The 288,358-nt window shown below is 39.9% G+C and overlaps 1 protein-coding gene across 4 annotated transcripts; it reads right to left on the bottom strand.

The window, feature by feature from the left end:
• Positions 1-11,269: 11,269 nt before the first annotated feature.
• Positions 11,270-229,080, bottom strand: LOC119146759 (ubiquitin-conjugating enzyme E2 E2). Of its 4 annotated transcripts, none has more exons than XM_037384921.1 (6): positions 228,707-229,080; positions 224,044-224,232; positions 215,868-215,918; positions 49,822-49,954; positions 35,578-35,725; positions 11,270-12,041 (listed from the first exon to the last, which is right to left on the bottom strand). In XM_037384921.1, exons 2-6 carry the CDS (start codon positions 224,217-224,219, stop codon positions 11,944-11,946), a joined length of 606 nt encoding a protein of 201 aa, XP_037240818.1. In that variant the 5' UTR covers positions 224,220-224,232; positions 228,707-229,080; the 3' UTR covers positions 11,270-11,943. The 4 variants fall into 4 exon arrangements, with proteins under 4 accessions (XP_037240818.1, XP_037240819.1, XP_037240817.1 ...); XM_037384922.1 differs by having other exon boundaries at positions 224,044-224,227; positions 228,746-229,079; XM_037384920.1 differs by having other exon boundaries at positions 228,746-229,078.
• Positions 229,081-288,358: the final 59,278 nt, after the last annotated feature.

Raw genomic sequence — 288,358 nt, forward strand, 5'->3', positions numbered from 1 at the left:
CTCTCTCACCCTGTTAAGACTCAAACAAATAGCAAAACTTGCTTTGACTTTACCAAGAGTAAAATCAAAGTCTGCTTTCTTTATCAACTTCAGTTAATTCTCATCAGCTTTGAAAGTAGTATAGTTTTGAGCAATGCCTGATTCATTGTGGAAGCAGCATATGGAGAGAAAGAATGGTAATGAATCAGTTCCTCCAAGACAGAAATATCACATATAGGCGTTTCAAGACTGGGTAGGCAGCATCCCCTATTGAAGTTGTGCAAAACTTTTCATTTTAATACTGTATCATCACTTGCTTCACTTTGTCAGCTTTTACTGCTTGGTCTGAAAGCTCTCACTGGATGCCACAAGCTCATCAAGAAGATGCATTTGCTGGTTTTATGCAAAGCATTTAATTTTATTTTTGCCTTGTCAGAAAAAAAGAAAAAAAAAACGGAGAAAAAAAAGGAAAAAGAACAAAAAGAAAAGAATATCTTTAACATCAACAATGTATGTAAGTCCACAGCTGTGATGGTACACTTTATTTTCAAAGTCCAATAAAACCATCAAATATGTCTATATGAAAAAGAGGAGAAGACTAAAGTTGTTACACAACTGGCGGAGTACCCCATCCGTTAAGGAGCTCACCATAGGTGAGTGAAAAGTGTTGAGGCAGAGGATCATTTACACAAGAACTGAAGTTGATTCAAGGCCACCATTATCTCCGATGGTCACCTCTCTTTTAATTCAGATTTAAAAGCTATGATGCTTTACAGGTCTCTCACACTTTCTGGGGGTGTCCTTTAAGATGCACATAGGTCCCTCCCATTCATCTTCAGCTTTCACCTGAAGCAGAAAATACACCCTACGGTTTTAGCAACAGTCATCCAAGAACCGATGCAGCTCCTCAGGCTTCAGTTGCTGGAACAGAACAGCTTTTCCGTTTTGCAGAAAGGCTCATAAACCAAAAATATTCATGAGGTCAGAAGTGTTGGTACCCGCCGCCAGTCACCTCCCAGCCAAGCCAGTGGGGGAAGCCAAGGCTGGGGCAGACCTGGTTGCCCCTCCTGCAGCCACCTGGCAACAGGAAGGCATCGCCCCACAGCTGGGCAGCTGCAGCATCTCCCAACGGCAAAGGGCACCCCTCCTTGGGCACAGTCCCTTCCAAGGTGGCTGGAGGCACGCAAGTCCGCAACCTCTGGTGACACTGTCGCCTAAATAGACATCAAGAACACACGGTTTTAATTGGAGCCAGCTCGGGAAGGACAAGCACACATCTAAGCTCAGAGAGCCGGTCTGAAGAGACTAAAAAAAAACCCCAAACCACCAAACCCCAGCTTCTTATAGCCAAATGTCAATAAATAGAAAGGGAATCATGCCACTGGGCAGTACTCCTTAACCTCAAGTAAAAAGTCCTACTTACCCTGGCTCTAAAAGCTGCTCCAGCACCCGACTTTTTTGGTAGTGTCCTATGCCTGACCTGGTCAGCACATGATGCCTTCACGCCCTACGCGGTCCGGCTCCAGTTCCCACCCGGGGGGCTGCTTGTGGTGGCCGCCCGTGGTGGCCATCGGCCCTGGAGGACAGGCCACAGAAAATCGCTGCAGCTCCTTCCTCCGCTGCCAGGCTGCTTGCCCCTGGCAGAGCAGAGAGCTGCTCAGGGCACCAGAGCTGGGCTGAACACAACACCCAGTAAATCAAAACCTCTCTTTGCTTATGCTACTAATGACACCTCAGATTACTAGCACTTAATTGAATTTACTTTTCAGTATGGTTTTTACATTTTGTTTTCCTATCGGCTGAGACAATAAAAAATCAATTCCTGTAGGGCAATTTCATTTAGGTTTATACGGTGTTTTATATTCAGATTTTCAGTGCTGCAACATTTGAGTGGCAAATCCATGGAGGACTATTTTTTAAGTACTTCTATGAAATTAAAGCAGACCCATACTGAGGGTAGGCACTTTAACAAGCAAAATGCTTGAAAAACAAATAAGTATGAAGGAAAAACAATATCCTGGAGAAAATTTATTTGGCCAACTGAAGCAGATTCATTAGAGGGACCTCATATACTTTTCAGAATTAAAGTTACATGTCTAAATATTTGGAGAATTGGTGACATAGATAAATAGCTTTTTCTCTTTTCTTTTCCCCGCCGCATCCCCCCCCCCCCCCCCCCCCCCCCCCGTGAGGTTTATATTAGATTTGATACAAAATACTGTTGAAATCTTCCCCCAGGGGAGAACTACCTACCATATAAAAGGTCTTACTTCTGGAAAAAGTTTTCATGTGCTCAGCTTTGTGGATCAAGGACAGTTGTGCAGATCTACAAACCGTATATAACTCACAATCCATGAATTTAATGATGGGACAGGTTGGTTGAGACCATGTGGGTCTTGTGGACTGTCCCTGCTGCTCAGGCAGGGTGGACCAGCGTGAGAGCTGCTGCAAGGAGTAAGGGAAGACATCTCAACCACGAGCTAGCACCTTACCACTTCCCTGAAGAATTATTAACTTTCATATATTTTACCCTTCCCAAAGGATTTAGGAACGATCTGGAAGTGATTTTTTTTCTCCTTGCTGATGGGCTTTGCTGGGAGCAGCAATGCTTATTTGGAGCAACGGGCCTTTAAAGGGTAAGTATTTAGTGTTAAGGAGTTCAGCACAGGGGGTGATTTTACTTGAGCAGCTTTAAATATTTCTAATAGTTTTAATAATTCTAATTAGGTTGTGTAATAACATGTATCAATTAGTTGTCCATAGGCAAGTAACATTTTAATTTCTCCCCCGCCACCCACTGGAACAAGGCAAGTCCATACATTTCAGGGCTATGTACTATGTGTCTGCTGAAAGTGGACCATTCCTGTTTTGCCGAGATGTGTGCAACACTAGACAGGGAAAAGGAGCTCTGTACTTTGGGATATTAATTTATGACTGGAAGGTGACATTTTGGTCCTTAATTCACCCATTTGGACAACTTTACGTCTGCTAGATCTACAGAAGGCTCCCATTGACATTTCCCCCTTCTTTTTATGAAGTGCCTCGACATCAGTTCCTGATAGTGTTATTTTCTTTACCTTTCTTTACCTTACTTTACCTTCTGCAGTACTGGAACAACCCTCATGGGTGGCACTGTGGGCACTTGTGCTTCCACCCACACCGCATTGCTGGGGGCAGTTGAAGGTTGAATGAAACCCTTTTTGGTCCTGGAGGTGCCAGTGCATGTCCAAAACAGGCATGTGTATATGTATATAAAATATACATCAATACACATATATCACATACATATCTATATATATCTATATCTGTGTTCCAGGCCAGGCTGGATGGGGCTTTGAGCAACCTGGTCTAGTGGAAGGTGTCCCTGCCTATGGAAGGGGGGTTGGAACTAGGTGATCTTTAAGGTCCCTTCCAACCCAAACCATTCTATGATTCTATGATACATTTATACTTTCAGGTGGGCTGGGGAAGGACCAGACTGGCACCTGATTTAAAGCTGGGTCTCACAATTTTGAGTTTTTTCTTCTTGGTACCTCTGCCCTGACCCTCTGTACTGCCTTATTCTGTCCCCGTGTTGCTCTGGGTACATGTCCTGGAAGCAGCAGAGGGATGAAGAAACACCTGGGCTAAGGGTCACAGGGCTGTGGCCAGCAGCTGTCCCCTCTCCTGCCACCCTGAGCCTGGCTTAAAATAATATAGGAGAAGGATTTATGAATAGGAAAATATGCAGTGTTACCCTTCAAAATACATTCATAGGCTTGATATAACCCAAGAAAAGGCAGGGTACATCTTCCGCAAGTAAGGTCCAGCCATCCAGGTAGATGTTGTGTTGCCTCAGCTCTGCATACATTCGGCAGGCTCTGAAGGGGAGAAATTTCCTGCTTCTCAATATTTTTTGTGCCACTGATTACATCTTTCCCCACTTCTCAAAAAAAACTAAAAAAAAAATCACTTCTAAATCTACACACAGGCTCCTAGGCTCAGCCCACTGGGCTCCTGGGGGCATGGCAGGGGGTAGGCACAGTGGGTGGGAAGAGAGGAAAGGATGCATGCACAGAGACAGTGCACACCATGGTGGGTTTTTTTAAATGACCAAAAAAACCGCTTTGCACCAAAAAGACCCACAATAAGTTTCCTAGAACTGCATCTCAAGGCCTGTGCCTGCTGGAGCTTTGCCGTGAGCATTAAGCGGTGCTGCTGGGCAGAGGGGTGATAGTCCTGTCTGTTGTACAGGAGGGCACCAGCTGCTGGCAGCTTTGGCTCTACATGTGGCTTCTGAATCCTGGAAAAGTCCTTTTGGTCCTGAGCTAGGTTGAATTTGAACATGCCAGAGGCACAGCGGCACTAAGCAGCAGCAGCAGCAGCAGCAGCAGGGGGGCTGAATGCAAGCAGGGGAGGAGGGGTGATCCCTACAGCCCCTAGGAACAGGGGCTTCTGCAGGGGAGACAAGCTGAGGGCTCTGTCCATATTGAGCTGCAAACGGGATTTAAAGCAGGTGCTGGGTGCCTCAGCTGCAGAGGCAGAATGGTATCACCTGGCCAGGCCTAGCCCCGTCTCCTCCTCTCCCCTCGTTTTGCATCATTGCAGCATCAGGGGAACCCTGCCAAATTTTGCTGGGCAGGTGCAGGCTGAAAGGCATCTTAGTGGGATTAGGAGGAGAAGAGGGAAGCCCCCTTTTTAGGGGGTTGCCCTCACGGGACCAGGAGTGAGTAAGCACAAACTCGCTTGGCTTTGCCGTTCCATGTGCTGACTTCTCTGGGGTTATCTGTTCCCATGCACAACCAGGAGCCATGTACCCAGCGAGACCCACGCGAAGCTGTCGGACCTGGATGGGGTAAGCAGTATGTTTGCTCAAACGGTTCAGCACCCTGCAGCAGAGCCTGTTTTGACCTAAGTGGGGTGCTGCAATGTCCATTGCTAGAGGAAACTTGTCGTGTGTTGTGTGCAGGAGCTTTTTCTGCAATTACTTTTCTTCTCATTTCTTCTTGTGTCTCTTGTCCTTCTGCCTTCAGAGTTTCAGTGTCACTCTGAAAACTTGAGAGAGTAATTAATGTCTAACAGCTCCAGATGGCACATTAGCAGGGCTCAAGTGACTGTTGTCATGTTTTGTTTGCAGACTTTGCTTGATCGTTTATACAGATGGGAAGAAAAAAGTTAGTAATGGGATTATGTTTTTTAAGACAAGTAAGCCCACACAGGACTACGCTGCACAAGTAATGGAGTCCTCTTCCACTAGAAAACTATTGATTAAAGTTATTCAAATCTGTATTTATTTTAAATAGATAAAATGGCAAATATACACAGTAATGAAATACAGTATTTCATGATGTATATTATGAAATAGAAGAGAATGAGATTATTTCTTTAAGCCTATCAATTATTAATTCATCATAAAAATGTAGGTATATAAATAATTCCACAACCCTTTCTGATTAGATTACCTTGATATGACAGAGCACGTTTTGATTATTCTTTGATGCTTTGCCATAAGGATTTAAATTCTAAATAGATTTCAGGAAGATGTTCTTTTAAAACCGCAGCAAGCGGTATTAGGCAGACAATACATAATGAAGCAGAACAGGAAACAGAAGAGACCTTTTAATTAACACAGTTACTTTCCTGTGCAAAAGATGAAGAAGTTCCCACTGCAAACAGATTTTTTTGGACAGTTTCATTGTATTTATTAGATGCGTAACAATCAGGGCATTTAATGCAAACCGTTTTGCTGCTACTAACAATACTCTTCCTAGAAGACCAAGGAAGAGTGCTGCTGTGAACTTTGAGACCAGGGGATCTGCAGAGAGTATTTGTGCATTAGTGTAAGTACTGAGTACCAGGAGTATGACCTGCCTTTCATGTAAAGGAGAATAAAGCAGGTTTTCATCCCTCTTTTTCAAAGATGGCAGTAATCTCAGGTGCTGGGATGAGCTTTCCCTTACTCGGTGACATGTCGGCGCACCGTGGTGAGACAGACAGCCATGGGCTGCGAGGAGCCCAGGGCAGAGGTGACTTTGGTGTGTTGGTGGGCTTAGCAAGGCGTCTGGGTCCCTGAAGCCTGAGTGAAGAAGCAGATTTAGGAACTAAAGAGCAGGAATGAAGGTTGCATGTGGTCCAAAGGAAGAAGGAAGCAGGGTTATTGCAGCTCCTTGGTGTTGAGGAGCAATTGCTAGGGAAAGGCTCTTACAATTGAGAGGTGTCCAAGAAATGTAAATGGGAAGTTTGAAGATGGGTAAGAGCACAGTTAAGCTTTGCTATGAGCAAGGTATTTCCACAGTGCAATGAGCAAAAGCACTTTCTTTGCTGCGTTTATGACAAGTGGAGAAAGGAGCAGGGCTGTATTGAAATCTGTGTGGTAGGAGCTCCATTCATGTGAAGAGACTCCATTCAGGGCCTTACAAAGGGTATGAGTCAACTGCAAAGAAAGGGGGCATTTCACAGAGACTGAAGTGTGACCCTTTGTTTTTCCTGACCCCAAGGTCCTCGGCAACACAAAAGGGGACCCAAGCACCGATTCTGCAGCAACAAATGCCTGTTGTGGGTGAGTGTATTTGAGGAGCGGTGACAATAAGGAATGACCCAAGGTGCTTGTTTCTAGCCCTTGTTTCCCAAGGGACTGCCAAGGGGGGAGTCCTGCCTGCAGCCCGGCAGAGGTGGAGGAGATAGATGGGGGTGCTGGGAAGCTCTTCCTAGTGGAAGCATTTCCCTAGAAAACCGCTCCTGAAACATGTGATCTGACCATCCACTTTTACTATTGGGACCCTTGGATAGCTGTGGTTTTTTTTGATTCAGTTCTGCAAAAGCCATAGAAGTAAATACAGGTTTTATTTAACTGTTAGGTGATGTGGGATTTTACTAATTTAGGACGGGCAAGGGATTAGATGGCTTAGTAGCCTTGTCTTTGTTTCAGTCTTCCATTAGCCTGTGACTACTTTCTTTCAGAATCAAAATTGACATGAAAGGGATGTTTTGCTTTGCCCTTTTCATTATCCTGAAGTGCTGCAGGTCCCTATTAAAAGTTCCTGATGGAATTAAGGTGCAGAATGATGGATTTAAAGGTATCGTAAAAGTCTTCCTGGTAAATAGTAATGCCCAAATATACTCCAGTTGTGACCCGACAGAGGCTGCTGGAGAGGTCCCAAGCAGCCATGCATTGGCTCTGCAGACTGAGCCGAGGAAATGCATTTGCATATGGATGTCATGCTAAGGAGGCAGGCCAGCCCGGATTTCATTACTGCTAATGACGTGTGTGGGAGAAGTGATTTAGTTTATAGCCAGTGCCAGGCGTGGCACAATAAGGAATTACTTAATTCATACAAAGCTCTTTGTTGTTTCTAAGTCCTAAAACCCAGGGGATTTCAAGCAGCTCCAGGAGGCCCAGTGTTACGTGACGTGGTCTCATTAGCACCAGGGGAAGAACAGAGCTGCGACCGAGGTGAGGGAAGTGGGGAGAAGGAAGCTTCAGGATTTAGTATTGATGTAGCGGAGGAAAGTATAGAAGGAGGAGAGAAGAAAAAAGCCACTGAGGATGGAAAACCATCAGGCAGAGTTGGCTTTGCAGGAGCTAGGGCTGCTAGGGCTGCCGAGGCTGGACAGTCAGCCTTTTTATTCAGAGTCCTTCCCTTAGTCTGCCCAACTCAAAATGAATGCAAGTGCACTGGGCCTGGGGAAAGGTGTCCAGCTTCAGAGACACAAGGAATTCCTGAGAATTGGAAAGGAGAAAAGGGACCCCAGGATAACGCTGGGGTTGCAGTAACTGGGAGTTGCTGCACTGTCTGAATCATTGCGTGGCATCTTCATACTCCAGCAAAGCTCCTCTGCTCTTCCTGCTGCAGTAGGCACTGCCTCGGGCACGGGGGAGCAGACTCTGGGCATGCACTTGGGGGACAAAAGGCTTGCTTTGTATGCTTGGGCAACTTCAGGAACAGCTATGTGAACTGGGATCAGTGTCTTGGGTGGTCTCTCAGCTGCGAGTAATGAATTGGTCAAGTAGAAGCAAGCAGGCAGAGAGAAGGAAAGGGTGAATGAGGAGGAGTAGTAAGTCACAGGGATCAATTCCGGAGACAGGACAGCCAACAAGAGGGAGAGGGAACGTTGGGCCAGGACATTAAAGGTTGAAAAGGCATTGGACAGGGGCCCAGTCTGGGGGTTTAGGGAGCCCGACACCTCTGGTGGTTTATACTTGCACAGTATCATTGCACAGGGTAGTGGGGAAGAAGGGCTGTGGAGTGCTGCTGCCGGTTGTTTGGGCATGGGATGTGACTGTGTACCCATCTGCAGCTCACAATATGAAAACCTGAAGAAAGATCTTTCAAGAGGAATCATTCCTGCCTTGTTGATGGCACAGCAGCTGGTTTTAATGGATTTTAACTGCTGCAATCAACCAAATGTGATTCACCCAATCACCCACAAGGCATGCAATCAAAAGTGTCATGGCCCTGCTCACTCCTGGAGGAGTTTGGAAATACAGAATGGTTTTGGGTACCTTAATTTAAGCTATGTTGTTCTGTAGCTTTCTGGAGAGGGAAATCAGCTGGTCTGTTGGACAAGGAGACATGGAGGCCACTTCAGTAATTTGGGAATGGGTACAGTTTGGAGAGTTCCCAGATTTCTGATTCATCTGAGCTGAACTCAAAGGGTGTAGGACAGTGACATTTAGCTATGGTTACTGGAAATTAAGTATTGTTTACTTGATATTGCACTTGAATTCAGAAAAGCCACAAGATTTCTTTAAAGAACAAAACAGCCTTAGCATTTGTGTGTCCCTGAGAAAATACTGAGACTTGCTGAAGTGATGGCCTTTATGTGCTGTTTTAGGACAAGGGTATGCTATTGAATGTTTTACTATGTGTGAGTCATTTGCATGATCTTCATACCCGGCTGCAGGAGGGCAGCATGTGGCCTTCACCATCTAGAAGAAGTTAGAAAGATGATTTGTCATAAAAGAGGAAGCAGGAATTGGCTGAATTTGCAGAGGATCTGAAGAGTGAAGGTGAGACAGAATAATGTGCAGTATTTTCTAGATGTAGGAAAAACAAAAGGAGAAAAAGAGACTATGCCAATATGTCATCATCCAGTGGGGCTCTGCTGGAAGACCGAATTCTGTTTGGGATGGCTCATTTTTCCTTGGCGACAAAACAGGTTTCAAGTAATGCTTCACATTTCTCAGGTTTAGCAGATGAAGGAAAAGAATTACTTGGGAAGCAAATAAAGACAATTTGAAAATAGAGGAGTGTGTTGTGGGTGTGTTGTGTGGTGGTTTTATTAATTTTTTTTTATGGCCATACATGCAAACATTTAGCTCCTGAAAATGCCAGAAGACTCTGCATTTGCTTTAATCAACGTGGGTTGGTAGTGTCTGATTATTTCTTTGAGATCCCCATGTTTCTTAAGGCAGTAGTTTTGTATTATCTAAGACACAGCAAGTGTTCAGCTTCACATAGAGGGCAACTTACCTGCAAATTCAAACTGCACAGCTTTTGATTGGTAGAAAAGGCAAGTGAGGGCTGATGAGCTGAGGACAGACATTTATTAAGAATTTCATGATTCCTCCTCCAAGGCATCTCAGCTGTCTTTCAGTTATGTTTTCATTAGAGGTACCATAGGCTCTTGTGTTTATAACTTCTTTATATTTTAGGAAAAAAAAAAATAGTAGGAATTAAGAAGTTCTTTTTCAAGGAGGTTTAAAGTGTACCTGGGAAATTATTACAATATGTTCAGCTGAGTGTAAATAAAGGCTGCAGAGTGGCAGACACTTTAAAATAATTCATAAGAAATCTTACATTGCCCGTTGATTGCTGTCTCGGGGGACACAAGTCTTTTCTGGCAGGAATTTCTTCAGCAGATGGGATAAGAGAAGTAATGCAGTTACTGTACTGGGCAAGATGCAGTTGTTCTTTTTAATCCTTTTACGCCTTTGTTGTATTTTTAGAGCACAAAGGTTCCCTTCAGATGTGGAGGTACTTTGTGGCAAGTTGTATAGTGGAAGCAACTTCCTAGGGAAGCACATATAGCAGTTGTCCTGAGAAGGTGTTCTGGCTCGGAGAAGTCTGGTTTTTAGGTTTTGGTTTGTTTCTGAACTTTTATTGTTCTTTCATGTCTGTATTTAGGATCTGTTGGCCCCAAAATGTTGTATGGCTGGGCTTGTAAACAGTTGGCTTCTGCAGACACCAGAAGACTTTCTGTTTGCTTTAATCAAAAGAGACTGATTATTTCCTTGAGATCCCTGTGGTTCTTGGGGTGGTAGTTATATACCGCCTACAAAAAAGTCAGTGTTCGGCTTCTCTTCACGCAGAGGACAACTTGCCAGTAGATTCAAGCTGTATGATTGCAGTTTTTAGCAAATGGCTGAGAGGAAAAAAAAACCAAAAAACAAAAACCCCAAAACAAACAAACAAAAAACAGCCTGGAAATGCTGAGCAGCACGGTGGTTGGTGTAGAGACCCTAGGGTTTCACCTTGACTGCTTTAGTTTTCAGAATGGCTGGATTGAGTTGGAGTGTAATGGGATTGGGTCTCCCTGAATGTTTATACTGTCCCGGTTGTAATGTATCTTCTTTAAGATAAGATCCTCTTTAAACATAAGAGGCAAGGAGAGAGGGGAGAGGGCAGACAAGCACTGTATATAGCATCTGTAATGCTTAATTATATGAGACAGGGATTTTCCAATATGACTTGCAACACAAAGAACACTTAGATATCACCATCACAGTATGTATTTTCTAAATCGCAACACCCACACATTTCCTTAGCCAAGTAGAAGGTTTTTTCTATGGCTGCATATCTAAAATTAGCCCGAAGGTCAAATCTGAATAGAAATACCCTTGCCATTGAACGTGCTGGGAATGATTGGTGCAATGGGCTCAATTTTCCCATTGAAAACCTTCATTTATTTTTTAAAATAACAGTTGCTTTTACAATTAAAGAGCATGGAGAAAAGTAAAATGAGGCCTGCTGTATAAAATAATCATCAATATTCTGCTTTCACTGCAAGGCTATTTTTATAGCCAACTATTTTAAATGTAACAAGATGAATACAGTAAAGCCATAGTATGAAAGATGCAGCAAGAGGTTTCTGAATAGCTAGGCTGAGCACCGACATGTGAAAGAAAGGCTTTAAAATTTGGAAGATGTTTGTATATGAAAGATACGCAGAATGAAGAATTCTAAGAAATGCATTGTAGAGAAGAAATGAACAGTTTGGATCCAAAAATAGTTGCTTAACCTGCAGTTGTATTATGTGAGGACTATGCAGCCTATACTGCACAAACGCAAAAGCACCATCTTGCAAGAAGTGCATTTATCAGCCACAGTGTTTTATTGAGTGCTTTAATAATACAAGTGTACATCAACTGATCCACAGTCAAAAGTGGCAGGTCCCTAAGAAATTTACAAGCACTTTTTTTTTTTTTTAAGTAAATCAAAATACATATTAATTTGTTCAACGCAATAGCCTTTTGTGTGGGAAACAGAAGGCTAGTGATAAACACAGTCTTAGTAATGCACAGTGATTCTTGATTTTAAGCTTTTATACAAAACTTGTTCCCAGTAGCATGCACCCACTATTAAAGACTTCAGTACAAAAAAATAACCCTAAACACTACATTTAAGTAGAAACGAGATATAATTCTGAATTTGTTTATTTTCCCCAAAACCACATGAAAAAAAAAAAAACCAAAAAACCCACACATTAATACAAAGCTTTGTGACAAAGCTCTATACTATTACAGATCCAACATTCTTTGCACTGATAACCAAAATTCCCTGTCTACATTTGAGGGAAACAACTTTCAAGTTAACAGAACAAAAAACCCCGAAACAAATAAAAATAAAACAAAAAAAGAAAGTAAGGACAACCTTTTGTCACAAAATGGTTCAAAATTTAATAAAAAATAAGAATGAAGGGAAGGGCTATTGATGCACTTAGTGAATGTGCTTGCACAGGTCCAGCAAATCCTAGAGTAGGTTCCTATGTGGCATATCGCTTGGTCCACTGTCTGGCCATTCTGTCGTGCTCTGCTCTGTTAGTCATATACTGAGTGGCAATACTTCCAACCAGGGGGTCAGCTGAAAGGGAAACACAAACCATGAAACACTCATCAGCCTTGGAAGGATGAAAAAGCTATTCTTCGATCCACATTCATCCAGTTCTCTTAGGTTGAACCGTAACATACTAGTCCCACGTTGAGAGTACACATGCATACATGAAGAAAGGAAGAAGAAGATGGGGAGGAGTTGGCTGACAATTAGCTATGTATTTCTGGTACACATATAACTAAAACCATTTTCTAAAATTTTGCCTCAAAACCAGATGTTCCAATAATTCTATTTTGAGCTAGAAGTCACTTTCAGGTGATGAGAATAAACACGCTACATCATTTATCCTTGCTGTTAGACTCCCACAAATATCCACAAACTGTCACTTAAAAACAGGATGGCTCTAATTCTATCTTCAGGTTCATTTTTTTTTTTTTTTTTTTTAGTACTTCTAGTTTTAAAGCATAAAGATAAGGAATTAGGGCAATAACTTCTATTTTCAAAGCGACAAAAATGAATTCCAAACTTTGGGAATTGGTATTTAGTTTACGGTATCTTTCTGAGCGTTTATATGGCAGATGCTGCATGATTTGGTCTGGATCTACAAATTACTTCACAAATAATTAATCAAACTTCACCAATAATTAATCAAAACCAATCAGACCTCTAAGAAAAGCAAACGGGGACAAGATTTCCCCAGAAGCGACTGTATGTAATAAACACTTTTCTCTTTCAGACATTTTTTTCTTCTCAATTTAAAGCAGACAAAACTGTATAGATATTATCCCTTTTTTGGAGGAACCCATACTCTTGGTATTTCTGCTGCAACAATGAGTTCCTTGAGACTGTACCATGCAAGGTCAGAAGCACTGATACCATGTTTTTTCCTGACTTAGGACAGATGAATGTGACTTCTTCTGAAAGCCAGTTAATAATCAGCTTTGTAGTTGACTGAAGATGGTGCCATTGAACAATATGAATCTTGGCTTCCCTAGTACAGACGTAATCTGAGTGTAGTGTTTACATTATGAAACCACTGAAATGCCTGTGACTAGATGTCAGACCTTCTGCAAAGCAGTGTATATCTGGGCTTTTTTTTTTTTTTGTGTGTGGCTGATAAGAGTTTATGACAGGAGAAACACGTTGGTTTAGCCAAAAAAAATCAATTGATTGGTTTACTGCCAACTTTACTGAATATTAGTGAATAACATCTAATGAAAAAATCTTTTCATTTGAATGTATACCCTGTGCTTTCAGGAAAAGCCCATGATCTGAATCTTAAGTTTGCACCTTCTAAATTAGTAAGGCAAGTTATCACTGTGACTGCAGTGTACGAAGTCCCTGCAGTCTCAGTCCTGCAAACACTTCCTGCATATGCTTACCTTTAAGATCTTAATATATCCAGGGGAGGTCACAGAGGCCTGGACTTTGCTATTTTTACATGCATGAGTGTCAAAGAAGCATATCTGATCTAAGATCTATTTCAAAAGCCTTAGACTAGAAAGTGCATCACCTTTAACTCCTCTGCCAAAGAGAAGGACTATATAGGGAATTACCAGGAGGATTTTGTTATGTGCAAATAGGAGGCTAACGGCCTACGGGTATTTAAGGAGCACAAATTTGTTTGTGGCTGCAATGAGGTTTGAGAAGCCCTGCAGGGTAAATGGGGAACTTGGGCAATGCGAAAGGGCAACATTTCTCTTGGCAAAAAAATTAGGGAGTCGCCACAGGGAAACCTTGTCATAGTGCAGCGGTAGTTCAGAGATGAGCCTGACAGCGATGCTGTGGATTCCCCCCCGCCCCCTTGGATGTGACAGCACTGTGCGAAGAGCACTTTCACAGACCCGTGGAGAAATGGAGAGTAAGGGTTGAACTTGAAAGGAATCCTTGGAGAAAAGTTCGATGAATGTTCTGGTTTTCATGCTGTTGTGGAAGGTGGGGTTTGGCCTCTGAGGCATCTGGCTGTGATGGGTTGCAAGAACATCATGGCATTATCATCTGGAATGTGGCAAGTTCTTAATGAGGTTTAGTGCATATTTAAAGTGCTGCTGCTAAGACATTTATAAACCCATATATGAGTCAGTGAAAAGTGATGTGCTGTAGTAAAGGTTTACTGAGTTCAAATCTGAAAGTCTTTTATGTGTGGGATGAATGTTTCTGTGAAAGTGTCTTGCACATTGAGAGCTGTAAATCAATTTCTCTGATACACTGAAAACGTACTGAGGTTTGTACTATTATCCCCAGTCCTAGATGATAGGTTACAATGTTTGGTTTCCTATTGTGGGTTTCCACCTGTATCTCCTTTCTGGAGCAAGGAAGTATTTCAGGAAATATTTCAGCAACATACATCTTTGGAAGGATTTGGAAGGTACAGGCTCTTCCTTTCACCTCCTCCCAGCATGGGAGGGTGTCTACTTTCTTTAGAGGTGAGGGAATCAATGAGAGGCATTCTTGATAAGGAACTGGGCTGTTTATTTATCCATATGTTCAAGCCTTAGTCTTTGCAGTGTTTTGTTTGGCAGTTGGGGGAAAAGTGGAGGTGATGCAAGATGTCTGAAGTCTACATAGCTTTCATTGTAGGTGTGTAAATTCCCACTGAGAGAGTAACCTGTGAATCAGATATCATCTTGAGTCCTTCCCTCAGGTCAGTGCCTCTCTCCATCAGTGTCTGCCTGCGTGAAGCAGGACTGCTGAAGCAAAGAGAGGTCCTTGCCTGCTGTAGCATGAGCAGGACCAGCTGCACCCACAGCCAGCTGCTAAGTGGGTACTACTAAAAGATGCTCTCAGTAACAACAGTAGTAACATTGTTCATCGCAATTTGGCTATACATTTCATTGGTTATAAGGACATTGAGTAAAAGAACAAACCCACAGTTTGGCAAAGCCACCTGCTCATTTGAGACCTCAAACTGAAGGAATAGAAAAATAGCTACCGCGAGGGAGGCCCAGCTATTTCATGTCCCTGTCAGGGGGCCTGGAGGTGTGCTGTCATTATACGTAGCTATTTATGAGGACTTTAAAAAGGACACTTCAACAGGTCTTTGAAGAGCTGGCTTATTTTAGCAGTTCCTGTAAAGCCATAAAACCATCAGGAGGCACAACTGCTTTGTTTGGGAAGTCAGGACAGCTGGTGAGGAGGGAAATTGAACTTCAGGTCAGAGCCACCCAACCAGTGGCACACCGGCCGATTAGATGCAGCACACTGCATTTGTGCCAGAGGATATAAGGACGGCACGTGAACTCCAGAAATGCCAATGGTCTTTTTTTGTACCTGCATGGGCAGCTTCGAGCCCAAGCCATATTGTCCCTGGGGGAGAAGGAAGCTGGCCAGCAGACCCAAGGAAAAAAGTCTCAATGCTAATGAGTCACGAATCACCATTGCTATGCAGTTCATGGGGCTAGGGCATACAATTGAGATTACAATATAAATTGAAGCACCTTAATTAAAACAATTAAAAGATTTAATTCCCAGCATGTACAAGCCTTAGTTATAGTGTCCAAGTCCTACAAAATACCAAGTATGAGGAAGAAACAGTGGTTCCCATTGACCTCCTAAGCTAAGTAGCACGTGGCTGAGCACCACCTGGTTCTCAGCTGGGCTGCACAGTCTAAGGAGTATTGTGAAATCTCCATTAGTAGGGCCAAATATGTATTTATAAAACAAACTGCTGCATAAACTACCTAATTAAGAGATTAAAAGGAATAGTGGATCTCAAAATTCATAATGGTACTTTTCCCATCTTTCCAATTCCTCGCTACCATAAAACCGTTTCTTATTTTCCATTTGTATATATCTGTGGTTTTATGTTAGAAATGTTGATGTTAGAAATTTGCTTCCATAAATAGTAAACTGCTCTAGATTTTTGGTTTTTTCTTCTTTTTTTTTTAGAAGTAGTGGGATTCTTCAGTGATTCAGGGTTCATTTTAGAAATTTACTCCAAATGGGAATGTGTTCAAATGACAACAAAACCAAAGGATTGGAATATAAAGCTATGCCAGAGATGTGTTATCAGAACAACCTAATGAAAGAAATGAAAATAAACCCACAATCAACCAATAACAATAACAACAAAACTACACAACTCCTGGCCTGGCAGAAGGAACATACATTGGGACTTCTCAGGCCACCAGACGCATGGTGCCAGGCTTGAGAGCTGGGGTGGCACCACCTGCGCCAGCTCCTTCCCCGCCGTGCGGGCAGCCCACCAGCCCTCGGGGTGCCGGTGGCTAGAGAAGGTGGGATGAGGCAGGGCGATGGCGTGTGGCACCCTGCAGCACCGAAACCCAGGAGCAGCATTGCAGGTGGTGCTGGCTGCGATAGCCACACGTGGGAAGCGAGGGGAGTCGGGCCACGGCGCATGCTGTCAGCTCCCCAGAGAAGCTGCTGCAGCTCCGTGGATCTGGAAATCTTTAAGGTCTCATAATTTACTGTTCCTTCTAGATCCTTACGCTCACACCTAGAAATCTGCCCTAGGATGTCTCTGTAACTTTTAGCTTGTTTAAAGAAAGACTTTTATCCGATACTTTGATTAGTTCCGTGCAAAACTGGAACATGCCAGGAGTTACAGCATAAATTTCATGTCAAAGGACAGTGCAAAAGTAATGAAAATGCATTAAAAAAATACCAAATTAAACAAGCATGGATGGAAGCTAAGGTTCAGCGATGTAGCTTAAGTGGAAAATGTCTATCAGAAGAACAAACGTATGAAGAAAAGCTTCTGGATGATTTATAGGAAGACTGCAGCTGCTAAATACCCCCTCACCTCACCATATGTAATCCTCATGTTGTATCAGAATTCATGAAATGACCCTGTATTTAAATGCAGTTTTGAAAGCTGGGTGAGCTGGAGCTTGTCCCTGGCTTAAAAAGGTTGGATGCGCTGCTCTACAATGCCTTGTCATCTTTTGCAGCCACTTAATAAGAGTGTATAAGGAAGAACATTTGTGTCTCATGTCTGTTGTAAGGCTAATCAAATTTACAGCCCCGTTCTAGGGAGTTAATGCTATTGGGGATTTGGATGAGCTGAGGTTTGGTCATTACGAAATTTCAGCTGTGTTTAATGCTAGTTATACTGCTTTATCATTCAGAAGACAGACTATAATTCTTCTTTAAAACTACTTTTCCCCCAAATAAATGAAAATATATTGCTATACTGTATTTTTCTCTGCTTGTATTTTTACAGCTATTTCTATGTCGGCAAATAGCAATTTCAAGGCAGAATTCATCTCCTGGGCTTTTCAATGCTCTTTTAAAAATACCGCAAACATACTCTAGTGAAATAAAAAATGGAGATGGTGTGCTTAACAGCTTGATTTCAATGTGCCTTCTTCATCAGCCACATGATACGCAATGAAATTCCAATTAGTAGTGCCAACATGGTTAAAGAGACACACATTTAGACCTAAATGTACATTATGGGTGTTTGTATGCATTATATATATATTTTATGAGCATTTATAAAGTAGAATTATATTTCTATTGCAGTATTTTACAGTTTTAATAGAGAACAGCTGATGGAGTCTGTTATACCATTGCAAGTGCGTTCTCAGAAAGATTGCTGGAGCATCTTAAAAACTAAAAAAAACCCCACAGCCCTATACGAATCTCGGTTACTTCAGCCAAATATTTACAATGTTGTTTTTTTTTTTTTTGGTCCAGGTTTAGATTCAGCTCTGTATCAGGGGGAATTTGGAAGAGTTGGCTGCCAGCTGAAGAAGCAGAATTAAACTGGAAGAATTTCCAAAGGTTAGATGCAACTTGAAAGGTCTTACTCTGTCTCCTGAGCTATGACCAACTCCTTTCTTATAGCTGTGAGAGGCATCCTGTACTGAAATATCAGTTAGCAAAAATTAAATTTGCTTCCTTTTCTTTGGACAGGTTGTGTGAAATGTAGAAGAAAGCAAACAAGTAATTTTTTAGTTATTTGAGCTTCAGTTACACATTTGGAAGAGTTTTTGGTTTCTGGAATACTAGTTATTTCTTTCAGGGATGCCTCTCTTTCCAAATATTCTACTGTATTTCTTTTTCAGTTAAAAATGGGGAGTGCTTGGGGATTTGAGCTTTTTGTTTTTAGGAAAAGTCCAGGTGCTCTGTATGTTGTCTGTAGGATAGCTGCCTTGGAGTCATCTTTATACAGCAACACAGGCAGGATTTGTTACCCCAGATTTAAACATCCCCAAACTAAAAGTTCATATTTTCAGTAACTACATTTTGTTTAGTGATTTCCATGCAAATAGCCATGCAGGACAGAATATATGCCTATATTGGCTGGCAGTGAAAGCCAAGTTTTCTGAATCTAGTTTTTGTGGTTTTTAATACTGTACCAACCTTTAAGAAATAGGTCCCAAAAAGCAAACTAAAAAAAAAATTAGACTGGCAAAAAAGCAGAAACTGATAATTCACTGAACTGCCAGTTTTCCTAACAGCAAATGCTGACAGCTTGATGCACACCAAAACCATCTTTAAACTTAATCTAAAAAAAGTATTTAATATCTAATTATATTTTCTTATGTTATTTCCAGCGGCATCCGGGCTAGTGTTATAAGAAGACCAGTCAGACAACTGCAGACAAAAGTGGCGTGAGACGTGCTATACCAAGTATGTCATAGAACGATATAATACTCTGAGAGGATGGGATTAAGAGAAGATTAATTGTTTGTGAGTAATTTTATTTATAGTGTCACTTTGCCTCAGGAAGTTCCCATAGTTAGCCACATGTCACCTGTTTTAAACTTAATGAGCTTCTAGAAGACTAAGTCTTGAGGTGGAAAATGAGGTATGGTATGTGAAATGCATTATAGTACCTTCAGTGATCTTACAGCAGCAGTGTTTCTCTCTTTTGCTATCATTAATAATAATGCACTGACTAAATAATTCTTTGGAGGCAGACAGGTGAAGTGGCACACTGAATTACTCCACTGACCTTCCACCTTTGAAAAGAGTGCTCAAAATCAGGGCGCAAGTGAAAACGAGTGCAGTGCAGCACTAATCCCTGTTTGTGCAGCAATAAAACTAGCCTCACGGCTGGGAGTCTGATCAACACATGCGTACGGACTGGAACAACAGAGTGATTCAAGTCAGAACAAAGGGCAGTAGCAGGGCTCTGAATTGCTTTACACACCCTACAAGCTGAACTACAATTTATTTCTTACTTTCATAAAATCACAGTTCCGACTATCCATATAGAATGCATTTAACCATCTACCAGGCTCTTTGACAACTGTACAGAAGAATGATAAAGTGATCAATAAACACTGTATAGAAAAAGGAAAACAAATAAAATGAACTGCTTCAGTAAAGAAAAAGCAATAATGAGAGGAGTAAGGGAAAGACTCTAGAAAGGTCTAATGTCTACTAGGAAAAAAGTAAAGCTAATATTAATTTTAGCAATTATAGTTTACAGAAGAAATAATATGATATGGAGTGTAATGAAGACTGCTTCTCCTTTCAGGAATAGTTTTGCAGATCTGCTTGGTCAGATCTCAACACTCAATAGAAAAATTCTAATATATATAAGGCTACGTCAGTGTGCTAAAGCCTCAAAATATGTCTGCTGAAATTGCCTTAGAGCTCATGTACCTCACCAGGCTGGCTGCTATGGGTGACAGGGTTTTGACAAAGCAGACAACCTACAGGCTACCTATACGCTGTAGCTTAGAGACTGTGTAACTTTAAAGCCTAGGTTTGCCAGAAGTTTTTGCCCTTACATAGGAAAGCTGACCTAGTGGTCACTGTGCTAACGTCGGGCTAACTGAGCCTTAATGTTTTGCATGAGGCTTCCTATGAAGTTGTGTTCACCACTACACCCCATAGTCCTGGTCATTCAGTCATCCACTCCTCGGCTACCACTCTAGCTATACACCTAAAGTCTTTTTCCTGGGAAAAATCTGAGCAGGTGCAGGAGGAGAAAGGGAGAGTGATCTAAAGCATGGAAGACCCTGAGTTTTTGTTCCGTTGTACTGCCAAGGTGTAGCCAGGGTGCATGTCTGGGCAGGTAAACATGGAAGTGATCATGTCACACTGCTTGCAAGAGAAGAAACTCCAGAGTGCTTCTTGGTCTTCATAGTCTGCAAATAGTCATGATGCCTCCAAGAAAGTTAAGTCGTCTTACAGTGGTGCCTTGGTTTCCCATCAGTAAAACTGGACTAATGCTTCTCCACTGAGAATATTTTGAGAACAGATATGCTAAAAATTGCGAGGTATTTGGATATTGTGGGAAATGTGGCTGTATAGATGTATATCATAATGAGACTGATATCCATGACATGACTGTAAATTTTGAGCTCTGCAGAATTACCAGAAACACATTTGACTTCTGTTAGTTCATACAGCTATTAGCTACAGATTGAAGCTACACAAATATTAAGGCATGTGTGGCTTGATGCAGTGTCCAAACTCTTATCTGGAGAAAAATGTTACCTAATTTCAAAAATAAAAGAGCTCTGCAAATCTAGTTTAGAAAACATCCATTTACTAAAACACCCACTTTGGGTACAGGGAAGGGGAAATTCATTCGTGTCTCTAGACTTGCATTTGATTGCTGTCAGGCTACCTACCACAGATCTGTGTGAAATATGAGGCTGCCTAAGAAAAAGATGTTTCAGAAATAAGGAGTATTATCTGGCCCAATTTTATTAACGTGTCTCTTAAAGGAAAGCGTTGGCAGTGATTCATCTCTGTATATTGCCAAGGGAAATCATTCTTGCTTAGAGAGTAAGGTTTTTTTTTTTTCTTCAGATTTTAGCAGGATTTCTATAAACTTCACTGGTTGACTGGGAGTTAGCTAAGGCAATCATGGATCAACAAGGCACTGTGCACTGATCTTGAAGAGTTGTCTTTAATTAAGGAAGAACATGCACCTATTAGAAGTGCCAGCATGCTGGAACAATTGAAGTCCTGAAATAACACACTTCACACTGATGCTTGGATGCATCTCAAAATTGAAAGCACAGATACATTAGCAATGTATCTGTTCGTAATAATGAACTCGATTGAGAAACATTGTTATTAGAGAAAACTTAAAAAATAAAAAGGTTTTAGTAAATAAGAACTTGATATGAAAGAGATTACATGGCATGTGGCTTGAAAAAATTTGCAGCAAAAGTTACAGCAATATCTGTTTACCTTGTGGAAGATGACTGTGAGTGGATAATAAGGAAATTGCAGCGCTTGCATCTCAAAAGTGCTGTCACGCAACCAAAATGCTAAGATAAATAATGTAACTGGCAGGTATCCATAGGGTCATAACTCTGTTTTCAGAAAAACAGTGTGGATTTTTTTTTTTTGTCTGAAGATTTACTAAGGGAGGGATAGCTATTCTATAGGAATTCCAGTGTGTTCAGTATTTCTTTCATTTAAAGAAAAAAGAACCTTTTTTTTTTTTTCCTGGATTTGTCTCTTAGCACTTCCCACTAATCACCATCTCCAGGCAAAGGAGTGATCTATGGGTCTTATACACCCCGAACGAACAGTTTAATCCCAAAGCAACTGGATGCAAAGGCTTTCCCTGTGACCATGCTCTGTGCAGCGTTAGGCATCCTGTAATCACATGTACTGAAGGTAGATTACTCTGCAGGAAAACCAGGAGGTCTGATAGGATCCACTTACTATGTGGATTCTTGGGAGATATGGAAGGGAGGAAGCATTACTGCACAGCCTGGCCTTTGGTGGCATTTAGACACTGAGAGGAACACAAGTCCTGATGGCATCTTCACTTTTAGGAGAAGGGTTTCAATGTGAGCAATACCAAAATCTTCAACTTAAACACATCAGGATCATTTTAGGTCAGATGCAGAAGTCCTTTGAATCCTGCTCTCGAATCTATCCCTTTGTTCCTTCATTGCAATTAATCCTTGGAGTAACTACAAAAGCCCGCATATGTTATGAATGCTGCTTATTTTGGGTTAAAATGATTTTCTCCTTCTTGTCCTATTAAATCTTGTTATTGATTTGATGCATTTAAATCCAAAACGGTTATTAGGAATGCCATACAGAATGTCAGAAGAATACAAGAGGCTTCATTTACAAAATGAGAGGCTGGTGAAGAATTTTATCCCTACTAGAGGCCAACAGGACCCTTTTTCATAGGCCAGAGCCTGAAATCCCTTGGTGAGTTGAACATCCCTTGGAACAGGAATAGGAAATGAGGTGTGCCTTGCTGTTACCCCGTGATAACTGAAAAAATGGTCCAGCCTCTCCATTCCCTCGCTATAGCTCCCTTTCTCCCAGAGGAAGACTTGAAGGAAGTCATAGGCCGCATCTGTCTCAGAGGTGTCTAGGTTTCTATCTGCATCAAGAGGCAGTGGAAGGAACATGCCTGGAAACTAATTTGTTTGGGATTTTTGTTGCTACGGCCCGGATGCTCCCTTTGATGGGGCTGGCTTCTTGGGGCTTTTCTGGACTGCAGACACGGGTTGTTTGAGCCTGGGTGTGTGATCGCATGCTGGGGCTGTGCCTCACGTTACCATCTGCATCTGTGGCCCATACTATTCTGGAGGAGGCATCCCAAAATGTTACTGCACTATAAATGTTGGAAATAGGTGCCATCTCAGCAGAGTATAGGACAGGGACCTCTGAAGTCAGTCTCACTGCTAATGTGTACACCTGACAGGTCTCTGTCCATCCAGAGTGGTGAAGTCTGACCCCTCGAGTGCTGTGGAATTTGCAGCGGTACTGCCCTACCAAAAGAGGCACCCAAGGAAGATGCTCGTGCCAGCACACAGTGGCTCCAGAAAGTATGAAAACCAGAGCGCCATCCTGCCCTGGGGATGGCACAGGCCAGTTGCGGCAATGTTTCTGGAGGCTGATGGCTGAGGTGACACGGGATAGCATATGAAGGGAGCAGGGCGGTGCAAGCTCTGGCCGTAACTGACAGATCAGCAGGTGAGTGAGAAAATAACCTCATTTTAGTAACCAAATGGACTATCCACCTCTAAATTAACTTTGGGACATAAATATAATTAGGCTTAATTATAAACAGGTTCTAATAGGACTAGAAGGAAAAACAGGTTACACAAAAAAAAAATTAGCATTCATCATGTAGGCAGGTTTAGTTCCTAGATTAGATGCAATGAAGTTACATGGCAACACTGAACAAAGATTGAATTTATGGTACTTAAAGCAATAATTTCATATTTAGTAACAGGTAAAATAACTTTATTTGGAAACCCTATCTTTCCTGTGTGAGGGGTCACGTTGACTCCATTGTCGTGCCTGACACTTTGCCAAATGATTTCAGGCATTGGCATAAAAAGTCCTAAGATTGAGCTGTAGAAAAAAGCTATATAAGGTAGAGATGAAAAAGACATGGAAGATCATGAAGGCATTCTTTCTGCTAGTATAATATTGTGTCTTATAGTAAATTCTACTTTCGTGCCGCTTTATCTAGTTGGTATTATAAAGACCTGAGCGATGAGGATTCCAGCTCTTGAGAGTTTTCTGAAATCTAATTCATCTTAAAGTTGCAAATGCTCCACTCTATAGAAGGGCCTTTTTCTAAGCCTTGTACAGATGGAAAATTCTACAAACAATTTACTAATCAGAGCTCTATTTCTGTATCCCATATGAATGTGAAATCTTACAGTACAGCCCATCCTTAAATTTGGGACAATTACACCATACATTTTGCTATTTAAGTAACTGTCTGCTACTCCAATTAATGCACCTGAATTTAATTTGCTGTGAAAATAGGGATTCTGAAACACACACTGCATATAATTTGTTTTATTTGTTGCCTTTGATAGATCTGCAAAACTGTAAAAAACAAACAACCGTTTCCTCCTCCCTGCTGAATAATGTAGAAAATTAGCCATGCAAAATAAGAGACATGTCTTGCAGTAGTGTAAATCATCTCTGAAGGTAGAATCTGAACGACTCAGGAATACTAATTTCTGAAATCTTACTCAAGAAAGTGAGAGACTAAACGATTTAATAGCTAACATACTTATATCCAGGACTATGCTTTTCAGGACCGACTTGACATTCTTTCTGTGAATCTGTTAGAGAGCCAAATGTAGCAGGCTTCTTTTCAGGCGCTTAAAGAATGTGGAGCAGTGTGATTTCTACAGCAAAACAAGAATAATTGTATTTTAAGAACAGGAAGAAGCAGCCTTAAAAATAGTTGTGCTAATCGGTGTCCTGAAGGTGGTTCACAGGCAGTTAGAAACATATGGCAAGAAACTTGAAAATCTGTCCTTGCCTTTATGTTAAAAAAGGTACACAGGAAAAAAACAAACAAACCAACCAACAACCAAACCCAAACCTGGAACCCAAAATCTCACTTAGTAAAATGGAACAAAGTCTAAATGAAAACTATGGAGTACAAAAATTCATCGGGACTTACGCCAGTTTATTCCAGCTGAGATTTGAGCTATTTGTACTTACTGGGAATAATGAATACTATATTCAATCATTACGAGTTTAGAGAATTGAGTGTAGGAATACAGGCAAAATGTGATATCTGAATTTATTGATTTCCTAGTTTTCATTAGTTTCTCCTCAAATATATACAATTCTATTAGTGAGAAAATATATCCAGTAGAATTGGCTAAGCTCAGAAGTATCTACTTCATTCAAAAGATTCCAATGTAATTAAGGACATGTCTGTGTTGGCTAGACAACACCTGCATGAAACAAAGAAAATACATGTAATGATTGTAAATGACTGGAGAGTATTTTGAAAGTAAAATGCAGTTTACTTTGTATCTTGGAATTCATTCAAATTAAGCCAGGATTCTGTATTTTATGTATGAAAAATAACTAATAGCTTTATTTAAATATTTCACATTGTTAAACATTTAACACTGATGACTTATCTTGGTCTTGGTTCACACAAAGATTTATTACGTATATGCACTAAATTACCTGTCTTCTGTCTGAGGTAATGGGCACAGGAAACCTCCACTGGTACTTTTAAATTACACATGTTTATTGGAAGGAAAATGAATTGTAACCTTTTATATTTGTAGCATCCATCACTCACACGTTTTCCCAACTACTTTTGATTTAATGATGGTTAAGGTAAAGCTCATAGAAACCCTGTGTTTCTTGAGCAGAAAACCCTGTATGTATTTTTATCATATAGCTTTTATAAGCTTCGTATAAAAAAAAAAAGTCAGGTGTATTTTTTTCATTCATTTTGTGATAAGACTCTTTTCTCTTACAAGTGCCAATTACATCCCTTTACATTTATTTCTTGACAGAGATGAACAAAGCCTCTTCACTGATTTGGATTTTAGTCAATCTGATTTAATCAGATGCCATTCAATAAAATGATGGTTGGATATTATTATGTCCAAAGTTCAATTTTTCTCACCTTGCCTTAAATAAAAACAAAATAGGAGTAGAAACCTTATTGAAAGGGACAAGAAATCATTAGTAGCACGGTCAAAACTTTTCATTCAGGAAATGGTTGAAATCTAAGCTTATTTTTTCTAGGAAAAAAAGGCAAAATAAGATATGACAGGTAATTTTGCAAAGAAGATTATAAAAAACAAGTGGTCTTGCTTATCTTTTCCATAGTAAGAAAAGAACACAAACAAAACACCGGCATGTTTAGCAAAAGTTAAAAGGAAGTATATGCTTCATACATCAAATAGTTGAACGCATTCAGGAATGTAGTGTAGGAATCACTAGAACTAATTTAGGGAAATTAAAAAAGAATTAGAAAACACAGTAGTCACAGCACCACATAAGTTACGATTGCAAAGGCTATTACTGCTCATGCTTCAGCACATAATCTGATCGTTAGCTGTGGTTTGGAGGGAATTTCCTCTCCAGTATATTACCGTATGACTGAAGTGCTTTGAGGGAATTTTACACTTTTTACTGAACCACTGAGCAACGAACAGTTTCAGGCAACATACCTGGCTGAACCAAGTAGTACTGGTTTTCTCCTAGAGAATGACTATACTTCTCATGATTATTCTTTGTAGAGTTACAGGTATACCAGCCAAGAAAGGAATAGGGTAAGTGTGTGTGTGACTGGTAACTGGAGCTACAGCTGACGACTGCTTTATGCCTTGGATACCACAAAAGCCAGATTGCACATTTTATTTTTAAAAAGTAATCTCTACCGTTCACTTTCTATCATTTATATATTATATAAACCCACCAATTTTCTTATGTATATAGCTCCAGACGCTTTTCAGAGAGAAAATTATTTAAACAGGCTGTAGACTTCTGAAACTATAATGGAGGGTTTAAAACTAAGTATTTCTAAACAACACTACTTCTATAGTTGTGTTAATCTTTTTAACGATGTCTTGTGAGCTTTGAATAGCCTAAATCTAAACACATGAAAAGCCTCTGTGCCCATGAACAACGCTCTTATGCCCATAAGGTGTTGTCAATGTGCAACTGAAAAGAGCAAAGATTTAGGCCAACATAAATACTAACCCTGATCCAAGCCTCCTCCCCCTGCACATATAATTCCAAGACATATTTTCCTGAGAACTACTAAAGGGATGACAGTTCACAAATGTTTTTCCTGCTGTTGTAATAATCCCCACAGTCATGGGTTCATACTGAGGGGACTTGGTCAACTGATAAGAACAAAATCTTGTAACAGGTTCATCAGCTCTTTATGGCAAGGCAAATTAATTCTCTTTCAATGCTTATCTAAGTGTAATTTTCATAACGTGCTGCTGCATTGCTTGCATTTACATATGTTTAATTTTGTGTTTATAGATCACATCCACAGAGTTTGAGACATATAGGTGTATGTGTCTGCAAATATTTAAAGACCAGATGTATAGAAAGTCTCTTCCTGGCAGTGCAGACAGACTCCTAGTAAGACTTTGGATGCCTAAATCCCACAGGAGGTACAGAAAACCCTGCTGGCTGGCTGGCGGCTTCTTTAGGTGCCTAAATGCCTTTAACATCTTGGTACTGCGTGTCCAGCTCAGAATATGAGAAACTGTAAGTGATTCAAACTATAGAATAGCAATTATCATTGTATACTACAGTATAGATAGTGTAGTACAGTATCTTTTAAAAGGAATAGAAACAGAATCCACTGATAACTATCAAGAATTTGTAAACAGCAGCTCGAGAATATATGATACAATGAGTCCAAATGTGTATATATTGCTTCAGTAAATATATAGCAGGTTCTGCAGAACAGGCAGCAGGACATACAGTATTTAAAGATAAACAGGTACTTTCTGGCAAAAAGAACTTTGTTGCAATTGATGGGATCATTTTGCTCATGTGAATGAAGTTGATGGTGACAGGTTTTTCCCCAGGCAATTCTACCTTTGACGTTGTCGTTCTGTACTCACTGAGAGCAGAACAAAACCCATCAATTTTATGCTGCATTTTCCTTTCGTGCTCCTTTAGGACAAATTATTACGATAGTTTTCAAGTAAAACACCCATCCACTCTGCTCCCAGTCCAGCAGCGCCAAGATAGCAGAGCAACCACACATTAAATTTTGTTTTTGCTAAGCAAAAGCCTCCGGAGTGAGCTCGTTTCATTTGGAGACAACCCAAGGCAGAGATTTCAAAAGGGACAGAAAGGTTTTGTTGCAACTTAGAACAAACTAAAAAACATTACTACATGAATTGACTCTTTGCTACTCTAACTTTTGTTTACCATCTCTCACTTGTTGCCGTGCTTGGGTGGCACAGCACAGAGTATTTTCCTGCTCCAGATACAAAGACAGCATTTTCCATTGTGCTGAAACAGCCCAGAAACCTGCCCGTTTCCTCACAGAGCACCGTACACAAACTCTGAAGAAAAGGGAAAAACAGCTCCAAGCTAAAGAATATCAATAATCTCAGACAACAGAGCAATTTCATTGTTTACATGACCCTCTGCTGCTTACAAAAAGGATATATGGCAAAACGAGATTTTTTTGTTGTATGTCTGATAGCACTGTGATGTGACGTTGCACCTGGTAGCCTGTGGGTGCCAGGGAAGAATCAGAGTAGCAGAGGTTAGCCAGCCTCATAAAATTGGACAAATTAAATACCATTTTGCCATCTTCTAAGCATTTCAGTAATTTTCCAGAATATTCATCACGTTTGACAAATCTACTCAAATATGTTCTGGGTTATTAGAGAAGGAGTACTTAAGATTTTCCTGTCTTCTATATGTCTTGAGAAAAAGGCTCTAAAAGGAAACAAAATTTCATTACAAACCAGAACAGAATGTTATTTGGGCACAGGAACGACTAGGAGTCCTTTACAATAAGCTGAACAAAGCTGTTGAGCTCCTAAATGGGAAGGAAAAAATCAGATTGGATTCTGAAGCAAAGTACCTGATAATAGCAAAATGTGCAGATTATGGCTTTAGGGAAAAAAATTACAAGAATGAGGAAAACGAGAAGTGGCTCATGCCTTGAACTTGCTGTCATCTAGAGTTTCTAAATTCACTTCACAACTGGGGGTGAGGGGAAAAGAAGGAATGATAATTGGGAAGTCTAAAAAATTGCAGAAGGAACATCTGACGTGAGCTGACGCTGACAGAAAGCAGCCTCTGCTATGGAGGAGCACCAGATGAGGAGGAACATCAGACATGCTTCCTGTTAGATTGAGATGTATAGAAGAACAGAGAGAAAAAACGATACATGCAGTCTGCTGAGTAGCGAGGGGCACGGACCTGTTCTTCATTACCCAGGGCTGGGTAGCTATTTTAAAGTTTGAACATGGAAGCCAAACAGCAGAGCTGTGACCACGAGTCAGCCAAATCCTCACTTGGAGCCAAATGCTCCAGCGTGGAACAGATTTTATTTTTACAGCTATGTTACATTTTCCTTTATAAAGCTGCCTTAGATTTATTTTTAGACTTTTTTTTTTTTTTTTTTGACAGGCTAGTGCTTTCAAATCCCTCAGTAATTCTGAAAATAGATCTTTTTTATTGATACAGTGGACATCCATTAGTGTACTAAAATGCATACTGGTATGGCTGGAGCGTACTGGCTGAAAAAAACCAGAGCTATTCCTGTGGAACCTAACGTGTGGACACATGCTCGCTTTGTAAGTGGCTGTGGCAAGTTGGATGTTAATGCCACTGTACAAGAGACAATCGGCCCAAAGCAGGCTCAGCAGAACGGAGCGTGTCAATGTGCATCAAGTCAAAGGCTGGTAGCCTCACTCCAAATCCCACTGGGAGCTGGGTTTTCCTGAGAATGTTCAAGTGAACCTGCTTCCCTTTGCCTGGAGAGTGCAAAGACAATTCCATGGGCGATGCAGAGGGCAGGGGCTCCTGGCAGGGCAGCAAGGGACTTCCTTAACTGGCTTACCTAGATTTACCTGTCAATACTTTATGCAGATTGGCAGAGATTAAGGAACTGCTACAAACAAGCATTTGGATGAAGCTTAAATTTCCCAAATACCAACAGAAATTTAAAATGTGAAGTGCTCAAAACTTTCTAAATACAAGATCTATCCACGTTGCACTTGCACCTGTACCCTGGGGCCTCCTGCTAGGCATACAGGTATGCACCTTGGCCGGAGCGATTCCAACAGCGAGCTTTGGGGAAGGCTGCTGAAGGCAAACCTGCTGAGGGATGGGGCAGTGGCACTGCAGCAGGACACCAGCTTCCCGCTGAAAATGTATACTGCTGGCTTAAAGGGAAATGGGCTGAGAACTTGAGGCAGTATGCTAATCCAATTCTTCCCCTTGCATGTTGTCTAATCTCCCCACCTACTTGTGTTTGCAAAGGTCCTGGAAACAGACAGCAGCAATTCTAGCAGCTTTGTAGCAGGGCAAATACCGTTCAGGCTTTTAGGGCTTTTATGCTTATGTTGAAAAGTCACTCTCCAAAGTGCTGTTTCAGATCCCATTGAGGATCGAAGATATGCATTAAATTACACAACCGAATCCTTTTCTGCAAAGGATGACAGAACTGGGATTTTATACCCTCAGCAGCAAGAATACAGAACCTTGCAAACCTTTAGGAAAATAACAAGTAAAAAGGAAAAAAAAAAAGAAAAAGAATACCATAATAACAGAATCCCATCTCTAAAGTTTCCTACATACCAGCACCCTCATGCAGGTGCAGCTAAAGGTGTTAATATTTTTTTGGCAGAAAATTTAAGCAAACCTAAATCATGCCAAACCACATGGATAACCTGAAATTGCAATAGAAAAACAATAGTATGTTATCCTAAATTGCCAGTTATACCTACTCTGTGATGAAAACAAAGAAGTTTCTGGGGAAGATAAAGGCGAAACATAAGGATGGCTCATAAAGAAAGCTTGAAAGCAGTCTTGTGTCCCTTAGTGAGACAAGTAAAGCTCCCCATAATCTTAGGATCTTGTTTGACTTTGTTTAGAAAAATGTAAGTCATTAAAATGCACAGCCATGTGACTTAACGTGGGTTAACAAAGTATGAAACTGTCCAGTAAATTCATGATTCATGGCAGTACTTGTAAAACCAGCACATATACTTCTAACCAATGCACATTATATTTGAAAACCACAATATGTGTTGCAAAGTTTTTTAACATAAGCAGTCTACTTTTCAGATGTGCTGAGCAACTGCAACTCTATAAAAATTTATGGGGCTTACATCAAAGTAATGTAGTATCTGTCCAACTCATTTACTCTTATGAGTACATCTACTGTGAGGACATGTACGCTTCAATCTCAAACTACACTGACAGCAAACTTTAAATGTAACACTGAACAAACTGTCTCACACTTTCTGGTGGGTTTGAAGGATAACAAGAGACAAGCAGCTTTTCACTGCTAGTATAATATGTCCCTGAAGTATCTGAGAGCAGAGTCAGACCAACTAACCTGGCTGCTGCTGACCCAGGTGAAGTGGGTACTGCTGGCAGTTGTTTGTGCATTTTCTTTTCCAGAGGTTAATGCCCTTTTTGAGCAAAAGATTTTGCTTTCTTTCTGTCTCTCTTCCTTTTCCTTCCCGCCCCTTTCCTTTTCCTTTTCCTTTCTCAGTCATTTCACTAAATTGGGTTAGAAAGCAGACAATCAGTGAAAATGACAGGGCTAAGAAAGAAATAACTTTTGGCAGGGCTGCCAGTGAGATAGGGACATCCAACGGGAAGCAGTAAATATTTCCACCCAGATGACGGTGAGGATGAGGGGGTTAGTCTGTCTAGCTGTGTGCCTCATGCCCTGATGAACTCAGGTGAGTCAGGCACGTTCAGGAAAGATGACTGCAGCATGATGCGGGGGCATGATGCGGGGGCATGAGAGGGCTGCGACGTTGAGCAGGGGGAAGGAAAGACTCTGTTACAGAAGGAGGCGAATAGACATAGGTCTGGTTAGCGTGCAGCAAATGAAGACCAGGAAGAAAGAGGATGGTTCTTCATTAATACATCGGGGATGAAAAACAGGGAAGGGGCCATTTAAGCTACAGCATAAGAGTTGCTTAAAAACAAGAGGGTGTAAAATTCCTGTGAGTCAGTTCAGGCTAGAAATCAGGCAGAGGTTTCTGAAGAGCAAAGCAAGTGAGGCTCTGTGGAGCCCCTCAGCAGTTACTTCGGTTACAGCTGCCAGCCAAGTGTTCAGCCTAACTGGGCACATTTGTGGGAAAGCAATGCTGTGACTGCTCCCCACCCCCGGCTGCTCCTCTTACCCTCTCTCTGCACCACTGTGCACACCCCCATCACAGGAGCTGGCAGCCAGGCATGGCCTGCCACACAGGGAAGAGGGCCAGGAGCAGCGCCGCAGCATTCGGTTTGGGAATGTCCATTGAGGGATAAAATCCCCACTGACTGTGAAACTTGTGTGTTGGAAAAACGTTAAGGAGCTAGAGGCAGATGACACCAAAAGGAAAGAGGCTGGTGCAGCAGGCTTTGTCCTGATGTCCTAATCAAGGCTTAGCTATGTGTTATTCAGCAGATGCGATTCGATGTGAGACCGTTCAGACATCGGGGATAATCAGGCCAGCCAAGTTCGGACTTTGAACGTGTGAAAAAGGAGGCCACGTGAAGAAAAAAGTTGCAGAACAGTCTTGTCAGCATTTCAAACTATTTTTCTGAAGCATTTGCAAATGAGAATTTTCCTGGGGCTCAAGAACCCTTGGCAGGGCTGGGGTGGCAATGACCAACAGAGAACAGTAAGCATTTTAACCAAGCTCAGCATCACCAGCTTGCTAAATATAAAAATAGTTTATTTGGTTTCGTACTTCAAGCTGAGTAAAAATACAAAACCTCAGGGGCCATCCACACTTGAAAGTTCCCTTGGATTAAGGCAGTGTGGGAATTTACATCCCCTGGGCTCTGCTTGAATGCTTAAAGCACAGTTGACTTTCACTCTAAGTCAGTCAGTTCTTTGCGAGTTGACTGAACCCATTTTCAAAGAGGGGAGTGTCCACACATGGAGTTACTCTGAAATAACGATCTACCACATAGGCAAGCCCTAGCAGCTAGCACTGGTAGTAAATATTTTCAGCGCTCAAACACAAAGCCTGTGAGCGCTTCCTCACATACTTGGTTCCATGCAGATGAATGTATCTATCAGGTTTCGTAGGGTTGCTCATGCACATGGCAAAATATTTACAGGATTGGGGCGCTGCTTTGCAAAAAGCTATGCACGCTGTGCCCCAGAGTACCACCTTCAAGAAAAATATAAATCCCCAGACTGACTGCTAGTGTATCCCATCATCTCTCCCGTCTCTCTGATACCATTCCAGTTGGCTCTCTCACACTCTCAGATAATTCACACATGTTCACTCATACACAAACCCTACGGCACTCCTTCCCCCCACGAAAAAAGTCAGCCAGCTGTTACAAAATTCAGACATTTCATTAACACAGTTTACTGGCTGATACTGCCAAGCAAAACTGTGACAATTAATAATAATCAGGACTGAAGGGTCTGAGACAGCTTATGAGTAAAGGATTGTATTAGTTGTTTAAAAAGGACAAACTCGCTCCTGCCTGGAGTGATAGGGAACAAAGGGTGGTGATGTATAACTGGGGAGGAAAGAGACTCTCCCCGTGGCTTTTGTAGATTAATGTGTGAATGACAGGAGCGGCAGGAGCAAATACCTCTTTTCATTTGCTCAGCCTGCTGGAGAAGAATAGCAGCGCTTGCCAATGAAGCTGCAGCTGTGTTCCAGCTCCGTTTAATCACTGTGTATGACTGAGGGTTAATTAGCCGCCATTCTTACTGCTATTTGTTGTTCTAATGAAGATTTGCATAAATGTAAGACTAGGGGGTAACTGATACTTGATTCTTCCCTTCAGAGAGGCTGGGGGTGGAAAACTCACCCATCCCAAGTGTTTATGTTTGTGGGAGATTCAGTGTTGCGTTTCCATTTGACCTGATCTGCTTCTGGCTGATGAATGGTGAACAAAGAGTTCAAAGTTGCTTATCAAATCAAGACCCCTGTTGGGTTTCTGCCTTTAGAAAGGGGCAGACTAGTTAGACGAAGAGAGGACCGAGGGATTAGAAAATTACTCCCAGCTGACAGACAGGAAGATACATATATGCATGTTTCTGTATCTATATATGCGTACATATAAAAGTGATATATTTCAGTGATACCTAACTCAGTGTAATATACCAGTGATGTATCTCTCAATCTATCTATCTATCTATCTACTTACCTACCTATCCATCCATCCATCCTGTTCAATCTGGATGGCAAAGAACTAATCACTTGGTAATGACAAAATGTTGTTAAAAAAATAATGGGACAGGCAGTACAACCAGTACAAACTGTAGCATATTAGGCAATATGCTGAAAAGTATGAATTTGTAAGTTTTTGCGAGCCTTCTGTTGTACATCACTAACATTCAAAGTTCACGTTTCAATAAAAAAAATTATCATCAAAACAGGCAGTCTCGAAGAAGGCAAAAATGACTTGGTGCTTCACAGCTACCTGCCATCAGTGCTTCATGAGAGGGGAATTCACAATACAAACTAAGAAATTGCATTCATTCCTCAAAAAATCATAGGAAAATTTTACCACGAAGCAGTAACAAAACCCAAAACTGCTTTGTAATTAAAGAAAAAATTTGAAAATGAAACATCATAAAATTGTTGTATTTAATATGGTCAGGACAATGCTTATGGCTGCGAACTGAAAGAAACTAAAAGGAAGAATGACTTCCCGTCTTTAGTGTGTTCACTTGTTGCATATGATGATACAGTATAGGTAACTGTTTTCAGTGTTCCTCTTACACACTTGGTCTGCTAAAACTGTTGTTTGACAATATCTGTAAAATAGTCTAAGGGGAAGAAAAAAGACTGAGAGGAAAGAGGTATTAAATTTCTAAATTTCAAATCACTACTGGAAAGAAGCCAGCTTTCAGGTTGACTGTATCCCTCCAAAGAGAGGTGACCACAAGTCAGCACATACATACTGCCAGTTTCTCCGTCCCACACAGCTTTGCAGTGTCTCTAGCACTTTACCTGCTCTCTACAACACATAAGTAAATATTCCCTTTGCTTTTCTTTACATTTCTGTCATCAATCTGACTGACTTCCTATGGGCACCTCTGCATATTTTGGGGTACACACTACCGGAAATCAGGCTTTCAGAGATGTAAGCAGAGAGCATCCAACACAACCTGAAAGAGGTGTGCCTGAAATGGTAACTCAGGGCTCCTCTACTGCTCCTGCTCTTAGCTGGAAGGAACACCATGGGTTTTAATGCTATATACAGGAATAAACCCACATGAAAATTAAAGGAGCCAATTGCATTTTTGCCCACTTTTACCTTATTTTGAGCTTTGAGATAATTCAATCTTCTGTTACAGCTTTTGATTCAGTCCCTGATTAAACAAGAATCTCACATTCTGCCCTTTTCAGAGTAATTTTTAGCCCTTTGGTTGCGGAGAAAAGTTTTAAACCAGGAAACCTAAAGGTTTAAAAACTAGATGGCAAATTAAAAAAAAATAATATTGAAGTGTACAATAAAAAACAACCAGCAACAACCGTCACGACATGTACACAGATCACTTAATTTTTCTTTACTTAATGATTCTTTAGTAATTTCTATATGCTACATTTTCCAAGGCTACAGTCAGAATCATTCATTGGTAAACAGGGTAAAGAGAAAGTGGAAATTACAAATCTAGCGGTCAATGGCAGAAAACAAACCTATAAGAGCTGAGGGAAGAGGTTAAGTGCTATGCTAGTTAATAAGAATGACAGCTTGCTTTGAATACTCATACTGACTGTCCAGGATATTGAATAAACCTCATTTAAATTAATTTTCATTATTTGTAGAGTCTGTGTTAGATATCTATCATTGTCAGTACTATTAATATTCTTTTCAGAGACCATATTATCAGCATATTTAAATGAAAGCTTTCCTTTTCAATATTTATTAACTCATTAATATTTCTTGGTACTAATATCCTGGTTGTAATATCCAAATTAGTGCCTACTACAAGGTATTTTCTACTGATTAAACTTTTTGAACTAGAAGGTTTTTATTCTCAAGTACTAAAAATGTGCTTGAGCTCCTGAAATTGTGCTTGCTTTCTATACTATTTCTTAATTTAAATGAATGGCATCTAAAATTTACATTTTTGTCTTTTTTTAGTAGGTAGCAGTAAAACAGCATACTGACCAAGCCCTAGTAGCTGACCAAATACGAATTGTGAATGAGGGTGAACACAAAAGTTAATTGATCTTACCTGGGTTGCAGTCTGTGAGGAGGGAGCAGATGGAGAGGAGAACTTTAGAAATGGTTAACGCTGGACTCCAGTTGTCTTTTAAAATGTCCAGGCAGATGACGCCTTGGCTGTTAATGTTACAGTGGTAGATTCTTGTCCGAAACGTTACCTAGAAAAGACAGCATGTCTAAGTACAAAGTGTTCAAGCCAACAATTAGATGATTATTAAGCAATTAAAAAAATTATATGAACTAACATTCTGCTTTCCTGGTTGAAATAACAGTACTCTGCTACCGTCAGTGAAAGACTGGGCAAGATAGAGATATTCCTAAGAAAATAAAGAAAATAAAATCTTCCTCTTCCACCTGTGGCCAGCAGTGGAACTGCTTTGAGCAAGGTGAGAATGGGACATGTTTCCTGAGCTTCCTCTTGCCTTGGTCTCATCAATTTCATTATTTTTGCACGGGGCCAAAACAAGGTATTCCAGCCCCTGAGATGAACATCCTTCATAACTCAGGCCCACAGCTATTTCAGGCTTTGAAGGAAGGCAGAAGAAGACAGAGTCTTATGCTGTCTTCATCTGTTCATTGTTTGACCCAATAGGTTAAGCTGGAAAAAAGTGGAGGCATCACATCAGTGACTCCTGGAAAAAGTGGAATATGTTTGAGAAGGGCTGCTCAAATAAAATGCTTTTATTTCCAAATTTTAAGTTACAGTTGCATCAGTAGAATTGCTTACACCTTATGGGGTTTTTTTTTTTTCTGTAGTTGATTTTGAGGATTTCTGTATCCATTTTGCATTGTCTCCCAGGTGATCCTATATGTTACAAACCAAGGAAGAGATCATTTCTTTTATCCTCAAACGATGTGCTTCTGCTTCAAGTTGAATATACAAGCCTTTTATTTTGAAGGAAGTTCAGCTATGAAAGTCCACTTCATAGCTCAGAATAAATACTGGGGCTACTGGGTAGCAAGGGACAATATAAAAAACCACCTCTTGGGAGACATCAAGGACTAATTTCTCCACCAGTTCTACCCCAATGACAAGTCAAACCAGATGGTTTTAATGACATGTTCATAACATCTAAAATTAAGATGTACAATGTCAGTGGTCTACCTAATCAGCAATAACCCTGCCAACAGAGGGGCTGATTAGACAGGAGACAACAAGCCCAGTCCATTTTATGTGATCTTCACATATGTCCAATATATATATGTCCAATACAATGTGATCTTCACTAAACTTAGATCGTGCCAGTAACTGGGAGTGCTCATGCACCATCCCTGCTCTACCACACAGATAAACCTGCTTCTGAAGAACAATGGAAATGGAGTGACAGGCATGCTCCTGTCCTGATTTTATTCAGTATCAGAAATCTCAATGATTTCAGTGGCACTGAGATGAGGCCACTTATCAGTAAGCAGAAGAGAGGATATAAGTGAAATAGCGCTGCACCTCGCTTACTTCTATTAAAAATAAATAAATTCTTTAACACACTAAAAAATTCTGCCCCTTTGGATTAAATCAAGCAGCTTTGACAAAATAATGGAAAGAAAAGGTAGTAGATTTCTGGTATTAAAACACTACATTCAACACAAAATAATTTTTCCTGTAAGTACTTTTCTGCATAAATCTGGGAAAGCACTTTTGGACACCACTGTCATGCACCAGTGAGTTCTGTAACAAAGATCCCAGCAAAGCTAGTTTATCAGTTTTTAAACACATCTATGTCTAAATGTATTGCCAATTAATATGATAATTTAATAGTTTGCCACTCCATACCCTACATATTTGTTGGCACTTTCCTTTTTTCCCCTTACAATTGTAGTTTTGCTTATTGTTTTCCAGCCTAAGTGCTTCACTTCTGGGACTTTTATGAGAATTTAAAATATTTCTAGCATGAATGAGCTCAGTTCATCCACACACTATAGCCAGATGATCTATTCCCCCCGCCCCTTCAGCATTTGGAGTGAAGGAAGTCTTCTGCAAGATCAAGAAAATAGTATTTAGTGATAAAATTAAATGTTCATCTACAAAGGGAAGCTGTGTTGAACGAGGAAGGTTGCAAGTACACCGAAGCGGTGAACTACCGTACACAAACTGCACGTCACAAGTGCCCGCCGAAGGAGCTGGTGTGGAGGAGCACGCTGTGAATTCTAGGTCAGTGCTCATTAAGTCCCCAGACTGATTAACTCCCGCCACTCTTACACTTGAGCTATAAGTGAATCAGGGAATGCTTCCTAGCACGATGGTTTATGACTCAGGCAAACACTTTAGTACCTGCTTAATTTTAAGTGTTGTGTGCTTACTGCTCAGTACACTGCTGGAACCAAGTTTTTGCTTAATTCTTTTTCCTGAACAAAGGTGCCTTCCTGTGCTTCCGTGATGAAAAATCTGGGGACTTTATTCAGTGCTATCTGAATACACCAAGTATTAAGATATATGTGGTCTCACCGAATGTGGGGGAAACACATTGAATCAATTGCACAGATTAAATTACACTCTCCAAATTATTTATAGACAGGTCAGTTGGAGCTTATAACCTGCTTAAGAGAAGGCCATCAATTTGAGCCTGTATTTTAGTGTATAACTGTTTTGCTGTCAGCTGAGAGGACAGACACATTGCCACATGTTCCCCTGCCTCGGTTGCTTTTGAAGCATTGAAGCAAGGACACTGGGAATTTGGCAGGATTCAGAGAGCCACTGGGATGAATGGGGGTAGTTCGTGTCTTTCATAACATGTTCAACACTTCATCGCCATCTTAGTCTATCCGGTGGATAAATGTAGGTGGGACTACATCCGTTTGTAGTTGGAAGGCTATTTTTAGCAAATATTTAGACCTGAAATGTCGCAATTTTTCACTAAGAGCATATCTGAAACCCGTGACACTGCGGTGCCCACTCACAAGATAAGGCTTGCTGCTTATCACCGACAAATATGTCACTGACTTGCCAAACATGCCAGTGCACTTTAAAATGCCTGCCTAAGTACACAGAGACATTTTAATGACAAAAACCATAAAAGTTTTCAGAATTTCAAAAGAAGCTGTATTAATGACAGTCTTAATGTGCTGGGACCTGTGGACCGACAGTGGCAGGTAGTGGTGTTCTTATCCCAAAGCCGCAGGGTACTACTGTGAGGACATAGTGCTTTCCTCAGCCAGGTATTGCCTCAGATTGCAACTAACATGGGAAAGGCTGATACGTAACTTTCTGGATTTTGTTTACCATACCCACATTTTGAAGTTATGCAGGGTTGTTCCTATTATACGCGGTACAGAAAAACCAAGCGATAATACCATACCAGGGGAACTACATTTTCTTTATTACAGTCATATTTTTAACTTTGATGCTACTTAAATGGTTGCTATAAACGCTGCACTCTAATTCTATTTATCCCCTAATGAAAACACCTAAACCCATGCAGGGGCTTAAGGGAGTGTGTGGGTGTACAGGAGAAGTTATCATCAGACAATTGAAAGGTAGAAAAGTAATCTGTCTTTTTTTTTTTTTTTTTTTTTTAATAACAACTGTCCTTTATGGATTTACTCTCCTTGATTCTGCAATTTTAAGAGGGTATCTCATTTTTGTTGAATAAAAGTGCAGGTCAGAAAAATGTGAATTACAGGAAATAGGGAAAAATGCAACTACCTTCTGAAACCTGTAAGAGTACTATAAACAAGCTTTTGAAAGGTAATGATAAGGAATTATATTCAATCAGTTTTGGAAAGTAAACAATAATAAACTCATCTGTTTATCTACTGCTGATGCTGACACCCTTCTGAATACTGTAAAACAGAATTAAACAAATACCCTCCCCCCCTTTATATATAGTCTCTAAGAAGAAAATGAGGTTATCTATTCAAAAGGAGGAGAAAAAATGATTAGAGAGAAAGGAAGTACATGCAAAGCTGTGGCTGGCTGTTCACTGAATAAGTTTTAGGACTGAATACAGACTGTTTATAAAACCTGGGAAAACTGAATTAAGATGGATTTCAGTTGAGTGATTGGAGGCAACTGGTTGTAGGAAAGATAAAGCACTCCTGGATCTCAGAGTGACTTTGAATACCAGTTTTGCAGTATGAGGTAGTCCTAAAACCACTCACTATCTCTCCTTTGCCCTGAATGTTCCCATGTTAGGTCTAAACCCAAGCAGCCACTGCGGCATTGACATCCAGGTATGTGACTTGCTTAACCTTCACTGTGAGATTCAGAGACAGGCACGTCAAAGCATCACCGGTCTGCAAGGGCTGGTCCCACAAAGACGTCTGACGCACTTTCAGACTCCAGTGAATTCAGTCACAATTCTCTTCAAAAAGGTATGAGGAGGAAGAAACAATTATTCGGTTTTGCATATTAGCATGCAAAGGGTTACAGTGTGCACACAGGAATTGCTTTCTTCAGCCTGTTTGGGTTCAAACCCTCACCTGCTGTTCCTCATTCCTCCCACTGAAGCCTGATGACTGTGCAGGGAGAGATGAAAGATTCCCAGAGTCAACAGGAGAATAAACAAAACCAACCCTATTTTGCTCGGCCAACACTGGAAGCAGGGCTGAGATCCCAGGGCTCTCATTCCCACCGTTTTGGAAAGTTCCTTTCAAGCTCTTCATATCTTTACAAGGGTGCATTCCCACGTGCCTGCCTGAGATGAAACTTCTGTCTTCCTCAACTATTCCCCAGGAGTTCCGTTTTAATAAAATTGCAGTGGCAATACCTGAAGTGGAGAAGTTGTACTGCATACACAAAAGGTTATAATATTTTTTTTTTAAAAAATGATGTATTTATAATGATGTTCATGGGGCTCAGGAGGGATTAAATAGTTCCCATCTCAGTTTGTCAGGCTTTATGAGCAATAGATTTGTCTGCTCAATAGAGAGAATAATAAAAACAAGATGAGACCTACACTCTTTAGTCATATTAGAAAAAATCCTTTAAAAAACCTAAATGAAAAATATCTGTAGCTCAGAGTGACACAGTGTTCGTGCAATAACCTTCACATTAATTAGCATCCTTAAATTTCTTACAGAGTGCCCTTCATTTTATTTATACCCAGCACTGAGGCTGCCTTTCTAAGAGAGGGGTGTCCACCTCTGGTTTGTAACTACCAGATTGTAGCATGCACGCGCACAATCATTGAGATACTTAAGGGATTATCACATAAAGTGCATAGTAAATGACAGACTGAAGCTCACTATAAAGAGCACATATAAATATACACCAAGAAATGAACTTCAGCCAGTTTTTAAAAAACCCTGTCACACCTAATTTTAGTTGGTAAGAATACCTAGAGTTTATTTTATCGAAGGAAAATATGTCATCTGCATTAGCAGGAAAAAAATTGCAATTACTTTGCTTGATAGAATCCACATGAGGTTAACCTTTAATATCACTGAAAATGAAACAGTATGCAGTATGAGTAATTATTTCATTATATTCACAGTAATTACGAAGCTGAGTAACTACTCACACTGTCTCATTGGACAGACTGCTGCAGGAAAAAAAAATACTGACTAAGCACAGCAATACTAGGCTTCTAATTATACAAGTACTTATTTTGCACACAGATTTACTAGCAGAAAAAGTAAAAAGGGACCCTTGGTGATCTTTGATGTACCTGAAAGGGCAAATAAAAAAAATATCCTAAAAGGTACAAAGTTTTATGAAAAATGAAGGAAGAGCAGGACAGAACAGGGCAATAGATTACCGTTCGGGTTAAGGACATGACAACAGAAACAACACTGTAAGGTGCAAGCATCAAAGCTTTCTCTGACAAAGTCAATATGAATTTTTATAAATGATTTTCATTTAATCAGCATAATCTTTCTTACACTTAGTAATTCCATATGGAAAGTCACAATAAAATCCTGTTATAGAGAGTAAAATTTTTAAAGTTTTATTGGTCATTTAACTTTTATAAAATAAATCCTCCCTTTCACAGTTGAAAGCATGCAGGCCGTATTGTTGTACATGCACGCCTAAGTTCACAAAAGTGCTCCTTCATGTTCGCTTTAATGCAGTTCAACTCTTCTCACCTAAATGTGAGCAAGCCTAGCACACAGCACCATTTTTATTCTACATGAAAAAAATTGTATATCACCATGTGACAGGCAGTACCTGGTGTTTCACTGTTCTTCCTAATTCTGTTACGCTTCTGTAAGAAAGGAGCTCATGGATGTGCTCAGGGAACTGAGGCAGTGGCAGGCACAGGGCTCCAGGCACAGGGCTGCCGGTCGGTGGGACATGTGGGCAGGCTACGACAGGCACTTCAAGTGCTAAACTTTAGTCTAAGAAACCTTGGCTATTTCTTTCTCACCCAGTTTTAACAGTCTTTGGGTATTTAGGTGATGCCTACATAAATTCTAGGCAGAGTGATGTCAAACCCATAGTTTTCTGTCCTAACCAGTTCATCTGCTCTTATTCTATAGTAATGATGTACATAAAATTCTTGCTCTCACATATGTATATATATATCTCTATGTGTGTAAAAGAAGACAAGAAAGAACATGGATATATGATGTATTTTTAGATCATGGTGGATTTTATGCAGTAGTAAACATGCCTGATATGGCAGAATTATGTAGTTTTCTGAAACATCCAATGACGTCACAAGTCCTGTCTTGAAATATATTGGCAAGCATAATGCAAACCACTGCTGTGAGGCGGAAGATATTCCCCATAAGATACCTCTACAGGCCCTTTTGAAGAACTTCGTATACTGGGTATGTATAGGAAATGGGAAGAAATGATGAACCACCTAAATTTTGGTGAGGGAAACCAGGAAAAGTTTAGTTGGATAGAGCCGATTTCATCAAGACTAAATAAATCAATGCAAATTACCGATCTAAATTATATTGAAAACAGACTGAAAAAGGCGGCTGTTCATTAGAAGAAATGGCAATTCAATCTGGCAATAACTAGAAGAAATATCAGACAACTGAATTCAAAGGAAATCTCTGAGACTTACATGGTATTGCCCTATCAAATGTGACCTTTACCTTTATTTGCAATACAATGTAGTTATTGATCGTTTCCTCAGCCTAACATATTTCTGCTTGCATCTCTTTCCACTTTACATCTCTGTGATTCTTTCATGTTGAGAGACATTAAAGTTTCTCAAGGAGCTGCCTGGGTATGACCTGTCCCAAGCTCTGCACCGCTGCACGCTGCTCTATAGGTCCAGCGTTACCTGAACATATGGGACCTATGGGATGAACCAAGTTTCACTGCAGGTGGTGCAAGGATGGGAATGGCATGCTGCAGTTCACGTGTCTGGGAAGAGCTGCTCCAAGAAGAGCAGGACTGGGGCTGATGCTGCTAGCTCTGGCAATGGTCTGCTGGTGGTAGGTTGTCCATTTCTCCCTATTAAAGGCTCCCGTGCATCCGATTTCTGCCTGCAGCCACCCAAAATCTTTGCTTGCTGGGAAAGCCTGCCAACTCCATTTATTGTCACGGATGAAGGATCCACGGGCTGCTTTCAGCAAGACGTAAATAGCAAAGCCGGGTAGGAACAAGGGAGCGTGGAGGCACAGCAAAGGGGCCGGGGGAGGCAGCGGTGTGGGAATGCGCCAGGCGAGGACCACAGGCAGTCAGGAAGAGGAGGATGGGGAGGGCAGGAGGCAGCCAAGAGAAGCTGTGGGCAGCACAGCATGGCACTGAGAGCTAACGTGATGTGACAGAGGCTATGAGAGAAGTATGACCAGCCAACTGCATGTAAGGGATAACAGTGACAGGAGACCATTGCATCTGAAGGCTGGTCATGTGATGGTGATACCTGGGACAGGGGCAAGAGAAGGCAGAACCTTGCCTGCACCAAGTTGCAGAGATGGTAAACAGCGATGATCAAACAGGCTGTACTGAAGGTTATTCCGAGTCGAGAGCTTCAAATGTGAATTGTGTTAAGAGCGATACATGCAAGTTAAAGTGTGGGTCTGCCTTGTAAGGTTCATTATAACAATTTAGGTTAGAAATACCAAGGAATGCTTATTTTTTCTCATCTACTTTTGTAAGCACTGTTTTTCTATTACGCTGCAGTTAAAAGTGTCCTTAACAGCCAATCACATATAAAGTAAGCATGAAAAAGCGGAGTAGAAGCCAGAACAGAAAGAACTTCCCTTCATAGATGAGGCTGAATTTATGAAATAGGTAGAAAGTTTCTGTCACAGGAGAAGGATTTCACTTAATGATATTTAGTGCACAAAGATTAGTGCTACATGACAATTGCACATAAAAATTCGAAGAGATGTTTAACATTGCCATTAAGCCCGGATTCTATAGACACTGTGCACTGTATTTACAAAGGAAAAAGACCCTCCCTGCAGTCCAACAGTTGATTTAAAACAGTTAAGCTTTCAAATGCTGAGAATAATTTTTCAATCAGTCGGTAGACATAGGAGATTTACAAGGAGGAAATAGAGATTTCTGTTATTTTAATTTTGATTTAGAGATGATTTAGCATATTGCAGCTTTCAAGTCCTGCAAACCATTTTTCAGTCAGCTGAGATTAAAGTCCCTAGCAAGATTAATTGTAGAGTTGGGATTAAGAGATTTTATAAATCACTCAAATTCAAAAATAAAGCTAGCAGAGTGCTAGGATAATGATAGATATATACATATTGTATCAGCTACAGCTAAATTGAATTGACACTGTAATAGACTGAACGCAGTCAAATATGAGAGTAGAAGTTATTAATAAAGATTATTCTTGATAAAAATGCAGACACCACCGCAGTGACAATTCCTGGGGGGAAAGTTCTCTTGAAGAGCATTCATTTTTCTACAAACACCTGTATGAAAGACTCTTGGTGTGGCTCCCTGGTTTGTCAAGGCTTTCTGCCTCACGAGGACAGTATGCAGGATAATTAAATTATTGCCCTTCCTTCAATAACTATAGTGTACATAATGATGCGGTGTTAATAATTTGTTGTGATGGCTAAACTTTACAGATCTCAGATCAAAAGGTTGCATACTTGGGAATTCACCAATTTCTTATGTGGACTGAGGACAGAAACTGAGCTGAAATTCTTTCTGTCAGATCAGGCTGACTAAAATATGTGATAACCCCTGTTCATATACACGTGTGTGTATATATATACACGGACACCCACAGATACACCCCTCCCACACAAGAGACATCTAGTTATGCGTAGCTATATATCCCATTCAATACCCCAAAGAAAGAGACAGCAAAAGAGAGAACTTTCCTTTGTTAAAGCCAAGGGGCGAACTGTCTGAACCCACTAAGGATGAAAGGAAGATAGTTAGCAGGAAAAAGAAATCTCAAAGGTATTATAAAAAAAGGTTGAGGAGTCATTAAGGCCCTGGAGAAATGTAAGGTTATTCCCTTGGCAGGCCTTCTAAGTATTTTTAGTTATTTATTTAAGTGGCTGCTCTGAACAGGGCATAAGCTTTCTCTGTTCTTCAGCCCACTGCACTACAAGGGAGATACTGTATTTTTGGGCTGAAGCAAAACCTCACCTTGTGACCAAGACTGAAGCCTCAGCAGCATCTGGCCTTTAGCAGAAGGTGAGATAATGTCCCCATCTATGCCTCGCTTTGTCTGTTCCATAACTTCCTCCTGTCTGGCATCTCATAAACCCAACGCGATACTTAGGATGCAGCTGAAAAGAGAACGGTGATTCCGCAGGCTGCCTGCTTTCTTGCTGACTCAGCCAACTGGGTGCTCAGCTAATTTCTGCAGTGCTACAGAAACTTCCTCGCAGTGGAGGTGAGGAAATATTTTTAATTGATGAGACCTCCCAGAAAGCCAAAGTTAATTTGTCAGTTCTCAGATGAGCTGTTCTAAAAATCGTGTTTTCTGGTTGTAGAGATAAATCGGAGTTAGGCTGGGATGGCCCTCTATCACTCCTACTCAGTCTGCATCAGTCACACATAGATAAACTTTTTGGGGGTTTACTCCTTGGCACAAAGGTGCTGCAGTTGTGAGTGATGCCAAATGTCGTTGCTTTAAAAGGAAAGCAAAGCTGAAAAGGTCAGTGACCTCTGGCTCCAAAAATACGGAGTTCAGTTTCAAGGCATGAGCCAAAGCTGAAAGACTGAAATAGACTGACTGACTTCAAAGGGAGAAAAAAAGAGCATCATGAGAGCAAATTACCTCTGACTTACCACGTGGTATATTCTGTTTTGGTGAAGAATAACTTAATTTGATATGATGCTTATGGCTTAACTTTTGAGAGACACTGACAAGCTAAAGAGAGACAAAAAGAAAACTACGGACCTGGAGGGGAAAGACTTGTTGGTGCAGACTGGAAGGGAAACCTGACGGCAGTGATGCATTGCTATACAAAACTAGGAAAGTGAACTGGACCACAAAAGATAATTAGAGGATGTAAAGAATAGAGATAAGGCTTTGAAATCTTAAGAGGATGTGATGTTGAAGGCTACAAAGGTGTAAAAAATGAAGAAATACATAAAAATGAAAGTTTTGGGTAGACACTTTCTATTTCAACAAAACCTGAATGAATGAGTGATTCACATTCTTTTACGTGATAAAGACAAGTGGGAAAGCAGGTTAACTATCTAGAAGAACAAGTGAAAATTATACATTTGTTAAACACCCCCCCAAATATAGGCCAAACATGTTTTCTTCATGTGCAATTATGCTCTCAGATGTTTAATTTTATTTTAAATAATCTTTTCCAATATGCAGCAAGGTGCCCAATGATCAGAGTAGGCATCAATGGTTTATAGAAGGAATCTGGATCCTTCAGAAAATACGGAGAACTTTGTATAATCCAAACCAAACAATGGTTACACCACAAATGTATAATAAATAATAACAATAAAACCAATAATAATAATTATAATAATAATAAAAAAATCCAGATTCCACCTTCAATATATTTTTCTTATTTTAAAAATTATTTTACCCTTCCCAACATCCATGTGCATCATGCACATGCACAATAACAGAGTGCACAGCATCTGAGAATAGATAAGGAAAAGGGATTGTGGAAATCTTTCAGCAGATTTTAATACACTTTGGATTAGGCCCTTTAACAGTAACTATGTTATGTGACATGGATATTTGCCTTTGGAACTTCAGCCTGGGTCAAGTAATTGCATCTGGGAAATACAGTTTCTGTTTCTTCCCAGGTCTTCTGTGGTCACATTTTTGGAAGATCAATTTTGACAGTACTCATTTAAATGTTTCCTTGCTTCATAGTAGAAGAGGGATAAAAATGGCCCACAGAAATCTCAGGAGTAATGTATGAATTCAATCACAGTGAGAAATGTGAATTAGACCCTTTCTGCTATGTACTTACAGGGACGTAATCTTGCCAACACTCAGGAATACATTTTATGTCTTTCTCAGTACATTCCACAGTCTTGTACTTTATCTCTAGATTTTTTAAGATGATTGAGCCATAAGAAGTGGGACTATACTTAGAAAAAATATCTAAGTTGATCTTTTCCCATAATCCTAGGACCTATGATTTTGAGAATAGCACCAAATATCACAAATCATGCAGTGAAGTAGAAGAGATGTCAACACACAGTGACACAGATAGCACTGTACCATGAGGCCATATGTTACGTTCCATGCACTCACTACCTCCCTTTTACTAGAAATAAGTGTGTGGAGAACATATTTAACCACCCTTTCCCAATGATGCCGACTGGCAGCAGCTACCTTATGACAAGCAGTCATCTTCCCACGCTGCTTTATACAAGGGATTTTTCGAACTATTTTACCTATGAATCAGTTTGATAGGGTCTGGAAAACAGGTGTAATGAAACAGCAACAGGTTGAGAGATCCTACAACCTAGGATCCTACAAATCCTGTCATTTACAACAGTGGCTGAAGTGAACAGAATAAGAATGCACGTGTACAAAGTATGCTAGCGACATAGTTCTATCTGACGTTGTCCCCTCTGCACATGTACTCATTACCTTCTTACAGATAACAGTGTCCTTCATCATAAATACTGGCCTTTTAGTAATACAATATGGCAACAACAACTCTCTCATCCTGTATCAAGCAGTAAATTTTCATATAATTTATATGCACATGCTTCTTACAATGACAACTGGCATTGAGATGAAGGCAGACTAAAAAAATCTATTACAAAGCAGGACAAGAACCACCTCTTTGCTTGATATTTCATTAATAATCAATGCACAGCTGCATTACTCGTGACTCAAAATAATACAGCTGCCAAGCACAACTGAGTGTGGACTGAAAAAGTCTTTACCTCATGGTGAAACAGCAAACTGGACCTTCACCTTCTGTTTTAAAAGGATGCCTATTGCATATATTGCCTCAAGACTCAACAGATTCAACAGAGAATGACAAAAGATATCCCTCCAGCTTGTCTTTCAGATCTAGTTCTTTACATATTAGGTTTGGATCTCTGAGAGAACTTCAAGCTCTATTTTATACTCAGTAAATCCATTTAGTGGATATGCCAATATCCCCTAACTAATATAATTTTAATTTGCTGGGGGACTGAATGTAACCCTTACGTTTTGGCTACTGCAAACAGATTAAGCCCAGGAAAGAAGCAAACAAAAGAGGACTGTTAACACAGACCTTGCAAAGCAAGTCAGAAGTCTGGACTGGCCTGGAGTGGGAGGGAGGCAGGGAGAACAGGGCATTGCCCCAGCTCAGTGTGCTCAAAGCTTTAACTAACTGAAGGAGAAGTTAAAAAAGTTTCAAATTCTTTTATGAAGTTTCATTTTTTTTTTTCTCCACAGTGTAATCACAGTTACCTAAATCAGAAAATGTGCAGTCAGCAAGGTGTACAACTCCTGTAAGACTTGTCAGTGACCTCAAAGCTTCCCTAAATTGGAACACTAGAAGTGCGAAACAAAGTTAGACAATTTCTAATACTGTTATACTGACCCATCTTTAGGTCACTGGCTAGAAAGTCCAATTTACAGAATGCCAAGTACTTTGAATTCACATCTCATTCTTTTTTAATTTTTTTTCCTGATAATATCCATGCTAGCTACTATAAACATAACCACTGTGGCATTAAAATTCCGTTTATAACCATTTCTCTTTCAATAGTGTACTCACAGTAATCAAATAGAAACCAGATACTCTCTCTTTTAATGCAACACCCTTCTATTACAGACCAGCGTGGCATATCAACTTTTTCACAAATGTGTCAAAAAGAAGGTAAATACTTTTGCTCCCATAGCTCCTCCTGCGAAGATGTTCCAAAGCCTCACTCTCCACACTGGCAAGGTAAACAACTGACTTCTTTTCACTTTGTTTCATAAAAGCAGGCCCATCAATTTATTTGACTCCATTAACAGCCCTGTGGTGTAAATTTTCCCAGCTTCTGTTCCTCTTAGTGAACATGTGTGTTAAGAATTGTACTCAAGTCTTCCAGATAAGGTCGTACAAGTGTTTTGTGTGTGATATTGGTAATTCCTTATCTGATGCATCTTAGGAGTGTATTTGCCTTTTTTATAGATGCATTAGATGAGTGGTTTGTAATAATCCTGTGATCACCCAATAAACCCCCATTTCGACATCTTCCCTCAGCAATTACTACTACTGGTTATCGATCATATTCTACTACTACATTTCACCCCATTTCTGTTTTTCCAGTCTTCATAATCACTAGATTTTTCCTGTTTGGCATTCCGAGCCTACCTGAACAAGGTAATGGTCTACCACCTTCATGTTATCAATACAGTTCTATGTTTGTGGTTAGTGTTGTTATCGATAACATTAGAAAATTAATCCATATGGAATTCTGTAAATCTCTGTCTTTCACTCCAGTTTCTTGCCTTTGCTGCTGTATTTCCACATTCTTCTAGAAAACTGATGCAAAGCAATTACTTATAACTTTTTGAACAATAGCGTACCTTGCAGCTGCAGAGGTCATTTATATGGGCTAGTGCAAAAGGTGCGTGTTTTTGTCAGGCTGCCACAGACCCCTGGTGAATGGTGTAGGTAAACTGGAAAGATTACGTATCTTCAGTTGCTTATAAAGGGTACAACTCAAATATAATTGCTTTCATATAAGAAACAAATCCAAATCAAACAAAGTACTGTTGGAAATTATGCAACCATTTGCTAAACAAATCCACAACCATCCAGCCATACTGGCAACATACAGGCAAATTTTAGGCAGTTACTTGAAATCTTTCCATCAAAATGCTCAGTTTAAATAGTCACTATTGCCTTGGAGGCTTTATGTTTCATCCTACAATGATATACCAACACATACATGAAAAAAAAAATCACAAGGAGAGGACTCCTATCAGACTTATAATATCCTCCTACTAACCTTAGGTGGTTTAAAAGGATAGTCCGGTGAAAAGGTAATGTCAAGGAAGAAAACTCCACCTTCATATACAGACCCTGGAGGCCCCAGTATAGTTGACCTCCATTCATAAATGTTGTCTCCTTTGGGTCCAGCACTAAAATAGAAAACAAAAATACAATAACCACATACAATCAAGAATATACTCCATCAGTCATACTCTACCAGTAGCACTGCTGGTTTTGCGATAACACTACAAATCAAAATTGCATATTACATTCATTAAGTTAGTCCTGGATAAAACATCTAACTGGTGTCCTGTGACACTTTTGGTGAAGTAATATATTCAGTTAGGAAGAATTATTAAAATCACATTATAAATTATTCAAATAAGCACAGAAAAATTTCTGACTGCCTTCTCTCAAATACTTTAGTGGGCAGATGTGAAGTATTTACAGTGCAAGGATACAGGGACTTACTTTGCTGAGATGTCTTGTTACTGTCTTGCCTCACAAGCCATGCTATTTTCACCTACCTCCTCATCCACCTACCTCATCAGTCAGTTGCAGTATAATTACATATATTATTATACAGCACAGACTGTACTAAAGACTGAGCAGGGCACAAATGACCTTGCAGCTGCACTTTCTAAGTTACTAACCTAAGGTCTCCAGTCACCAGTACAGAAGGCTGCTTTACTCTGCAATCATTACCGTATCTTAAAAATATTATAAACAGGAAGCGGGTTAAACTCTTGGATTATGTTAATTCAAAGCCCCCGTTTAAAAATACAGCACTGAAACAGTATTTAAAATGTACAAAACATAATCCTTACGTGCAACAAGAAAAATCTCTCACCCACATGGTCAATTTCTGAAAAAATAAAATTAAAACCTAATAAAAGTTCTTGGGCATGACTCTTCCACAAGCCAACACAGCCTCCTTTCATACAACATAATGCTTGCCCATAGAAATACATACTTTACTCAGGGTGGCCTCTTAAGGAATATGAAGACTTCCTTTTGGTTCACAGCCTGCTGATACCAGTCACTGATACAGGATGTGAATTTCAATTAGGATCAGTTGGGACGGTGGCTTCTAAATATCTGACGAATATGTTTCAGAGGAAGGCAGTGCTGGTAGATATTTCAAATAAGTGACGTGGTATTGTCTTAAGGCATTTCTTGTGATACAATTCTTGCTACGTTTGCAATAAAGATTTCCACAGCGTGCAGGGGTTTGTGAAATAACCCTGTGTGTAGAACAGATGAAAGCTCTTGGCTATGCTCCATGCCTCACAGTGTACCCAAGGCATACAATTATTATACGACATCATGTCATGTTCACTGCTCAACTATTCATTTTGTTCATTGAAAGTTAATAAAACCCTCTTTCACCTGAAATTCCTTGGGCCCTCTTCAATAAAACTTCTGGCTGCATGATTCCCTGCATACAACTGCGTGACTTTGTACTGTGAAGTGTACTTCATTAGTCATGGTACCTACATCAATTTTCTATAATAGCTGTTAATGCTTCCTGGCTTTCCAAACTATGCGCTTTCCTAACAAAAATGGGTTAGAGATACTATAACATTATGGAACATTCATTTTCTATCAGCCATAGTAACAAAACTAGCAATTGTTTTAAAGATAAAATCTGGCTTTTTAGAGTGTCACAACAGCAGAAGTGTTGCCATCCATATTTCACAGTGTCGATAATACATCAGGTTGCTAGCTGCCAAACAAATTTAATTTACCCAGTTCTCAGTTTGCATTAACCTTTGAATAATAAAGCACAGCTGAGACTGCTGTAAAAAACAAACCAGTGAATGAATAATTAAAAACACCTCCACTGCCTTTAGAAAGACCAATCCTGAGTCAACAGGGAAGGTTTAATTGTGACTGAACTAGGCATTAAGGGGCTAATTGAACTCTTTATAAGCCCAAACAAATGTGGTCCTACAGCAGTACTATGGTATACAAGGTTCACAGAAAGTAAAACCCTAAAAAAAAAAAAAAAAAGATCAGGCAATTAGTTCAACTAGAAAAGGCAAGAAGCAGGGGCAATCTAAATCTTACATGAGAAAAAGCTCATAATACATGAAGGAAATCCTTTCCCATTTTCTGCAGAAAAACATTCTAATATTTGGAGGAGCAATGACTCAGTTGATGCCAGCAGGTTAAAATGGAAGCGATATAAATGTCGGTCCCAGAGAAGTGGTTGGAAACGGCAAGTAACAAAAGCAAGCCCTGTCTTTTTTAGACCTCATTTAGCCAAGAGGGAACGGTTGGGCCCTTCTGGGGCTTGAGCAAGGCTCACTTTTGATCAGAACCCTCTCTGACAGTGGCATTTTTGTAATGTATATTATTCTTATTTGTTTTGCCTATTTATTTAATTGCATTAACATTTGAAATGAGCAGTCATTAATTAGAAGAGTTGGAAAATGCTCCATCTGCCAGTTGAACTGTTTCGGCACGTCCAGCTACAAGCCCAGCCTGATCACATTCTGAGGATGCTGATTAACATTAATTGAAGGTTTTCTTTGCAAATGAGAGATGAAGCTTTATTAAGTATTATTATTAATTTGAAGAATAACTTGAATTGTATAAAGCGTGGGAAGACTGCTGTTACTGATGTTGCCTGTTGAGTGCTTGCTGGCAGCAAGGCTGTTCAGCCGATGTAAAATAGCGATCCATGTGCACAGGCAGCCGCTGGTATTAAGGGCAACAGCGTGCACAAGCATGATGTTTTTTCACTTGCACATTAATAATACAAAAAGTTTGACAGGTGTATTATCTTTGTTTTGCTTCTTTCCTAATTGTTAAGCCTTTTATTTATCCACACTATTGGCAACCAGAGCGACGACTCATCAGGCTTCACCAGAGAAAATTCCCATATGTGCAAGACCTCAGCCAAAGCCTTATTCTATAAGGTTTATAATGCAAGCGGATTTAATTGCCCTTCTCTCTACATGGATATCTGCCCAGCACACTGAAGCCCAAATGTTTTACATTCAGTATGATTTATATTCCAGCTCTATTAATGTTACTGGCAACCAAACCACAGATCTCAAAGAAAGGAAGCCAAACATCTCAGTGCCTGAAGTTCTGTTATCTTTGGAAGGACAGATTCAGATGTGCACCCGCTCAGCGAAGGGCAGACTAAATCTGCCTTGAACTCAACTGACCCAGGGCCAGAGCATACACACGCTGCCTGCTACTAACCTACTGCTAAATCACTCCGTTTCAGGGGAAAAATAACAGCGGCTGTGGCAGCTCCAGGTGGAAGTGGCTGAACTATTAAGGATAAGGTGGTCAGGAGAAGGACAGGTCTGCTGTCAGACCAGCAAAGCAGCCTCCCAGTTTGAGCCGTGATGCTGAAACCCTATAGTGACTCTGCAGGATGAGGCAACCGAGGGGCTCAGCAAGAAGCACGTGGTGTGACTGCAGCTGGTACTCCCCATGCTTCCAGTGTTAGCTCCCAGGTAGAATTTGTAACATCGGGCTGAGAAAGTAGAGTTGCAGATAAGGGCCATGGACACTTGAAGTTATCAGTGGTTTGTCGGGAGCTAGCCCTCTGCTGTTATTATTCCCGACACGCCACAGAATACTGCACTTCACCTGCTGGGGAGGCCTTGCTTTCTGGAAGAGCTGGGGTAGGTGGACATGGAGCCAGCCTTCTTCCTCTTCCAGAATGACATCAATAAGGGTGTATGAAATTCAGGACATAGGAGTCAAAATATGTAAAATGGTCTCCATTTTATTCCACTCTCCTTCGCCTCTCCTTACATATTTTTGTTTTGCCACTGCTTCCCACATACGTACTTGCAGGTGAAATGTATGCTCATCAGTCACAGTTAGCAGCAAAATACTTTAAAAGCTACTATAACTGAATTAATTTTGCTTTAAATATGCCTAAATGCACTGAGTATCTTCTATTCCCTCAACATGTTTTAGGCAGGCAGCCACTTGAAAGTAGTGCTGCTAAAAACTGCTTGTCCAGTACAATGCCTCATAAACACCAAACTTTCCCTGCACTTAGAATATCCTAAAATAATAATTTCAAAATAATGTTTTAGGAGAGTTGTATGGAAACAGCAGCATCTATGAGACATACCAGATGAAAACCTATCTGGAAAAGTTATGAAATTACAGGTGACTTTTAGTTTAATCAGAGCTGTTGTTTGTACAGAAATTTACTCCATTTCTAGGGAATGACTACAAAAAGTGAAAATACAGAAGGTAAAAAAAATAACAGTATCTCCCTTGCGTACCAAGTATTCATATGGAATAAATTAGTCAAAATAATGTTATTATTTTCTAATCTAACTTATATTTCTTGATGAGGGTCACATGCTTCACCAGCATCTATAACTGGAGGTGGCATAACGTCCTGGTGTGTTTCTGCTGATGTGGAAAATGAGGACTAGTTTAGTGTCTTCCCTTCCATTCTTGGTCTCTGAAACTTTATGGCATCCACTTTTAAAGTGTAACTGTACTCTTTAATACAAGGAAAACGCAAGCCTGTGGCACAAAACAAAGAAGTAAGAAAAGGACTTGTAACTTAAATTACTGTCTAGATCTGACACATGAATGGTGTGTGGGGGAAAGCAATCAGGCCAAGTAAAACAGGAAAGTGAGATGGTCAGGCGGCCTTCCCATTCCACAAGACTCAAAGAAATGGAAAGATTCCTCTGGACTGGGTGAGTTTAAATTAATTTTTATCCTCTTCCTTTATAACAGGATAGAATAAAGCAGGACCAGGATATTATACTAATTTTGTCATGAACTCACTTTCCATGGCATTGTCTATTGCAATTCATACTTATTCCTGCATTGTCTAGCCTGAATTGGTTTAGCACACAGAAACACACATCAGAACTGGGGTTCCTCTGCCCTACATGCAGTCCATGGAGGATGCAGTCCCTCTCAACTATCTTCAGAAACATGACAGCAGAAAGAAGAGGGTAACCTCAAGTCTCTTCCACTTCCCTTCCTTTTACTACGTGGAGCTTTGCCTTTACTGTTGAAGAGACTTCCTTCTGAAGGGAGAAGCTCACCGCAGAATCACCGCCGTGTGTAAGTATTAAAACAGTTTGTTGCAATCCTACTTCTTGCACATCTCACAGTTATGCTGGAGCAGATCCTGCACTTAGCTGCCCTCCATGAATGCTTCTGGGAAGCCACTTGCCCAGAGGGCAAAGTGGATACAAAAGTATTGGAAGGTTGGCAAAATGGTTCAAGATCACAGCTGGTGAGAGAAGAGGATGGACGTGACAGAACAGAAGCCTGCAGATTCAGCTTTCATAGATACATATTTCAAGATACATCTCTTGATAAGCCCACAGAAAGCCTCGTTAAAATAAAACCCATATATACCTTTGCTCTCTGTTTTGAACGTGGTGCCAATACTGAAACTGGTCCTAAGCAAAAGCATTGCTTTGGTCTGCACCGCAGCTCCGGTCTATCCCCGAGCTTGGGGGCAGCCACAAGACCAGCACTGGGGCTGTGCTGGCAAAACGGTTGCTGAATAATCTCGGTCTGGGAAGAGGACCCACCTGCACACCCAGCCCAGCCCCATTCAACAAAATGCAAAAATAGTGCCATTGAGAAGCACTGGCATCAAAGCCCTGTGAGCCACAGCTGTGTGTCTTTGGCTTTGGACTAGACAGTGCCAGCAGCACCGGTTATCTGTTTAATTTCATCTGCTCTTCCCCCAATTCTCTCTCATCTTCATTCTGGAAGCCCACCTGATCCACCACCTCTCAAGCCTTCACCCTTTCTCTTCCCTTGTTACCAACAACTCTTCTTTGCAGAATCTGTATTTTCTATTTTCTGCTGGGGGGTGGTTTCTTTCCCACCCCCTCTCTGTAGGGTGATAATTCATTTCTCCATGATGGTGGACCCTTACTCCCTTCAGGTACATGCAGATCCCCCTCCCCCTCCCATCCTCTTTCTTTTTCTCTCATCAACAGTGATCGGCACATCCTGCTATTTTTCATTTTTCTCCAGAAAGGAGGAGGGGGTGGAAAATGGTGCAGGGGGATTTTATTATGGTACAGCAGTCACTCATTTTGTTTCTTCTCTTCCCTGTTGCGCTTCTTCTGCGATGTAGAAAATGAAGAGCAAGCAGAGCGGATGCTGCAGCAACAGTGGCATAGGGAAGGGAAAGGGAGTCACAGCTGCCTACCCAGATGCTACAGTGATATCAGTAGGTACTTTTATAAATGTATGTAATAAACAGTTGCCACAGCAGCCAAAGGAATACATTTCTACAAAACAAAAACAAAGAGATAGCAGAGAGCACTGAGACTGCCTGTGGCAATGGGCACAGTTGTATGGTTAATAACACCTCTGCTATGAATAAAATTAGCAGGCTAGTCTCTAAGCAGTAAAATCGAAGAACAATTAAAGAAATAAACTTCAGAATTAGAGATAAGTGCTTACTTCAGCTGTAATATTGATGACTTAAACTGTCATCAAGAAATAACACCCCCCCCCCAAATTTGTACCTTTAGAATGCATAACCTTTTCTTAATTTCTTTTTTCCTGAAAATCTGCTGATCATCTGAGAAGATGCTCATGGTTCTTATTACTTATAATCTAGACCAAAACTAGAAATTTTTCAGCATTAAATTTGAGGCCCAAGAGATCTGAATTACTCTAAGAAAATTAGTAATACACATACGTTTTTAAAGAGTTGTTCATTTCACTTTAACTAGATGCTATATATGTAGTGAAAAAGCTTGGCTTTCCGTGATCTAACACTCAAATTTGAGTCTATTCTAGATCCAGTATTTTTTGTCACCTTGCAATATTACTGGGAATTTATGCCTCACACATGTTGGAATAGCAACCTAATTAGATGAGGTAAGCATGATTTTTTAGTAGGTATCTCTCATTAGACTTAATTTTTCATAATGGAAACTGAGGGTGAAATGACTGGGTCACTAGTCACTCAGAAAGGTTTTGGCAGAAAGAGAAACTTCAGACAAACCCCTTACAACACTTAGTTTCCATTACAGAGAGAGAATTCAGCTGAAAAATTTGGATCAGACTTTCTTTCAGTTTGTCCAGTTTTCTGACTGAGAACATCTTTCCATAAGAAACTTAAAAAAAAAAAAAAGTACTTTTAGGCAAGCAGTAAGAGAAGGAGGGTATTAAGACATTTTTCTAACTCATGCTACAATTCCTTCAAAGTGGTTATATCCTGCTTTTAGCAAGTGCTTTTTATTGAAGCCAGTTACCATTTTCATCTACACTTTGGAACCAATATGCTTGTGGCAAATGCGATTGGAAGAGTATCTAGGAAAACTGATCCCAATGAGCTGTCAAAGGAGCAGTAATGTATTACAGGATAAACCTAAATACTGCTTCATGTGCTTATTGAGAGCACTTGTATACAGTACGGTATGGTATTTTTTCGTTGTCAGTCTTCTCTGGTTTTAGGAAGGTGTCTCTAGAGGTCTATTTATCACCCAAAGCGATATGGCAGTTTAACTTTGGGCCTTCCTGCCACTTTATTTCTTGCAACAAACCCCCACCACACCAGGTCAGTGTGCTGGAAAGTCTGCTACGAGGCAAATCCTTTTCTCCTTGTGATTAACTTTCTCTGCCTTCCTGTCACTGGAGCCATTACAAATTATTGGCTGAAGCTGTGTTGTGTTTAAAATGAGTTAAGTTTTGGCCACAGTAAAAATAACAAACAGATTAAGACCAAGTGAATATCACTTTGTTGATTTTATTATTCACTTCTAAATAATGCCACTAAAAATTATTAAAAGTATCCTAGCACTTTAGCAGACTGGTATTATTCAACGAGCACTTGGATGCTTCTATTCTCTAAAGTCCTGTCTTCAGAGCATTCCTGAGATAGACACCATCATGAAGAAAACCGCTTCTTAATGCACAGAATAGTTATTTATATTATAGTATCTACAGCAATTTATTCATTGCAAACACCATTACACAGTGTATGATCACAGCATGCTGAGTATTCACAATGAGATTTTAAAAATGGCAATTTTGTTAAGTATTCTCCACTTTGTTCAGCTGAACAAAATTACATAAAACCCTTCACAGAAGGCTTTCCTTGTTCAGCACTGGAAACACTCATTTGCCTCCTATTACATATCTATAGGCTTAATTCCCTTTTGCCACATCTTTTGTTTCTTTTTCTTTACAAGCAGTACCACCAACTGTAGTTCCAGCTCTTCTATGCCACCAGAAATAGACTGTGTAGTTTAAATAAGATAAAATATCTATAAGCCTGATTTGCCTCTATGGTAAATCATATCAAGCATGATTTGTAGCCACATTTTAGCAAAAGAGAAAAAGAAGGAATGAGAAACACTACAAAATAATGAACAGACTGTCCTGGGACCTTCTATTATGGCCTCCAACCTTGCAGCTTGCCAAGTGATATTATTTTCATGTTACTCCTCCTAATCTGCTTTTCCTTGAGTTTTTTTTTCTTTCCCAGGATTACCATTTACTTTTCAAAATGAAACTACTTTTTAATTTCACAACATTTCTCCTTATGCACAACAGCTGTAATTTACCATTCTGTCTTTCCTAAGTTAAACAGAAAACATGCCACACAACAGTGGGGTGGCACTATCAGGCACTATATTTTAAGATTTTAAATCTAATTTAAAAGGATGAGGTTACTGAGTGCAGACAGATAACACAGAAACCCCATAGCAGCTGGAAGATTTAAGAGGTGCAGTTGGGAAGCAAGCATTCTTTAAAGGAGCACTGACTTTAGTTCCTGTGGAAACCTCAGATTCAACACGAGAGAGAGGTAGACAGGGCTAAAGCAGACCAGCTCAAACAGACTAGAAAGACCTGCCATGAAAGGGTGCAATATACTGAAATATATAGATTTGAAATCCATTTGATATGTTGGTTTGATCACTTATAAAAAAAAATACTCCAAACTCCTGCACTTCATCAGAAATGACGAAAAATGAAAAAAAAAAAATCATGCACAATGGATTAGCGATGAATGGATCAGCTGAACTTCAATTAATGCCCCCTTCACTTTCTGATGATAGACTTATGGTTTCATGTAAGAAAATTTTTTAAGTCTTACCCAGAAAAGATCTCTACAGTATCTAAGAAACGTTAGTGTGAAGCTATTCTGCAATAGTCAGCCATTTCAGTAATTGAGAATGATTTACACAGGATTATTTCTAATATATGTACACACACATTTTCTGATTATTATGAATACTGTAAGCAAGGCAGTAATGTTTTTCAATGACTGCATATTCTCTGTTCCTCAGAAAAGTGCTTTTCTGTGTAACCACTAGTCATTGTATCGTTCCCTTACTTGGAAACTATTTATTCAACTGCCTGTAAAGAGGTTTGATTTGCTCAAGACTGTCATCTTTAATAATCCTGTCTACAAAGCAGTTGTATAAACAGGAGCCTGGAAATTTGGAGACCTTATGCAACAAGAATTATTTAGTAGCATTTTTTCTGAAGGGGCCCCATTCTGAGATTTCCTTTTGTGACATTTTGGAGACTTCAGTTTATATACATAAGCTGCTTGTAAAACTGTCCCAAAATATTCATGAGGGAAAGCAATGAGAAGAAAATTTAAAGAAGTTAGTATTTACAGAGGGATATCTCAAACATAAAATACAGCTGTGTAATCAACAAGCCTGCTCTTCTGTCCATTCTGTAAACAGAGGAAGGGGCCCGAATACAGACTCCCCTCATTTCAGCGAGAGATTCACACATGCTTACACATGAAATGCTTGCTTACACAAGGAACAACTCTGTATTATGGCACAGATTAACTAACATGATGTTAAACACATTATAAAACAAGTCATTTCCTCCTGAGTAAACAAGCCTATAAAGCCAACAGGCACAGAAAAAAAGGAAATTTGATTCTGAAATCCATATACTTCAAAAGCAGATTCCTTTTATTTAGTCAATTTAGTTAAGAGGCTGCCTTATTTCTCCAGATCTCTGGTAAGTAGAAGAAAACACACTTGGAAATTGCGGGCAAATGGACGCATTTTCACAACCTTTTTTCTTCATTTGAAATTATTCTCGTACTTCAAATATGGAGACCAGCCATAGGTCCAAAGTGAAAGAAACATTAAAATGTCTCACTTTTTGATTGAGACTGATTGTCCTTATTGCAGGCCCTGTTGTGACTTATCAGAAGAAAACACCGTTTATAGGCAAATTTCTTTGCCATATGTGTGAGGACTGAACAGTTTATACCACTTGACCGACTAGTCAAAATAAACAGGGATTCTGCAGATTTTGGGGAGCATTTACATGAGACTGGGACCTGGTAATGTGGCTTCTTCTACTTCAGGAGAATATTGTTAGGACCTCTTCTCTGGAATGGGGGACTTAGCTGGATCCATGACAGGGTAAACAGAAAATAAAATATATGCAAAATTTCTCATTTTTCTATCAGCATAATTTTCTCCTAGGATCTTTTGGGAGGGACTCTGGGGCTGAGGTTAGGAAGGGCTTATGCAGGACCGAGCTTTCTGTTCTGAGGTTGCTGGAAATCCTCTCCAAGTCAGACCTGGAGTTACGAAGTGAACTTACTAAAACAGTCCCAGAAACCGGTTATCCCGCAGACTTCACTGTTAGAATGCAGTTGGTCCATTGTGGTTTTCAGTAAAGGTGAGCTTATTTGGGACAACTGAGGCTATGTTCTTCTCAGTACACAGCCCTCCACTGTGCTCCTAGGATCAGGAATCCTGATTAGAAAACCCTTCCCTATAAATGGCTTAGTTTCATCCCTTGCTTTATTCAAAAGAATTAGGATGGAAAGATGGAAAGTGGTCCTGGGAAGGATGATGGCAAAACTGGTTCAAGAAAAGGGGACTCGCTTGTAATCTGAAAGGCATAATGAAAGCATATGGCTGGAAGAAGAAGTCCTCAGCCTCTGTTCTCAGGACGGGAAGGCAAACAACAGGTATGCAGGTACTTGCTCGTGAAAGTGGTCTTCACCTTAGAGCTGGAGAATTCAGAGCTCTTTAAAATCCCTCTCAAGGTTTCAAGTGACACTTCCACTGCTGTAGGCCTCACACATGATCTACTGCAGAAATCATGCCTTGTCTAATGATGAACCAACATTTCTAATTAGTAAGGGCGAACCAGCATTCTAATCTCTAAATCGTAATCAATAACTATGTCACAGAAGAATTAAACTTCACATATATAAGACCTTGTAAAAACAACCACAGCGTATGTTCCCTACATCAAGATATAATACCAACAACAGTTGAAATTGCCATTATAATTTCCTTGGCAACAAGAACTTGGAATCCTTACTCATACAGATGTTTTTTGCATGATAAAAATCACATTGGTGTTATTTTCTTTCCCATTTTCAGTTCCAGCTCAGCTGCAGTGCTACCTTCTCTCATCATTGTTTATTCTGTAACATTACCAGTTGCATGCATTAAGTGACAAACGACTCTGAGTCAGAGGTACCACCACCAGGAGAACCACGGAACACTACACTAAGTCATACTGAAACTCACAACACAAAACTAATATGTAGCTTAAACTATGAACACTAGAGTTATGTTACTTACCTTTATCACGCGTTACCATTTATCTTTATTATCCTAATCACGACTGTTTAAGCCTTGTGTATTCAAAGCAGGCAGCTGGAGCAAATGGCTATGAGCTACAAAAGCGTTCATCTTATGGTCTCTGGTTCAGTGCTAGTCTTGATAGCTTCTGTCCATATTGTTCATATTTGGAGGCTCTTCGGTGGTCTGCATCTAATTAGTAGGTTTTTTACAAATCCATTTCTTAGCAGACAGATGTCCCAAGTCATAAGAATATCACTGCTCTGACTGCAGCCTTGCTGGCAATGCTGACTGGATGGAGGAGGAGATACTCTTTGGCTGCTGCATGTGCTACCTCTTGGTTGAGACCCTGATGATGCTGTAGGAACACATGCAGACAGCTGCCTGACTTTATCAGTTAGTCACAGGTTAATTAGGAAGGTATCTGTACTAATTGCTGTAACGATCAGTTAAGGACTCTTCACAAACACCATATTTGGTGTAGTAGTTTTAAGAGAAAAAAGTCCTGCCTTTTTACTAATGCAGAGGGAAGGCAAGGCGGAGGTATTTAAAGCCATATTACTGTTCAGTATCTTGAATATGATCAAACCCAGCAGTAGCTCACCTGTATTGCTTGTGATAATTTAGCAAAAATCTAGCCACCTGAGAAAGATTTAAATATTCCATTTTATGTATTAAGAGGAAAAAGTGCTCCTCTGTCAGATCATATTGAATCACAACAGCATGCGTATGTATTCTTGTCACAGTTTCTGCACTTTTTCTGTTTTTGATGCCTTCAAAATAATCTTTTTTTAAATTAATGTACTTGCCAATTGTATATTCTGGAAGGGAGAGCAGCTGTTTCCTCACAACTGTACGCACAGCCTTTTGAAGAAAATTTTGTTTATTAATAGTAATCTGTTTTTTTCATAGCTTTGCAATTTCTTAGATAATAGGGTAAAACACAATTTTCCTTTCATGTTCTCTGCATACTGAAGAGACAGATGCAATTGCAAGAAACTACTTATGCTGAGGGCAAAACTTAGTACTGCTTAATGTGATTTAATGACTAAAAATGTGTATCATTTATAGATGACATCTAGTACTCAGCTAAGATATTATTATGGTCAATGAGTACTCTTCCCTGCTGGTTAGTAAAAGGATTTGGAATTAAATCTGTTTTTATTTTACTTGTTCAAGTAGACGCACTGAAAGCAACCCAGCTAACCACACGGGTAACACAAATGGGATTTAGTCTTTGCTCCTAATCTTTTTCTAGACAGAAGCTCACATATAACTATATATATATTAACTTGAAACACAGAACTGGGGGAAGGGGGAAAAAACAGGACTTAGAAAGGCTATTTTACAGCTACACAGACATGTAAACACCTCCAGGAACTTTGCTTAATAAGGCCAGCTACTTTCAGCTATCACTCCACTGCCCGTGACAATCTGCATGAAAGCATTTCTTTCTCCCCCAGGCAACACTATCAAGTTAGTGCAGTTCCCTCGAAATACAAAAATGATGTATTTAAAGCTAAATGTATAGCATATGGAGGACTGGAGCTGTGCTACGAAGTGCACCCCCCTCACTCAAAGGCACTCAGGCATGCCAACAAATGTGCCTAAGAAAAGTGGCAAATATGACAGGGAAAATGTCAGAATACAGAAATTGTCTGTAGATTTTAACTCCTGTCAAGAGACACTCTTGTGTAATAGAGATACCACAGGGCCTACCCTCAAGACATGATGTACGCAATGAAGCACTCAACTCAGCAGTGTTTAATACATGAACACTGTTTCCCCTACAGGACACATTACTTAGCTTTTCCTAAAGATACCAAAGTGATTTACATGCATGTTTACCAAACTAGGTGAATTCAACCCCAACGCACAGAAGCTATGAGTGACAGTCGAGTTTCCTGGGAAGCAAAGGCTCAATCCTGTGCACTCAAGAGTTGATCCAGTGTTCAGTGATGCCAGTGAAAAAACTCCCACTGACTTCAATACATTGAAATGCACAAAAAAAAAGCATTTACAAGCCATTTGTAAATCCATAAAATGTCATGTAGTTGTGCTTGTAATCTTAAAATCTAATTTTAGTGAGTCTCGTTAAAAAAAAAGCCTTGTGTGTGCAATTGTGTGCATTCGAATGTATGTTGACCTACTTCAAATTGTTTTCTGTTTATCACGTTAGGAAACGTATTCTAAAACCTCATCCTCAGATGATCACCCCCCCCCCCACCCCAAACCTTCAAAATCAAAAAGCAGTGGATGGTTGTGCAGTCCCCACAACCACCAAGCTTTGATCAAGTTTTTTTCCTTACAGCAATATTTTAGAATCCTACAGAAATATGAACCAAACTTGTTGATTTCTGGGCCTATCACTTCTGCAGGGGTCTGAGATTGTGCAGAACAATTTAAATACAGTTCTCTGACATTCAGAACTGAAATGTCAGTTCCTGTGTGAAATAAGAGAACACAGTAATTTGGGAAGTCTATTAACTTGTTGCACAAAACTAGATTTATTACATTTTTGATGTACACTCCTTCATAAGCCATTATTCCAGATTTAAATAATATTTCTATTTTCATTTGCATTTCAACACTTATTTTCAAGTAATTTTATCACTCATGGGGATTATTGTTGGGTTCAGGACTCTACACTTACTAGAATTTTAAAAAAATTGGAACACTTTTACAGGGGCATGGTTTAGTGGTGTACTTGGCAGTGCTAGGTTAATGATCTTAGAGGTCTTTTCCAACCTAAATGATTCTATGATTCTATGAATATTTTCTCTGCAGAGGTAAAAGGTCAAACTGAGTAGCACTAGACATGAGAAAATGAATTAGCAAACTGAAGGAAAGATAATCAGTCTGGCTTCCAGGTTAACTTTCTGTTATTTATTGTATTTTTTTTTTTAATCTTTTAACAGCATGCCAGTCCTGTGCTCAGGCTTGCTGTGCTACCACAGCAGAAACTACACAAAAAGTAACAATGTCTAAAAATCACTCCCCATTTCAGAAACCCATCCCCGCCCTGCAAGCCACTCCCTCCTAAAAAGTCCAGAGCAATGAAATACCCTTTTTGTTGAAAATCAGGAAACTGAGGTCCTGGCAAACTGACAGGTAAAGTAAATTTATCTTCCTCAAAAACACGATTGTGTGAATAAGAGGCGTTCACAAATGGTAGCGGCCAGCTGCTTCCTCACATGTGACTGTAAATACTGCGTTTAAAAACAGAATCATAATATTTACAAATAGAAATTACACACAGTGTGTCTTTCAAAATCTGTCTGCTATTGTCCAGAGGTTTTTGTGGTAAACAAACCAGCATAAACAGTGGGAAGCAAAAGTGGTTTACAAATAATTTTATTTTTTGCAAATGAAGCAGTATTAGCAACATCAACAGCACTACTCTTGGATTGACACTGCTGTCTTATTTTACTCCTCTAACTTCATAAAACCAATAAATATATTTTACTTCATAAATTGAGGAGAGTCTGCAAAAAGTAAGTTTTTCTCACCTTGCATGCTTTGGAGAATTTATCTAAAACCCTGTAATGCTCAGAAGCCCATATATCTTATTGTATAAATAATTCTATGTCTGAACTTTCTTCTATTTCCAAAAAATGACAGGAGAGATTTAGTGCAAGTTAGATGTCACCCTCACAAATACAATTTCAATTTATGGTTATCAATTTAGGCAAATTAGGATTTCCCAACAATGCTAATTAAAAGTTTTGTATTGACATATCTGTTGTCCAAAAAATCAGATACCTTTTTCATCCCTTTTCATCTCTGTTTCCCTATATTGACCACAAGTATTTTTCATTTGTGGGCTATAAAACATTACAGTTATTCATTACATATGGCATTGGCATACCTGTTATAGCTACCTAGTGTACATTTCAATACTAAAATACATTTCTCAGTTTAATACACAGCTAATGAATCAAATAAAATTCAAGTGGTTTGGGGCTTCAAGTGACGTTTTAAGTTATTACCCCTGTAATCACATCATGAGCAGAAATGGCCTTGTACCTCTTACTCCATGGTCAGGCAGTTGCTGTGAAACTCACCATAATATTCTTGCTCTGTGGTTTATAATTACTTCCAAATTTCAGAAAATTGGTATTATTTTTTCGGGAGTGTGTGGGGTGTGTGTCTGTCAGGCTAGGTGCCACAGATGCCAAAAAATAAAGAACCAAGAAATGCATATTCAAATATACATCCAAAATTAATTTTTCAGTATTTTAAACAAAAGATTTTGCTTCATTAAAATACTTCACACCTCCTCATCAGAGACTGCCCCAGAACCAGAAACTCCTGACTGGGGAGTGGGGGCAGGCAGCTGTTCCCTTGCGGAATAGATTTTCAAACCCTTTGACAACCCACGCTTAAAACATTCTTCATTCCTTCAATAACATTACTTTTACAGGCGCAGAGAATAAAAACCCAGAGGGTTGGAGCAATGCCCGGTCCTTTGCTGTGGGCTTCCCACCACACCGAGGAGAAGACCTGGACTCTAGGTGTTAGGGAATAGTTTTATAAAGTTACGTCTCTGCAGTCACACGTAGTACCCCTTGCAGTCATTGCTCTGCGATATTTAAAACTTAATAACATGTTGCTGCAAATACTTTCTACCTGGTGTTGCCAATGAAAATATCCACAGTACTATAAAGAGGAGTCATTAATTATCTTCAGGTTTTACAAAATGTTAGGATCCAGTACCAAAAATGCATGTGGATGTGAACAGCAACGTTTTGTGCACATAAAGCTACTGGAGGACACAAGCTTCCCAGGACCCACGCTTCCAAGCTGCAGCTTGCTGGTTTTGACAGCAAAATGAAAAGTTGCATTCCAGGAATTGAAATACATTTCTTTTATAGCATTATTTTTCAGCCAGTCCATTACCAGGAGGCACTAATAAGCAAGGTCTATTTAGTTGTGTTGGGCAATGAATAATCTGAATTATCCAGGGATGGAGTATTGCAGAACAAGTCCTAAGAGTTTCCTGTTGGATTTTCAGGGGGTGTTGCTGCTTTTTGTGGGTTTAGGGCATGCGATCAGTACCCACTGCAGGCACAGAATACACGGCTTGTTACCAGCTCAGGGGCACCTTACAGTCGGGTTTTCATCTGTTCAGCAGAAGTTTAAACCCAGGATGCCCTGTGTTGAACATCTGCATCTGCTGCACCACACGACAGTGGGAAACAGGTTCTAGAGCCTGAGGTGAAGGGACCCAGCCACACCACACCACCTTGGTGTGCTAGTGGCTCTCCGCTGTAATTGTCTCTAGGTTCGGCCTCATTGCAATATATCCTGCAGGGAGAGGAATCCAAGGAAACAGGCTGCGGTACCTCTACTGAGTACAATACTTCAGCACATACTCAGTCAGATTCACTGATTGTAGGGAATCTACTTACTCTAAGCTGAGTGAGCAAAATCTCTATCCATGGGTAGAATAAACACTATTTAGAGTGGAACCATTTGTAACACACTTTAATTGGCAATTTTCCCTTAATGAATAATATAACACCTTTCATATGAGGATTCTGCTGCTCTGTGATTTTTTGTGCCTGTAATAAGAAATATAAAAACTGATGCACAGAATAAATTTTCTTAATAACAGAGTTTAAAATAATACATCCATTATCACAGGGATCATACTTGTCTCCTGTAACCACAAGAATGCAATCAGAGCAAGAACATAATGTAAAACACCCACACACTTAAAATCAACATCTTTGCTTCAGAACAGATGGCAATTGCAAACATGAATTAAGAGTATCTTCACATAAATTAAGAAAAAACTTCTTTTGAAGAGTAGAAGATACCGACTGTTTAGGAACTGTGTTTACACTCTTTACTTTTCTTCTGCATGGAGGTATGGCCAGGAGGTTCAGTCAACGAAGAAGGAATTGCATGTTTTTTGTAGGCTGCACAGTGGCTTGCAGACAAGACAGCTTGACAATGCCAAAATGTCACTGAGGCTGTCTCAAAGGGACAGCTGATGGAGTTGTGCACAAATTTAACCTGCTCCAGGGAAAAGGTAACCTGAAATGGTGAAGTCCAGTTGACTGGGTCCATCCAGGAGATGGAACATACTCTCAGAGAAAACTGCTGGGTGTTGGTAAGGTGAGCTCTGTCGGTAGCTATTACTGTACAGTTTAAAGTAACTGAAAAGTCTCAAGTGAAGAAAGTTTTAATTCCTTATTTTTTAAAAAAGGCTTTTATATGCTCTGTTCTTCTCACTTAAATTGGGCAGTACCTATCCCTCAGGGGTCTGTACTGGGACTAATAATATTCAGTATTCTTCAGCAACAACACGGACAGAGGGACTGAGCGCACCCTCAGCAAGTCTGGGGATGGCATCAAGCTGAGTGGCACAGCTGATACGCTTGAGGGAAGGGTTGCCATCCAGAAGGACATTGACAGGCTCAAAAAGTGGACTGACGTGAACCTCGTGAAGCTCAACAAGGCCAAGTACAAGGTCCTGCGCCTAGGCTGTGGCAATTCCCAATAGTAATACAGACTGGAGTACGAACGGATTCAGAGCAGCCCTGCAGAGTGGAACTCGGGGATACTAGTGGATACAGAAATGGACGTGAGCTGGCAATATGTGCTTGCAGGCCAGAAAGCCAAGCGTCTCCTGGGCTGCCTGGCCAGCAAGTTGAGGGAGGTGATCCTCCCCCTCTGCTCCGCTCTGGTGAGAGCCCACCTGGAGTCCTGCACCCAGCTCTCAAGTTCTCAGTACAGGAAAGAAATGGAGCTGTTGGAGCGGGTCCAGAGGATCACAAAAATGATCAGAGGGATGGAACATTGCTACTGTGAAGAAAGGCTAAGAAAGCTGGGGCTGTTCAGCTTGAACAAGAGAAGGCTTTGGGGACACCTCACTGAGGCCTGCTTAAAGGGGACTTATAAGAAAGATGGAGATATATTTTTTTACCAGGGCCCATAGTGATAGGACAAGAGGCAACGGTTTTAAACTGAAAGAGGGTAGATGTAGCCTGGATATAAGGAAGAATTTTTTTCTATGATGGTGGCGAAACACTGGAACAGAGAAGCTGTGGATGCCCCATCCCTGGAAGTGTTCAAGGTCAGGTTGGATGGGGCTTTGAGCCACCCGATCTGGTGAAAGATGTCCCTGCCCATGTCCCTTAGTCCAAGGGTTGGTCTAGATGATCTTTAAAGGCCCCTTCCAACTCAAACCCTTTGTGATTTTATGATTTTATCATGTTTCTCTATATTAAAAAATAAACTGGATAATCATAATACATCATACTCTATGAGGATACACATTTCCAAGATTGCATTTTCACTAGAATAAACACTTACTTTTCTTCATGTTGCTCAGTGTGTTCTTCTCAGAATATATACTCTTTCAAGAGTTTACCAGTACCAACTAGAGCTGCTTGTAGCAGAATGAAAGAAACCTGCTTCTAATACATGCATACGTAAGAAACCTTTCATAAATTAATGGGCCAAACGTTGTCATGATGCAATTCATTGACCAGTGGAGGTGTACTAGCTTACTTAAAGATTAAACTTGGCTCAGTAAGATCATTAGAAAAATAAAAGACTATGGAAATAAATTTTCTACATCATGGAAGTGGATTGTGTAAGATCACAATAGAGTAAAAATATAAATGGCAGCATAAAGATATATTACACAAAACTCTGTATGGGTACCAAGACCAATATTGTCAGAATGTGATCTGATATAAAGAAACACACATACACTGCCAGAAAAATAAGAATAAAATAATTTCTCACAGGTTTGATACAAAAGACATTTCTCCCTTAGAGAAAACCTTATAAAGGGCTTCCTCTCTTCAAAGCAGGAAACAGAACGGAAGGGAATGAATAGCAGCAGGTAAAACCTCTGCCTCTCCAAACATTATTCAAAGTTAGAAAATGAAAATGTTTCATTATAAGATGAGGAAAATGACATAGCTGATCAAAGTCAGTCAACTTGCTTATTTGTATCTCAGCAAACACCTCGGGTCTGCACTTTGTCAGTCTGCAGAAAGCAAAAGATTTTTCTGACCTCACAAACTGGCAATAAATGGCTTGCCTATGGATCTATTCAGCTCAGCAGATACTTGGCACCATTTACCCCAGCTCTCACAGAACCAAATACACCTACCATGACCATGATTGCTATGGAGATTCTCAAAGTCAAGAAGAAAAAGCCTCATTTGAGCAACTGGTATGTCACAGTGGTGTCCCATTGACTCTGGTCTAATTGCCTGACCTAGCCAAAGACTGTGACCACTGAACACCACATTGTTGCTATTCTGTAGCTCTGGACACAGCAGACCTAAAATATAGTGAGGCAGGACTTCAAAAAATCTCAGAATGTCATATTAAAAAGTTATGAGGAGATGACACCTTGCTTGTGGCCTGGAGGTTTCATTCAGCATCCCAAATCATTTGCTGTCCAGATATCACCCCTAAAAATTTGCAATGTAGTGCTGTATTTGCATAGAAGCATCTAAAGAGAATGGTATGTCTAAACATATCTATACAGCAGCTAAATTTGTCCTGCTAGTATATATTCACATTCACCTTCACATCCACCAAGAATATCTTGGTATGTGAATAGGAAATAATGTGTTTATTCACTAGGCTAAATGAGATTTTGCAGTATCGTACTTACTCTTTGCTAAGTATGCGTGCTGGCAAGATCTATGTATGGATTATATGCTCGGACTAGATTGCAGAGAGAATTCACTATTTTTTAAATTACATTAGCTTTCTTAAAAATACGTATCTTGAAGGAAACTTCTAAAATTTTCATTCTAAAGCTTAAAACTCTGGTGCCTCTCTCCCATATTTGATCGAAACGTGAGAAACACAACTGTCCTGTCTCCTGTTCTATGTCGGACTGTCATGCAGATCCACTGACAGCGAGGCAAACATGGCAGACCTGCGGCTATGGAGGCACAGCTTCTTCCATGTTTTGTTTCTAAGATCAGTACAACTATTTTGTACCTTCTATATGCATTACTTCTTCCGAACACACGGAACCCGAGACTCCTTTTCCGATAAGTTGGTTTTCTGTATCCTGATGGTTTTCTTTAAATAAGTATCAGCACGGCCAATTGGCTCCACTACATTAACACAACCTCTAGAGTGAGCAGAACTGGCCACCAAGCAGATGCTGTGACAGCTACCCCTTTAAGCAAAAATAAAAGGCTGTGAGGGAAGATGCACCTGTTTTTTATTTAAGATTTCACATCACCTCTTCAAGGGTCTCTGCTTGCTGACAAGCAAACACATGACCCAGCCATCAGCAGCTAGAATTACCCATTTGCTGAAAGTGTGTATTTGCTGACTTAATGCATTTAGCATTTGTCACATACACAGAGGAGTTGACAAATACAATCTTCTTGTCCTTACTTAATAATGTTTTGGAGCAAGAAATGACTCAGTTCTTTCTTCTTCCTTACTTTACTTGTTCCTAACTATGGTAGTGTGCCAAAAAACAGCTCACAGCCATTTCCCTTCTTTAACATACAAATTCAAAGTAAATTTCCAGCTGGCAAATGAAATGCAATGTCAATTAGCAACGCAATATATTTGAAACATTTGACCTTTAAAGCACAAAAAACTTGCACCTGAAATATAGTAAGTTTGTCACATATCCACAAAGCCGTATCAGAACAGGAAATGCAGTTGTTAGAGCTGATTAACGCTGACTTTGCAGTTTCATGATTTTTTGTATGTATGTTTCATAGCCCAAACCCTGTGAAAGGAATGCTACCAAGTCCTTGACTTCCCAGATATGTTCTACTTTTAAACCACTATCCTCTTGTGGAATTATGTTATATATATTCCAATTAGATTATGTTTAACTAAGATCTCAGATTTTATCTTCAAACCGACAAAGTGCATCAAAGAAAACATCTGAGAGCTTGACATTGAAATACACTCGAAATCTTACCAGTTTCATGCTATTGGTAACTGCTGTGTCAAAAGTCATCAACTTCTGAACTCCCTTTATACTGTTTGGAAACTAATCTTCTGAAATACAAGTTCCAGAAAGAGCTTGAAATTATTTTCTCATGCTGCTTCAAAATGATTTGTGTGCTCAGCCATTGTCTATCAGGTGTTTAACAAGAAGAAGCACAAAACCCGCAACACTGAATACGAGAAACCTTTAGTTATTTGCCATTCAATCACTTAAATTCAACTAATTTCCTAGTTTTTTATAAGTGTGGACTCAGATTCTGTCCATATGGAGGAAGGCTTATTCAGACCTAATGCTTCAGAGATTACTGCACTAGTTAGCTCTATCCAGGACTTTCTGCCTGGATCTGGGAGGAAAAAAAAAAAAGGCAAGAAAAAGGTGAAAGATTTCAGGCGTGCACAAGTTCTCCAGCTCTTCCTCTTGTGTTACAGGCTGTAACATGCAACATAGAGATATAGTGATAAAAATACTGCGGCGAAGGCAGCGCAATAGGTTGAATATTATTCCTCTTAAATACAGGCAAGTCGGCAGTACAGGCTCCTGGTAAACTGCATGACCTGGATCATATTCTGGAATTCAGCTTTTCCTCTTACAGATTAAAAACATTCACAATTTTTCCCAATGCTGATTTAACAAGATCGGAAAGAAAATTGTACTGATTTCAATGAAAATTAAGTTCTTCACAAATACAGTTTTATATTTTGCTTAGTTGAATGCACAAGCATGCTTGCCAGTAGAGGGGGTATAGCTCAACCATTTCTCTTCCTCGAAGGAGTTGTCGTAACAGAGGACAATATGAAGAAGATGTAAACAGGAAAGCTGTGCAAATTTACACACCTTTAGAAAGAGGAGCTACAAGTGTAGAGGAGCTTTTGGAATGCAAAAGAAAAAAAGCAGTAGGAAAATAAATATTAAATTCAAGCTTCTAGTGGTTTAATATAAACCAACCAAAAGACAGGAAAAAACACAAGTACCTTCAACTGATTTCAGACTGAAGCCTCTTCTGTTAAGTATTTTAGCTCAACAGTGTACATATCCTACTTATTCTGAATACAGAAACTTTCCATGTTAAAAATTCCAGGAATAAACCCAAGCATCATGTAATTCAATGAGTTTCTGCATTACCACAAAATAAGATGTTGATGTATTCTCCTTGAGAAACGATGAGTAAAAAACTTAATACCATTATGTGAGTCCAATCTAGTTGAACTGGAACAGTTGCATGACACTTTGCTATGTCCGCATTGGTAACAGCAAATCCTGGCGAGGAAAATTCCCTTCCCCAAAATGGCTCACACCTCAAAGTCAGACAGAAGACGAGTTTTTATGTTACAGAATTCCTGGCTGCCACCAAACCAACAGCAACTAGTAAAAGGAAATTTTTTAGATTTCCAAAAATATGCTTCAAGAACGTTGACAAATATACGAGCTGTCATTAACAAGCAAGTTCAGGCTCAAACTACCAAACTGATCTCTCATTTAAGAGGCCTGGGGTTTTGTGTAACTACATTACACATTTTTATGTGAAGACCTCACAAATACCTTTGAGACCAAGGTGTGGTTGCCTAGCACTTCCCAAATTAGACTGTTAGGTCATGATTCAAGAAAGCTCTTTAATAACTGCTTAATTACTAACCCAAATGCATAAGTGTTATTCTGACCTTCAAAGTCAGACTCCGGAAACAGCAGCACCCAAGGCAGGAAACCCTTTCTGAGCTCAGGCAGCCCCGTCAGGGAAGCATGCTTTGCAAAGCGTGTCCAGAAGGATGCCTGGTCAGTTTTGAATTCTGCAGAAGCTTTGTAACACTTCAGAGAAACACCCATGTGTTCTCAGACTCCAAGTGTAGCATCATTTAAGATTAACCCCCGCCTCCCCGGTACAATGTCTTAGAAAGGTTAAAATGCTTTGTTACAGACCAAAGCAATTCCTGTTTAAAAGACATAATACCCTGATGCTATATGTCAAGCTATTCCTATGCTGTAAAAATTCTTGTGTTGATTCTTACAGCCCATGGCTTCCAACAGAGATAAAGGGGTGTAATTCAGGACAGCATTAGCTCAATTGTGGCCACTCGATTTGTATGGCTAAACCCAGTATTAGATGGGCAACCATGCACAGCTGTTCTATTCAGGTAAATGTGGGGGGCTTCATATACATCACTTTTGTGCATGTTATATTACTGATATAATAGATATGGCATCTATCTGTTAAAGAAACAAAGTCTGCCTATGATACCTAGTCCACTGTATCTCTGTTAATGATGTGCAAGGTAGTCCCAAGGGGTGATTCTTTTCACGGGCCAGACACACACAGCACGATTGTCTCCCACAGTGATTCAAACATACTCAGAAATATTTTTGTCCATAGTAGGGAGGCTTTGCACAGTGGACACTGCAAAGCCACGACCCAGCTAAAGGCTTATTTATTACTTGAGGCTTAAACCTCAAGTCTACTTCATCCTCAGAGAAACCAGAGGAAGGAAGGAAGGAAGGAAGAAGGGAAGGAAGGAAGGGAGAGAAAGAAAGAAAGAGGCGACAGTGCTGCAGTAACAGAATTATTTATTTTCTCACACTTGGCTAGACAGACACAAGTCCTGCCTGAGTGACTCTGTTATCTCCCCAGTTGATCCATTTTCCCTTTAATCTTTGGTAATGGCAATACCCTTCAGACAGTCCTTCTCCCCTCTAGTAAACTGCACCTTGCAGCTCGCGTGCTACCCAGAAGGAGAGGACGAAAAACAAAGGCAGAAAGCCCCACTTTGCCCTGCAAAAGGTCACAAATTTTTTCTGGACCTAAAATGTATATCCATATTAAATTCTTTTCAAGTGCCAGGAGGCTAATTATATAATTAATGAAAGGTCTGACATTAAATGAGTTAATTTTGTTCTCCTCACTGTGCATAACATCTAAATTTGAATTTTCCTCTCAAATCGTTAATTAATTTTTCTAATACAGACTATAATTCTCCCAAGTGAGGGAAACCGAAGAGAAGCATGTTTGGAGCCCAGGAGTGCTGCTGTCTAACAAACTCCTGGGGTCAGTGCTGAATGGATGAACATCTACGTCTGCTGTAACTAAAGCAATGGGGAGAACCGTGGCCAGTTTGCTGTGAAAGATTTACGTGATAGTTTCTGGAAAAAGCTGGGCGCAATCTGCTCAAAGGATGTGTTCGGGATTTAGGGTCACTGGCTGTATTCATACCAGTCTGGACAGAAATCTGAGAGATCTCAGTTCAGTTCCTGACTGTCTCAGGCTCCTGGGTCATCAAACAGGGAAGAAGAGTCAATTAATTTCACTGTATCTCATTTGTAGTCATAACATGAAGATATAAAGCTCCTTTATCGGGTGGGTAGGAGAGGGAGAACAATCACATGAAAATATTTAAGAATGAGTAACTGAAGTCCTCACCTAGCACCAAGTTAATACACTTTCATTAAAAAAAATGCTCTTAATTCATTAAGAGAAATAAAAAGAATTTACCGGGTTTATGGAAAAAATATCTTCAGTTTTAAAAAAAAAGGAATGAATGCCAAATTTCACCTAGCTCTGCTCACTTAGGATTACCCACAAGTTCAAGGATTTGAAAAAAATCTTGATTTAGACTTTGTCTTATACAGAGGTTGCAGTTTCGTGAGTAACCTCACCTTATTTACTGCTACTGAGAGCAGCAGTCCTGCCCTCCCTGTTGTCCATGATTGTGTGCTCCAACTCCCTTGTTTGTGCTGGCATCAGTGCTTGGGCAGCTGTGCAGCTGGACCGAAAATTAATCTGACCACAGAAAAAAAAGGGTGGGTTTTTTTCAGCTGAAGCAGCTCCCTGAACTGACAAGCCCTGTGCTGACACAGAGAAGGGCAGCAATGAATGGCTGAAGGATAAAGCAGAGGGAGGGACAACCTCTTTCAGTGACCCCAGGGATTTAAATAGGCTTAAATCCATCATGAAACCACTTCCTCAGCCTTATCCCCGCTGGCCAGAGGATCCTTTTATATCTTTGGTGGGGGAGAGCACCTTCACACAGACCGAAGGCTAACAAGTTATTTCCCACAGATACTATCTGTGCATGCATAGGAAATAAAAACTATTCAAGACAGTCTGGCCTGGAATACAGCAGAGGTAAGCGACATTGCATTTACCGTGGGACAGACTCTGGCCATGGCCAGTTACCACACAGCATCGCATGTGCTTGGCTTGTGTCTCTTTTGGTAATATATGCATTTTTACTTAGTAGAAAATATCTGACAACTCAGTATTTTAAGTCCCCAAACAATGTAAGGAAAAGATTTATTCCACTCAAATTAATGCAGTAAGAGGAATCATAAAACTGATTTAATTAGAAAAAATAAATGCTTTCGGTCCACACAATGTAATTTGTCCGGGGAAATATGGAAATGTTTTAAATGTAAGAATGTAAATATTCCTAGAAGGGATCCCCAGTATTACAATTACACCACTCCTAACAGCTTCCCCTTCTATGCATCTTTGGCAGAGCACTGATTTTAACACAAATACTAACATCATTGGGCTAATCTCATATGTTATTTTGAAAAGACTTACTTTTCCTAAAATTCAATTTTGATAACAAATGTTTGATCCCAGATAAAACTTCTGTTTCTCAGACTCTGATGAGAATTTGAAAAAAGGGTCTCTAGTGACATCAGCTGCATATTCTTTGCAGATTTATGAAATATTTTGCAACAGAAGTGTTGCAGAAAGTAGAGTATCATTCCATTGAATGTCAAAACATAATTCAGTAATATCCTTAACTTTAATTTTTAATGATGTCAATACCACGTTGCTACTTCAATCTTATGTTGATTACATTTCTAATACTCTTTTATGAGCAGCTAAGAACAATTTCTTCATGTGACTTAAAAACACCAACAACTGAAATGAATCTTGTCTGTAATCATGCTTAAATCAATTAAACAGATCCAGAGCTTAGGAAAGTTCTCTAATTATACTTCAATTATTACCCAAGCTTTAAAAAAAATACAGAAAGAGAAAGAAAAAAGCTTAAAGTTATCAGGTGCCTCATCTTCCTTGTTATGACTTTGAATATGCGATGTTAAAAGACATCACATGTTAAAAGACACCAATAATGAGTTCTTCATTTATGCCAAGTGAGCCGATCATTTTCTTATGATGAAAGTATTTCTCTGAGCAGTAACACTTACTTAAATAGAAATATTCACAATCTTCTTCTCCAGTTAATTAAAAGCACTTGGTCTGATTAAATATGAATCTGAACAATGTTTTCCAATTCCTATCCCTCCCTATTCCATTATAAATCAGTGCTCTTGAGTGAGCCGAGGCTTTTGTTTTAAGTACTGTCCCTACACTAATTTTATTTTTATTATTTTAAGAGTTCTTAAAAATATTAGCTCAAGTGAAACATGAAGGCATGAAGCCTTTGCGTGAAGGCTTAGCAGATGTTTGCCAGCTTATTGTTTCTAAGGCTTTAATGAATGACCACTTCCACAATATGAAAGAGATAACATTTAGTTGCTGAATGGTCGCATGGGCCATTCAGTAATTGGAAGGAAATTAGCCAGCTCCCTCCACCACATGTGTGCTCTTCTCAGACTTCAGACAGCAACTCGCCCTACGGCTCAGGGACTTGGGGCGAGTTACAGAAGCTGGTATGGACAGACAGCAAACCCTCCATACAGTGACCCCTGAATCGATGGTCTTCCAGCGGCAATAGCTCTGCAACAGCCATCTCGGCTGCCCAGCAACTACGGATGGATGTTAGCTGTCATCTTGGCGCTTGGTCAGAAGGTGCTGGCAGTGGGGGAGCTGCCCTCCCCACCCCAGCAGCCCGGGCTGGCGGCCGGTGACCAGGCAGCCAGTTCAGCTTTGCCGCCGCCTCTTTGCGTCGAGGCAGCCGGAAGGTTTTAGGAGCCTTTGAATGGCTCTTGTCAGGCAGTCCTTTCTATAAATTGGGGGTGGGTAACCTGGCAGACCGCAAGCAGCTTCCCTGGAATTCAGGGTACTGGAAGATTAGACTATGCTCTAAAATATAGAAAACTAAAAGATACTGGAAAAAGACCCCCTGCGGCCTTGCTGCATCATGAGTATCCGAACACGGCTGAGGTGAACACAATTGAATTAACATACTACCTACGCTTTTCCCATTTTTATTAGACAAAATCACCTGGTTAATGTTCTTAGGTGTAAAAAAACAAACAAGCCCTGCCACAAAGCCCAGTACTGCTATTTAAACTATCAATAAACTGAGCTTTTAAAACAGTTTTTTTCAGCTAGTACTGTTTGTAAACACGGCTAAGAGTTGTAATTCATTCTCCTAATGTAAAAATAATAATAATATTTAGGTTTTTTTAATGTTGCCACTGTAAATACTTGAATGGGTTACTAAAAAAAGCTGGAACAAGACTGGTGCACCTTTTATTACGTACTATACCACGATGAAAAACCTTTTTGTTAAACGCCAAAGAACTAGGCAAGTAGTATATTTTCAAAGGAAGTCCTAGTTCATGTGAACAAAACACCACCACGTCAGTTTAGTTCTCCGCAAAAATAGATGTCTAAAGATTGTGGCCTGCTAACGAAACGTTTTTTCATTTTGCCTGTGGAGCTCCCATTCACATTATGCAGCCTGAGAGATGACAGAGACACACATTCAAGAAATATGATAATTATTACTTTTCATAAAAGACAGAAAGCATACCTGTAAGATTACCTTCTAAAAGGCCTCCAGCTATCTGAATTTGGAGTAACACCTTTACAAGGGTAGAAGGTAACATCTCACAATATCAGAGGCTGGGAGGGAAAGACAGGAGTTTAAAGGAATACAGCAGCTCCTCTTTTTTGAATTTGCAGCCTAAAAGTTTCAAGTAATTGTACAAGTAACAGTCCATGTTTAATCTTTGAAACAACATTTGACAGATCAAACACAGAAGCTGTAAATTACCAGTAACGACAGTAATCTTTTCATTTAACTATCAGTATATCAAACCACAAACGCACTGAACACAGTAATAACTCGAAGATAGGAATCTAAGGAGGCTCAGCCTGTATATTTATTTGGTTCTCAGGTACACTGTTAACCTGGAAGAGACAAATATGTTTGGGTTTCCCAGCAATAACAGGGATATAAAAAGAGGTTTATGCAAGAACTAAAACACTTGAGTGCCAAAAAAATTACCTTTCCCAAACATTGCAGGTACAGAGCCAGGTGCAAAAGACCATTTTGAGCTGGAACACCCACATGAAGGGAACGACTGAGGGTTATTTCAGTGCAGCTACCGAAGCGAGGTGGAGTAGCCCAAAGGCTGATCTCGCTTGTTGTGAGTGCGCTCTGCCTGGCTGATCACAGGAAAGAATGGGACCGTGTGAAATGTTGAGATGAGTAGCTCTGGGACACCTGGCTATGCCTTCTGTACCACGGGGTGCATCCATTGGTCTATTAATGGTATTCAAAAGTTGGGATGTGAGCTCGGTATTTTTGAGAAAGTTTGCTGGCATAATTTGTAAGCCTGGGAATCTGGCTGGGTTCATACCTGAGAAGTCTTCCCATGCAACGAATTTACTCATGTACATTGTTTTGGTTCCAAGACATTTCTACCTGGAAAAGGCTTAGTGAGCATGTAGCTATAGGGCTTTATTGATACCTGTAGCGGTGTAGTTATTTCCTTTGCTAAAGCAAAAAAAGTAGAGAAACATAAGGTACCTCTGTATCAGTATAAGTGAACCACATGATGGCAACTGTTTTAAATGTGTGTATCGATTTAATATAGCATTTTATACTGCAAATAATGCAAAAATGATGAATGATAACCAGCCATAATTTATGCTGTAACAGAAGTAATAAAAGCAGGCAGTAAAACCATGTGCTATTTCAATTACAACTACTTCCCTTTTTCCTGACGGTGAAGCACTTCATACAAATATTGCACTTTCAGTGCTCGGTGGTAAAGTCTACAAGGGAGAATCAAGACCGTACAGCAATCTGATTTTATTCTTCTCTCTTTTTTCTCTCTCATGAAGTCTCTTTGTGAAAGCAGTATTCTCTAAAATTGTTTCACATCAGTCAGAGCCCATGATTTGCAATCTATACATCACATATACTCTGTACCATACATCACATACATCTATACATGCCTTTTTAAGGCATGACCATTACGACTTTGTTTAGATCTTTAACACCACACTACACATCTGCAAAGTCTACACTGTTATCTAACCAAACACATTATCCACTTTTAACGGATGGGCTAACATGTCTTTTGCCCGTTTTTCTTACAATATACACAGTGCCGCATACAGCTTGTGGCCAGTTTATTACTGAGTGACTGGGGATGTTTCTGCAGCAGCAGGGGATCAGCATATTTTTGGCGTTAAATGTGCAAAGGGATTTGGGTCCAGCAATACTGAGGGTCATTACTTCTCATCCTAAATACCTAGCATCCAGACTGAGCCACTCGGACTGGGTTGGATGCCCTGAGGCCCCTGCCCATGGGAGAATCAGATGCCTCAGAAAGGAATTCAAAGCAGACAGGCTGAGCTGGGAGCTGTTGAAACTAGCCAAGAGAAACACTAAGGGAAGGGTGTGCCTCAAATTCTTCTCCTTTTGCAGCTTTGGTATCTTTTTTATGGCCTGCAAGGCAGTGCCTATGTCAGATAGGGTTTCAAAGCCCCAGATAATCCACCCTAACTTGTTCAGGTGCCTCGCTTACTCCTTTAACAAGCAAAACACAATAGATGCCTACTCTTTAAATAATGATGTAGGGTCAGAATACAGAGGATGTGGAATTAATTCCTGGTTTAATTCCTTCTCTAGCCTGCCATGGTTCAAACCTACACTTCTCACTTCCCAACAGAATGTTCCAATTCCATTGTGCTGGGGAGGAAGAGAGGAAGGGGTCACTGGCCCCTGTCTGCCTCAATTATGCCAGTGCTGCAATGCAGGCAATTTACTTAGTTAAAGCAAAATGTAGTTTACAGTAGTCTGTTGCTTTTTGGACAAAAGTCCAAAGTCTATTGTTTTTTAGATTATATTACCCATTAGTCTCATTTTCTTATTCCCTCAGTATGTGACAGTCTCTTGGGGTTCTTTACACTTCCATTTCAACTCCAGGGACACGCTGCTTAGCACTGGCATTCAATTAGTTCTCCACTTAATAAATAACTGTATATAATTGAATATCTTTGTAAGTATTAAACACAGACTATATTCATTGTTAAAATTTAAAGTCTTTAGTTATATGCTTGGAGCCAGTGAATGGCATTGTTCACATTAAAATAAAATCAAGGGATTACAACATGGAATGCTTATGTTTAGAAATGGATCATTTGCAATTACAGAAAATAGATAATTTACAATATTTAAAATAAAACGCATGATTGCATTGTTCTAAGCATTGAGGGACTGAACAAAAGGCTTCCGCTTTCTTATCAGCATCAATTACGGCATAAGTATGAATAATAGGAATTGTGATTGAATCATTACTAACCATTTTTGCATAATTTTCCACTTTCACTTCACCAATATAACATTTTTATAAAAGATAAAATTATAATTCTTCTAAAAGCCATAAAGAAAAGCCACAGAGCTTGATCTGTGACAATTATTAAGAAGATACAGATGATCTCTCTGTCCCTAACAGTTATAGCTAATAAGAGTCCTGACTGATTCCCAGCCATCATCCCCCATGCAGAAAGCCTTCACCTCAGTTTTGATGAAGCCAGAATTGGGACAAAGTTTTTCTTCTGCAGGCTCCTAATGTAGTTCTTCTTACGCTTCCAAGGCAGAATCTGGGGACCAGGACTGCCACACCAACTGCCTGCCTGAAGGATTTGTTTGCTCGTTCACGAAGCCGCAATAGGTGCAGAAAGAGAAGCTGGCTCACTTTTGACCTGTGTTACAGGGATATAGCCAGTTACATGGAAAACTGAGTAGCGACTGGTGGGAGGAGAGAAATTGTGGTGTTACGTGTGTGTGAGACATAACCAGGCTGGGCATTGCAGCCCATTAACATAGGGAATGGGGGAAAAGTGATCAATCCTGTGTTAATTACAGAACCAGCAGATCATTCAGCAGCTAATATTTCCTTTGTCTGGAAGGTTACTTGCATCGGTGACAGCAAAAGATGATTACCATATATATACCTTACATTTCCATACCTTTCAAACATAAGCCTTAATTTGGACCGGGAAAAAGATGAGATTAAAAGAAACTTGCACTTAAAGCATATGATAATCAATCATCCAGAAAAAAATGTTTGATTATATGTATTGTGTTACTTAAGTGCTCTTTGAAGACAGATGAGATGAAACGTGTGTTTAAATATGTCAAATATTCAAGAAGTATTTTAAACAGCTATTGTACACTGAGATATCTTAAGGGATGGGCTCATGAGACCGTAGACTTGGGCCCTCATTTCGAAGTAGGACACCCTGAGAGGCTGGACTCCAGGTTGCATAAATCACTCCACACATGCGCATATGGGGACCAGAGACTGTAGCACAGCCCTTTTGCTACATTTTCAAGTGCAAGTATTGATTTTTCCAGAAGTTGTTTAACACACTGAAAGAGCCCACAGAATGCAGCAGGAAGCAATGTAATACCGTGTTCGATAATGATTTCTCTCCATGTTTGTGCAGTTTTCTCTCTCAGGACCACTTTTTGTGAGGTTTTCTTTAAGAGCGTCTGGATTGGTTAAAAGGCTTTTAGTTTTTCTGGTCTCTGATATTTATAATTTTTGTCATGTATCAGAGGGATTACTGATGCATATAAATCATTAACCAAAATTTAATGAAGGACAATGCAGATGTTTAACTGTAAACACCTGCTGTAAATCTTTCGAGGAGCCCTGGGAAGCAGGGGGCACAGAGATTTATCAGGGTCTTACTTGTGGAGGCATCTTCATTTGAATCAAACTAAGTGAAGCATAAAGGAAAGATTTGTGAGACAAAAATCTGTGTTATTACAAGGAGGAGTTTTTTCTACCACATAAAAAATGAGTGACAAGTGTAAGCCAGGCTTCCTGCTTTACTCAAATGAAAACAAAAAGTTGCACGGTTACTTAACCACCTTCCAAAAGAAATTTCATATGAAGGCTCCAAATTTCTTTATGCCACACAAAGGATAAAGCAGCCTAGGTGAACATTCAGACTTTCAACACTCCCTGTAAAAATTAACTCTGTTAAGATGAAAACAGACCCCTGCCCAGTAATAATGCCTGAAGATGCTATATAGACAATTCCAACCTACTGAAAGAGAAAAAAAATCAGCGTCTAAGAAACTTGCGTAAGACAAGGAACAAGCTGATTATGGAGACATGTTTTATAGTCCTGTTTCACAACCCATCAAGTACACTAAAAGGGAATGCCTGATGACTGGAATAACTGCATGAACAAACACACTGATAATCAGTCAAATTTACAGATAAATTAGTATGGCTTTGCTAGGGAACTCAGTTGTTTTGAAAGCTCAGGTTACGGCAGATGGCTGTAGGATGTTCTCCTTTACAGACCTGTGCTACCAAATGTGCAGTTCAAATAAAACCTACTTATTCTACACACTTCATTTATGTGGACCTACCCTAGCAGCTGGATAGATTCCCCTTGAACGTTTAGAGGTAGTGACACAGGGTCTTATTATGCAGAGCGCTGCCCCCGTGTATTGGGGTTCTATGGTTTTCAAAATGAAACAAACACTTCCTAAGCTTCCTCGTGTTTAGCTGTTCTGTATGATATTTGCCTTCTGAGCATTGCTTCCCCATTGTCTTACCATGCTCGTGTGGTTTTACACAAACTTGCTCATTTGCATGCCGTCTTCTTGTAGAGCATCTTTTGTAGGCTAGTATGAATGGCTGCTATGCAGATTGGGAGGCTCTTTATGGAGGACACCCTTTGTGATACTGCTTCCCACTACTTTCTGTGCACAGTTCTGAAATTACAGCCAAGCCATGTAATTTTTTATTCAGAAGCTAGATGCAGAGCTTTTTTCAGCTGTAAGGATTCACTCCTTCCTGGAACCTGTAAGAGTATCAGCTTCTTAAAAACACAATTTTCAAAGCAAGAACACCATTTCAGATATTCTGTTGCCACTATCATCACTTTGCATGAAGGCACTGGCAACCAGCTGCATTTTGCAGTGTATCAGGACCAAACGCACTGGCACATGCAGCCACAAATACTTTACACAAAGACACCTACAATCTCAGTAGTCCATGAAGATCTCTCCCTCCCTGTGGCGCCTAACATAGCCGTCACCCTCAGAAAACCTGGGATGGGGAAGGGCCCTATGCACCATGACCCTTCATCCTCTCCATTGCCATCCAGGTGGACTCGGTCCATGGGACCCCAGGGAGGCACTGCACAGCGCAACCGAGTTAGTGCGGGCCCGTGCATTAGCACTTGCTGTGGCCTCTTCTGCTTTCCTAAGATTTTTTATGGCTTTCTCCATGATGTTCAGCTTGGCACTAACTAGGGATTACAATAAAACTTCTGGTGTGAGTATGCAGACTTCATTTCTTAGTTGGAACATTCTTTCTTTTTCAAAAGTAGTGCAAAACCCATGCCATATGTATGTAATACTTTTTTTGGAATAGTCTTTACTACCCTTAAATACAACTGCACCGAACTACCTCATCACTGTTCTTTTATGGACACCATGCCATACCAAGATGTAATTTGCTTTTTTTTTATATATCCATTTTTTCCCATAATTTTTTTACTGTAATGCTCAATAAATACTTAAGTGCCAGCGTGAAGTGGATTATTGTTAACATGTTGCAGGAAAATTGCACAGTGCTAAAGCTTGCAATAAAAATAAGCAGAACGCCCACTGTTAATACACTGTAGTTAAGCGTATTAGCTGTTTTCAAAAGCATTAACTCCCACACAAATAGCAAAGCTATTTTGTCCAATATATTATTATCAGACAGTGAAAATCAGTTGGGGACTATCTGAAGCCCTTATGCCCATACATATTAAAACAAAATTGTTTCACAAAACTGGGAAATTGTGTGGGGATAGCACTTAAGATTTTACTAGGTGTAAACAAATAATAATAATAATAATAATAAAAATTTAAGAAATTACATACTAGTCATACAAATGACTCTTCCCTGTTCCCTACTTGATATTCAAAATCATTGGGTGAAAAAAATATCTTTTTTTCTCCACCTTCCATTTTTTATTCTATTTTCTGTCTCATTAGCTGGTGAGACTTCATAAATTTTGAGCTCTTGTCCTCTTCCCTTCACTGGAGTTGGAAAAACTAATACTGGATAAAAATGATACAGAAGAAGAAGCAATTGTTAATGATCCTTATGCGGCAGCGGAAGCTCTTCATGAATTTAACTATTATCCTTTTGTTTCTACTTCCTGTTCATCTGTTTCAGCAGCGACATCGTGAAAATAATAATAATTTGCACCCAGATTCTCAAAGTGGTTTGCAAATATTAATTAATTGCAAACCTAATTAAGCCTCTGAGACAGATTTTATGTTCCTGTTGTGCTCTGGAGACCTACGTGCATCTCTCCTTAAATCATATTTCTTCTCCTTATGGGTCTATTCAAAACCATCTGAAGTTAAGGGGGGGGGGGGGGAAGAAAATTAAGGGGCAGAAGAGAGGGAGGGAGAGAACGGGGGAGCTGGGGAGGGAGAGAAGGAAAGGGAAAGAGAGATGGAATAAACACCTCTTATTTTATTAGGCACTGTACTGATCTCTACCTACCTGATATAGGAAAAATGCTGCATTTTCATAGCATTTTCTGTTAGTGGTAGTATTAAAGATAACTGTTTTGTTCTGAGGTACTGTTATGTGACAAAAAGTAAAAATATGACTAAAATGGTAAAAACTGTCAAACTAGGTCTTAGTTTCACATGCTCTCAGATGATGACTGTCATCCGGCACCCAGTAGTCTCTGCTTCTCCCGTGGCTGCGGTTTTGGGTTTGGGCTGAGCCGCAGGGGTGCACTGTCACGCGACCAGGCATGCTGTGACATAGCAGGTGTAAACGCTGCAACATCTCCTCTCTGCTGTCAGACTGTCACAAGCTCAAGTAGCAACTTTTGAACAACAATAACAACAGAAAAACTCTTGAAAATACATCTTCTAGGGAAGCTGCTGAGGATTTTTTTTCTTTTTTGGGAAGCATACTTTGGTATAAAGCCAGAATGCGTGTCCCTTGGAATAACTATTACAAGAAATGCCTTCTTTTACACCCCTTTTTTGTTATGATACTCTTATTTCTTTTCAGAAAACCCCTCATCACTCTCAGAGATCAAAATATAGAAAATACTGCTGTTTACCTTTTTCCCTACTTCAACATCACAGATAGTCAGCTGGGTAATTCTGCCCTGCAAGCCTTATTCTTCTGACTTCAAAAATTTGGGAAAAATTATTTCAGTCCTAAAAAAGCTGCCATTTAAGTCTCATCCCCTTACAATAAGAGCAAGCAGAACAGGCCAATTAGAACCAACAAGACAATTAGCTTCAAGTCTCTGATTGTCACCAAAATACCTGTTTGTCCCAAGGGAAACACACATGCTTCCATAACATAACCAAAGGGAAAAAACCTCTGCAGTCCCCCAGATGTCTTACCAAAACTAGATATTCCTCCTGTAAACAGCACACAGGGTAATGAAGAGCAACTAGAGCTCAAGCAATGTTTAGGAGACTGCAGGAGTGCAGAAAATTCAGGTAAAGCTGGGATGACAAGTTTAAGACATTTTCTTTAAAATTTTTTAAAGTTTTCTTTAAAACTAAAACAGGTGTTTGAAACCACCTGTCCTGACTGGCAGAGTGCAAAAATGTGAATCTCTTTGCAGACCTCAATCTTATGTCTATAATGAGTATCTGACTTGAAATTACTTTCTAAAATGAAAGCAACTTTCCTGATATTTTAGTCAAATTTAGTAATTTGATTTAGTTAATTTTGTTTCTGAGTAGTTGAGCAGATGACAGTGGTTCTGTTCCTTCTATTGTTTCCACATTTTGGAATACAAAACTATGGATAATGTTTTAGAGGTGAATTCATATGAGATAAAATAGCTGAATGTGTTGAAGGATTTAATAAAATGATAAAAAGATAAAACAAAACAACCTGTAGCTTTTCCGTCCAATCATTCCATATATCTTTAAACCTATTTTTTAAATAAAATATAACCTACTGGCTTATACATCAGAACATAATTCTTAAAGAAATTGAAAGCCTGAGATTTGAAGCTGTATGAGAATCTTGTAGAAAGGGAGTTGTAATAAGCTGGCAATGATCTCTGGAGCAGCAGATGGCGGGAGTAACTCTCTCTCTTACCTTTATTCACCATATGCCATTTGACTGATTAAACTGTATTTATGCAGCAAAAAATAACACAAAACAACACACATAACTATAGCTCTTCAGTGCATGTCATCTCACTAATTTTTTTGGTGTGCTGGTAATCCATCTGCAAACCTCATGCATTTTTGTCAAGGTTTCCCCTGCCTGCATGAACTTGCTTTATGTTTCTGCACCCCTGCAAAGTAACACATACTCCAAACTGTTAAAACTGTGATCTTCTTATCTGGCTGAGTAAACACAGCTGATTCTAGAAGAGGAGGGAAGACCTGGAGAAATGATTGAGGCACTTCAGAAAGTCTTGGTAATTCAACAGGTGGCAACTTTCTTTCTCAGCAAGAATCCATAGTGCCAGACAATGCGGGAAGAATACCACGCTGGAGAAGGTACACCTCAAAGCATCAGTGGCTGTGCATGAGGTCATGCTGGAACACCTCAAAGTTTGTGGCCACGGATAAGCCCATGACAGAACAGGTACACCCCTGGAGGGATTGCAGCCATGGATAAGGCCATGCTGGAGCAGATTTACTTCTGAAGGAACTGTGGCTGTGGGTAAGGCCGTGCTGGAGGAGGTCTATGGTCATGGACCATGGATAAGGCCATGTTGGAACAGGTGCACCTCAAAGTCACTGTGCCTGTGGATGAGTCTATGCCACAGCAGGTATACCCCTGGAGATACTGTGGCTCGTAGCTGAGGTTCCACTTGGAGCAGGTACAATCCTAAGGGACTGCAGTCTGTGAATAAGTCCAAGCCAGAGCAGGGGCAACGGGAGGAGTTCACTGCAGTGTTAAACCCTAGAGGCTGGTCCAAAGGGACCAGGGTGGAGACTGCAACGGATATACCTTTAAATTGTTATAACTCATTGATTTGAGTTGCGTGTTATAGGAACTACTATAGCAGGAACCACCTGAACCACTGGAGGACAAGCCTTACAATAAAGCAGTGCAGGTGCAGCAGTGACCCAACCTGAGCTGGCTTTGGTGCCCAATAACCCCATACAACACACAACCCCTCCTCGCCTGAGTGACCACCATAACAGATGGAGCCCAAAGGCATGAACTAAATGAACTCAGTGGACATTTTGTGGACATTTTATAGACATTTTTACAGCAGTGGTCCACAGACTAGGGGAATGATATCCGTGTATTATATCAAAGGATGGGAAGCCTGGTGGCGGTTAATGAGGTTGTATTGGAAATGTGGCATGATGCAAATGGTATGGAAAAAGGGGTGGATACTGTCCTGGTTTCAGCTGGGACAGTGTTAATTTTTTTCTTCGTAACTGGTGTAGTGATGTGTTTTGGATTTGGTGTGAGAACAATGTTGACAGCATACTGATGGTTTTAGTTTTTGCTAGGTAATGTTTATATTAAGTCAAGGACTTTTCAGTTTCTCAGGCCCAGCCAGTGAGAGGGCTGGAGGCGCACAAGAAATTGGGAGGAGACGCAGCCAGGGCAGCTGATTCAAACTAACTAAAGAGATATTCTATACCATAAGATGTCATGCTGAGTATATATAAGCTGGGGGAAGTAGAAGGAAGGGGGGAACGTTTGGAGTGATGGTGTTTGTCTTCCCAAATAATGGACGTGTGTCACTGCTTTGGGTCAAAAATGTCAGCGATGAGATCTAACTTCCTTAATTAACATGCAGCCATTTATTTAGCCGAACTCTGCAGAGCCTGGCAGGTAGTCCAGCACGTCCCTGGCTGCTGCTTTCAAGCTCGGTCCTGGCATTTGTGCTAGGCATGCTGTCCCCTGTGGAGCTCTCCTTGAGTAGGTCTTTGTAAAAATGGCAATACTCTATGAGAAAACTTTGAATGGGCTGTAGATCTGAGGTGAAGTTTAATTTGCTTCACTCTGACCTGATTTTCTCATTCGCCTGAGCGAGGTCAGAATCTTTACCACCTTGCTGAGGCAGGCTCCGCTGATGTCAGTTATAGCCTGGAGTCACCTGGGCCAGACTGAAGTGGCTTGGTAGTTAAGAGTGAACAGGGGCGAAATCACGCCTGACCAGCCTGCTAACCTTCTGCGGTGGAATGACTGGCTGGTAGATGAGGGGAGAGCGGTGGGTGGTGCCTACGCTGACCTGAGCCAGGCTTTTGGCAGTGCCCCCCCCCCGAGCCCCCAGGCAAGCTCAGGAGCTGGCTGGGTGAGCGGGCAGTGATGGGCTGAGCGCGGGCTGAGGGCAGAGCTCAGGGGCTGCGACCAGCGGCGCAGAGCCCAGCCGGGGGCCTGTAGCCAGCGCTGTGCCCCAGGTCAGCGCTGGGTCCCGTCCTGTTCAGCTGGGTCATCGGTGACCTGAGGGGACGGAGCGCAGCCTCGGCAGGTCTCCCGATGGCACAAACTGGGAGGAACCGCCGGGACACCAGCAGGCCGTGCTGCCCTCAGCGAGGCCTGGGCAGGCTGGAGAGCCGGGGGGAGGGGACCTCATGGGGTCCCACAGGGGCCAGCGCGGGGTCCTGCCCTGGGGAGGGACAGCCCCTGCACCGGCACAGGCTGGGGGTGGGCTGCTGGGGGGCAGCTCTGCGGGGAAGGGCCGGGCGGTGCTGGGGGACAGCCGGTTGCCCGCGGGCCAGCGGTGGCCCTGTGGCCGAGAAGGCGGGTGGGAGCCTGGGGCGCGTTAGGGGCAGCGTGGCCAGCGGGTGCAGGGAGCTGATCCTGCCCCTCTGCTCGGGCTGGTGAGGCCCATCGGAAGTGCTGGGCCCAGCGCTGGGCTCCCCAGTCACGGGAGACGGGGAGCTGCTGGGGAGGGCCCAGCGGGGGCTGCGGAGCTGGTGAGGGGCCTGGAGCACCTCCCTGGTGAGGAGAGGCTGGCAGAGCTGGGGCTGTGTAGCTGGAGAAGGCCGAGGGGGGTCTCACCCGTGCGTACCAACACCTTAAGGGTGGGTGGCAGGAGGACGGGGCCGGGCTCCTTCCAGTGGTGCCCAGCGACAGGACCAGGGGCAACGGGCACAAACTGCAACACGGGAAGTTCCAGCTGAATATGAGGAAAAAGCTCTTTACTTGGAGGGTGGCGGAGCCCTGGCACAGGCTGCCCAGGGAGGCTGTGGAGTCTCCTTCTCTGGAGACATTCAAACCCACCTGGGCGCGATGCTGTGCAGCCTGCTCTGGGTGAGCCTGCTTCAGCAGGGGCCTGGGCTAGGTGATCTCCAGAGGTGCCTTCCAGCCCCAACCAACCTGTGAATCTGTGAATATAGGAAGATTAAGAAAAAAACTAGAGACCACCAGGACTAATGCAGGGGTAGGCAGCAAGCCATGAGAAGTGTGGGAGAAAGAGATCAGATATCTATCCAGCCGATTCTATTTAAACCAGGCAAAACCTCGCTCTCAAATAAGTGAGCTAAGCCTTTCCTGCAAAACTGACAGAATCAGCAAACTGGGAATGACTGGTTCCAGTGATTGCAGTGACCAAGAGCTCCTCAGTTTGACTTCAGCGGGGATTTACTGTCTGCATCAGTTGACAATTGTAGCCCATTGTTAAAAACAGCTTCTAATAGCTTCAGGCCATTATCGTTTGTCTTGATATCTTCCCAGACTGAATAATTCCTTCCATCATCTACACAGTTACTCTGAAAGTATTTATAGATGATAATTGGGTCCCTTCCATCCTACTGAGTTTTCTCTAGGCTGTAGGACTGTTTTATCATTTGTTGTATTATCCTATCCTTCAATCACATTGTTATTTAAAAAAAATGCAGCTTCAGATATAAAGGCAATCAGAACCACGTAATACTTATGATGTTGCAGGATCCAATAACGTGAAATACTCATTTATAAACTGGAATATGAAGTCTAAAAAGAGAAAGTGATATAAAACAGTGCTCTCTCCCGATTCTCTGGGTGGGGTCTGTGAATATTCATTATATAGGTAAAAATTTCTGTTAGTTAAGGCCAACAAAATACACAAAGGAAAAAATAACAAAGATTTTAATAACATTCAGCAATCAACTCAGTGAAGCTTCTGCTAGTTGCAGGCTTTTTATAAAATATCCAAATTACTTAACATTCAGTTGAAATGGTGAATCAGAATATCTTGCTAAAATGTCTTTAAGGATGCAGATAATTTGAACTACACACAGATATTGGTTTTTTTATTCCAATATGCTATTATTTGCCTTCCTTTACGACTGTAAGAAAGAAACTAGGTTCTTATTTTGGCTAGGTCTGGATTAAATGTGGAGTATTCTCATTGAAAATTACAATTTTAAAAGATTTTAAAAGATAGCCTAAATTATCCTGATTAAAGAAAAAAGAAGCTGTATAATTTTGCAGGTTTTTTTAGGGATTTGGACTCAAATAAAACTTTGATGCCATACATAAGGCTAATACAGATTTGAAACAGGTGTACTAATCTGAAACAGGTACTTAAAAGATGGATTAAAATTTCCCTGGTACACAGAAACAAACACCAACTAGCAAACCTAATTAAACTGTCCCTATAAAAAGTTCCTTATTTCTATTTAACACTGCCAATTTTCAGGCTATTCATGAACTATTTTCAACACTCCGAAAGATGGTTTCATGTTGCCAAGATCTTTTCACCCTCTCCTTTCCAACAAATGAGATTAGACTCCTTTCTGTGCTGTCTACCAGTTTATTTGGTGATAGATTATTATTAACTGTCTTCAAAAGGAGAAAACACTGTTTTATTTGCACACATCTGGTAATGATATTCTGGGGTCTAGACAAATGATATAGAAGTTAGAAAAGATCTGTTAGTGAACTCAGTTCTGTATTTCCAAGAGAATGATGAGCTAAAACTTGAGAAAAGTGATGTTGTTCAGTACAGTTAAAAAAAATAAATTAGAAATGCTACTGAATATTTTATTCAAGCCTTTGGAAATTGAAATAGGGATTCTTGCCATCTACAGTGGGTCAGTAAAATAAAACAATTCATATCAAATTAAGCATTAAACTCAAACAATACACCCACTCTAGTTAAGTGAAGGAATAAATAATGACAAACCTGTTTTTTTATAAAAATATATGGAAAACCCCTCATCTTTTATTCATAGATGTAGCAAATATAACACCCTGCATCCAGATTCATTCCCCTCTCTCTACATCATGTGGCATGAGATTATTTCAGTAAGATTTACCCTGGACAAATCACAGACAGGTTCCCAATCCACTTAAGCTATTAACTCCATGGATTACATGTGTTATGTGAAAAAGTTTAACAAACAAAACTGAAGCCTCCTGAACATAAATAAAGTATTTTTTAAAAAGACCTGTACAGTTCTATCAAGTAGGAGAACAAATTGTCTCAGAGTAGACCAGCTTTGGACATAAAAGTCTTTATCCCATATAATGACAAAAATATTAAAGTGTTATTATTACGTATTGTTGTCCTTAGTAAAAATTATCAACAGTCTGTTTTCATACTTCTTGTGAAAGCATAATGATCATACCACCATCTAAGAACTTGCTCTTAGCTATCACAGTTTGGAATCTTTAATCATCTTTCATTATTAATTTTGATGACCTGTACAACATTTAATTGATTTAATTGTTTTATATACATGTATGGCTTTAGCATACCAGGCACTATAAGTCTATTTATCTATACGATTTATTTGTGAATTTAAGAACAATTGTATTAGATCCAGTGCAATTCTAATACCACTTGATAACCTGATTACAAATTTATATAGCATCCCAACTGCACTGAAGTCAGGTAAATAAGACTTATTTTCTCCCATCTGAGCCATGGCTCCAGTGACAGTTCAAACTGTGCAGGGACTCAGATGTAAGTCTATTCCCACCAACTCCAGGTAGGTCACCTGCAAAAAGCCTATGCCTTAGCATTTGCCAAAGAAACAAGGATTTTACCACAATATTTAGAATTAAACTTACCATCTTTAGAAATCTCCCAAAATCCTTACAATTAGTTACATGAGACTGTCGTTACAGCACCTTTCCTCCATGGAGGACTACTCTATCTTGTTTCTGCTTTTTCACAGTTTAGAAAAACCTACAGTGCTTTAGTTCATTTACTTTGCTCCTGTAGTTTTAAATTAAACACTGCCTTGGGCTAAGGATCTTCTGTTAATGATAACACAAGTTTACAAAAATTAGTGCAGATAGTAGAAACCAGATTAAGAATGTGTTAATTCAAATTCCAGACTGCAGATTTCCACCACCACATATTTTTATATGTATTTATTTCAATGAAAACAAATTACTGTATTTTATCATCTCCATTTTTCCTGGAAAACAGGTGATACTCAGATATCTGCAGTCACTGAATGGGGCCAGGATACAGGTATGGGAAGGGGGAGGAAGGGAAAGGTAAACCCAGTAAGGATAACTGTTACTCTGAAAGAATCCTGCTAGGAATGTCTCTAAAGAATCCTGCTGGAATGTCTCTAACTTGCCTCTAATACAGACCTTCTCTAACCAAACACACTGCAGTGAGGAAAGCCCGCATCTTGCATCAGTGGGAACCAGCCTATGCTCTCACCTGCTGAGATGCAAAACACCATGTGGTCATTACTGCAGCTTTTGGAAAATATACAATGTCTTACGGAAGCATATATGTATTTTTAATCATTTTTCAATGCATGTTATGGTATCAAAGCCAGCTGCTCGTGAGTGGTGATGTCCATTTGGAACATGCATGCATTTCATCATTAACGGTCTGGGTGCCTGTTTTCAATTTGGTTAAATTTTCTGGAGCTTGTTCAGCATGACGATATTTTTAATAGAGCCCTGTAACATTACATATATCGATGTACAAAACTGGAAATAAGAAGACTCATAGTCATCTCCTAAAAGTGATGCATCATGAGAATGTATTGGGAGTGAGGGGTGGAATTAGTTGCTTACTATTTTCTAACTATGGGGCATTACATTCATGAATATGAATGATTTTATTCTGTTTGGATCATGTGAGGCTCTAAGTATCTGGATTCACATATCTGGATTCAGCAATCAGCAACCAAAACCTCTGAGCTAAACAACAAAGATAGCAGTTGATTTGTCTGTGAAGCAGAAATTTCAACACTATGGCTCTAGACTCTTGCAACTAAAAAGTGTATAAAATTAAATTAACATTCCTAAGCCCAAACCACAGATATATAGCAAATCGTATATGCTTTATATAAGTTTTATGTAAGATTTTTATATAAGCTTTTAGGTATATTGATCTACTGTTTCACATGTTTATATTAATATAGAATGATAATTCATCACAGGAAACAAGGTAATTAAAAACTGTACCTGGAAAGTGTCTTATTTACATCACATTTAATTTTTTCTCTTCCTCTTTCAGTCTATTCCTTAAGCATTTTTTCTGGCTTATATCCTTTCTTTCTTCCCAAAATATTTTAAAATGGTCCAGGAATAAACAAACAAAGGAAAACTACATGGCCAAAAAGAAACACATTTCTTAAGTTTTTGACTCATCTTCAGCTAAGTTCTGGGGAATTTCAAGCACTCAACAAACAGTATGCAGCAAGAGGCCCACTGCTCAAGTTTGGCTGAAGACTGCTCTTTGCCATCAACCACTTGATCTATATCTCTTCCTTTTATCATTTCTTGTTTGAATAAACAAGCTTTTCAGGAATGAAATGTTTTTTGCACAAAACAAAACTGTACTCAAGATTTAAGTTATACAGTGGCACTTTCTTGAATGAATCAGCTTTAGTTTCTTCAACTAGTTTACCACAAAAAAACCCCCTACTTCTTGTTGCATGAAGATGTTTTACATGTAGTGCCGTGGATATAAAACTAAATGAAATATTCTGCTGCCTGATAATTATCTATCCTTAAAAGATTCAATTATTTATTTGTACCTTCTGTGTTATCCTGCGCTTTTTCTCCTAAATACTTTAACATCACTTTAAGAAGCAGTAATTATAATTCTTGTGCTCCTTTTCATTTGTGGCACAAACTTAACAACTCTTTGAAAGGCAGCTATTTAAATTTCCTTTGTGGCTATTTCATGGTATAAAAATAAAAAGCAGCTGACTTCTGCATTGTTGTAATTGTGCTTTTCTTAATTTTTTGTCATGTCAAGTTACCAAATTGGTTGTGGTTAGTCTGATCTATTGACACTTTTCACCTCTAATGACTCTGTACCAGAATTTGTTATGAAACGTCTGTATTTGTTCTTTTTTTTTTATACCTAATTTATATAATTGAAAAATTAACAATCATAATTAAATTGATCATGGTATCTTCAGTATGTATGTATGTATAGAAATGGATTTTCAAGTAAACATATCATATATTTTCATTTTCCTATTTTTCCCAAGAAATAGTGAGGTTGATATTCAAATACGGCATCTGTATCAACTCGGGGAACAGGATCTTACCATTATTTCAGAAAAGACCATAATTTTCATTAATAAAAGGTCTCTCTTTATTAAGTATGCTAATCAGTTTTACGTCCACCCATCTAGAAGCATGCAAAGAAGTACCTTTATTTCCTTTAGTGTGCATAAATCATAAAAATGTTTTGCAATCTGAAAAATGAAACAAGCCATTGAAGGTAAATTTTCTTAATAAAACATTAGGTTACCTGAACCCTTATTTTTGCAAGTATATAATTTATTAACTCATGGTATCAAGGCCTGAACAATACAGGTATTGTAAAATGAAGATCTATGTTTAAACAGGTGCTAACTCTTGAATCTCACTTGTAGATTGCTAAGCATATTTTAACAATTCAAGTAGCATTTGCAAAGCAATACCAAGTATTGATTGGAATATGACCAGATCTGGCACTTTTGGAGAAGTTAACAGAGACATTATAATATTGAATGACCTCACATTTCCTTTAAAAATTCATAGAAACCCTACATGAGCATAAACTTGCTTTTCACTGTAGCAGGGACTAAATGGTCCAGCACTCACAAGGCCTTTCTTTGTGCATCATTCAGTAGCTTAAGTACGCATGATCCTTGGGTAGGTCCTTGACTACATTCCTATCAGACATGGTCAAAGAATTCAAAACATAAATAACAAGGTTGAATATTTAACACATACGATATTATGCTAAACACATCCCGAGTGTTTCCTCAAATGCCAGTTATGTTCTTGAAAATATTAAATCAGCATAAAGATTGAAACATGTCAAAACTACTGACAGCTAAAACTGAAGCCATATTAACTTTTACTTTGTTTGCACTTCATTGGGCAATAATTTTGAAGATTGGATATTATTACATGTCTTGGGAAATGGTCTTTATCTTTCTCTGCAATGATGAGAAACACAGAACATAGTAAATAAATACATTTATGAAATTTACAGTCTTTTCTGTATTATCTGACTGCAACAACTGACATACTTCTGGAGTGACTGTCCAAAGTACAAAGTACAAAATACAGAGTTCTTGGTAGATGTTTCTTACTGCATTTAGTGCTTACGGGTAAACAGATTCAATTAAAAGGATCAGAAATGCAGAGTTAATATCAATTTGTTCTCTTGTAAAAATTATTTATTTCAGACATTCTCTACGTGTTTCCTGCTTGCCTCTGTAAACACATCATCTTTACTCTCCTGATACTCAGAAACTTGTCTACACAGTGATCCTCATAAGTAAGCTTGAACAGTTACACTAACGACTTTCCTGCAAAAAGGAGATTTATTAAATGAAATTACTTCAAAATACGTTTGCCAGAAACTTAAACTCTGTTTTGTGAAATTTAAATACTTTACATCCTACTGATAAAGCCAATAGCTTCCCAAAGCTTTTAATAGTAGTTGCAATGGAAGTAGAGCCTGCAGAGCTCAATTTTCAGGCTATGAAAGCAATAAGGCTCTTTGGTCTGCATTTTGAAAGATATTCTGGCATTATGGCTAAGACAATGTCAGTAACAAAGCTCTGTTTTTGAAAATAATACATGCAAATATGAAAAAGATGTAAAAAATTACAGAAGCCTAACCTCACTGAACATTACAAACCTTCACTGTTAAAATACTGTATAAAAAGTTAGCAAGGCTAAAAAAATGTAGGACTAAATATTTTTAAAACATGACATCTTACTTAAGAGAAGGGATTACAACATCTGAACAACACAGCTCAGACTGTATGGCTTAAGAAATCATGTAGCCACAAGAAACAAGACAAACAACTACACAAAAGAAACTCCTGCATATATAAACATTGAAGAAAATTGTGTTTGAGATGCCTAGATTTAATGCTTATACTTCCCTGTCCCCTTGAAAAAATTTTTTTTCTTCCCTTTTTCAATACTTCTTAATGAACAGAGCTGTTATGGAAGTCAAGCTGTTGATTATATATTTTACCTGGTCACTGTAGGCAAGCACACAAAACTACAGCGATGGGCAATGTCTTTACAGTCATTGGACACCCGAAAGCTTAGTTCCCTTCGGCTTTCAAAATCTGTTTTGCGGAGAATGATTTTTTTTTCTCAAGTATCCTACTAAGTAGACTTGACTGACATCTTTGCAATTCTAACTCTAAATATTTATACGACATATATCCTTTTGCTAACACTGACTTATCACAGGGTAGTCAAATAGATTTAGTACCTTATCTGTCCAGTAGCTAGGGCTAAACACACTGATCTCACCAAATCCACAGGAGCTGCTTATTATTTTTCATATAGTGATGACAAGAGGTCCAAATCAAAGGTCAAGGTCCCTTTAGGTAATACAGTCACTGCATTTAATGAAAACATGGTCCCAGTCCAAAAAGATAATACAGTATTTTTTTAAACAAAGGAGTAGTGAATCATTTTAATCTGAATAGATCTTAATGTAAACTAATTCAAAGCAGCCAGTGTACACATAGGCAAATGTAATTTCAAAGAAAAGAGAATTTCTTTCATTAGATCAACTGATTCAGGTGGAGAAAAAAGGCATGCTTTTATATATACATGCTCTCTTTCATCTACGCACACACGCTCACCACAGAGCAAGGCAATTGTAAGTTACCAGGCATCTGTACAAGACACGGGGCAGATAACACAGGGCACTGTAGCAAGTCAGTCACTGGAGAAAGTGGGTGACCGTGAGAGTTCAAAGCCCTGCTTCTGGACAGAGTTGCCATTCAGTTGCTCACGGCAGACCACGTTTCAGGCAAATGAAGTTGTTTTTTGACTACAGAAACTATACAAAATGTAATTTAAGCACCGTTTTATAGATGCCCATTAAACCGACTAAGGTAGCACATTAAGAGGTTACAGGATTGCTTTGACAATCTTTAAAAGGTCTTATCCGCTACGCATGACATATGTAGAGGAAACACGATGATTCATTTGTCAAAGGCACTAGTTTTTTCTGACCGTATTGTATTCCTCATAAACAACAGTTTTTCTGGTGCCTCTAAGGCTCTCATTATGGTAATTTCTTTCCTTTGGTAAATAGGTGGCAGATCTTGGCAAACAGATGAAACATCAGACTGTTCATTTGATACCTTAATTGAAACTATCGTATCTGATACAACTATGATTTCCTTTTCCCAATATATAACCAAAATCCAGGATCACAGGCATGGGCTTTTTTCTTTCCCAGATCTTACAGAAACTGGACCTTTTGTGGTTTCCTCTTGACCATACTAGTGGAATTTGATTAGACATATTTACTCACCCCAAGTCATACTTTTATGAGTCTATGAAGCTATGAAAGAACACAATTGTGATTATAAAAATGACTAATTAAAACCAGCAGTATTTTTGCTCAGCAGTTTTACTCTCGGAATGAGGTCTCAAATCTATTGAGTTTTGCAGCAAAACTTCAATCTTTTTGCCACACTTTATTCACTGGTACTGCAGCATCAGCACAGGTGTGAGACAGAGAAGTTACTATTATCACCTCACATTTTAACAAGTAGGTGGCAATCATCCCCCAGTATGTCTTTGAACTAGGAAACATGAAGGTGAGGAAAGTGTTTTTAAGTGTTATTAACTTCTCTGCTACATCCCACAGAAACACTTAAGATGAAATGAGAATCTCCACAGGAAGGGTGTAGTAAATATAAGAATAACCTTTTTGTTTATCAACTGACTGTGCCATTTCCTAAACAAGTAAAAGCTGGCCATTCTAAACTTTTAGAATACTGGACTTTTTAACATTTACAACCACCACTGCAAAACTGACATACTCATAGAATGCAACAGCTTTTTTTTTTGGTGGTGTTTTCACACTATTAATAAAAGTTTTGTGGAAAGAGATTGCTCAGCTTTTTCAGGAGTACTTTTCAAAATACCTAATTTTATTAAATTGACCATGAGTAATTCAGAACGGAGTAAACAGTGCTAAACTACTTCCATTCATGTTCATTCCTTTTCTAATGGTATTTAAAATTTCATTTGTAGTATTTTTCATCAGTTTTTCTCCTCCTTGGATTACCAGTCTAATTTGCTGACAGGTCAGTGATCTGCTTTTAAATGCTAACTACAATACACATACATGCACCCCCACACACACCCCAACACCCACCCCCACCCCCTTTCCTGCCTTTTAAACTTTATTTTATTAGGCTATCTTCAGATGTCTTTCCCTCTCTTTTGGCTGTCACTGAGTCAGACTAGTAGTGTAAATCCGGCAAATGTTCAGGCTGCCCGGATAAGCTTTTAAAGCTGAATTTCTATAAATAACATAGGAGCATTCAATTTAATGAGAAATGACAACATAAAGAATGGTAGATAAATGACACATTCATTTTTTACACAAGAATTAACTTACAGATCTCAGTTTTTCAGAGATCGATGAAGTCTACTGAATGCTTCACAAACTTAAAGTAGATGCATGGAGATGAAGAAACCTGATTTGTCTTGTGCCTTTTCTCATGCATCTTTCAGTGCACGGCACTGGCCTCCCAGAATGGCTGCTTATATGCTTTCTAAATATGCAGCAGGATTAGATATCCAAAGTATGTGTCTTTAAAGATTTTAAATACCACTATGATAGCAAGGGGCTCACCAAGATCACGAATCTGAATTATTTCGCTCAGTTTTTTACTATGTGATAACACCTGCTGATGACTTGGAAACCCACTGCGGCAGATGTTACGCACACAGACAGGATGAATTGCTTCCTCCTCCAGGGAGTTTATGGTTGCGTTTTGAAGTTAATGTATGGTCTTTCCGGTCCTTCTGAAAAAAGTCGCAGCTCAAACGAAATAGTCATTAAAATTTCAACAGCTATGAAAATTAAAACATTCCTCCATAATATTTACTGTCATTGTTATATTATTTAAGTATTTTGTTTATTATTTGATTAGGCTTTTAAGGCTTTACTTTTCTCCTCAGCATTAAGAACTACACACATTTTCTACCAACAGTTTGCGTACAAAGTATTATGTTCTGCCAGTCCATATGAATATTACATATCCACATGTGATTTTCTTTCCTTCACTTACATTTCCCTCTGTCCCTTGCAGCAGATAATCTTAAATAAATGTGGATAGAATGCTGGGAATGGATAATAATACTTTTGTTGAGTATAGTAGGACTTTCTTAAAAAAAAGGCAAAACAAACCACCCCCCAACTTTTTTTTCCTGTTGCAGTAAAGTACAACTCAAACAAGGTCACCCTGGGATTTCTCCCTCTGCAAAGTGACAACAATAAGGAAATGACAGGCATAAGGTATAAGGAAAATGTCAGTAAAGCATCCATCCAGGTTTTTTTGGTCTTAGATGAACTGCCCACCCTGGCAAGATGGATCTTTCTCTTTACTTTTCTGCAGCAGCACCAATGAAAAAACAAGTATACGAGGCATATGCCTGTATATGAAAAAGACAATTTTTTAATATAGTCATATATACATATACATACAGCCAAATACCTGTGAAAGCATCAGCTGAACTCAATGTACTTAAGGATGCTATAATATCTGCAGTTTACAGCATCCTATAGGCTAGTTCCTAATCTATGAAATATTAAGTGTACTAACAAGATCTCAAGGCCACAGTTATCCAGCAATTAATCCATTTTAGTAACTTGATTTGTGAGATAAGGAAAAAAAAAACACTTGCTTGCTTCTGTCACGTGATACCAGAAGCTTAATTAAAGCTCTTTAAAAATAAAATCCATTGGATGCCGTAAAAGTGCCAGGTGTACAAGTCGTTATCTCAGGAGAGAAAAAGACACATTTTACTGGCCATAAAAGCTAAACTTTTCTAATACCAGCACCAATAAACCTTTCAGTTAATCTGAAAATGCACAGTGCTTGTTAAAGGTAAGCACAATGAAAGTATTATCCAGGATAATTTTTCTTTTAATGAACAAACATGTAAAAGTAGCTGCAAAAGAGCTCACAGTATGGACTGAACATAAGCAACTAGAGACTGCGGCTACTGCATAAATACATACATTGTGGTTCAAAACCATACAATTGGTTTAAATAACCCACCAGTTTATCAGTTCTTCTAGAGCAATCTTAAATACTTAACAAGTATTAAGGAAAAAATAGTGGTGTCCCAGCCCTTTTAGTAAAAGGCAACTTGGGATACGCAGTGAAGAATGATGGTAAGAACTCAAAGTCCGTTAGTATAGGTAATAAGTCTAAAGCAATTACTACCTGCTACGGAAACACTCTATTGATTTGGCCACTTAAGTTTGATAAATGGGTGTCATATAGCAGAAACCATAAGAAGGAAGAAGCTCATAATCCTGGCACTGAATCTTAATTTATTGCAAGAATGTAGAAGTCAATATTTAAAAAAAAACCCTGGTATTTGTGATAATGCAGGCTGCTTTCGAATGACACCCTCTTCCCCTCAGCATGGCAAAATGTCACAGCATTAATATTTCATTATAAACTGCTTCTACCATCAGAGAAGTTGCAATATACACCACAAAATTGTCTGCAATCCAGAACACGGAAATAATACTTGTTCCATTTATCAATAAATATTATTTTAGAATTTTTGTATCAGCTGCTGGCAACAACAACGTCTACGTGCCATTGGTATTTTCACATCCTCAGTTTACTTCTGTCTCTGTGATTTACTATATATAATTTAAATGCCCAAAGCACTGCACCACAGAACTGATAATGAAAATGTTCTGCATGTCGTAGAAACTTGTTCCAACTTTAACAGCCTATTGAAATACTACACTTTGTTATTGGTTTGAGTAGTTAATAGCTGTAAGAACCATTTACAAACGTATACACTCAAACCACTACTGGATACAGTTGCATGCTTTAAGAATTTCTGCAGATTTTGTGGAGAACTTCCAGGACAGCAGGTTGCAAAACCAGAATAAATAATGAATTCATAAATCTTTATGAGGAAAGGAGATTTACTCCTCCAAAAGGCACTAAACAGTTTCTAGATTATCAGTAGACAAACCTGGGGTGGAAATGATGGGTAAGTGCACTGAAATGGAACATTTGAATAAATCAGCTAACAGGTAGAATCCAACATCTGTGTAAACCTCTGGTTCAGCTGTTAATTTAAGTACATCCCAAAACATCCAGTAAAGGTTTTGCATTCACTTAAAGGCCATGAATGAGGAATAGCTCATGACTGAATAGGTATTTCTAATACTCTCTTCCAGGAATTGGTTCTAGCATCAACATTATTCAATCATTTTCATTAGCGATCTGAAAGGCAATTTCTGATACAACCACAGAATGCTACAAAGATGGGTGAAAAGTAAAATGTTCAGAGGACATCATAGTCAGACAGGGCTTGTCCACAAGGTGCAGTGACCATGAGAGAGGAGCCTAAAGCTCATGAAAACCTAACAGGATTCGCTAAGTATCTCCAGCACATTGCAGTGTGGTGAGGACTGACCAGTTTAGGTCTCGAAGCAGCATGGTACGCTGATGCCGACTCAGCAACGCTACTTTTAGATTGAGGTGGATCACGGGACTCAGCTTGGGGTTATCTGATGCAGACACAGCTGAAGATATCTGTCTGGATCTCGGGTATAGAAATGACTGTAGAACAATCTGGATTATATCATAAACTCAGCCCAATCACACAAGGTGTATTTTGACACACTGAAAACATGTAGGGACACATCACGCAGGCCAGGTCTTCAAAATGGGGGACTATAAAGTCGTGGTTCTAAAAAATTACACTGGATAAGCAATGTTGCACCAATATTCAGTGTTGTGCAGTGGCTAAAAGGGCATATAGTCAATAGAGAAATAACTGTACTTATATGGAGGGTGTTGGAATACTACATAGCATTCTGGTGTTCGTATTTTCAAGAGATACTTGAAAACCTGGAGAGGCATAAGGAAAAGAATCATAGAGTCAAGGTCTGGAAAAAAAGCCTTATTGTGAAAGAGATAAACTGCTGAATACTGGACTCTAAAGAAAATTTATTTAGCAAAACAATGGCAGGTTCTTTTGATGTCTTCCAATCACAGTAAGATCTCTTTCTGGAGGACCAAGCGTGAGAGATCAATCCTGCAGTAAAGGTAAATGGTGGAAATGAGGGTCTGTGATGAAAACATTACCTTGGCTCTTAGTGTCCTCTGTCATAAACCCTACACATCTAAAAAAGTGAAAAGCAGGCAGCAACAGCGCATCTCCTGTATCCTTTCATGTAACCGTTATAGTTTAAGGTATCGATCCTATTTTCCTCTGGAGAGAAATGGATCAAGAGAACAGGCTCACAAAAGAAACTGAAGTTGGGCTCTAAAACTGGTAACTACATCTTCTAAAAGTAACAACCTGGCTTCTGTGTTTTGACTGAGAATGCATTCTATAAACAACTGCGAAGTTTGATAAAATGGGAAGAGATATGAAACTTAGGGCTGATATCTTTGGTAACTTGAGGCAAACTCAGGGGATCTTGAGACCTATCATCGATGCAGTGAAACTGTTGTATGCAGAATTGACTTGCTAGCTCAGGAAAAAGAACGTTAACGTCAAACTGGTCATTGAGCCAGGGAATTATTTCAGTGGTGCGTATCATTGTGAAGGTTGCCTAAGAATTGGTAAACAAGTACTCAAAATGAGAGAGAGGAAGAATGGGCAGATACAGCAGTGAGATATTTTTTCCACTGATAGCCAGAGGTCAGTAATTACATGGAAAATCTGTAAAGAATGTCACACAGGAGGTGAGAGAGGAAATGAAATATGATTGAGAGTCCTATTTAGGTACGCTCTGTGAAAGGCCTGTCTGTTTGTCACCTCAGATAAAGTGGTTGAGGGTATCACATTATAAAAAGGTCTTTTTTCGAAAAAGATTCTTCTGATTTGTATGTAATGACCATTGTACCATATGCCTGTACTGAGTAGATGATCATTAGAAATTTGGTCACGTTAATGAGTCTTGTAAACTCATCAACTCATGCATGTCTTTTTTGACCATCAATTTTACCACTGTTCTTCCGTACAGACTAGGGGAAGAGACATCACTGCACAGCAGTGTCGTTTTGACCTGGGGTTTCTGTTGACCTGGGGAAACTGTCCATCTCACTGGGGCGGCCACCACTCTGTGACACCATGGGCCAGCTAGAGGTGAAAGTCAAAGCTGTGCCCAAACAACAGTTCCATTTCTTCCCCAAAGGACACAAAGCTCTGTATTGAGCTGCTTGAACAGTCATTATAATTACATATATATTCACAGTGAGATGAACAGTGCATGTACCTCACCCTAAAGGTATGCACTCCGATTTGTGTCGCAGAAATGTTGATGTTTTCCTAAAAACACTTCATCTGTAACTGAAGGCAGCAGATCAACATGCCAAAACTCAGATGTGACTTTTTTATTGAAACAGGGATGGATTTCCATACTCACTTCAGGACTTAAAAAATGCATTTCACTTTTAAAAAGAAAAAATACCACAACACATTTATGAAATCTCTGTGGATTGCTTTCTTCCTAGCATAACACCGAATAAGTTCTTCCATTCAAGTGCTTTAGTAAAGGAAAAAAATGGACTGACTTCAACAGATTTTTGGCCAAGTCTTCTGCCTAAGTAGTACACCCATATTTTCAAGTGGTTTTCCTAACAGGCTGATCTAAAGTTCACTGAAGTTCATCAGATTTTTTCCTGTTGAGTACACTGAAGTTTGAATCCAGCCTACAGAGCAGTCACTCCATGGGCTCAGATGCATGTCTGACAGGAAATACTGAAGTTTCACTTTCAAACTACAGAGAGTCAACTTCTGTCCATGAGTGGCTAGAAAAGAGAAGCAGAACCATTAGACTACGAAGAGTGGCTGAACCCCCCAAAGCCTGGCACTCTTCACTGCCCAAACAACTTCTCAAAAGTTGCTAAAAAAAATCATGCAGAAAGAATACTGGAACTGCTGATTCTTTGTTCCATGGTGAGTCCAGCACTCACCAGTGATAGCCAAAATATGGCACATACCTTGGACAGTGTTAGGTACAGTCATGCACTTTCAGCCACAATAATTTTCTGAGTGACAAAGCAAGAGCAGGAACTTGCACTATTTTTAGGGAAAGCAGCCTTAAAATGGACTTTCAGGCCCTCACCTGGGTGAAACACCTCCATAGAGGAACTGAGAAGGAATTTCCACAAGTAGTTATCAACATCAGGACCCCATGGGGATAACCAGATTTAAGAGTATCCAGCCCTGCCATACACACACCCCCTGGCATAAAATACATGACGTTAACATTTACAAGTTGATAAATGAGATTCCTCTAATGTTTTTCTTTTTCAGCTGTGCAAAATGGAATGTCAGTGAAGACAGATACTATCTTTTATTAGATCAGCTGATGCATCTCGAGAATAAAGACAAGTTTACAGTCACTTAGCCCCTTTTTCACTTCTGAATTAGAAGCAGCCATCTTCAAAATGAAATCCAAATTAGGCAGTGTTCCAACTAGATATGTTGATCAGTCAGGGCACCCAAAATGAAAGGGATACAATATTTGATGAGTAGACGGGGCATTAGCAGGAAGAGGGTTGATAAGGTGCTTATCTCCAGTAGAAAGAAAGAAACAAACAGGTAAATTATCAGATAAATAACTTTTCATTCCTCATTGTTTGAAGGTTCTCCATTTAGATGAATGGCCAAGACCTTGAGTAAGGGATATTAAGACTGTTTTTTAGTAACACATACTTTCTTGATGAGAATAATTTCAAGGACTAATACTTGACAGCAGCTTGGAGATCCACACGATAATGAACACAAGCAACAAACCTGAACTTGAATCTGCTACACCTGCAGTGCCCTGTATGTTGCTAAGAAATATACTGTTGATTTCACTTTAGCTTTTTTTTTTTCGGTCTTAGAAAAGGAATGTAGCAAGAGTCTTTGGACATTGAGAAACTGTGCCTCACTGTTGGGTAACTTCTCTGTGGCACAACGCTGGCTGCCTGTTAATGCCTTTCCCTGTGTTTCAGGCTGACAAGTCAGTATTTGTACCCTAAAGGACATTCACTATTTAGCTCCTGCACCCAAGCATTAAAAGAACATTTATTTCATCAAGAAATGTACCGCTATGATACAGAGGAAGGGGAAAGCTGTGCCTTTTTTTAGTAAGAATCAATATTAGGATAAGATAGGCTTTTCTTTAATGTTCTTACTCCCAGCAGGAGTAATAGACAATGCAAGAACAACTATTTAAGTCCTGAAAGTTATAGACCTAAAGGCTAAATTATCCTAATGCTAATCCTAAATTATCCTCAACAGTATAATATTTGTTTATTCCTTTTTATTATCTTTCTCAATTTTGTTGGGTATTTTTGTCCTAAAATATTCTTAATCAGAACACAAAGCATTGATTAATTGTCATTTATATGATTTTAATGATAACACTCTTGCCTTTTCTGTTGAACATACTCTGCTACTTAGCGTAACTGATGCACTCTATGATATTTAAAGGATAGCTTTTAAAAATTTATTGGATGCTTTCCTAATTCAGATGCGTATTTTGCTTAATATTTTTCTCCTTCTGCAGAACAAAGTAGATCCTATCCTCACAGGAATTCCTTTACCTCCATCCATAATACGTCAGCAGTAGCTTTTAAAAATTATTTTTACATGACTGCAGCTTCTCTTTTTGTAAACATATGATTTTCACTGTCAAATGGGAAAAGCAACTGAAATAATGCAGACTTACTCTCATATCTGTTATGCTATTTTTTCACGCTTGGAAGTATTGTAATGTTCAAGGGAGCAATTAAAATTGTTCCACTGTGTAGTAATAAAGACTATGATTCTCAAGACAAGTGCCAGCCAAGGTTTCATAAACTAAAAGAACACTGAATTTCTGGATGTTATAATATGCTATGTAGATTTTTACTCTGAAAGTACTAAATTTCATTATAGTTTCAAATTTTTAACAAAAAAAGTGAGAAAAGAATTTTAACAGTGTCCATAGCATTATACCCATGCAAAGGACCACTTAGAAGGCAAAACATTGGAGCGATAAGATTAAAAATCTATTGAATATAAATAATGTTGTTTTAGAAGGAACCAAAATTTTATTTCATGAATGTTTTAATTTTATATTACATACCATAAAATATATTTGGGTTCAGTGGCTTCACCAACCTCTTCAACACTGCATTTTTCTACTTAGAAAGACAAATTTAATCCTATTTCTCCTTCTATTATATATTAATGTTTACAAAAATATTGTACCCATGAGAGTTATATATCTAGGATTCAATTTCAGTACTTGAAACAGCACTGATTTAAAGGCTTTTATAGAAATAATATGTGAAAGCATTTCGATGAAACATAACTGCTTTAGGATTTCCCTTCAGTCCCTTCATGACACACTTAACGGTATTTCTCACGCTTTCAAAGAAATCTGGTCTCTTAAGGAAATACAGACAAGAAAATGTAAAAATAAAGAATTTTGACAGGCATCAAACTTGAAGCAAAGTGCAGTAACATTAACACATGGCAAATCATACTATACCATGCACAAATCCTTTTGCAAGAAAAACGGTAAAAGGTTAGTATAACTTGTAACACCATCCCTTCCTTTTTGCCTTTTAATTATTCCCAAGCTCTCAATTTTATGCAACTCCTGAGCCACACGCTGTCCAGCTTGGCATTCGTGCACACCTAAGGCCAGGTATTCCAGATAACTACTCTGGGCAGAGCAGGCAGGACTGCAGAAGACCTTTATTCCAAACCACGCAACTTGCACTCATTAAACCCAAAAGCTTTTCTAACTACAGTATCAATGGGATGAAAGGTGTCAGTGGACAGGGATAACAGGGGAGCTAAGGGTACATCAAAAGCTCCAGTACCATTAACTGGTGTAGTGTGGTGGCTGTGTGGTCTAGTAGCATCATATTTCTTCAGCATGTATCTCCTATTCTACATATATGTATCTTGTATTCTACATATATGTCACAACGATCTGCAAGTTACAGTTTCTTACCCATAAAACTAGGTGCAGCTTTTTTGGCATGGGTTCTTTTTGTTGTCATTTTATATATACATATTTATTACGGACATACTAAGAACATTGCTCGTGTAAGTATGACTTGACGTAAGATCTAGGCAAGGTACCCTGGAACCACAGAGCCAAGTAACTCATATATTACATTTTGCACTGAAGAGATGAAGCAGCACTGTTCAGAATTGTCTCATTCAATTAAATGCTCCACCATTCTAGTTTTGTAAACTTTATAAAGCTAATCCTGTTCTTCTCTGTAACTGTGTCTCAGAAGAAGCAGACTGGGCACAGAGCACACTGACACTGGGATCGTGTATAATTTTACTTATGGTAGATATTGCTTCAGCAAGGTACTGAGAGCACACGCTTGCAGATAAATAAGCAAATCCTCAACCAGATGCTGAACAACTACATACCTAATCTATGCATCAGGCTCAAGCCTCCTCCTGCCTAGGGCTGGCAGAGAGCTCCAGATTGCAGACACCTCCACTGAACGGCACATACTTGTACTGCTCTCCCCCACTTTGGCAACGGAGAAAAAAAAGGGATTGGCCCGAGGAACACAACCAATTGCTCTGCTCTGTTGTCTTTAAATTTGTGGAGCAAGAATCCCTTGCGGTGAGCGTGAGGATGGGCACTGAATACGCAAAGGGATGGAGAGGTATTACACGGCAAAGAAAAAACTTGAGGAGATTTTCTTTCTACTATTTTAGAATTTTTATGTTTTGAAACAATGGTACATAAATGAGAGTTTTGGAGAGGTATCTTTCCATATAAATAGAAGGTAATATCCCAAAGAGATTAATTTCTATTAAAAATTTTAAAAGTAAAGAAGAAGATATCAACAGAAGGGTCTAAAGACAACTATAGTATAGCCATACTGAGTACATATAAATTACTACTACAGAGTCAGCACACTACATTGTAGTTTGGCAGAGAGCTCAGAATTCCTGAACCCTCGCCCAGGGGATCAAAAGGTGAAGATCTGAACATCTGGTTGATGGTGGGAGAGAAGGTGGTGGGAGAGAAGTTTAAGTTTCCATTCTCTTCAAGCTGGCTAATAAGTCAAGCTGCATTTTCAGCACAGTAATTGATCTTTTGATTAAAACAAAGTGTTCCAGATTTCAAGGGGGGTGGGGGTGGGGGGTGGGAAAGCAACCCCCTGTATTTCAAAAAGAAATAATTTTTTAAAAGTTTGCAATTCTCAAAGCATGCACATCTTTTGTGTCTAACCAAGTGCAACTTGAAAGTTAAAATGAACCTTCTTATGAAGTTGACTGTATAATGTTTTTTTATTTAAACATTTGAGGTACATTTAATAGGCATCCTTTGCTTCAAAAACATTCAAGAATACAAAGTAGTATTTTTGCATACTAAAATAACTTTGTTTAGTGTTCATAAATAGCATAGAGAAAATTCAAACAATGTACATTAGGGCAATTTCACACCATCTTTTTATCAATTTTACAGTGGGTCAATTTAACAGTGGGTGAGCAAGTAACAGCTACAATGAAAAAATCCAATGGAAATGAAATAACCATAGTCTTTCATCTTTTCCTTTAGAATATGCTTGTATGCATACACAGAAACTGTTACTCTGTGATTTGAGTAACGACTGCAAGACAGAGGTGTCAAAATAGTCACAGCCTAAACTAAAATAATATCCAATTTTCCTTCAAAAAAACCAACAAGAGTTGTATGACATAAACTATCCTATGCTGTGGGATGACAGCTAAAATGGGACGGGAAAACCCAAGCATTTAAAAATCTTTAAAGATATCCTAAGAATTAAAAATAGAATCCAGTTGGCATACAAATAAAATTTGAGTGCTATACTAATCAGTAAGAGCACAGCTGCATCAGCAAGAACAACAAAAAGCTGGGTCTCTGCCATTCTTCATAAAGTAATGCTTTCCATGCTTTTTTAGCCAAGGTTTCCATGCTTTTTAAGAGGTGCCTTACCATTATGCAGAGGGCAACCAAAGCAATACAAGGTCCTCCGACTTCTCCAGGGTCATGTAACCAAGCAATTTAAGAAAACAAGACACCCATCCTGTATCTCTTCTTGCCTGCTCCTGTGCTCTCAGGTTATGTGCTACTCTGTGCTACTCCACCTTACCTTTCAGCACACATTTCAGTTTGCTTAAACTCATCTGTCAGGGCAGCTAGGATGAGATCTATTGACTACGCTGCTACAGAAGATGAGCTTCATAGCCACAAACACACTCAAGCAATTAAAGACAGGGCAAGTAACAGAGAAAAGTGAAAACAACAAAATAAATCCTAAATAATGGGCTAGATTAGGTTCTGCTGCTGGAATGGACTCCTTCCTCACTGGCCATTTCAGAGTAGACGGAGCTCTACCAAAGTCTGCATTAATTTCCCATGTTTACCAAAGTCAGGAAAACACAGAGATGAGAAGAAAATAACATCCTTTTTACGACTGCAGTATTCAAATGGCATAGCAAATGCAGGAGGATTGGCTCTGCGCTTCTCAGGCGTACTCAGGCTGGCAGAAAGGAGAGGTTCAAACTGGGGATCAAAGGGATGATTTCATCTGAGATGTGACAAAATGCAGAGAAAAGTGCACCTGCTGAAATAAATGTTTTGTTTTCTGTGTGCTGTTTTGTTTTTCTTTTATTTTTTTAATGAAAGTGAAGCTCTCATTCAAAGAGAGATTATCTTAATAAAAGTATTTTTTTTATTAGGGATAACTGTGATAAGAGGGCTTTCCACTTTCTGCATGTAACTAAGAACTCTGGGTTTGATTTATTTGGCTCCTTTATTCTAACCTTCAGATGACTTCTGCAGTCTTTTTTGCACAGTCGGAACACAAGAAATGGAAAGCTTCACAACTAAGAATAAACTGTCATGAGATGAAACTGGAAATTTGGATCTCAAATTCCTCGGACTGCAAATGGCATGAAAACTTGGCCTCCCTTATCCTTGGAGACTCATTTGTGTAGCTACAAATCACAGGAAAAATCTTTCAAGATGAACTATGAAAAATGATAACAGAAAATAATTGCTTAACACATGCATAAAAGTATGACCTGAGCAGTAATGCTGTGATTACATTTACTATCTGAATAAATGCTTGGCTTTGAGGAAAAGAGATTCTCTCAAAAGACATATCTATAATTACAACTCCTTTGAAATGAATGTTGTACAAATCCTTAGAAAACATTCCACACAACTAAACAGTTTCTGCAGCTAATATACAGCAGAGCCTGAAAGCCCCCTGGTACATGTTGCATCAAAACAAGTTTGTCTCTTTGTGAATTCTGTCAAAAATTCTGTACCTCTCTGGGAATAACCCCCTCTTTACTTAATTCTTTTTACTTCCATAAACACTACTAAAAAGGGGAAAAGGTGTGTGGATACCTTTGGAGTATGTAAGCACTAACTATCCATAACTTTGATAAAACTTCTGTAATAAATGACTGTAGCTACGTGAACGAAATTGCATCACTTTATGCTGCCTATGCAAATGCATCCTGGTAACTGATCTTTTACTATAAACCTTTGTTATTTTTAGTTAACTCTGAGCAGGATGCCCTTGGGAGCCACAAACTCCAGTTATAATTGCAGCTACAGTTTTGCATCTATCTCCCTCACATGTACCATGCTTTACACTGATAATCAAACAAAAATTATATACACAGATTTCTCATATGCATCAACAGAGCAGGCTGGCCTCCAAGTCGTAATTAATATAATTCCATCTTTATTGTGGGCTCTGCTTGGGTGTTTCTTTGCTTAGTACTGTCAGGCTGACTGGAAGATGCATGACTTCACGCAATCTTTGTCCACCTTTGGGCAGTCTGCTGAGGTAGACCTCTGGCGTTTCCCACTGAGGACTCCTTCAACAGACAGCTGCATAGCTGTTGATTCTTGGAAAGTGTGGCAAGAATTTGTTTCTAGGTTATATAATGATCTAAAAATGTATCTTACAGGTTGCTTTAAGTCAGATGGTATTTCACAAAATAAATTGTGTGGGATATGCTTTGGGGAGTCTGGAAGAAAAGAGCAGTAATGCTTGAGAAACGGAGAGAAAAGTTGCAATACTTAAAATTTTTAAATACTTGGGATTTTCAGTCTCCTCTTCCATTATGCGACTTTTTCATCAAGCTGTAAGCACTTTCACACTTCTTAAAAAATGACCACATAAACTATGTGCATTTCTATTTTACACATATGTGAAAATCTCTGATATATTGATACGTAGGTCTGCTAATGGTGTTTTATGGTATCCAGCCTATTGCAAACACCGACTGAGAGGATAGTTGGTGCTTTGTGAAAAGACATTGTGGTGTAATGGCACGGAACCCTTTTGACACTTTGGCAAGATCTGCTGCCTTTCCTGCACTCAGACAAAATCTCCCACACGCTTCTTTCAGCCTGTCAAGTACTTGTAAAGTAATCCCTCCCATTAATGAAATGCAGATAAAATGCAGAAATAAAGGATATACTGAGTATTAAATACAAAGCCATTTTCAGTAAAATATTCCCTAATCTAACACCAATCTGAGGATCGTTCCAAGCTCCTTACAGCAGCCACACACACTCTGCACTCTCTTTTCCACCCTTCATGTGGACCGTCCAGAGTATTTCAATCAGAAGGTTCCTATCCAAACCACGGATCTCGTTTTCTACAGATTTGGGAAATATCAAGCCTCAGTTACACCTTCAGAGGGAGCATTCCTCATCCACTATAGCCCTCATTTCTGCAGCCTCCTTATCTACACTGGTGTAACATCAGCTTATACAGCTGTATGAGGAACTGATACAGCAACAAAACAATAAGCAATAATAATGGCAATGACAACACTAAAGGCAAAATTAGTAGATAGAGGCTGAAGCTGCCGTTGAAGAAAGACCTGGGTAAGGATGGTTGTAGTGGGAGAACATCTGCAGCAGTTACTTGTGCACCAGCCCTCACAGATAAATCACGTGCTCCAGGTGAACACAAGTATTTGTGAGACAGCAGCAAATTAAGGTACCTAATGTATTGGCTTGCAAACTTGATGATTCTGAGTAAAACCCCATTACTAGCTCCTACTAAATTGATTTATTATCCACATTTGCCTACCACAGGATCCTAGAATTTTCTTTCAGAGCGCACAGTTGGAGACTAAGGAAAAAGCGACGAAGCAGGACCAACATGACTATTTAATTCTAATTTCATTCCAAGCTGCAGAGTTGTAATTTGGTTGATTTGGGGTTAAAGTAAAAATCAAAGGATCCCTGTCCTCTGAAATGTTACACAGGCAATTTTTGCTAAATGAGGACTCAAATACACGTATGTAGTGCAACAGCTATGTTTTACAACTGATAGCACTACTTAAAGCACATGCAGTATAAAATATGGTTAAGTATTTCAGTAAAACTTAAATAACAACCACAAAGCACCAGAAAAATGCTGTAAAATACCCGTAAGGGCTTGGTTCAAATAACAGAAAACAAGAAGCTAGGGGGGTGAGGCTTGGAACTGTCAGAAAATCCCTTAAACCTAGATGAATTTCAGGGAAGTAAAAGATGTTTTCAGGCTATACTTTGAATTTGGGGGCATCTATCAGTATGAAACAGGTCATTAACAGTATCTAAAACTAATTTTCATGTGAACGTGGTGATGTTTTTCGTTGCACAACATTATATAAATAAAAACAACCAAGGGCGAATTTGATGTTCTAATTTATGAAATAGCAACTGGAAATCCTGCTTTGCTTATGCACCTGACCTTGCCGTGCTCACAGTGTCTCTTTGCAAAACTGCTGAATACTAATTTTTAAGCACGTCGTCCTTCAAGGACTGTTTTAAGCACCCCCTACTACGAACAGATGAAGCAAACTGCTGACAAGCTGCAGTGCATGTAATACACACAATGTGGTTAACAAACAGCGTTCTGTAAAACCACAAAGGCCAGCTAAGTCTCTGATTAAGTCAAGCGAAATCAGTATTGTTACGCCAGGATTACATTTCGATCTAACTTCTTAAGTTTTAGGTATCTCTATCTATGTCTTGGAAAAATTCTGACCCTCTCTGTGAAAATATTAGACAAAACTAAGCCCGACCTTGGGGAAAATTTGCAGAAGGGGAACAAAGCAGCAATTAACCCCTAAGACTTGCACTTCCATTTTCTACCCTCCCACTGCTGACTTTGTCATTCCTTTAATAACAGAAAGATTTTCAAAATTTCTAGTCCATTAACCAACAGCTTGTGGACACCAAGAAGCAGCCAGGAGAAGGCACATTAAAATTAGATTTTTTTCAGGAAGGAAAAAATAGAAAATGTTGCACATAACTACAGAAATGAAGATGATAGCAGACCAACCCATAATCTGAAGCTTTTAAAAGTATTTAAGGATTTTTCTACAGCTTTACAGGACTCAGGCTTTGGAGTCCTGTTGTTAACCATGACTACTTTTGACAGAATTTATACCATTTTTACCACGATGAGATAAAATATATTGTTTAAAATATTTGAAAAATAATACAGAATCATTCTTAATTTCTAAAATCTTAAAGCTAAGAAATACAGATGTATTGAATTTTATAATTTAAATGTTACTTTAATACTTACTGAATTTTACTAACAAATACACTAGAATAGTTAATTTGTAAAAAAGATGTCCATTTTCATGGCTTTATTTTATATATTTAACTGGGCTTTCTACATTGTAAATTACATTCTTAAGGGACAACGTCTTACATTTCATCAGATTAATGCTCTGCCAATTTAATACGCTCACTAAGAGTAGTAGTTTTCATAACAATCAATGAGCTCTCTGAATCCTCTTTCGGATATTAAAAAGACATTATTTCTATTCCTAAGATCTTTGCTATTACTCTCTCCAGACACAGTCTTGCTCATAATATTAGCTATCAGGAGATTAACATAATGTGCTAAATGGCAAATAAAATCTTTTATATGTTTTGTATTTATTAGTTGAGAATTTCTACTTTCTTTATCAACGCAGTGCAGTGACAAAGATCTGGAGAGCGATTCTGTGAATTGTCATACGTTTATGATGAAACATTAACTGAGATCTGTACTCAGGTTATAATCTGACTCCACCAAATCTTCTTCCTGAGCTCACTGTATGGAAATTAGAATGAAGAAACAGAAACTCCTCTGAGGTTATAAAGTTTCTGGTCTCTGATAGAAGAGAGAGAGAACAAGAAGCGTTCTTCTCCCCCTCAAGTCAATTCACACACACACACACAAAATCAAAGACAGGCAGCCCTGAAATGCCCAAGCTCTATTGCCTGCTCCACTCAAGGAGCGATTATTTATACAAACCCAAGCAGCACCCGGGCAAACAGCAAGAGTACACCTCCCTGGAATATGTCACAGCACAGGTTTCCCCAGATGTCCTCCCAGGAAAAGGAAAATGCAGATTCAAGCCTACTCAGGCCACGAAGGAAACTGCGTGAGGCTTTCCTGCACCTGGATGCATTTCTCCCTCTTCAGGGATGGAAATAACACCAGTTCTCCTTCCACTTTTATACATATGCTCCTCCATTTCTTCGTGTGCCTTACAATTTCATAAATATTTGTATTTTTTACAGAAGAAATGGAAGGAAATCAAAAGAAAACTGAAAGAATCTAAAAAATTTCGTTTAAATTTTCTCCCTCACTGCCTTCCCTAACTCTTCTCCCACTCACATTTTGGTATGGGTGTGAAATTACAGATTCCCAATGACATTTCCCACTGTATTAACTTCTGTATCAAACATTTCTGAGTGGTTGCATTCCCTGCATGTCAGAGTACAGCACAAACAGTCTAAGCCTCATCCAAAGGCTCATAGCCCTAGACTTCACGTTTAAGGCTTTATTTTTCAATTACATGACCAAATATGGTTTTGTCCCTCTTTTACCAGGAAGCTACAGTTCATGCATTTATATTTAGAGAAATCTACAAAAAGTCCAGGGTGACAGCTTTCTGGATGTTAATTCCAAAGCCCAATGCTCTAGGGAATCCCACTAGATCCCAAGCAGGGGGCCATACATGTGCCAGGAGATTAAATACAAACCCCCTGCTACTTATAGCTGGAGATACATTTCAACTACTGTTAGCATTCAGAGGGTTTCCTTTGCAGATGTACCTGCATAAGGAAATCTGCTTTTTCCAAGGAGAGCAGAATATTGCTCTATCAGATGCAAAGACATCCCTTGCCACTGCCCCTGCCTTCGACATCAAGAGCCTCACAGCAGCTCTTGCATGATTAACAGAGCCACGAAGCAATGGCTGGTCTTAAGGCTGCCTTAATTAACCCTGATTCCCCTCACCGCTTTTTTTGGCTTTGTGATCCACAGATCTGAGAAAGCACTTCCAATCCCCTTCCACACCTTCAAAAGTCTTTTTAAAAGGTGGCAGCTGGTAGTGTCACTCTCCCCAAATTAATCTAAGTAGCTTCACGGGGATATCCGTTGCTCGGTCTTGTGATGCGAATGGTCTCATTACTGCAGGACTGAAATTCCCACAGCAAAGTGCAATTTTAGGAGGAACCGCTCTCAACCTCTGAAGCCTCTCTTTCTGTCGCAAGGACACAAAGCTACACAAGATGGAGAGAACTGCCTTGCCTCTCCTCAGTCTCTGCGATAGGTGCTCAAAATAGGAAAAAGCTCAGATCTCTTCCCCCTCTTTATCAAAGCAGAAGAGAGCAGAATACATTTTTTGCTCCTTGCACTTAGCTGAATGGAGAAAAAACATCAGTTGGATCCATGCAGCTCAAATCAACTGCTGACAGCAACAACGTTGCTGTTTTTCTCAACATGACACAACCACAACCTGGCAGATTAATATTCAGGCAATACTGAACCAGTGAATCTACAGACCAAGGGGCACTTATCTAACTACTTAACCTCCGCATCAATGAATATCAGAGGTTATACATCCCCACAACAGACAGATTTTTCCACGAAGAAGATTCATGTTACTCATTTAGCCACACATTTCTTCAGCTTGTTAAATTCTATGAGGCACCTATACAGATGCATACAAACATGCCGTTTATATATCAACAAAGGACTAAAGCAATTACAGAGTGTTTTTAAATGTTATAGCACACACTGTATTATGCAAGTGAGGAACAATGTATCAATCTCACTGTTCTCTTAGTTGAATATAAATGCAGTAACTGTATAATCCACCTATTCATACCGCAGGCAAATATTGTCTATTATTTTGTCTATGTTGCTCTGCAATATCTTATAGCAGGATGGTATCACAAGAAATGGCATGGTTTAGGCATTTATAAACACCAAAATTGGAATATGTACATATAGCATGGTTTGGGGAACCATTCTTAACATAAACTGCAGGACATGTATGGGAAGATCACCTGCCTGATTATCCCAGGGGGAAGGGAGCTGGAATATTGCAGATCATTAGATATGACATACTCATCACCATTATGGCTGTGAAGAAAATAAGGGAAGAGGAACTGTCACAGGAGATGCTACAGAAAGAACTCAGTAATACAGTATCACAAGTAGGCAAAACTAAACAAAAAAGAACTACCCAGTGTTCAGAGAATCCTAATTAAGTTAAAAAAAATCAAGCACCTGAAAGTTCACGAATGGCATATTTATGGTTTTCTGTGCACTTGTATTTTTACATCGTGCGATCTTATTCTGTACTACATAAATACAACCTACCCATTTCAACACTTTATTTACACAAACACAGAGAGAATTATCTCAAGTACTTCTTTGTTCACATTTTCAGTATATGGTTATCTGAATTTATTCTGCATTTACTGCTAATTGACATTAATGTTTCATATTCACCAACTTAATGATAATCTAAGGGGTTTTAGAGATAAGGACAGGAAAGAAACAAACGTAAAAAATACACACACAATTTCAGAAGCATTTCTCACTTTCTATTTTCTTTCCTCTCTCAAGTGGATTTGAACTGAAATAGAGTAAGGATTTACTAAAGACACTCACTGTTCTGCTAAGATGAATCATTTCACCTCACTCTCAAACCTAATTAGCAATATGTTATCAGGCGGAGAGAACAGATAACAGACATCTAATCTGCCAAACGCTGCATCCACAGAGGCCCATTTATCTAACCTGCATGGTGTTTGGTGAAAATCTGGACAGTTTGCTGTGCTCTTAGAGAAGACCGCCTTTGTATAGACATGACCTTGTAATTTCTGAAACAGCAGGTTTAAGTTTCAACTGCTGAATATCTGGGTATAAAACAGTGAGCTCTGTGGTAACCTGAAAAATTGATTCACAGTGACGCATATTATATTAAAAATAATCTCATTGGTCGTTTAGGAGCCATTACTACCAATACCTCACAAAGGTGATTAATCTCTTCCAGAAATACTGTGTTTGTAGTCTGGGACCCATCTTATTTCATATTTTAGCTAATGACCTTGGGATGAAAATAGAGATGCACTGATACAGTTTGTTGAGGATACAAAGTCAGGAGGTAAGAGCGTTCCTAGAGGAGGAGGATTTGAACATCCTGGGGTGGGGTGGGGATGGGGGTAACTGCACAATCTTGAAGACCCAGAAACAGAACCGGGTTGAAAGTAATGGTCCAAAGGGTACATGAGACTAATAACAAGAATTCCTGATATATACTGGGAGCTCATTAGTTGGAAATTGCAGCCTATTTCAGTCAGTTACAGGATGGCTATGAGCCACTTAATTGAATCTGACCATGAAAAGGGCAAGGTGAGGCATTTTCGTAAAGAAGAGGGAGTGTTCCTACCTTTGTATAGCCTGTACTGAGACCTCATCTGAAGTGTTTTGTATAATTCCAGTTATACATGTTAAAAAAAAAAAAAAAAAAAAAAAAAGAAGATTATTTCAAATTTGAACAGGTGCTGAACAGGACTGTTACAGAGATCAAACATAAACTTGTCTTATGGGAGGAGACTGAAGGTGTTTTTTTTTTTATGCTGAAAAATGAAGCCTAGGAAGGAAGATGATTGCTTCCAGCAAATGCACTGGGGGCTAAAGAGAGAATGTTGGTTTTAGAACAAACGGGTAGAAACTGGTAATGAATAAATTAAAGATGCAAACTGGAAGAGGGTTTGTAATTGCAGTTACAAGAGTGTGGTCCTACAACAACCTTCCAAAAGGAGATACTGTGGAAGGAAAATCTAATAGGTGGAACCCAACAAGTCTGTGAAAAAGACTGTATAATGATGCATGCCACAGCAGAGGACTGGATTTTGTGACCTCTAAAGTTCCTTAAAATGCAATGTTTCTGTTGGCTTAGCTGAAAGCCCTCACGTCTCTGAAGAGCTGTTTGCAGATCACAGAATCATAGATCATTTAGGTTGGAAAAGACCCTTAAGATCCTCAAGTCCAACCACAAACCTAACACTGCAAAGTTCACCACTAAACCATGTCCCTAAGCACCATGTCCGCATACAACCACCACAGCCACCACAGCCCATCCAGTGATTAAATTTATTTTAAACAGCCTTTTTCATTCTGAACTATATTTATACTTCAAAATAGCCATTTGTAATACCTTAATAAGGCGCAATTGCTCAGCCGTAGTTTCAGAACCCACCGCAGAATTAGAGTCACGCAGTTCAAGATCACATTTGGTGTCACAAGCTATCTGCATCTAAAATGTACAAGTTGGAAGTGCTCTGCAAGTGGGCATGTTTGGCTTTTAAGTCTGATATCTTGTTTGAAGCAGCCAGCCCATCCCAGGAAAAATTAGGACCATAAAAGAGAACTCACTGTAACCTGGAAAAGGGAGGATGCTAATAGCTAGGACAATGACTTCTGGGTATTTATTCTCTAATTAAGTAATTGTTTACTAAATAAAGCCTCTAAATAAACCAAAAGTGAGAGAAAAAAGAAACTCTCCCTATGATATATAATAAACAATAATTCCACATTAAATCATTAGCATCAATCTCCTCTTGCTTAACCAATTACAGCAGATGCGCTTCCAGGTTTTCACAATCCAAGCTAAGCAATCTATATATAACAAAAATTTGATGAATGCTGATTTCTAGTACTATTCCTTTTTGTCTCACTAACATAGCTTTTTACAATTTTCAATGTTTCTGCTATATAAAAGTTCATCCAGATAAAATATGATATCTCAAGATAGAAATAGTTTCATACAATTGTTAAATGGAGTAATTTGCTAAGTTATGAGTTATAATACGGGAGTGAGAAAAAAGCTTCATGACCTCCTGTAATATTAAATTTCTAAATGGCGATTTCCATAATGTTGACTGAACCTTCTAAGTATTTAAAGATGTGAAGAGTTAATACCACAATGTTTAAAAGGCATCAGTTAGTCAACGTTCAAATCCAGAGACCACCAGAAAACTGCTGCCTCATGTAGCAGAAGATTCATGGCCGCCTAAGTAATTTCTCGAGGCACATGGCTCTACGAAAGAGTTGTTCATACCGTTGTGCTGTCTGTACAACACTTAACATAAACACAAGGGGAGAAGACAAGCACTCAATAATTTAGTTCAACAACAATATAATTCCTTCTAAAATAGCTTGCTGGAAACACTCTGATTTTAACTCTATGGAAACAGCTTGTCAGCCCATTATTAAGGCCTGCCAGAATAAAGTAAATAATGACACAAAAGCTAGGGTTCTTAATATTAATCCAAATGTAAATTTTCAGCAAAATTAATCTCTGCTGAAAGAGTAATTCCTCTTTGTTAGAAGAAGATACAGCATTTTTCATACAGCACAAACCACTTTGATTCCTGCCCTAAGTGTAAAGTAAAGCTCTTCGGTCAAAGCCAGTCGACACCTCCAGAATGCAGTCACGACCCACAGCTCCAGAATACGCTTTGAAGGCACAATTGGAGCTTTATCCAAAACCAGAACTACTTACACACAGCCTGTGACTGTCTTACTGGGAAGGCTAACGTTTCCATTCATCAGAGCACAGTAAAACATTTTAAAATACTAAATTACTAAAACATTAAAAATACAGCTAGAAAATACGCAATTTCTTGATAGACGAAGCCTTCAAGGACTACCTGAACCGAAGGCATGTGTCTTTCAAAAACGGAGACAAATCATATCGGCTAATTTTTTTATACAATCCAGTGCCCAATATGAATATTTTTATATATTAAAAACTCTGTATATATGGTGAAACTTCATAATACATGTAAGCTGTGACTCTGAAGAACCAGATTTACTTTTACATAATGAGATCAAATTGTTACATTGGAAAAAATACAAATAACTTTGCTAGATTTGCTCAACTAAGGAAACTACAGGATCATATCAAATACATGCCTGTCGACAAAGAATTAAGCCATGAACTGACAGTAGCAGAGGTTCACTGTAAACTCCAAATTACTTTGCAATTGCAAGGGTCGAGTGCTGCCACTATAATCATTACAGTTTTGCCAAACTGTCTTGGCAACTTACTCATAAAGACATAAAATACATTCACTTGACACAGTGATTGATGAAAATACTATTGGTATTCTGCTTACTTATAAAAAAATTACTCTAGCTCTTCAAGCAAGTTGGATTTTATGAAATGGAGTTATTATGTGAACAGTGCATATAAAGAAAACTTACCCCTTCCTGCTATGTCTTATATTATCCAAAACTGTTGCCACAATAATCTAATGTCGTGTCAGATGTCCTCTACAACTGCTCTCTGCTTCAACGCAATACTATCAGCATCTTCCCACTATTCTTCAAACCACCTAGCTTCCACCTTTCAGCTTTTTTCTGTTTTCTTCCAAATAATTTTGGATGCGAGTCCCTGTGTGTGCAGCTCAGCTAGATATTGAATGTGGGCCAAATTAACTTGAATTTCTCAAGTTTATGCTGCGGACCTTCCCCAAGCAGAAGAGAGGGGGGAGAAGTGGTGAGAAAAGCTCATCAGCATCTCTGCTGAACTGTTGCTTTCAACACAAAACTTGTATAACATACTAATGAACATATGGAGAGGAAGCAAAATAGTGTACATCTCATTTAATGAGAAAAATAGACTATACAGTTTACAATTGCCCAGAACAACTCAAAGAAGCAGAAGAATTTCTAAGAATGGTATGCTGCATTTATTTTGCTGTTTGTGGTCAAAATTGCTTAACCCTGATAACTTAATTTATATGTATTTCTTATATGTGCTCATTTTTTTTTCTTCTCCTGCCTGAGCTTTTTTCCCCTGTTTTAATTTTAGGGCACAGCAGGGCTCCTGCTCTGTTCCTAATAGCCCTCACTGATGAACACGTGGCCATAATACAATAGTGAAAAAATTATAAGCAGAAAGCAACCAAACCAAAGCAAACCAGCACCAAAACATGCACATGTATCAGCTGGGGAAATCTCACTGACTTCAGCTGCTGCTAGCATTTTCTTTGGTGGTTTTCTGTTTCCCTGAAAAGCTCCAGCCTCATTTAAGACCCGGGTGAGTACAATCAGCAACAATTCTACTTTCTGTTAGTTTTAAGTGGCTAGTAATAGGATGTTTCCATACAGATACCTGGAAACTCCACAGTGGCCCAAGGCGTGATGTTCAATTCACTTGAGCAATTGGTCCCAGAAGAGTCAAGTTCAAGTCCCTAAGAAAGTGGTGCCCCAAACAAATTAAGAGGCAAAAGGACAGTCTCTCACTATACCACAGGCAAGCAAGGCTCCTAAAAGAGTTTCCAGGTCAGCTGCACCTCCAGAAGAGAGGATTTTTCTATAGAGGAAGATTCTCTGACTCCTCTAGAATTTGAAGTCCTGCTGTTGTGTTTATGCAGTACAATATGTCTACAGTAGATCAAATAATCTAGTTTCTAAATTCTGCCACTAGATTACTATCTACCTACACTACCCCAAGAGCTGGGAAGTTTATATTGCAGTACTACAAAGTGATGCACAAAACACAAACATGTGTCTGTAGGTGAAACACATCTATTCCAGCATCAAATGTTATGGTCATCATCTACATCAGCCATTTCTCAGTTTAGATCCACTTGAAACACCTGCACCTGAGATTCTATGTCAGCAGCAAGCTGATAAGATGAGAGGAAAGGAGTCTTTCGTATTAATAAACAATGTAATGGAACTGATACAATGTGTGGCTATTATCCTTTCAAGTTGCTTTGAGAACATCTACATAAATTAAATGCTCCTTCTTTCATTATCATATCTCTGAGGTTATGATGTGCTGTATTTTATTAGTTCAGCAGGCTCATTCAAATAGTAGCTATCTAACACGATCCTTGCAATTAGTACCTTATGTACATTCTTGAACCAAATTTCTCCTCTGGGATTTAAAGAAGACCCAGGGTCTCATTTGAGTCTGTCTTGTAATTCAGCTACATGCTACACTTTTACAGCTATGCAAATTAGCTTCAAGGAAAACTGTGATGTACAGCAAAGGAAGAGAACTGAAAATTAAAATCCTGCAGGAGAGAAAACATTTAAAATTTCCTTTACATTTTTTCTTTTGTTTAGCTAATCCCTAAAGGCATTAGGGCACCATGTTCCATCTTGAAAGTCCCTCTAGATTCATGTACTATTGAGCATAACTACAAATGTGATGCTTTGAGCAGCCAGATAATGGTTTTTAATTGGCTCATCATTGCAGCTTCAACCCAAAAGCACAAAAATTAATTTAGAACCAATATTAACAGGTGATAATTAAATTATGGGGTCTGCATGCTTAATATATTGGAATAAGGCAGATGAGGAAACTAAGACCATTAACTTTAATAATGGAAATCAGTATCTACCTTAAGTAGTATTTTATAGCACATTAGCAATGGTTGATTAGTGTTAAATTATAAAGTAAATTTTGTTTTCTTACTAAAGCTTTTTTTCACTTATTCTACTCTACCTATGTATTTCGTGCGCACACTAAACTAAGGATGCCCATTTAAACCATGGGGCAAATGAGCAAAACCTACAAATAAACCAGCTAATTAATTAGTTGCCATGACTTGAGTACTTATTTGTTACTGGAATAAGCTATTTACTACCCTTTCATATTAAAGCACACGTAGATCGAACAATGAGTACAGTGGGAAACGGTTTTAAATTAAATAGTTTTAGTGAAAGTATTCATCATTAAGTCAGCCAGGTCCATAGCCCTGATTTCCCCTCCTCCCTTGTTGAAGCAGAACTACCTGGGTGCGCTGTTCTGACCCCTGTAAGATACGATGCCATGTACAGATGTACATGCCCGCACTTCCTTAGAACAACAAACCTAAACTTTGATGACGTCTCAGCAATCACCTGAATTCAACAAAAGAAAGTGCTGTTTTCTCTGGTTTTGTGCTTTCTTTTCCATGTCTTTACACCTGAGGAAAGAGGCAGGCTTTGAGTTTTCCTGTCTTCTTTAGACAGGCACTCCACTAGATGTCTTCTCCACCTCCACCCTCTTCTCCATTCAATTTACCTTATCTAATGCAGCGCTATCTCCTCAATCTTGTAAAATTCTGTATCACCACCTATTCTGAGTGTCTCATGACTGCTGTCTCCAAATTAAAGCTTTCATTCTGATTGCCTTTCTGCTGCTACCTACACTTTTGTCTTTTCTGCAGTCTGTTCTGTCAACTCATTCTTTGCCTTTACACCAGAGCACCAGGGTTCCTTTTTCTGCTTCTATGCCTGCCTCTTCAGTTTGAGCTCAGCCACCAGCTTCCCTTTTTTCCACTCCTACGTACACAGTGTGAGCTACCTTAGTTTCTCAGTGAGACTTCTGTCCATTTGTGAAGTCTCGCATTTCTGCTTCTCTCTTCCTGCTCAAGCTTAGTTTTCATTAGCACTTGTACCTTCCATGCTATTGAGGATTTTTCATGATCAGCCTCCATCCAAAATGAGCTTCTTCAAAATCTAGCCATTCATTCTCTGTTACCTTTCCTTTCCTGACTTTTAATCTTTTCTGGCATCTTTCATCTGGCTGGACATGTACGAATTCCCTTCCTCCCTATAAAAAACCATCAAAATGGTCTACTGACCTATAGAGTGAAGCAGCTGTAAAGTTACTACAAAGCTACCCATTCCCACTAGTGGATCCAGGAACATACATAAATTAAGCCATGGAGGAGAAATATGGAGGTGTAGCCACTTGTTTAGGCAGCTAAGTATGAAATCAGAAGCCTGGGGACCTAACTCTTTGAATGAAAGCACCTATTAAGCTTGAAGGACTGAAATTATCTGCGGGCCATGAACCACAAGGTTATCACTGGCCCTCAGGGAATATATTCTATAACTCTTTCCAAAGGTGCATGGTTTATTAATACATACTCTTAATATCCTAAGTACTGAAGTCAGACTTCATGAAAAATGCAGAAGCCGGAGGTAAGGAGGTGGAAATGGCACTTCAGAATATGAAAATCAAAATCTTGAAGCAATTACCTAGAAGTTGAATGTGATCCACACAAGCTTCTTATGACATCATTGCTACCCTACTGTTGTTAACGTCAAATTCCAGTGGAGTGCCATTAAGTAACTGAACAAAGATTGAGCAAAGTTGAAACAACTGAACTAAAGATTCTTCAAAAAACAATAACTCATTTCAAACTGGAAGTCAAACTTTGTATCTAAACTACATGAAATTGTTGCAACACCTGCGATTTTCACTGAAAACAAAGTAAAACAAATGCTTAATATGCCTGATGCAGCTGTGGGAAGGCTAAAGATAGAACAGATCTTGAATGAAAATGAAGCTTATCAGTTACATACCAAAAATTAGAGACGTATATGACTGTAACACACCCTCATAGCTATGAACTGTTACGCTCACCCTAAAGAATTGGACAGCTAAGGTTTCACCGTATGTGAGCCCAGCGATACTGCGTTATTTTAACCTAGATCATCCCAAGGGAGTGCTCATAATACCTGTTTTGCACCACCGTTTATCATATTTATATTTTGCAGACAATCTACTGTAGATCTGTGTTAGAGATTTACTTTTTTATTGATAATGTTTCTTATATATCTACATGTAAAGCCACTTGATTTTATTATCATGAGTTCAACTTTATAGGCCTTAGAGGGAGAATAAAATGATAATGAATATATTTCAATAACCTATGAAAATTTTTAAAATATATTCCCTATGAGTCATGGTATCACAGTTTTAACGTCCAATAACTCAGAACCTACCATGAATTGAAAAGAATGTCTTGCTATACCAGAAAACATAATTTTCAGCTCTGATGATTAAGCTTTTAATGGCTCACAAAATACTGGCTCTTAGACCACTGAGTAAGGCAAAATAAGACAAAAGCATTTTAGATTATTTTTTTTTAAATGCATATGGTGCAGCGGAAAATAAATGTTTCTATTTTACAGGGTGATACTTCCATGTAACAGTGAGTCTGAATCAAAGTGAACAGTAATGAGAATGAAGGTGAGGCAGTAAAACGTGCATTGTAAATGAAATTTATCTCATGGTTCCACAGTCTGTCACAAAAATCCTACTGTCAAACATATAATGTAGGCACAAAACACATCCCACGTGCTGAGTATTCTTCAAAAACACTGTAATACACAACACCGAGGTGGCATTTGCACCCAACATGCAGAGAAACACAGCAGAGAAAATGAATTCTAAAGAGGTATTTATGTATCTTTCAAAATGAACCAGTAAAAGCTTGGAAACAATGTTCATTAAAGAACCTCCAGCTACTGCTAAAGCAATTCCTTTGAACTTCCAGCAGCAGGATTGAAAGGCCTTTCAATGAAACTACTCTGTAGTCATTGTACCAGTCATACGCTGAGTATCTTATGTGCTACCGTGGTCTTTTGTGACCTGGTAAGAAATAATAGTATTATGGGGCAGTAATACTTATGTGAAGTGACAGCAACACAGAACTCACTGAATTCTTCTGCAGTTTTCATTGATTTTGACAGCAGTGTCATCTATGCTACTGAGAAAGAGACATATCTAGTTGTTCCATGGTTTTTAAAATGGGCTTTTATTCTCACTTTATAGAAGTCTTAAACACAGAGTGTTCAACCCAGCATTGCCAATGCCAAGTACTCAAACAAAAGTGATAAAACAGTAACATTTATTCAAAATTCTATTTATTTAACTTCATTACTAGCTCTTAGGAACATGTTCCTTTGGTTTTCTCCAAAACCACAGGAGCCAGACATGTTATTCTTCTTAAACAAAGGCTGAGTTTTAATGTGTGTACATATCTCCTAAAGCACTGCACATGCACGCACACATGCAAGAAGTATGAGAGTCCCAATGGAACTTAAAGATTTGTCAACATTGTGTATACATGCACACATCTCCAGAGGGAAAATACATAATGAAGATAAATAGTAGCAGAGCTTAAAAAAAAACTTTAAAAAAAGGTCAGCAGTTGTAGCAAGCAAGATCAAATCAATACCAAATCAAGTGTCTAATAATGTGGAGTGAAATGCTGTTACTTCTGAAGCCCGGCAAATATGCTTCCTCTCAAATGCTGCAGCAGCAGTCTCAGGTTGTTCACAAATACATCTGATTAAATACATTCTTTGGGCTTGCTGTTCAGAAAATACATTTCTAATTCAGAGTCAGCCCTGGTGAAATGCCACACTCAGAATTCCTGTTTCACCTTTGCCCGAAGCTCACAAAAACGGAAAGAGCCCAGGCAGACCTCTGTTTGCATGGAAGCACCCATGAGCGGAGGCAAGAGTTGGCCGCTTGTGAAAACAGAACGTGGGACACTCCATCTGCCTTCTCAGGGGAACAAGGAGTGCTACTAAGCAGCTCAAAAGCTCTTTAGTTTTGACCTCTTTATTGCAGAGTCCTCTTCACAAGATATTCCATGCAACACGGCAAGAAATCCAGAGAGATCCCAAACCTCCTGCACAGACCCAGGGCAGCAAATGCTGCAGCCAACAAAATCTAGCAGGGAAGAGTGAGCAGCTACGAGGAGATCAGAGTAGCAAAGAGAAGACCCAAAGGATGTATTTAGATAAACAGTTTGTAGATAAAGTGTCATAGAAGGAATTCAAAGCTATGTGTCTCACTGGCTTTTCTTGGATCCATCAGTCTTGCTGCATGCAGCAAAAGATTTCCTCTGTGCAGGTTTTTACTTGAGCTCTTAATAACCTGAGACTTGTATTCCTCTTCTATTATTACCTAATATTACTATTATTGATTTATATAGCATTGCCAGACAGAGAATTTAAGACAGAGCTGATTTCAATAAAAGCTTTTTATTAAAATGAGAGTATATAATTATAAAATTGAAATTTTAATTTTAAAATGTTAAAAAAATGGAGAATGAAGAATTCCTATTTATGAAGGAAAGGAGGTTGTAGTTAATACACAAAACCTTTACAAAACATGACACTCATAAGTTTAGAAATGGAGAATCCCTGGCAGCAAAACGTGTGAAGACAGAATGTTTATTTATTAGTGTTATTTTTAAAAGGATGTTCCAAGTCAAACTTGACAGCTTGTTTACAGTGGGGTCCTGCCCAAGGGTGGCTTAAAAGATATTAAACAGGCATACAACCAGAATATCATGTTACTGTACAAGATAGAAGTTTGCCCGTGGCTTGATTTTACCATGACTGCTTTAGCAATGTCTTATTTATTTTTCAGGAAGCACTGATCTGTTCTAGCTTCCCCTCCCTCCAAAAAGAAAAAGAAAGACAAGACAAAACTTTTCATGCATATAAATATATATAAAAAGTCTACAATCCTAGAATAAATAGAATATATATACGCACTTATATATCTATATGAATGAACTAATGTGATGACCCATAGAATCCATGCCAAGTGTTGCTACTGTTTCCAAGTGTTGACTTTCTTCAAAGAACATTACCTTTTTCATATCTGTCATAATTTTAGGGAAACCCATAATTTTTTTGAGATTTCTCGATTTTCAAAATGAGTTTTAAAAGGATGGTGATTTCATTACAGACTAGTAAGTGTTTTGCAGTCCTTCCCACCGTACAGGTTTGAAAAGGGAGCAGCTTTGAGAAGGATGAATTTCCAGCAGGCAGTATTCTTGGTAACATCATAGAGGTTAGAGTTATTTTGGAAATACAGCAGCTGTTTCTGAGGCTGTGAACACCAAGTTGGAAACAGAGTGGGCAAATGGGAAACTACCATGCCAAACCTGAAAGAATTACTTTATCTTATAAAAAACTTGTCTTCAAGGAATATTTAAGTCATCATACAAATATGTTTCCTACTTTACAAAAAAAAGGTTTTCCTAAGAGCCCTAACACCGTTAAGATTCTCAACAGGAAAAAGAAAAATGACTTTGTAGAGGATACCTCCCTGACTCCAGGACCTCCAATGTAAACTGGCCTCAACTCTAAATTATTTTAGAACTGCAGCTTCTGAGCAGCATCCGGCTAAGCAGACCTTACTAGAGGCTGATTACTAAAATCCAGCAATATTTCCCCAGCACCATGAATGCTTCATCCCAAATCATGCCACATGCTGCTTGCTGAACCTTCAGACAAGACACAGGCAAAATATTACGGCACAGCTGGTAAGTTCAATATCTCTACTTTCTAATTTTTTGAGGTGTGGTTATGTGAAATCAAAATTCATGTAGCTGATGTTACCTGTGACATATGCCAGGTAATTTTTGTGTGCGCATATGGTGCATATAGCTACAACATTCAAAATGGAGCTGCTCTACAGAAGAGAAAAAGTGGAAAGGAAATCGTATGTCAGAACGGCTAAACCACCACACCAGAATTTCCTCTTTTACTATTGCATACGTCTACACAAATAATAGATGTGAGGTGCAACAGAAATCCCTATAGAGCTTGAAAATAAAACACTTATATGAAGCCATAGGTGGTGCAGATTATATTAAAAGATATACAATAACAATTGCTTTGTGTGTAAGGACTAAACTGAAACTTTTCAGACAAAATTTTGCCCTAAATTACTTTTTAATCAGCATCACGGACTGAATGGGAACACACAGATATAACCGAGGCATAATCTAGCCCCTTGTAGCTATGTTTGGGTTTTAAATTTGAAGCAGACTCTAATTTGCAATATTAAAATAGCATTATCAGTTATTTATGAAACATACCAATTTACCACCCTCTCAACCCAATAATAATGTTTACCAAAGAATTAGACAGTTCGAGTTTAAAAAAAATGAGTTTTGCATTCTAGATCAATTTGTCTACTTTGACAATAACAAAGAGCTTTCCTGAATTACCATTTAATGTTGGTATTTGATGGAGCAATCTTCCACACCACACTGGAAGTTTACATTGAAAACATGGCCTGACATGCCTCTGTTTCAATGGTATGCTGGCACTAGTTCTAATTTTTTCCCTGCTTTTATGTTGCTGCCTCTAGTTTGCCAGTATAGGGAACTGATCTAGCTCAAAAATAACCTTATTAATTTCCCCCGCCCCCCGCCCCCCCAGTAACTTGGCTCAGGTCCTTGATCTGGTTCACTGCACGGCTGCACAAATACTTCCACCAACAAAACCAAGGAGTTACAAGGGCTGTATAACCCTGAACATCAGCCAAAACCAATTGTGTGTCAAACTATGCTCTATGTCTGACCAGACAATTTTCAAGTACTAGATGTAAAGGACGTTGAGAGGTCTGTAAATGTTAGGATTACACAGCTAGCTGAATAATACTGATGTATATTCTCTGCTGTCAGAAGAGTGTAAAGGGTTAATTCAAGCGCATTATTTAAAGGGGGCGGGCACAACAGCTTCACACAGGCCCATTTGAGACAGCAGATATCACTGAGTTTTAAGTTTTAGAGCTGTAGATGTTTCATATAGATGAACTTTTCAAGTCTGGCTGAGATCTAATATAGACCGTGCCAGAAGAATCCCAGCAGCAAGGACTGGTATAAAGACTCTGAGAAAGAATGAAATGCCCAGCCTTCAGAGGCAACGCTAGGAGGCTGACAGTGAACAGTGCAGTGCTGGAGAAGAATGACACCTCTCCCAATACTTTTTGCCTTTTTTTCCTGATTGCAGTTCCCAACTGCTCTCCTAAATCTTTTATGAGCAAGAAGCCAGGGTAGAAAAGTGACCCTGTACTAAACTAACTCAAAAAAACCCAAAAGCAAGCTCATGCCTCAGTACCAGGTACTAAAGAATCCACACAAAGAAGAGAATTGGTTAACGTTGCTACCTACTGTCCTTCTGTCACTCACTTCTCTGACATCAAATCCTCAGCTGGAAATAAAGAACACAAAGGCAATCACTTGCTCTTCTCCACGCCTGTTCCTCACTAATTTTTCTGGTGCGCACCTACTGTTGGGTGTTAAATTGCATTACGGAGGAGTTTCATAAAGATTAACTTTATACGGAGACTAGTTTTCCTTTCCAATTAGTGGTTAAGGACCTCAAGAGAACAATTCATTTAGACACCTGCTCTCTGAAATTGCCTTTTGGATGGATCTCTCTTTTCACTTGTTCTAGAGAAAGACCTAGAGGATAACCTGCCAAGCAGGGCTGTCCACTAGTTCTACCCATCACGATGTGCTGGGTAGATGGAGCAAATGTGGTCAGAAGTCCCAAGAGATTAGCAGTCACAGTTAGCACTTAAAAATAATCTCAGGGCCCAGAATAACAGCAAAGGAATCGCAGGCTCCTTCCCCTTGAAGCACAGCCAGCCTCTTCTCTGCAGAGAGAGCAAGGTACGGCTGCTCTGAGTCGCAGGACACTGAGCAAGTCCGTGCAGGTGGCTGCACAGCGAGCTGAGGGTGTGAAAGCGCAGTGCACGTACAATGTGAAGCGTCAGGAAATTTGCAAATTGCCAAGCCCAGCAACTGTGCCTGGGCCCCAAAGCCCTGTGACCCCAACAGGACGGGGAGCTGGTGCAAGATGTACCGCCTCGCCTGCTCTGCCTGCCCCGGCAGGGCAATACAGCACCTCGGCGCCGCCTGTGTGGGTCACAGCCGGCGGCTTGGGAGCCTCAGTGGTGTTAACTGCAATGGCCGTGTTGGCTGCGTATGACAGAAATGGATCTGAACATAGTTTTTTTCTTTTATAAATTGTATCTGTAGCGTGCTTTTGAGAGCTAGTATTTCCTTAATCTGAAATGATCGCAGGTAGTACATCTCTGTTAGCTTCAAACGTGAGAGCCAAGATTCATGACACCATAGTTTAATGCTGCTCTTATCAGAAACCTGCAGAGATTAGAAGCTGTAAGGAAAACATTGACGGACGTTTTCAGGCTTTCTGGATTAGTTTGGAATTAACTACCGGGGGCTTGCTTTCTTTGTCAACTCTTTTATAATTGGGCACAGATGGATGAAAATACACTACAAACAGAGAGATTTTCTTTAATCATTAATTTTCACTTCATTTGCCAGATGGCTTTGGTTTCTAGCGTACACTTTATTTGCTGTTGTGTCATTTGCAGGGTAAGTTTTACTTTTTTTAGTTAAAGTTTTGTCTCCTGAAACCCTTATTTTATTGTCTTCTGATCTCCTTCTAAAACCTAAAGAAGATGAATTTGTGCATTTGATTATTTTACTGTTAATTTCTTGGAAGTGCTTCAGTTTTCCCTCTCAGAAACAGAAGACTTTTACACTACCAATGAAGTTGTAATATTGAAAGTTAAAATCTAACACATTACTTTCCTAAGCTCAAGTATAAAATGTGACTCTAAAAGTAGCCTGATTTTTAAAGCATACATACATGCCTTCCCTGATCATACGTGTGTATTGTTTGTGAAAATGGGACACTCATTTACAGGTTCACATCACTTTTCCCAGGTACTCCTGTCTCTCTGCCTCATCTCACACAGCAGTTGTTGAATTCACACCTCATGAAAGTATTTGGATGGAAAAATTAAGTACTCTTTTCAGAAAAAAGTATTTCTCAAACCTGCGTTTATTCCAGTTAGGAGTGACTTCAGAAATCATTTGTGTTTCATGTCAATTGATTTTCTGAGGCTTTGCTTGTTCTTCACATAAGCCAGGATGCTCCTTTACAAGTTTTTCATTAAAAGTCCTTTGTTTAACTAGGGTGACAAGATGCTGCTGCTCTTTTGGTTAAAAAGGCTGTTGAAGTAAGCGGAAAACTTTTCCTAATGTTGAACTACGTGTATTGGAGTTTCTTAGTCTTTTTATAGCCCGAGATTTACTCTGAGCTGTGTGTTGCCAAACTTCCCCCCAGGATGACGTCTGGTTCTGTGACAAATGTGTTGGACACCAGAGAGGGCAGCATGTGGAGTGAAGAGCTTCTCACCGTAGGTGAAAGCAGCAGAATCTTCTAAGAAGAGTCAAGTCTCTGACAAGCAAAAGGACTAAAGGAAATGCTAAATGTGAACCTGCACGTTTTCCCACAATGGGATTCTCCTCTGCTTTTATACAACCTTGGTTTGGTCTTGCGACTTTTCCTTCCGTGAGGCACTGATGAGATTACGTCTGAAGGTCTTTGTTATGCTTTCTGCTGATACATTGGATGTAACATTATTCTGAACTGATGAATGAAGGCAGAAAGAAGAATGGAGAAAGTGTTAAACGGATATGAAATGGAATATTCAGAAAACAGCCTTAGGCAATCAGAACAGGGCAGGGATGAGTGAACAAAAGAACAAGGTTATCTACTCTCATATGTTAAAAATTCTCAGGGGGCTCTGTGTCAACCTTTAAAAAAGCAAATCAGAACAATGCAGCAACAGAAACAAGAAAGGAAGAAAGGAAAAATTCCCCATTTCTTTCCTGTCTGCAAATGTTACTTCATCTTCCATTGCAGCAATGGATGCCTTGAAAAGAACAAAAGGGAACAAACAGGAGGTATAATTAGACTTTCCAACACTTAAGACAGTTACAAAACTCCATTTTTTTTTTTTTTCTCCCCTAGAGAAAGATGATTCAAGTTTCTTAATACATGGTATTTAACTTGAATAATACAGGGAGCAACGCAGCTACAGCCCGGGCTGAGAGCCAAGGTTCTTTTCACATAAAACTGGTAGGCAAAGCCATTCTGTAAAGCAGTCTGCCTGCTTAGGAACACAGGCAGCTCTCAAAGTGAAGAAGAAATCTGAACAGTATCAAAATGTAGAGTGTGCATTTCCACTGAGATTCCTAAGGCTTTTACTGGAAATTCCCCTTTGATATGCACTCATATTTATAATAAGAAAACAAACTCACTTCTTTGATGAGTTTTAGAAGTACAACTATGAATGCAAGTTTCTATTGATTTTCACACAATTCCTATTTTTTTCAGTTTCTTTAAAAAAAAATAAAATCTCACCAAGGGAACACCCCCAGTATAATCACTAACACTAAAATTCGAGTGAAATATTTCAAATTAATGTTCCTGTAAAATTTAAATAATACATCAGAAGTATCAGTTGTACTAGTCAAACCATGTCCTGCAGAAAACACACCGGATCCTGTTGACATCAATGGAAGCTCTACATGCAGAACCGAGAAGAGATTTTGGCATCGGGCTGCAGTTGATGGCAAATGTTTATATCATCTTAGTCCCACCTGACACATTCATGGTAGATATGGATTTCAAAGTATGTATAAATCAAGAATAATGAGCACTGGGTGTGACACTTCAAAGAAGACGATTAATAAGTATAAGAAATGCACAACTGAATGGTAGTTTGGCCTTTCTTTTTAATGAAGAGAGAAAATTTGAATCTCAGTAAACCAACAGAATTTTTATTTGACTAATATTAGCTTTAAATAGAATATGTTGTTAGCAATGGCATTTAAGAAAAGGGAAAAACCAGAGTTAGTGAGGCTTAAAAACAGCAAGGGAGTAGAATATGTTCCAGTAAGAAAGCATATGAATCACAGAGAACTGCTTTCTGTTATAGCAACAAGATCAATTAGATCTGCAACAGCTGAAAACCATTAACTGCTGTTGGCTGCTGTTAGCGTAATGGGTTTTTTTCTGCTCAGTATTCTGGTGTCAGTTTATCACTTTACTACCCAAACAGTTCTGCCTGAAGCCTTGGTAATCTTAAATATAGAATTGTTAGGAACAAAAGAAAATCTCCCAGCATACAAATTGAAGTATTAAATATTACTAACCTGTTTATAGATTAAACACTACTTCAGCTGCCAGAATTGTTCAGTACGGTGTCAGAGATATCTTTGTTTTATGTTTTCATTTTTTATTTTGTGAGAGGCAGAGATGGTTGTCTAATGTTAGTCAGTTAATTAATTTCTAACCAGACATACGAGGGGGGAAAAAATTGGGGTAAGGAGAGCTTCCCTAGAGCAGCCAGCAACAGTATTTTTTACTTCTCTTACTTTATGGACAATAATAAAAATTAAGTTTGTGAGACTGTTGTCCTTACTGTCTCAGGGTCCTTGCACCGTCCCCAAAGTTCTGTACCAGCTGTGCTTGGTCCTTTTCTCTTTCAAATTAGCAACACATTACCTTCTCTAAAACCATGGGACTTTTTTACATAGTTTATCTACAGCACAATTTATTACTTTCTGATTTTCAGAAGAGAAAAATGGTATATCTTTGTGTTTTCATTTAAATATTCATAGCGCAACATTCAAAGTGACAGGCGGTCTTCTTCTAGATGAGGTTTGCTTTCTTTTGCTCGTTAATGGCTCAACCTCAGGCAGCATTGTTTCTGTAACATGTCAACTCGGTTTTCTCATTTCAGTGCTACTCCCTTTCTTCATCATCTTGGTGGCTGCTTTTACAGGCTTTCAGACTGTTGGGTGGGAAATATCAGGAACACCACTGCTTACCCTGGGCTATAATAATGCCTCCCATATAAGAAGCCATGTAAGCAAGTGTTTGGGTTATTTTTTTTTGGTAGCAGGGGGTAGGGGAAATGAAATGCCAACACTGATTTATATTCACTGGGTTCAATTGAGAGATAAGCCTGCCTGCTTCAAACAATGAGGTGTGGTGAAGAGATCCACAAGATAGTACTACACCAATAACAAATGTTTGCAGAGGACATGCAGGCACTATGCTGACCTAGCCAGGGTCTGCGAAGTACAACAGACCCCAGCTCTGACCAAGAGGCAGAACAGGTAACGCTAGCGTGGTGCCACACTGATGCTAACAGGCTGTGTCTTCTAGGACTCCTCAGCTTAGGTACCTTACCCTGCCTGCATTCTGGAGTAAATCACCAGCAGGTTGTGCAGATCTCTGGTGCTCAGCATAGTTGTGCTTGGCTGACAGTCCCTGCAGAAGGGATGTGTTTAAAATCCCTCTCTCTGTCCTGGGCACGATTACATTATGACCCTATCTGACGAGAGGGGCCATAAAAAACTGTTTTCTTTATCATAGAATCATAGAATTGTTCAGCTTGGAAAAGACCTTTAAGATCATCGAGTCCAACCATTAACCTAGCACTGCCAAGTCCTTATCAAACCTAAATCCAAAAGAAGACATCTGAATTCAAAGGCAGAAATCACATCCCAGCTGTATGATGCTAACAAGGTGTTTATGTTTGTTCGATACATGCAGAGCTTGATGTGGTTACACAAGACTCCTGTAAATAATGCTTCACGGCATCAGAATTCTCTTCACCCTATCCTTGTGCCTCTGACAGAGCTCTCTCTGTGGTTAGGATGGGAATGAGTAGTACAAACATCTGAGGTGTGCTTTCAAGCCCTCAATACATAGCTATTTAAAGGAATATCCTGCAGCCATCCACTCCACTGCATCATTTGGCTGCTTGGCATCATCAGAATATCTGAGTACCTATAACTCAGCAGAAATTGTATGAAATTATAGGAAAAAATGTTGCCAAGAGACACCTGTAAACACAAAGAGGAAACTAGTAGTGGAAGACTCCCCACCCTACCCTTTTGTGCACTAGTAATGACAGATAAATAGAAAAGAAAAAATGCAGTATTTCATGATAATTTATATAGCAGCTAACTCACATTACATTCAAACTTATAATGCTATAGCTTCACATTTCAATGTTATTTATTATTTGCCCATGTCTTAGAAAGGAAAAAAAATTAGTGAAAGCCCTTGTGCAGCTGAGGCAATTGGGTGGAGAGGAGACAAGGTGGAGACGGAGGATAATGCAACCATCCATCTAAGGATCAGTTAAATGCCAGATCTTGTTTTCACCTCACGAGTACAGTTGTGTTAATTGGTGAAGCATGCATCTACAATAGCCAGCCGGGAGTGCAAACCATGTTTCATTTTGTTTTTCTCTACAGACATGGATTTTTTTTTTATAAAAAAGGAAGAGCTCTTTCAAAGCTTTCATGATTCATCTGTCAAAACTTGTCCTTAATGGACAAGCCAGTCCCTTAAGAAGGGACTTATGCTTGCCCCTGTATCAGAAGCACTAGGTATGATGAAGTGGACTGAAGTTATGCCAGCTATAAGGTCCCCATTATCACAGTCCACACACCCGAAACTAGATGACTAAATAAATGTTTAATATCCCCCTGAATATCCTGACTTCAAAATGCAGCTCAGGAGCTTAATAAACACGCACCCCAGGGGCATTTGGAATTGTCCCAAATGGGTGATTTTCATCTTTTCTAGGGGCACTGAACAAGGACTTCTGTAGATTTTACGTCTCAAGAGTTTTAAAGTAACAGCATTTGTACCTATGAAAATATCATAGATTCTTAGGTATTCCAATGTCATTATTTCAGAGAGCTCTTGCCATTGAACTCTGCAAAGAAAAGGGACAATACCAGAGAGACAAAATACTAAGCTAAGCCAATCTTTTTTTTTTTTTTTTTTTTTAATTTAAAATCACTATTAACTGTATAGATTAGACAGAAAATAAGCAAGAGGTTGTGTAAGTTTGTTTTGTTTGGTTTGGTTTGTTTGTTGGGGTTTTTTTGGGGTGGTGGTGGTGGGTGCGGTGGGGAGTTAAGTCACAATTCTCCCCTGCATTCCCAATTTAGGAAAAACTCCTAAATTCAGCTGGCGTGAGCACGGACTTGAACAACTGCCTAAGACCCTTTTTAGAAAAGGACTCCTTAACGGGGGATGGAAGAAAAGTTAACATAGAAGATCTGTTCCCCAACAGTAATGTAATACAAACAGTTGCATTTTTGCTGTGAAAAATAATGTATCTGTCTTCTTTAATATTGAACACTAAAAGTAAGAAACAATTTCAAGAAGCAGTTACAACCCTTCATGTGCAGGTTTAAATAAACTACAACCTATGATTAAAAATAAACCCAAAAAACTTCTTAATGCAGATGTTACACAAATGGTTTAATGCCTCTTTCCTCAATGCAACTGAACCTAGCCTATTCTAAATAACTTTGGGGTTTTTTTTTCAACGTAAATCTGAAATCTAGGAGGCATTCCTTAAAATTCTGATGGTGGGCTGGCCTTTGAACAACATAAATTACTGTGAAACGGCTGACAAATATATGCTTATGTATTACCACGAAACAGCAGAGAAATCACTCTGTTAGCTAATGCATACTGAGATGTTCCCTTATATTGTATCTGTTAATCAGATGGCAAGGCATTCAGAGAAGATATTGCCCTTATAAATTGGCTCATAATGATGTGTTTTTAAATAAAAAAATATACCTATATTGACAGAAAGGTTACGGAAAAATATACAGATCCCTGGCATTCTTATACAAAATTGTATGTCTCCATGAAGTAATGGGTTCATTTTTATTCTAATATATAAGAAAATACCAGATTACCTGAGGAAATGTATGATCATGGTGTAGAAGTATTCTGCTCTACAGTAGGTAGTACGACTCTTCAGAACAAGAGCTAAACAACTGTTCAAATACCAATGATTGAAGTTGCAGTGAACGCTAATATATCACATTCAAAAATTTGAGGTGTTGGCTTATTTTAAACCTAAGCAGCACATTTTAAATTAAAATGAGATAAAAATGGTTTCTAATAGGACCAACATAATTTTCACCTGAAGAATAAAGTAGGAATCTAGAGCCAAGCTGGAAAATGACAACAAAACTGCCTAGACAGGCAGATAGACATATGCATACATACATATACATACATAAATAGTGTTATGCTAAACGATTAGGCCTGCATTAAGTCTGTTTTAATAGACACATGATAACTGACTTTTTCTTGTAACCGTTCTTTTTCCCAAATACATAAATACTGGGAAGTCCTAGCTCATCACAAGTAACTCCAAAGAACAATCATTACCTCATTTTCTTCCTTACCATTACCAGGAACAGAATAAAAGGAAGAATTTCATTTTGTAAAAGCTACTTAAGATTTGCACCATTTTTAGCAAAACACTTCTTAAGTCCAATACTTATATTTTGAAAGCATCTTGTTTCTGAAGCAAAGTGCATGTAAGAAATAAAGCAGGTGCAAACAAGTACAGGAGAGAGTGTTGAAATGCAAGTCCCAGCCTTAATCCCCCTGGCAGCTCACGGACTAGTGCTGCCCAAGTTCGAGTGCTGCTGGCTCTCAATTGCTCTCAGTACAAAGAAAGAGATGTTACGATGCTTCCATGGACTTTTTCTACCCTCTTTTCTGCCTTGAAGAGCATCCACTGACTGACTAATTTGAGAAACTATACAACTTGATCAGCTATTTTATATGATCTCTAGGTTAGATTAAAATGAGAACTGCTTTGGAACTTGCAGAGTTGGCATCCTTGCGTGTGTAGCATTTCAAGGGCTGAAATAAATGGTGCTGCCAAGATAACAACAGTGTAGACTGAATAATAAGAAAGTATTTTGGAAATGAGCTTAATTTCCAGTTCATAATTAAGCTTCAGTGAAAGTTACTGTTTGGTGAAAAACTGAAGCTTCAGGCTACTACAATGCCGCCTTACCTGTTAGCAAATTTTCATATCACCGTAGCCTTAGTTTATATTATCAGTATAGGGTTTGATGATAACCTGTACCATACACCCAAGAAAGAAATCACATTAAGGTCTTTGTTAACTTCCCAATAATTTCTGTTAGAAATTTGTACGTGATGTCATTAAGGGAAAATTATCTTGTGTTTGCCGTCTTGAAAAAACAGAGTTTTGATTCTGAATGACATGTCAAATTCTGCATTGCCATAGCAAAGAACCTATTAAGAAGGCAACAGAATCAACTGTGCAAAACATAATAAAAACAATTTTAAAAGGAAGGAAGGGAGAAATAGTTCATTTGATGAAAGGGAGCACACAGACTTAGGGAGATGGTACTTGAATTTACCACTCTGTGGCAATGGTGGCCTTGCCATCCTACCTAGAACAGCAGAGCAAAGGATCAACACAATTTTAGATCTCCCTCCTTGTACCCAATAGATTATAATATGGAAGGAGAAAGAGACAAGCTTGTTGAAGAAGGGAGAAATTGTAACTTCACAACGAGACAGCCCACAGTTGTCACTCAGGAACCAGACTGGAAAATGTTCTGGTATATTACCATTTTCTGCAAGGTTTATTTTTGTAAAACTGAGGGTAATCTCAATGTCTACAATATCTGATATTGATACCAGGAATAAAGCGTTAAACAACAGTTAAAGTACAGCACCTAAATAAATACCATTTTCAGGAGTACAGTCACCTTGTTACATTCACCTACTTCTATTTTTGAAATCAATGCTTCAGATCTAAATGTAAATGGATTCAGCACAATGTCAAAGCCCTCCTAAGTGTATATAAAAAATAAATACTAATCTTGGTTATCAGTCTGTTTATAGGATTTGAAAAATCACCTGCAATCATAAAAGATTTTCTAAGCCCTATTCTATGACAGTTGCATGAAGTATCTTCATTGGCAACAATGGAGTTTTTATTTGAAAACTGGATGGTATTACTTAGTTTCAGTATCTGACTTCATGAAGTACCTTATGTTAAAAACTCTTGGTGGACTTCACACAAGATCACCCAGCATTTCTCTCCTTCTGTTAAAGAAATACTATGCCAAGAGTATTCTTACGAGTTCCCTCCTCTGCCTGTTAGACAGGCAGGAGGATTTTTGTGAATAAGGGTCTGGGGCAGGGGAGACCCATGTTACGAACAGCGTCTTTTCCGTGAGATGAAGCTTGTTTGAAGAGTGGTTGTGCAGATGTTTCCTAAGACTGTTAACACTCTGGCTTCATGTAATTATTCAGGGATGTTTATTTTGCATGGAGACCGTGTTGGTGGAGGGTCTTCATCCCCCCTTCTCTCACACTTTGTCTTGGATATTGGCTGAGTAAAAACTAATTATTTCACTGTTGATCACTTTATTAAGGCTGCCATCTAAAATAAAGCATATTTATGCTTGAGAAACAACAGTCTTAAGGAGAAAAAGCTGTAAAGAGGGAAAAGAAAGCTTTTCCTTGCCCTGGAGCTTACACCAGTGTGTTGGACAGGATACAGCACTTCATCAGTGAGCTACTTTCACACAGTCTTAACTACATCTCAACCAAGAGGTTTTGCCATTGGAGCTAAGCCTGCTGGTGGCACAGCATTTTCCACTTTTTGACTGAAACGATCATGATGGCAGAACTTGAAAGCATAAACCAGCCTGAGTCCCATGAATGAGATCAAAGCCACAGGGGTTTTTTTGTTGTTTTTTTTTTTTCTCTCTCTCTCTCTCTCTTTTTTTTTTTCTTGAAGGCTTTGTTCTAATAGTAATAGTCAGCAGAAAAGGAGAATAGCCTGATGATTACTCTGTTTTTAACAGATGACTCATCCTTTGATGAATCTTGAGGGAAAAGAGCACTGGGTTTGCTTATGTCTTTCCTGGAGTAGCTTCAGGCCTTAGTGAGTCAAGCCTCATGCGCTTCGAAGTCTGCAGCATTTACCACTGTCAGTAATGAACATGTTTTGTATCAGCTAGCATACATTGCTTCTTGAGGCATATATTTAAACCGTATTACTTCAGCAAACATTAGATAATTGGCAGTTCTTCGTTCTGGTTTCATGCCTTACTTTTCCCTTTAAGTTTTAAAATGCTATCAGAAATAAAAGCTGTTTCAGTGCTTCAGAGTTGTTCCATCTTGCACTATTCCACCAAATACATCTCCCAGGAACCCAGTTAAAATGTTTTGCAAGTTCCTCACTGGGCTACAAAAGGGTTAAATAACCAAGCCAAAAAACCTTTAATGAAAATGCTGCGATGACCTTAATTTGGTTTCACAATAAACCTACATTTTTGTACATATTCTGTGCACTAAGAAAACAAGATACATTTGGGTCAGGTAACAAGTACGGTATAACCTTACAGTTCAGTGTGTTTAGCTCTGAAATGTATGTGGGCACACAGCACACAACTGCATCGCTGCTCTCTTGACAAAGTCTTTGCCAGCTCAGATATGGTTATTAAGTACATGTGGTTTGAATAGGGAACACAGCTTTTTACAGTGAGAAGTTGCTTGTACTAATTAGGCTCGCATATGTTCAAGCCACTTCTGTGATTCAGTTACATAACATGCATGCTCCTTTTCAGATGTGTCCTACACGTAAGATCACAGCAAAGCAGATGCACAAGAAGGAAAGTGAGGAAACGGGGGGAAAAAAAGCTTGCTAGGTCATTTCAAGTTCCTGCCATTGCATTTCATTTTTCATCCCCAATACCTTCAAGATTCCAACATTCCTTTTTCTATATTTTGCATTACACTAGTCTATTAAATAAAAAAACCAATTTATTAAATAAGTAATTTAAATTTAATCATATTGAGTGCATATTTCAGTTGTAGTGGAATTTTTCTGCACATTTGCACGTACTAGTGGCCATTAAAGTCTGCTGTTAAGTATTCTTGCAGAATATTTCAGTGGTTGTTTTGTTTGCTTGCCAGCTCTCTTCTTAAAGATGGCAAATAAGAAAACCCAAATCTGTGAGGGTCTAATTGTTATCTAGGCTTCAAAAAGCAGACGGGAAAATATTTGAAAATGTTTTTTTCTATGAAGCACTATTGGAAGATAATGTATTTACATGGCTTCATGGTTTTAAGCGTCATTGCACAAGAAAAAGTTCAGGAAATTTATCTTTACAACCACCTTACAAAACTCATTATTCCCATTTTACAAATAGGCAATTAAAACACACCAAGACTAAGCAACATGCCATGTTATAAAAGAATGTGGAACCGAACGTTTGTCTTTTGTCTTCCAAATCACACACTAGTGCTCACATCATACAAGCTTAATTGCTTCTTTTTCCAGAGATAAATAGCAACCATCCTAATCGAAGGAGTATATTGGAAGGTTCAGCTGCAGAAACTCTTTTTCACGCAGGATGTATTCCTGATGTATTGCTGAGATATAACAGTTCTTCAACTATCTTTCCCCACCGACTTAACCCATCCCCAACAACTACCCAAACCCGTAAATAAGGCCAACAAAACGGTCTCAACTATGTTTCAAAGTTACAAACTGACCATATCATAACTCAGGAGGATGTTAGCCTTTCTAAATGATTGAATTGGGAGTTCAAGTTCAGATGTCCTTTGTTCATTCCCTCAAAAATGATGCACTGCATGTATTTCACTTGCTCACATCCAGTCTATGAATTATCCATGTGGCTTTGTAAGAATAATCTGTGTTGCTCATTATCAAACCCCCAATCACTTGTGTAAATCAAAAAGAGCAACTAATTTTATTTCTATCAGCTTATTGATTAAAATGTTATGCAATACAGAGTGAGGAACTGATTCCCAATAGATGTGCCCCGTTTACAGGTGTATTGACATCCCTTTGTTTGCCAATTTCAAATCTAGTTAGAACGCCAAATTGATCTTGTATCATTACTTTTAAATAAACATGTTAGATGGTACTATGTCAAGCCTTACAGAATTCTGTATATCTTATAGTAACAATATTAGCTTTCATCAGCCAATGTTTTAATCTAATAAAGATGGATGTACAGTTAAATGAATATTGATTGGTGTATGTTCCACCTCTCTCCTTTACTTCTGTATCAACAGAGACCTGCATCAGCCTTTTGATTACTTCACCTAGGAACGATGTCAAGAAGAGGCTATAATCACAGCAATAATTTTTGTTAATGTTAAAAACTTTCTTACAGATAAGAGTAAGATGTCAAATTTCAGCTAAATTAAAAAGAAGGGAAAAAGATCTAAATAAGAGCTTGCTGGACTAAACCTTCTGCATGTTGGCTTCTAACTCTGAACTAGTTTCCCTGTTTCTGCAGGAACTTATGACATGCCTCACACAAGGAAGACAGGGCAAGATTTCAGTCATCGTTATGAATTTCTGATGCTGCATTTGGCAAAATGATGCAGGGAATTATCTGAAGAGGGAGGGAAGGAAGAAGAAAGAGGAGGAGTAAAGGGAAAAGAGAACAACCACTGATTTTAAATCCCCTCTTCCCATGGAAGCAGAAACACCTCTAAGGTCAGGCTTCAAGAATGTTGGTTGTAGGCTGACTGGTCTCCCCATCCATGAACTTACAGAACATCCGTTGGCATAAACATGAAAAGTTTGCTAAAGTGGAGCAATTTCAAATGACCAAAACTCCTTCTGTGCAGTTAGTAATTTTAAGTGAATACAATGTATTTTCTTTGTAAACCTTGCTAATGCTCAGTCCTTAACCTTAATTCCCTGTCTTTATGAATGTGGTTTCTAAATCGAGATTCATGTAGGAATGGCAAGTACTATATCTATGCTGTATTTTAGTTCTCCCAATTCTGACATGTACAGTTCCCAGTTATGCCTTGGCTGCGCACAGGACATGGAAGAGAGGACCCAGATGCAGGTTCTTGAACAACTCTGTAGAATGATAAGGTAAGACCTTGAAGAAATTTAAGCCTGCCTTCAAATCAACCAGGTATGCGAAACACACACTATCTAGAAGAAACTCCTCCACACAGGAAAAATAATTAGGCCTAGTTGTATTAAACAGAAGATAAAGAAAATACCTACAAGGATATGATTATAAGGAATACGAGCGGATTGTCCTCTTTCATTCAGTCTCTCATCATGGAAAAAGGAATATACTAGATGTAAAGCTGTATTTGGCTAGGCTTAGACTGGCTGAATGAATCTAAGCCACCATTTCAGTTTATTTAGTTTAAAAAGCAGGTCAAAATGCTGCTTTCAGCTACCTATTAATATTGAAAGGATCTGCTGGTTATTACAGTTATGTTCCAAAATGTCTTCAAAGCATTACAACTATATTAAATTGTACGTCTTGCTGAAGAAAAAGAATGATAACTAAACACCATTTTAAGACTTAAGAGTGCAAAAAGATCATTAATAACACTAGACTAAAAAATAACCGACTTACCACTGCCTGATGTTTTCTGAAAAGACTACTTCAGACTAACAGGAAAGAAATATTTCTTTTAAAAATAAATTCTCCTTGCTCCCCTCCCTTCCCTCCTACCCTGGTTGCCATTTATTTACTTTGTGAGCATCTTTTTCCTCCATACAGCAAGTCATAAACTTATTAACCAAAGAGTAAAAAATTCTGGAAACACTACAATTATGTTCTAACAAAAATAATAGCAACATTAAATTTAACCTTGTATGATTAAAAAAAGACTGATTGTTTTTTAATTTGAGGGATCAGAGATCAAAACAGGAAACAAGAACAGTCAAATTTTAGCAGAATTCTGTCTCCCATGTTACACCATCTATCCTGTAATACCTGGAGTTCTGGCTACTCAATTTCACCATGTCCTGCCGTTTGTTTATACTTTATTTACAGAGATGTTAAAACGGGTACAAAAAGCTAGACTACTTCCATAGTGGAGCTTGACATACACTTTATTGCAAATGGTGTAAGGACTGAGAGAAGATACTCTTTGCACTACAAGTTGGTATTAGACCCTTGTTTTGAAAACTTGCATACCCTGTGAAAAGTGACGACGACTAAACAGTGGGTAAGGTTATACCGGGTACTTAAGTTCTTGTAGGATCACAACCTTGTTACTAGATCTAAGCGTGGTTTGCTTATTTCTGGGACTAGAGGGTTACTACAAGCTCACATTTGGCTTTCTCCAGATCAGATTTGCTATAATGTGATGTCTGTGATGTTCCTCTTAATCACAACATAATCATGAGATTTGGGTTTTTTTTTTTGAAAAGAGAGAAAGACAGAGAGAGAGAGAATTATTTTTTCAGCTAATTATTATTAGCTAATCAAAACGGAAACTCCCAGGCTATTTACTATTAACAGTATAAGCGGATTGCTTTGTGGAGAGAAAAAATGACAATCATTCAATATTCTTGTAATAATACTGTAAGTTCCTGTTTGATAACAGCAATATTCTCATTTGTTCAATTTATAATTAATCAACAACATTCATTTAATATTTTGAAGTAAAGAATTCTATTAAGAAAATGCCGTTGTGTGCAGGATGATAAAGGCTATCTGTTCACAAATTAATGCTTTGCTTCAGAATTGAACATCAAGAGTTGTCCTCCAAACAAGGACAGATTTGATGGGGAGGCTGAGGGGAGTACAGTACAGCCTGTGTGCTCTAGGCAATTTCCCCATCAGTATCATAGATGCATCCAGCCCTGTCCACCCCTAAACTCTGAAAGTCTGAAAAAAAATAATAGAAGACTGAGCTAAGTGACTTTGAACTTGTTTTACTGTACACATTTGTAACAAAACCTCGCCTATTTTGACTTTAAAGAAAATGAAGCATTTTTGTACAAACTGGTCTACCTATTTGTAGAGAAACATGTAAGAAAAATTAGCCATACCAAAAGTAGTACAAATCAGAAATCAGTATTTTACTGGCAAATACAGAAACAAAGGCTAATCCAGGTATGTTTCCATGCATCTCTGGTTTGCCTGGGCAGAATCTGGGATGCCCAAGCAGTCCTGGAGTTCCCATATGAAACTCAAGTGTGGCTACCCACAATTCAAAGCAAACCATTCATTTTTTATAAAAAAAAGGTAATTTAGAGGAAAATAAAATGTTACGACTTGAAATTTATATTGTAAATCTTTCAGACTGTTTTTGTACTAAGTAGTCTCTGTTTCCACCAAGAAGGACAAACAAGTATTAACAGTTTACACGAAAAAAAGGTTTGGAGAAGCAATCTCTGATGTAACTAAATTCTCAAACAAGAGAATGAGTATCAAGCAGCACATTGGACAGCACCAAAGTAAAATCCATCTTAAAGTAATAACTATAGATTAGGGAGAACAGAGACATGGCCTCTCAATATGTATTCACATATCCATCAGACTGAAATGGTTTGATTATGCATTGGGTTTGTGTGGCAAGGTTTTGCTAGCACAGGGGTGCTACAGGGGTGGCTTCTCTGAGAAACTGCGGGAAGCTGTCCCCGTGTCCATCAGAGCCGATGCCACCCAGCTCCAAGATGGACCCGCTGCTGGCCTGAGGCTGAGCCCATCAGTGATGGTGGTAGCACCTCTGGGATAACACATTTAAGAAGGGGGGGGGGGGGGTAAATGCTGCACAACAGCAACTGCAGCTGGGCAGAGGGTGACAATATGTGAGAGCAACAACTCTGCAGACACCAGGGTCAGTGCAGAAGGTGCTCCAGGTGCCAGAGCAGAGATCCCCCTGCAGCCCCTGGTGAAGACCACGGTGAGGCAGGCTGTCCCCCTGCAGCCCATGGAGCTCCACGGTGGGGCAGGCTGTCCCCCTGCAGCCCGTGGAGGAGCCCACGCTGGGGCAGGTGGATACACCCAAAGGAGGCCGGGACCCTGTGGGAAGCCCTCACTGGAGCAGGCTCCTGGCAGGCCCCGTGTCCCCATGGGGAGAGGAGCCCAGGCTGGGGCAGGTTTGCTGGCAGGGACCGTGACCCTGCGGGGACCCACGCTGGAGCTGCCTGTGCCTGAGGGGCTGCACCCTGTGGAAGGGACCCACGCTGGAGCAGTTTGTGAAGAACTGCAGCCCGTGGGAATGACTTACGTTGGAGCAGTTCGTGGAGGACTGTCTCCATGGGAGGGACCCCAGGCTGGAGCAGGGCAGGGTGTGAGGAGCCTCCCCTGAGGGGGAAGGAGCGGCAGGGACGGCGTGTGATGGACTGACCCCAGCCCCATTCCCCATCCCCTGCACCGCTCCGGGGGAGGAGGGAGAGAAACTGGGGAGTGGGGTTGAGCCCAGGAAGACAGCAGCGGTGGGGGAAAGTGTTTAAAGATTGAGGTTTTATTTCTCATTACCTTTCTCTGATTTGTTTGGTAATAAATTAAAAGAATTTCCCCAAGTCAAGTCAGTTTGGCCGTGACGGTACTCGGTGAGCGATCTCTCCCTGCCCTTGCCTTGACCCATGAGCCTTTTGTTGTATTTTCTCTCCCCCGTCCAGCTGAGCAGAGGAAGTGTCAGAGTGGCACCTGGCATCCAGCCAGGGACAGGCCACCGCAGACTGTTGACACATTGCTGCTTATTGTGATAGTTTTCACTATATCATCACAGCATCTAACAAACACATAGGAAAATTATTTCCTTCATATATTTGAACTGACAAAACACTGAAACATTAAATACATTATCTGAAGCAAGTTATTACTTAAGCATTAAGCTAATGCGACAGTCAAAATACTGGAAAATTATAATCTCATCACAAATCAGATCACAATGTATCTCAGCTAATTAGCAGCAGAAAAGCAGTAATAAATTACTTGTATTTCTTGTTGTCCACTAAATCGGCTTTCAACATATTTTAAACAGTTCTAAATACGAAACTACTGTTTCTTTCTAATAAAGACTTGGTGAAATACCCATTTTCTATTGTTTTAAAGTGTTCAGTCTTGGAAAGCTCTATAGAAAATAATAAAGATTTTTCTGAGGCAGCGAGCAATGGCTGTTTTCAGAACATACAGTAACACCAGCATTTATCTAACGTACCTAAAATACCTGCTGGTATTTAATAAGTAAAGGCATAAAGTTACTACAGAAAACACTTCCCAAGCACTTCGAGACTCTACTCAAGTGCAGGTCCCTAAGGCAGCATGCACATTCACTCAAAGTACAGATCTAGGGCCACGCTGGCAGCTCTGCAGTTCCCAGAGGAGGCACTGCATTTCTCATACCTCCCCAAACTGGGGGTTCTCAAATCACATTATGACTAAGCTTCTGCTCAGTCCAACGCTTGGAGATAATCCAGGGGGTTCATTTTCACCAGTTGTCCTGTGTAAGTATTTTTTCCATTGCATGACTGCCTATTGGTGTGATGACCTGATTACATCCTTGTTATTCCATAATACAATTTTTCAGACTTCCAGTCTCATTTACTGCTTTTTATGTGTTGGTACAGAAAATGAGGCGGTAGTCTCTCATGAGTCAAAAAAAACCAGAGCAAAAGGACTGTTGCCTTTGTGACATTAACCCACCGAAGAGCTGCGCTGCTACAGACGAAAGCACTAAGCGACACCTTTTTGGTGAACTTGGAGAAGGTGAATGAGTAGCAGTTGATGTGGATCCTGACGCTGGGGGAAAAAGCATCTATAAATCTTATTCAGACTGTACAGGGTAAATAAGATTATCAGTGACACATACTTCTTACATAGACAAAATATCATTTAGTTGAGGACAGGAGTGTTCACAAGAGGAACATTAGTGTTAAAAAGCCTAGTGAAAGTGGTTGTGGTAGAGAAACAGCGAGAGAAACCATTTTCACTCTGTACCACATTTCACTTCTTTCGCTGTTCAGCTTTGTGCCCTTTTTCATGGAGGCGCCTGCCACATGAGATGCACTCGCAAGGGGCAAGTCCCTAACCCGAGAAGATCCCTGTGTCAGGACAGACAGAGACTGGTGAAAGAGGAACAAAGATGATGACTGTTACTTTTCAGCAAAGCGAATGGAAACACTTTATGAGGCTGAGTCAGAGCACTGACACACTTTCCAATGCATGCATACTCCCTCCCCCACTGCTTCCTACACAGACTCACCCCCCACAACAACAATAAATAAGTCAAAATTAAAGCCAGAAAACTGCTCAGTTATCAATTCAGAATTGCAACCGCCTCCTGAAATTAATTAAAATAGCCAGACTTGCTACCCTTCTGCTTGTTAGTTCTGGGTGTCCCCCCCCGAACCACAATCTTTCCCTCAATTTGCCTTCTTTGCAGTCACTTCTAGTCCAAGCATCCCCAGGTCTCGGAAGTGGGTTTATTTTCCTTTTCTTCTGGCCATAGAGATGATATATCCCAGGAGACTTTATTTGCATCTGTAAATGATCCCTTTGAACTGTTACCAGTAGATGGGGAATGAATGGTGGTTGGGGAACTCTAAAAAGGTGAGGGGTGCTGAAAGGAGAAGCAATTGGAACAGAAGATTTGACAGTGTAGGAGAAAATACTTATTTTAGGCTTTTAAGCTGTGCTGGAAAGGGTACGGTTGCCCCCTGCAAAGGATTTCCCTGGGGAATGGCTCATTGTACTAGCAGTGGGAAACATGAAGGCAGGGGAAGTATGAGCTCAGATGCAGAGACAATGAGCAGAAGGCTCCTTCCAGAGTGACTCATCCAGCCTCTGGGACCGAGGAAACCGACCGCTCCATAAATCAGCATCTTTTTCTAACTATCCAAGTAGTGGCATTTGGCAGTGGGGAAAGCAGCTGTTCACTCCTAACAGCTCATGGGGTGGTGCTGGGAAGTGGTAGTTAAACAGAGGTTTGGGGGAGATGAAATTTGGTGACAAGCCGAGAAGGAAATAGTATCGTAAGGTACTTAAAGGAATGAATTTGCCTTTGCATAAGTAATAGGGAATTGGATCAAAGTAGTATTCCAATAACAGTAAGGTTCTGTTAGAGCAAAGAAAATTTTTTCAAACTTGTGGACCACTGAACATTTTCCTGGTAAGTAAGAGTTCATTTTTACATAATTTATGTGCCAGTAATGCAGTTTTCTCATAACAAAGCCAAATCCAATATTTAATGGAAAGGAGAGAGAGATTTTGGAAAAGCACATATTTTCACATAGTTATTAGATTTTAGGTAATAAAATTACATGCAAACTAATTGGAGAAAAAACCCCATTATGTATTCCTCAGCTTTATTACTTTTATGTTTAGCATGGTAATACTTAAGAGTCCGCAGGGAGCAGTCCCTTTTCTGATGAGTACTGTTGGCATTTCCTGCCTTGAGAAGCTGAAGAGCTACTCTTATGGAAGGCGAGTAACACACCAGAACACCAAATTAAGTGATGTGTCAAATATTACATTAGTTTCACTATTAATTAAACAGGGCCAATGGTTTGAGAAAAAATTTTTTACTAGAAGTGGCTGCTTTCATAGCTTGTTTTACAGACTAGCATTTACAGTTGTCTCTTCATTCCCCTCTAGCCCCAGAAGGATTGGGGGGAAAAAAAAAATTCTATTCTGATTGGTTTTACTTATTATCATCTCAAAAATTTCAAAAATACAACCTAAAGTAGCATAAAGTTTTTCAATTATATTAACCAAACAAATCTGATGTAGGTAGTTGAGCCAGCAAAGCTCACCCTAGATGACCAGAATCAGACTGGGTCCTTTCTAGCTGACCTGTCATCTCCAGCTGCATGTAGACCCCCTGCAACCCAGCTACATGTGCAAGAACTTCCGAGGAGGGCCAGGACTACTCAAACCTGAAGTTCATTGCTCCTACAACTATCCGGAGGACCCAGGTGTCAACTGGAACCATCTGACCCACTATGAACTCATCTCACACGTGGGAGCTGAAGCAAAGGGCAAATGGGTTGCATACTACATCAGAAGTTTTGAAAATCGGAAATCCTCTCCCTCTCAGATTCTTACCAGTGAGCAATAAAAATAATAATGAGAAAAAAGGAAAAAAAAAAAAAAGAGAAGAAAAGCGAGAGGTTAGTTTACAAGCAATGGTCTTCCTCAAGAACTACGTACAGCCAGTTCAGAGGCAACTAAACATTCTGAAAACCATTTAACTGGTTTTGTGTTGGAAACAGGCAAAAAATGGCAGGGAAAAAGAAGGGTAAGTGCTCCTGCTTGCTCCCCTTCTCCTCTGCCCTCACCTCCCAGGAGATTCAATTTCCTTTAAAGAACTCAGATAATCTACTAAAACTAGATACTGCTCCTTTAGAAACTTTAGCCTGTGGCTAATAAACCCAAGACATTTTGTTTCAAAGAGCCATATTTACAGATAAATAAAGAATAACTGCCTACCAATGTCCAGCCCTGAAACCAAGAGGAAGATTTCTAATGTGAATACTGAAATATCTAACTTTTTCCAGAAAAAAACTTCATAAAACAGCCTCGTTTGAGAAAGAGAATTCGTAACATTGAGAAATCTTTCTTGGGCTGGGAAAAAAATTTTTTCAGCTTTGACAGTCTGGGAAAACTCTAGCTGGTCTAGTAAAGCAGAAGATGAAAATGAAAAAATAACCCTGAAACAAACAATCTTACTTTTAGCCTTTCACATATTCTCAGTGCTTGAATTTCTCCTACCAAGAGTACAACAGCCTTGAGAGGACAAGCAGCAGTGTCTGAAACCATGGAAACTGTAGTTTGCCTGTCTTTTTTCAGAGCTGGGCAACCGGCCCCATCTGAAATGTAGTTTTTTGCAATTAGGTTTTGCAATTAGACAAGTCAAGTATGAATGCAGCAAGTTAGGGAACAAAAATAAACAGCATTTCATACTTTATCCTAAGAGTTTCTGAGTTATTATGAAAGCCTTTTCAGAACCGCCCTTTGAGACTGAAATTACTGAGTTATCATCTGATCTTCTGACCAAAAGCACTTACAATTTAAAGAAAAGCAGCATAAAGAGCTGTATCAGTGTGGCACAGGTACTTTGCAAGATGGAATTTATGTAGTCTTTTTTAGTATTTGGTATCTTATTTGAAATAAAACTTTCATTGAAAGATTTTAAAGCAAGAATCCAGTTCTGCAATTTGCTTGGAGAAAGACACATGCAGACTGATAGAAAAGAGGAGCTACAGACAAAGCCTTTCAAGAAAAAATTCTTCATAGATGCTGACTAGAATGTCACCCTGCCAGCCACGCAGAAGCTGGTTAGATGTTCAGCATGAGGTACCACAGAAAAGACATCAATTACCAGACAGCTGCTGTGGCAGCCTATGGTTTAGTTCTCAAAATTGCAAATAAATCTTTCCTTATTTTTTGCCCCGCCCTTATCTGGGGTTTGCATGGCAAGGGTTTGGTACCAAGGGACCACCTACAGGGGTGCCTTCTCTGAGGAGCTGCTGGAAGCTTCCACTATATGCCGATGTCTGATAGAGCCGATGCCACCCAGCTCCAAGATGGACCCGCTGCTGGCCTGAGGCTGAGCCCATCAGTGATGGTGGTAGCACCTCTGGGATAACACATTTAAGAAGGGGGGAAAAATGCTGCAAAAATGGCCACCAGAGAGAGGAGCAAGAGTATGTGAGAGAAACAACTCTGCAGACAGAAGGGTCAGTGCAGAAGGTGCTCCAGGTGCCAGAGCAGAGATCCCCCTGCAGCCCATGGTGAAGACCACGGTGAGGCAGGCTGTCCCCCTGCAGCCCATGGAGCTCCATGGTGGGGCAGGCTGTCCCCCTGCAGCCCGTGGAGGAGCCCACGCTGGGGCAGGGGGATACACCCAAAGGAGGCCGGGACCCTGTGGGAAGCCCTCGCTGGAGCAGGCTCCTGGCAGGCCCCGTGTCCCCATGGGGAGAGGAGCCCAGGCTGGGGCAGGTTTGCTGGCAGGGACCGTGACCCTGCGGGGACCCACGCTGGAGCTGCCTGTGCCTGAGGGGCTGCACCCTGTGGAAGGGACCCACGCTGGAGCAGTTTGTGAAGAACTGCAGCCCGTGGGAATGACTTATGTTGGAGCAGTTCGTGGAGGACTGTCTCCATGGGAGGGACCCCAGGCTGGAGCAGGGCAGGGTGTGAGGAGCCTCCCCTGAGGGGGAAGGAGCGGCAGGGACGGCGTGTGATGGACTGACCCCAGCCCCATTCCCCATCCCCTGCACCGCTCGGGGGGAGGAGGGAGAGAAACTGGGGAGTGGGGTTGAGCCCAGGAAGACAGCAGCGGTGGGGGAAAGTGTTTAAAGATTGAGGTTTTATTTCTCATTACCTTTCTCTGATTTGTTTGGTAATAAATTAAAAGAATTTCCCCAAGTCAAGTCAGTTTGGCCGTGACAGTACTCGGTGAGCGATCTCTCCCTGCCCTTGCCTTGACCCATGAGCCTTTTGTTGTATTTTCTCTCCCCCGTCCAGCTGAGCAGAGGAAGTGTCAGAGTGGCTTTGGTGGGCACCAGGCACCCAGCAGGGTCAACCCACCACAGCCCTTCCTTCTTTTGAGTTTTACAGAAGGGACGATAAAGAGGATAGAAGAGATAGTTACGACCCTCAGGGTACTACGATTTATTGCACAGATTCTCCTGCCTTCTCTTCGTAGTCTCTACTATGCAGAAGCTGCTGGTAGAGATTCAGCTACAGAAACCAGTTCCTTCTGCACCCACAGCACTGAAGTTCCTTCTTCAGAGGCATGAAGACTTTTTAGTGATACATACATGAGGCTCACCAGTGTAAGTGCACTGACATTGTCAGATTGAACAATTTAATTTCTTTGCTTCTCTTTCTTCATAATGTAAAGTTTTTTACTATAAGGACTGTTCTTTTGCTTCTGAATGTAACTGGGGCTTGTTAGTCCATCGTGGGCCCAGTAAGCACTCCACTGTAATAAAAATGGACAGCGGGAGAAAAAGATCAGCTGTCCACTTTCTAATACCGGCTGACTCTCCTAATGCTTTGAAACTCATGTTTTTGTGGGTAGTGCTGCAGTTTCTTTCCCTCCAGATAACAGGAGACATACAGATGTCCAATTTGCTGACCCACCAGACCCAGTGCATGAGTCCAGAAAAAGGAGAGTGGTAAACTGCATACCCAAAACTAAGAGGCAGCAGAGTAGCGTTATGGCCTTTCTCTTGACGACATGACTATCCTGATATTCTTCTGTGGCTATGTGTCACACAAGGACGTATACGTTCCCATCAGCTAGCCCTAAGACTAAGTATCATGCCTTGCATTTCCAATACTATGTAAGGTCTTCTACGGAAAACTTTTACTAATCTCTATGTAAATTTATAGAAAAGGAGGGAAACTATAGTTGGGGTTTATGAATATACACTATCATATTCATTTATTGCTTCACTAAAGACAAAAGTCAAAAGAACAAATCTGGCACTCTGCTGAAGAACAAATGAATAAAGAAGACTTCTTAAGAAGCTCTGCATGAGCGGGATATAAGCACTACTTATGTGAAGGTTTACTTGAGAGCAACAGAAAGCAGATCTATTGAAAAGCAAAAAACACACAAGCCAAACCCAAACATAATTTGTGTTTTCCTAGCCCTTGTTCTCATGAGGGACATTTACCAGATGTCCGCTGGAAATACAACACAGCAGCGAGGAAACAGTCTAGGAGGTTCCTGGAGTACGTGGAAGAGACCTTCCTGACACAGCTGGTGAGGGAGCCAGCCAGGGCAGATGCCCCACTGGACCTGCTGTTTGCAAACAGGGAAGGACTGGTGGGTGATGTGGTGGTTGGAAGCCTTCTTGGGCATAGTGATCACGAGATTACAGAGTTTTTGATTCTCAGAGAAGTAAGGAGGGGGCTCAGAAGAACCTGTACCTTGGACTTCCAGAGGGCTGACTTTGGCTGTCCCCATGTGCCAAAAGGTGAGCTGGTGGGGAAGACGACTGGCCTGGCTGGACAGAGAGCTTTGGCTGGAACTCAGGGAAAAAAGAATTCACCAGCTTTGAAAGAAGGGGCATGCAACTCAGGAGGACTATAAGGATGTTGTGAGGTTATGCAGGCAGAAAATTAAAAAGGTGAAAGCCCAGCTAGAACTCGGAGTGGCCACTGCTGTAAAAGATAACAAAAAATGCTGGTTGACAGCTGGCTGAACACAAGCCAGCAGCATGCCCAGGTGGCCAAGAAGGCCAGCAGCACCCTGGCTTGTATCAGAAACAGTGTGGCCAGCAGGACTAGGGCAGTGATCGTCCCCCTGCACTCGGCACTGGTGAGGCCGCACCTCAAATCCTGTGTGCAGGTTTGGGCCTCTCACTATAAGACAGACATCGAGGTTCTGGAGTGTGTCCAGAGAAGGGCAACAAGGCTGGGGAAGGGTCTGGAGAGCACGTCTTGTGAGGAGCGGCTGAGGGAACTGGGGTCCTTTAGCCTGGAGAAGAGGAGGCTGAGGGGGGACATTGTCACTCTCTACAACTACCTGAAAGGAGGCTGTAGCGAGGTGGGGGTCCATCTCTTCTCCCACGTTACAAGTGACAGGACAAGAGGAAAGGGCCTCAAGTGATGCCAGGGGAGATTGACATGGGATATTAGGAAAAATTTCTTCATGGAAAGGGTGGTGAAACATTGGAACAGGCTGCCCAGGGAGGTGGTAGAATCACCATCCCTGGGAGTGTTTAAAAAACACATAAGATGCAGTGCTTAGGGATATGATTTAGCGGTGGACTTGGAAGTCCTGGGTTAACAGTTGGACTCAATGACCTTGAAGGTCTTTTTCCAACCTAAATGTTACTGATTCTATATTCACCACATTTATTCCTAAGACCACTTGTTTTCATAACACATGCAAGGCTGTTTTGCTTATCTGTAAAACTGCTTATGCATAACTTAAATTTTTTTGCAAAAGGTATTTCTGCATCAGTGCTGGATCAAGGAGTTCTTGGATTCCATAACTTCATCATTAGAGAGGTGCATCTCATCCCTGCTAGAAGAGGGGCAAAAGCCAATAAATCTCAGAACATACTGCCTCTCACCCCCCTCGTCAGGTAGAAACATACTGAAAAAATACTAAGTTGAAGACTAGGACAATGAAGTTTGAAGTGATATATGAGAAACTTGAGTTTCAGAGCGCAGTAAGTGAATGCAACAATGGACACAGCACCTCCCCTCCTCCAGCATATTCACTGTTCCCCCTTCACTCCGAATCTTTAAAAAATGCAACAATGATACAGGACATCTCTTTTCATATATATTCCCCTCAGAATTAGCTTAATAGGTCTTTTGGTCTGCTGGAATAAATGGGTTGCATTTTAGTAAAGATGTTAAGATTCACAGTTCACTTACATTCCTCAGCTGACCCGATCTTAAGTGCAAAACTGGAGTTTTCACTTTTACTCCCCAAAATCTTAACGGACCTGGTGAAGAACACGCTTGGTTTCTCTTCTCTGTTAAATAAAGCAAATCTTCAGGAGGAAAAGTGTTTGCAGACTCAAAATATGAGCAAAGATCCAGAACAACGAGAGAGACTTGCATTCAAACACTGACCTACTTCCTATTATAGCTTTCCTCATAGCTGAAGAACACACAGTGCTGCTTTAGTAAAACTGAAATGCTGTGGCATATGCTTCTGTAGACAAATAAAATGCTGACAGGCAATGCAGTAAACTGAGCCACGCCACTTTTTCCTCCAGTGAAAGCCCTTTAAACATTGGTATTACATTATTCAGTCAGATAATGACTGAATACTTTATAAATGGGACAGAAAGTCAATTATTCTACACATTCACCATCACAAGCAGGAGTGTGAGATCAATGTGCCTATAACCTGTTTTATAAATACTTCAACGAAAAACAAACAAGAGAATTAAGTTCATAGTTTCTTAACGCTTTCCAGAGCTGCTAATGTATGTACTGTAACTCACAAAGGCTATTTATACAGGCGAGCTTCTGCACAGCATTCTTAGGAAATTGTTTTTATTAACCCTCAGATACATTTGTTGAAGCCCTAAGGATGTGTTACAATTAATAATTGTTGTTAAATTTGAATTTCAACAGTGTTTTTTACTACCCAGACATAAAAAGCCGGTTGACACTTTGTGATTAAGATGAAACACTAAGTATTATTTGATTAAAATCAACAAAAGGGCAATAAAAGCTACCAGTCCTAAAAACCCCAGTGTTAAACTCAACACGTCTCGTCTCCCTGTCACTGGGATGTGCAGCAGGCACGCCTGTTAAGAAACCTACACAGCATGGCTGTGACTTTCAAACATGCAAATTTAAAAGATCAGGATTTATTCTGAAGCAAAGTAGTATAGATTTAATATTAAATACCTTTTTCTTCGGCAGTTTGAAAATTAATACAATCACTAGCATTCATTGCCTCAATTTTCATTTGCAAAAACAAAATGTTTGGGGTTTTTTTGTAAAGCAGAGAGTACCTTAGTTGTGCTATGAAAAATAACACAAATTCTATGGAGAGCCATTTGTCGATTTATCCTAATTACTACAGTAAAACATATTTATTTTTTTTGTTGCTTATATACAACATGGTAAATCTACTTACAGTTGCTAAATTTAGGATTATCCCTAGATGGGTATATTAAGCCTGAAAATGAAATGATTCTAGAATATGCTACCAAATCTCTTTAAATAACTGAAATGTATATTAATTAAGCATTATGCTGTTCCAAACGATAAGTCATCTATTTTAAAGACATGAATAAATAAAATATATGCATGTTTTAGGGATGCAAGTATTAAATCTAATTCCAGAGGCCTTCCCAACAGTTTCTTTCTGAAAATTCACACTAGCCTTTTAAAGTTAGATAGAACATAGTTAAATGTATTTAATAAAGAAACAGGCCAGAGAGAGTTTTTTTGTTAGCTTCTAAAAATATGCTGTGCTAAATATTTTTGGCATATTCTTATATGTCACTAGGAATGCTTTTAAGCAGTTTCCTCTCAATGCATTGTCTAAAAATATAGTATAGTACAGTAAAAATACTGTCTAAATAATATGTATAATTAGGAAATTTAATTGAATATTTTACAAGTTCGTAAAAATCTGCAATAGCATTTTCTGCTGTAACTTGCTAAACCTGCACTTAGTCTTGCATGTTAAAAGACAAAAGGTAACCTTGAATTCCAATAAATGTCCTCCAGTAATTAAGGAAAGACAGATGAACCAATGCTTTGAAAATAGTTGAAGTAATAAAAAAGACTAAAAGAACGTTTATGCAAAAAGTGATTTAAAATATTATTCAAATTCTTGAATATGAAAGATATTCCAACAATTCTGGGCATAGTATATTTTCTCCAATATGAACACCCCTGTCTCATGGTGAAGGTACACACAAGCTTCTTTTGCAAAGACTACCGGAAGCTTTCGGAGTGGATTATTGGTATCTTAACTTTCTCTTATGGAAGCACAAGTAGAACCCAAGTATGAGAATCTGTCACAAGAGCATATGAAATCCCAGACTATATTAGTGATTCCATGCTCCAATACCAATAATTAAAAGTGAGAATTTGCAGAACCTACTGCTTGATCAGCATAGGTAATGAATTATAATTAGAGAAGTATACTTGAAAAGCATTGGTGACAATGAGTAGGTAATTTGTAGTTATACACTCAGAGCTTAATTAATAATTTGATTTTCAACCATCTCTGCTTCAACATTCACTAGGTGCAACCCTTATATGATAAGGTTTGGGAAGGAGGAGCAGGCAGTTTGCACCTGTAAAATTTAGCCCCTGTTGATACTGTGTCGACACACACTGGAGCAAATCCAATTTTGCACACTAGGGTTTAGCCCAGAACAAATAGCCCTGACTTTGCTGGCTACAAACTGAATCCCAAAACAGGCAGGCCCAAGCATACTATTCATGTATTTGTCCCAATATAGTGGTATTTCAAAAACCTGCACCTAAAGTTATCTATATAAAAAGGAAGATAGAATCTGCTTTAGAAATTCAGTGTAGTTCTATAAATCAAAAGTTAATAGAAGCAGATAACTCAGCCCTTTTTATATTTTCACCTTTTTAAATGCTTCTGAATGTAATCTGTTCAGGAAATATTTAGTTTAGTTTTAAAAACACCCACAGGGAAACTGATGATGAAAAGCAAGAATAAGTTATAACTGCATAGACACAGATTTCATTAGAGAAACAGATTTACTATATGCAAATATTGTAGGTGGTTGTAGATTGGTATTCGGGAAATGTCTTTTTAGGTTTTTGCATTCCAAATGTTTTATGTGGGTTTTTTTAAGCTAGTCAATATATTTGCTGCACCAGCTTAACATCTTATTGTTGCTTTATAACTAACAAATAACAACACTGTGTTTTGGGGACAAATACGCCCAGTCACATGGTAGTATGATTCATGTGAAGAGCAGAGAGTAACTCAGACTCATTGGTATCTCTAACTACTCTGGTGGCCCTCACGTGTTTGGAAGCTACTCAGGAAAATTTCAAGTTGGAGGGGTCCATCAGCACCATGCTATAATTCCTATAACAAAATCAGTCAGAGGCCAGTTCACAGTGCAGTAATTCCAGTCCAAAATGAGTATGGAGTCAAGCTGGTGGTGATGTAACTTGTGATGGCCAGAACTGAATTTATATGTCTGAATTGAAAAGCTGTTTTTCACACTATGCGTTTTCCTTTTATTTTAAGCATGACAATTCCAGTCCATTTTTAGAAGTACATAACTTGGACTTCACCCCAGTCTGAAATTAGAAAACAAAAAAAAAAGAAATCTCTATCTATCAGTTCACTTTTAAAAGGTAGATATTGCTGATTCTACAACTACCATAGTCAATGTTATAATGATTATAAAACTCAGTGGAGTAGTCTGATCATTACTGTTGTTTCAAAGGAAATTTAATAGCAGTAGTAGCCATGTAGAAAACCACGACTCCAGGAATAAAGTAAGATAAACAATTCTTATTTTTTTATACTTGAATTTTATTTTTATATACCTGGCTTGAAGTACTGTAGCTATGGTATAACCTTTGACACCCTGTCTCAAGAAAGCACCTCCCATTCTGAATTCTGATGACAGGGAATGAGACAGCGTCTAATGGAATCCAACAACCCATCAGCTAAGAACTCCACTTTTACAGGTCCTTGCTTTTATGGCGTGGTGTGAGCTTTGTAAACAAGCTTTAAATGCTAAGCACCAGCATCCAAAAATAAATGCTCATCTATTCAGAAACAACCACCAAAAAAAGCTTTAAAAAGAAAAATCATTTAAGAGTTTATTTTTAAACAGTTATTTTTAAAGTGATCGGCCTTGACATCAGAACATTCTTCTGTCATCGTAAGAAAAGGGAGTTTAATTCTGAGCTATCAAGCTGCTTGCTTTACTTTGAGTTCCATAATTCTTCCTTTCGAAACTTAACAAAAGCCACCAGAGTGTAACTGCTCAGTGGCAACTGACTTAAACATCTAGAGAAAATAACAATTAACAAGGTACAAAGGGTTCCCTGCTGTACAAATACATTAAAGTAGGTAAATATGAATTCTGAATAAATGAATTTTTAATACATTCACGCTTTGAAAAGAACTCTTTTCGTCTGTATACACAAGCATCAGAAACTATTTATGAAAACAACTGTTTTGAAAAGTAAATAAGACATTGGCAGCGTGTGCTGTGTCCTACTTCTGGGGCTGATCTAACAGTTGATAACTCACTTTCTGTACTTTGTGGTTTCACTCCTTTAGCTCAAGTATTCCAGTGGGTGGATCGAAGAGTCACCTTCAGGGAGACATTGCGTTCTGTCAAACTGTTTCACTGTTCATAATATCCAAAGTGGAAATGCTGCTGGACAATAGCATGTGATGACATATGTCAAGCATGGGAGGGAAGCTCAATAAAGCAGGACATGCCATAAAAACATCTGGCTTCAATTTCTGGCTCTGATAACAGCTTTTCTTTATGTGTCAAATCATTTCATCTGCCTAAATTGCTTTTCCCACAATTGAAATGGGATAATATTTGTTTACTTTTCCAGACACTGTGAGAATTAATTTATTACACTTGGGAAAGCATTTCAAATCCGTAAAATGGAAGTCTCTGCTGGACGTTATAATGAAGTTGACCTGTATACTGGGAATACTTCTCGTCAACAACAGTCAGGCTCAGATATGTTTACTGGAATTTGAACCCCCTTTCCATGCAACTTCTGCCACAACTAATAACAGAAAAAGTTTATTCCTGGCACACTGGCATTAGTGGTCTTAATTGTATCAGTCTTATATGTGAACACACAAGAACAATAACCAAATTCAATTTATTGCACTGCAACTGGATTAATTTTATGGCACCTTCAGGGTCACCAGCACAAATCTAACAGTTCTTCTTACCATCTGGAGAATTTCTCATTCTACCACCTACCCCTACTTCATCCCCACAGCTTCAGAGCTCCTTTTTTATCTGCTTGGTAAAGACTTCAGGCTCAGGTACAACTGCCCCAACATGTGGGACCGCTCCCCCCTCCTCTGCCAATGGTATGAGTATAACCTATGAGTAGTAAAATGTAAAAACACACATAACTTCAAAACTCTCCAGATTAAGCCTGAAGAGATTACGGAAAAAATGTATAAAGGTATATTTGTGGCACATTGTAGAAATAGAGCCCGAGAACTCTCCTAAACCATTCTCAGAAAAAAACTGTCTCAGCAAATTCACTGGGGATTGAGTAGACCACGAAGGTTTCCTACATGCATATCCCATCAAACAAAAGGAAGATGGATTTGCTCATTAAATCATAAATAAGTTATCAGTAACTGAGCTCTCAAGAAAACACAAATTAAAATTATGACATTTGAAACTCCAAATATACTTAGTTTAAGAGCTGCTAAAGAGTAGGAAACATACAAAGAAGTTACTGTCTAGCGGGCAAAATTACAGAATCTAATAGTGTGAATGGCTGCACCAATTCTCCTGATATCACAGTTAGATGCTGCTAAAAGAGACAGTTTAATCCTAGATTAATTTTTATTCTAAATAACTGGAAGAAAGCTCTTGATAACACTCTTGCATTCCTGGCAAGAATCCAGATTGTCCCAGGTAAAGTATTTATCATTCACACAGCACTTCCACTGTCTGCTTAGAAGAAAGCATGACTATTTTAATCGACTGAGATTGTATTTCTATACCAGCAGTACTGCATTCACTTAGCTTAGAAGCTGAATCTAATCTAAGTTGGTATGATTTAAAAAGGAACCATATGTTCTCCCTGTAAAAAAATAATCTGCAATTAGTGTCTTTAAAGGAAACAATTAATTTTGAAAACAAACAAACAGACTTGTATCTTAACCGAAATGTCGAATTATTTTTTTCTCTCAAATCAGGTACTTTTAGAAAAAGTGAGATGATTCGAATCTGTTTACTTATATTTCATTATTTTGAAAGACGTTGATTTTGCTACTGGTTAACAGCACATATGTGAACAGATCAACTTGTGGTCCATATTTGTTTATCTGTCTAAATCCACAAATGACGACTGAGGAAAAGAAAACCCCACAGTTCCAGTGTGCATGAGTTTTAGCCAGTTTGCCATGAAAAACGGGTTCAAAACCGTTGCTGCTGTTCCCTATTCTCCCTAAAATAGTCAATGGCAAGAAGTGTCAAAAGAACAAAGTGCTCACTGAAAAAAGGCCAGCTCTGGTGCAAATCCAACGCCGTTAAATTATGAAGTGGCAGTAATGAAGTACAGATTGTCACCTGCTGCTTTATTCTCAAAAACTGAAAACAACAATTAATTAATTCTAAATTAGAAACGGATGTTCCAGTCACTGAAGGGTTGCAAATATACACACCACAGAAAAGGCAAAGCAAAACCATCAGCACAAGATGGGATCCTACAAGTTGCTGCTGCTTTAGGAAAACAATAGTGTTTCTTCAGAAGGAAACAATGGCCATGAGCAGCAGAGGTGTCACAAGATGTGCACTAACAGATGCTGGGGTAACTGCTGATTGGGACGGAATGACAAAAAAATAATCAACCCGTTCTACAAACTTCAGAGAGACTCAACAGAGACTGATGATGGATCTATCTATCTTTTTTTGTCTACAGTAAAGACCTACAAACCCAACACAGAGTGTTCCCTAAGCTGCTCTTTGGTTTGTTTGGTTAAAAAATATTCTTAATTCTGTGTTATACTAAGGGTGATTTTTAATTAGTATTTTAAGCCTGAGTGGGGGTACTGTACCTGTACGGTACTGTACACTGTATGCTGGTCAAAACCCTGTGTCCTGAGCAGCAGGTGGTGGCACAAAGTCAGACAACCAAGGAAGCAGACCTTTATGAGATGTTCTGCTCTGAAATATCACTAAGTAACTCTAATACCCCCAAAATGGAAAGATAATTTCATATCTAACTATCCTCAAAATATTATTTTTTTGATATGTCTATATGATTACTTTATCCAGCTAAGATCATTAAAATTCTGAAGAAAAGAAGAAATCTTTGGCTGTGTATTCATTACACTTGCAAGATGTGATGGGACAACCTTTATCCAAAGGATGATGCTGGACATCCTTCACTGTACCGTGAAGCCACAGCAGCAGAGTAGCTCTCCATTTACCTTTAATTTCACCTGCATGCACTCATTCCATAGGGAAATATGCCTAAGGGATCCATACGATGATGGATGTGGGCCAGGGCCTGATGATACAAGCTGGGAGAGGATTCAGTTTAAGGAGCAAACTCTCGTTCACTCTCTGTCCTGCCTTTCCATTATGTTTGCTATGGCTTTTCTCTACCATCAGTCCAAATTATTGCCAGGGAATAACAAGGAAAAAAAGAAGGACCTAAAAATCCTACAGCTGATGTTCTCCTGCCTTGGATTCTGAACAGAGCAAGAAATTCTTATTTTAATTCAGTGAACTGGAATTTATATAAAACTTTAAACACTACTTGATCACATCAAATACTTAATCTGCACCTAACAGAAAAAGTCCAAAGCACAGTCTTGGAGTTACAAAGAAAATGGAGTAATTTAGAGAAAATACTAGAAACCTGTTACATTTTGGAGAGTTGTTTGGGATGTGGCAATGCCAGGTAGCAGGGATTAACCTGCAGATTTTCCTCATTAAATCACCTGCTTTTGGAACTTCTGTCATTTACAGAGCTGTCATCTAGTAACCTCCCCCCGTCCCCGTAAGATCAAAAGAAAGCCTAGATGATTTAGATAATTTTAATTCTTTCTAAACATTTCCAGATCCTTTGCAACTCATTAACTGAGTTAAGTTTCAAAATAGTCCTTTGTTTCAAAGGCTGTACATGCTGGCAACTTGTGTTTTGTAACACTGAAGAAAAATAGGATAAATGCACTATCATTTTGTTACTTTTTTTCCTTAGAGTATATCCATCCCCAAAAGACCATATTGATGGATTTTTCCTTGTTTCTTAATGTAAAATACTTCAACTGTTTTCTCTGAAAAAAATACCAATACATCAGCAGCCACACTCATGCACAACCTAGATGCAACAAATCCTTATATAGGCAATATAAGGGAAAAAAGAAACCCAGGGAAACATTTCAGTTTTAAGCTTTTGTTGATTACAGCAGATGACAAAGTTTTGAATCAGTACAAAAATAGCGACTATGTCTTGGTTTGCTAGAACAACACACTCCTAAACAATGATATGTTTTCCGAGTGCCTGAGCTAGTGATACCATCAGCTGAGAATCTGATGACTCAGAACACTGTCAATTTTGTTTGCCGACATTGTTAAGCTCGGTAGCCTATGTCACAACTTCTGAGTAGTTTATCTACAGTAAGCCCAAAGAATGCGAACTTTATAATTCAAAATTAGTTGCTATGCCTAAATATTTAGGAAGAAATGTCAAGTTTCAAACACACTGGAGTATTTCTCATCATTTAAAATCAACCCTACAGCTGGAGGCAATATACATTCACTACCTAAAGTAGAATTACTTGCATGAAAGATGTCTCTTGTCACACACAGTGCAGTGGGTCTGGGCTGACCCATCCAAGCAACTGCTGCCTTGGCCCGAATGCAGGTGCTCAGCAGCTCTGCGGGCTGCACGGAGTGACGAGGGGAGCCCAGCTGCTCCACTGCCTCGCAGAGTGCCACAGCTCCCGCTGGAGTCCACCGTTTGCTTATGGCACGGGCTTCCCTGCAACCAGTTGTTTCTTACTTCACCCACACAGCCAGCCTAGCAGAAGGCTAGTGCACAATCTGGGAACCAAAAAGCACTGCCCCCTCCTCCTTCCCAGGCAGGCCGTAGAAGAAATTATTCTACCTTAGGTCATCAGAGAGCTGTGGATAAAAACAGAGATGCTGTCCTTCCACAGCGCCCTGGGTTCTGCCGGATTCTGGGCTTCAGCAGCCTCGGCTCTGCGGTGCTGGGCTAGCTATCCTCGTTGGGCTCTGTAACGCTTATTCCTTTTATATTTTGTGTGAATAGACAAAACATGGCAGGGAAAGCATGTCAAAATACACTTTGTGTTCTCTTAACCTTTCATGCAGAGTAGTATGTTCAACCCTCAGGCTGCAAACCATGAGCATCACTGTAATATATGCTTCATTGATATATGTGATAACATTCTCCCTGTGCATCACTTTTTATTGTAGCTGGGGAAGGGAAGAGGAGGAAGCTAAAGAAATCCATTTAAAAGAATTGCATATTTCTTTTAGCTGCTGATTTTCCTGACAATTACTAATGAAATATTTCACGGTCCTGTTCTTTTTATGTAAAATATACTCCCAAATACAATCTTTTCCTTCTGCACCCTCCTCATTTATTTTATACACATGGACAATTATATGCTTACATCTTCCTGGTACCTCATCATTTTCTCTATCAGTCCAATTTATGATGAAAAGCAAGGTTGCTGAGATAACAGGGACAGGTTAGATGGACAGATCAGTATGAATTGTATATCCGCCCTTCCACACTTCCCTCCACCTCTCCCCCTGGTCTCCATGTAATCTTTGTTCCTCTTAAAAAAATAAGTCACACATTTTTTCATTAGGCAGTATAGAAAGAAACTTACCACTCCACATTCACTTGTCCCGCAGAATACTCTTCTGTACAACGATAAACTGACAAATGACGCGTCTTACAAGTGAGGAATCTTCCTGCCCCTCTTACAGCATAGGTTTGCATTTTGCCTTTCGTCACCTCTAGCCTCCACCAATGTCAAAAAAGATTGATTGGCTCTTGAAATATTAATACTTTAATCTCCTTTTCAATTTTGGTCTTTTGAACTGATGCAAAATGAGATCACAGCCCAGTACTGCCAGTGACATGTGGCATAAACTGTCACGTCTCCTGATTTCCTACTTCCCTAATCAATCGTTCAAGCATGTCCTTAGGAAGATTCTCCATCTGGACTGGAGAACTGAAGGCCCCCTTCCGGCAGAGAGGACACATTCTACAAGTCTTTTTCTAATTCATTCCCTTCACTCTCTACACATTATCTCTGGATAGAGCCACCACCAAACACACTCAACTACCACTTCTTAAAGACCACTCAGACGTCTGCCATTATTTTAGATCAGCTGCATTCTCTTGACCAAATCAAAATAAACCTCCACCTCTCTAAACATCTGCCAGCTAATACCGAGCCAGCAGCCCTGTCTCCTTCCTTCACTGCTCCAAGCACCATCCTCACCCCACTATTATGCAAGCTGATAGTTAAGGCAATGTTTCTTTTATTTGGGTCTCTTAGTTCTTTGTATTTGAAACCTGTCTAAATGCTTTCTTTGTCACTGCCCCGTGACTTACATTTCCCCACCCTTCACCAAGCATATTCCCATTTGGGCTCTGATGATGTCAGATTTCTTTATTGCACCTTCTAATTCTCTGGCCATTTTTTTTCTCATTTCTTTAGCAAACACAGTTTACCACATTCACAACTGCTCAGAATGCATGTACAAGAATCAGTTTCTTAAGCTCTTTGAACAACCATGTAACCCATTTATAAGTTCCTCCCACTAACACCTGCTCCTCCATCTTACTAAATACAAACTATTTGTCTTCACTTTATGCCCTATTTCCACTTGAACAACTCTCATTTTTATCAGCTTTTCTCTTCAACTAGCCAATATTACTTCCCTCCATCATTCACTTGTAAAATTCCTAAGTGCTGTTGTCTAGGGTGCTGGTACTACGCTTAGCTAGTACTGTAGTTAAATTAATAATATTAATTCTATGGCATCCACTGAGGATTGCCATGCAGCTGTAGTAGAACAGAACTCTACCTAATTTAAAAAAAAAAAAAAAAAAAGTCTAATAGTCTGTTCTTCACCCATTTCCTGGCACATACATTTTACTCCTCTTTTTTAAATCTGGCATTCCCAACCATTGCTGGCAATCATCACTGATCATTTAAATCTTTCCATTTTCTTTTGCATCATAAGCAGTATGTTGTATTTACTTAGGTGACAGCCTGTGCTTATCAGCAGTTAGGTTCATTAAATCTTATTCATTCACCCACCTCAACACTGGTTGCTTTTATTACGAAGCCTTTTTGTCGGAAATAAAGACAAGCTATTTTCACTTAAGAATTTGAAAGTCACATTGTAAATGACAGCAAATATTCATAAAAACTTTTAAGTCTTGTATGTGACACCCTATGACCTTCTAGAGGCTTATGTTTAAAATAAACAATTAGCATATCTGTACTCAATTATTTTGAAATATTTTAAAATATTTTCATAACATTTTACTGCACTGCCTGCAGCAACATCTCAACCCCCCTTTGATCTTAACTTTCTTTCTGTGTTATAATCCCCACTCAAACTTACATCTTTGTGTAAGGAAATGGTTGCAATGATTTTCTCATTTGTTACTTGTTTATAAATATTTATATTTATATATTTATAAAGTGCCTATCACCATATTGATAAACATTCTTTGGAACCTGTCTTGATGGCAGAGGTAAGAACAGGAGTCAGCCTGTTAGTACCTCAGCACTTCTGTTTCCAACCAATTTAAAAAAAAAAAAAAGAAAAAAAAAATCCACAAGACGTTGCTGCCAGCCTGCCTGGCTGGTGTAGCAAGCTTGACTATTGCAGTTCACACAAGCAAAGGCACAGGAGGTCTGCATGGATGAACAAGCAGCTCCTGCCAAAACTCAAGCACAAAAAGGAAGTGTACAAGAGGTGGAAGCAGGGTCAGGGTGACCCAGGAGAAATACAGGGACGCTCTTAAGCTTGCAGAGATGGGGGCTAGAAAAGCCAAAGCAACCCAGAACTGGGTCTGGTGAAGGTATATCAAAGGTGAAAAGGTCTTCTACGTGAGCAGCAAAAGGAAGACAAGGGAAAATGTGGGGCCACTTCTGAATGGACACAGGCCCTGGCCACAAAGGATAAGAAAAAGACTGAGGTACTTAATGTCTTCTTTGCCCCAGTAAAGGCAGCAAGACCTGCCTTCAGGAAGCTGAAGCTCCTGCAGCCAGGGGGAAAATGTGGGGCAATGAAGACTTGCTCTCAGTGGAGAATGGCAGGGTTAAGGAATACTTAAACCGGACATACACAAGTCCATGGGACCAGATGGGATGCAACAAAAAGAGCTGGCTGAAGGAGTGGCACTGCAAGGACACTCCAACTGCAAGTTGGGAGAGTTTCCTGATGACTGGAAGAAAACAAACTGCACTCCTATCTTCAAGAAGGGCAAGAAAGAGTACCTAGGGAACCACCAGCAGATCAGCCTCACTTTGATCCCACCTGAACCCAAGAAAACACTTTTTTTTACTGTGAGGGTGGTTGAACACTGCAACAGTTGGCAAAGAGACGCTGTAGAGTCTCCATCTTTGGAGATATTCATCTAACAGGACACAGTCCTGGGCAAGCTGCTCTAGCTGGTCCTGCTTTGAGCAGAGTAGTTGGACTACATGACCTTCAGAGGTGCCAGGCAGGCTGTGATTTTGTGAAATATTCAACTTATTTAAGAATGAAGACTGAGTCCCAAATATGAGCACTTTTCCAGAGCATCTTTTACATAATAATCCAAAACTATGTATCTTCCATTAGACGTCACAAGATTTCATCTGCCAAATCTCAGGCCCAGTGTCTTTATTTTTAAAGCTCTGAGTGGACACAACAGTAGCTACAAAGCTATCTGCTTCTACCGGAACAAAGCACGTTTTTTTTTACAGCAAACACAGCTAAGAAGCCTGGCGCAAAACATGGGACAGCAAGTGAAGACATTCACAGTGGAGGGAGCCTGGAACAAACTTGCAAATCGAACCAGATTAAAAATGCCTCGTTAGTTTTAAAACACAACAGAAAATTGCTCCTCAGACTACAGCTTTCCTAACATTATGAAGAAATTATACATGAAAGAACCCTATTTAACTTTTACTTACAAAAAATACATCAAAAAGATATTCAGAACTGGGAAAAGCACTATTCCATGAGAAAACCTGCTGGTATTCCAAAACTACTTAAACTGCAGTACTGTAAGGGATTTGATGCTGCCTGCTGGCAAACAGCTATCATGGTGGAACAGCAACTGGTATGGGCTCCAGAGCTGGCAGCTCTGAAATTATCACAGCAAGATTTTGTCTTCTTCATCAGGGCAGACTTCGCCTGACTCAGAAATCTGTGTTTGTTTTCAATTAAAGCATTAAAAAATGAGGGCAAAAATTTCAATCAAGAAACTTTAATCCCGTAGCCAAAGAATACTATGTGGATTAATCATTTCTGTTCACATGCTTTTGTTGCTTTTGTTAGGGGCAGGAGAGTTAATAGCATATTTGGGCATAAACAGTGAGCACATGACAGTTGAGACGCTCTAGAAGACAACTCATGTATGACCTTATTTCAGACTAAGACTTGGATCCATTGAGCTGATTTAACAGGTCTACAATAAATAACATGGATAAATTCCTGCTTTGTCTTAGGCAGGAGAAGCTGGCAGCTATCCGCAGGATGAATCAGAGATTTTCAGCATTACAGTTTGGGGCATAACAAGTACAGCAAGTATGACTGAGCTTTCCTTCCCCTCTTATAAAGCCTTAAAAACTTACTGTAAATATTTTTCAGGAGGTAACTAACACTATTGTCATTTAATAGGCCTGTTTTATTTAGTATACCCACATTTTTCTTTAGAGTTAAATCAGAAGTACAAAAGTACATTATTGATATCATGTAACATAATAAGCCAATGAGAACATATACTAAGAATTTATACTTCAACTAAGGACAAAATAACAGCGTCCTTAAGAATGATTTAGTAGTCTAAAAGGATGTGATATTTCTTAAAAACAAAACAAAAACCCCAATGCCAAGATAGAAAAACGTATTAACAGTTAATGCAATATTCTCTGGGCTTCTTTTTGTTGAACTGCTAAACTTTAATAAAAACAAATTAACATTTTCAGTGAAATAAAAGTTATCTCCTATTACTCTAGCAGACACCTAAAATAGTCTGAAATTGGCAGTTGTATGTAAAAACTCATTTAATTTTCACAAAAGCTTTTAAGTACTGTTGCAGTGAGAAATCAATATTAACTAGCTGACATAACAGTGAAATAGCTGGGTGCAAAGCAAAAAAAATAAGTGCAATCAAAGTAAATGAACTGTGATCATACCAGCAGGCCTAGTAAAATTAGCTTTAATCTTGGGAATATTTATGAAGTATAGGTGTAATTTTTCATGATAAAATCTCACCTACGGTTCAAGGCATACCACTAAAACATTTTTTGATAGGTAGACAAAACAGTTTGATTGGAATTACTTATCTACCGAGCTAACTTACACTAGAAAATAGATGAACTTCACGACCAAACAGAATGTTTTTGCCTCAAATTCTGGTTTCTCATCTACTTATTAGAACTGTCTCCTGAGTGAATTAATTATCATTAAGGAACCACACGTATTGTATCCAGTCTCATTAATAACATCTTTTAAAATAACCTTTCAGGTATCTTGGCAGGTATGGCGAAATTAGTATTTAATATTTCTCCACTGAACTAATTAGGATGAACATAACATACAAAATACAGGATTTGTAAAAATATTTTCTTCTGAAATTACACGTAATTATAGTCTTTTCCAGCTATGTGTGCCTTTTAATATGCTACTTAATCTCTCTTCTCTTCTATGAAAAATGTGAAGTAATAGGAGGACCTATAAAGCTTTTCTTGTCTCAGTGAGCTGAAGAAAAGTCATCTGTATGTAATGCAACATTCCCTTTTTATTCATCATCATGAACACATTTGTAGCATAGAAGTTGTACTAGATTAGAGATTGCATAAATATTGGCTATACATTATTCACTACAGTTTCCATGTCAGTAATTTCAAGCCTCACCAAATAATTTTGTGTGTTAGAATCAATTTGACCTTTTTGATTCCCTCTTTCCCTCATTAACATCCTAAATAATGTAATCATATTGGCTAACTACTCTGCCATTATGTTAATTCTTCAAATAAAAATATTTCTTTGCTGAAGACGAATGATAGGCATTTATTCTGCAACAAAGCAGAATGGCCACCACAGCAACAAAAGACCACTATAGCCCTGTGCATCTTCTTGGATTTTTTTGGTCATCTTCTTGTTCACCTGACAAGCCCCCTGCCAGTACCTACAGCCCTCATGACTCTTAGACAAGCAATCGTTTTTCTCCTATATAAATGTTCCTACTTCACTAAGCATAAGTCCTCATGGAAGCATTTGTTGAGAGCAAGATCCACTTCAGGGAGCGATTTGGCAATGGAAGTAGAAAACTTGTTACCACAAATAATACAGAACAACACAAAGAATAAACTGATGAGATTAAAAAGAGGCAAACAGACTTGGAATTTCCTTGGAAGAGTGGATTTTGCTGCATTAACAAGGCAACATACACCTTGGAATAAGCTAGTTATAAATGGCAGTAAAGAGAAAACTGAATAATCAAGGTATCCACAAACAAAATACAGAATAAATGTGGGAGAAAAAAACATGACTTCTTCTGTTCTGGTACTACACTATTTAAATTTACAGTTTTGGAAGTACTTGTTCCAGTGCCTGGCTTTCGGTGCGCTAAGTGGCCGTGCAAAGGAGGTCCTCTACATCCCACGGGAGGCACGAGCCGAGGCAGCTTGGCTGGAAGAAGAACTGAAGGGCTCAAAAGAAAGGTCTCGGCCGAAGCAACTCATTTCACAAGACGGAATGAGACTCTGGTAATAGTTATTTGCTGACACTCAGTTCTGATGTTTTTATTTTTTAAATGATACTGAACAGTTTATAATGCTGTCACCATAGCAAGTCTACAACCGTTCCCACGGTATTGCACACCTTCCTTCTGAGAACCAAAAAATGATATGGGATATCTCACTTCAGACAGCAACCCTTCTCTTCGTGCGAACTTCTCATATGTTCAGTGGCCTTTTCTCTGCCAAAACCATACCATCTCCATACATGTAAATGTTTTTCCCCTGACTGTGAAAACACATTGCCAAAACCAAAATTTAATTGGGAAAATACATTGTTAAAACTGTATTTAGTTTTAAATTCTTTGTGTTCTTTAAATAAAAATTTCCATCTTAAGTGGCAAGTTGAAAGATACCTTATGTGGAAAATAAATGTCTTACAGAGCAAAGGAGATAAAAATCTACGGTTTATGTAGAAGGTGATGTTCTGGTGCTAATGTAATCTAATGTAACGGAGAAGCAGAAAGCAGGGGGAAAGATGAAAATTCCAAACTCAGAAAATTTTTTGTCATTTGATTACTGTTGCTTGCTCTAATTTCAGTAAAGCTTTTATTTTGAGAAGGTGGGGGTAGGGAGGAAAAGGAAGGCAAAAAATGTAGCACAGCAAAAGAAGAATTTAACTTTTAAAAATTGCAAAATCATCTACTTTTCATTTTTGAAACAAATTCTGTAAACCTAGCCAAATTCTGTGCTTACTTAAAAACAGAGCAAGTAAAAATAGATGCTAGAAACCAGGCAAGATACCACAAAAGTGAAGCCAAACAATGAATTCATATAAAATCACAGAATATGCTTTGTGAATGATAAAACTGTGGAATAACTCGGGATGATTTATCACCAAAATAAAGCTGGTCTTCCTAGAATGCATCAAATAAGAGCGGTTGCTGATACTGAGGCAGTGGAGTTGAACTTCTTCAATGGTTATTTTTTTGTGGTTAAGTGAAAATGTATGCATACCCTATCAGTAGCTTGTGCAGGCTATCAAGTACCTCACTGTATTCTGATATTTCGTAGCAGCAGATTTTAAACTAATCCTCACGAGCGTGCTTGTTGATGTTAAATTTTATTACTGCTATCAACCCGACATTAACGTTTCCACTAGGCTTTTTGAGATTTTGTGAACTATGCTTTGTGCCACTAATCCAAGATGTTACATTATGACTTTCACATTTTGATGGCAATAAATTATAACAGAAAAGAAATAAAACTGGTCTAAGGAAGCATAAGGTATGAACTATTTTCTGGTTTAGTTACCCTCTCTTTTGCCAATTTTTCTACGTTAACTTTCTTACAGATTATTCTTTCTTTTGGCAGTTAAGCTGAGCTCGCTTCTCAAAAATAATGAAAAGCAAAACTAAAAAGATATCCCTGTCTCCCACAGACGTCTGGAAGCTGGCACTATTGGTAACCACAGAAGCCCCATTTACACACGCAGTTGTGAGGAGCTCTGCACAGCACCGGGTCATTCCACTTAGACGATGCAAACCCGCCTCAGCTGCCCTGGCTGCACGCAGGCAGTTAAGCCTGGAGCTCGCAAGCCTCCAGAAATACAGCAGAGGTAACCACCAGTGTTAAGTGCACTGCGAGACAGCCTAAAACCGCTCCTGTATTCATATCCACATGCCTCCTGGTCAATTTTAGCATTTGCTGTGTCACTGGGATTTAAATAGGATACTTTGTCAGGATTTTGCGCTACTCCCACTCATGCCAACAAAAGGCAAGGCTTAGGCTCAATTAAGCAAATACTTTCTACAACTTCTATTTTAACTACATCCCCTAAGTTAACAAGTTGTTCCATGTTAAGTGACAGATTACATGTCACTATGCAAGACAACACAATAAAGGTTAGCCATATCAGAAAATTTATAAGCTCATAAAAGCTTCTTTCCTCAAAACGTGAATCAAAAAAATCCCAAACTATGCCTTTGATTTCATCTGCAGAAGTTCGTATTTTCTAGCAAAAAGCAATCTACCAACTGCATTAAAAAAATGGAACATGTTTGTCAAATTACAGAAACTACTATCCACAGAATATTCCACTGGTGTTAATGTGAGCAGAGCAATACTGAACATACTCTCATCTCTGCCTACAAGAATAAAGCCAGACAGCCTAGGTCAGGATCATGTTTCTGACAGTGGCCAAAAGGGACGTTCACAGAAATGATCACAGCAGGATCACTGCATAAAATACATTTCCCAGTGCTTCCCATTCTGCAGCCAAGGGACCTTCTGCAGCTAAAACAAATGTGGCTTCTACATGCATCGCGGATGCAGCAAGAATTTATCTCCTAGGAACTTTTCCACTCTCTCCTTGATTCCATGTAATGTTTGAGCCTCCACAGCAACTGTCAGAAAGGACTTCCCTAGCTTAAATAGGTATTTTGTGAAACCATCCATAAATGAGTCAGTTGCTAATTTCATTTGATGCTCATTAATTCCTGTATCTGAAAAAGTGGAGAACTACTACCTCCTTATGAAACAGGTGATTTTACTCAACGCTATCATATCAGCTCTTTGGTAGTCCTTACTTCACACTGAAGAACCATATTCAGGCTTTGTTTAACTGGTGGAAACTGTTCCGTACTTTTCCAGAATACATCAGGTGAACTTAGAAATCTGACCTTAATTCACAAACATCACAGCACATACTCACTTGAGCACCTGCAAGGCTAGAAACACAAAGTTTAAAATAATAGTTAAAAGTGGTATTTTAAGAGTTGGTATGTTCAAAGTTTTGAATCTCTTAAATCCTCCAAAGAATCAAGTCAAATTTATACTAGTGTCAAAGAAATTAAACTGAACTCCAGAATGGCTGAGGGTTATTCATAGCAATGCAAGTTATTGGATGCAGCATCACAGAAATCTTTTAGCATGACTAAAATAGAATTCTATACTACAAAAAAACCTGAAAGTAAGGGGGTGTTAATTTTCTTGATGTATGAGTCAGAACTGAAGCTAAATGATCCTTTCATTATTTTTTTCAGTTTCATTATTCTTGCACCAATAATAACATTAAATAAAACAGTTATTGTTGCTATTTCACTGTTCTCTTGAAATTAATTCTAGAGGACGGAGAATAACAAGCTTTTTCAGATCTGACCACAGTTCTGATTATGAAACCCACTTCAAATGGCCTACAAACCCAAATATTAATATAAACAAATAATTTCACTTATTTTGGGTCACAATATCAGGTGTGGATCTGTTAAAAATGAGTAGGACTTTTAGGAATTTTTTTTCATGCAAGCTATAACCCCAGACAAATTGAACTCTTGAAAACTTCTCAAAATACACAGTAAACCAGATATACTTATCTGTCTGATAAATATCAAAAACATGAATCAAAATTTTAAGTCAGGAGACTGACACAAGAAGAATGTATAGGGTTAATAGTGATGTAGACAGCAGCTAGTAGGTGAATAGTCTTGCAAAAACTGAGGATATACCCAAACCATGAGTAATTGCATAATGGCTTGACTATTTACCTTGTCCAATTATATATTCACTCTGCACTGAAAGCATGGATGCTGCCTAATTATTAAGAAAGCAAAGATACAAGCACCACACAACATCAGTTGATTATATTTTATATAGCCAGTTGCATTCTTTACATAAATATAAATTGCTTAATTGGCTAATTCAGTAGACCTTAATGTGTCATTGCTGCAAAAGTGATCAACAACAACATTCCTGGCAATTACATGACAGAAAAACAGAACAGGCTGCACATGAAGCAGTAATCACTTCAGTTTATCCTTTTGTCCTGTCTGCGTTGGGGGGTGGGGATGACCACTAGGAAGTTAAATATAATGTTCTGGACTTATTTTAATAACACCATTTATAATTTAACATGCATACTCCAACTTAAAAACTGCCTTCCTTGAAACTAGGCTTTACAATGTTCATTTATTTTTTTGCTGTACACTCTGCACAACAGCCTCCCTCTTCTAATAGGTTACGTATTCAACATTCAATTTACGTATTCAATACTTATGTATGCAGAAGAGTATGTATATTAGAGAACAAATATTAGCAAAAGTATCTTATGTATTAAAAAAATCTAATGTGAATTAAGTGTTTTTAAAAAAACTAATAACATTTTATGACAGCAGATGATCTGATGTCATGTTGGCTTGGCTGCAGGCACCCTATCAAGTGTGGCAAGGGAACAAGAACCGAACATAGCAGAGAAATGATGTGCTTCCCCATCAGGGGCAAAATGAGAAAGCCAGTTGTCCATAAAGCGGTAGCAGCTTGTCTGAACCATACTACCCTTCCATTAGTAGCTTTCCAAATTTCTTTGCTTGCTTATCATTATAGATGAAGGAACAGTGCTATAATGCAGCAAACCAGGAGTAGTGAAGTTGAGAAAACGTATGCCTGAACATACACAATATGCCAGCAAAATTTTCAGAGCAAATGAAATGACTAAGCAATCTATCCACTACTTTTTCCTATTTTGATTAGTAACCTTCTGCCATGTTTACTGAAACAGAATACTTCTATCATCTCTAAGGAATACAGATATGCTCTTTACTTCGATATATTTCCTGTTCTGGGAAGAAGTCAGTATTCCAGCATTAACTTGTATTTATTTTTCTGCAAATACAAAGTTTGGACTTTGGACTAATGATACATACCAGCTAAAAGCCAGAAAACTAGACAGGTCATTTTATGTGAATGAGTGTTAGCGCCCACTTTAACAGAAGACTAGAGGTAAATTCCTAGTGAAGGTCTAGCTGCATGTATGAGCTTAGGTATATGTAGTAGAAAGAGTTTGAGACAAACCCATCCACAGCTCTCTGACCACAGGAAAGCAGGGCATGTGCCTGAATACTGACCCCAGCATTTTACAGCACAGCATCACGGTGGCAAAATCATTTTTGTCAAAGGGCAGCCCTCTCCCAGGTAGTAAGTGCCAGCAGAGAGATCAGAAGCATCTGGAGATGGTAACACCTAAAGCTGTTGAGCTACGATCTGCCAGAACTCATTTGTCAGAGGCTGGAGGCAGCGCGAAGCTGCCGTCATCTCTCCCGATGCGGGTCAGACGAGTCGTGTACAATTCCATGGGCCTGAGGGATGCAGCGTCCTTTTCAAGGTTCTTGTTCCCCCTCAACCTCTTGGCTTTCAATGTCAGTTGTAACTAAAAGCAAAAGTTAAAGTCCCACTAAAAGGGTTTCTCTCAGCCAGATTCCTACCTCCACCCCTAAAATAGAAAAGGAGGCCTAATGCACTTCAGAACAGGTCACTCATGTCTTCCCTCTGAGCTATTTTAATTAATTTTTATGAAGCGGAGCTGGTTTTAGGTGACCAGCTGAGAGCAGACTGGCCGGGCAGCAGGGCCCCTCCTCCAAATCACCACCCCACCCCCCGAGCAGCAAGGGAAGCAGACAGAGAAGGGGGCCAAGCCCTGCAGCCCAGGGGCAGGCAGGGGGGCAGGCAGGGGGGCAGGCAGGGGGGCAGGCAGGGGGGCAGGCAGGGGGGCAGGCAGCCCCACCACAGCTGTCTGAGGAGTGGGACCAGCCATTCACCAGAAAACACCTACTGCCACCTTATAACAATCCATCAAACTGTCTAAAACAGCATCTTAAGTCCCCAAACACAGATTTATGAAAATGTAGTGTAAAGGTGTGGACATTTCAGAGGAACTGAAGTTGAAATCTCCATAATTGGTCTCTTCTTTTGATGGATTACATGTATTTGTTTTTTAAAATCGACACCTGTTAAGAATTTTCTGAGACAAGCAAGGAAATTATAGCAGATTTATTGTCAGATATCAAAGGATGTCCACTTCAGATTAAAGAATGGTTGTCTATCATGCTACTGGGCAAGTAGTATAGATTTATTTTCTTATCATAAATAGAACAGTAAATTAACATTGCAGCATTTTAAAATGCTAATTTTATAAAACACACTTTAAATTACAAGAAGCATTCACAAGCTCTATTATGAAGTCATACCCACATAAGAAAAGATAAAAAGAAGAGAACACAAACTACTTCCACCTTAGCTGTCTTTTTTTGAAACTATTGACCCTGTAAATCCATACCCTTAAATCACTTCAATTTACATGTTAGAGATTTAAGATGTTTAAAAGTTTGTTTCACTAGCACTGAGATACATATACAAGAGGGCTCCCTGGTTTTGTTACCCTAATGTCTTCATGACAAACATGAGGAAAACATTGAACTGGTCACAGGTCTGGCAAAAATGCATCATCTTGATATTAAAGCACTTCATTTCATTGTATTTTTATTAGCCAAAGGGCACCTACTGCATAAATAGCATCTTCAACATGACTGTGCAGAGAAGGTAACTGCACAAATACTTGACAACTGCTAAAAAATTAGGGTGTTTGATTTAATAAAGCTGACAACTACAATTTTGTAATACAAAGCCAAACAAAATAAGCCTGAAACTTGCAACAGAGCTCATTAATACGGAGGTGAATTAGCAAAGCAGGTTTTGTAACAAACTATAGCTAATAGCTAGAGTTAACTAATACACCAACTGTAGCTAATGCATTTACTATCTACGATGAATAAACACATCAGCAAACGAGCTACTGAGATACACGTGTATATATGTGTACACATGCACAAAATTATCAACAGAATGGACCATTGAAAGGGAGTTTACCATTCTTGGTTCCCTACTCCAATGAGCGTCTTTAATACCACCTAGGACTGATAGCATTCACCAGTGTACAGGCTCTCTAATGCACTTGTTCAAAGTAGCAGAGTAGCGGCACACAGATTGGAACAGTACTTTCTTTATTCTACATCTCTCCAGGCCAAAAAACATGTTTGGAAACTATTTTGACTTACAACAGATGACAAGCCCCTTCCGTTCTCTTCCTGCCCGTCATTTTGTACCAGGCAGCCAAAATCAGAGGTCAAAAGCACTGCAGATACATTTCCACCACAGGGATCATGGCGTGGGGGTGCAGCGTTATAGTCAATATGAAGTTTTCTTCCCCAAACAGGGTAGACGGAATTTGCAGCCAGCCTAAACAAGCCAGATCTTATGTATCACGGGCAATAATCTTGCCCTAAATTATTTTTTTAAAAAAAAGTTAATAGGAAGAAAAATAAATGTCTGGACTGGAAAATGATAAAACCAAGAAACCTTCAGTGCAGAATTTGTAAGGTGTATTTGAAGGCTTAAAACAGAAAGTCCAGTTATTTTTTTTTTTAAAATAAATTCATTACTTTGGGATTGAAGAATGGATACAAACCCACATTTATACAGACTGCACATACATATATGCAGAACTATACATATACATCACTATAATAGAAATAGTTATAGCTGAGCTGCCTGCACTAAGAAATTAAGCAAACACACAGCACTTCATGTGCAGTCAATTTTTGTTTGTTACACGAGTGATTCAAATCAGAGTTAAAATTCAGTGCATTATCTGACATTTGTGGTTGGTATTAAAACAAGTGAAATCTTCTTGGATTAGTTAAGAAAAAAGCCAGCAGCCTGGAGTAGAAAACAGCATCATACAGACACTGAGGGCATCACATTTTATCAGGCGAGCCATCTCTTCTGTATTTACGATCCAACCCAACTCTAATTTTGCTTGTGAAGTACAGGTGATGTTAGAAAGGCCTGCTTAATCATCTTGAGAGGTGCAATTAAGCCAAAATTTTGGAACAAATTCAGAAGAGAGGTAAACTATCCGAACAGTCACTCCAAAGAGCTAGATAGTTTCACAAGGGAATGAGGGAGCGAGCACAGACAATTACAACAGCAGACTAGGTCCGCTGTTGGAGGCTTTCCTGGTCCGTGTTACTCCTCTCCTTGCTGGCCTTTAGTCAGATGCACTGCTTCCACATTTCAGACTTGTCTTGTGAAAGCCACAGGCTCTGCGCGAAGGGCTGACACAAGTTACTGCTGCACTCAGAATGCCCTTGTGCATGTAACCTTCTTTCAGGTAAGAAAGGAGAACTACTTCCCACTAGCGTTATCAAAATTCCCTTCCCTAACTACTGTATCAACTAGTCCTTATAGCATGAAAGCATATTAACTTTGTTACTATATGCATATATTAGTCCACATTATACACAGTCTTGGAATGAAGTGGTGGAATTTTACCATAGACTTTGGTATTGTTCATGCTGAAGTGAAGCAAACTAGAGAACAGCCTGGCACTGGAAATAAGGAGTCTGCTTCTTGAAAGCTTAGAGCTGTCCATAAAGGATACCCCTGGACAATCAAGATAACTTCATCATCCTAGTCCCTCTAACACATCGTTGAAACCCTCCCAGCGCCATCTGGCATCACAGATAAGTGACTCTAGCAAGACTGACGCCAGGGATGTCTGAATCAGTAGACAAACAGCAAAAACACTGTAAAAATAGAGCTGCTTTACCAAGTTTTACTGTGATTAGTATTCACTAGAGTGAGTGCTAGCGGTTAGTCAAATCGTGTTGTACCTGAACATTTGAATGTGTAAAAGCACAGCTGGGGTGTCCCAGTTCGGCTGCGACAGCTCCAGCAGACGAATAGGTATTTCCCCTTGTAATTTTCAACTCTGCCCTAGCCTCTCTCCTCAGTTGGCACAGGCCGGTTGCAAATTTCCATGACACCAGCCACTGCTGCACCTGCTCCACACGGAGGGAAAACAACCCACGACAGGGAGCAGATGCTTCCCATCTTCTACACTTGAAGACTGCTAATGGGCTTCCCCCCAGATATCAGCAGAGTCCACAGTACCACAGTTATCGGCACCAAGGGAAAGTACTCTCCCGAATGGCCGAGATTACAGATCCAAGCATTTGCCCAGGATTCATGAAATTCATGCATGAAAGACATGGCTCCTATTTCCTCTCACAGGACAAAGTACTTTGAGGAGAATATTCATGCAGACTGAAAATAACCAGTATTTAAAAGTTTATTATTACCTCACACTACCTGTGTTATTTTTTTCAGTTTTTATTTACTAAAATAAAATAAAGAAGAATAAAAGGCTCAGTAAAAACTTGCTTAGAGTTCATGAAAGTTGTTTTATCGGGCCAGTTAACCACTGCTAACCTAGTTAGTTTATTTTGGCCACCTACTTTATTTACAGAACACCAAAGCTTTTTTTAAACTTTTGGAATACTTTAAGTAATTTTGTTACAAAAAGTCCTTAGAGAGAATTTGCAGAAGCCATTTTTGAAAACAGGATATTTCCTTTCTGTGCTACTTTTGTGGAGATACTAAGCAGGACAGAGTCACAATATTGACACATTAAATATCATTTATGCTTTTTAACCACAGGACCAAAAAAACCCTAAACAAGCCATAATTAAAAAATGATTTATGATTTTTAACCCAGCCTGAAGCAAGTGAAGAGCTGAACTGCAAGCCAGTGTAAAAATGCAACAATACTGTATAATACTATGTATTAATTACTATTTTTAAAATAAATATGATAAGATTTGATCGATATCATACATTTAAGGAATATGTTTGCTGTTGGAGATTAAAAAAAAAAATCCATCTATATAGAATTATAGAATAGTTTGTGTTGGAAGGGATTTTTAAAGGTCATCTAGTCCAACCCCCTTGCAATGAGCAGGGACATCTTCAACTGGATCAGGTTGCTCAGAGCCAACCATACCTTGAACATTTCCAGGGATGGGGTATCTACTGTCTCTCTGGGCAACCTCTTCCAGTGTTTCACCATCCTCATTGTAAAATTTTCTTCTTTATATCTAATCTAAATCTACCCTCTTTAGTTCAAAACCACTACCCCTTGTCCCATCACTACAGGCCCTGGTAAAAAACCTCTCTCCATCTTTTTTCTAAGCCCCCTTGAAGTATTGAAAGGCCACACAATAAGGTCTCCCCGGAGTCTTCTCTTCTGTAGGTGGAATAACCACTACTCTCAGCCTGCCTTCATTGCAGCAGTGCTTCCAGCCCTCTGATCATTTTTGTGGCCCTCATCTGGACCCGCTCCAACAGGTCCATGTCTTTCCTGCGCTGAGGGCTCCAGAGCTGGACACAGCACTCCAGGTGGGATCTCACAAAGGCAGAGTAGAGGAGCAGAATCACCTCCCTTGATCTGCTGGTCACGCTTCTTTTGATGCAGCCCGTATGTATATAGATTTTTCCATTTTTGTTACATAGTAGTAACACGTAGTACTACTAGGTATCTCAAAATGACATTTCTGCTGGTATGAATCAGTTCTTATCTAGTGAAATCTAAGTGCTATTATAAATAGACAATTATGCTGTTAATAGCATGACTGAATCCAATTACCTAAGTATGAGAGCAGGATCTTTAGTCCTTTGGTTAAATCACTTCTCTCAAAAGCACTAATTCTGTAACCCCTATATGTTCAGGCAGTTGTTTCTCAATCCATTTGTTTGGAGAATATAAGGTTGACTTCAAGCATAAAGATTGCAACACAAAACATGTAATTGCTGCATCACATTTTGAAACTAAGTGTGCAAATGCTACCTTTGACACCATATAACTGGTTCAGAGTTTGAACAATCCTTTGCAAAACTGGCACTGTAATTTTAATATCTACATTTGTCCCTTATACCTTGTTTCATTTTTGCGATACACTTAATTCAAGATGGATTCATAAAATAAATGTTACTCTACAAGTGTGCTTAAACCCCTACCTGAGTCTAAGCTTAACAAGAAGCAAGAAAAATAATGGTATACTCAATAGAATAACTCCAGTTATTGATTGCAAGAACACAGCTTTTTAAAATGGCACGTTTAACTCATTAACCAGGGTGCCATTACTATTTTGTTGAACAATCCAGTTGAATCAGCAGCAGCATGACTTGCACAAAGATCAAACTTAACATTTTGAAATAGCTCATTTTAGTGTGCTTAGCACGTATAAGGAAAGAAGTTAACGCAGTAAGGAGGAACTCGCTCCATCTGAAGGCACTGCTGTATCACTAGACTAACAGATTACTTTGTTGCCTTCAACTATAACGCCTGTGTTAATTATTACACTCCCAGGACATCCTGGGAGGATGAAAATCAGGTAAAATCTTGTATGAGCTGGTGGGCAAGGCATACTCTATCTGGAATAAATGTAAGAGATAATTAAGCTTCTTGAAGTGCGCAATTCAAGAACAATATGAACCACTGGCTCAACCACAGCTTGTAAAAAGCTAACTAGAGGTAGAGCTGCACGGGCTCTTGCTGGAGGTTGAATGCTACCTGAGGGATCCAGGTGTGGATTGACATTCCTCTGGTATCACGGTCATTGGCAGAGAAAAACGTCGGGGTGCTAAGGATACTCCAAGAAAAGCACAAATAGCGTGCTTCCCGTCGCCCTGATAAAACTTCTTTGCTTGCAGCTGGGACTGTGCGCTCTGGCCTGCAGTATTGATTCATCCTCTCTGGCAGGCTTCCTGGAGACACAGGCTCTATCTGAAAATCCTTCAAGAAAAGACGACCTTAGGTGCTGGCTCACAGATGCTTCAGCAGTCTAGTCACACTTTACCAGAGCTTCCTCCTTGCAGACACTGCATTTATAGCTCACCTCTCGAGACACGCACACACAGAAGTTCAGCAAACAGACATTTTGGGCACTACGCAGAGCCACCTAGAAACCATTCTGCCTGTATTTGAAGCAGTAGAGGATATGCACAGCTCTAGACAAAGCAGTGAAACACCCACTTCACCGCTTCCCTGTGGGTTTCACTATTTCCTAATTGAATAATTTTAAGGTTCAGAAAACAAGATCCCAGCCTATACACATTGCTTTCTGTCTCCCCCTCCCTTCTCCACTGCCAGTTCTTGTTGTGATTTGTTACGCAATTACAAGCGCTCATCTGCAAAGAAAACATTCCTATCTGTTCCTTTCTTTTGTCCATGCCTTTTCTGCCTCCTGTTTCTTGCTAGTTCTATTTTCAGACCTGAGTCCCCTGACTAGCCTAACTGAGCAATCAATACTTGTTTTTGTTACTTCCCTCTAGGGATGAAAGTACAAGTAATTGACATGCTTTTGTCCACTGATACTCCGTCTGAAACAGGATGAAAGTTTAAAAACTAAACCAACTCCACCTGCTCCCAAAGCTTAGTAACAGTATCCATCACAAAAATACATCCTGACACTGTCTTGCAATTTTTATCTGAACAGAGGGGTAAACTGCAGCAGGGGATGCAACCTGCCCTCTTAATGAATCTGTTAGTGAAATTTGCATGCTGACCCAGAGAGACCTGGGCACTCCTCAGCATTGAGCAGAATAACAATTCTTAGGATTGCCACAGTAGCCTAGAAAGTCCAAGTAGAACAGTTCCATGGAAAAAAAATTAAATAGAGAGGAACTTGTAATTATTGAAAATGTTTTCCTCATTGTTGAGATGCTTCTTTACAAGATTTGTACATAAAGTGATGCCAAAGAAACATTAATTTTCCCCAAAAGGCATCTTGGCAACCCTGAATACTGCCAATGGTTTGAGTAAAAAAATTAAAGGGTAACGGTGTAACTGATAAAAAGATTTGTAACATTCAAAGCCCCAAACAATACAGTATTGGTACTTAGAATGTTTAATTGAAGAAAATACTTTAATTTGGCTGAAATATACTTTAAAGCTGTAACTACTTGAAACACTGTTTAAGCTACTTAGATCTGCATCTCTATATGTTACTTTTTAGGTTTATTAGTGTGTCTTTCAGTGTATGAAAAAAATCAATTAACATTTTCAGGTGATTATTTAAATTTTTGTTTTGTCAGTATTTAAAACAACAGTATATAAAAGCCAAGCACTATAGTTTTGAAATAGTTGCAGTATAAAATTACATAATAACTATATTACTTGTAGTAAGCTACTTAGAATTGTCCATGATGGAATATGTTTATTTAAGCTAAATGGGTGATTAAAATAGATCCCAATTAAGAATTCTCAACCCTGACCTGGAACTTCACAGAGCTGCAGGGAAGTCAGCTGAGATTTGTTTCAGAATTAAAAAGGAATACACCAAAAAACACAGAAGTGATGCATATATTAGACATGCTACTACAGTTTTCATTTCCTACTCTGGTTTTCATTCTCTTAAAGCACTTTTATTGGTGTAAATTTGAAGAAAGCAATATCAATGTGGTAAGCAGCCATCCATGCCTACCTCCTCCTGAACCCTTGTCTAGCTCCATCATTTTATGTACAAATGGTGATTGCTTCCTGGGTGGACACGGTTTTTAGTTCTATGAGAACTCTCAGAAAGTCCAAGATTGTTAACAAAAACACACAAAAAGACGGCCTTAATGTCTGTCTCCCTCCCTAAGCATTTGCAATCATCTTCTCACCCACACAGTTCTCCTATGAGCTGTTTCTTTTGCCACAGTTGCAATCTTTACAATAAATACTTCTGTACAACGCTGAGATCAGATCAGCTTACCCTTGCTTAGAGCCAGCTATCGAAGTAAGCTTCCTAGCCACTGAAGGGAGGAATTGGTTATTTAGTTGAGGTAAAATACCAACAAATTCTTGATACATTTTCCCAAGGGAGGAAAAATTTAGCACTTTTTATGACAATACAACATAATTCCAACGTCCTTGCAAAGTTAATGGATATGGTGTGCCTTGACTGACGTTGCAAGACATTTTCTCTCTGTTTTTTTAATAAAGCTTGAAGAATACAGATTGTAGATCCCATGACAGAACTCTTCTAATCTATAGTGACATTCTTCCCAAGGATCAGTAAACGTGAACAGATGCATAATCGATTTTGCTCTCTCGTACATTAATGGATTTTCAATAGTATTCTACAAAGCAATTAACAGCTTCTTTATTCCAAATAAAAATTAGCATTTTATCTTCAAGATTACCACACTACTAAAATAAAAGTAATTCCCTCCCCCTCCTAACAGCAGAACCTTTTTTCGTTTTTGTTCACTTGTTGACATTTGACATTGTTCAATGCCCAAATTTATGGAACAGTTTGACACAGTAATGACTGTTCCACTATTTCACAGCTTTAATGTGGATTAAAGTATTTCTAATTTCTAAAAGAATTATTAAAATTAGTAATTCTGCTGCAATGATCTGACCCAAATTATCAGAAATTATTTTCAGTTGGTTTAGATAGATAATTAATGGCAAAAGGAAAACCTTTCCTTTTGATGCAAGACCTACTCCCATATGAAGTATCTTGTCAATGTATTTCTTTGCTGTATTCACTTCAATATTGGAGTGAAAATGCCACTTTCTTTAGAGGAACGACGACCTGTTCTACACATCTACAGCACGCTGATCACTACAGCACAGCTATTGATGAGAGCTGTTTGCTTTCATTCTTTGTCCTTTCATATTCAGTTATTTTTTCCCCTGGATCTTGAACAAGAGACTACTGTTGCTTTCTCTGACAATTACAAGCTTTGTCGTCAGATATAAAGTTCTGCTATTTTTGAGACACTAAATAAATTGAGCCCTCCATCCTACTAGAAAGTGTATAATCTTTTATTTGGGATTATATTTCCAGGATTTATTTGCCCTATCTTTGAGTCCCAACTCAACTGCTTAGAACAAAATTTGATGGTCCATGGCAATAGGGCTGTAAAAACGCACTTTTCTGAATAGTAGTGACAAGTGGAAAATGGTTTATAACCACTTTGTCATCTAACTCAATAATTGTTTTTATGAAAAATAATTACATTTTGCAGCAAAAATAGCTTCCTCTCTTTCTATGGCAAAAATGTAATTTTCCAATTATAAACTTAATAACCAACTGTAAACCAGTAAGGCTGTATTCCCAAAGAAAATTCTATCTGGCTGCACACAGGAGCAGAATGAAAATAAACTTTTTTTTTTTTGTTTTTTAAGTGATTCTTTTCTTCAGTCATATGCCAAAACCAAACTAATAATAAGTATCTGAACAGAAGTCTTACCTGTGAAAAAAATATCTTATCATGAGTAGTAGCAATGACTCATTGGAAAGAGAGATAACTCAGGATAACCCAGATAACCCTGGGGAACTGTGTAAAAGACTTTAAAAATCCCTGTTTAAAGCAACAGCAGCCAGGCTGCAAAAGAAGCAAGTGATCTAAACCTAGCACTCAGCCTCACAGGCTCCAAAATACCTTGGACAACCTATTCCTTCCAGCTCCTAGAGGCAAGTGGAGCTTCAAATTCATAAGATACTTTCATTTAGCGACTGACAGGAAAGGCAAAAATCCTTTACAAAAATCTAAGCGGCAAGGAAGGAATGTCTCTAACTGGGCTTTTCCCTGAAATCCCTTATTAGTAGAGATAATACACTACCTTTCAGTAATTTTAAGTAGCTGGTTAGTTATTTGGCTGGTCTGATGCATACATGAAGTTCTTTTTGCAATAACTGAATTCACTGGTTTATTACTTGTATTTTTTAATTTATCTTGGTAATGTGATTTATTTTGTTCTCCCCAGTGCAGGTGATATTCATGGGGACATGGTGCAAAACATCCACCAGCAAGCAGAGAACATGACTACGTGACTAATCAATCTTTGCATCCCATGCGTTACATTGTAAAGTAGTGAGTGCATCTTCTCTGTTCTTTCAGAGAATATGTTATTTATTCTGCCTTACTGAAGACAAATGAATCCACGCTACACCACACTGGATTATCTGAACACCTTCAGTGTAGCTTCCTGTGCTAAATTAAATAAGTTTGACCTGGTAAAAATACCATACGGATAATAGTGAGGAGACCCTAAGCAGTCAGGGCTATTCAAATCTATCCTGAACAAGTCAAAATAGTAACTACAAAACCTGGAAATACTAATTTCGGTATAGGAATCACATAACACTATGTGAAATACATGTCTGTAAAAGGTTTGTTTGATTCACCACCGTTATTTGTATATTTATTTTTAATCTGGGGACTCAGTCTGATCCACAAACCAATTTAATTAGGCCCCAAGTAAAACAGAGAATTAAGACATGAAACAACAAATGAGAATTGTAAATAATACAGTTTCTTTAGTTCACAGTAAATACATATAAGCACTCCCTATAGGACTTGCAGATTCCTATCAGATTGGTAACGAATTGATCTATTGTAAGAGTGCCAGGGAGCTGTATTTTTCTGTCACATGCAAGGAAAGTAATCTGTAAAATTATGTCATCCAAAAGCACTTTCAAAATACCTTCATGATCTGCAAGGCAGCCCCGGAGGCACTAAACTGGCAAACAAGTATTGGATGTGGAAAAAAACAACAACCCACAACAACAACAAAAAAAAACATTTTTATGCACGTTTTTATAATCTGCTGCCTTCCTGCCTTCCTGGGCAATTGCTTCTTAAATATACGTTGTCATAAATTACATGACTGCCAAATGAGAAAGTCTACTGCAATGTTAGTAACATTCTGCTTAAACATTTGCTTGTTCTCAGAAGTATTTCCTCTTTGTGCCTGACATAGCCATCAACACTATTTTTCCCACCTCCCTCCCCCTCAAGTATGCAGAAATACTGGAGAACTATCGGCACTTTTGATAGTTCTTACTGCATCTTATTGAAATCACAATATTTTTGAAGTGCTCACATGCTGGTTTGATTTGTCCGAATGTATGTTAATATTGATTCTCTTTCAACTCTTCTATAGTGATCAATGCTCATCTATTTATAGGTCTCCAACAGTGCTTTCCTGTGTAACTACAAATATATACCAAACCATTTCTCTTTGCTTGCTTACACTATATAAATGGAATTTCTCTGTGATATCTAATGAAGCACACGCAGTTGTCACTGCCTGAGACGCTTCTATTATAAACTCAGCAAAGCAGCAGTATGATTGCAGTAGCTGTAATATCACTTCAGCAACCATCACTAACATTTGGAGCAAGAAGTTTGGTATTCCTAAATTAGATTTCTATAAAGTTATTTGCATATTGCGTTACAATTTTATAACTTTGTTACCTAAACCCAATGATTTTGTTCTATTTCAGCAATGATAGTACAGGCAGACATGAACCTCTCTGAATCTGAAGATCTGCCAGACTGTTGAAACATAAATAAGGATTTGTCTAGGCAACAGTCTATTGCCTCATTCCCTCTTCTGTAAAGCTCACTCCTGTAGCACCTATTACCTAGAATCTGAAACAGAAACAAAAAAAACCAGACAGGACACTAAAGACTCCACAAATTAAAGACTAACTTATTCTTCCAATTATGTATTTAGCAATATGAAGGCTATTTATAAATAATTTTCCTGAAAATTTGAAAACAAGATTCTAATGAGGATATGATTCTTTAAGCACAGCTCAGTCTAGCCTATCAGTTATGGGATGTCAGTCATCTAAGACTTGCAATCTGGAAGACGTTATATGAGGAGAGGAAGGAAGAGAGAGAAGGCCGTACTCTTTCAACCCTCTTGCCATATAAGAAAGGCAGAAAATAAGATGGCAGGGCTTTTCACTCGGTTGGAACAGGAGGAATTGCAACAGTCTAGGAGCAACATGTAATATCAGGTCTTGGTGCTCAGGGGTTTCACATTTGTATTCGTGACCTGAAGTAAACTAAATCATCACTGATAACAATTACAGCTTCAGGAGAGATGGGAGGAAATGGAGAACCCTGAATTGCCTAGGTAAAGCAACCTGAACGCCTCGATAAGACAAGTACAAGTAAATAGCAGGTTTTGGAATATGAAGCAACACACAGTCTTCCATGGAAGATACAAAAATGCAACATGTACTTTCAGAATAACAAGAAAATCTAATTCAGGAAGGAAGACTCATAAATGTGCCACAACAACCAGCTGAACACAAGCATCTTAACATGAAAACAGTTAAAACCTGAAAAGCTTACTTTAGAACAAGAACACTCCGGGAAGTTGAATTATTTTGCTTTCAAAGAAAAAGTTAATGGAGAAACACGAAGTATGGGAATTTAATGGAAAACACAAAGTATCAACAGCAAAATCAGCATTTAACTATACTTTAAAAATACTTCAACTATAAGGTAAAAGTAACATGTTTCTACTGTATTTTAACTACGGTCGGAAGACAGAGTGAAACGTAGTATCTGAAGTTAAACAAATCCAGGGTGAGATCTACCTCAAGAATAACTGATTGCTGAACCAAACAGCCAAGGACATTAATTTATTTCAACTAGAAGTCAGTCTTTTCAAGAAGACACGCTTTAGTTCAAACAGGAATGAACTCAGAAAAGTCTTAATATCACATGATAGGCAGAAGGTCACACTTGATGGTCACAGTTGTCCCTCTTGACCTATTGATCTAAAAATGAATGTTACATTAACATCTTTGAGGCCTGCATTTTATTTATTAATGCTGTGAGTATTCTGCATCAAATGAAACTAAAGCAAAGTGTCATGCTAAGGCATTTGACTTGAAAAGGACAAAGCAGAAAACCCAACCATGATTACTTTGTCACATACACACGTTTAAATCTGTAGCTACAAAATGTTCTTATTATTTTTCTGCTTAAGTCATTTAGCCTCAAATAATTTATTGCTCTTTGAATCTTAAAAAAAAAATAGCTACATTTAAAATATGCTCCCATTAACTACCAAAGAGACTCCGAAGAAGATTAGTATTTGGAACTGATGACAACAGAAAATTTGGGAAAACATGATAAAAAAAAGAGATCTGAGATTGTCTGAGCAATGTGCAGGTTTCACTTCTCATTGCATTAGTACTAGAAATAATGATAATTTTTATGGTACATTTTTGAGTTTCATGTTTAATACAGCTTATAAAAAAAGTTCAATATTAGTCCCTGATGTATTACTATTCTGCCAGTGTACTGCTGCCAACAGTAGTTAAATCTGATTAAAGCCCCCTGCCGAGTTAATCAATCTGATAATGTCAGACATTATTAAGGAAGCATACATGATACGGTCACACTGTCTATTATCAGTGGCATGTACACCCGTGCCTTTGTCTTCACAGAGCACTGAAGCTACTTAAAATAGATAAGCATAAAAAGGATAAAAGGCATTATAAACTTTCCGTCTCAAACATTTGCATGCTAAATCCTGCTAAAATACAGCTATTTAATACAAGATACCTTTGTTTATTTTAGGGGTTTGGGGAGTAACAAAAAGATGTAAAATTTTAGAAAGTGCAGCTTCAAAATACATCATTCTGATCAATGCAAATTTGTTTCTATGTAAGAAAGTATTTTCATTTTAGAATAAAGCCATTTTACAGAAGCTAAGTATCAGTTTGAGGCATACTCATGCATAAAACCCATAGGTCTTCTAAACACTGATATACTACTTGACCTAATCAGAAGTCAGCAGACATTGCTTCTACACTACCATTTCACTAATACATCCTAATGCTGAAATCATCCGCGTTTCAAAGGGAGCCCTTTCTTTTCTGTTCACATTGTATTAAAAAGCAAAGTCAGATCTATTTACACTGAGCTGCATTTAGCACTATCAGCAAAAATACCTATCATTAGCTCTAACGCTAATCAGCTCCACAACAGATGAAGGCTTTGGAACACCTGACCCTGTGCAGTTCCTTTGCAAAACGTGAAAAATCACAGAGGACAGAAGGACACACCATGTTACTTTGGAACAATATACAGCATCTGTGCAAGAAGTGTGTGGAGGAAGAAATAAGGGCAAAAATAAAGGTGGCCAATGAATGCGAGCTGCAACTCTAAGGATTCAGTAATTGTATCTAGCATAAAAAACAGGTTGAGACAAACTCCTCTCCTACTCCTCTCCTGGTGGAAAGGCAATTCCTGTAGTGGCTTATGATCCAAGAGAAGTGGGAGGCTGATCCCCATTCTACCTGCAGATGATTTCCTGGGTACCCAGCTGAAGTGCTGGAGTCCCGGACAGATTACCCATAATGAAACCTATTCAGCTGTTCCTGACTTGTTTCAGCACTGTAACATCAGTTATCCCTTCTATACAGCTATCTATTTCACTGATATCCCCTGTCAATCTAATGTTCAATCCTGAATTAAATAATCAGTAGCTTGGACTACTACTCAGGACACCTACACCTGAGAATCATAAACGCAGGCCAGACCTAAATCTTCTTGTCAAGAAATAGACAGCCCAAATTATTATGGGATAGGGGACAGGATGGAGGGGGATGGACACAGGCTATTACACCACAGACCAGAAGACTGAGTGTATACAGATTGGTAAAAATTCCATGCAGCATCTTCCTATGCTCCTCTAGAAGCAGAAATTATTTTAAAAGTTCTATGTAATATGCATACAATGGTACACGTCTTTGGCAGATTCAAGATACCTGCACAGTAAGTCAGTGCCTTGACTAGAAAGAAGCTCTCAGTTTTGATGCAGGGCAAGATAGTTGTTACAGAGCAGCCTGAAATATATCCATGTTTTTATACAGGTGTAACCAGCACTTTCCATAACTGGAAATCAATAAACACAGAATTTAGCAGCATAATATTTCTTTTCCTGCCATTTTTAATTTGAGGGAGGTTTTCTGCCCCATGTTTGTTTCCTAATATTCAGCTGCACTTTAATTGCAGTATTTTTAATTTTTTTCCCCACTTAAGAACAAGAGAGAAATAAACTACAATGCTGCTTAACTGAAGAGTTAACTCTAGTTCAAGAACTGGGATGTAACAAGTATTTCCAGTTACAGCTGTGAGAGAAAGGCTAAAGCATAAGATTTTTCAAAGAAAAGACTGCAACCTGTGTCTAATCAGGGACATCCAATACTTATCATACTGCCCTTTAGAAGAAAAGGCAGATTTAGCCAACATTAGTTCTTTAAAGAAAAGCAACAACATTTTCAAAACTTGCTATGATTTTAAAAGAAACAGAAGTGAAACAGTTGTGGGTTTTATTTATTTTTACAGAGCATCCTATTTTCCTCATTTTTCTCCACTGCCCTCACAAAAACAAACAAACAAACAAACAAAAAAAAACCCCAAACCCAAAACCAAAAACAAACCACGAAAACCTGGAGATCAACTGGTAAAAATAGGAAACAAGCAAGAGAGTGCTAGTAAGCAAGAGTTTATTACGGGTACTGATGTATACATTACAGCATACAAGCTTACTGCTATGAAGGTTTAAAATAGAGTTCAGAAGCTAAGCCAGTTTAAGCCACAGAGCACTATTCCATTATCCTTTCAAAGAACAGTACAGAGTATATATGACTGACATACAAAAACATAATCTTATTTGCTATTTAGCTATTTCTAGAAACCCAATATTATGCTAGGATGTCTGCAAATAATACAAATACTGTTTTGTGAATGAAACAACACATCAAGTAGAAAAATACAGTATTGAGGTCTATATCTGATGAAATGCTTCCAGCCTCCAGATAGTCACATTAGAAATGAATTTATTTTAAATGTATCACGAATGCATCTATTCAAGATATTTATGCTTTATAATACTGAGTCTGAAGAAGACAAACTGTAAATCGGGATTATAGACAAAGTTGAATGAACGTAGACAGGTTGAGGTGAGGTTGCTTGTTGAAACAGCACACGCTTGGCATTTCATTTTAATTGAAAAAGTTTCATCATGTAGCAATCAATTTAGCAATATTGTCTATTCATCTGTGCCAGTGTTCTGAGTTATTTTAATATTCAGTTGTCTATGAAAATGCCTTCCCATCCTATATCCCCCATCGAAAGGTGAAATTCAGCTCCACAGATTTCTCATTAATAAAATCCAAACCTAATCCTAAAGACAAGCTTGTTTCGGCTTTAACAGAAGTTTCATAACATGCTCTAGTACTTTGCATCTTTCACAGTGAAGGGAAGTAATCAAGCATCAACTCATTCAGACAACAAAAATTTACGTACTACCTGTGCACTAGCCTTGCGGCCTCTACTGGAACACACATAGGCATAGGCACAACAAATTTAAATCTATGAACAAGAATAATTTCTGGTGCATGCTTTGGTGTTATACAATCATTTAAGACCAACTTGGCAAATTAAGATTTCTCAGTTAATGTATGATGGTAACACGCAGAGCACGTATGCACCTGTTGCAGGCAGCTTATAGATGCTAGCAATAAAAATACTGTTCTTTGAAGATAGTTGGTCCAAATGAAAAACCCCACAACCATGAACCAATCAAACAAAAACCCCCAAAACACCCCAAACCCAAACACACAGAGAGATACATCAACAAGAGGGTCAGAGCGACAGCACAGAGCAATTGACATCTAGGATATTATGCCCTGTTGCTGATGCTCAGGAGAAAAAAAGGTCCTGCAGTAGGAAGGAAAGGGGACAGGGGGCTAATTCTCAAACACACAGCTAGTTTAATGATGCCATATGACGACCATCCCTCTCAGCACCAAAGGAGCAGATCTGACTTAGCATCTGTGTACTATCCCAGAGAGCATCTGGAGGGGAACTAGTCCCCTTGGTTCCTAAGAGTATTGACAATGGAGGAAGGGCTGGGAGGGATCTGGAAGCAATATTTAGGAGTTAGGCTGAAGCTTGGGGTGCAAAGTGCAGAGCTGTGTGCTCTGGAGTGTCCCTAGCACTATCCCCTGGGCTACAGACAAACGGCTTAGTGGAATAACTGGTGTAGGGAAGAGTTTAGGTTTATTTTGAGAGGGAGAACTTTTGGATTGAATACAGTTGATACTGGAAGAGGAGTCGGGCCTGGGCTGGGGTGGGTGGGTGGGAAATCACTGTGTGTGCAATAAGCCAAGATTTCCACTCCACATCTTCAGGCAGAGCTTCTTGTTTCTTTTATGGGAACGTATCTAAAAGGATGTTAAGCTTCTACTATACTACATTTGGGAACCAATTTGATTAGGGAGTAATATATTCTCTCTCAAAGGAGAAGAACTTTGTTAAACTTGAAGTTACATGATATTATTATTAACTGATATATTTTAGGTTAGAGGAAAGGCTGGTAGGGCAGAGATAATATTTACCATGCTACAACCATATTCAGGGCTCAGTGAACCCTGAAGGGAAAGTGATTAAAAAAAAAAATCTCCAATGAGAAAAAAACAAGAAATACAATGGATAGAAACAGGCTCTTGCTCTCCCTCCGCATACCCAAATAAAGAAACATCCAACAGTATTTCGATTGCTGGACATCACCAAACACAAAGGTATGTCTAGGAATCGGGCACAGTCAAACAGAATTCCTATTATGTCTGAAGATGAACAGCAAGTAGAAGAGACTCCAAGCTGATGAAACATGAACTACAACTGGGGCAAAGAAAGAAAAAGAAAAAGGTAGTTAGGCAGAAACAGAGAAAGTTAGCTGAAGATAGTTACCTTTATATCAAGCAAAGACACACAGAAGAAGAAATGCTATTATAACATGTTAATGTATTGACTATGTCATTTTATTACAAAACATTCATCATAATTATCAATCAAATAAGCTCTTTTTCACCACATGAAGTGTTCAAATACAGTTTGATTTTGGAATAGTAAATACAAGCGTAAATTTCTTTTAATAGCTAAACTACAAGAAAATTAAACACAATGACATTCAGAACTAAACAAGTGAGTTTCACACTCTCCATGTAGTTAGTAAATAAATAAACAAAATCAGTAAAGCCAACACCGGAGCTACGTAACTAGCACTGGTTATTTCAGGCACACCAAGTTTAATAATCGCCTTCTGAGCATGTTTTTGGTCCACACACAGTGAGAGGAAAATATGCTATGGGATGGCCAATAACTCAAATTCAGTTTTTACATGTGGTAAAAAGTGACAAGATTGATAACAATATGTCATCCATTCTCATCAGTCACACTTAGGCCTCAGACCTCTATTATCCACAAATCCTGCTACACAATCAAAGAGAAAGAACAACTGAATTATTTATTAAAACTGACACCATCAATTATACCACCATGTAAAAAGTCACTGAGCAGCCATTTAAAGAATTAGAATGCACATTTTGGTAATTTTTGACCAGGTTAACAACCACTCTGCTTTGGGAGAGGATGGAAGCTCTTCTCAGACATTTTGCATGCCTTTGGAAAGGTCTCATTTTTCTGCCACTGCAAAGTCCCTTATTTCTGGTCAACAAGGGCTGAAAGTGTGATACCAATACTCTTGTTGGTTTGGGGTTTCCCCCCCCCCCCCCGCCATGCCATTTTTTGACATAATCTGAAAAATCTACAGAAGCACACATAACATGACAGTCCTGGAATGGTCTTTCCACACTGCAAGGCCAACAGTGACCATCATCAATCCTAACAACCCCAAAAACCAAAATGGGCCATGGGTGATATTTCTTGGCAGCCAGCTGGACTCACATGCCAAACTTCTGATCTCTTGCTACAAGCCAGGTACGCAGTTGCCTTGTTCCCTTTCAGCACATGTTCCCTTTTTAATTCACACATGATTTTCATGAATTTTCTATCGTCTTTTAACATCAGTGTTATTAAGTTCATGCTATAAGAGATATGAATAACTATATTATTGCTACGTAGCAATACCAAAATACCAACACAACATTGCATTCAGAAGAGGGGGTTATATTCCCAAAACATCCTGTCTAGACAATTATGCAAAACCACGGCCCACTGAGGAATTTCCCAGCATCACCTGGTGGCCCTTGCTCTGGGAAAATACAGCCCAATCACAGCTATGAAAGTTACTCTTTCAACAGCACGCAGCAGTAAAGGAGAAACCTGGAAGTAATCTAATATACGAATGATATATAACCCCTCATATATATGCCCTCAGCATGGAAAGGTGCCCAGATTCACACAGTTTCTGTTTGTGGTGGCGTAGAAGACAAAGACTGAGCTATAACAGTAAATTACACATGCCAGGACTGTCTGCTGGCACACAACGGCTTATGTCCGTACTCCCTTACCCTTCAAAGTATGCAGCTGGCAGAGGGGTATATCTTTCAGCCTGCCTTCTCCCTAGTCACACTCGGGATTTGTTCAGGAGAATACTGGCTGACGCTGTCCAAAGCCCTGTCAGATTGTTCTAACAACCAAGTAATACTAACCACTGAGTTTTATAGTCCAAGAATGCACCCTGGTATTGTTCCATTTACCCATACAGACTTAAGTGACGAGTTTAGAGGGCCTTGCCTTCCCTTTGTAACCAGAAGTAGCAGAACATAAACAAATAAAGAGTAAACTGAAGTGGCTAGGATAAACCACGAAACACCACAAGGATAAACATCTTGTTACCAAAAGCACTGAACAGCTAGTTTCCCAAGTACTTGGGAAGAAAAAATGGAAGCTATCAGAGCAAGAAAGATGCTCTCAGTTTCAGGTCCCCAAGATATTTTTTATTCATCTTAATGCCATTGGTATTTTAGGGAATTACCATTACAAGGAGTATTTTTCCTAAATTCTGCTCAGACAATCTAGTCTAAGTGTAACTACAATTCAGTGGTTGATCTAGATATAAATTCTTGCCTTTTTCACAGAACCCAGTTAAGTCCTAATGAATACACTCAGTTTTTCCCCTAATTTCAACATTTATCTAGCTCGCTTGGTTAATATAATTTCTTTTAGTTTCTGTGGCATTAAAAGGCCACTGCTATGTCACATGCTCGGTTACTGGCATTTTTAATGATATACAGGTTCACTAACCACAAAGTCTAAATAGAGTTCTTGCTTAAACATATGACTATTTACAATATGAATGTTTATACAAGAACAAATTGGCAGCAAAGGTATTCTTGTTAAATTTATCCTCTGGATCGGTTACTGCAAATTGGATAGCAATTTAAAAGCTATTTTCAAAAGCTTTTTCAGGAGTCTTTACTTCTTACATGAGGAATCATGTGGCTCTTTAGACAGAGTTAACTCAGGAAAATATCTCTTTTAAGCAGTACTTGGACTGTCAGCAACAGGACATCCCTCTCCCAGTGTTACCCTTGCCTAAAATAATGTTGAAGTTACTCTATGCTCTCCGTTAAACTGTAATTAAATAATAGAATTTCAACTTCAATAATAAAACTACTGGAAGCACGACAATCAAGTGAAAGTCACAAGCATTAACTGTTAAGCCTTGAAAATTAGAGAACCAAAGCTCTGCAGCAACAAGAAGGGACGAAATTGCCCACAAATGAAATTCAAGTGGTTTATAAAGTTAATGGACTGCAAGGAACAAATGCTTTTTTTGGTTTTGTTTGGTTAAATTAAATTGCAGTAAGAAAACCAAAATCACCAAAATTATGCATAAACTGCATTCCAGATTAATCAATATACATAGCCTGAATGTGCAGCCCTTCAAAGGGACTGCTTACAAGATCTGGGGCGTTGGTTTGTTGGGGTTTTTTGTTGTTTTTTTAAAGTACTGAAACAGAAGAAACACTGTTTTTAAAACAATAATGGCCATCATTTTTTAAACTTTAGTCTTAAACTTTGTAAACTTTTAGATAAATTTCAACCCCAAATTACATGTATATTAATCTGAAAGTCTTTTTTTCATCAAACAAAAAAAATCATTGAATAGCTGTATTTTTTTTAATGTAGTCTATCACTCCCTATAAAGTCAGCAGTGTTCCACATCCCTCAGATAATTTCTTCTTCCCCATTTTTGGTGAAAGACGCTTCTATTTTCCATCTCAGAAATGCCACTCCTGCCTCTTAAGCATCATCTTCACAAAATTAGTACAGTGGCACATGGCATGACTGTACAGAGCCAGTACAGGTCCAGACCTTTTATTTCCTTATTCAATGCCAATTCTTCATCTAACCTACAAGATGCTCAGTGTCTCATCAGCAAGGCCTTTTTTGCTGACTGAATACCATTGTAAAGCCATTAAAGTTTATGCATATAATTTATTCCTTTTTTGCTGAGCTATTTAGTTACTACTTTTAGAAGCAAATAAAAGGACTTGAATGTTTACTGTTCTGATATAAAAGAACGTTTTGAGTAATATTTATGGGGTTTATTAAACCACTTACGACCATTCTGGCATGCCAGGGAGAGTGCTAGGGCAGGCAGGGATCCTCTGTCACAGAGACCAGGAGCCACACCACTGCTGGTAACAGGGGGTTGCTGGCAATTCTTCAGCACTGTTCTGAGGTTAGTTATTGATTGATCTCTTCCTGTATCTGGGTTTAGATGTGTCTGAATATATGAAATGGGTTACATTTTTTAAGAGGGATTTCAGCTGCATGGATTTAGAAAGCCTTAAGGAATTGGTTGGCTCTTGGTTTCGATTCAAAAGGAAATGCAGTAAATGCAAAGTAGTCCAGTAGCTTTCAAGTGTGGAAAAAAAACCTGTTCATGATAAAGTTTCTTCATCACTGTATATATACTTCTCTGAAACAAGCAAGTGAAAGCACTTAACAGCCTTAAACTTTGATGTTTAAAGACAACAGTTGGACAGGTTTATTTATTAGAAGTCTAAGAAACATAAAATAGTCCAATCCGAGTGAGTAAAGTAGTTGCATGTTGCTCAAACAAAATAGTTCTGCAAAATTTTCAGTCAAAGATTGAATTAGTGAATTTAAATGTCAGGCCAAAAGTTAACAGTCAATTCAAAAAAGGCAGAAGTTTCTCACATCCACTCTGTGAGTTCTCTAAGTTCATCCTTTAGCTTCAGTCGGTTACCTGCAAACACAAGCTATACTCAGCTCTAATAAGAAACCCTGCACATGATTTCTTAAGATACAACAAAGGTAAAATTTGCAATGAAAATGTTAAAATATGAAATAAAACTAAACTCACAGAAAGTGAGTTCACAACCACAGAGTTTATTTTTAATCACCTCACCCTCATTGTTTCAGTTAAAAAAAAGTACATCAACCGACCTTAGTTTTTTTAATGACCTGTCAACTCAAAAATGCTGGAATATTTATGTGTTCCAACAAGAAAAATACCCAAACAAATTACATTGCAATTTTCACAGAATGGCTGAGTTTGGAAGGGACCTCTGGAGGTCACCTGATCCAACCCCCTCAGGCCAGGCCACCTACAGCCAGTCACGTTGCCCAGGACCATGTCCATGTGGCTTCTGAATATCTCCAAGGATGGAGACTCCACCACCTGCCTTGGCAGGCTGTGCCAGGGCTTCGTCACCCTCACAGTGAAAAAGTGTTTTCTGATATTCAGATGGAACTTCCCGTGTAGCGGGTCGTGCCTGTTGCCTTTTGTTCTGTCACTGGGCACACTGCCAAGAACCTGGCTCCATTTTCTTTACACCCTCTAGGTACTTATACGCTTTCGTGAGACACTACCACCACCACCCCCGGCCTTCTCTTCTCTACAGGATTTCATTTTAACAGAAACTGTACAGCAGATGCCATCAAGAACAATGTTGTATGACATGTGTTGACCTTGCCTCCAAAACCTATCTTTTGTGTTAAAATAAGGCTCCTGTCAAATAAACACATTGAAACCAATAAAATTTGTAAAGCTGAAGTTAACTATGGTTATTTGACATTTCTCCAACACGCTACTTAGTTCCTGGACTTTTCTGTTTTTTCTTCAAGAAGAACTAAGGAATAATGCAGCAAAACAGACCCCTAGCTGAAGGCTTGCCTATGCATAAATTTGCATTGTTCAAGAAAAACATATGATTTAAGACTATTTTTAGCTAAACCAGTTGAAAAGCTGAAGGAACATTTAGGAACAAGGTTTACATTGATTCAGTTTAAAATCAATAGACTTAATAAAACCCTAAATAAGACAGAAACTAAAGGATTCAAAGATCTATCTGGACACTTTTTAATTAAAATCCATTTAAAACTAATTCAACCAATTCATCAGCTTTCGTAGCCTGCATATTTAGATAAACCTGATGATTCAAGTCACTGTATCAAGGGGATGAAAGAACACATAGCAGAAGCCAGAAGAAAACAGCATAAGGCTTGCAAGCCAATTGTTTTGCTAAAGGGCGAGTGATATGGTGAGCAAAATTAATCTGTAAACTTAACGGAAATTGTAGGACTGAACAGCATTTACTCTTGAAAAACAGACACTAATACATTTTCTCTCCACAGATATGCAGCAAATTTATCTTTTTCAATTGCCTATACAAGCATTCTGTATTAGATACTGCATTCTCAGGAGAATAACCACTTTCTAGGACTGAGATGAAGCCAGGAAGAATTCACAGCAGAATGTGATCTTCAAACTTGCCACAGGACACAGAATGATCTCTGAAATAGGGACAATGAAAATTCTGAAAGTGAAATACAAGAAGTTTTATATTTATTCAACTCACTAAGCAACAACCCAGTGAATCAAATATGCTCAGATTCTTGTGTAACAGTAACAGTTTTGGGGTTTGTTTTGTTCTTTATTTCCTATTTGTATTTTGGGGCTTGCTTTTTTCTTTTAAAGCTTGCTTCCAACCAATTCAGCAAAATAGATTGAAAAGCAGTAACAACGATTATGCAGTTGAGTCCTCTCTCCGTTACTTATCACACTGCACTGTTATTTCCAATTCCATTTCTTCATTTCAATCAAAACACAGTCAGAAAGGATGCTCATTTTGTAGCCTTTGCAATTGCTACAATATAAATCCTGAAGTTACTTATCTATATCTTTGATAAACATTTTGTTGTTTAAAAGTAACCGTCTTCCTGACAGGTATTTTTCACCTTTTCACGTTTGCATAAAGTAAGCTCTAATCTGTTTGGTAGTTTGTACATGTAACATTCACTAAACTTCTACAACATACCTATTTATCCAAGCAAAAAAAACATTTCATTTATTTCTTCTTAGTAACTCACTGTAAATGGCTACTAAAATTACTTATGATAAAGAAAACTAAACCATGTAGTGAAGTGTTCATATGAATAACCCAGCCAGACTGCTTCTGTAGTTGGACAGTCTCACATCACTGTGGTACTTACTAATCATCTCTGCGTGTTTTCTCTTTGAAACATTGTTCTATTGCTGAGCTATAACAAACAAACCGTGTATGGCTGATTATGCGACTGCACTAACAATTACAAGTTGGCCCTTTTCCATTTTGTTTGTTAAAATCTTCATTAGTCATGAGGAAAGCTACTAAGCCACACAGAATCTAAAAATGTTACGAAAACGTATGGAAGTGTTTAGGAGTGAAAACAATCCATTCAAGAATTTATGTTTCTTAGCCGCAGGACTATAATGCATATTAAATAACAGAATTAAATTAACAAGTCAGTAGTCTCTTACCAGTAAGTAATGAACTGTCATCCTACAAAGTAATAATATGCAAACACCTTAGCCAGGAATTTATGGATGGTCATGGCAAAAATCATTCCCTTGACATAAAACGCTAAGGTACATTTATTTTATCTTTACTTCTTGAAGTCTTAAAAGTAACTATTCTATCATTTTACTGTGCTTTGTGCAAAATTTTGACATATTTATAATGTAGCCTGTCTAGTAGAGTTACATCAGTTATTAATTTAGTCCAAAAATTGCATCAAATTAACATTCTAAATAATAAAAATGCCCAAACAAACAGAACCCACTTCACTGAAATACAAGCAACAGACAAATGACTAAACACAAACCATAAGTTTTCAAGTGAATAAGGGAAAAGTTAGTTTGGCAGTGCGGAAAAGAACAGCAGTACAAGTATGAAGATACAGCTACTGCTGCCCCAAAACAAAATTAAAAATTCTCAAGGCCAAGAGACCCCTGCAGCTAATAATTTTTAAACAGCTGGGGGATGGGGGGGGTGGGGGTGGAGGATAGCGGTGTCTTCCAGGGAGCAGCAGGTGGAGCAAAGCATCTGCATTGTATTCAATTAAAATACATCAAAAAGAGGGAAAGCTATGCAGTCAAATCTTAATTTTTAAGACCCTAACGTGAAAGGGGTTGTGTAAATTGAACAAACCCAGCACCAGATTTTGGGACAACCTCGTGGCTCTCTAGAACATAGGACTACATTGTTGCATACAGCTGACCAGCTCCCTTAAGAAGTTGTGCAGCTACCAAGAATAAATGAAAAAATATCCAGTAGGCTAATTTATAGCAATATTTGTATGTTTCTGCGTTATTTCTCTCGCCACTGGGCTGCTTACAAATCCCCAAATCTAGAGGGGAAAAAAAAGAAAGCTATCTTTAGAATCAACGTGAGATACGTAGAGCATGGAGTAACCCTACGGATGTGCAAGGCACAGTACAAATTGTAAACCTCTCAGATGCATCAATAAGGTCAGGTCATAGTGCATAAGGAGTCATATATAAGGTAACAGCACAACTGCCAAAAGCAACCACAGACATAAAAGAATTAGGATGTGTTGACAAGAGGAACTCAGGCTTAAAGTATTTCCCCACAGCCCACACGGGGGGAAACCCGCTCCTCATGAGTTCTGTAAATAATCAGCGTGTTTTTACTACAGCGTCCATTAGTAATATTTACACACAGTGATGACCTCATTCTCTAGCACAGTGAATGAACATGAAAGAAAAAAAAATAAAATATTTTTGTTGTGTATTTATCAGCATTTGGACTCATTTAAATACTACTTGAATAACAATTATCTTTCTCAGCTGAGCAAAGCATCAGGTTGGCAGACTGTGCTTCACTTCTTCTCAAAGTGATAATTAACCTTGATATCAGTCTGCAAAGTGCTCTGTACTGGTAGCAGAATAAAATTATCATTATCATATAAATCATAAAGATTCCACTGAAACTGAGATAGCTGTCATCCCTCAGCTATTTGTATTCAGTAAGGAGCAAAGCAGGATATTGCAGAACATCTTAAAAATGCGTCATCCTACAGCCACCACACTGTGGGCTTTTGAGGCTGTATTTGTGGCTACATGAAAATCTATGCCATACACACATGCCAAAACACTCACAGCTAATATACATTATTAATTAAATATCTCCCAAGGAGGTTAGCAATACAGAAGGTCATTACATTTGAATCATGAATTTAAATCTGATTTACACTACAGTAATTCCAGACTCAAATGAGATTTTCGAGTTGATTCTGTGATGCCTATTAGACAGTTTCCCATTCCAATACTTGCGATCACCTGATGTTATTCTTTGAAGACTACAGTTTACAGATTTAAAACCAACAAAAACCAACAAAACCACAAAACTATCATTCAGTTAATGCTGACTCAAAATATGCAATAGTCCTCTTGCACTGATGCCTAGTCACCATGTTCATAGACTTGCTGAGGAGCGTACTCAGACAACTGGGATTATAGTAGCTGTGCCCACACCAGCACATCAAAATGCTCTATTAAGTAGACGCTTCTTCCCTTCTAGGCAGCCCAGACATGCAGGGAAGGAAGAAAATTGAGTCATCTTCTCTAAAAATTTCCCACCTTCAAACGTGCAATGACAAGTGACTGTGAAAATGTTTACAGCCATTTTTGATCTGACACTTCGTTTTTGTAATGCACACACTGTGTGTCAAAGTGTTTTACTGTTCTTGCTGCTACCGACAGGACATTGCTGTGAATAAGACATGGCAGTGAAGCAAGCCCCCTTTTAGAAGTATTTTTGTAGACTGACAGGTCTTATTTTATATATATGTAACAGAACACAAATAAGCAAGCAGCTAATTAAGAGGGGGAGCATGTTGAGTGTTGGGTTCCCACCCCCCCACCCCCCACTGAAGCTGGATGTTTCCTCCAAGCCAAATGATGGCAGATTTTATAAAAGTATCTCAGGAAGGACAGAAGCAAGACAAAGAACCTGCTTTTTGTACCCTAGGCAGAAAGTGACCCTTGAAGATTGTTTTTGGCAGGCAGTGGTAGATTATACGCAGGAGATACAAGAACCCATGGTTGTATTTCTGACCCAGACATCAAAATCAGACTTCCAGGAGGTGCAGCTCCAAAAAGTGCACTGCCACAAAGTATTTTGAATGAGCAAGGCTGAGTGTCTCCTATGATGCCTGCTGCAGAAAAATGAACAGACTCCAATATAACAGAGATCAAGGCTAATGCTTATCTAGTAATCAAAAGCCAGAAATGCTCTTCCATAAAAAGTTCAGTCAGGAATGCCTTTCTTTTCAAGCTATCCAATGAAACCCAAAATAATGGGAACCGTGCATTTTCACACCAGACACCCAGTCAAAATTCCTGTTCGACGTTCAAGCCCAGTCAGCTCTAGCCAGCAGTTTAACCCAGAACACTTAATGAATCTCACCCATGGTTACTTTACATTACTGCAAAAGCTAGCACTGCATTTACCATAGTGGTTCTGAAACCAGCTTTCCTGTGAACCCTCCCTGGCTACAAGCCCCAAATTTTAAACCTTTTTTCTTTATCCCTAGTTTGTGACCCTAAATGTCATTGCTACGAGCTTAGTAATCAATAATTTACATCAACAAATCTGAAATTCCATGCTAGGCACACATCTAATTTTTCAGTCATAAACTTCTCTGAAAATTAAATGTGTTTTTCTACATCCCATCCATCCTCTTGTGAAGGGTTATAACATGCCTAATTTTATAGGCAATACATATATTTATCCTATTTAGGATACCTAACATACCAAGTAGGAAGACTATAGCATTTTAAAATTCTCTGGATCACATCTATGGTAAAATGACATTGCAGTTGACACCATATAGTTATTCCAAGCATATTGTAATGATCTAAAAAAAAAATATCTAAAAAATTAAAAAAGTCAAACCTCTATTTAGCTCAGAACTATAAAGTCCTAAATGCCGCCTTCTTATGTGTAAACTGACTAATCATAAATAAGTGTAATAAAACACTTATTTGCCATTTTAGAATTAGAACACCTTAAAATGTAAAATAAATCCAGTTTGTTTCTACAAGTTTATATGCATTACTCAATTATGATTGAAGCAGAATATACTGCACTGGTGTCAAACAAAGAAAAAAATGTCCTCTGGCAATGTTAAAGTTATAAGAAGTATAATAATCTTTATTAGGCTTATGATGCATATTTTCAGTAGTGATTACTGTCAATACCTCCCAATCAAAAGTTAAGTCAAACATCAGCTAATCTTGCAGAAATAAAAAGCCTTCTTCCCCCAAAAACCAACCTGTACTAAAAACGAGGCGATCATTTTAAAAGAATGAGATTTATTTGCCATTTTTACACTGAACAATATTATTTTCTGATAAATTTCATTATGAAGAGCCACTGCTGAATTTTATACAAAAAGAGTGTTTACAGCCAGACAATCCAGAATAAATGCCTTTAAAAGCTCTAAATTTCATAAAGGCTGTACTAAGTATAAATAAAAAACCCAAACAATGACGTGCAAACCACAAAAAAATTTTAAGCTTTACGTTGTCAGCTGTGTCAAGTGTTAGTCACAGAGTAATTGCTCTAACTGTATACCACTTATTCTTCAAATACAACTCAATCTCCTAAATTACGCACAAACCCTTATATTTCAGTCTTAGCTACAGAGTCACCATCTTGGCCTCCACAATATTTACAACATTAAAAGGCTAAAAAGCATCAAGAAAGCACATTATCAGTCACCTATAGCCTCCTCTAGGCACAGTACACATCTCAAGTTAATAAAGGCCACATAAATATGGCTTTTGTGCAGAGCAGACAGTAAATTATGTATTTAATTACATATTTTCCCTAAAAAACAGAAACAGTTGGCTCTTTGCTATTTTTGTTAACATTAATCAGAGGAAACTTCAGATTCTGGCATAAATTTGACTATCGTATAAAAGGTAATATTTAAAATACATAATGCCTTACCACACAAACACGAGCTGCCATATGCGAGGCACTGCTAAGCATGGTTTCTATTAAGCTGATACACAGTAACTGGCTTCTTTCCAAGCAACATGGAAGTATTTAAAAAACCCTGTTTAATCCAATTCCACAGCTTTGAAACAAAAATAAAGTGATGCAAGAACTGTTAAAATGAAAAATTAAAGGCATGTAAATAAGTGAAAAAAATAAATTGTCAGAGAAAATGAAAACAAAGATTATTTCAAGTAGATATCTTAATTGTAATTATCAACATTTGGCATGTTTATGACATGATTCAAAGCTGCAGCCAATTAGATACCCCAAAAAGCTTGTAACAAAGCTGCAAATGTGTAACTACAGCATAAATAAGGTTTATTGTACACCAAGAAAACAGCACCCAGATCAATTTCATAGTTTGTTTCCGAAACACTGTAAAGCATGGTCTGTTACTGGTTCATTACTTTTTTGTCTTAAACTGCAGCTTTTCTGCCAGGAGATTTTGGAAAACAATTTCCTTAAATTCAGACTACTAATTGTAAATCCGTAAACATTCCGTGTATACCAAGAATAAAAGATTAATTACAGCAATGCCTTAGACTGTCGTGCCTATGTAAAAACAAAACAAAACCAGTAACAACAAAAGCCCAAAACAAAAAATAACAACTCAAAACCAAAAGAATAAAGCGCATAAGTTAACAACTGTTAAAAAGCTGTAAATTGTGGTATTGGAACAGAGAAGGGCTGATTTTTTTAAAATAAATTTAAGGAGAGAGGAAAACAGTATTAATAATAAGAGGTATACAATGGCATTCAGGAAATAACATGAATTTGTCAGATGCTTTCTTAAAAGTTTTCTTAAAAAGGAAATAATTGAAGTATTACATAGAGTTCAAATTCTGATCAAATGTAGGTGTACTAAAGACAGCAGCATTAGGCACTTCTGAGATCGTGCCATTTATTTAGGGAAACAAATACTTCATTATCAGTAATGCTGTCAGTCCCAACCAACAAAGTACCTTCCATTTCCCCCATTCATTCAATAACGAGTAATTTACTAAAGGGTAATGAGTTGCTAATAACAGCATGTTTCTTACATGATTGTCATGAAATGGCAGTGACTGCTAGTTCAGTGCAACAGTACCTACTACAGTCACACTTTCAAACAACTCTGCTCAATTTCTGTAAAAAAATTGATCCTTACGTAGCTTTTATACAAGACTAAAGTCTACATAAAAAAAAAAAAAAAAAATCAACCAAAACCCACCCCAAACACAAAGCAGGACACACACCCCCACACCCCCCAGAAATAGCTAACTAAATTTAAAAGCTACACATTTAGATATTTCTTTGCAGTCTCCTAACGATGATACAAAGTCTCATCCAATGTGATTTTGTTTCCCCTTGATGTTTTATTTAACATACTTCAGGATTTGGTGAGGGGAGAACTTTTTTTTTTTTGGTGTTTTATGAAGGCTGTATTAAGGAGATTACAAAAACATGCATATATAACATCAGTATACGTTATAAACCAAATTCAGGCTCACAGGGAAAAAATGCACCAACCAACCAACTTTGTTTAGCTATTAGGAGAGGGCAAAAGAAACCTCTGTGGAGGGTAGTCTGAAGAATTCTGGAGCTGAAAGCGCTGGGGATTGCCCTTGTACTTCCTAGGAGATGGATTTACAAAGATCAGCTGCAACTCAATATGAAACCTCTGGAAGAAAACATCTCTGTTCAGAATTCCCCACACTAAAAGCATCAAAGTGTTTCTTTTTACCCTTGTTACAGCCCTCCACTCCACCCTCCCGACACCTGCATTTTAAAATAGAGCTTTACTAATCTTCTATACTAAGCACACTGCAAATATCAAAGATCCTTTCCATGTCCTTCACAGGCTCCTTTTGAGGCACTTTCCTGCTTCATGGAATATGTGATCATCACAACCCCTCCTTATGCACCTATCTCCACTCATTCCCCTGCTTCCACAGTCCCATGGGATGTACTCTGGCACTCCTCTGACCTTCCAAACCTGCACTCACACTCTGCTCGATAAACTACTCTCATTCTTCTTTAATGCTGTTTTTCCTTCTCCTGGGAGAGAAGTTGTCATCATTTGAAAACTGGGAGAACTGGCAGAAATCACGTGGAGGTATTGTTATGCTGGGAGGTATTAATGGGTGTTGTCAGCTAGTTCCTTACTTCATCATCAGTGAGTGAAGCTGCTAGTCCTGGCAAACAGCCAGCAGCAGGCTCCTTTTACTGCCTTTTCTCCACTCACCCCACCACCCCACCCCCCACCCCCCGCTCCCGTCTTCATCAAAGTTGCTACGGTTTCTAACCACCAATGCCTGCAATACATCCTGAAGCTTTTGAGTGCTGCATCTAATCAATCCTAAAATCACCCCACAACTGCAAACAGAAATGGAATCAAGTAGATATTCAGAATTCAGTTGAATAAACTGGAAAAAAAACCCCAAAACTCAGTGCTGTCTAATATTTTTTTTGTATCAAACATATATTTTTCAAAAGATACCAGACCACTACAGAAACATCAGCTATATTTTACATGGCTTTCTAAGTACACTGCATCTTGACACGTGGAAGACCCATGAAAAGAAACATCTGTGCACTGTTTTTTAAAACCAGATGCTTTGAACAATATGACATTGAAAAGTCACTTTTACAGTGAAAATAAACAGATATTTTAGAAAAATATATGTTTAAGTGCAAGTTACATGTTTCAGACCTTAAAGCACAAGTGACGCTGTCCTGCACCGTCTTAAAAGAAAATAGCTAAAAGAATGAAAAGATTACATTTTAAAAAGTAACTTGACACTTTTCATCCAAGGTACTTCAAGGTACCAAGGTCATAAATTTAAAAACCCCACCAGTTACAAAAAACAGGCAAGCTAACTCCAGTGATAAAATACAGTATCATTGCTATTATAAAATATAATCCCAGTGCAATCATTAACTTGCATGGGTTTGGGACATGTTTCTTGCTAGTTTTGAAGCAGAAAGGGAATCAAAATTAAAAAATAAAGTGGTTGCAATGAGCACTCAGATACATTTTACATTCATTCTTATCCTCAGATGAATGTCAATACAGCACAGATTTTAAAAACAACAGGATTCTGCACATTAATATCAACTGCTCCTATGCATATCTTTTTGATTAAGTTTCCCTATTTGCTTTAAATTCTTAAGAGGCCTAGCCAGGCAAAGTTATATACGATTTTCTGTGTCACATTTTCTCTTGAAGGTTATAGAAAACTAGCAGCAGATCAAAGTAAGTCTATACAGGCAGACGGTAAACTCCATGGGTAACAATGTAACGGGAAGAGAGCCCAGATTCATACCACGGAGGCTGGAAATGTTTGCGAAGGAAAATGTTCAAAGGAAGCATTCCTTATCCCGGTTTTCATCCCGCTCCCACATTAGCATCACAAGCATCACAGTCATGTGCCTATGGCAACAGACTGATGCATCCCTAACTCCAACAACCAAAATCACTGATTGCTGTTCCTTTAAAAATAAAAATATAAGATGCTAGCTCTTGGGGATTTTTTTTCAACATGGCTTTTGTGCCTAGGTCCTCCTTCAGTGAAATCCTGATCAGAAGAAATAGGATTAAGCCTTTTTTTAGCCAGAGAGGCCACTACACTCCCATATTCCTTCTAAGTGATAAGACAACCATGAGTATAAGAACGATCACCCTTTGTGCTTCCAGAGTTTTATGAAGGAAGGAACAAATAAAGACAAGCTGTTCTGTGCCTATGCTGTCTTAAAGTTTATTCTTTGGTTCCAGAGCAAGGAAGCACCTCACTGAAGTAGCCTCTGCATTCTGCACAAGAGTGAAAAGAACTCAGCAGGTATCTAAAGGCAGCAAAATAGGTAGTGGACACTCCATAAGCATCACTGAGCAAAGCCTTGATGCTACCAAAATCATTACATAAACTCTCTGTGCAAGCTAAAAGAGGCTAACCAAAAGAGAAGCAAATTTAGGTTGAGAAAACTGCTTTAAAACCAGAATCCTTCCAGCCCTCAAGAGAAATTGGTTTTGGATTTGGAGAAGGCCTTGCTCTGCTTTCTCCAAATATTTTCACATTTTTTCAAATATTTTAAGGAAACATATATAGCCAAGATTATTCAGACCCTCCCCACCCCACGTCAAACTAATGTTGTGAGCATATGACCTAAAAAACGGCAAGGCATCTCTTCGCTCGCATTGGAAAGCTACATGAGCATCGAGGTGCTGGTGTACGCGCACAGAGGGAAGAGGGGAAGACCCCAACAAGTCCCTTGAGTGAGAAGGGGAAAAGGGAGGAGACTGTAGCAGGCCAGGGCAGCGCAATGGATACTGGCTGCAACTGCTGCTCTAGGCCCCTACACCTCCATCTCCGCATCGCAGAGCAAGGCCGACACTCTGCTCCCTCCCGGTCTTCCCATGACATTGTGCTAATGTTTGCTCTCTGCTCCTGATGCTTGTGACGTCTCCTTAGCTTTAAGGCAGCACCAGGCAAGAGTTTAAACAGCTGGCCTCAAGAACTGTAACTTTAAATTGTTGGCATTCGCATAATCCCTTAGAGCTGTGAAGAAACCAGCCTCACCAGTTCAGCAAAAACGGTCAGGGCAATATTGAACAGGAATGTCAGGCTCCACACAACCATTAATCGTGCAAGAGGGATGCATGAGGCACGCTAACCTCTCTCCCTAAGCCAAGCTGAATAACTTGCCATTCCACCTGGCTCTTCTCTACATCACCCCAAGAACTGTGTTTTGATTCTTTTCAGTGTGATTAGTTTTCACAAGCAAAATACTAGGATCAGATATGTTGGTTGTTCATCAGTTTTGCAGATAGTGTAAGAAGTAAGGAATTAATGTAATGATTTCAGACTAATGGAAGAGATCAGACTACGTGCAGGGTTTTAAATTGATTGTTTTGGAATGAGAGCCAGTCAATTTGCTGACTGAGCTGCACAGACCTTTAAAGTGTATTTCTGAGCCTCAAGCATCACCCACATTGCTACAGGGAAAAAGAAGTAAAATGTATAACGCATAAAAGAAATCGCAGTAAATACACAGAGAAGAGAAGAATAGTGACAAATATGCTAGAGAACATCAAAAGAAAACATGAAGAGGAAGATAGGTAACAACAGTGACTTAATAGGAAAATTTTGAGCAGTTGCTCCAAGTGGTGTCCACAGAGAGTTGCTATTCACTTTGTGCTGGCTCCCTTTGTTTCCAGCTGCTAAGTTCACATTGAAAGAAGCTAAAAATACATTAAATACTTTCCAAACATTATTCTCCCGTGTAAGCAATTGGTATAAGTTGCCACAGAGATGTTGTTCTCTTGCCAGTCAGAAGGGAAATAGTACACAACACTGACAATAGAAGTTTTATTCTATGAAATCTATTGTCTTAGACAAGATGCAGTCCAAAATCAGGGAAAGTTTGAAAAGACATTATTTCAGCAACAAGAATTCCCAACTATTCCCCTCTTCCAGCAAGACAATATATGAAAAATGACACTTAAAGATGAGGTTTCCATCACCTACGAGAAAAGGTATACTCTGCACTACTCAGAGGTATAATATGCAACATTTCCAGCAACCAAGCTTTGGTACTTCAATGAGGAAGAAAGAGTGGCAAACACCTACAATTTAGGAATGCTGTCTCCTGACAAACTAAAATTTCACAATGCTGCAGATTTAAAATACAAATGTACCAAATACAGGGACTTCCCTGACAGTAAGTTCAGCTCTATGCAAAAATAAAAGGGGTGAGGTGGGGAGGTGGCGGCAGTGGGATGGGACACAGCACATATCAAAATCCAACCATTTCCATTTTTTTCTGTTAAATGTGAAGTATAACAGGCTTTCTTATGACATACCTTCCTCCACAAATAGCAACAATTACACTGCTCAACTCCCACACACACCCCAGCTTGACTTTTTGACACTTGAGAACATTACACATTCTCAGCCCTGAGGAATGATCCAAAGTTTGTGGTGTCAAGAGGGACTCTTTCCATCGCTCAGAACCCAAACTACAGAATATGAATACCTCAGGAAGCAGGCAACTCCCATTACTTATAACATTAAATCTTCTTTTAAAGCCAAACGTGACAGACCTTTTAGGAACTCTGAAATCCACAGCTTTCCAGAGTTTTGGAAAGATGCTGCAAGTCGCAGCAGTGATAATCTGCCAATTACAAGGCCCATGTGTGTGAGCAAGACTTGTCTTCCAGAAAAACAAGATTATACAGCCTGTGCTCTTCATGGGAATGAGGCAGGGGAAGCATTAAGATTGCAGCTGCTGCAGAAGTAGAAGCTGCAGCTCCCTTGGAGCTTGTACCGACTGCATAGCCTAGAATGCCATTAAGGGATGCTACTGTACTACAGATACTGTTCCATTTTGTTTATTTTTTCCCCTGGATGAGACAAACCTGAAGCTTTGGCCTGCTGTAGTCAATGGAAAGTCTTGCAACACATCTTGCAATATTCCACCCAAGTTCCAATTCAGCTCAATGTCCTGCCTATCAAGACTTCCTAAATAACTACTTAGAGAGCATTCCTGAGTAATACAGCTTTCCTTCATATCTTCTGTGACATATAGTTCTGAGATTTACCACATTCCTATTGCCCAGTCACGATTAATTTTATATATAAAAGGGGACACATAGTGAAGGCAAGCTGGAATCACAACCATTTCAAGTAGTCTACATCTGTAAGGAACTTATCTTTATGAAATATGTTTTTTTAATAGAAAATCTAACACCTCATAACAATATTCTAAATTTCACTAAACCCAAGAAAGGACATATCAATACTTTAGGGTAAGATATACTGTACTATGGCCTGGTTTTCTTCATTATGCTGAAGAATCATGTCTGGCTGATGTATTTATTTTGTAATGTTTAACTATAATAGAAAATAGATGAAGTTCAAATGAAAACACTGCTTAGACTATGTCAACAGAGCATAAAACTAAATGAAGTGATTCGTATTGACTATAAAAACATATTTGCTAATAGTAAAGTTACTAATGGTTATCTATCAAGATCACAACATGAAATAATTCTGCATCTTAAGAACTGTGTTAAAGCAACAGACACGTGAAGTTAGATGTAATTTTTTGATGTTGCAAAACCGCACCATGCAGTGCACTTTATTGCTGTTTTATCATTAGTGTAAATAATTCAAGAAAAACAGGAAATCTCCAGCTCACTTTTTTTTTTTTAATTGCAAGTCACTGAAGGGCTTTCCACTAAGACAGCCAATGCTCACTTTACAGTTGCTAGCAAAAGAAAATCAAATTAACAGTGTCTTGTATACCGAAACAACTGCTTTGTTATAAAGGGAAAGATTCAGAAAACTAGAACAAGTGACACTGCTATAAAAACTATAAGCCTTTTAGACTCAGTTCAAAGACTTATGCATTCTTCTACAACAGACTCAAGTTTCATATTCATCTCAGCAAATCAATCCACTAATAGGCATCAGTCATCAACACCGAAGTAAAAACTGCCATATAAAACAGCTTTGATGTGATTGAAGACTCGCATACAGTCGTAAGTATGACAGAACAGCTTAGCTATTAAAATGTTTTATCTAGTAAAGAACTGTTCATCCTAATTGACTGAAATACTCTTTGAACGCTATTATTGCAAGGCTACTTCACTACGCAGCACTTTAGTACACAACCACTTGACTTATATCTTGAGATCCAGCACAACCACATCAAATCTTGTTAGAATATTTTCTCACACATCCTTTTGTCAAGAGACCAAAACAATAAAGTTGACTGTCATTTTTACTACCAGTTGCTTAGTTAATTCGATACTGAAACATACTGGGATTCATTATAAATGCTGCATGCAATCAGACATTTCTATCAATCTTTCTTTTTACTGCACTAATAGAATGAATCCTACTAACCACATCAGCTGAAATGGGTCGGCAGGACTGGATGGAAGCTATTCTTCCGCACCGAGCTCGACCTCACTGCACCGCGAGAGGTACGGTGGCAGAGGCTCCTTTAAGCAGTGCTGTACAGCCCTGGCCCAGCTCCAACACTGACCATATGTCAAGCTGACAGATAAGAAGCCCGAGACAGCCATCTGAAAACAACTGTATACCGCCTGGGCCACCAGGCAGCCAGGGTTTCTAGGCCTAGCTCATTACTCATTTCAAAGCCAGTTTTAAACACCCTGAAAGTAAATGTACCGGACAAATGAACAAACCAAAACAAAAACAAACAAAACGTAAGAAACCCAAAAAAAGAAACAAACACAAAAAAAATCCAAACAAACCCAAGCACAAAGTCATTATTAGAAAGCCTACGCAATGATATACTCTATTTCAGGAAGCTTCCACTGAATATCATAACTGATCACTAGAGACACAGTTGGAAGATTAATAATGGTTTGTGCCTATAACATTTCTCCTTCTCCATTATATTCACAGTGTGTTAACAACTTGCAAGAAAAAGGAATCAAACATACCAGCAACTGCCACCATAACTACATTTTACAGAATCAAACAAAAGGCCATTGATTTAATACTTCACATGAACAGTGATTTCATTTTTACCCTGTCTCTATTAACACATCGTAGGGTTCATCAATTTTTACCATTACTCCTGTTACCAGGAAGTACGTCATATCTTTGCATGTAAGCAAACATGTTAATGATCAGCTTTTATTCCAAAATTATTAAGCAATCAGCACAAAGGAATAACTAAAATTTACTCCAGTCCCCTATGCAATTTCCATAATTCCATTTCTGTATGCCAAATTAATAAAATCCAGGTGAACTTACCTACAGTTTGGAGGAGGGTCTAATGTAATTTCTGCAAGTTCTTTCTGAATTCTTAAGAGAAAAAAAATAAAAACCATCAGGACTTTTTTGCAATATGTTTCTTTCAACTTTATGAACATTTCTACAGTAATCAATAATAATGAAACATAATTCTTATGATTTCTGATGGAGAGTTGATGCTTTAAGGTTTCATTAAATGCTCAAAAAATGTGGAAGAAAAATTAAAATCTTTTCTGAAAAATAAACCTCCAATCTGGGACAAGTTACGGCATGGGCAACTACCTAGACAATCCCACTTCTTCTACAGGTCAGGGTTCTAGGCTCCTTTGCTCACTTACACAATAATTACATGCCTCGTATACCCTCCATTTCTAATTCCTCTGCTTATATGTCTCATAGTTCTCGCTCTCCAGAATATTTAGCTTCTCAATGTGTCTTGTACCAGCAGGGCAACATCCCCCCCCACCCCCGCCAGCTTCATAGGATAGCTGTGTCTCACCCTCTGGGAAAGAGCCCATCCCAGTCTTCTCCACAACCTCCTCCTAGCTATTGGGGGCTGCTATCAGGTCCCCCCTAAAGCCTATCCTCAAAGGGAAGTGCTAAAGCTCCCTGGCCAGGCTGGGGACCTGCTGCTGGATTTGCTCCAGTGCATGCTGGATTTGTACTGGGGAGCCCAAAACTGTGTACATTATTCCAGATGCAGTCTAACGAGAGCTGAGTAAAGGGAAATAAATCACTTTCATCTACCTACAGACTATGCTCCTGTTAATACATCCCAGGAGGCAGTTAGTTTTTGTTCCTGCCTCATGTTGAGCTTGCTGTCTGCCAGGGCACCCACATCCTTCACAGCGGAGCTGCTTCCCAGCCTGTATCATTAACAAGGGGTTAGCCCTTCTCACATCCATGATGCTACATCTATCCTTGCTGAATTTCACGAGTTCCCTGTCGAGCCTCGCTTGCAGCCTGCCAAGGTCTCCGTGAGTAGCAGCCCTGCCCCTGCCTGTACAAACCGCTGCCCCCCAACTTGTTATCTGCAGACTTGAGAGTTCACTCTGCCATATCCTCCAGGTCACTGATAAAGATGTGGAGCTGAGCTGGTCTAGTACAGATCCCGGTAATACTGCACTTGTCACAGGCAGCCTGCTGGAGTTCTTCCTCCAGGCAGAGCAACTTCAACGTTAAGGGTTTCTGGACATTCCCAGGCTGATGCTCCCATGCCAAGTCCTTGAATTCCTGATTTCTGCCACATCTGGCAACACAGGCTCTTTTCCCCTCTACCAGCATCTGCAGGAGAGCCACTAACTCACCCTCTGAACAAATTCAAACATGCAGAGTAGGCGTTTCCAGAGTTCCCAAAGGAACCTGTAGGAGTTTACAGTTCCTAAAGACTTGCCAGAGTATGATGCCATAAGCAGGCCTGTGACAGCCACCTTCCCTACAAACTATGCCCCAGGCTTTTTTTATAGGCTACTTCAGTACAAAACCATGAATGTTTAGAAGGAGGCAGGGAAAGAAAAACAATTCATTGTACCCTCAGTATTTTCTTCTTGCCTTCCCCTTCACAGGTTTTCATGTACAGGAACAGATTACTGTTCCTATTATTCCCTACACTAAAAGAAAACCTGCATGGATAATACCACTCAAATTCCTGAGATACACGCTTAAGACACAACCCAAAAGTTCAGGCCTGATCTGAGAAGTACATGTTAAAAATGATTGCCAATTATATATAGGCAAAGAAAATGTTTTAACAAAATAAAAATCCGGGTATACTGGTATATATAACAAAAATGAGCAGTTTAATGCTCTATAGAATGTTTAGATCCAAACACAATCTTACATGCTAAGGAGTCTCACAGCCACGATCAAAATTCCCCTTATGCCACTACGAGTTGATTTTATGGCTATAATGAATAAATGAACCAAAGACAGTAAAGGAACTGGCCTAAACTAGAAACTCCAATTCTTTATCACTCATTCTGAAATAATTAGGACATACGTGGGCGAGATTTGTAGGTAGCTGTAATGATCGTTTATTAGACCAGCTGATACTATTGAAAAGATAACAACACTCTTCCAGATGCTTAGCTTCTCTTCTAACATCTATGCACACCAACCCTACATACATACACACTATGAATCAGAATGTTCATGATACAGAAGTGGAGAAATTCAGTGTTTATTTGGTTTTTGTACTCCTTGAAATATTCACATCTCCAGTACACAGAATTTCCCCAGCATCATTCCTTTCCTGTAAAAGTACAGGCATGGGCTGCTTAATCATATTTGCAGCAAGTCACTGTACTAACACTGAAAATCTACCATCTTTTAAAAAAGGGAAAATCTGATTAGTGAAGTCTTAGCATAACAAACATACTGCTTTCAAAAAGTTACTCCATTTAAACAATTTTGACAGTTCACACCTTTTAGAAGGGAGATCTTACAAGTGTGGGAGATACTTAAAATGTTTTTTCCATATATGACAAATTCCAACTGTGTTTTTGAAATTTACATGATCATAAATTCAAATCACAGGAAACCTAGGTAGCACAGAATATTCTGTTTCATGTTTTATGGGTTGTTTTGCTCTTTCTGCCTTTTGTGAAGTTACAGAATGATGGGATTGAACTTCCATAGAGTCAGGGATTATTCCTTTAATTGCAAAACCAGTTGTTATTTCACTGCATTACAGTGGGTCTGAGACACATCAAGAATGGACTGGCAAGTGCAACTTCAGTCCTAGATCAAAAACCTTATGTTCTTCCTCCTAAATTCTAACTTATGCCACTTCCATTCTAAAAAACAAAAGGGTACAGAGCTCTCTCCTTTTCTCCCTCCGTTCTAGTTGAACCCAAAATTTCTGACTTCTAATGCCAAGAAACTGAAACGGTCCTTTACCAAGCTTTTCCTGTGATTGAGCAAACAAGAACAAATACCTTTCTGCTTCAAGCCATAACAATTGATCAAATGGTACTTTCTATTTATGTTCAAAAGTCCTAATTGCTTCTGCAAGCATCTAAGATAAAGAGATGTTTCATTCATTATTATGTTTATACAAGCAAGATACAACACACTAATACGACACTGTCCATCAATTGCTCCTCAGCAAGTTGTCCGTGTTTGTTCTCCTATTCTGTAGCATTCCAAACTAAAATTAATATATACACCTTTACACCTCCTTTTCTTGCAACCTTAATTTACCTTGCATTCATGCTGAGAGCACATTCATAAACAGTTTCTGCACAGCAGCTGACACGCAATAGCTTCTTCACATGTCACAGCATTCAAAGTTACAATTAAATCATCAGACAGCATCCCAGAGAGCCTTTCACTGATAGAGACCTCCAGTGTGTAAGCTGGCCTTTGTCTGCACGAGTTATTCCACTGCTCTGGCACTTGTTTCATATCTCCATTGAGTTGCCCTCAGAATCTGGCACAGGAGAGCGTGTGCCTCATTTCCTTCGCTGACCACAGAGGGTTCACCACGAGAATATGTGGCCTCTGGCAACAACACATTTTTTGCAGGGTACTTTCTGGCATCTTTTTCTTTGGATTTTCTGCCTCAGTACAGTTATGTTTAGCTATGTCAGAGAGGAAAAAGGACTCAATTAAAATCATTACATATATCCAGTTTATATTTAAACTAATGACCTACTGGTTTACTGTCTATTGGGGAGTGGAGTGACGGCACACGGAGAAGCCCTTGCCAGTAATCAAAACCCTGGGCTGTACACATCAGACATTAAATTTGCAATGTCAGATCTGATACTCTTTGTTTGGTCTTTAAGTAGTCATTTGCCCACCCCCCTCTCTTGTGTGTGTGTGTATATATATATATATATACACACACACACACAAATATTTTTCCCCTCCATTTTACGAACAGAAAAGAATAAACATAAGCCTTTGAATAGTAGTGCAAAGGTTAACCTACCCCTAAATTCAGAAGCATGAAAGTACATTGCAGACTTCAAATACTGTTAATTCTCACAGACACAGATTTAGTACTGTTCTAAGCCTAAGGGGACTGCATGTTGTTTCCTTCATGAAACAGTTAAAGCTCTCTAAAGCTATGAGAGAACCGAACACGTCAGAGGATTTCCCAATATGATTAATAGGAAAAGAAGCAAAATAAAAGACTATATGACAATAAGCTTTTTCTTACCACATCTACTTTTTTAAAAGACATGCCTTTTTACCCATAAAAGCCAGGTGAACTAATATTCCATACTGAAGAATATGCTACTTCAAAAATACTAAGAAATGCAATCACTGGTATGTATTTCAATATTACATAAACTGTGACTGAGCAGGAAATTAATCTAAAGATGGTTAGATTCATGCTTGAGAAAAAGAAATATTCTTGCCTCCATACTTGAGGCACAATAAATGGCAAAGATGTTTCTTATAAGAAAAAGCGCTCCATATTTTGCCATCATATTCAACATGCTAAATATCATACCCAGAGTCCTTGAAAATAATGCTGTGATAAAATTCTCTGAACAAAAAAAGAGGGGAAAAAAAGCTCATTTTTATTTTGTTGAGTTCCAAACAAATTGAATCCATTACCTATTTGCTACTCCTTAACGTTGTAACTTCTTCCAATAAAGAAAAAAAATAGTTAAAAGTTTTTCAGAATTCATTGTAAGCACAGATACTTTCAAAAAAAAATTCCAGGACTGGCCAAAAACGTTGACAGATTTTCAACTATCAACTTCAAGAGCCAAGCAAAACAATACATTTATTTGTTGAGCTACTGTGTCAGCCAAAAATGGTTACACTTCTCTCAATCCAAAGGTCATGCTAAGATTTGCTACTTAAGAGGTAACAAGATGCCTGCTGTTTTCAAGGACAGCAATTCAATTCCATGTCTGAACTGTAATTGTGATATGCAGCGAGTTTCTCAATCTTGACATGTTAGGTAAGAAAGGTTGCTATTTAAGGTGATGCCCTCTGGGTGAGGAAAATTGAAGGACCGGTACGTTGTATGACATACGCTGTAAGCTATTACACCTGTATAGCAGCTAGTCCTAAAAGTATTAGCAGAGAAGGACAGCATGTGATGGCATTCTGCCTTCTTAATGCCATCTATAGCAACGCTAACAGAAGAAACTCTGTATCTTAAAACTAAAAATCTTACTCAAGTATGGATTCAAGTGGTTTCATATAGCCTCCATAATCAGATCATTTTGGAAAGCAGTAAGCTGCGGCAGTAGTATATTCATACGTAAAACACAGTAGCAGTTTACTTTTACACAAGCTAAAGTCAGCACACTGCTAAATCTTGGTTTATATAAAATCTAACACTACTGAAAATTCTTTAAATCTGACTACATAAACACACAAATAAAAGCAGAACATAAGTATTCCAAATACAGATGCACAAATCTTCATTCTAATCCAAGATATACAGTAAGTATCATAATGTAATCGAAAAATACTGTGACTACTACTCCATATGCATGAAAAAGCTTTCCAAGTGAGAAAACGTGACTTTCAGACTCAGATTAGAATCAAGTCTGTGACTTTAGCTCCAGTGCTACGTTAACTTGCTGGTGTTCTCTGCTCTAAACAGGAATTAAGGAATTTTGCAAGATTCCTTGACCAAAGCTGCAACTGCAGTATGCTCTTGTTGTTTGGGGGTTTTATGGATTTTAGCAGAGCTGACTCCTTTAACTATAATGAAGTTATTAGAGAGAATTGTGTAGTGAAACAGTTAAGCAAAGATTATTGTGACTTTAATGCCATACAAACCCAGAGAATTCAAAAGTTGCTAAGCATACATTCAGTACTTTATCATCAGGACAGCTGAATTACTTCAATTTATTTCAATATTTAAAAGATCACTTTTTTAACCTGGTCAGCAAAAACACTCCCATTGAAGGAGTGTAGCCATATTCCTGTACTATTTTTCATTTCTAATGAACAAAAATAATATTACTATGAAGATATTTTATAGACACAGATTCTGTAATACTTATCACATATTGATGAGACTCTGCAATTTTTCCTTTCTTCATGTTACTCCTCTCCTTTTTAGGCTCTACTTTAATTTCTGATTTTCCTTTCTGAAGGTATTAGTGATTTGAATTAAGAAGCAAAGAAACAAGACCTGTAACAGGAAAACCTGGCCAGATTAAGGATGTTTATATAATTGTATTCCCAATTCTAACACAGTGACAAACTACTGAACATTATAAAAAAAAAAAGGGGGGGGGGGCAGGGGGAGAAAGAAATAAGAAAAGAATACTATGGTACTACTAAAAAACCCTGTTACTATAAAAATCATGTTGCTGTCATCATTCCACAAAGTGCTATGACAACTAGCACTCTTAAAACAGATTTTTTTCAAAAATGTTTTTTATTGTGCACATATCTACAGAACTCTCATATATCATCCCAGCTTTTAAAATGCATAATCAAAGGCTTTCCTTCAATATTAGTACATATGTAAAACTAGTTTTAGAGTCTAACTGGCAAACGTACTGATGTCAGCAACTGGCATAATTAGTTTCAGCAGAACCATAAGCAGATATGATTAAACTTTAAAAGGTTTAAGTAATTTTATCACTGCAAAATGCATGTTGATAAAAGCTCTAAGCTTTGAAGATACAAAGCTAAGATTAATAGACCAATTTCTGACATATCATTATCAATTTTTTAATAGCATGGTGTCCACAGGCACTTGTCAGAACTGTGGCATCATTACACTAGGCATTGTACAAAAGTTCAGAATACATAGACTCTTTTCTAAAGATGTTCAAAACTTTTTCATGACCTTAAAAATCATGATTAGTTGAATACTCCTAATATTTAAAAAATTAACATCAGCAGGAAGCAGACAAGAAAAGCTGGCCAGAAACTATAATGGCTGTGAGGGTTAACTACATGAATAATATCATGGTTTGAAGTGAAACCTGGGGTTGGGTTTTTTTCCTTTTTAGTCATAAAAGGAAATATGGGCAAGCTTTACTGGCCATCCTGTAAGCGATAGGAATGGAGAATCTAACAGCGTCATAGTAGGAATGGGTCTTTAGAAAGCATTTCACCAGGGAACAAAAAAAAGAAGAAAGGCTAGCTGTAAGGAAGGTGTCTATGGCAGAAGAAAAGCATAATACCTCACTGGAAAGACAGAAGAGACTTCAATATAGAGAAGTATGTAAAAGGTAAGGGACAGACTAAGCCAAGACAAAGGCTTGAATCTTGAAGAGATGTACACACACGTTTATATACTACTATTTACAGACTCCTACTACACACATATATTATAAATTATGGCAATAGGGCCTTGATACTTCTTTGCCACAGCACCATAGTGGCACAATTCCAATGTTTTTTCTTGTAGTTTACACAGCCTTGAACTAGCAACGTAAGAGGATCTTGGAATTCTGCATCAGGAGAACCTGCAGAATTAGTCTCTTGTCAGATTGTTTTAAAAGTGTTTTTTAAGTTCAATCACTGTAATCCCGTTTGAATTCTGTTGCCTAGACTAACACCCCTACGTGCACTAATGAAGTAATACTAAGCTGTAAATTCCTTCTGTCTGGCCCGAGCAAGACAATCATTATCTGGAGATTGACACGATAGCATAAATAATGTAAATAGTTACTCTACAAACCCACCCTTCCTCTCAAGTAGAAAAGAGAAGGAAAAGAAATTGGTATTAAAACAGACCACAGTTTAAAGTAATGAAACCAACATGCATTTGCTGTTCACTCAAATATTTCTGACATGACCATCTGGGAAAAGGAAACACAGTACTTGACAGCAACAGGTATTACGGTAGTCCTAACGTGCTGAGTTACTGAACTGTCTGAAATGTTTATGGTTAATTAACTGTAAGTTACACTGACAAGTTTCAACATCAGTCATACATACACATACAGAGATATATTTTATAAGGCTACAAAACCGTCCGAGTTTTACTAGCAATAAAAAAGTGTCAGCTTTTATCATGCAAACTACTATTAAAACCATGTGAAAGGGTCAATCTGTCAAAGAAAGGAAAAAAGTATACAGGTCTCATTACTGTGACCCATCTCAAAAGGCTATTACACTGACATAGTAGTGTTATAATAAAACACTAAGAAAATTAATATACTGAGTCAATACATACATCTGATTGTCAGCTGAAAAAAAGAGAAAGGAAAATAAACAGCCATAAAGAACACTGTACCTTTTAGCACTAGTTGACAGTTTAGCAGCTGTTTTGCTTGATATTTTGCCCTCTTTTTTCTTGGGTTGAACTTGCTCCCTTTCTTGTTCCTGCTGAACACCTTCACGCTGATCTCCATCAGAGCTGCCTCCACTAGTGCTTGGACTATCATCAACTCTCTGCCCCTCTGTAGACATGGCAGATGCTGCACTGAACAGAAAACAAACAACAAAAGTTAGCTTTTTCAGAAGAAACCATCCAATAGTATTTCTCACATGCCTTAAGGAAGTAACAGATGAGCTTCATGTGTCTTAATACATAATGCTTGTCTTCAGTGCTTCTTAGTACTTCAATAATCTTAGTACTGAAGAGTTTTGCCATAAGCATCTTAACAGTAATTCAGGAGGCGGTCATTTTAAACCCCATACCAAATAAATAATAAACACTCATATATATGAAAAACATAATTTATTGTAGTTCAGCAGGAAACAATTCTGTAAGTATAATAGCATTCACTGTCAAAGATATTTTTCAACCGCTTGGCAATATCACGAGTTAGCTATCTCATCACTATGTCACCGGGTCAAATCTAGCACAGTTTGTTGAAAACCGAGAGCTATTACTATCTTATGACTCTCTGTTATCCCATATGAAATAAATCTGTGGGCTCAATCCAAGCCTATAATGTGGGTTTCCACATTACAAAATCCACATCTTGGCATGCTCGATGGAAACATTCACAGAACCAAAAGGCGGGACTGTTTGTATTTACTAAAACAGTACGCTTCTAGAGAGGCAAGCATGCTCGTAGAGGGTAAAAGGAAGTTTTCTCCTGACAAATTCTGTTCAGGCAATGCGAAGCAACAAAGCTGTCAGACAGCACAAGTGCAAGAAAGCTTGGTATATTTCAGAAGTCAAATCAGTGCTTTGTTTACACACTTCTGATACTAGTTAGCTATTTTCATTTCTTCCTTCCTTTTGAATAGTATAACAATACACCGACAGATGAGGAATTACAAGCCCACTGTTACAGCTGTCACGACTTCTCAAACTGTTCTAATGAAGGGCAGATGTCCATGAAAAACTCTTACTGAATTAGCATATATGGTGGCAATGACTGTTAGAAAATTTTACAAAAAAACAAAGAACCCTCAAACCCAGACCCAGAGAGTCTTTCCTTTAACTCCAAACTTAGAGCTTATATATGTATTTTATATATCCTCCTCTAGAGATTTTAATAAAAGAACCACCTTCAAAGCCCACGGGCCTAAACATTACTTGCTTACACCCACGCAATCCCCATATATCCGGGTGGTTTTCTGATCAAATCTGTCTGAATCCAGAATTTGCTCTTTCATACACAAAGAGTTTTAAATTGCTGTGAACTTTGACTTGCCTTTCCTCTTACCTATGTACAGACACCATCACAATTAAGAACAAAACTATTCACCTTGACTATTATATGTTTTAATACTCTCTCAAGGGAGAATAATGAGATTGCAGGCTCGGATTCAACCATGCTCATTCAGTGGATTAAACAAAGTTCATCTCCCTGCACATATTTATGGAAAGAGACAGCAAAGGAAAAGTAAAGTAACATCAATGCCAACAGGGTTATGTTGAAAAGGATGGTTTTTAAAAGGGCTATAAGTGTTCTAGTTATAGCTACATGTAAGAAAATAAATTCACTCCTGTTCTGCAAAAGCCTTACTAAGATCCAATTCTATCAAACCATACACACAGTGGAGTTGAAAAACTAAATGTTTCAGGCATTATTGACACAATCCAACCAACTTCAGGAGGAATTAGGTTTTTTTAGTCCCATTTATAGCTATACTGAAAAGGAAATCTGGAAGTATGGAATCCCTTCAAAATGTTCAGATGCTAAAAGAAATAGCAAGTAATAGCAAGTGATGGATATGGGGCCAGATTTCTCTTGATCAGCTTAAGCTGCATTTTGGATTTTATAATGGAAAATAATACTTTATAAATACAATTTCACATATAAATTTATATAAAAACACAACACCTAGTCTGCTCATTGAAGCAACTGAAATAATGCATAGCTTGCATCCCAAAATTAGAATACCAGAACTGTTCACTATTCAAGAACAATTTTTCATATGGTACAGCTACAACATTGTATTTAACATAATTCATATATTTGCACAGGTTAATGTTTAGATATTTACATCCAGGTTGTCAGATCTTAAGACTAAAGCAACAGAAGATTTAGAGGTGATAAAACACAAAAATACTGTATTCTGACAAGTCAAAATATGCCTTTAATAACTGTAATGCAATTTTGATAGTAGGTACCCATTTTCTTTGATACAGCTAAAACACAATCTCTTTTTCAACATAACACTTTTGATGGCCTTTATTTACTCTAGATTTTAGTCCTGATCTTTGTTTAATACATCTAATTTTAAGGAGAAAAATTCCTCTCACAATGTACATAGGCTTTAACACTGCAGGCCAGAAAGTTAAAAGCATATTTAATAAAGCCTATATGCACAGGACATCTGCTGTGAATAATCTTGGCTATAAGTACTACTATTATCCAAAAACAACTGTATTCACTTCGTAAGTTCAGGTTACTATCCAGCAGACACTGTAACAGTAGCCCAGAGCATATAATTACTGTAACATGTAATGCCAGCATTTACAACAAGAAAATGCTTAAATCTGTCATTTGATGTCTGGCTAGATTCTTGGGGTTTTTTCCTCTCTCCTCTCTCTCTCTCCCTCTCTCTCTGTTCCCCTTTCTGACATCCAGGCAGTTCTTTCCATGCCCTCTCCTCATGGTGTCTACAATTTTAGGAATTTTGTATGGTTCAAGGGATGCTCAGTATCGTCATGTAAAGTGTGTTTTAAAGGCCCTGAAGTTGGACACTTCAAAACGTGGTCAAACTTAAAAAGACAAACAAACACATGAACAAATAAAAGAAGGAGGAGGGGGGGAGGGAAATAATCAACAGAGAAGATGACACTGCAAGGAAAACATTTCACTGCCACAAACACAGACAGAGAAATGCAAGATTGAATCTGGAGAGCCATGAGTGTGTTTGCAACTGTCACAAGGAGCAAGAGGAAAGACACACGATGTCCAGGTCCCCGCTGCCAGGCTATTCTACATTCAGATGAGGGTTGCTAACCTCCCTGCTGTTGTGCTGAGAAAAATGAGCAGAAGGGACAGGGGAAGGAGTGAAAGGGGACTTAAGTCTCTCCCTTACCGGGAGATGATTCAGCAGAGACACACATTACAAGTGTAACTACAACTATCAATTCTAAGCGAAGAGTGTCCAAAAGATCCTGTTTCTGTCATACATATCCACTGGCACCTTCCCCTCCCTCCTCAAAAGGAAAAAACCCAAACCCAAACCACAACAAAGAAAACAAACCACCACCACTCCCCCACACCACAACACCACCACCCCAAAAAAAAAAAAATCAAATGCAGCAGTCAGGGACAGAGAGATCCTGGCAATGTGCAGATGGGTCCCAAGGGCAGCAGAGCTAGCAGTGATGTCTTTCTAAAGCGGTCTTTATTTCCTGTAAGCCAAGGTGAATTGAATATTTCTGCAGGGTCCACGAAGAGCAGCAGCAGCAGCAGCAGCCGCCTTACTTCATCACCAGAAACCGTAAAGGGCAAAAGGACCGAAAACATCACAGCAGGGGATGCAGGAGCCCGGCTTGCGGCCAGGCAAGGTCTGCCTCCGAGAGGGGCACCCGGAGGGCCGGGACAGCTGCCCCGGGCTCCCACGGACCCGGGTGGGCATACACGCCACTCGCCCCTCTCCCCCCGCCCGCCGGGGAGACCCAGCACGCGCAGCGGGCCGTTGGGCCGGGGGGTGTGTGCATGGGTACCCCCAAACGCCACACGCACCCCGCACCCCCCCGGCCGCGCAGCCGGCAGTCGGGCCGGGGTGAGAAGTAGAAGACAGCCGGGGAGAGGAGGAGGAGGAGGAGACTGCGAGAGGAAGACGTCGGGGGCACATGAGGGAAGGGAGGAGGTTGGGCTGCGGGGCACCTCCGGGCGCTCGGGGTGGGGGGGTGGGGGGGGGTAGAGCCCCACCCGAGGGGCTCCAGCCCGGGGCGCCCACCGCTGCGGGGCCGGGGGGGATGTGGTACCCCGGAGGCTCGGTCATGGGGAGGGGGGGCACGGGGTCCCCCAGCGCCGAAGCGACCCAGGGGCGCAGCGAGTGCCGCGGGGACTACGCGATGGGCGCGGAGCTGGGGCGGGGGGAGGGGGGGGCGCCGCTGCTGCCCCCGCAGCGGGGCACGCAGGACAAATGGACACGGAAGAGTTGTTCGAGGGGTGTGGGGGTGCCGAGAAGACATGGAGGCTGGAGCAATGGCCGGAGGATGGATGGGGCCGGGGGCTGCGGGGAGCGTTGGCAGAGATGCCGAGGTGGCGGGGGGCGGCCGGGACTGTTGCTAAGAAAGCGCAGGGACGGGGATCACGGGGGGGGGAAGGGGGTACCAGGCAGCGCCGGGGGGATACGGAGGGGGGAGGGGAGATGAAGGATAAAGGTAGAGACCGAGGGTCGCAGCTAAACGGGGGGGGGGGGGGGGGGGGGGGGGAGACGCCGTGAGGGAGGGATGACGAGGGACGGGGGGGGTAGGAGCCCGGCGGGGGGAGGGGAGGCAGGCGGGGACCCAAGCCGGGGCAGAGGTGTACCTCGGGAGGGACGGGGCGGGCGGGGGGGACCGCTGCTACCTGCAGGCGAGCGCAGGTCTCTCTCGCTCCCTCCCTCGCTGGCGCCGGGCACAGGCTCACGGGCTGCGGGACAATCCGACGCGGTCGCCCCGACTCCGGCCGGGCGCGGGGCTGGGAAGGGGCTGCAGCCGCTCACTGAGTCATGAGCCCGCTCGCCCGCGCTCCTCGCCCTCGCCTTTCTCTCCGCTCTCTCCCGAGCAGCAGCGGCGGCCGCTGCTGCTGCTGCTCCTCCCGCCGCCGCCGCTCCTGCCCCCGCTGCCCGACGAGAAGTGAAGCCGTTGCCGCGCGCGCGCGCGCCCCCGCCGCCTCCGCGCGCGCGCGCCCCCGCCCGGTTAGCGCCGCGCGCGTGCCCGCCAGCCAATTAGCCCGGGCGCTCGCGGTCTGCCGAGGGAGGGGCGGGGTGGGCGGGAGCGCGCGCGCGCTTTCGGCGAGGGGGCGAAGTGGGAGGGGGAAAGTGACAGGCGGGCGGGGAGGGGGGGTGGGGCGCGGGCGCGCGACCGCGGGGGCCCTTGGAGGCCGCGCGCCGCCGGGGCGGGGGGGGGCGGGCGAAGAGCCGCCCGCGGGAGCGCGCGTTAAAGGGAAGAGCGGGGGGGGCGGGGGCTGGGCGGGGCCAGCGGGGCCGAGTGGGAAGGAGGCGCGAGGGGACGGGGGGGAGCGGGGAGCTGCGGCCGGGGGTCGGGCGGGGGCGGCGGGGTGCGCTGCGCAGGGGGATGGAGGGTGGGTTAGGGCAGGGCGCGGTGCGGTGCGGTGCGGTGCCCGGCCCTCCTCCCGCCCGCGGCCAGGTTACTGCGGCCCCACGCCCCCGCGTGCGCCCGGCTGCGCCGCGGGACCCCGTGAAAGTCCTGGGGGCGGGCGGGAGCTGCGCGCCCGCGGGGGGCGGCCGGGACCGGTATCAACTTTCTTTGCTCTTCTCGTCTTTTTACGCCTCTTTGTTCCCTGCGCCGGCCGCCCCCCCGCCAGCCCGGTGCTGCCAGCCCGCTGCCCGCACCCCCCGCGGCCTTTGTCTCCGCGAAGCCACCGCGTCCCTGCGCCTGTCGGGACAGGCGGGGACGCGGCGGGTGCTCCGGGGGAGCGGTGGGGCCGGGCAGCTGCCGGGGGCCGTTACCTGGCGAGGCAGGTGCGGGGGCGCACGGTGCCGTCCCCCGCGCGGGGCGGGGGCCGAGGCCGGTACCTGCTGCTCGCACCGGTGCGGCTGTCGCGGCAGCTGGGACCGCGGGGCTGCTGCGTCGCGTTGGCGCGGCCCGATGGCCCCGGCAGCCCCGGCCGCTGGCAGCCTGGGGTGCCCTGCGGCTGCCCGGCCCGAGGTCGGTGCCGTGGCCAGGTAAATGCCTCTTGCCTCCCACGCAAGCAGGCATCGCCTCCGTGGCAGGCATCGCAGTGCGGGGTGGGAGAGGCCCGGAGACTTAAACGTTACATTTTTAGTATGAATATTATTAACCTGGAACAAACCAAACCTCTAACAGTGCTGGCTGTCAGGTAACAGGCTGTGTTGGCCTAACTGAGATACTTCTGTCCCCGTGCTGACCTTGCTGCTTTAATCTTTACATAACCTGCAGTTTATGCTTAGCTACATTATGTAAACTTCTATCACCTCAAACCTTTCTCCCTCTAACAGGGAAATATACCAGCCAAGGATAAAGGGGCAGTGGCAAGTCAAAATATTTTTCCCCTTTTAACCACTGAAGGGAATTAAAAAGTAAAATGTGATCTTGCTGTTCCACGTGTACAACGATAAGTTTCTCCTCACTTGGGGAGAGAAGTATTGTACTTTTTCTGACTCACGGTTATGGTGTAGGTGGAGTCCGTGCTACCAAATAGACAGAAATTGAGAACTGGAAGCACTGCTGAGATGTTTAAGGATCATAAACATTATTGGCACCTGCTTTCATGTTATATCCAGACAACAGAAGTGATTTTCCCAGTTTCCTTGTACATAAAATTAATCTTTTTCTTTGTTGAGTGATTGTTTTGAAATAACTTGGTTTATTGTCTCTTCCTATTTCTTTCTTAAATAATTCCAGTGTCATTTTCACCTAAACTTAAAAATACTATAGTCAGCTACTTCTTCCTATTTTGTGTTTATAAGATGTTTTGCTGCTTCAGATGAGCTCATGGAGAAAAGCTCCTAATGTTAGCTATGTAGGTTTCTATCTGCTAGCCTGCATTGGCTTCTCACGAGAGCCAATAACTTAAGTAATTAACAGAATATGACACACAAAAATCCTTCAAAGAATGCAAGTCTCCTGCAAGTAATGCTTCTCATTGCACTGAAAGGGAGCTGGCTGCATTGCATGCTCTTGACATCAGGTCCCATTTCCTAAAATTATTTAAACCATGCCTTCTCCTTTCAGTCATTCCAAAACAGACATCCTGAAAAACATCCAGGAAGAGATGAAGTTCACTTCTAGATGAGTCTTCTGTATTTCCGTAATGTTGCTCTGATTGCTTAAAGATGCCTTAAAGGAGGCATAAATTTTCCTGCCCGAATACCCCATCTCTTGAAACTCCTCGGCCCACGTCAGGACTTCAGTGACAGTTGGTGTGCTTCATTATAGATCTTCTTTTCTGCTAGGATCTGCAGGAAGCACAGAGAGAGCGGCTCAGTGAACAGCCTAATTCAGACAGGGGTAGGATGCGGCCATACACCATCCCAGAATCTGGGTCATAAATTCCTGATGCCAAAAAAAAAAAAATCTAGGGAGCGTCAGAAGTGTTCCAGCACCAAGTTAAGGGTTTGAGTCGTCGAGAGTTAGGCCCTGATTTTTCTTTTAGTGTGTAACCTCTGGCCCAAAGCCCTAAATGGTTGGGCTTAAATTAAGAACAGCTAAACTAGGGAGAAGGTTTGTGCTGCTCTATGAGTAGAACATGCACACTGAGGTGTGCCTTGGGATTTTACAAGTGGAGGTTTTGAATGAGCCCTACCTATGCCATCTCAGGAGAGCAGGGCAGGGTAGTCAGCTGCTCCCAGTTATATCCTTTTGACTTTTCAAAATAACATGTTTGGCCCTTGGATGTTAGAGGTAGCATAATATATTATTCAAAACCCTTTGGAAGACTCTGTGAGTTTGAATCATACAGGGTGAAATCCTGGCCCCTTTGAAGTGAGTGATAGTTCTCCAGTGTTAGATTTCACCCATGCTGGAGTGCTAAGGACACACACAAGTTATCCCTGCCGCCACCCCCATCCCTCCTTAGTTTTATGCGGTTTCTAAAATCTGACACTATTTACAACTATTTACAATACCAGATGCATCCAAAACAACCTGCGTTCTTGACTCTCATGGAAGCTTGCAGCTTTTTCGGAGAGACACGCTGGAGTTCAGCTCACCTGGCGCAGACAGTCACGCTTCAAGGCTGTTACAGGTAAGGACGCTTCTGTTAAGGCCTCTTGATACAGAGTGTCTGTTATAAGGACAGATACGTTAACCAAAATCTATGAAGTTGGAGAAATCTGAGCCGACTTTCCATTTAAGAGTGTTTAATTTAAAGAAGTATTGGATCAATTTAGATTTTTAGACTTACTTAGCTGTACTGAGATGCCATGGCAAGTATTATCCATTTCTGTTCAGTTAAAAAAGGGTGAAATTAAATTTCAAGTTATTGTTACGGATCAAAATAAGAAATAGGAAAATGCAACTTTGATGTTTCTTCTGCATTTCTATTTATGAATTGTCGTCCATTCCTGTTTAAAATGACATGCCATTGTAATATTGCTATTAAAGTTGTTAAATGAACATTTTTGTCAAGTTATAGCTGATAAAAAGTGATTGGTTTTCTGAGGTGAAGAAAAGATGAGGAATTATCTCAACTGTGATACAGCTGCAAACATAACAGTGTGTCTCTTGTGATAGTATATCTCACTTTCAAAACTTTAATGTTTTGTATTAAGAAGTGAGATGCAAATATTCAGTTTTCCATGGCACACCCTGTTGTTCTATCAGTCTCTTTCAACAAATCCCAATGAACCAGATCATTTAATCCATCAGAACTATTATCAGCAGAGGACTGGAGTAATGGGGACAAAGGTGCCTTTATTCATTCTTTACCTGATTCCACTTCTCAGCTCTTCAGGAGCTATCCCAGTCTGTGTCATTCCCTCCCCCCCATTTCTTCCCTGCTGAGTCTTGGGCTCCATGGGGCTGTTTAGAGGCAGCTCTCAGCAGCAGGCCCTCTTTCCCAATCTTGTCCTTCATCCTGAGCTGAGGCAGGGACACAGAATGGCATGGGTCTCTGCAGTAGCTTTATGCTTTTATGGGTTTCTTCTCCCATAGCTGGCTTTCCTTATACTACTGTGATGGCACGCCTTAAGGATAGTCCAGAGGACCTGGGCTGTTCTCTATTCTTTTTCCTTCCCTGGTAATTCTCTTTCTCCCATTTGTAGATAGTTTATTCTCACACTGCATCTAATTTTATTTTTTTTTTTTTTTCAAAATCTTGCTTTGCTTTTGTTGCCACTTGGATGCATCCCACTCTGTATGTTAGCAAATGTAAACTGAAATTCACAGGTACCCTGATCCCTGAAGCACCAGCTGTGTCTGAAAATACAGCGTTTGAGTGATTCAGAGATCAGGATTCTTCATTCTGTTTTCCTACTACCAGCATGTAGAATGAAGTAGAATACCAAGGAAGGTATCTGCAGCAGAAATTTCATCAGTTTTCATCTAATTGCGTATGTCCTCATCCCTTAAAAAATGACATCTTGTATCAAGGAAAACACGACTGAATCCTGAACACCAGGTAAGCCTATTATTCAAATAGTGCCTTGACAGAAATCTGTTTAAAGTATTTTCATGGCATTCTGAAGTAAATTACTAGTTATTACTAGCCTGACTTCTTTATTTGCTCTACAGTAGTGTAAACCCCCAAATAATTAGAATTTATTCACCCTAATCTTTTCAAGCCATTAAATATTAAGAGTTGTAAGTTGCGAGCAAACAACTTTTATGATTTCTTTCACTTCTCTAACCTAAAAAACTAAGAATTTGCAGCTCTTCCTGCTCCTCCCCTTTGCTCAGAAGAACAGCTCCCACTATCATTCAGCTGGAACTAGAAGAAACAACTGGGACAATAACCATGTGGCATCAGAAATCCTGATGGCTCTCAGCCGCTTCGCTATCTAGGATTGTAAAGAATAAAGATAAAACATATTAGGGATGGGTGGGAGGGAGGTAATAACTTGCTTCCGTGTCCTTAATGAAAGCCTGGCTTTTTCTTTAAAAGAGGGAATAAATCACTGCTTAGTGTCCAGAATAGAGGTTTGTTTCTATGTGCTGGTTTAGAGTCCAGCTTAAGATAATTGCAGAGGATAGTTCTCTGATAGTTTCTAGCCAGAAATCATTGACAACTGAATCCTAGACTAAGACACTGCTTTAAAAATCTCATCTTGTATGTACTGAAGGGAAAAATCTTTATTTCCAAAGCTATTGTAATGCAGTGACCTGTAACTGGAAGAATTCCCTGCATTGCCTGTCTTAATTCATAACCATACGTGGGAGAGAGTGTTGAAAAGTGAAGATAGGTTAGAAAAGAAAATTGGGGTTTCTTAGGTGTTATTTCCACACGCTTTTCAGCACCTCCACGTTCCTATTGTTTTCTGTTGGTTTCATAACATTTAAATTCACTGGATCAGAGCTTGGTTTTCTGATTAAAGATGGGTAAAATTCTGAGGATCTCTTGTGGTTTTGTAGAGAAAGTTACATCTTTACACAGAAAAGAGAAGCCGTGGGCATTCATGTTCCCTTTTAATAAAGTTAAGGTTCCAGAAGAATGTGGGGTGATGGCCTTTATGGTTTAATGCATGATTAATGTATGCTTAAAGGAGTAGGCTAGTGCATCCACCACAGCAGACGAAACCCCATACAGCAGGCTTGTTCAGTTTTTTCAATATGAATGACCAAATATATTTCAGGAACCCAAGGGACCACAATCAGTCTGAAGTAGATCATCTGCCTTGTACAGAGTGGAAATTACCTGCATGTTCTCTGCAGGGGATTCCCCCAGTGAAATGGAAATCCCCTGCAGCAATAAGTCAGACTAGTCAAGTTTTGCACTTCTTTCCTGAAGATCCTGGCCAAAGCGCCTGATTTGGGCTGTGCTTGGAAGGGATAAAGGGGAATGTCTGCAGTTTGATAAACCTAAATTATCCCTTCTGCTTTATGGAACCTTATACTCAACTAGTGCTGCCAGTGGCTAAGTCCAAGGACAAACAGAGGAAGAAAAAACCCAGACCTTGTTTGTCTCATCCTTGGTGGTAACTGTTGCAGGGAGAAAATGACATCTTTTGCCTATAGGTCTGGGCAGAGCCTGCCAAACTCCTGTGTGCTTTTCCCTAAGCTCCTGCTTCAGAACCTCAGGGAGGAGGGAACAGAACAGCTAGTGCTCATCTTCCTCACCTACCTGAAATGAAGGAGGCAAGCAGTAGAAGAACAACTTCAGGGAAGGGACACACTCCTTTGATCACACTGGAACTGTTCCTGAGGCTGCAAAGTCATGAGGAGACAGTGGGGAGGACACAAGTGAGGCATACATTTCATTTAAAAAAGCTGCAAGGCACAGCACAGGAACATGTGTCTACATCATAAGTAAGCGGACTTTTTTCCTGGGTGTCCTTACCACAGTTCAGAGCCCTGAGCAGCACAACTGGGCTCTTGGACATTTTAATCTTAGCATAATGAGTGTTTTAAAGAATTGTGCTTAACCTCATAAGTTTAGAGCCTACCTAGCTGTATTTATTACTGTGTTTTAAGCCAAGTAGACCCTTATTTTGACCAGCTTTACATCTTACATAGCCACTTCTACTTCTGCAAAGTAGATGCTTCTGGCATTTTACAGTCAATTTGGGAAAGTGGAATGTAAGTAGAGAATCCAGATTATATTTTCTCTTTGAAACGTTGCTTTGTCTTGGTTTCCTGTGCCCGACAGGGCTCTCTGAACTGGAACCTGTGGCATAGCTGGGGGCTAGGCCCATGGAGGCAATTTGGGATCTCTGTTGCAATGCTGTATTAGCTAGTGAAGTTCACCATTCTCAGGGAAGGCCATACATTTCAAGTGAGATATGTTAGCAGAACATGACATTTAGACAGTGGAGGTCCACAAATGTTTGGCTGAGTAGTGAGCCATTTAACCTAACTTAACTAGGAAGTGGCAAAGAGAGAGATGACACTAGCAGTGTCTTTGACACGTACAAGTGCCTATCTCTGGTTGGGGCTTCTAGCTGTAGGGTTCCTAAATCCATCTCCTGGGTCTAGCAGAAGACTCTGGTGGTGGAGGCATGGCTGATAATGTGGGAAATGGAAATTTAATTCTGTCTGCTGACTGAAAGGACAAACCCACATAGTTTCTAACTCCCCAAAGTATGTCCTAACCACTCCAGCATTTTGGTGCTTGGCTTATTTGCTCTCTCTCATTGCATCTCTTCTTCTTTCTAAAAAATAACTACGTGTACACTGGATTGGAACGGCAAACGTGAGAGGCCTAACAAACAGGCTAAAAGTCATTCTCTATCTTTTGATCTTTCACTCTTTTAATATTTAATGATCCCATTCAAAGTGGAACAGCATTAGCAAGAGCGATTAGGAAGTCCCCTGTCCCCTTCCCATGACACTGCCTGTTTTAAAGGCAGCAATCTGAGACAACGTTTCTGTTCAGGAAAGCAGGTGTTTTGTGCCCATGCCTCTGACATCCTCGGTGAAAGGTCTAATGCTTCACATTTTGATGAAGTGCTTCTGCCTGCGCTTTTGTGAAGGTGGGAGTACTTGCTCTGCTAGACCAACATGCACAGACAAGGCAGCGAGATCCTTAGCTTCTGAATCATCATTGTCAGGATCACAAATAGGTGTTAAATTGCTCGGTGGCATCAAGATTTCGGGTGTCTACGTGTGAGATCAAAGGCATGACTTAACTTAAAACCAGAAAACACCATGATCCACCGTTACCTGGAAAAATACATTAAAATACATAAAGTGTGTGTTACTGATTCAAAAGTGCTGTGTGACTGTGTGCTGATGCAGTAGTGAGATTTCCAAGCATCCAGTTCAGACGGTGTGGGACTAACAGACCTGACGTGACAGGTGAAGGGTCACTCTCGGTGAAGACATCCTTGTTTGAAAACTCTTGCAGTGCTGTGTAGTGCCCTGCCCTGGGCATCGGGCACCTCCCTGGGGATGGGGCCAGACCAAAGTGGGGCTCGTGGCCAGGCTGGGCAGGGCTGCAGGGAGCTGGAGCCCGGCACGGCTGGAGCAAGGGCTGGCAGTCCCGGGGGGCTGAGATGGGGCCCTGGCCAGGGTGGGAAAATCCCCAGGGGAGGCTGGACAAGGAGAGTCAGTGCTGCTGAGTGCCCTCAGCGCCCCGGCACTATGTCAGTGGAAACCACTTTCCACAGCTGTCTGTTTTTGCTAAAGAGCATTTTATTTTGACTATGAAAACACAAGGAGTATGTGATTCTGAATTACACCATTTCTCAATTTCTTAACTTTAGTTTTCATGTAGTTATGTATAGAGCAATCCTGCTTTTCAGATAAGAAAATTATTATCTCGGAAAAAAAACGCTGTTTGGGAAAAGCAGAAATCAGTCACTCCCAGGAATGCCCACTAATTCAGCTAGATGATTGTTATATTCCACAATCAGCCAGCCAGGGTTTATTATTCCTTTGAGACAATGGAAGATATAATTTGGTTTTGGAAGAGTTTCAGCGATAGCTTTCACTCCTGCATGCTGGCAGCTTGGATTGCAGCGTGTTACTGGACCCGAGTTCCCTGTTGTGGGGGACGCCAGCTAAATGGCTTGGTATGCTACATCTCCCGTGGGGTGAAATGCCACAGAAGCTGTGATCTGCACAGCTGCCTCAACATCTGCTCGCTCAGCCCACAGATCTGAAACAATGGACCAGAAATTGGCTGGTAATTCAAATATAATGGTCTGGCCATTACTGGTAATTAAAAATCCATTGGTGAGACCCCAGAAGGTAAGGGAAGCATGTGAAACATACACGAGTTTCCTCTCACCTGGGTGGACTAGGGTAGGCCTAGAAGCAGGTGTACATCTTTTTTCATGTGGACCTACTTCAAACTCCTTTGAAATCAATGGAAACATTCCCATTGACATTAATGGACTTTGGATCAAATCCTAATTGCCACTATAAAACGTTTTTATTGATGCCATACATTATTTGCCATGTATGTATTTTAATAAAGCAGTCCTGAATGTACCATAGGGAATGTGCTCCTTAAAATGGATCTCTTTTTTGAAACTCTAACAAGGGTAAGCTCTGACAGGAGAATTCTGGTTTACTTTATTTCTGAAGGAAGGCTTAAGGCGCTGTTTAATTTTACAGGGAAAATAGAGACCTGTGCAAAAGTCTGTGGGTTTCTTTAGGGAGAACCTCACAAAACCATTTTCTTTATTCTGATTCATAACAGTTCATTCCCTCAACTAAAGCTTTGGTCTGAAACTCAAAATGCAAACCAAAACTGACTAAGAAGCATCAAAACTTGGGTGATCTGGTTTCATGTACTTTACATACTTTGGTCACCAAACCAGATCTATAGGCTGGTTTGCTCAAAACAGTATCTAGATTAATTCAGAAGTTCATGAATGTCAGTAAGGCTTTTTCTAAAAACGGGCTAAGTTTTAAACTTACACTGAAACTTGAAACCAGCCTAGTTTCATGTGATTTAAGATTTTGTTATGAGTGTCTTGGAGGAAGAGTGGTCTTTTCTGGTAAAACTTATATATTAAAAAATATAAAGCGAGGAGAGCTAAGACGACTTGTGTAACCGTGCAAACTGACTAATGTTTCCTCAGTTTCCCTTTCACAAAATATACATAATAGTCACATGGGTGTCAAAAAGCTAAGACCCGTTGATATTTATGAGTCCTTCAGGTTGAGATGCAAAATATTAATATAACTCTTGAAAGCATCAGTGAATACTACAAGAGCTTTCATTTTCCACAGCATAGCTGTAAAGGTGAATTGTGATACCATTTTTCACTCCAGGAATAGAAGGAAACATACATTTGAGATCTGAGATTGCAGCTGTATTCTTGGTAGGAACAATAATGTATGGTTCTAAAAACGATATGGGAAGACAGGAATCCTAAGTAAGCTACGAATGATTATTATCACAGTCTCAGACTAAGCTGTAACTTTCTGTTTGGCTGAGTTTTTTTGTGGTCTTCTCCACAGGGAACTCCTCATAAACATATTGGCACACAGCTAATGGCAGTTTTAAAATTCAGCGGCTGAAGCAATTAATGCCCCCAACCTTGCTGTCTTTCAGAGGCATCTGCCCTGTGGCAGGCGTGGCCGAATGGCTTGTGAATCAGCTCCTGAACCTTATAGTTAGCATAAACCAAAATCAATGTTGGTTTACCTTAATAGGCCAAGCTGTAAGCTGTGGTGGCTTAGAGCTGATTCACGAGCTGTCAGCTCCCCCCCGTTAGGAGATGGCAACCTCTGGGAGAAGTCTGGTAACCTCTGTAAGGATTCTTGGGAAAAGAGTAGCCAACACTTCAACCCCTTCTGTTTAGTTTGCCACTCATAGAAAAGATTTATGGCTGCATGCCCCGACGTGTTGTCCCACGGGGTCGCAGTTTAGATCAGCTTTGAACCTCAGGGACAAAGATAGAATGAGTCAACAACCAACTAACCAACTTTACTGATAGAAAAAATTATTATGGAAAAGATATACTTCAAAGCAATAAACAGTCAACAAACATGTTTCACTTGCCAGATACTGCCCTTCTGTTTCAAATGAAACCTAATTCTGTTTTCTTTTTATTGCCAGTCTTGCATATCTATTCAATAGTTTTTGAAATCTCTCTGTGTCCAAACCTCATTTCTGCCACAGTTTATGTTCTAAAGCCACATAATATTGTAGAGCCTCATGGTGCCAAGAGCACCCTGGGAGGACATGTGCCTCCTCTTTTGCTCCCAGACTCTTTTAGATTTTCCAGGTACACAAAGCACCAGGTAGCCTGCTGTCTGCTTCAGAGGATTCTTCACATAGTGACCCCAGTAGCAAAGCCACAGCCCCATCTTCTCCTTTGTGCTTTCTTGTGATGCTTCATTGTTTGGAGCCAGGGATTGCTTTCGTAGCTGGCCTTCTGCAGCCAATGTGACTGTTACGGCAACTCCATATAATGCTTGCTTTCCACATGATGTTGCTTTGAAAGGTTGTGAGCCAAGGCAAAATGTGTCTTTGCACGAATAAACTATTTTATCTCTTCTATCCCTTCGGTGAACAGATGATAATGTATTATAAATTTGACTTGTTTGTCATCTTATGACCTTATTCATCTATTTATTTAGTAGCAAACAGATTCTGGCATCTGGAATGAAGTTCTCTTTCATTAACTACCTTGAGAAAACTGGTGGAGCTGAGTATTTTAAGCTTTAAAGCCCCACAAAACTAAAAGAAAACAAAACAAAACAAAGCAAAAAAGCCCCTACAGCAAGTGGAGAAGAGTTGTACTAGGGAGAAAAAAGCTGTTATGAGTAATAAAAGCATCTCACAGTCTAATTCTGAGTAAGCCTCCCATTGTCTCTTCACACATTTCTGCACCTTTGCTTTCATTTCACCTTTTTTTTGTCACTTATATTACCTTCTCTTTTTCCCCTGTTTTTCTTTGAATAAGGCTTTTGTACCTGAATTGCTTATTTTTCTCTCTCCTTTCTTCCCTTTCCTTTTCCAACCACCCTGTTTTTTCCCTATTGTCTCTTTGCACATGTTCTTTTTCTTGACTTTGTCCCTGGATGATCTTCCCTCCCCCAATCCAATCTGTTGTGCATTTTTTCTTTCCAGATGTGTAAGTGCATGTCTTAGTCCCTCACTTCACAAATGCACAGACTGTTGGCTGGTGACGAACTGGGAAGCTATTAATCAGAGAGTACTGTTCTCTTCCAGATACTGAGTAAACTACCTTCAAAGACAAAGCATGTCAGATACCTATCTAGTATTATTTCCTGCATAATGTACATGTTTTTAATGACATCATGAGGATCAATGTGCAGATCCATACGGCTGTGAGTAAAAGCAGGTAGTCATGCTCCTTGCATGAATTCTGCTAAGATGCCGTCCACACTAAAGTCAGGCTTGCTAAATATCCAAGGCAGTAGTTGAAATTGTAGCCCTCTCTATACTGGGGCATGTAATAATCTAGTGATAGGGTTCCCCTAAAGTTCTCAAGACACAGCATTTATGACTAAGCAGTCTTCCTTTTTAGTGTGAAGACCTCATGGTGGCCTTGGTTCATACTTTTAACATATCTAGAAACCTATAGATGGGATTCTAATGTACAGTAGTAGCAGGCTCATTAATGACTGATTTCAGAAGTGGAAAACATTTCTAGATTAGCAGCAGCTCCTAAAGATATTAGAAGTACCGTCAGGGGGAGAGTTTGATTAACATAGGAATAGTACTGTCAGAAGAGGATCTTTTTTAACTAATTATAATATTATGGGATTATATGGCTGATGGGCCTGACATAAACTATATGTTAGATCTGAGTGGTGTGGATCTGAAGGGCCAAAGCAAAGGTAACTGCCTTACCATTTCATTACTTTCTTGGGCACTGCCCAAGACAAGAGCCTCGACTCTTAGGAGACTCTACTCCCTTCAACGTACTGATCAGCAAACTGAACAGGTCACCAGTATTACAGCATTGAAAATAACAAGGACACTTGTCTCTCTGGATCTTTTCCTCTACTGCTCTCCAAGCAATACCTGCGTGTTCTGCCCTGACCCGGGCTGTAATTTTAGAGTTTAGCACAAATGCTTTGGTCCAAGGCACTGTTTAAGTGCTGAACTGGAATGCTTTGATAAATCAGTCTTGCTAAGGAGGGAGACATAGTGAAATAATGAGAAAGAGTTTCCTTTAACTCTGAGCCGTAACAAAGTGATTCCTTAAAGTCAGTTTACATGCAGAACAAAACCAGTTTGATTAAACACAAAGCACCAACCGTATTTCCAAGCTCGGTGTTTTGGAATATTCTTTAATTGAATTTCAGCGAGATGCAGAGTAAGCATAGGTCAAGAGGAGAATAGTTTGAACAAGCTAGCCCTAAGTATCTTATTGCTGATTGATTTATCATATCTCCTTCAACACAGTTTTTTGGGGGGATGTCCTTTCTGTTCTATAAAAGAAATATTTTCAGGTTTAGAAATGAGATATACAAAAAAAGGGCACATAATTCATTTCAAGCTGAAACAGACCAATTTTAGAAATGTGATATTATGGCAAGCCTTAACCATGCTTGATTCAGCTGGGTAGTATGCCATTCCTTGGGGAATACTTCAAAGAATGACGCAGAGCAGCAGCAACTGGAAGGACACAGACAATTCACACAGACTGCATGCTTTCACACCCTTGTCTCAGATCAGCAATCCCAGATGGTGATAACCCAGAAGAGTCTCAATCTTTTTATAGTCAATACTCTGCAGTCACAAAGTGATATAACACATAAACTCAGTAAACTCGGATAGGACTGACATTACCTTCAGTAGGCTAAGCACCCTTCTACATCCACTTACTGAAGGAAATTAGCATGATCACTCATGGACAGTTCATACCTCTGTAATTAACTGTAGTACAAAGTGGGTACAAGGACATGTTCTTAAACAGTTGCTGGAAGGACCTGGGCCTAGGAAAGTAACGCATCTCAGCATCTCAGCATCAGTAAGGCTAGCAGAATATAACAATTGGTTACACTGGTGTAAATCTAGGTTAATTTAGCTGACTCCATGAGATACATGTCATCATGGTTAATGCCAGGATGGTGCTCTCAATAAAGAAAATAGCAGAGTGGTTTTGGCATATGCTCCAGCAGAGTGAAGCACTCAGCTTTGCTTCCAGTGCTCATCAGTTACCTATATTTATTCCTTCAGGTAGGTTAAGCCTTAGCTTTTTTTCTCTTTCTTATCTCAAGCCTCTTAAGAAGACATCAAGTCAACTGAAACAGCTGCAAACTAGTGTCTAGTTTGACTGTTTTGTGAGGCCAGTCATGGAAGCGGTAAGAGTAGATAGGCTATGAAGAAGAAAAAGGTAATATCTCTCATTTTCTATCCCTTTTATACAAACAAAAATTCAAAAACTTTTTTGTCTTAGCTGCTACCCAGTTCAACCTAGTCGTTGGTCATCTATATCACTGTGCAACATGATTTCAAATTATTTTCTACTCTGGTAGAAAATGGGTTGGTCCATATCTTACGGTGAGCAGTCCTTGCCTGACATGAGTGATCTGATTGGTGTAGAGAGTCCTTCTCCGAGCTAAACCACTCCTTGGCAGAAGTCATCACTCACAGCAGCATGATAATATGAATCCGTTCCCCCCCAGCTGTGGAACCAATGTGGCTTCCTCTACCTTAAACATCTTTACACTGCCCTCCGCCGTGTCTTTACTTCTACTGAGAGGTCTCTGAAGCACAATAATTCCTGATAATGGAATGCACATGTTAAAGAGACTATTAATTAAAACAAACCTCATTGTCAAAGAAGACTATTACTAAAGCACCAGGTTTTTCACATGAAAACAATGGAATTCCTCCACCACTCTCTGGTCCTTCTAGAATGCCTCTCCACCCCACCCCATATCCTGTCATTTGAAAATAATTCTACAGTAAAAATACATTTACTTTAATAAATTGTAACCTTTTTATAAACTGATTCCATTTAAAATTCTGTTTTAATCACTTTTTCACAGCAAAGAGAAGATATTAGACCATGCAATTCATATTCATGACAGCAGCCATCATTGCATGCAGAAAATGCTGGGAAAATTTTGTGAGATGTAGCTAGGCAAATCAATTATAATGTAACTTTTGTTTACTGAAGTCTTGTTGGATTTTAATGTCTGGACTTATATCACACATGTATAAGCTATTTTGGAATTCTTCAAAATTATTTGTGAGACTCATAAAAAAATAGATTAGTCTGAAATTTGCACTTTTGGGATTAGATTAAGCTCCTGCTCTGCCCCCTTTGTGAAGTGCAAAAGGCAAGATTTTGGCTAGAAATGTGCCGTGTTTACAGAAAGCCAACATGAAAGCGTTGTGGACAGATCCACTTTGAAATTTTAACAAATGTCGTAAGTATTCCTTTATTCAGACTCTGGGATGCTTCTGAGCCAAAAAATTACAAGCATTAGAAAAAGCAGCAAAGAAAACAGAAGTAATTTCCAACTTTCCACAATACTGTTGTTATTGTGGCTGCTAGATATTACATTATTTAGACCTCCATTCTCCTTTTGGGTGCTGACATTGGATTTCTTTTGTTCCACCCATGCAAATAATGTTGGGATTATCAGAGCTCGTATTTGTATACTATAGAAATTGATTGCACTGTTTAAAACAAAGGCCAGGTATTGTTATAGCAGGGAATCCTGAGCTGCTTATTTAAGCGGATCCAGGTTTTTTTCTATTATAAAGACTGTATTCACTTATGTGTTCTGGGAGGAAAGGGAGTTAAAGGCATAGATGTAAAAGATACTGGGCCAAATCAGATATCTTTACTAACTCAATACTTGGACAAACACACTTTGCCAGTAGTAAAGATTTGAAGATCTGGCCCATAACAATCCTTACAATAGTAGACAGTATTTTGTTCTTGGCGGACCTCCAAATCTAATTTACTCTGAATTTACAGGAGAAAAAAAAAAAAAAAGTTCTCTGCCTCCCATTTGTTACAGTGGTGTATCGAGCAGTGAACTGCCGATCTGAAGGCAGCAAAAGAACCAAAAGAGGAACGCTCGGCTCTGCCCGTGCTGATGCCAGTGACGTCAGGAAATCAGTCTCCTGAGGATAAACAGCCAGCACAGCAACCAGCCTTTGTTCTACTTTTTTTCCCCCCGCCTCTGACACATTAGCTTTAGCAGACAGATTTAAATGTTAACAAAACACTAGTGTTTACACGTGTTTTCCACTTCATCTTCAGAACTAAACAATAACTGGGAGCCCCTTGCTGCCTTGGCTTGTGTGCTGAGGACCGCGTGGCTGTATCACAAGTGACTTCATATAAAGAGTGCCTGCAGATGCCACGTGGTGGGAGAGAGGGCTATGGTTACCATGTGGCAACAACAGTTCCTTGTACCTGGGACTCACAGGCAGGGAAGAAGGGCTCCGTGGTCAGTACAGAAGTGCAAGAAGCCAAAGCCAGTGTAATGCCCCTGAGAAGCTGCCCAGTTCTCCATGGGGAAGCACAGGAAGCTACTGTTCTTCCAAGCAGTAATAATTTGCATGTAGCAGCCTATGCACCTAGATCTCTCTCAGGACCAGGGGGCCAGTGGCTGAATGCTGGCATAAAATTCATGGGACTGTGTAGAGAACTTTACGGCAAGTGCTGGAGGCCACGACACATATGAAGCTCTCTACAGGACTGGTGTGAGAATGCAGGCACCGTATAGGCAGATGCCTGATACTTGGAGACAGTAATATGGCTTGTCTTCATTCCCTTATTCTGAATAAGATTAAAGTGCCATTTTTGAAGGCAGACATCTGGCTTCCAAAAGATTGCCTGCAGGAGTTCAGCCTGGAGGCAGGACGCAGCTGATCGGCTGCTCCCAACAAGGCAATGGCCTCAGCTCCTGCTGAATTCCTGCAGGTGGTGCAGAGCAGCTTGGTTTGACGGTCCCCGTGTAGGTCCAGAACCCTATCCCTATTGAAGAACCATCCCTGCACTTTACTTTCTCTAAACATAAAGTAAAATCCCTGTAGAATTCATCCATGTTTCTCTAGTTTTACTGTCAACATCATCAAATCCAAGACCTGGCACACCACTCTTTCGCTGTTATGTTTTTTATGATGACTGGGCACATGTATTTTTAAGGTGAGGCTCTCTGTAGTCTCCCCGCTGATTTCCAGTAGTGGATAGCATAAGTCTTCTTCTATATCCAGCTGCTCACCTCAAGGGATAAATTATTGTGGAAGTGAGAAATCTTGCAGGAATACATATCCCAAATTGACTCAAGGAGACAGTTTAAAAAGAAAGTAATGGATAAGGAGCTTCCTCACAAACAAAACCAATGAGGCCATGAGGGGTCTCATCATCTGTGTCTATTCCTGCAGGAGCTTTCCTCAGTTCCCCCACAGACACATTAATATCTTTTGAAAAAGAAACACTTCTACCCTGGCCCACTGTATTTGAGTCAGGATACCTCAGTTGTGGTTTGGAGGCTTGTGAATTTCTTTGCCATTGGTATGGGATATAGAAATTTTTAGCCCAGGATAAAGACATCTAATAGAGAAGAGATGAAGATTTATTTGAGCACTCACTAAACCATAACGGATTTGCAATTCCCTGCTGTAGATCTCTGTTTTTCTTTTCGGCCTTGTACTATATAATTTTGGCTGGGCAGATTTTTAAGTCTGCATTTGCTATCAAAAAGACAGCAGCTCCCACTGAAGCAACTTGGACTGTGTGTTTAGAATCTTTATGTCTAGTGGCAGACTGCAAGCTGCTAGTGGCCTTTGAAGCACAACTATCAGCTATAGAAGTTCAAACCGGTTGGGGGTTCTTGGACCTAAGATTTCCTTCCACCCACTTTTTATTTTGCTAAATGTCATGGGAAATGCACTGGTTTTTTCTTAGCTTTCAGAGGGAACAGAACTTGAGTCTTACAAACTACCCTGATATAGAATTCTGAACACCTAAATTGTCAAATTTTGTTCCTTTAGTACTTCACATTATCGGATGTGGATTGAATAGCTCCCACAGTTACGTTTTCATGACATAAGTTTCTCATTTGGCACCATTCATATATTTATATTAACGTAATCTTGCTACGGGATGTTGTGTGTATCTGTATTTTGAAGCCTTCAGATGAAACAGAAAAAAGTGGTATTCGCTCATTTCATTAGCACTGTAATCAGATTTTCATAGAAATCCACAATAACAGGAGAAGCTTGAAAAGTAATTAAGAGATTCTCCAACACAGCAGGAGTTTTTGTTAAAGGAGAAAACTAATTCAGACTGTAGTTTTCAGATACAAGAGAAGTTAGGGCTTGAGTCCAAGAGACTCCTAATCTTCAAGAAAGGTAGTTGCTCTGAAAGCCATGGGGAGGGAGAGGTCATTCATATACTTTCATTTTCCTTTCAAAGAAAGCAAACTATTAGGAGCTTATCTAACAATTAAAACATCTGCTTCACAAAGGAAAGCACATGTCAGCTTGCATTACCTTGATGGAAAGGATGCATTTTATTGTATAACTTAATTTGGAAATATAAAAAGTTGTACATTAATTTGTGTTTGTAAGAAACAGTTGATTTCCAAAGATTAATAACAGACTATACATATACCTTTAAGAAAGCACCCAACCACATAAATGACGGTTTCCAAATGCACATTTATTTAGATTTAACCAGATCCCATATACTCTGCTGTATGTAAGGCGCTTTTAAGTCACACCAAAGATTTTGGTGTTCAGTTTTGATATTATCATAACACACTGACATTTTCCAAACTGCAAATCTTCTAAACTAAATTTTTTCCTGATGCAGATATAGATGGTAATGGATGGCAACAAGTAACTAATTTGTAAATCTTTACTATCTCCTACTATCTCCTGCCTCCCTTGTTACTGCTTTCCCTATCTCATCTGCCCTTTTCTGTGGCTAGCTGCCACCTCTCCTACTGCTTTGATTCTGCTATACAGACGCAGGTTTCATTAATGCTTTTCAGCAGCTGTGCTTGGCTTTAAGCTTTTATTTTCTAACAAAAAGGAATTGTGAAAAACTGCTTTAATAGAAAAAAATAAATTGGTGCTGTCTCTTTTGCTAAATAAGGTACTGAGATCATTCAGAATGCGGTTTCATTTCTTTAAATGTAATAACTACCTTTTAAAATGTGCATGTGGATTAATCTTTTTATGGTGTATAATAATGGAGGAGTTTTATATGATTCACTTACAAATGATGATAAGAATGTACGTTGTAGATTATTGCTCTATCACCATACATTTGAAGAGAGCTCCCTTATGGCAGTAAAATAATAAAGGGACTGATTGCCTTGTCCTAAAACCCACTGGAAAATGCTGCTCTGGGTTATTTTAGGGCATAACACAGAGATTTGTTCCTCTGTGTGCTTCCTTATTGCTTTTAGGAGGTAAGGAGATTCACTTGCCCTGTGGAAGGCACTGTGCTCAGCAGTTTGTCTCCTAGTCCACACCAGAATCACCTTGCCCAAAAGCTGTGTGGCAGCTCTTACTTTCTTTCCGTTCTGTAGGACTGGATGGGAGGAGAAACGAATGGAAAGAAGCAGAAAATTAAAATGTAATGTAGGAGGTCAGTGGGAAACCAGCGTGCACCCACTTGGTGCTTTTGTGTGGTCCGATCTCTTATTGTCAGAGAAAACTGCTCTTTGGGTGTGTGGCATTTCCACAGGAATGAGTGTGGCTGAGCCAGCACCACTGGAGTCATATGGACCGAAACAGGTAGATTTAAAACAGCTTTTCACACTCACCAAATGCCATGTAATTTTTAACCTGCAATACCCGACAAATCTGTATTGAGGAAGTGCATTATAAAGTACTAATAGAAATGAGAATGGGGAATGATTTTATCAGAAAGGTTCATATTAAAAGCAGAACAAATCAGACAGTTGAGGGTTGCCAAACATCTTTCAGGAGACACTTACTGCAGATGCTAGACTACAGCAGGAATCAGTCATGAGGACCAGGACAGAGAATACGGCCAAATGTTATACAGCACATCAGTACTGTGTTTTCACATGTAACTTTTAAATTCCGCTTCAGTTACCCCTGTAAAATTGCACCCAGCCCATCTTTATCTCGCCTGACTCAGCCTTCTTGTCACCTTTGCCTAGTGATACCTGTTTGGGTTGTAAATCCAAAAAGGAAACATTACTGCTACCTATATTTTATAGGGCACTCTATTTAGCCAGATTTGAAACACTAGAGCTTTTCAAACCAGAACCAAATATTGATGCAAAATGCATGAAGGGAGGACACGGAGTAGCATAACCATCCTTTGTCCCACAGGCAGTGGTGTGTGTGCTTTGTCAAGAGCTGCTAACAGAGCTCCATCTCCCTTCGCTTCTCCTCTTCCTAGCCAGCCTGCAGGAATTCCTGCCACGCTGCTCTGCTGGTGAACTCAGTTCCCTGCAGCCCCAGATTTCTGCTGGTAGCACTGCAGAGCCAAGCTGGCAGTCTGAATATTAACATTTTTAGTGATGTTTAGTGCTTTCCTGAAGTCATCAGCTCCAGATGTTCTGAAACCATGGGGACAATCTCAGATTTATGTAAACCGTGAGGAAAAGTTTGAAAAAATGAATCCTATCATTTCAAAATCCTTAGTAAAAGCACCCACCCCCCACCTCCCAGTGTCAGACTTTTCAAGCCAAAGCAGTGATTTTTGCCTCGCTTTTTGAATGCCCAGGGGTAGCAAGTTGTGTCACTGTGGCTGCTGCTTTAGGCCTGTTTAGGTGGATGTGGGTCTAAGGTTAAATCAAAGTTTGTAGGCAAACCCCTGTTTCTTCTTTTGCAGCATCTTTTATTTAGCTCTGTTTTGCCCTGTTCAGTTAACCCGTGGTTGCAGAGGTGATTTAGGGTGAATCCTCACTAGAAGCTGTTTTACATGACACAGAGAAGTAGTGGAAAGCGGCCAGGATTCCATTAACATAATCCTATCTCATGGTTTGAAAAATTTGCTTTTGTTGGAGTTGATTCAGTATCCATGACTTTGGTTTGAGGAGGCTGCTATTCCAGCACAATGATTCACAAAACTTCCATGAAAATGTGAATTTGCCAGGAGTTCAGAGTATCTTTTGAGTTCCCAGGGTTCACTGTAGATTTTCAACTGGCTGATTCAGAGGTTTTCACCATCCCTACCTTCAGGCATGTACTTATTTCTTCCAGGAAGACCTAGAAGTTTTGTAATAATACTTCTTTCATGCTCTTGAAAATGACATAGCAAGCTGAGGGATTTTGATATGCTTTATTCCAGTTATTTAAAAAATACACATATTTCTTACATGAAAAAGGTAGAGTCACGCAAAAGTTCGCCTTCAATTGACTGGGTTTTATTTCCTGCCCGTAAATTTATGACATAGCTCAGAGCTGACATAAGTTAAATAGCTGGTAACGTAGTTATAGACTATGGAAAGAGACCAGGCAGGGAATAGTCCTATGCTACTCTTAGTGCTGGAACAAAACTATGTTGTGAAGAAATGACTACCACATGTGAGGGCGATGAGTCTTGGAGGAAAGCTGTCTGTATTTCTGCATCCTACAGTGATGGTTTCTGGAAATAGCGCAATGGTCTTTAAAATATCATGTTAATTTGTCATGCTCTCTGGCATCAGCGGAACACTTGATGCATAGTGAACTTATATTGGATTCGAGATTGGCAAATCTTCCTGTCCTCCACTGTTTCTTTTGTTTATCCTGTAACTGGTTTACACAGTACTGCCATCATCTGCTGTCCTATCCTTTAGTCTCCAGGGCCACATTTGTGATCTACGTATGAGGAGCAGAGGATGAGGAATGGCATTGTATCTGTTCTGGTCTTTCTGCTGGTGATAAGGGCAACAAGCACCTCACACAAACCTCTGACAGCTAGATGGTAGCTCACTTAGGGAAAATGCATGTTATTTGAAGCTTGCACCTTTTTTTTTTTTTTTATGTAAAAGTGTTGCGGTTTCATTCATGCTAGCCCTTCAGTTTTTGTGTTGACACAGTCGTTTGAAGTCAACTCCACACAAAGCCACAGTCAGTGCATTGCATTTTTAACTCCTCTATCCAGCTTTGCGCTGGAACACAGTTATATTTGGTCAGTGTGGTATTGTTCAGATTCATTAAGAAATCAGATATTCTCCTATTGCTTCAACAGTTTAATGTTAAACCTCATCATATGCATAACAGCGTGGTACATATTAAACAAATAAGTTCATACTGAGTCAAATAATTTACATAATTATTAGCAGGTCTCTTTGCTAGTTGTGCAGCCTTTTTTAAAAAAACCATAAAGAGTATAATCTCTTTTTTAAATGCTGCAGAGGCCATTTTGTATTTCTGAGAAACTGTCTCCTTATGAGATATATCTAGGGATAATCTAAAACCGGAGTTAATTAGTGGAATGTTTATCATTCTGATGATGATACTATTTTTCCACTCAGAGCCCTTGGTCGGGTAAATCTATTAAAGTGTGACATGTTATTAGATTCTGTGTCAATTTAGGCCTAATCCACCATGTTCTTATGTATCCTTTTACTTTCAGCATGTAATAGCTTCCTTGGTTTAAATAGGAGTAGGTTTAATCAAGTGTGTAAGGGTTTACAGCATATAATGAAGATATAAAACATTAATACTGTTTTTACTAAAATGTACCTCGAACATTGTCCCTTTTCCTCAGCTGTCAGCCACACTTGATTTTCTTATCACTTTGCCTCAAGTTATTTAAGCATAGCTGTACTGAATATTTTACGGTTCATATGTAAATAAAAATATGCTTTAAATAACCTTCAATTGTTGAGCAAACATATAACTAAATGGAAAATAAATAAAAAAAAGAAGGAAAGCCAGTCAAACACACTTATATCAAACTCAGCCAGTGAACTGGATCTCCAACATGCTGGATAAAAGGTGCAGGAGAGAGTTGGGGAGGTAAATAGAGAAGGCCTAAATGGCCTCTGTCCCTGTCTTTGTGCTTCTGAGGTTGGTTTCACCATGGTGCGCCTCTGAGTATGTTTCAGTGGGCACAGAGGAAGGATGTGGGTGCTGGTTTCTTACTAACTCCAGAAGCCAGGCAGCGAGCTATTGGTATCTGGAAGCTCTTTTGCCTTATTCTCTTCGATCTTGGTTAAAAAAAATAACCCTTTTATTTACAAGGTTATGTTAGCTCCTGGTCAGTCCCTGATCTGATTCACCATACAGCCAGACAAACCTTTGCACTGACCCAACTGAGACATTGCTACAGGAACAAGAAGCAGGAATTACCTAAGTTGGCAAGGATGCCAAAAGAAATGGTCTTCAGTTACAAAATAAAACATTGAACATCCATAGTGTGGCCCTACTCCCAACTGGAGTGCCAGTGGCAAGGGTGTTCTGCTTCACTTTTGTGGGACAGGAGTACCAAGAGGCTACTTTCATGGCTCCTTCAGGGTTGGTAGGAGGGCTTTTTGCTGTAGAGCAGCCTTTTCCCTGGAGAAAAGCACCTGGAAGAAGTGGAGACTGTAGATGAGCTTCATAGTCTTTACCCTCTCTAGGGTGACTGGCCCGGACCTGCCACCGTGCTCACCACATACATACTCCTCCCAGGGGGCTGTTGACAGGATCCCGAGAGCACTTTGTTGGCACACTGTTGAGATTCATGGCACACTTCACATTGCCCAAGGTTAATGATCCAGACTGTCTGCAGGTGCAGGTAGACATCACTGCTCAGACCTATGGTGCTGATGAACTATTTACAAAAAATCATGTTTTCTCTAAAGTGACTAAATACATCTAAGTTTTATGAAAACTGACCTTTCTTGTTGTGTAAGTTTCAGGAAACGGTTTTTCACTTAATGAATGGTTTGAATCCAGGCCAAATTGGTAAGTCTGTAAGTCTGGACTGAGCAAATAATTTTGAACAAATTATTTATTCAGTGAAGATAGCTGCTTTTCCTCACTAGTACATAGTTCATGGACAGACTGTGAAACTCTAACTTACTTGTAATTCAAAGTTATTCATACATTTCCTCACATAATAATTCTTGGTCTAAAACTATTTATGAAAAGATTATCAGTGCCTGCCATGAAGAGACATGAAGGAATGGAAATTATGTCTGGTTCAGAATCAGCTTGGAAATTTAGATGGATATGCTCTAATGTGAAGAAACTCTTCACTGTTCAGTGAATGTAGCTGTTTTTTCCTCAGATCATTTATCTGACACACCAGTTTTTCTGGTGTTTGACCAGCTCCATAATTCATAAAGAATTCCGCCCCCCCCCCCCCCCCCCTCATTTTCCCAGCTCTGCTGAAAGCCTGCAGCCAGACAGCTGTTCTGAATGAAGTGTATTTATGATCTCCTATCGGTTCCTAGCAAATAGGTACACTGGTCATGAAACCACAAGTACCACCTTAGGGCCACCTTTGCGAAGAGGAGAGAAGGACGTGGACACTTGCCTGCTCACTTTATGCTACAATTGGCCCCTTTGGTATGAGCTGCAGTTAACAGACGTTAGTAGAGCAGCACAAACTTTCTGGTGTGAAGGGCAACACCTGTACCTGCTGTGCTGTCAGAACAAAGTTAGCACGCAGTCTTTTAGCATGCCTTAACTGCTCACAAAGAGAAAGGTGGGGAGGGAGACCCACTGTTTCCACTCCTAATTCTTTCTCGCATCTGGGCAGAGCTCCTCGGGACGTTGCTAACTGAATCCTTCAACGCTTTTGCAGAGAAGCTGGCACTGCCTGGGGTTTCTGCCTGGTGTTCCAGTCCAGGACATTTATTTAAACTTTGAACTCCCCTTACTCTGGTGCTAACATAATCCCTTTAGTTAACCCCAAACCAAAGAGACCCATTCCTTTCAACTCTATCATCTTTCCTGCCTTCCCTCTCCACTATTCCCCTGCTACGCCCTCACCTTGTTCTTTTACCTGCTTCACTTCTTTTTTTGCTTTTCGTGATTTATATCCTTTTTCTTTAGCCTTTCCTATTGTAGGGGGGAGGTTGCCTGTCCTGGCCCCAGGCAGTGTTCTTTCAAGGTCTGGCTTATTCTACCCTCCTGTTCTTATTCCTTATTTTATATTACAACGGAGCCTCCAGCTGGTATTGATAATCACTGAAAAGAGAGTTCTTACCCAAAGGATTTAGAATGTAGGTGAATTAATTCCACAGGTTAAACAGACCAATGCTTTTATGTACATGCATTGTTTAAAAACAGTAATTAAAAATATTAAAAATCTAATTGGTTGTCTCTGGATTATAAGCACTAATATAAATACTCATTTAGGCAGTGGGCAATTTTAGAGATTCTTACTTGCCTATAGGTTATTTTTATTCTGGCTTTGCAAGATTTTTTAACCTATCTTCAATGCTACAGAGTGGTAATAAAGCCAGTTATCCTGGATCTTATCTTTACTTTAAAATACTTTATTCTTTCTCACTCGGTTCTGCTTTCTTGGTTCTGGTAGCCCTCTGCAAAATAGAATAAATATTTTCGTTCAGTTCTGCAGGTGGTGAAAGACATAAAACATTAGAATGGGTCCTTTAAAACAGCTGTAAACTAAAATGATGCTTGTAAACTGAAATACTGCAGTTTTGTTCGCCCTGAATTTTAAAATAGTTTCATGAGGTAATTGAGCCTTAAAGGATCTGGATTTTTAAAACTATATTATGTTATTATGCAGTTGCCACAGGGGGAGCATATGCTTGCTGCCAAAAATCTAAAACTGGATTCTTGGATGTTAAACAGATAAGATTAAGTCATAGACTTCAGCTCTACTAGAAGCAAGAACAACATTCATCTGAAGCATGTGACAGCTATGTCCTGGAAAACTGTTTCTAGACAGACATTCTTGGCTGCTTACATAGGCTAAAATAGGCAGTTCACATTCATTCAATCTACTGAGTTTTAAGCACCTCTGTAGCACTATTCAGCTGAATATTTTTCTGATTTTCTTGAAGTGTGGCATTGCTCTTTAGGGAGACTTGTAAATGAAGCCTTTCACTTAAGATGGTTATACTCATGAATTTCTGCTATTCTTACCGGTCACTGAACACATACTGTGACATTTGGGGTTTAAGACTTTTTCTTAATTGTAGTTTGCATTGTTCTACAGGTATCAATTTGTGCAAATACTATATTATGTTTTACTGTGCCCTAAAACACGACAGGCACTACAGACTACACTGAACAAAAAGAAAGATACAATCACTTCCCCAAAGAATTTACCATCTAACTTTAGATTGGAAAGAGTGTAATAAACAGCAGGAGGAGATGGAGTGAGGAACTACCTCACACATTACAGCAGTAAGATCAAGCTGTTAAGCTGTTTGGGCTTGTAAACACCTCGATTGCTTGACTAAATGGTTTATTTAAAATAATTATGATCAATGAGCCACTAGTTGTAGGCACCACCAAATGAACTTAAAAGGAGGGGTTTGAATGAAAAGTTCAAATTCAGTGAACCAGAATCAGCGTTGCATCTCGCAGACTGATGCAGAAAAGCTTGCAGGAGAGGTAGATAAGTGGGACATCAAGGCTGATGTCACTGGTAAGTGGAGAGAGCAAACCCGTATATACAGAAAGTGTGCAGTTATACAGGGTGGTGAAGGTGAGAGCAGAAGGTCTAAATCTAACGCGGTGGATGAAGGAGAGCTAGTGGACTGATTTAAAATAGACTTAAATGACTGAAGTGTTTCAGCTGACTTAGTGAGGTTGGCGCCAGCATGTTAGGGAGAGTGTGGTCCCATTGCCAGGTGGACCAGACTGCAAGGGGGCATGTAGCTTTCAGTGGTAAAGACTGGGATGAATGTTTAACCACGGGTGCAGAATAAAAGGCTGGAAGAATATTACTCCATAAGCACTGCAGAAAGTTTCTTACCTAGTCCCAAGCCACCTATCCCTCATCACCACAGTAGCCCACCTCTCTTCCTGTCACGGCTCGCATTGATACCCTCCCCGACTTTCCTGCCTACAGTGTCTACCCTGAAATATCTACCAGAGCTTTGTCCAAGCGCTGTCCCTTCTAGGTTATAGATGGTTTGGTGGCACTAGTTCAGTTCATACTGGCTAAATGAGCATTGTGGCAACTGCCACATTTGCTCTACAGTGAGGTCAGAGACTGCCTGAAAAGCTGGCTTAAACGATCTGACTTGTGGAGTGACTGTTTCACATAAAGATAAGGCCCAGTGATAGAACTGCGCCTGGAAATCTTTGCTGTTGCTGTCCACAGTCTGTTATGATACTAATATAAAAAATCAAGCATTACTAAAATGCAAAATTGCAGGTGCCCCATCTAAAACCCACTTGTTTAGCTATTGTTAAAGAAGAAACTTGGACATCCCAGATGACCCAGTTTTTCTGCTATTGCAAATCCCCAGACCTCTATACCTCCCTCTTTGATGGTCTCAAATGGTTAACATCTAGATTTTATTATGTTGCTGAATCTTGTATGTTGTCAGGCAGCACCACGTCGATTAAATTGCACTCAGGAGAGAGTTAACCACAAAACCGTAAGTATTCTTGACAGGTCATTCTTGCTTAAGCCTCGTTTCTTGTGTGTATAAAGATTAAAAATCTTTTCACAGATGGTGAAGAATGAAGTACATGCAAAACAATGGAGCATCAATAACTCATAAAAAGCACTTAACAGAAGTGGCAGAATTTGAATGAAATGGTGTATACATTAAACAAAATAAGACTAGTAGTCATGTTGAAGATAAAGTACTGTAAAATAATATCTTTAAGTGTGAATTCAAGTAGTAATTGACAGTGGTTGTTCATTCCAGTGATGAATGAGTGTAAAAATTTTATTTTTATCCAGCACTGTACCAAACCCAGGCAAATAACTCCTTTGTGTTTTGCATCATTTGCTTTCCTGAATATTCCATATTAATGATATTAGAAATTAACTGGTTCTCATTCTGTGCTTTGCCGGGTCTGGTTTTGCTCTGCTCCTTTAGAAGAAAGCAACCCTAAAACAGGCAGATGCAGCCATTGGCACCTGGTAGATTCTTGAATTACATGGTGGCAGCTTCTTTATTCCTTTATCCTGGTTACCAGTGTAGGAGTTTTGGCTTCAGAAAAAAGGGTATGACCAGAATACCTTTGCATTAGGGTTTGTTTCTACCTGCTGGCCTGCCGTTGGCAGCTGGGGTAAACTATAGCAGCATTCTCAAGCAAGGAAGAAGCCAACTGGCAACGTAATGACTTGTTCAGAGGCCCAGCTTGGTAGCCAGGTAACCCTGGGTAATGAAAGTAAAAACAGCCCAATGATTTTTACCTTCCTGCCGTCTGTCCAGATTTCCATCAGGTGAACAGAATCCTTGAATAGGGTAGCCATTTGAGATCTGCATTTTTTCTGTTTCTAGTGCTCTTGATTATGAACTGTCCAAAAAGGTAGGCAGCCCTGATGACCGAAATGCAGCCTGTGCTGGCGGTCTATGTTAGCAAATAAAGAGCAGTTGTTTAATCACACTTAACAATGTTATCCTATCCCATAACACACATGCAGAGGGCAAAGAACAGAGCATTTTATTGTCAGGTCTTGAAGTATATGTTTTCAAAATGTAGTTTTCAGCAGCCGGATTTGACTCAAATGCCAAGACTGGGAAGAACACTGACAGCCACAGGTGGCTTGAAATGGTGATTTTTGCGGGTAACTTTCAGTCCATAAACACCTTTGTTTTTACAGAATACTAAGAGATCTATAAAAGCGGACTTAGCAAGCCTTGTATCTGTAGACTTCTATTCATTACACAAAGCTGTACACCTCCACAGGAAAAAATAAATAAATATGGAGCCACAAAATTTGAAATAATTGTCCTATAGCTTCTTGGGTAATTTTTGTCTGAGAAGCAGGGCTGTCTCCCAAGATATGTGGAAGAATTCTTAAAAAGAGAAGAAAAGTGTTCTTTTCATAACCGAATAATCTAAATGACTGCTATGGCTTCCCTGTGGATTCCTATCCAAATACCAACCCAGCCTGTTCATGATTACCCTGTGAGAGCCAATGAGTTCACAACCTGCAGCGGGAAGACTGCAGACCATGGTAAAAAGGAGCCTAGAAAAACTGAGACTGCTTTACTACATTATTATTATTTTATACATTATTAAATTGCTGCAGTCTGAGTGAAGATGCTCATAAGGTTATGTTTTTCCTGTTCCTTTTAAGTTGTCAAAGGATTTGAGTCACTTCTGGGTGGAACAAAGTCTGCTATAGAAGACTTACCACTACACTTAGTGTACTTGCTGTACTTAAGACAGGCCACCCCTCAGGCAGATTTGTGTAACCCACACAACATGTAGTTTCTCTAGGTGTGAACTTCTTGCAGGGCAGGATTAAGATGAAGAAGATTTACACTGCTGGAAAGCAGTCAGGCTGCTACTTTTAAGGACACGTTCTGGAGCCATTTGGTTGGTATATTTGATAATTTTGGAGGACAGAGTTTTAAAGGGTGTTTACCCTAAAGTTTAGAGTAACAGAGAGTGCTAACTAGTCCCAGGTGGTCTCAGCTTTTTGTTGCTGTAGGCAGGATGGTGGTTTCAGAGAATGCTTGTGGGCTGAATACAGGATGTGAAGGGGCACAAAGTGCTCCAGCCCCTCTGAGTTTGCAAGCCAGGGAAAGGAAAGAGAAATGCCGCAGGGGGGTTTGCAAAGCCTCCCTTGGAGGATATTTCATTTTTGTCTCATTCTTGGCAGAAGAGTACACAGGCCTGCACTACTGTTCGATCTGCTGTGGGGCTGCTGTTTCACTGCTGCTAACTCTCCCTGCTCTGCATCTTTGGCATTTACAGCTGCAGCAACAATTGCCTAAGAAGCACAGTCAGTAGGGCTCTAGACCAAAAGAGCAGCTGCTGCTGCTGCTGCAGAGGCTGAGCAGGTAAGAGGATGGAGCTACGGCTGCCTGCACTTTCTCAGGCTGCAGTGGGTCCCTCATCCCTGCTCCAGCCCAGCAGGCAGGGCAATACCACCTGCCCCAGTCACGCAATGGGAACAACCTGTGTGCTAGATGTGGCCCAGCTGGACCAGACCCAGCGTGCTCAGTCTAAATAGTGCTGGTTTGAAGTGCTAATTAAAAAAAAAAAGGAGAATGATAAACTTCTGAAGCCGTAGAGTGGAATCAAAGCTTCACACGAGCCATTTTGATAACTGGTAAAATTTGACTTCTACTTTTGTCCAAGCTTTTAGAAGGTGTTTGTTAGATCAAGATAGCTTATATGACCTAGTATTATGCCTTAAAATCCCCATCCAAATAAATCCTCGGTAAATTTTAAGGTCAGGGAAGACTTTTGTAACTGTGAAGGAATAGATCTGTTCCAGTTCCTGTTTCAAAGAAATGCTTTGAAGTCAGAGAGCAGTGAATTTTGTGCCCCTTAAAGAAAAAATGGTTATGTTTGACATTTTATCTGGGGATGGCTATTTGGGACAGGCACATCTGACCTAACCATGAGTGGGAAGAGAGGACCTGCAAACACAAGTGAGTCACATGTGTTGAGTGTTTGCATGGTGCTAACAAAGAAACCGAAGCTATCAGACCCATAGCTATTTCTGCTCCCCTCTGATGGAGCGCTTATGCATTTGGTGTTTTAACAAGTGATAGGATGCAGAAGAACTGGCTGCATAGGTTTGAGCAGGTGCTAGAAAAAAGTGGGCCAACAATGTATTCTGGTACATGTCTGCATTGATATGCAAATAAAGCACAGCTAGTAATGAAATGTATGCGTTGTTTCACACTGAGCCAGGTAAATCCAGTTTGAAAAAAAAGAGTTTGGTGGCATATTAGATTGCTTATAGGAATAAAGTACCTGCTTTGTACTCTCATTTTCACGCTGGTGATTAACATAAAATTCCTGTTTTGGAGAATGGTTGGATTCTGCTGAGGTTTTTCAGAAACAAAATGAAAAGTTCCTGTGCTCCTGAGTGCTGACTTCTTTATTCTGTTCTTTGCATAGGGTAACTGTTGAAGGCTTTCTGCTTCATGCTGAATTCGACTCAGGTTTAAATGTACTTTGCATATTTTCTTACCCTGTAACTGTAATTGCTTTCAGTGAGCCTTGATTACTGTCATCTACTGTCATGCCCTACTGCATCTGACCAGTTACAATTGCACAGTAAACTAGCAGTTTGTGTGATTTTTTTCTGTGTCTACAATTTTTATGTTGCAGTTGTATAATGCTCTGATTGTACCTCTGATATTTTAATGCTTACTCCCTTAAGTGGGTCTTGGAAGGATCCACTGAAGTCCTGTTCCTTAGTAAATTACCTGGAATGGAGAAGCAAGTAAAGCACACTTACAGACCCTCTTTTGTTTTCCTGCTTATGCTAAATCCATTTCTTTTTTTCTTGGCCAGCTGTCTGAGACATAATTATCCAGAATTCTAACGTATCAGACTTAGATGAAGCTTTTATGTGGAGATCAAATGCCTTGTATTTCATAGAAAAGCTTACACTAAAGCACGGAAGAGCTCACTGAGAAGCTCTGAGTTCTCTCTGCTCCTTTGCAGGTGGGGTGATGCTCTCCCAGCTGCAGAGGGCCCTCTTGGGGCTGTACCTTTACACTATTTTCCAAACAATTTTATTGTTGTTATGGTTACCAGCCACCAACCACACACTCTTACCACAGCCCCCATCTCAATCACAACATATACTGCCTTATCTCTGCTCCTGTGCCTGTTTCCAGATCTGTTTTCCTTCCTTTTTGATGGTTCAGTACCCTCCTTTTTCCTCCACTTTCAAGTCTTTTCTGTCTCCACTAGGACAATTTTGGATCCTGCATACACCATGATTTTTTCCTCCTCCTCCTGACCTCCAGAGACACCTATCCCTGCTGCTGCCACCGTCCCTAACCGATTACACACCATCCATTCTCTCTCTGTCTCTTGTGGCCTGTCTAACATCTAAAGTTTCTATAATGTTTGCAGCCTTCCACCCTCTCCTTGCATCTCCCCCACTCCAGATCTCTGGTCCCTTTCTGTATGACATACATGTGTGTATATAAATATATAAATACACACACACACATAATCTTTTCAGCGTGGTCATTGGTCCCTTGAGGGATCCTTTGCAACCTGTGGCCTATTTAGCTTACTTCCCAAGGGGCATAAAATGAACCAAAATAAGTGATGGGGTAGGTCATGTAGCTAAATCAAGCCTGGAGCTGCAGGCCCACATATGGGGCGCGCTGGATAGGAGACCTGTGAGTTATCACTCTTTGTGTGAGGAGGTTCAAAGAAGCAGAATGGCTCTATGAGCTGTTACATCCAAATGAATTCTCCACTGCTATGTAAAGGATCTAATTATTTAAGGCTGGAGTGTAAAGGCCAATACTATCAGCAGAAGCTCAACCAGAGCATCTTACAGAATCTGCACTCACTGTTGCTTGGCTTCAGCTGGAATATTTGTGTCCTTCTAAGCCATGTCTCCTCCTCAATGTTTCTTCCGTTTTTTTCACTTTGATTTGGTTTGTCCCTCAACTTTAAAAGAACACTTCGTTGTAAAGTGGTAACCCTCTGACCTTACAAATATGTCTATTTCTACATGAATTTCATTATTTAATTAGCAATTATTCTGTAAATAATTGAACTGAGTCATACATAAATTTCAGAGTCTAAGGTGTTATTCAACTTGATGTTAATTAATGTGACTAATAAAATAGATGAGAAAATATGAATAATGAAGTCAGTCTCTCTACCACATCATCCACGACACTTTCATGGCCTTGGTTATCTGGAGATGTAAAATGAAAAGCTCTTTTTTTTCAGTCAAAGGAGTCTCTGACTGTTTCCCTGGATCTGTATTTTAAGCTTTCTAGGACACACCGATCCATAGTTGCATTGTGATACTGAGAGCGACTAGTTTCACTTAGTTTTCCTTTTCTTCGAGAGAAACTAGAATATAACCGTGTGGTTTGTTAATGAACTTTCAAGCTCTGTTTTAATCAGGCTTGTATAAGCAAGGGCTTTATTTATTTTAGGTGGGTTTGGGGTTTTTTAGTGAGAAAAACTGCTAGTTTCTGAAAGCTTTTTACATGTTTCGCATCAGTTTCTAAAATTCTGCTTGTTTGAAATGAACTGCCAAATGCTTGAAAGCTTGCTCATCGTTGCTTTCTAGTTATCCTGGCATAATACCAGGTATGAGTCTCAAACGCTGATTAAATCTCGAAGGGAATGGAGATCCAGAATTAGTTTCTTGCAGGATGTCATACCTTATAAACACCAATGGAGAAATAAATTAACACATTTCAAGATGGATTATAGTAAGGGTCTAGAATACATAAATAATTGTTTAATGATGTGACATCTACATTTCCTGTATTAAACTATATTAGCTGAATCATTAATAGACTAATTAGCTGAACCAATACAGATAGTAACAAGCTGTTGCCCTGGTGAGGCAGGAACAATATATTTATAGCAATAGGTCAGGCAACAAGAAAAAATTTAAAGATTGCTTTGCTTTCCAGTGGTAGACCTTGAAAGCTCTGAAAAAGAGATATTGAGCCTGTTTCCAAGGATGTCGTCTGTAACAGCACACCAGACTTGGGAGAAAGCTTTGCCAAGAGCTGATCTTGACAGTTTTTACTACTCGGTCACATTCTGTCTCTACCCACATCTGAAAACAGGCCTTGCTCTCTGCTTGAATGGGCAGCTCAGCATGTCTTTTCTTCTGCGTCCTTGGGTGAGATTATACCACTGTGCCCGTGGTGTCTCTGCTCATAAGGTAGGGATTAAGTAAGTACTCCTTAGTTAGAGCTTATGGGTTCAACAGAACTGGCAAGAATCTGAAAGGCCACGGCACAGGTTGACAGATTTGAAATCTTTTGAGCTGCAGGTCATGCTAAGAACAGCATGACAGGAGACAAAAGAAATTCATCAATTGCCTAGTATTTTATTCCTGAGAAGTCTAATGCTCTGATGACTGAAAAAGAACATTCCACCCCACCCCACAAAACAAACCAACCACTCCCCTCTACCAAAACCCATCTCATCGGTACAGGTCACGGTGCGTGGGGGAAGGTTTTCTCACAGTCTGATACTCCTGCAGAAGCCACTCAAAGCTTCTGACTAAAATCTGATCTTCTGGCTATGTTTGGGGTAACCTTAGCACTTAAAGAAGAACTAGAGCTTCACTGCCTGGTCTTTGAACTAAAAAACTCCACGAATGCAAGCAAAGGCATTAGAAACCCCTCTATTGGGTGTCCCCAGTATTGCTTGTATCTCTACTCTAAAAGCATATCATTTTAAGCAGCTCTGAATCCCGTCAAAGGGTGCAATAGGTCATCATGTCTTTCTAGGTTAGCCTTCAGACTAGTTAAAGGATTGTGTGTTGAGCCACTTTACCTGGAAAGAACTACATCAGCTCACTCACCTCTTCAGATGAGACTGCAAAAGAAAAGCTAGACACCCAACGCTCATCAAAGCAGCTAAATTGTTTACAGCTTCCATCCTTGCTCAGCAGGTTTCCAGGTTTCAGGTCTGGTATGAATCCATAGCTGGCTTTGGAAATGATCCCAGACAGGTCTGGGAAGACCTTTTCCAGACATATTTCTGGAATGAGTACAACAAATAGTTGTATCACTCATCTCCAAAGCCTCTGAACTCTCCTGATTCCTGACTGAAGAAGTGCAGCCACCAAGTTCTTCTCTGAATAGTTCCTAGAGCTCCTACTTATCCTTGAGGGCCTCCATTCTTCCAGGGCAACAAAGCCCCGCTCTTTTCATTGCAGTCTGACAAGTCTGAGGAGATTATAGGTTGGCATTATGGACTGTGGTTAAGGCAGATAGTCCAGTTACTCTTCAGTATGGGGGAGAGGGAGGAAAACCAGCAGGCAGAGCACATCGGTCACTCACAGAGCCTGTAGTCATGTAGAGAGCCCTCTCCTCACTTTTCTCTGTAGTTCCAGCCAGCTGCAACAGCAGAGGAAAGGGGAAAGAGGCGTTATCGTGAAACCCTGGCTCTTACAGCAGGCTCTGCTTGCCTGGCGTCACTCCTGGCTCTGAGTCAGCTGATAGCTGGGTAAAATTAGGTCATCTGCCAACATGTTCTTGAGTCAACACGCTCTTGGCTTTTAACATAAAATTTGAGGTTAGGTAAATAGATTAGTGAGAGAAAACTGTCTCTGAGAACGGAGTGCTTGATGGAAGAAGGCGTGGGTGCCTTAATTTGGTTTCGTACCAGTCCTAATGGTCCTAGAGGAAGTCCTGGCTGCGACCACAGTTGCACACCGAGTACTTTTGCTGCGGGTGAGCCCCCCACGAACTGGCTGCAGACTGGAAGCTGCTCCCTCAGGAAGCGGGGGGCAGATCGGCCACCTCCTGGGGCAGGCTGGCAGGGCTGGGTTTCCCGGTGCCATGCCAGCCCGACCGCACCGCCGGCTTGCTCTGCCAGGAGCGAAGTGTTCCTGCTTCCACGGCTCCCTCAGCCCTCCCCAGCAGCCGGAGAGGGAGGGTGCCTGGGGGGGCAGGTGGGTGCCCCCACCGCCCCCAGCTGCGGGTGCTGCTTTCTTACCAAAAGTGAATGCTGTGCAAATAGGCACTAGCTGCCGCGTGAGGGAAATAGAGGTGAGGCTTCAAGTAAGAAGTGGGATTTTAATTCAGAACAAATGCAGGAGACCACAATATGTGTGGTATGTTCAGCACAGCTTTGAGGCTTAGCTGTCTTGTTTTTAATTATATCCTAATATGATAGCATGCCACATTATTCATGTCCTTAATAATGGCTTGTATTGTTTAAGGAGATGCAAGCAGAGAGACCCTGGGGATATGCAAAGCTCAGGCATTTTCAAACTAGTAAGATTCAACTATTTCAAATGTTTGTTTCTTTTGAAGCGGTATGTCTTTATCTGTAGCACAGCCGGTACCTCACGGTCCAGACCAAGATGGATTTCAGCAGGACTGCAGGAAGGATGGACAGGGTTCTTAGCTCAGAATCAGGGATCCAGCACTGATGGGTTCATGTAGATGTTTTGCAAAATGTTTCTGGATCATCATTAAGCATGAAACTTGCTTGAGTGTTACTGCCTGTGAATAAAAATTATTTATCCCTGGCATGTTTGATATGATTACTTTAGAAATCAACCAAGGGACTGACAGTCATGTTTGTGTGAGAACTACATCTGGGGATAGAATACAATACTCTTAATGGCATTTGCTGAGGAAAGTTTTGTCTGCAAACCACTTTTTTTTTTTTAAAAAAAAAAAAAAAAAAAAAAAAAGAAGCCGTTTTTTCATTTCTCTGTTAACATGAATGAATTTCTGGACGTCCTAGTGTCCTACCTCCAAGCTGCATGCCCAGGTGAACAGGGCCTGCTCTGTGATACTGTAGGATGGGGATAGTCTTGAGTAACTTATCTGGTAACAGCATGGAAATTCATCCGAAAAAGGATTAATTTGTGCCAGGATTTAGAAAAAGAGGAGCAGATGAGAAAGGATTGGAAGAAAAGTCAGGAAACAATTAGCTGAGGTAAGTTATCACAGAAAGAACTGTTCAAAAGGAGGGGGAGATGACCGGATGAAAAAAAAACTATACTAGTGGAAGAGGATCTCTAGTAAATTGGAAAAAGAAAGAGAGAGGGTCAAGGGAGAGAACGCTATTAGTGTGTACATCCAGTGGCAGCAAAATAACACATTTTCATACCTGCCTGCTCTGTCTGAACTCTTTTTAGTGACTGCATACAAAAGCCTTAGCCCGTTAAGATATGCACAGTCCAGGATCAGTATTGCACTCACAGCTAGGGCCAAATCCTTTTTGCCTTACTTTCCTGAATAGTGCTATTGTTTAAGTAGAATTTGGCTGCAATATGTTATTTAATTTTATGGATCGCTGAATCCTCTTGAACAAAGAGACTGAACGCCAAGGAAAGATGAGTGGGAGAATCTGAGTGGGAATTAGAAAATAATCAACAGCTTGAGCTCCTGTACGGTATAGCTCAGTTTTCAGACCCACCTTAAACCACAACTCCACGCCTGCATGTAGTGATTACCAGTGATACCTGTTTCTTCAGCCAGTTTGGAGGAAAGCATCATGTGTCTGCTTAACAATGGCAGATGCAGACTGAGATAACAGTGTGTATAGTCTAGATCTACCTTTTAAAAAAAGTAAAAATTGTTATGATTGGCATCTTAGTATAGCTCCAGGATCTAGTTTCCTGAAAATCACAAGAATTAATCCTAGTCAAGGTACAGAGTCAGGTACAATGATTATTTCCTTTATAGGAAACAGTTTTAAAATAATAAACTAACTTACACCAAACTTATATCTTGTAGCAGTTTAATATTCCTTCCCAAGTCTGGATGTTTGGCTATCAAGAAAAAGATCTCACAAAATACCCTGACAAATGATATCAGTTATCTGTAGGGTTTTTTTTTTTCCTTTTAAATCACACATTGAAGTACTTGATTGTACCCATAAAGGACGTATACCTGTGATGACCTAATTTTGTAAAGCAGACTTGCTTCTACCTTTTTTTGACATAAAAAAATGCAAATGAAAATGTGCTTGTGTTTTAAAATTTTGCCTGAAATAGCATACAAGTAATTTCTTGTTAGTAATGGAAAATATTACAATGCCCTGATAGTCACATACAAAGTATCAACCCTGCGTATTGGTATGATGCTTACACAGGACGCCAGAATTCTTTCTAGCCCCTTGTGATACATCAAGAAAGAGTGTAAGGGCATCTCTTCCAGTTGGTCCTGGCATGAAATCTGAGAACAAGACAGAAATTGGGAATGAATCACAGTTTATGTTATAAATATGAGACTGATAATGACTCATGCAGCAAAATTCAGAGATCAGTTTTATGCTGAACAAAGAATGAATATTGCTGAATAGACCAGTTGTGCATCTGCTTAGTCAGTTTACAGAGGAGTTGTGGTCTGAGCGCGGTCTTTGCTTGAGATGGGCAGGGTCTGCAGTGTTGTGAAAATGGATCTTTTGCAAGACGGGAGGTTCTTATCCTCTGGCATCATCTTTTGGAGGCTGATCCAGCTTATTATGGAGATACCGGGTATTTATTTCCTCCTTGGATTTTAAGGAAATAGGACTGGTTTTTTAGCATGTGATGGGAGCAAAAATCTGCATTTCTGGAGGTCACCGTGATTAAGGTGGGGTGAGATGCTGAAAAAACCCCCCAACTTTCTTTTGTTCTAATTTGGTCTAAGAAAGCCTATGTGGTTCTGTTAGAGGAGTAGGAGTTGCAGAGATGAAAATGTATGCAGGCTAAAGGGGAACTGAAGGGGAAATCCACCTTTGATTCAAGTGCAATTATTATTGCTAAAATGTCAGACATTTCTATTATGCAACACGTCTACAGTATTTTAGTAAATAGCATTTCATGTGAAGACAGGGAATACCCTTTGCCTGATAAGTTTGCAGCCCTAACTGAATGATTAATGAAATCAGAGTCCAGGTGTTTAACTATGTATAAAAATGATAATGTGCCAGCTTGTGTCTTGGGATAATGGAGGCAGACTAGTCCTGACAGTCATCCAAAGGGATTTCATTTCCCAGACATTTAATCCAAGCTGTTTTGTGCTCTGGTCTGCACACCATTATATTTCAATGCAACATTATATAGCAAAGACATTAACTTCTTAGAAGGTACATCATAAGTGATATGTTTTTCATTCACAAGAGCCACAGGACAGCGCCAAAATGCCATGTTGTAGAGTTTGGCTGTCATGATTAATTTGTAGAATGAAATAAGTATCTACTTTATTTCTTGTAAATCAAAATCAGCAGTGAAGCCTATTTATTGCCATAGGGACCATATTTAAAATTCCAGAAGCTTCTCAGTTGATTAATTTGATCTGGGAAGTTTACAGATCTCTTGAATAGTAAATATCATCTTAGCTACAAAAAATATAACTTTGATAAGGAAATGTGATATAAAAACCTCCAACAAATCAGGTTTCTGAGAGATGATGAAAATCACATCAGAGAGAAGCTGAATGAAATAAAGATCTTATACTGAAAATAACAGTACTATCTATAGCTCCTCACTGTGACTGTACCTAGCTAAGGACTCTAAATAGCACATAATTATAATGTGTGTTTCTCTAGATTATTATTCTGTATAGCGTTTGAAAGATAACGTATTCACCCATTTTTACAACACATTCCTGGATTCAATATAGGCCTCAGAAGCATGAGGAGACACTCAAAGCCTCCATACAAATTGGCTAGCATATTAAAACCAACCCATTTAATATGTTTCTAACTTCATCCAAAAAAATCTGTTCTTTATTTTAAAATATGTTTTCTGATAAAGGAGCTCAATAATATGTAATTTTGTTCTAGTAAAGTTTTACGAGAATAGACATTTTCTGTTTCAAATTATATTAGCCGAGATAGCTGCCTGAAGCCTCCAGTGGGAGCCGGGGGAGAGGGCAGGACAGGCTGCTGATGGTTACCAGCTCAGAAAAGCCATGCAGAAGGCCAACAGCAGTATATTTAGGAACCATAGCCGCCTCCAAGAGAGAAATGATTTTACCAAAACATCAGAGCTTAGGCTTCTATAGCTCACGCTTGCTTCTCTTATTTCCCATTGGGAAAGACACACATCCCAAATTCTTTCATTTGTGTGGCTCTTACCTTTTTGTTTATGCCTCAGTGAGATGTAGAAGACAAGAAGGAGACCTTAAATTCCCCTTCTCAAACAAAATACACCCCCTCTTCTTCCAAATGTCTATGGCAGCTGTGGTGGGTTGCCCTTGGCTGGATGCCAGGTGCCCACCAAGCTGCTGTCACTCTGCCCCCTGAGCTGGACAGGGGAAGGAAAAACACCGCAAAAGGCTCATGGGTCAAGGCAAGGGCAGGGAGATCACTCACCGATTACCATCACAGGCCAAACAGACTTGACTTGGGGAAATTCTTTTAATTTATTACCAAACAAATCAGGGAAAGGTAATGAGAAATAAAACCTCAATCTTTAAACACTTTCCCCCACCGCTGCTGTCTTCCTGGGCTCAACCCCACTCCCCAGTTTCTCTCCCTCCTCCCCCTGAGCGGTGCAGGGGACGGAGAATGGGGCTGGGGTCAGTCCATCACACGCCGTCCCTGCCGCTCCTTCCCCCTCAGGGGAGGCTCCTCACACCCTGCCCTGCTCCAGCCCGGGGTCCCTCCCATGGAGACAGTCCTCCACGAACTGCTCCAACATAAGTCATTCCCACGGGCTGCAGTTCTTCACAAACTGCTCCAGCGTGGGTCCCTTCCACAGGGTGCAGCCCCTCAGGCACAGGCAGCTCCAGCGTGGGTCCCCGCAGGGTCACGGTCCCTGCCAGCAAACCTGCCCCAGCCTGGGCTCCTCTCCCCATGGGGACACGGGGCCTGCCAGGAGCCTGCTCCAGCGAGGGCTTCCCACAGGGTCCCGGCCTCCTTTGGGTGTATCCCCCTGCCCCAGCGTGGGCTCCTCCACGGGCTGCAGGGGGACAGCCTGCCCCACCATGGAGCTCCATGGGCTGCAGGGGGACAGCCTGCCTCACCGTGGTCTTCACCAGGGGCTGCAGGGGGGATCTGTGCTTCAGTACCTGGAGCACCTCCTGTCCTCCTGCACTGACCTGGGCGTCTGCAGAGTCGTTTCTCTCACACAGTCGCACTACTCTCTCCAGCTGCAGTTGCTGTTGCGCAGCAACTTTTCCCCAGTCTTAGAGTTATCACAGAGGCGCTACCACCATTGCTGATGAGCTCGGCCTTGGCCAGCAGTGGGTCTATCAGGCATAGGGACATAGGGGAAGCTTCCAGCAGCTTCCCATGGAAGCTACCCCTGTAGCCCCCGCTCGCTACCAAAACCGTGCTGTGCAAACCCAATACAGCAGCTCAGTCCTTCCCCCTTCCTGATCCTTGTGTCATTTCCCATCTGAGGTGAGAAGACTGTGTTCAGGGCACCTCTCCTTTCTGCACAAGCTTCATATATGAGGGCAAATAAAAGCAGAGCTATCTCAGCTTTCCCTTCAAAGGAAAAAGAAAATAAAACCCCTAAGGGCTTTCACAGCCAATTCTTTTTCCCACTTTGGTGGGTAGCTGAGTTGGGTTTCACCCTCCCCGTTCCTGACTGAAGGTGGGATGAGGGCTGGCAGGCTGGGCTCTTCCCTGTGCCAGGAAAGCAAGACCTGTCTGCAGTGAGCATCACAAACTAATCCAGATAAAATCAACATAATTAATGTCTGAGAACAGTAAGGCAGGTGTGTTGGTTTTGTCTGGGATAGAGTTAAATTTCATCATAGCAGCTGGTATGGGGCTACGTTTTGGATTTGCGCCGGAAACACCGTTGATAATACAGGGATGTTCTCATTGCTGAGCAGTACTCACACAGAGCCAAGGGCTTTTCTACCTCTCACCCCACCCCACCAGTGAGTTGGCTGGGGTGGGAACAAGGGGTTGTGAGGGGACACAGCCGGGACAGCTGCCCCCAGCTGACCCAAGGGATATTCCATACCACAGGACGTCATGTTCAGCATATAAAGCTGGGAGAAGAAGAAGGAAGGGGACGACATTCAGAGTGATGCCATTTGTCTTCTCAAGGAGATGGCTGAACACCAGCCTGCCCATGGGAAGCGGTGAATGAATTCCTCGTTTTGCTTTGCTTGTGTGTGCGGCTTTTGCTTTACCTGCTGAGCTGTCTTTACCTCAGCCCATGGGTTTTCTCACTTTTACTCTTTCAATCCTCTCCCCCATCCCACTGCAGGGGAGTGAGGAGCAGCTGCGTGGCGCTTAGTTGCTGGCTGGGGTTAAACCACAACAGCAAGGTAGAAAAATGATCGTTAGTTTGTAGATGAGCCAGCACTTTTCACAGGTGTATTGAAGGAGTACTCTGCCTTACACATGCTGTGCTTTCTTGAGAACTTGGCCTTCTGTGTAAACTGAAATGATTTAAATATTTTTTCACTGAAGGTAATGGCAGGCCAGAATAAATCATCATATTGGCCTTTCCTGGCTTTATGTGTATGTGAATCCATATGTGTTTGTATACATGTGTGTATTCAGCCAAAAGAAAACCTCAGGCTATCAGTAAGTGAGTCTTATTTATTTATATACAGCCTTACTCCATTCCTTGCTCCAGCTGTATGTTGCTAGCAACTAAGGAAGTATTTTCAGCTCTCTTTCACGAAATAGCGAGGGCCTGTAGCCACCCACCGACACTGGGGCTAGGGGTCCCCATGCTGGAGTGGCTCTGGTGCCCCTTATGGCTTTGCACGGCACCAAGCACAGGTGTAACAGGGCGATTGGTCTTGGCATATTTAAAAGGAGTAACAACACCTCAAATATCATTTGATGTCATGGAATGAAGTTGTGAACAGTGTGTAAATGTTAGGGTTTTGTCTTCTGAATATCAGACCTTTGAATTTCAAAGTGCTTACTCTCCGTAGGGATAGGTACCGTTTTGTGAATGAGGGTTTGATGCCGTGTGTTACAAAGGCAACACAGAATGATTTACTTTTTCCCCACTCTAATCTTTTCAACCTTCATCCAAAATAAATTTCAGGATGCAGGTGTAAATTTGCTGTTTGCATACAGAAGCATATGTGTGCACTATCATGTTATTATTAAAGCACATGGCAGCCCACACCAGGAAATGTGATAATTGATGGGTGTGACATACTAACCTCCACTGGTGGGAAATGGCTCAGAACCAGTTCAGCTGCTGGCTGAAGTGAAATTCCAGCCCTAGTAGCAGTTGGTACTCTGTTACTGGCTGAAGAGAAAAAAAACCCGTGTTGATGTTTCCAAGGGGAAGGAGAAAGAAAACCTCTGTGAGCTGGTTTGTTCTCTTCTTCATTTGAAAAGAAGGAAACCAGGTAATTGTTTGAGAAATTTAAACCTTATTTCTAATAGTTCTTGCTAGAGTTGCTGGGTGGAGCTAAGGCCTGTAATTAATCCTCATTCATTTTTCCTTTTACATGAAGTTGTGCTACATTGTTTCTGTGTGTTCCCAAACACTTGTCACATCTTGCAAAGAGAAGCTATGTTTATTTTCATGTTGACAATGTATAAATGATTAAAAAAACCTGTATGTACCAACAAGATATTTTAATTAATAAGTACGAACAGAATATTCTCAAGGCATCTTGATCACTTTCCAGAATTTTGTTTCTCTTTATGTATTTTTTAGAACTTCATGCACATAAAATGGTGTTGGAAGTGGTCTCAGTGAAGTGATAAACCTGGCAGTTCCCCATGTGGCTTGATGTCCCACAGTGTGTTATATTCATATCTGTTGGGTGAATTAGCCTGTCATCCAAATGATTAGGTATCTGTGTGTATTGCAAGAAATTTAGCTAAGTAACTTTTGCTCTAAAAAGCAGAACACTTCGGAAAGCTTGAAGTTAGAGGTGGGAGATTAGAATTAATCAGATGACGACAGAGAAATTAATGACTTGAATGTTCTAGCACATATGCATCTTCTAAGTTAGCATGGAAATAAAGTGTCAGGGAGGTTTTGAAATGTCTGAAATCTGACAGAACTGAGATTGAGATTAAAAATATTTGATTATGTAAGATCTTGCATCCTCCCTTATAGTTTCTAGTTGCTGCTTCATAGTGTGTTTTGGGTTTTTTTTTTGTTTGGTTTGGATTTTTTTAAATAAGTGATGACAGAGCACCATATAGCTTTGAGGAAGTGTTGTGCTATTACAGTCTCTCCCCTCACTTAGAGGGGACAGCTTGCAAACAGTGTAATTTCCTTTGCCTGGGTTACAATAGAGCAATTAATCATAGCTATCGTTTTGGTTTCCATGCAAGTTTTGAACACCTAGGAACAGGTTTAAAACCAGAAGCTTTACATATTTATGTTGATCAAGCAGCCACAGCCTGCAATAAATTTCAATAGCTATAATGTAGGTTGAAGTTGAACTAACAACTTAATGACATCATTGCTTACCGTTACCAAACTCTGAGCTACTTGGCCTTTCCTTCTGTTAGCAAAATTACTGAATGCCTGAATTAAGAAAAGGACTTTTTTGTAAGTACACTTTTTCCTCACTAAGTATAATTTTCTTCTGCTAAGCAAGCTAAAGCATGGATCTGGTTTGCTTTTGTTCAGGGGTTCATTATATTCCAGACTACGAAGAAACTTCAGTGAATGTGGCAAAAATATTGCCTAAAATTAATTGCAAAGTACTTTTAATTATTGTAGTGTTATAATTCTTCTACCAGATATTTATATGAAATGGTTATCAAATCCCGGATACTTGCAATAAAAAACGGGCTGAAAATTATTAATTGGAAATATATAGCAAATATATATTTGCTATGTGAGTGAGAGGTAAGATTGACTAATGAGTTATTTATGAGAAGATAAGAAAATAATAATGTCATATATAACTGAACTATCCTACAATAATGAGTGCAATCAGCTCCTCATTTTTCTCAGTTTAGTTTCTGAGTTTGGACTACTTGCATTTCTGAAGTGAACAAGTTATTATTTCTTTTCCTTGTTATGAGGTAAGAAAGGATCTGTTTTAGATAAATAAAATTACAGAAAATTGCAGACTTGAAACTTCATCTCTGTTGCAGTCTGTAAACTTTAATCATGTCATTTTTAAAAATATTGCTACACTCTCCAGTGCAGATTGCCTGTTAGTAATTAGGGAAATGTCTTGTTCACATATGTGAAATTGACATTAGTAAAAACTGAGTTAGGCTTCCCCCCTCCTTTTTTATTCTGCAAACCAAAGAACTGTGTAGACTGAACGTTTTTTAAAGGTTGAGCTCCTGTTTTAGGATTGGCCATCTCCTTAAATGTCTACAGTCCATTTACTAAGTGAAATAACAGGGTAAAAATAAACTCATGACCCTGAAAGCGTTGGTGGCTTCAGAAAGACTTTTAGCCCTTTAAATTACAGGTTGCAGAAACATTACGCTGAATCATTTGATCCTTAAATTGCTTTCTAAATTCTGGATGGCTTGCATCAAATTCTAAATTCCAGCTACTAAAGACATCTTGATGTAAAGAATGACGGCTAGCTAGTTACAACTGAGTTTGGTATGAAATAACAGAAAAGCTTGCCTTTGAGAGGGCAGGAAGAAAACCTGACTGCAAAATAACATTTGTGAAGTATCTATTCTTCTGCAACCAGTAGATTAGCTTTTTCTACTTTCTACAGTTGTTTTGCTGACTTTGTACATGTAATATCAGATCTGGTAGATGCATCTATCTACGAGAGTGCTTCATAAATATAATCCTAGCTTCCTCAAAAGAGAACATCCCGGAGCCTCACTCGCCCCATAATATATACTGTGCTTTGTAGTGCATGAAATCCAGGGGTCACAGTAGTCGGCTGTGCCCTGAGTGGACCAGATCAGTGTTTTGGGTGGGGAAACCTTCTTTTACGTATTCAGTCAGAAGCATTAGAATAGCTTAGGAGCCAGGGATATGTCATGTCAATGAACTCAAGCAGCTCTACTACCTATTATGCTCACAGTTTCCCTCTATTCTGAGGGGCCTCACTGGGTCTAGGAATTAGTACAGCCCTAGGGCTTCTCTACTTGATTAACCAGAGCCTGGATTTGTTAAACTCCCAGACATGCTGCAAAGTCCTTTTTCCTTCCTGGAAGCTTTTGAGTAAGGATTCAAAGGTGAAAGGGTTGGAGGTTAAAGTTCTGACCCTCCTCTCCTCCAAAACCTTTCCCTTTAAGAAAGGAACAAAATAAATCACTTAAGCATGTGCCTATCTAACTCGGTACTGCCATCTCTCATATGTTTTCCGTTGATCTTAAGCCTTTAGCTGTGGGAACTCGGATTCAAATGCTCGACTTTACATTAAAACCCAGTTTTGTAGTCCTCATGGTTCTGGACTACAGTTTGAAAATGAATCCAAGGAAAAATAATATCTTAAAGAAAATACTGCCTTATTACTTTGGATCATAGTGCTTGACTCAAGATTTTTTGAATACCTGTGTTTGGCATTATTGCTAACTGAAAGCATGAGATTACTTCCAGTAAAATAAATTGAACTTAGCATGTGTTTTATAAACCTTACTGAGTTGGGGTCTGAGTATAACTTATGGACAGTTTTACAGAAATGTGACATACTACTTACAGGAAAGTTGGCTAACTGGAAAAACTAATTGAATTTTTTGTATTGTGAGCGAAATCCTTTAAACCACATTCTGGTATTGGGGGTGTGTGTGTGTATGTCGGAGATAATTTGGAGACTTTACTGCACAGAAGATGAAATTTCTGATTGCCTTCATGAAATTGCTGTGTGATGGACTGTCCTGTGATCAGTGGTGGTCACAGGGAATGTGTTGCATGTTTCTTGGCCAGGAACAACATAATTTGCAAAAATGTTACTATTTCGGCAAAGAAACCCTTGGACAATGACTCAGACTTAAGATGTGGATTTTAATATTCCTCCTAGGATTTTTCTCTCTCCTCTGCCTGCGAGGAGGAGGTAGGGAATTGAGCGAGGTAATGGATGAGCGGAGTACTTTCTACTTGGCAGGGTTTACAGTCTGGGGTTGTACTTTTCCTTTCTGCAGCATACCCCCTAGGGAAGATGCCTGTATGCAGAGTGCTCAATTATCTAAGCTGTCAGGAACATGCATGTTGTCAAAATGTAGGCTTGCAGCAGATTCCTGGTGATCTCTACAGATGGCCCAGGTCTCCTTCTCATACCTTCAGATTAAATACTGGATTAATCTTTTCAATCATTCACCCTAAATGGGGTGAATTGTGAGTGCGTGTAAGACAGAAGTAAATTACACAGGAAAGAGACAAACTATTGTGGAGGTACGGTTATTTTTATGGGGTTGGTTTGGTTATTTTTTTTTTTTGTCTGCCAGCTAATTAGGTACACTACAGCAACAACATTTAGAAGATCGCTCATCTCATTCCAGAAGATGCCAAGGACATAAATGTCTTTGATTTCTTTCTTTCTGAACACAAGGTTTTCTGAATGAAAGAGCAAGAAGTGGCTTAGATATGTGGGCTGAAGGAATTTGGTAGGAAATCTCCTGACCAGGAAAGACGACCATGTGCTCAACTTGAGTTATCACTGTTAGTTTGAGGCAAAGATGGACCAATATATTCTGTAGCTTCAGTAGGAGGTTACAAGCAAGGCTCTGAGAACATATGTGATTTGAATTAGATAGCTGTCAGTTTGCTCAGCAGGGGTGTCTGGCTCACAGAAACTAGGTTACTTACTGGTCCACTTTATTTTAGCATGAATAAAAAAAAGCAATGTAAGTAATGGGACTACGTTTGGGAAAGAATGGAGATTTGCTATACTCCCTACTTGTTTCTATCCAGAAGTTCCTGTTATCAGTCCACTATTCCTTGGAGGAAAATGCTGAAAGAGATGGGCAGCACAGAGAGTAATTTGTTCTAAGCTTTCAGGAAAATTGGCAACACTCAAACCACATCAGCATTCAAAACTGTGAAGCTGGGGATGACCTCTATCTGAGAACAGAGCTCATAGCTGAGAGGGAGAGTCTAAATCTGGCCACTTTCAGGTAGCTAATATAGTGAACAGTGAACTCTGTGGAAGGATAGTGTATCAGTGTGCCAGCCTTCACTGTCCCCCACCAGATATTAAATGAGACAGTAAATCCTTACTTTAGGCCCTGACTTGGCAAAACAGGTTGCATTGCATTGTTTTCAATTACTCCCATGCTGGAAACTAATCCCTTGCTTAAGTGTTATGTAGACTTGAACCTGCGGTGCTTTTTGAGATTTGGTTGTAACTTTCTTGTAATATTTTGCAAGCCATCCATCAACTACGCAGATAAAAAACCTTAGCTGCTCAACCCGCACACAAGGAAGAGAATTTTACACAGCTTTTATTCCGGTGAGCTAATTCCCCTGACAGGGTGAGTTTTTCTTCCTGACCCTGTGTTACAGCTCTGCCTTTCTCCCTCTTCTTTCCAGGAGTAGCGTAATGTGAAGCCCAGGACGGAGAGCCCTGGCAGGAACTCATGGTCTTCTGACTTGTAAATGCCTCCTTTTTTTTTTTTTCAGTAATATGAAGGTATACTATCTACAGACATAATCATCTTTCCCATCTTCCACAATGATTTTGGAGGCTGTTAAATATTTGGCCACATTTGGAAAACATTTTGACATTCTTTGCAGAAAGACTCCATAGAGAAGCAAAGTATCCATATTATTGCTTTATAAAGGACCCCTTTAAACTAATGAGGCAGTAATGAATGGACTGGTATGTTGAATCTTTCTCGTGTAGGAAGGGCGCAAAGTCATTTCATATAAATTGCAGCCCGTTATTATGAATAGTTTGGCATGGGTTTCCCTGGAGGTGGAACTTCAAGCCAAATATACAGCAGCAGCTGTGGTGACACGTTATGCAGAAACTGTTCCAGGCGCTGTGCTGGAGTAGTTGGTGTTGCAGGATAACAGCACAGCGGCACGTATTTAGAACCATCTTACAGCAGCAATTCTGGTTTATACTGAAGGTCTAAAAAATACCTGTGTGTGCCTGAGCTGAGCAATGTGAGTCTTCCTCCCCCTTGTCACTTCCCAATGGTTTTGTACCTGACAACCAACTACGTTCACTGTATATCAAATTTTAATGATAGAGAAGTCTCTCTGAAGTTTACTTTCTTATTTTCATAAGAAATAGCTACGTAAATTGTTGCTGCGATACGCCCCAATGTAAGAATTTTCTCTCCTACATCTGACGTTCAAGGTCTGTGTTAAATTTGAAGCAGTATTGGGTATTGACCAATAACTGGTGTCCAAATTGATCTCCTCAAAAGCTCCTAGAGAACTAAATAGAATCACGTCTTGGGGAATTTTGCTCTTCTTTCAGATGAATTTTAGGAAGGTTACACAAATTCTTGAAAAACTGGGGAGAAGGCACAAGCTGCTTTTTTCATGTGTTTGCAGCAACAGTCTGTGCTTGCATGGCTTAAAGCTGCCTACTCCGCCTTTCCAGTGGGCCACAAACTTCCAGCCTTTGCCTGGCATGCTGACAGACCACCAGAAACCTGTCAGCCGTAGATTTGCCTGGCTTCTACAGAACAGTTTCCCATCCTTTTTCCATTCCTACTGGTTTTATCCCTGAAACCAGCTCTGCTGAGCCTTGGTACTTCGGTTGTCCTCAGCAGGAATCCACAACGAAATTTTATTTGAGTACCTTCAAACCCTGGTGACTGGGAATGATGCCAACCAGACCCTGGTACTGGGCCTCACCTGCTAGTGGCAAGCCCGCAGGTATGTGTTCCTCCAGGCAGAGTTTTGTTTCATCTCTTGTTTTCGCAGCTGAATCCCACAATGCACACATATGGATTGTGTGCATATCGGTGTGATGTGGCAGGCAGAGGAGACCACAGTCAAGGTGGAGACTGCATCTTGTAAAGGTGAACAGGGGTATTTAATTATATTTTCTTCCTCATAATAAAGGGTCTTGGATATTCATGGAATAGGGCGTCCTTTCTCCTCTTTGCTTTGCAGGAAGGTAGCTATGTTTCTCCTTTCCTCCATCAACCTCCCAAGACTTGTGTGTGCGCATGCATGTGTCATTTCACAAATGTGATTTGGGCAGACAGTGGGGATAACAATTTTTTTTTTTCCTGACTCTCTAGTTTCTAAGACTGTGTCTGTTGGTACCTGACTGAGAGCAGGGTTTGTTTTAAATTCCACCCCCCACTCCCCCCAAAGCCTGAAATTTAGTGTTACCCTTTCTTACTCCAAAACTGCTTCTGTGGTTCTTCTGTAAGAATTCCTTAGTGTGGTTTTTTTTTGCTTTTTTAAAAAAAGTATCTACCACAGGCTTTGATTAATAACACAAGCATAGTAGTCATATTCAATAGCACTCTATGCTAAAAGGTCCAACATCTGATTTCCAATTAATCTTATTTTGGGTTTATTTGCAGCCTGTAATTAGGTACTTTAAACAAACAAACAAAAGCACCCTATTTGTGGGCTTTTTTTGAGTCTTGCACTCTTGGGACTGAGTTTGGCTCTCAGGTGTTTCCCTGCAGCTTTCCCACAATCCAGTAAAACTTTCACATTTGGAGCTACGTAGAGAATTCGGTCCTCAGTATGAGTTATTTTTCTTAACTCTCTTTAGAAGATTCACCTCTTAAAATCTGTTGCCTGACTAACGTCTCAGATCTTCTTTGGGGAAGTGCCATCACCCGGCAATGTGACATTTTTTGCTTAATATCTTTATTTTGCAATGGATTTCAATGTAAATGGTGCATTATACCCAACATCATGAGCAACTACTGGCTCTGCAAGAGGACTTTGCATGCTCCTTTCAGCTGGCCACAGCCAGGACAGTCTGGCTGTTGGGGCTCTGGGGCCACCACAGCAGCCCTAATGCCCCTGGCTGGTGCCCCACGGTTCCCCTCAGGGCCCATGTCAGGCCCCCGAGGCCACCACCTGCTGCCCCAGCAGCCCAGCAGCGGGGACGGTCTCCAGCTGCCCACAGCCTGGCCCGTGGCTGGCCCTGGCCTGTGGCTGGCCCTGGCCCTGGCCCACTGCAGGCCCCGGGAGGAGCCCGGTGTTGCCCGGGTGCCCTGCCCCTGGCTGGGGCAGCAGGTGGGACAGGCCCCCCATGGACAGCACTGCTGGAATTGCTGCTTCTCCAGCTGTTCCTCAAATTTCCCTTCTCACTGTGAGATCTGGGAGTCCCTATTTTCCCCTGATCGATGGTGTTACTGGGTTTTTCCTCAAGTTCCTTGTCTCTGTCTCCTTTACCTGTGCATTTTTTCCGTGTAGGGGTAATTTAATTGTTGATTAAGCGTGTTGCACCAATGTTGCCTCACATAACTACACTTTGATGTCAGTAAGTCTGGCATGTAGCACCAGTTAAACATAATACTGCTTGTTTTTTCCAGTGAAGGATTTTTATTTTTTTTTTGAGGATGGCTTAGTGGCTTGTAGCTGAATAAGCCCTAGTGATGAAGCCTAAAGAACGGTCCCTGTAATTATCTAGTGTTTTTTTTCCTTCTTTTCCTTGACACACAACGTCTGGTTTCTTTTTTCTCTTCAGCTTTCTGTCTTTCCAGTGATGCAGAGTCGTTTTTAAAGTAACAGGGTGATCCATTCATCTGGAAATGTGATTGAAAACAGTTTACTTCTAGTATCTTCAGTCGTTTTTGAAAAATGCTCATGAGTCTGAGGAAAGAAGGGGAGAGCTTATGGCTTTTGACAACTTGGAGTTGACCAAATGTGTAGTTGATACAGATCTCATCTTTGTAACCTTTGAATAAATTGTTATTTTATTTCTTCTCACTTGTATATAAAGATATTTTACAGATGGTATTTGGTTTAGAGGTTGGGAATGATTTTGCCTGGTGTTGCTCTCTTTCTGCTCTTTTTCTTCTCACTATTTGCAGGTCTTTGAACAGAAGTGACAAAGTGTGTATCAAATTGAGGAGGGATTCCCAAGCTGTCTGAAATCCCAGGCTGAAACACTTAGTAGGAATTCCTCCTTATTTTTGGTCTTTTCTTTTAAATGCAAAATCCTACCGTTCATCTATGCAGCTATAATTGCACGCCCTAGAAAGATCCGGATAGTATTTGTGTTAACTTCTGTGACTGCTTTTGATTTGAGATATGAAGCAAGTGTTACACACTGTATACAGTTACAGAGGGCAAGCTGTTGCGCTGCACCTCTAGTCTGTAACCTGTTTGCATGTGCAAGCAAAGCAGTAGAGGGAGGTTGGATTTTTTTTTTTTTTTTTTCCTGGTGCCTCTCTGTGCCTTTCCTGGGGCTGTTTAATGCAGCTTTGTATATGCTTACAGAGAACTTGGCTCTGCTGACCGTTTTCACCAAGGTATCTGAGAGGGCTTTCAGCTGTACAGCTGTGCTAGCAGAAAGCTCATTTTGGGCTTGAAAATAAATGGTGTAATTATGTGAGAGGATGTTCAGGGGCGTGAACGCTGGTGACCGATGGGCATGCTGGGCCCGGTGCCTGGGTACTGTGTGGGGTGACCCCAGCAGCAGCAGCACGTCCCAGCCCCTTGGCTTCCCATGCCAGCTTGTGTGGGACAGACTCAAGAGGGTGTACAGGAGATTAGGGTCAAAAATGAGTGCTCAGCCCTGAGGAGACCACACTGAGTTCGGCGATGCTGAGGCTGTGCTAGGGAGAAGGGGCAGCTTGGAGCTGCCACGAACTGTTGTAGGGATAGTGCAAGCCTTTGCCCTGCATCCAGCTCCTCCTTGCTGAATGGTCCCTACTACCCCACAGCTCTGGTAAGCTACACGCTCTTGCCCATGCAAAATAGCTTTCCACCTTTGGCCTTGCTGCCATTGTATGCCTTAAGCTTTTAGCCAAAACAAAAGTTGCCGTTGCAGATCATTTGGTGAGGAAGACTCATCTCTCACCTGCCGCCCTGGTAGTGGTTTTGTGCTGCATTGTAAGTGGGCTGTAATAGGGAGGAAAAAATGCCCTGAAATCAAAGCAGGCATTTTATTATTATATTTTTCTAGTGGGGAAGGAAGGGAAAAGGGAATACGAGTGTTCTGGAAAGTTCTGCTTCTGCCACCATTGTCTCCTGTGGGAAGATGGATTTTAGACCCTAGTCACAACAGGGGTGAAAAGGGTGGGCAGTGAGCTGCCTTTCTGGGCTGTGCTCGGTGGGGGGGAGCCGGGAGGCATCCTCTGAGGCACCAGCTCAGCTGGAAGGCCGGGAACTGGGCTGGGAACAAAGGAGCATCAGCCTGTGCAGACAGGGAGACAGCCAGCCCATCAGTGAAGGGATTGATTTTTTCCCACCAAAAGGTCGTATTTATTTTTCTCTTTGCAAAAGAAGGAGAGAAAAAAAAAAAAAGAAAACCCACTTATTTAACATGTTCTGTTTATTCCCCCCCCCCCCCCCGAATATGTTTTGTTTGTATTTTGAGGAAAAATATAGACAGTTTCAGAGAAAATATTTTCTTTACATGCTTTCATTTTGCTACGACCATTTTCTATAAGAGAGAATGTTTCTGTGTGTGGTATGTGCATGTTTATGCATGTGAGCGAGCTTCATCAGCTTCATCTGCCTGCAAGTACGAGGGGCTGAGTGCTGTTCAGTTAGGTTCTCCCTTACTCTGCAAAGCAGGTAGAAAACGCCAATAAAAGGCAGGGCTAGGCAGTGTTGCTCTCTGATATTTATTGGAGCTGCATGGTTCTGACCCTAAGACAAATTTACTCCTATCCATCAGTTTCTCAGTGTCATTTGTGCTCCTGTTTTTTTGAGGTTCCTTTCCTCCTTATTTGTTATTTTTGATCAGGAATAACCTCAAACAGCCCATGTTTGTAATACGTTCTAATACACAGACTTGTCAGAAGGCTGACCACCTTTATTTCCTTGAAGTCAAGCACAAAGGTGTTCAGGATCTGCTGGAAACCATTGCCTCTTGCAGAAGGAATTCCTGTTGCCTCAGATGTAGCTATGGCATTTTGCTTCACTGATAACATGAAGGGTAATAAAGATACAATTGCAGCCTTCAAGAAAGAGACCAGTAAGACATAATTGCTTTGAAGAAACTGTTATTTGATGACTTGTACTGAAAGACTGCAAAGCCTTCTAATTTTAATTCCCTACAGGAAAAACCCAGCCCTTTTTGATCTCAAGATTTCTTAATTATTGAAGAAAAAACTACTTACATGGTCCTTAATTTCTGTTTCAAGAGTGTATACCATTAAAATGACCAAACAAGGACACAGTCAACTGGAATTATAGGTATGCCAGCTCTTCCACTTGACATGCTTCAGAAGCCCCCAAAGACTGGCTGATATGTAAATACATTTTAGCAAAGACATGGGTAAAAATAGAAGGGAGTCAAGAAATTAACTACTGTTCTCAGAAATGATCGGACTAATCAATTGTAAATAAGATGAAGGGACACTGCCTTGGTATATGCGATAAGGTACAGCCATGAGCTGCTGCTGTGTGGGACTTGTAGCAGAGCACCTGGGCCATGGCTCAACCAGTCCCTATGACACCTGGGCTGTGAGGAGGGAGCTTGGTGACCCTAAAATAAAGGGCAAGAGGAGTAGCTGCCTAAAGCCATAGCAACCACTAGGTGAGAGACTTAGGTGGAGTTAAAGCCATCTGGATCTGTCATTTAGCCTTTCTGTGGATCAGTCTCCCATCTGTAAAAAGGTATCATTTGAGCTCTTCATAGCTAGAGTTCCTCTCTCTGTTCTGCGCGTCAGGATGGTGCCTTGTACAAAAAGGCCCTGATCTTGTTTGGTTCCTCTGATTATTACTGCAATATTAAAAAAACAAACAATAGTGAGAGTAATATTCCAACCCCAAGGTCAACTTCTGCTGTATTGCACTTGCCCTTTCATGCTGAAGCCTGCCAGGTTGTTACTGAACACAGAATTTGGCCTTTAAGGTTTCAGTGTACAATATGCACATCTTGTGCTGAGATTAAATATGAATATGTTTAAAGCTCTGCTTTCAATCCAAATTTTGAGGGCTTGCCAAGGTAGCAGAGATTGAGATAGGATCTTTTGTACTATTAATTGAAGGCTATGCTTTTATTTCCTTTAAGTTTTTTTTAAAGCCTCCCTTCTGTGGTGGAAGGTATCTTGCTGCTGCTTGGATTGATTCCAAATACTGTTTTCCCCTTTAGCTAGGGCTGCCAAATGTAGTGGGTTTGATTCCTTGCTAAGTATCTTTTGTTAAATACTAGCAATTCAGAGTTGCAGATACCTTAAGGTGAAAGGGAAACCAGATCAAGATGCTATTAGCTGCCACTAGAAAGAAAACATGCCATAATGTCATACGAGTTAATAACTTTAAGTAGCCTGTAAGATGCTGCTGTGGAATTAAATGCTTAACAATAATTCAAAAAAGGCTTACAGAAATTTAAGAATGTGGATCATTTAGTATAGCTGAAATTATGCTCCTGGCATATATGTATGACACATGAGAGCACTTACCTGGAAATTTATTACCCAGCTCTGAGCAAACAAAGCATGACCTACATTTGACTAAAGTCAGCTGTCTCTGGCTAATCCTATGGGCTTCTTTTTATTAATGTCACAATTGCTAATGTGGTATAACATTGTCATTACTGAATAGCACAGCGGGATAAGCTGCAGCTGTTATTTCTCTTTCTATACCTACTAACTCATTAAATTTGAGTTTTGGGGAATACAAATTGTAAAGATTATTCAAATTCTGATTAAGAAATGGGACTACTGGGAAATTGACGGTGTATAAAGTAAAACTTTGAATCGAGGATTTTGGTGGTTTTTCTATCAGTAAGGTTAGAATGCTCACAATTGATTTTTTTTTTAATCATTTTATTTTTTTCCTAGTTCCTCAGTATTAGGGTCCAAATTAAACCAGAGGTAGAATATCAAGAAAAGTAATAGAAAGATGGATGTTATTACATGGTGAGTACTATTCTTTCTGATGTAAAGGTAAAATGCAAAGCTTGTGTAGAGAGAATACAGAATGAGTGAGTTTTATAGCAAGAGATCAGTAATACACTAAGTACCCCATTGTTATTTTAAATAGCACAATTTCCTCATTCGAAATACCTGAAAATCACTGGAGTTTAAAGACATTATTTTTAAACAAACTTTTACAGAACTCTATGATACCCATAGAGGCAGGTCTTTGGACTTTGGTATTTCCACAAAAACACACATGGCAGCGAGCACTGACTCCTTCAAGAGGTAAAGTTTCCAATTTGTCTGCTTCAGGACTGAGACACTGGTGTTCCTTTTTCCTTCAATTATGCTAGGCTTTTTCTGAGAGCCTTACCTCATGCTTACTTTTCTTCTCATCCTAATGTCTGGTTGAAAACTTTTTTTAAAATAAAAAATTAAAAAAAAAATTAGTGTGGAATTAGAATGCAGCTCCTTTCCCTCTAAAACTTAATTTTAGCTTCTATCCAAAGTTGTGACTGCTTATACAACTGTGGGCAGGAACACAGATGGGAAAGCAAGGCCTTCCCAGCTGGCTGCAGCATGGTGATGTGGCTGTCTGGGAGGAACACCCCAGGCCCACAGGCCTCCTGGGCAGGCAGCCAGCCATGCAGCCCTCGCACCAGCTCCATGGGAGCCTGGCGGGGTGGGAGGAGGCGTGGCTGGGGCTTTCCCACACCCCAGCTATTTCCTGCTTGCCGCGAAGCCAATGGAAACGGTCAGCCAGCACAAAGCTAGGTCGCTGCTCGGGGGTCAGGGTGGATTTTAATGGAGCTGAGCTAATGGTTGCAGCTGAGGATCTGGCCAGTAATTTCCATTCTATTGTTAGAATGAACAGGTTTATAAGCTAAAATCAGTGCATGATCTATTGCTGTATTATGGTTTTCCAGGAGTGTAAATCCCTTGATTTTCATAGATGAACCTGGAGAAAGGCAATGGTGTCTAAGGGGGGAAAAAAAAACAACGGGGGGTGGGGGGGGCGGGGAGGGAAGGGAGAAGTGCGGGTGGACCTAAAACCTGGTGTTTGATCTTGTAATTGTGGTGAGAAAAACATGGCAGTAGGGCTAATCCAGAAGTTTGGTTGAATCTGAATTCCTCAAATCAAGATAAGAACTGCCTGCATTCTTCAGATAAATTGGAATAAAAATGATCTCTTAGGCATTCATGCACTTAATTACATTCTCTCCTCTTCCTTCCCCTGCCAACAGAAAAAACAACTGTTAACTTCTACATTCATGTTCAAAGGGTGATGTTGGCTTCTAGGCTGTTGCTGACTACTCCTGGGGATAGGTGGTCATGTCAGCAGTGGATGCTCTCCACTCAGGATGTGAGGGAGATAGATGCTCTGTAATGTTAACAAATGTAAAAAATTGGGAAACAGTATGGAGAGGAGAGGACTTAAACTCAGAGAACTAGCTACAGAGGTGGGATCGTGCATCCATTACCTGCAAAGATTGCTCAGCGAAATTTTTTTCATGGGAATTCTCTGGAATATAATGTCTATGATCTCTGCGATCATTGTAAATAGTGTCCTCTATCCTCTTAAAGTTTCTCTTTGCACAATAATGTTCCTTTTGGTCTTGCTCCTAAATCTTGATTACATCATCTTCAGATTTCCCAAAAGTGAAGCCTTTCCCCCCTTTTTCCCCTCATGTGGGACCACCCTCTCATTTTCAGCAAGCTTGATCCCAGTTGACGTCTTGATCTGCCAGATAACTACTTCCACAAGCTGTAACTACTACCCTAATATACCAGGTTTTAAAAATTGGGCTTGATGAGGGAGCCTGGGGCCCACAGAGGATAGCATGAAGCATAATGGAGGAGATGCTGAGGCCGCTTGTAGAGCAAGGTTGGCCCAGAGTGTGAGGAATTATGTGTGTTTGTGATGGGAGGAGAGGCTGCGCAGAATGATTCATATGGGAAATATGACACAACCACACTGAAAACAAAACAACATCAGCTCAAATTCTGGTGGGGTTTGTAGTGAGAAGAAATGCTTTTTCCTTTTTATTAGGTCGCTTGTGGTCTATATGGGTAAAGCTTGAGGCCTCAGCTTAATGCCTGGCAAGCTGGTGCCCACCACAGGCATTAGCATTCCTGTAGGAGGACTTGGTAAGCTGAGAGTCCCTCCAAAGTGTGATTTGGGAATGGGATGGTATGTGGAAGTTCTCATTGCTCTGATTGTTCTGTGGAAAATGAGGATTTCTGGAACACAAACATAGGATTTCTAACGCATAATACAAATAAATATACTAGAAAAAAAAGTGATTTATTGGAGACCTTTTTAAACAGCAAATACCGCAGAATTTATGTGAGTTAGCTACATGGCTGTATGTGGGAATTAGCTTAAATGACACCTTCCCTGTCCCTCCCCCTGCCTTGTTTTTCTTTTCCCTCTTTTTTCTTTTTTTTTTTTTTTTAATTTTAAATCTCCCTGCTTCTCCCATTTCCTGCCACACATTGTTATCGAAAATGAAGCAAGCCCATTCCCATGCATCAAACAAAAGCAATTCACTGATGGTGCTTGAACATGGAAACACACTCTGCCTCTCAACTTTCATGTGGGTTTTAGGCTGAGGAAAATAGACTGTACAGATCAGTCATGAAACGACCAGGTCTCATACCATCCTTTTGCCACACGTGCTGTAGGATTATTCGTTTTAGAGCAGTTTCTTCACGAAACGAGCCCTTTCCCTTCCCTCTGATTAGTAGTTTGCTCCCTCTGTCTGTAACGAGTGATAAAGCAAGGGCAACAGCAGAGCTAGGTTTAAAAGCATTATTTGAAGATATGATTGCTCATGAGTTTCCAATGGTTACAATAAGGTTAATAGAACATAAATCCCTGTGAGCTTGTCTTCATCTTCCTGAGAGAGAAAGCGCTGAATGATCACCTTATTTCTAGTTTGTGAAATTTCAGATTTGGGAAACTTTGTGGATAACTGGACAATTGATTGACAAAGGCATGAAGTTCAAAAAGCTAAAAAATTTTAGGGAGAGCACACTTCTTCTGAATAAAAAAAGTAGTATTTATTTTCCCTTTTATGACAAGCTTTCCCAAGTTCGTTCTTTTTAGGTGGAGGAGATGAGGTTAGTTCGCTTCCTCTTCCCTGCTGTTTGCTATCTACTGTGTTTGACTTCTGTAAAGTCTATGTGGGCTAAATGAGAAACTTTGAAAATGGGCTCTCTGCAATCCTGGGAAAGATGCTGGAGGTAGATATGTCTGCCGGCCTGCCTCTTGAAATGCCCTTCTTTTGCTTGGAGGTTCCGTGTAGGTATTTCAGGGAAGGTCACTTTTTTTTTTTTTTCTGCCACCTCTTCTTCCTTTCCTGTGGCCTAGCTGCCACTGAAGCAGCTCAGAGATGTGTCCTCTGCTTGCTAATTTTCTTATGCTAGTGCGAGAAAAACCCAAACCCTACCACGAACCAAACAAAATATGCAGAAGTTAAGGTTTCTATCAAGAAAAGGCAACTTCTTTAAAACAAGATCTGAGCCCTAACTATAATCAACCTAAATGGTTATTGAGTGTACACATTAAAGAATTTATGACATGAGAAGTGAGTGTCTGTTGCGGGGTGGATGACATGGACGGGGACCAGAACAAACAGACAAACAAAACCAACTAAATCCAAATGAACTTACAACTGAGCAGTTTCACCAGTGCTTCTTAGGATATCAATGGGAAAACAAGAGTGTGAGCTTGTTAAGTCACGGGTGAGTAAACTTGCATTGCCATATGGGAACAGGAGAGAATACTGGCCTTCAGCAAAGAATTAAACCTGACTGAAAAATATTCTACAGCACACAAAACAACTTGGAAAGTTAAATGGCTGGGAAAAATAAATGTCCTTAATAGCTTTCTTACTGATGTACTTGGAATCGTAAGCCTTTTCCTTTTAAAGAAACGTCATCTTTAATTTCCAGGTACTCCTTAAAAAAGGCAGATAGGTTCTCCCTTGGCTGCAGTTTAATATAAAAACCTCTTATCAATTTTTCAAGGAATAAAACTGCATTACGTCTTGTTATTTCTAGCTTGACAGAGCAGAAGTTGTAAATCTGCAACATAATAGAATCTATTTTGCTAGATATTTCACCATGGGCAGGGCACTACTTTAATCAAGAGACTATTTGAATTCATGTCCAATTCATGATTTTGTCCAAAGCTGACTGTTTGAAACAGCTGATTTATATCTGAACTTAGAACAGTTTTTTTTGGTGCACATGCAAATTAACTACATCACTTTATGAAAGTACCCATTCTTGACTAACAGCAGTTATCAGAGTAATGCTGCCTTTGTTCTACTTTCATTATCCTCAGAACTAATCGTTCTTGCCCCATAGTGTAATACTGTATCTTTGGTAATATTTAATTTTCTGTAGGATGAATAATGAAAAGAAAAACACAAGAATAAGAAAAAGTTCTTTGTTATACACAGGAACGATTAAGACCACTGCTTGCCACATGGAGGAGCTCAAGTATCAGGTTAGGAATTTCCATTGCTGCCAGAAGGGCTCATCCCCCGGCCAAATTGGACTGGAAAAATAACTCCTGGGAATGCCCTGGCCTCGGGTCTGCCCCTGAGTGTGTGGATGAGGTTGCTGTAACTCTGTGGCAGT

This window comes from Falco rusticolus, chromosome 4 (assembly GCF_015220075.1).
Source record: "Falco rusticolus isolate bFalRus1 chromosome 4, bFalRus1.pri, whole genome shotgun sequence".
NCBI classification, from domain to species: Eukaryota; Metazoa; Chordata; class Aves; order Falconiformes; family Falconidae; genus Falco; species Falco rusticolus.

Excerpts from the sequence above, each read along its gene's own strand:
- LOC119146759 (XM_037384921.1), bottom strand. The coding sequence starts at position 224,219 with ATGTCTACAGAGGGGCAGAGAGTTGATGATAGTCCAAGCACTAGTGGA. Across the intron at positions 49,955-215,867 it reads GACCCTCCTCCAAACTGTAG|TGCTGGACCCAAAGGAGACA; the intron begins GTAAGTTCACCT and ends TTTCTATTTTAG. Across the intron at positions 12,042-35,577 it reads CCTCACAGACTGCAACCCAG|CTGACCCCCTGGTTGGAAGT; the intron begins GTAAGATCAATT and ends TTTCCCTTTCAG.